Genomic DNA, 231306 nt, shown 5'->3' on the forward strand with positions numbered 1-231306 from the left:
GCACCTAGTTTATATATTTGACCTTCTCACAGTGCACCCACAACTGCATGTTCTGGTAAAAAAAAACCTGCTCCGGGGGGCTGAAAAATCCCAACCAGCAGGAAAGGCAGGAAGCTGGACCTCCCTCCCTGATCAGGGTGTCAATTCACGTGTCAACTGGATATCCTGCCAAGCAGTGCTTGACTGATCGGGTTCTGCCCCAGCTGATGCCACCAAGCAAAGCTGACCCATAAGGTGACAGGGCACAATTTCCTCCTGTGGGAATGCTGGTCTGGTGAGTCGCAGAGCTATTTATAAACCCTTTGACAAGCAAAACAAACTACGTCCATGTTTAAGAGACATCCATGTGATTGCCCAAGCGCATTCACAGGCAGGACACACAAACAGAGAGAGCACTGTAAACAGAAGCCTGGCTGAGATGTCCGGCTTGAACCCGGCTGACCGTTCAGAGCTGATGGAAAATACCCCCATGACAAGAGGGTCAGTCCCAGCCTCCCCTGTAGTATGGAGTGCTGAGGAGGCTTCTGGGCTCTGTGGAATACTTTTCATGAACACCTAGTCCCTAACTGGGGGTGGGGTGGGGCCCACAACTGCTCAGACCAGGAGGGAAGCAGGGGCTCTGCAACTTCCATACGTCACCTGGGCAGAGGGCTGGTATCTCATGCTTTGCATGCAGAAGGCCCCAGGCAGGAGCAAAGTGCTCTCTCTGCCAGATACCCTGGAGAGCTGCTGCCAGTCAGAGCAGGCGACACTGAACTAGATGGGTCAATGAATCAACACCACATAACTCAGCTTGCCATGCTCCTGCTCAGTGGGCACAGGGAGCCATATGGGATGGGGGTGATGCCCACCAGAGACCCTTTCATGGCAACTCTGAGCCAGTTTTTTCAATGCTCGGATGCCAGCGCTGGGCAGATTCCAAGGACTGGAACAAGCCCAGAAAGGCAGTGGCTGGTGCAGCTCATGAGCTGAGCAGGCTGAGACTGACGCAAAGCATATGACTGCTCCTTCGAGGACTGGAACAACCACTTCACAAAGGATGGAGTGGTAGGTTGCAGGGAGGCCATAGATCCCCTGCCATGCAGCAAAATCCTGGAAAGCACCCTAAGAGAGGGCCCTGCAGAGAAGAGGAGGAGGAGTACTGTGGTCACTGAAACCCCCCGAGAGGAAAGGGACTCCCCGCTTAAGCGGCTGGCTGGCAGCAGCCAACTTCTGCAAACTGGCCCTTGTACTGATGTGAAACTTCTCGAGAGAGGAAGGAGGGAATGTGCTTTTGACAGCATTCTCTGCTCACGGCAACAGCTGGAGGAAACTCTGCTGATGGTAACGCGGGAGATGGAAAGTTGTTCTTCTCCATTTCGTTCCTTCGATGGCCATTTGGGTCCTGCTCTACAGCCAGTGCCTAGGGGATCTGTCAGTGCTCAGAGCTGGTCACACAGCAGCCCTCCTCGCTTTCGCTGCCTGGATGCCAACGTTTGCCCCTTCCCTGGCCTGGCCACATGCCACGCCAGACCGGCCGCAGGCTGCACGAGACAAGGAATGACAACAGCTCCCTCTTCCAACTCCCAGCCTTGGCCTCCCTCCTCCTGTGCTCAGCAGCCAACACAGCCAACAGCTGCTCTGCTCCTACAAGGGGCCACTCTCAGCACCTTTCTCCTACTCCTGCATCCCAGATCTTCCATGCACCTGCTGGTGGCTGCCCTGACACAGCACCCAATGCACAGGCCACAGTCTGGCACCAGTGGGAAACTCTTGTTTTATAAAGCAGCCCAGAAGTTGTTAAACGTAGAAGACCATGTTCCTGCCACTGAAGCTCAGTACCCTTTGACTGAACCTCATTAATGGATTTACCTGATATGCAGCTGTTCCCCATTCACCTCAAAGAAAGAAATCAAGCCTTTAATACCACTCTTCATTGGAAATTCCAAGGGCTGAGATGAGCCGCAGCAGCCCCCTCCCCAGGGGACTGTGTTTCTTGCTGAAATGACAGTTTCTAGGGGTTGCATTCCACGTTAGTCCTCCTCAGGGTAGACCCACCGAAATTAGTGGGTGTGACTAACTTGGGGCCACTGATTTTAATGGGTTGACCCCGAGTAGGACTTACCTGGATACCACCTGAGGGTGCTTTAGGAAAGCCCACAAAAGGTTAGCACATATGCAATGGCAAAGATCACAACTCTTGCCAAAGAATTTTGCAATACTCCTTCACGATTTCAAGTCCCCTGCATTCACTGCATTATGCCACCCACTTTCACACAAGAGGGATGAAGGAGTTGCAGCAATGCTCTTCTCCCAGGGTGGAGCTAGGGAATGTTTGGGCATCTTATAAAATTAAACCTAGGCCCATCATCTGATTAACTAGTTTATCAAATGTATATTCCACCCTTCCCTCACAAATGAGCCCCAGGTGATGTGATCTTACAGTAAGAACTCATGGAGACCCAATTTTATGAGGAAAAAACTACTGGACAGCAATTTATGAAAGTTTTGGGGTCTCTACCTGCTTCCCTCAGAATTTGGCAAAGGAGTTTTCAGGGTTTTTGCATTTTCTCTGCTTTGCAGCCACAGGGAAAAAGCAGGTGGGCATGGCCAAAACAAGCACATGGGCCAAATGGGGAGGTCTGGCAGGCCGCAGGCTGGAGATTCCCCAACCCAGCACTAGAGTTTATGTAATATTTGGTGTTGAGTGGGAAAAGCCAGCCATGAAATACTGGCAATTTGTGCAACTGCTGTGGGACAAGTGGAAATGGATTTGCCTGGAGGAGACAGGAGGGTTTGTGTTGAGCAAGGGGCTGATGGAGGGTGGAGGAGTTGAGCGAGTGAGAGGGGAAGAGAAGATGAAAGCAAGTCTGAAGACATCTCCTTCCTGGTATCTAAGGTGCGCTGCTGAGTGCTTTAAACAGTTTTAAGTTGTGATTACTTTATGCTGCGTGTTACGCTATCTAACTGGAGCTATCAAAGAGGACCGTGTAGAAATAGTGACTAACCTACCAACAATGGCTAAGATGTTCATTATGTACTTTCAGAAGAAACCCCACTGTCTGACTCCTGCCTGCATTGGACCGGTTTTTTAACAGAATCTGAGACATCCCGATGACACCAAAATGAACATATTGTTCTTGGATGTGGAAAGGACTAAAGTTGAGCAAAGAAGCAGTGCATAATACCTGCAACATCCTGGAATGACAGATTTCAGGGCAATACTGTATTACCCTTATTGCACACACGCACGCACACAGTTATCTGAACATTCAAAATATTTTCATTATACAGGTGTATCTCTGCTTTGCATATTGCTATTTGACAACACATATATACCGTATTTTCCAGCGTGTAAGACAACCCCCAACTTTTCCAGTTAAAATATAGAGTTTGAGATATACTCGACCGCAGATTCTCCACCCGGCGTATAAGATGACTCCCGAAGATTGAGAAGATTTTCCTGGATTAAAAAGTACAGTGGTGCCCCGCTAGACGAATGCCTCGCTAGACGAAAAACTCGCTAGACGAAAGGCATTCGCTAGCGGAAGGCTGCCTCGCAAGACGAAAAAGTCAATGGGCTTGCCTCGCAAGACGAAAACAATTTTTTTTTCGCGAAAACTGCTATTCTGCCTTGGTGCTTCGCAAGACGAAAAATTCGCTATACGAAGACACTCGCAGAATGAATTATTTTCGTCTTACGAGGCACCACTGTAGTCTTATACGCCAGAATATACAGTATATGTATACCACAAAGGGTGATTTACTTTTTGTTACTGTTTTGTAAACCACTGTAAGAGTCTCCAGTTTAGGATAGGGCTGGGCGATATCTGGTTTTCAACATTGTGATATGTCACCAGCTAAACATTGCAATATGCTGATATATCAGTGTCTGAAATAAGGATGGTGCGATGTAGAGGCATTGGTTGGCTTCAATGTTTTTCCTGCATCATGATTTTTGCATAGCACACACACACATCATGATTCTGACATATTGCCAAGTCAAAAATTATGAAACAGGTATCACAATATTGGCTTCAATCCGGTTTTGGATGATATATCACCAGCCTTAGTAAGGATTAAGGCTATGGCTAAGCATTATAGGGTATAAAGAATCCCAAAGGCCAGATCTAGTAAAAGGATGAACCTTTTTAAAAAATAAAATGGATTTCAGCAGTGAATACAAAAGACACAGTCTGGTACCAAAGAGGACAGTCTTGCTTCTGGTTCCCTATAGCCAAGCAAAGTCATGGCAAAGGATAGCCAAATCTAGATGGTATAAAACCCTAGTTCTGCAAACTGAATATATTATCCAAAGGCACTTTCCCTTCATATTATGTGGCTGCAGATATTGCACGGAATAGTCTGTGCATTTGGATAAGTGGGTTATTATGGGGTTGGGGTGATGAAAGTCAGGGGCAGGGAAAAGGTTAGAGAAGGCAAAGGAGAAGAAAGAATGACTGGTAATTTGGATGATGCAGTGCCGGGAAATACAATTAATGGAATTACGAGAACTAGACACTCCTGGCTCTCCTCCTTGCCAATCAATAGGCTGTTTCTTCAAGCAGCAAAGGACCAGCAGAGAGCAAAGTGCCTCCCATCGAAGGCATCTGCTTGTTTAAGAGGTTGGGAGAGATAAGCTCCACAAAACACTGAGGTTTTCCTGCTGGGGAAAGGCCCGTCGTGGTGGGGAGCCATCAGGGTACCTTGCAGGTGTTGCTGGACTCAAATACCCATCATCCACAGCTGCATGCCAAACAGTCAGAATAGCAGCTGCTGAGAAGGAATCTGGTTGGCCACAGTGAGGACAATTGGCCTTACATTCTTGGTCACCTGGCTCAGGATGACCCACACTGACTGCCTAGGGTTTTGAGCAAGGGATGTTCCCAGCTGGAGATGCCATGGACTTTCTGCACAGAAAGCAGGTGCTCCACCGCTGAGCTGCAGCCCTTCCCTTCGGCCTCGGTTTGTCGTCAGTAAAATGGGAACAGAGGCCTCTCTAAAAACATCCATTGCCAAAGAAAGCAGCCCCTTTGGCCCACTGAAAATTCAACACGCGCTGCAGCTTGCTTCTTGCAGAGACTGCATACCCAGGCTTATTACACTCCAGCTAGGATAAGGAAGCAAGAGAGCACAGCAGCTGGGCTGTGGGGGCAAAGGCAGACCATGCGGGAGAAGAGATGTACAATCGCAACCAGGGATGCTGGTTAAGTGATGTCATATGGTGCTAAAACAGAGGTGACAGCTTTGCTGAAATGGTCAGAAAGCACATCTTGAGCAGTTATCATTGCCATGGGATGGGCCCTGATAGGGTGCTCCTGGGTGGGTGGGTAGTGTTCAGAAGAAGCCACACCAGCAGGAGAATGCCGTATTATATTCCCCTGACTTTCTTCCCCCGTGCCCACAACACTCCCCCAGCATAGAAGGCTTATCAAGAGAGAGCAGGGAAAGGACTGAGAAATCTGCCATGAATTTAAAAAGGCTGATTTAATAGTATTATAAGTAATACTATGCTGCTGTGGCTAATCACATCAACAACATGTGACAATGATGAAACAACGTTACTAACAACACTATTGTTGCGGCGCGTCAACAATGGGCTGCGTCCTCCTCTGAGAAGACCCACTAAAACCAATGGGACAAAAATACACCATGCCTATCAACTTCAGTGGGTCCAGCTCTGAGTATAAGTTGTACCGGATAGCACATCTCAATTTTATTTATATTGCATTAAATCCATAACCTGCCCTTCCTCCCTGAAAGGAGCCCATGAAGCAGTTCTTAAGTGACTCAGATTCCTGTGACCTACCCTGCTCTTGGTTTAACTGCTTTTAATTTTGAAAGTGTAGCGACGGCTGTAACTTTGGAGCCTGCCTGTCAAAGGGGAGGGGGAATAATAATAATAATAATAATAATAAATTGAATTTATATACCACCCTATACACAGAGGTATCAGGGCAGTTCAAAGAAAAGGTAATACAGTAAATTCAAGAACGACGTTGAAGGTAGCAAAAGGACAAGAAAACTAACAGATCTTAATAACAAATCATAATGATTGTGAGTTAACAGCAACAACAGCGAACAAGAATAACGAGTGACGTGTAATAGTAATAACAACGAATAAGAATTGGGAGTAGGGGGGGGGGTGAAAGGAAGAGAAATATGCTGGGATGGGGATGGCCGGCTGTGTGTGTCTGTTGACGGCGGTAGGGGGGCGGTTAAGTGGGGCTGGGAAGGGCACCCTTGTGGCGGGATGGGGGGCGTCTGTGGGTCTCCCCCCCCACAACAACAACAACACCCCCCAATAAAAAAATCCCCCTCCCCACCCCGCTGACCTTCTTGACGGAGAGGGAGATGTTCTCCAGGATGCGGTCCTTGACCTGCCCGGGGGGCTCCATGGCCGGCGCCGACGAGCTCCTCTGGCGGAGACCCCGGCCGCCCCGACGGCGAGGACGTCCCCCCCCACGGCGCAGCGGACCCCTCGCTCCCTCCGTCCTGAGGGTCCCCCGGGGGCCACGGAGAGGAAGGTGCCCCCCTCCCAACCCTCAAGGCCCGCCCCCCCACCGGGGGCACTTCGGGGGCGGGGAAGAGGAGGACGAGGACGAAGAGGGCCCTCGGGAAGGATCCTGCGCGGAGCCGAGGAGCGGGACCGGCCGGGGAGGAGAAGGAGGGGGGGCGGGCCGCCGCGGGGTGGAGCCGCCTCGTGACAAGCGGGGAGGCTACCGGGGAGAGCGCCGCCCGGGACCGGCCCCTCTCGCCAGTCGGGCCTCCTGCGGGTGCGGCCTGTGAGAAAAGGGAAGCAAGGAGAAGAGGCTCGGCCCGGCAAGGCGGGAGGAGAAGAGGCAGCCACCGAGACCGCCACCGCCTCTGCCTCTGCCTCCTGGCTGCTGCTGCAGTCCGTCCCCGGCCAGGCCGCTCTCGGCCCGCGCAAAGGACACCGGGAAATGTAGTTCGCCGGGTGTGAGGGGGAGCAGGGAAAGCGTATACAGTACAGTATAGTGTGCCTAGGAGGAGAGGGAGAAGAGAGAGGGCCTTCCCACTCTACAATTCTACCAGACCGTGGTGGAATCTATATACACATACACACACACATTAAAAAAACACGCTGTGAAAATGCTTTTAAAAAAAAAAGACGTTTTGAAAAATATGTTGAATCTGCCATAAGCTGACCACCGCCATCTAGTGACACATTTGTATAATGCACTTGGAATGCTGTATTTGCAGCTGTATAGCTGAATCCATATGATTATACAGTATTATACACACACACACACACACACACACACACATATATATATATATTCTCTTTGTTGTCTATATATATATATATATATATCTTTGTTGTCCTTCCTCCCACAGGTGAAGGACTTTGGGTTCTATTGCTTTAATTGTATCAATGTTTAATTGGTTGTTTTTTTAGTGATTGTTCCCTTCCCCTCCTATTCCCCCCCCCTTATTTTTTGTTTGCCTCCTCATTTTTCTCACAAAACCCTGCGAAGTAGGCTAAGCCAAGAGGCCTGCTAGTTCTCCTCACAACAAACCTATCAGGTAGGCCAGGCTTTGTGTGAGGCATCCGTCTCCTTTTTAGTCCTGCTAATACCCAGGGAGGAAGGCAACAACAAGGTCCACCAGCAACGCCGCTTTGAACCCAGATCTCCTCCGCCCTGCAGCCTTGTGTTATTAAGATAGTTTTTTAAGTTCTTGAGATATATATTTTTGCAAGCTGCACGGGGTAGGAGTTGACCAGAGAAAGGTAGGTTCTAAATACCAAAATAAAATTAAAAAACCAATACCCTCATGCCAGCACCCCGATCTTTGGTAAAAACTTTCCTCAACCCTCAGCTCAGTGATGCAGACACTTCTTTTCCCCTTCCGCTAACAAAATTATGTGTGTGTATATATGCATGTGCAAATACGTGACTTCCTGCCTGAGACACACATGGCATTTTCCAAATGTCAAGGGAAGGGAAGGTCCCAGCCCCCAGCAAGTTTACAATCTAAAGATATCTGAAGAAGTGTGCATGCACACGAAAGCTCATACCAAGAACAAACTTAGTTGGTCTCTAAGGTGCTACTGGAAGGATTTTTTAAATTTAATTTTTAATTTTGTTTTAATCTAAAGATTGGTATGTGCTAATTCACCCCCTTCTGACACTGGATGGGAGTCTGTTTACACATTTTATTGACAAACACCCTTCCAAGAACTATTTCCTCCTCCCTCCCAATTCGTTTTCCTTTTGTGCTATGTATTTTGGGGTTGCAAGGCTGTCCTTTTTTAAAAGTGATGTGGGAGAAATGCGCTTGCAAATTTAATTTAAAATCTGCAAGCACACCTCTTACCAGCCTTACAAGAATTCCAGCATTCACCCTGGGCAAAAAATTACTTGCATTAGGCCAACCAAAACGTTTTACAAAACAGCGTGTGCGACGTGGCAGTTGGCCTAATGAAGGTATTGCCCCGATGTGGATTTTCTTACGTGTTAAGGTAGCTCCACGTGTCCTTGCCATAATGCCAATTTCTATTCCATTCCAGAGGCAAAATGCAAGCTGGAGTTTGGCCCTTCTGTCAGCTTATCAAGGCTTCACCGGTTAAATCCGTGCATATTTATTAAAGACAGAAATGAATCATACCACAAGACGGCGACTAGAGTCGGCCACCCTGCTTGGCGTGGAAGAGGAAAGCAAGCCCAAACAGGTAACTCAGCGGCCTATTTCTTAGGGTGAGCTTGCTAGCTCGGTGGAGTTAGCACCTCTGATTCGTCGTCACACACCCACAGATGCTAAGCTGAACCCGTCTAACCACTTTATAGGGTGCAGTGGGAAAGGTGTGCAGGAGTGCTTGAGGGGATGCAAGCAAGGATACGAAAGTGCTCCAGCATCAGCAGTGCGCTGCTGGATCAAAGGCCCGTGTGGACCAATATCCTAGACATGGGTGCAGCAGCACTCGCCCAGGTGTGTCTAGGCTCCCTTGCGCCCTTGGCAAGGAACTGTATTGGTGCTCTCCCATCACTTGCACCCTTAGTATGGACTGCAGGGCTGTTGCAACAGGGGCGAACCTGGCCAACACCCACCCGGCTTATGCTCCACCAGCAACCGATATAAATCCTGCCTCTGATGGTGGAGGTAAGATAGCCACATCCTCCTCTATGGTTTTGTCTAAGACCCTTTTAAAGGTAAAGGGACCCCTGACCGTCAGGCCCAGTCACGGACGACTCTGGGGTTGCGGTGCTCATCTCGCTCTATAGGCCGAGGGAGCCAGCGTACAGCTTCCGGGTCATGTGGCCAGCATGACTAAGCCACTTCTGGCGAACCAGAGCAACGCACAGAAACGCCATTTACCTTCCCGCCAGAGCGGTACCTATTCAAACCGCGGGGATTCGAACCGCCAACCTTCTGATCGGCAAGCCCTAGGCTCTGTGGTTTAGACCACAGTGCCCAATTCAGCATTTACTAAATCCTGCAGCAGTGTGTTCCACAGCTTAACTATGCGCTTTGTGAAGAAGTCCTTCCTCTTGTTTGTCCCAATTTTTCTCCAACATTCAACTTCATTGGATGACGCCCCCCCCCCCAGCTCTCCCAGCTATGTTCTAGGTGTTGTTTAGTGAGAAAGGGAGGAAAAAATCCCGACAACCATTATGATAAAACTTTGTTTTTATTTTTAAAAATGTTTTTACATGTTTTTATTCTGATTGTTTATCCCCAAGTATTAAAAAAAACCCAAAGAAACCAAAAGTGGGCTGCCAGTGGCAGTAACAGAAAACATAGCTTGGATCAGAAAAACAGCAACAAAACCCCAAGTGCTCCCACAATGCTGAAGCCGTCGGTGGCAAGAACAACCCAGCCTAAACAAGTAAGTTCATAGCCCAGAAGGGTGCATTGAAGCAACACAGCTTGAGGATTCCTGAGAGGCCCAGACCACTGGAAAAGCTTGAGCTCAAGGACAGACATCAGACAGTTTGAAAAGACTCCGCTTGGATTTACAACCGCAGAGGAAGAAGTGGATCAACAAGGGAAATTTGCTTGGCTAAAACTGCTTTGCAAAGACTCATGTACTTGGGGCAGGCTTATTTAGGACACACAAGGAGCCCATCAGTCGCCACAAGGTCATTTTTCAGCTCTGCTCCCAGGCAGGATTTCAAAACCATGGGTTGTACTCAGCTAATTTCTACTCAAGAATAAAGGTAAAGGTACCCCTGACCATTAGGTCCAGTTGCGGATGACTCTGAGGTTGCGGCGCTCATCTCGCTCTATAGGCTGAGGGAGCCGGCGTTTGTCCGCAGACAGCTTCCGGGTCATGTGGCCAGCATGACTAAGCCGCTTCTGGTGAACCAGAGCAATGCACGGTATCTATTTATCTACTTGCACTTTGACATGCTTTCGAACTGCTAGGTGGGCAGGAGCTGGGACCAAACAGGAGCTCACTCCGTCACGGGGATTCGAACCGCCGACCTCCTGATCCGCAAGCCTTAGGCTGAGTGGTTTAGACCACAGTGCCACCCGCATCCCTTCACTCAAGAATACACACACTGAAATTACTGGGCCCAAGTTAGGTGCGTTCTTTCATTTCAATGGGCCTACTTTGAGTAGGGCTAACAGATCCAGCACCGTTCCTCTGTTCAGAGTCTATCACACAGGGCTAAACATTAGGAAGAACTTTCTCACAGTAGTAGCTGTTCCAATAGCGGCACGGACTCCCTTGGCAGGTGACAGACACTCCTTCATTGGAGGTTTTTAAACAGAGGTTGGATGTACGTCTGTCAGGGAAGCTTCAGCTTTCCAGCTCTACAATTCCATGATTTTGTATCCAGACAGGCATTGTACATTTTCTCCATCTTGGCCCATACTCCAGAGCAGAGCTTTCCAAACTTTTCATGTTGGGGACACACTTTTTAGACACGCATCATTTCACGCCACAGTAATTCAGTTTTACTAGCAAACCGGAGGTTAAACGTGCCCCTTTCCAGCCCCGGGAGGAGCATTTGCACAACACACCTACAACTAACGTGTCTCGACACAAAATTCAAAAAGCTGTGCTCCAAAAGTATCCCTGTGGCATGCAAAGTTTCAGATTAGGTCATCCATCCTCTTGTAAAAAAGGCCCCACCTTGGCAAGCTGTCCACCATCTTCTGCAAATTATGATCATGAATGGTGGTGGCGGCACTGGCAAACTCTCAGATCATTATTTAAATAAAGATGTTTGCCAGTTCCAAGATGCCAACACTCTTTTGTAGGGAAGCTATTCAAATTAATCCAAAACTTTTCTTACAAATTTGCAGGCGCCGCTGCCTGTTAATGGGGGGCAACTGTATTTCTAAAGAGAGGTACCCTACATAGACTAAAGCAGCCTACTCTACCTTGGTGCCCTCCAGATATTTTGAACTGCAACATTCATCTGCCCCAGAATTCAGAATTCTTACATATGGCTGAAGCATGAAAAACAGGCAAATCCATTTGCGGGTTAAGCTTCCCTAATTTCTCAGAGTTAAAGCCAACCCAGCCCTGAGGAGCTTAAGTTCCCCAAAATAAGGTTTTTTTTTTAAAGAAGTAAAATATAATCAGCTCAGGATTCCCACCAGCTCTGCCCCAACACTGACACGAGCCAAAGGGCAGAGTTTGGAGCCCCAAATAGCCACCTGGGAGACCTTGGGTTTTGTGCCAGGACAGAGATGGGCAAAACCGCTCAGGCCTGAGAGTCACCATCAGAAATGTGCTCAGTGACAGAACACCTGCTTTACAAGCCCAGCTTTAATTCCTGAAGGCACCCCCAGTGAGGACCGGGGAATTTCCCGGGTCTGAAATCCTGGACAGCTGCTGCCAGTCAGTGTAGGGCCAGGCCTCCAAATGCCTACCCCAGGACCATCTCTTGTATTAAAGCAGGCAGCCCTTTATGGCAATGGGCAAGTAATCAAAGCTGGTAGAAGACATCCTTTAAGCCAGGCTTTGGGGCTGAAGCGAGTTGTATTCCAAAACATTTCACAGCAGGTTCTTGCAGGAGGAAAAAAATGGTAGCTGCAACTGAAGCCCGTAAGAGCAGCCCTGAAGCTAATCACCCCAAAGGGAGCCCAACATAGTCCGGCACCTGTTCTCTCAGTGGCCAGCCAGACACCCCTACAGGAAGTGAAGACAACCTCACTCTCCCCACTGTTCATCCCCCCCCCCCCAGCAACTGGTATTCAAAAGCATTGGTGCCTCCTGACAGCGCAGGCACAACATAGCCTTCAAGGCTAGCATCCTCCTTGAATTTGCCATGCCCCCTTTTAAAGCAGCCCAAGTTGGTGGCCATCACTGCACCTTGCAGCGGTGAATTCCACAGTTCCACCATGCGCTGTGTGAATAAATACCTGCTTTTGTCTGCCCTCTCACCATTCAACGGAGGACCCTGTGGGGTACTACTGTTCTGAGATAGAACTACGAACACCACACATTCTGGGTTGCCCTTTTTTGCAGCTTCACAGTATCCCATCGGAGCCGAGGAAAACAGAACTGTGTCCGGCATTCAAAGTGCGGCCTCCCCATAGAATCACAACTTTGGTGGTTTTATTTTCAATCTCTTTCCAAATGATGATAATCCCTAGCAAGGAATTCTCCCCCCCCCCCCAACTGCCACCCTGGACTAGGTTTTCACTCTAAAAGCCTTCTTTGTAAGGATTTCCCTCTTTACAGGAGAAAGAGATGGAGAGGTGGCAAAGATGTATGAGAAAAGAACCCCCCCCTGTGCCATTACAAAGACAGAACAGAAATATTATGCAGACTTGCAGCCCAATTCTTGCTTTCAGGTCCCAGATGACACCTACAATTGGAGCTTTAATTAGGTTTAAGCCCTAATGAAGAGATCTCAGGTTGTGTCAAGAACCACAGGACAAAGCAACACAGCTGCTTTGAAAAATATAAAAGCCAGTTGTCATTCCTATCAGTTCTAGTGACACTCAAAACACACAGGTTCCTGGTGAGGCAGAGAGCAGAACAGAAGGAAAGCAAGACAGCTCTTGTATTAACTAGCAAAGCTAGATGGATTTGTGGTGGGGCCATGTTTTGCTTTGGGTCTGCTCTCTGCCATAAAGGGGACCTGTAATGTCTGAATGATAGAAGGAACAGAATAATGGGGTGGGTAGGTTGGGGTATTGTTGAAAAGAGGGTGTATGTTCTTGTTCTTCTCTCTCCTAGTGCCGTCCCAATATTGCTTTGCACCCAGGACAGTCCAGCCTGATTAAGTCTGACACATCTCACCCATCTTTTCAGCGGTGGACTAGGACATTCTCATGATCCTCCAAGAACGTTTTCTTCCCTGTCTCCACCATTTATTCTCTTAGCTGTGGGGGTCCAATGAGAGCTTGGTTCACCTAGTGCAAAAAAGCACTCCAAGCGCTCATTGCTTTTTAAACCCCAATGTAGCCGTGCACCATTTTGGTCCACTGGGAACTAGATAATCGCCATTACAATGTAAACAGAGTACTGGCAGTGCAGCAAGATAGTTACACAATGAAACACTCAAGCTGCAGAGTAGCCAGAACGACAGAGAATTCACTAGTTTAAACCTGAGTTTCATATGCAACAAAGAGAGTTTCAGGATTTTGCAGGGCCTGAAGTGACTCACTGAACACACATAAAGCTGAGCACCCTGGCTCAGGGGACCAAGGTCTCAGTGTATGGCATTCCCATGGCAAACACGATACCTGCTGTACCTAAAAGCCATTTCAAGAGGGGATGGCTGCTGGAGAAAAAGGTTTCTGGGTTCCTCACCTTGGAATAGGAGAGGTTTATACATACATACATACATACCCATTGGGGCCCAAATGTCACCATATCCCACCGTGCTAACTTCGGGACGCCTTCAGAACTGGTTGACAACCCAACAGCACCACATTCTAGCCCTCCCCCTTGAAGCCAAACACACACCAGGAGAGCCACCCCCCCCCAAAAAAAAAGATAGGGGGAAGGGAATGTGTTTCAAAATGGACAACTCTGCTGCCAAGATTTGGGTTCAGCCTCTGGGCCTTAGTGGTTATTCCTGTTCAGTGTCCCCCCCCCCAGGGGAGCGCATACCCCTAAACATTTTGTGAATCTTTGCACTTTTGTCCATTTACTCTATTTATTTGCACTATAAAATGGTGATTTTCTTGAGTCAAAATGAGAGTACCCCTTAACATTTTTTTTAGGGGGGGGGGAAGCACTGTTCCTGCTTCTAAGTTGCCAGCCTGACTGCTCATCAGCAAGGCAAGATACGGCAGCAGGAATCTAACCCAACAATCAAGCTTGCAGGGGGCCCCCCCCATACCATTCTACTGGCTGCAACAGGTTTAGGGGCTCTCCTTAACCAGCCTAAGAGCATGCAAATGTAGTATTCTCTCAGGGACTTTTCTGATCACCACACCCGCTCCATGCAGAGCGTGGACGGTGGCATTCTTGGGGAAGTAGATACCCTTCTGCCAGGGTCTTGGCAAACTCATGAGCTCACCTCCTCAGCTTCTGGAGCTGGCCCTGGCTTGCCCACCCCTCCTTGCAAAGCTGCATATGCTGCGCACCCCCCATGGTGACATTCTGCTGTTTTCTAAGCAGCCCAAGGTTCTGCAGCCCCTGTGAGCATCAACCCCATAGAGGCGAAGGATAGCCCAGAAAGCAGAGATCCTCCTGCCATGCCTGTTTTCTGAGGGATTTGCTGAAGAAGAGGGACTATGTTCTACAGCTTTCTCGCCTCTCAAGTTTGGCCTCTTCTTTTAAAAACAGGTTATTTAAATAAAGACTCTTTATTCCATTATACATTGCCTTAATCATCATCACCATCATCATCACCATCGTCATCGTCATCATAAAAAGCTACTGTGCTGATACATTACCAATGCTTTGCTCCTTTTAAAATGCCTAAATTCAACAAGGGAAAACAAGACAGAAGATACTTTGGCTGAAAATAAATGATATTATCTCTTTTCTCCTTTTTCTTTTAAGAAAAAAAGTGTGGCTCAATCATTGAAGCAGAATATTCTATGTAGTCAAGATACAGACTCTTTTTTTTTGGGTGGGGGGAGTATAGGCCGGCAAGCCAGGCCGTCTTCCTGCCATGGTTACGTAGGAACGACTATATTCTTGGCTAGCAAAATGAGGAGGGCAAGGTCTGCATTTCCACCGGCATGCTCCAAAGCCTCACCGGCTTCCTGGGGTGTAAAGCCGGCCCCCACAATCTGATCAATGTCTGCAGCAGGGAAAACAGAGGGCCAGGGGGGCACACGATCTGGGAAGCTCAGAGGCAGCAAGGGGCCAGTTGGCTCATCGAGTGGCCCCAAAGCACCTGCATTTAAGGTGTCTGGTGGTCCAGTTTCTTCTGGGAAAGAACTCTGAGAGCTCAGAGATGCATCTTGACCCATGCTGAGAAGCTGGCCCTGCTCCAAAGTTTCACCACCCAGAACTAAATGAGGAGGCTGGCTTTCAGAGCATTCACAGTGCGGAAGCTGAGCAGAAGCTGCCGATGGGCTCAGGGAGAGGGAAGTGCTCAATGTAGAAGATCCTTGGATGACCAGAGCCTCCCGTTCGGATGTCACAGCCAACCTGTGGGCCTCCTGGAGGTCCATGGACACTTGTATCCCTGCACTTTCAGGGATGGGGAGTTCCACATCCTGGCTCTCAAGGCGTGCACATCCATGTTCCTCTTTAAAGATCCCCCCACCTGCTGTTTGCTCTTCAGGGGCAGACGCGGACGGGCTGGTGTCTTCATGCCAAGGAACGCTTAACTCCCCTTTGCAACTGACAGCAAGAAGTTGGTGAAGCTCCTTTAAGGCAGAGGAGAGGGAGACGTGTGGGTCTTCCGCCTGATCGGTCAGTTGGCCACTGGAAGGGGCGGCGGGTGTATCCGATTCAAAAAATGCACTTCCTGGCTGCATCAAATCAGTGGCCGAAGTGCAGGCAACTCGCTTGGCCCATTCCACCTCCATCATGGCACATTCTGAGCTCACAGCAGCCAGTCCAAGGGAGCTCTGTGGATCTGAAGGGTCCTGGGTGGCTCCCACTGCGGGGGTCTCTGAGCTCCTTCCCTCCCCTGCAGAAAACCCCACCTCCCCTTCCATGGGGACGTTGTCAGGGCTCTGCTCTCCATCAGCAGGGGGTGGGGAAACAGCCATGTCGCAGATACGCTCCTGGTAATCTGGCTCCTTCTGCTCACCCAGAGGCTGCTCATTTCCAAGGGTTTCGCGTGCCTGGAGGTCTAATTGAAGTTTTTGTGTTTGTTTCCCTTCCTGCTGCTCTGAAGGGAAGGGTCCACCCAGATCCTTTGGCGACCCACAAATGCCCAGCAAGTGGCTTTCTCCTCCTCCTCCAACAGCAGGTGCCAGACCAAGGGGATCGTCTTCAGCAATGGGCTTCTGCAGGCTGCCGTGAGCAACTGGCTCTCGGGAGGCATCCTGTGAATGAGTACGGGATCCCGTTCCAGTTTTTTCAGCTGGGGAAGCATCGGAATTGGCAGAAGCAGTATGATTTGGTGGAGGCGGAAGCGGCTCTTTGCCTTCCAAATTGGTTGGGCTTTCAAGAAGAGAGTCCACGGACTTGGCCACCTTGGGGCTAAGAGTCTCACCCTGGCTGCCCTCGGGGGAGAAAACAGAAGGCGCAGAGACTGAACGGTCAAGCAATTGGCTTGCCAGGTCGCCGGCCTTCGGACCCATCTCTGGAAAACGGACTGGACGTTTCGTCCCATCAGAAGTTGGTAGCGATGGCATTTCTAGTGAGGTAGTTTCTTTGTCACTATTCTCTGTACAAAGGGGAGAGGAGAAAGGGAGGGGGGAGAGAGAGAAATGGAATGAGATTCCCCCTTTGATACATTCCATCAAGCAGCCACCTCACCTCACCTGTTATTATTATTATTATTATGCAGCATAAAACAGCTAGCACCCAAACAGGCACCAGATATCTTCGTCCTCCGCCCCCTTCTTGCCCTTTTGGCAGGAAGCTGCCCACACTGCTTTGGCAGAGATACAGTATATAAAATAAGGCTGAGAATCAAGAGTGGCCACAAAGCTACAGGTTTCACTATTCCCCCCCCCCCAATGCTTCAACAAGATGCAATTAGTGAAACCAACATGCTTGCTAACGTTTTAAGAGTAGGCTATAAATATCCAAAACTGGGTATTTTCCCTCTTCCCAGGGTGAAAAAGGAGAGAGGATTCAGTGGTAAAGAAGCCTGGCCATGTTTTAAAATATATTTCATTTCAAGCAGCTTGAAATAGTCTTGAAAGACAGGTGTATTAGAAGCAGCCCTCCCGCCAGGCTGATTTGCTCAGCACTAGGCAACCTGTTAGCAAGATTCGGTCTGAGCTCGGGGGTCATCTCAGCTCCTGAAGGTGCAGATCTGGATATGAGCCTCTTGCTCTCTGGTTAGTCAGTCTTGTGAGATAATCCCACAGGAAAAAGGCGTTAAAGGTTTTGCTAGCTAAAATAAAAATAAATGGCACTGCATTTTTGACTTGAGTTATTTGGCAAACAGTCTTAAACAAGCAGCCGGTTCTGAGGTCCGCTTTGCATCTACTCACCTGATAAAACTCCCCGGAGACAAAACGAAACAAAATTCCTGCACTTCCCCCCCACTTATCTGTTCTGGGGTGAACATCAGAAAAAGAGGCCAAGTCTGGCCAGTGGTGAGTTTATCCCTCAGAGAGTGGTGTTGAGTATTCAGCTCCAGGCACCAACAAAAACTACTGCGCTCGAGCACATCCACACAAATATGCCCCCTCTGCAGTTCTCTTCTCTTCTCTCTGCAGCAGATGCTGGCAAGATCCAAGAGCCTGCTCCACGCCGACCAGGGAAGATGCCAGAGTAGGAAGGAGCTCCTTTAAAGTCCCCACCCCTGCAACCCCCTTCAAGGAGATGGAAGAGCTCAGTGGAATACCTGGTCTGTGGCCCACTCCAGCGGCAGCAAACCCCACACAACATGCATCAAGGCTTCTGGCGTTCTGTTTGGATTAGGAGACAAACACACCAAACTCGGGTTAGCACACACGCACATGCACCACGGCTCGGGAGGTGGCTTGCAGCCCTCGTGTGGGTCCTCATGTCACCGTCTGCTTTCCTGTCCCCCTCCCTTTCCTGCATGCAACTTAGCAGCTCCTCACAGCTGGGACTTCTTCCAGGAACGATGCTCAGCTATCCTAGCCTCACAGTGCACACTGAATTGCTTTTTTAGAACGGGTCAAGAACCGTCCGCTTGCTCTCCTGTCGAGGTCTGGTGTGGATGGGCGCTGGTGGGGCTCCTGTCTTCTATTCTCAACTAGCATGGATTTTTGGCACTGCATGCTACTGGCCTGCCTCTTCTGGGCCACTTTCTGAGCCTGAGCTCTGGGTTCCTGCCTCCCTGCCATCCAGATCTCGATGCTCTGCGAGGAAGGGACTCTCCGGCTGCCTGAAGATCTCCTCTGTGCTACCTCTTCAGAATCTCTTCCTGGCTCTAGTTGACTCAATCGGCTCAAGCAAGCAGGCAGGGCTTGCTAACCCTGCGCAGGCACTGCCACAGCTGGTCATCTGCCGCAAACCAACGAAACCAAGGAGGGCTCAAGAACTAGACAGGGAGGAGCCCTCCAGCATTGCCTCTGTGGGGTGGGGGGACATTTTAAAAGTAATTCAGGATGGAGAGACTTGCAGGGGGTGGGGAGGTGGTGCAGGACAGCAACAACATTGGATAGGGAACATGGAGGAACAGTTTTCAAATATGTAACTCAAGAATGGAATGCAAGCTTTCCTTTGTTAAAGATTTTCAAGGCAGAAAAGTGACAGTGGGCATCACAAGGAGTGACTCCACGTCTTCCCGGGGTTATCAAGTGCTGTTTTTGTTTTTTATTTCATAATTTCTATACAGCTTGATTGTAAAACAAAAACCTCAAAGCGGTTTACAAAAAATAAAACAATAACAGTATCACACTAAGAAAAATTAACAAAAATTAAGAGTTTGAGAGAGCGAAGATAACAAACTTAACAGATCCATTTCTTACAAATGCAGAAATGGTATCTGTAGTAACGCCAGTTCAGTAGATCAAAGTTGTCAAGTGGGCATACATGGGGTAAGGTAATTTTGTTGTTGGCACCTGTCTGTCTCGAGAGACAGTGCAGTGCGCCTCTGGGAATGAAGTCAGGTCGCGGTGTTAGCAGCACCAAAGAGACCTTCCTGGGATGCAAGCCTAGACAGAGTGCCTGGGGGTCCTGGGCTGCCCAGATCACAAGACCCTGCTGCTCTTGGCCTCGCTGGTGGTGGCCCAAAGGAAAGCAGAGCAATACGTTTGGCACCAGCTTGGCTTGCAGGTGTTGCTGGAAGGAGGCTGTCAACTGCCTTAGGGACTCCACTCCAGATTTTTGTTTACTTCTCCCAAAAATATCCAGTGGAGGTTTTGGATCCAAGGTTTCCTTCTCCTAGTTGGGCTACCTTCCCAGGTAGACAAGCCCCACCTGCCCCATCTCAGTAGGTTCCCATATAAATATGGGTTTTATTATTATTGTTGTTGTTGTTGTTGTTACTACTACTTTGCACCCCCTCGGCTGGGCGCTCTGTGCAGCGCAACTGCTCACACTGCCCTAAATTCCCTCCAGATGTTATTGGGATGCCTAGTCCCTGCTTGCAGGGCCAGTGGTTGAGGATAATCTGCACCAGCCTGCCTGCTGCTGAGGCCTTCTTTCTCTGCCCCTTTGCCACGAGCCCTTGTGCCCCACAGAAGCCTGAGCCCAGGCATGTTCCAGGGTCTATGTGGCATGTGAGCAAAAGCCTATCAGGTGATCTCGTAGGTAAACAAACATCAGCTTCTGGAAAGAGCATCTAAGCTGCATTTCACTGCTGGGGGCGAGAAGGTGGTCAAAGGCCTTTCCACGTCACCCCACATGGCAACCACACAGGCCTGAATGTGTTGTGGAGTAGTGGTGAATGTTACAACCCACCACTACTCAAAGCCCCTAGCTCCTAAACGAAGGACCGTCCTCTTTTGCCTGAAACAACAAAAATCCTGGTGCATTTCAGGTAAAGAATTATAATGCTACAAAATCACAGCAGCCACTAGTAAGGAGCAGAGGGGTCTGCCCACTCAAATGCCCAGACAGGAAGCACTAGGGGGATGGGGAGAAATAGCCTGGCAGAGAGAAAGGAGAGAAGGTGGAGAAGGCAAAGCTGCTGCTTCATCGAGACAGGCATGAAGGCTACCTGCCCCAACTCCCCTGCCCTCCTAAGCACTCTCCTGCAGTTGGGCCAGGGGCCTCCGGACAAAAATTGAGACTGAGCTAGACATGTTGGAACGGGAGGCTTTTAATGTCAGGAGTGGAGTACAAAGCAATTTCCCTGGCACGGTGTTTTACCCAAGCTGTGCAAGGTCTGGGTGAGGGGAGTGCCAGGCATTAGAAGATGACGCACTGGGAGGTCCTGTGGCGGGCAGAGGCTCCCGAAGACAGGCGACTCTCCCTCCGCCGTCTCCTCTCCTCCCGTCTTCTGACTCGGGTGTCTTGAGCAACTGCAACTGCAACTAACGCATCCAGAGATGGTGGTGGGGAGGTGGGTGAAAGCATCAGTCGAGGTCCTCGCATTTTATCGGGCCAAGATATTTGGCCCTAGCTTCAATATACTTAGCTTTGCAAGAAGGGCTGGGCTACAACGACCCCTTTGGTCCTTTCCAACTCTCCAGTTCTATCCTATGATTCTACGTGTGCTGTTCTGCTGCAATGGAGGACACCTAGCCTGTCTTGTGAGGAGGGGACAATCCTGCTTTGGGGCCAAGGTGGAAGCAGGGCCCGCAGAGAGTAGGAAGGGGCCTCTGGCGCCTTCTGAGTCTTATTGGTTGAGCAGTCAACGCAGCTCAGCAGCTAGGAAGGCAGCCTTGGGCCTGGGTTCAACGTTCACTGGGTAGCCTTGGGAAAGCCACTGTCTTGCAGCCGAGGCTACCTCACAGGGTTGCTTTAAGGCTAAACCACCACCGCGCTCCTTAGCAGGTGGGATACAAAGGTAATTGCGATTCCTTTTTTTAATTTCTAAGCAAATGGGGTTCTGCAACTTTCAATTGATTAACTGGTTAGGTTATTAAGGGCTTAAGGGATTAACAAATCAAAAAGTCACAGGCACCATCTCTAGGAGGCGTAAGGAAGAAACCTCTACTCTTGGCATGCTCTTAAAACCAGCTTGGTGCTCTCCAAGTGCTTCAGACTACAACTCCTCTCGGTCTCAGCCTTTGCAGTTGCTTGCACAAAAATGGCCAGCCGGGTTGGCAAAGGGGAAACGAGGGAGCCTTCTGTCGACAGAAAGCCGCCTTATGCGGAGCCAGAACCTTGGGCCCATCTAGCTCAGCACTGACCTACACTGGCTGGCAGCAGCTCTCCAGGACGGCAAGCAGGAAGAGACTCTCCCAGCCCTACACCTAAAGATTCCAGGGACTGGACCTGGGGCCCTTTGGCATGCCAAGCAGGTGTCTTGCCACTCCACCACGGGCGTATCCTTGCAGTACCTGCTTCGTCGACGGATTTCTGTATGGCTTCTGCCAGCTCCTGGTCTGCGATCTCCTCAGGCCGCACGTCCTCTCGCCCCGCCCCGTAGGCCAATCTCGCACACTCGGGGAGCTCCCCCTCTGGCAGGAAAGTCGTCTGGGACCCCGTAGTGCCAATCACCAGCACGTTCTTCTTGAGGTCTATGGAACACTGGGGGGTGGGTGGGAAGGAGCAGAGATCCTGGTTAGGGGACACCAGGGGAGCTTCATTGCCCTTCAACTGCAGACAATGCCCTAATGCCAGACAGCTTCAAAACCACCCAGGGAAAAACAGATGCCCCCAACCCCGCCCTATGAATGAATATGACAGGTAAAGCATTCAAATGCCCTGAATCCATTCAGTTACCTTCCCTCAGTATAATACAGAGTCTGTGGTTTTTAACCATCTTGTTTAACCATTACGTCTATGCCACAAGTAGTTCCAGTTGCAACCTTCCTCGCAGTCACATACCTGTGGCTTAGTTACTTTGGTTTAATAAATTTCCATTGAATTTTCAAAAAAATATCAACATAACGAATTTGTCTTTTCTCTACTTCCTGCCCTATTTTCCGTGGTGTTTTAATTTCTCCCCCCTCTGCTGCCCACTGCATTCTATTTCTTATGCCAACACATCAATACTACATTCTCCAATTCCTTCTGTGGCTCATAATTCAAATCCTACTCGCGAGGTCATCAAACTATAATATTTCCTTAAGTAGTCCGAAAGGGCTTCCATTCTTCCGCAAAGCAATCATTGTTGGATTCTCTTATTCTGGCTGTTAACTTTGCCAATTCTGCATAGCCCATCGCTCTACTTATCCGTTCTTCTTTGGCGGGAACATCTTCATTCCAAGCGACCCACAATTGTATATGGACTATGTATACTGCTATCAAATCCTGATAGCTGTTAATTTGCAGGATTTCTGCATAACCCTTAAAAAAAAAAACTATTGAACATATTTCTTTTCTTTTTTTTTTTAAAGGGTAGAAGCTGCTGGGCGATGACCACACACAGAGACACACACACATTTCAGAGGATGCTGCCCCCCCCCACTTTGCCAGCCTCACCTGGTGCCTCTTCAGCATGTCCAGTCCCAGGAGCATATCCATGGGCTGCTCCTCCAGGATGGAGAATGAACAAGGCAGGAAATCTCCTTCAATCTGGACCTGAGCTAAAGCAGATTGGGGGTGGGGAGGAGAGAAGAGAGACTGGCATATTAACCAAACCAATCCAATTAAAATGACTTCGTTGTTCTAGCTGTTGGCCATGACAAGTCATGTTAACATAAGCAGCTGCCCGAAGCAGGATGAGGCTAGAATTCCCACCCAAGTCCAGCACCCTGTTCTCCCAGGGGCCACCCACAAGCAGGATTCGAGCACAAAGGCAACTCATCCCCAATTGTGATTCCCAGCCACTGGCACTCAGAGGCATTTCATGAACATTCAGAGCAATATTTCGTAAATATCTCCGCAGACATATCTGAGATCATGGTCTTTCCAACAAGTGGCTCCTGCCCGGGTTTGTTAAATGTTGTGAGGATCCTATGCCCTTTTAAAATGTGATTTTTGGGGGGATGGGGGGGTTTATTGGGTTGTTGTTTTTATTTTGATTATGCGTCTTGCAGTTTTATATTTTGATTTCATTCTGTGAACCGCCCTGAGACCTCTGGGTATAGGGTAGTATATAAATTCAATAAATAATAATAATAAAATAAATTTCCCTGCTTCTGACAGCAGAGAGAAAACAGAGCCTTTACCCTCCTCTGTGAATCTGGCTAATGCTCTCTGCAAGTTGGTGGTTCTCACTGCCTCCTGTGGGATAAGTGTTGCACTCTGCGCTGCCTGCAGCAGCCTCGACTCTGGCTCTGGAAGCAGGGAGCTCCCCACCCTCCCTGCCCCGCCAGCCAGCTGCAAGGAATCTGCCGCCCTTACCCAGGTGGACCCTGCCAATGATCTTCTGGGTCCCCACGCCTTTGGCGATGCCTGCCCACCTCCGGTCCACCAGCCGCATGATGTTGCACCTCTCTGCGCACGCTTGGCTCATGATGGTCATCTGTGCCCCTGCCAGAAATACAGCAGCCGGTGTTAAAAGGCACACCCAACCTCTTCCCAGGGAGCAAAAGGGGCAGCTGCCCCATATTCTCCCCATTATGGTGGTTGACACTTGGGAAAACATTTGCCTCTGGGGGGCAAGGCTCTCCCTCCTCCTCTCACAAGCACAGCAGAAATTTAGCATTAAGTCTACACGACCAAGGCAAGGGGTTGTAACCAACAGAGGTTTACTCAAGAGTAGAGCCAGCACTGGAAGCAGCCCAATGTCTTGTTGGGAGACAAGAGCAAGTTTGGCATGTGGGACTAGGATCTGGGAGGCCAAGGTTCAAATCCTCGCTGAGCCATGCAGCTCTGTGGGTGACCTTGGGCCAGTCACTGCCTCTTAGCCTAACTCACCTGAGTCCACAAAGGCTTTCACAGGGTGGCCGTTGACTTTGCAGTTGATGTAGAGCATCACCACCTGGCCAAAGCTCTCCGGGGCCTCCTCCATGGCGATCGTCATGTTCTCCTCGATGTTCTGCTGCCTGCATTCAACATCAAAACATGGGTGAAGGTCCAGTATTAAACGCCAGCACCACGGATTGGCCCTCCCTGACAGGGCTGCCTACCACATGCTCCATGCTAGAGGCAGAGCAACCCCCCTGGCCCAGAGGGTGAAGCTGGCAACAGGGCTGACCCACAGCAACGCAGCAGGCCTGGCCTCGTGCAGAGCCCACGAGATACTTCACAGGTTAGCTCTCTCCGTGTGTGCACGTGTAGAGATGCCGCCTGAGATTCTTTCCCACCTGCTTTGTACCGAGTCAGACCCTTGGGTCCATCTAGCTCACTACTATCTGCACTGACAGGCAGCAGCTCTCCAGGGTTGCAGGCAGGGAGTCTCTTCCCAGACCTATCTGGAAATGCCATTAGGAGCTGAACCTGGGACCTTCGGTTTGCAAGGCAGACACTCTGCCACTGAGCTACAGCTTTTCTTCATAAACCCGACAGATGTGGGTTTGAGGATACCTGTTGTCCCCCCACCCCTTAGGGAGGCGCAGGAGCTCAGGGAAGGCTCAGCCAGGAGGCGACAAATCTGCACTACAGGTTTGAAACTGACAAGCCGCTTGCACCCCCAGGGGTGGCCCCCAGACCTTTGCCTACCTAATGTCCTCTTCGATCTTGGCCTGAGCCTCAAGATCAAAAGGGTCGGCGGAGAACAGGCGGATCCTCTCCTGCTCCCGGCGGGCTCGATCTTGCTGCTGCTCTACAAGCACCCGGGTAAACTTCTCTAGAGTAAGGAAAGACATTTACAATAGTGACTGGCAGCCACAGCTAGCGTTTCGGTGGCACGCCTCGACAGCTCACGAAGCGCTCCATGTGCACCACCCAGCTCCAGTTCCTTTCCAAACACTCCTCACTTCCCTCCTCTCCCCAAATCCTCGTCAGTCTGGGATAGTGCAAAAGCCAGGAAGTCAAACCAATGCACACACCCATCTGAGCGCAGCCATGAGGCTAAAGCGCCCATTCTTCTGCCCATCCTGCAGCCTTCCAGCAAGTCACCCCAAAGAATTCAGGGGGTTTCTTCTCCTCCGGCACAAACGCCCCATTCCGGGGAAGATACTCACCCAGGTCCCCGCTGAGCAGAGCTTCTGCTAGGGGTGGATTGCGCTCCTTCAGCAGGGAAAGCTCGTGGGGATTGGCCAGCAACATGTCTCTCAACAGCGCTGGGTTGTCCAAGCCCTGCGGTGGGGAGGGGAACTCGGGAGGAGACAGGCCAGGCTGTGAGGTGGGCTGCTGCGCTGGGGGTGCCAGTGAGGGCAGCTGGGGAGGCTGGCCTGAAGTCCCAGGAACAGTGATGCTGCTGAAGTCTATCCTGGGCAAACCTAGGCAGAGGGGAATTAACAGAACAGTTAATACTAGCCCTGGTGATTTTTACCCTATTGTGGGGGGAACCCCAAGGCCCAATCCCCTCTGATACACACGCACACACATGCACACACACACACAGCCATGCCAAGTATCCAGCCTCCACAATGTAGTTCAGCAGGTTGACAAAATAATAGAATCACAGAATCATAAAGCTGGAAGGGGCCCCCCAATGGTCATCTAGTCCAACCCCCGGAAATGCAGGAACCACAGTGAAATAATCCTGGACAGGATGGCGATCTAGCCTGTGCCTAAAATCCTGCTATGTAGGAGAGTCCATGCCCTTCTGAGAGTGTCTGGTCCACTGTCAAACAGCTCTCCCTGCCAGAATGTTTTTCCTGCTGTTTAGTCAGACTCTCCTTTCTCGTAACTTGAACCCATCGGTTCAGGTCCTACCCTCTGGAGCAGCAGAAAACAAGCTTGCTCCATCTTCCATGTGACAGCCCTTTAGATATATGAAGATCCAGTCAAGAGACACAGCAACGGTAGCTCCGGGATCACAGCAGCCTCTGCTGCGAGGAATCTCCTGCTTTCCTCCTGGGCAAGCGATGGCTGGCTCCAGGGAAGAGGAGGCTCACAAGTGTCCTTACGGTCTCAGCATGTGCAGAGCATGACAAGGAAGTGGAATTTGCTGCCAAGGAGTGTGGTGGAGTCTCCTTCTTTGGAGGTCTTTAAGCGGAGGCTTGACAGCCATCTGTCAGGAATGCTGTGATGGTGTTTCCTGCTTGGCAGGGGGTTGGACTGGATGGCCCTTGTGGTCTCTTCCAACTCTATGATTCTATAATGCTCAAGAGTGGAGCAGTAGGAACAGTGTTGAGCAGAAGGCAATTTCCCAAAGCAGGACAAGAGGAAGAGGCTGGCTCAGCCCACGGTTTCATAGAGTTATAGAATGCAGGAATCCCACCCACAGCTGCCCCTGGGTGGGCTCGAACCACCAACCTTCTGGTTAACAGTAAGACACACTGGCTCAGAAACCTTTTAATGCAACAGTTATTTAAGACAGCAAAGTTAAGCGCTCAGAGAATCAACAGACTCCTAGGCTCAATGTGACCCGAGTCCTGTGGACAGCCCAGATCACAGAGAAGTCTGCCAGGGACAGGGTGGGGTGAAGAGGGAGCCTTCCTCACCAGGAAACGGGGCCGGGGGCCGCACCCCCGCATTCTCCACTTGCTGCAGGATCACCACGTCGCCGTCTTTCAAGCCGTAAGAAGCCAGAGACCGGTGGTTGTCAGTCAGGGGCTGCTCTGCGTAGACAATCTGGGAGAAAAGGGAAAGCTGGTTAATAAACAACTCACCACATCTGACTAGGAGAAAAGTACTGCCAAGAAAGCTCAGACATGAGAGAATAAATGTCCGCACTCCACTGCAGGCCGGACACACACAGGATGGAAGATCCCCAGAGGTATCTGTGAGGACCAGGCCTTAAGCAGGACAGACTCAGCTTGCCTCACTTTTGCTAGCCAACAGGGTGCCAGAAGAATGAGGACTGGGGGCTTGTGCTGTGCCTTGGACTGATTCAGGACATGTAACGCAATGTTTTCCCCTGTGGAATACCCTCCAATCAGATGTCAAGGAGATAAAGAACTACACAACTTTTAGAAGACACCCGAAGGCAGTCCTGTATTGGGAAGTTTTTAATGTTTGACGTTTTATTATGTTTTTATATGTGTTGGAAGCTGCAACCCAGCTGGATGGGCGGGGTATAAATATTTTAAAAAATTAAATTATTATTATAAGAAACTTGGCATTTGTGGGGGGAATGCCTTCCACATTTCCCTGCGCAATCACACCCAAAACCACAGAGAATGCAGCAGCTAGACTTGTGACTGGGAGTGGCCGCCGGGACCACATAACACCCGTCCTGAGAGATCTACATTGGCTAGCAGTACGTTTCCGAGCACAATTCAAAGTATTGGTGCTGACCTTTAAAGCCCTAAGCGGCCTCGGTCCTGTATACCTGAAGGAGCGTCTCCACCCCCATCATTCAGCCTGGACACTGAGATCCAGCGCCGAGGGCCTTCTGGCGGTTCCCTCACTGTGAGAAGCAAAGCTACAGGGAACCAGGCAGAGGGCCTTCTCGGTAGTGGCGCCCGCCCTGTGGAACGCCCTCCCATCAGAGGCCAAAGAGATAAGCAACTACCTGACATTTAGAAAATACCTGAAGGCAGCCCTGTTTAGGGAAGTTTTTAATCTGTGACATTTTAATGTATTTTAATATTTGTTGGAAGCCGCCCAGAGTGGCTGGGGAAGCCCGGCCAGATGGGCGGGGTACAAACAAATTATTATTATTATTATTATTATTATTATTATTATTATTATTATTATTATTATTATGCTATCCTCATCTTGCTTTGCTTCATGAAACCTGCACTGGAAGTTAGTGGCCTGAGAGATAACACTCAAACACGGGACTTACTGGCTATCAGGTGAGTGCCTTATGACAGCCTTGCATCAAAACACTTTCAAGGCATACAAGAGGTGGCAAGAAAATGCCATGTCAGCGAAAGAGCAGGCTTGATGGAGGAGGGAGAGAGCGCTTTGCTGAATTCCCCACACAAAGCCTCCAGCAGGTAAGTAAGTATCCCTTTCGCTTTCCAACTTACAGTCTTGACATCCCATGGCACAGTCCTAGCCAAAGTCAGCCCAGGAGCAAAGGAGCCACACAAAAGCAGCCAAGTCGGTGGCTCTTCTCTGAACTGATCCAGGATATGAAACACACACTTGCTCTTTGGCCTCCAGGAAGTCGCTTCTCCTCCCAGTCTCAAGACACCATTAGGAGTTGGCAAAAGTCATGCACAGACACAGACACAGACACACACCTCTACTATGGGATGCGTCACTCACGGAGCAAGATGGGAATTCAAAAGCAGTTCCTCCAGAGCCGCCCACGAGGCTGAGCAATCTTGCCCAACTGGCACAAAGGATTGTGGGTGAGCCAGTTCCAGCAGAGGCAGGAGCCACCTCCGTCAAGGGAGAGGCGCCAGGAAACCCAGCAAAGGCAGATACAGGGGGTTCCAGTGCCAGGAGACACCTGGCCAGTTCTCTGGGAGGTGGGCATGGATTGGGCTGGATCCCTCAAAGTTTCACTGGGGGAATGTCTCTCCCCCCCCCCCCCGCAACCCTATTCCCCTCCAGCTTCCTTCCATCACCAGTCCATAATGTGCAATATGAGAAGGAGGCAGGGAGAAAGATTGAGGAGGCAGAACAGAAGGGGCATGAAAGGAGGCCCAGTGAGTCCAAGGGGGGATCCTTACTCCAAGACAAGGATCTGGGGGCCCGTCTTTGGGAGCTCCACGGTGTTTACTGCTCCGTGATGTTTACTGCCTGCATGAAGGGAGCAGTTTAGCTATGGAGACGGGAGAGAATTCACAGCTTCCCACAATCCTAAAATAGACGGTCATGATACTCTGGCGCAAGAGTCCGGGGAAGGACCTCACGTTGCCAACCCAAGATGAGCTGGACACTCACTCCTCTGTGCCAGGCGGTTGCCTCATCCTACAAAGTCTTGTTGATTGCAACAGACTTCCAAGCTGTGAGGTCCCCCTTTTGAGCCCTGAGAGGACTCCCTACCTTCCAATGGGACAAGGTTGATTCCAACTAAGCTCTACTCCAGACAAGACCCACTGGCATTGGTTGGTCTTCATTCTTTTCAGGTGTGTAGGGCCTGAGGCACCCCTGAGAAACATGAACCACACCACGGAGACTCCTCTGGGTGGTTGCAGGGGCCAGGTCAGCATAGCTACCTTCCAAGCTGAATTATTATTTATTTAAATTTATTACTCGCCCTTCATCCTAAGATCCTAGGGCAAGTTGCAACTATTTAAAACACAACATTAAAAGCTGTTTTAAACGACTTACAATCACAAGAACAGGGTCAAAGCCCAGGGTAAAGAGGTGCCAGGGTGAACACAGACAATCCTAAAAACCTAGCTTCTCTACCCTAGTGACAAAGCCTCTGCTTGGCATGGAGAAGGTCCCAGGTTCACTTTCCACCAGGATCTCCAGGTAGGACTGTAAAAGACCCAGGCATGAGAGCAGCTGCTAAGTATGTGTCAGCCAAACTGGGGCAAACCAGTTGACTTGGCCCAAAGCAGCTTAAGCTGCTTTCATTTTTACAGACCCACAGCCGGAGGAAGTGGGCCCCTTGCATACAAGTTCCCACCCCAACCCCCCCCCCCCATGCAGGATGCTCCTAGGAGAGTTTGGCAGGCGCTTTCCTCTCCCACTCTGCTTTTAACAAGCTCCACACTGTGGCACACAGAGACTTAGCACTTTATCAGTCTCTTGTGAAAAGCCAGGCAGAGTTTTATCACATATCATGAGGAGCCACCAACAGAGCCAGCTGCAATACAAACTGCACCTCAGATAAAATACAAAACCGTGTATATCTCTGGATAGAAACGTGTTTAAATACTGAACTAAACTGACAATATAATAACTGACAAAGTGCAATATACATAGTTTTAGTAAAGTTGATGGTTTGTACTGTTGTTATCTAAGATAAAAGTCCAGACCTTGACGAAACTACTGGTGAAACGGGAAGATTTGAAGCTGGCCACCCGTCGGGAGGACATACCCACACGTCTGAATGACTTTGTATAACCTTCTCCAACATTGAGAAGATAGACCCATATGTTATAGATTTTGCATAACCATCCTTTACATTATATATTGCACTTTGAATTACCACTTTGATGTTTGATAGTATATATAGGCTTTGCCTCTGAAGAAATATCTATGTATGCTTTTTGTATGATGTTATTGTCAGTTTAGTTCAATATTTAAACACGTTTCTATCCAGAGATATACATGGTTTTGTATTTTATCTGAGGTACAGATGCTGTGACTGTCTGTTGTTGTTTCTACTGCAATACAAACTGCAGCACAGCACCCAACAGACACCCCACCAAGGCTGCCTCCTACACAATCAGAGCACCAGTTGTTGCTGGGCTACCACCCCATCACTGGCCACACTGGGAATTGGGAGTCTGACAATACCTGGAGAGCCACCAATGCCACTTGCTTTTACTGCCCCTAGTTACTTCCAATGCTATTTTTCCTTCTTTTAATGCAGCTGGCCTTCAGCTCCCTGGTCATGAAGGATCATTGACGGGAGTCCAGCAATGTCCAGAGCAGTGGTGGCCAAACTTGGCCCTCCAGCTGTTTTTGGACTACAACTCCCATCCTCCCTAGCTAATAGGACCAGTGTCCAGGGAATGATGGGAATTGTAGTCCCAAAACAGCTGGAGGGCCACGTTTGTCCACCACTGGTCTAGAGGGTTCCAGGTTAGGTAAGGCTGCTTTGATCCACCTGGAAGACACCCATCCAATGTTAGCTAGGCATACTCGAGAATAGACCACACTGAAGCCAATGGGCTTATGAAGCAACCCCAACCCATTATATGCAAATGGGTCTACTCTTGAGTACAGGTGGCTAACACTGGACAGATACTGTCCATTTGGTTGTATAGCCAATGTGGGTCCTACTCAGCGGAGGCCCGCTAACAATAATCGGACTGAGTTAGTCTTTATTCATTTAAAAAAAGTCTGAGAAGGGCTAGTGTTGTATTTGGACTGTGCTTGGCACTGGAATTTGTTGATTTCTTTGACAACACTAACCCTACACAGAGTGAAAACAAAATAAAAAATAAAAAAAATCCTTCCAGTAGCACCTTAGAGACCACATGAAAGCTCATACCCAGAACAAACTTAGTTGGTCTCTAAGGTGTTACTGGAATGATTTTTTTATTTATTATTTTTTACTATGGCAGACCAACATGGCTACCTACCTGTAACCTACACAAAGTGGACACACTTTTAATTAATGGACATGGCTAACTTTGCTCCTTTCCCTTCAATGGGTCTACTCTTGGAAGAACTTACATGGATATGACCCACAGGGTTGGGCACCCTGAAGCTTTTCAGAGGGGGATAACTATCCCCACCACTGCTTTACTTATCATACTGTATTATCTTTATCACATTCACATACCACTTTTCTGCCAAAGGTGCCGAAAGCAAATTACAGTTTTAAATGCAAATGGCGCAACATGTAAAGAGGCGATTTGCATGTGACTTACACACAGGATAATTATTAAAAAATAAATAAAATAAACATGACAAAAAACCTTAAGAAAGCAGATATATAGGGGAGGGGGGAAGGAGAGGGAGAAATACACACACTGCTTGCTCAAGACCCCATCCACCCAGCTGGGGAAAGCCGGACCCATGCATCCAAACGTGAGCCCTACTCAAGAGGAGACCCTTCCATAGGCCTGCAGAGCTGGAAGGGGCCCAGGGACGACTAGGGTCATCTAGTCGCACCCCCGCCCCGTCCTTGCAATGCAGGAACCACAGCTAAACCTGAAGCTGATTAAAAGCAAGGGAGGCTGGATTAAGCCGCCCCCGTTTTAAAAGAGGGTCTACTCGGAGTAAGAGGGGGAGGCGCGCGAGAGCACACACACAGAGAGACACACGTGCCCCTTTGGCCTCGCCTTATTTCCCCCTCCCTCCGTTTTATTCATGTCCCAGCCCCGGGCACGCGCATCCCCTTCCCCCTCCCGGGCGCGCGCTGACCTGGCTCTCGGCGGCGGGGATGCCGGACTCGAGCTCGCAGAGGGCGCGGAAGTTCTGGAGCTCGAAGTCGGCGTCCACCTGGAGCGAGAAGGTGAGCTCGGAGCGGTCGCGCCGCAGGCAGAAGACCGTCAGGAGCATCGCTCCGCCGAGGGGTGCGGGGTGGGAAGGGAAACACGAGAAGGACGGCAGAGCGGATCCGGAGCCCGCCTGGCTGAGCCCCAGCTCGCCCGCCTGCCTCGCCTCAGAGACGCCGCAAAGCGACGCCGCGTTTACGGCAGCGACTCTTTAACGCCCCGCCCCGCCCCTCCGTCGCAAAAGGACGGGAAGGTGGGCGGGGACAGCGCTGCGCCAGCGCGGCGTCACCCCGCCCCCAGGGCGGAGCCCTTAGGGGTAGGGGCGGGAGTAGGCGGTCACGACGTCCGGCTCCGACGCCGGGTGCAGGGCAGGACCAGAGGGGCGAAGGTGGTGTCGTTTGTAGAGTTGCAGCGTCGTCAATGCTGTTTGTCGTTTTATTTTTCCAGATCGCGATTACAATTTTAATGGAGGCTGAGTGGCAGGAAGGTAAAGGACCATAGCTGTCAAGTTTCGGATTTGAAAATAAGGGATCAGCACCCTCACCCGTCCCGGGGACAGTCTACGGTTCTCGGGGACAGTCCACGCCGCGGTAATCCCCCCAGGCTACAAATATATTTACACCAGGAAAGACCTCCCAGGAAAGAGAAATCAGGGCAGAGAAAAGAAAGCACTTATTCACGCAGCATACGGTTAACCTCTGGAACTCCCTGCCACAGGGAGCAGCGATGGCCACCAACTTGGATGGCTTTAGAAAAGGATTAGGCAAATTCATGCAGGAGGAGAGGACCACTGATGGCTTCTGGCCAGGTTGGCTCTGCTCTGCCTCCAGTTAGGGGCAGCAATGCTTAATCTGATCACCTGTTGCCGAGAAACATTCGTCTGTTTTATCTTCTTTATATATCTGTCTGTCTGTCTGTTTGTTATTAGGTATTTATATTCCACCTTTTTCTCCAAGGAGCTCCCTGGTCCTAATCCTCATTTAATCCCCACAACAGTCCTGTGAGGTAGGCAGGCAGGCAGGGCTGAGAAATGCAGAGACCCAAGGAGTCCCTGGACTCCAACTCTCCTTTCCGGAAATAAGGGAAATTCAAGGGATATCAATCATAAGGGATAGCAGCGGGAAATGGCTTGGAATAAGGGAGTTTCCCGCCAAAAAAGGGAGACTTGACAGCTATGTAAAGGACCCCTGGACGGTTAAGTCCAGTCAAAGGCGACTATGGGGCTGCGGCGCTCATCTTGCTTACAGGCTGAGGGAGCCGGCAGACAGCTTTCTGGGTCATGTGGCCAGCAGGACTAAACCACTTTTGGCGCAACGGGACCCTGTGACGAAAGCCAGAGCGCACGCAAACGCCGATTACCTTCCCACTGCTGCGATACCTATTTATCTACTTGCGCTGATGTGCTTTCGAACTCCTAGGTTTGCAGAAGCTGGGACAGAGCAACGGGAGCTCACCCCATCACGCAGATTTGAACCGCTGACCTTGCGATCAGCAAGCCCAAGAGGATCTATGGTTTAGACCACAGCGCCACTCGCTCCCTCTCCCAGTACTATCCAGGTGTAACTCAAGGCTTCTTCCCACTGCTGCTGCCGCCACCCTCCTCCCTGGATCCTTCAGTCTCTGCTGCAAACTGGGCTGCAGAGATCCGGTGCTGGTCAGTTTGTCCCAAGCTGGCTGGCTGTTGGCGAGGGTGGCCTTTTCTTACTGTTGGGAAGCACAGTTGCTCCAAATTTAGACTGCATTTGTTCAAAACTCTGATTTACATTTAAATCAAAATATTACATAAAACACCCAGACTGAAAACAAAAGTAAATTGCAGAGTCATGCATTTTCAGGATTCAGAAGCTACTTGTTTCTTCCCCCCCCCCTCAAAAAAAATGTGTGCATCTCATCACTGAGAGCCAGTGTGGTGTAGTGGTTAAGAGCGATAGACTCGTAATCTGGTGAACTGGGTTCGCGTCTCCGCTCCTCCACATGCAGCTGCTGGGTGACCTTGGGCTACGGTAGTCACACTTCTTTGAAGTCTCTCAGCCTCACTCACCTCACAGAGTGTTTGTTGTGGGGGAGGATGGGAAAGGAGAATGTTAGCCGCTTTGAGACTCCTTCGGGTAGTGAAAAGCGGGATATCAAATCCAAATTCTTCTTCTTCATCACTGAGCAAGTTTCTTTAGGTTATTCAGGTTCTCCATGGCAAGGACATTCCAGAAGATGCTCATATGTGTCTTCACATTCTCTGTACACATCCCTCCCATTGCCTGTTGCAGCTAGTTGTTGTTCTTATATTTATATCCCACCTTCCCCCCAAGTTGGGATTCAAGGCAGCTCCCAAATTAATTTCAAGGAAACAACAATCACTGGAAGGTGAGGCTGCTTTATTTCAGAAAACAAAATTCAAGTACAGCAATCTTTTGTTGGGAGACCAGAAACAAGTCACAGTGGCAGTAAGCATGTTTGAGAGACATCCACAAAAGAACTGACACATGGCTTCTGTAAGAGTTCATTCAGGGACTGCTCACTCTTCCTTCTCTTCCTCCAAGAGGCATCTGCTTCCTTCCCCTTGGCCCACCCCCAAAGTCCTAATCCCCACCCACCAGGCCCTGGTCCCTCGACCCTGAGGACTTCCAGTCTCCAAATGTTGTGTGCACTCAGCGCCTGCACTGCTTGGGGCCACCGCCTTGGAAGAGGTGGGCTCCCTACTCCTCTCGCTGGGAGACCCTCAGTCCGATTTCTCCTTCTCCTTCATGTGGAGGAACACAATGCTGAACAGGAAGAGGCCCACCATCATGGAGAAGGCACTGGCATAGTAGGGGTACGCCGAGGGGATGAATCGCTCGTACTGCGTGTGCTGGAGGGGGCGAACCGATACCTGGCAAAGGCAGGACGATAGCAGAGCAAGGTGTGAGAAGGCTTCTCGGGAGCCACCAACACTCACGGGTGGGGAGCAGTTCTGTCTCCCACCTTACGGGCAACAAGCAGGCTTCTTGCAAAGCACACACCCAGCAGAGGAAAACCACTATCGAGTCAAAGATTTAATCACTATAATTAATAAATATATCCAGCTCCTCTATTAAAAGCGCACAGAGCAGACTGCAGCATAATCATTAAAGGCCTGTGGTGTTAGGAGGACTGGAGAGCGATTCCGTCCCTCTCACAGGGCAATTGCGGTGAAAAGCCAAAACTGCCCTGAATCATTCTCAGCTCACTGAGTTCCTCCAATGAGAGCCCTGTCCGGGAGCCCCTCATCTCTCATTCCCAAAGGGAAAGGGGTCAGGACAGCTCTTTGGTGGCCCAGGCACTGTGGGCCAGGGATGGGGAATCTGCAGCCATTGGCCATGCCAGCTGGGGTTGCCTATTTAACATAAGAACCACCACCTGCTGGATCAGGTCAGTGGCCCATCTAGTCCAGCATTCTCGTCTTACAAGTGGCCGACCAGATGCCGGTGGGAAACCAGCAAGCACAATTTGAGCACAAGAACAACTCTCCCCTTCTGTGGTTTCCAGCAACTATCTTCTAATAGGCTTGTCTTTTTATTGTTAGATAGCTTGAGAGATCAGGGGCCCCAAGATTTACAGGAGGCACCATCCATGGTATCTTTCCACCAGGCTCTTGGGCCAGAAGCTCCTTCCTTTGCCCAGGCAAAGGCTCTTCTTACCTGGGTGGAGGAGTACAGGTGGGTGTAGCCCAGCCGGTTGTAATCCACTTTGAACTGGAAGACTCCATAGACGTCGGGCAGCTTGAACTGGACACTGTACTTGCCTCCTAGGAGCGAAACACATTTCAGGGGGTCTCAGGCCAACTTGTGGTCAACATGCAAAGAATGTGAAGGAGTCCCCCTCCTTCACCTGTGCATTTCAACAACCTATCCTAACTCCTGTCATTCTGATCTGGAAGCGTAATCGTTTCTGTGGCTCCGGTTCCAGTAGAATTTGTGCCCATTATATAGTTGGGAACTGGAGGTTGCCTCCCAAGGCCTGCTCAGAGGACACCTGCTGAAATTCATGGACCTAAGTGGGTCACACCTCGAGTAGGAATAGCATTGGCTGCTACCCTCAGCCCCAGCACAAATTCTCTGCAAATATCCCTCTCGTTGGCTGTTGCAGCTAGTTGCTGTTATTTTTATTTTATTTCTTTATATCCCACCTTTCTCCCAAGTTGGGATTCAAGGCAGCTTACAACATTATAAAATGCAAAATAAGAAAAGCAAACGAGTTATAAGACAGTAATCCAAATATATCAAAGCACATTTAGAACCAGCAATTAAAATCCAGTTCGCCCTGACAGCAGCCCATCGATCAACACCACCTGCACTTTAGCTTTCAAAGGCCTGTCCGAACAATAAGGTGTCAGCATGCTGACAGAAGAATAGGAGGGAGCCAGTCTAACCTCTCGGGGGGGGGGGGGGGGTCCACAATCAGGGAACCAGCCACTGAAATGGCTCTCCCTCTTTTTCTCTCTCTCTCGTGTCACCACCAGCTGTGCCTCACATGTTTTTGGGACTGAGTTAAGATGCTGAACCTGAGGATCTTAGCAGCTGGGTAGGTTCAGACAGTACAGGTGGCAGGTCTCTCAATTTCTCATCCCCATCCAACATCACTATGACAATTTCATTTTGTTAACGTGGAGGTGTTAGGATACCGAAAACCTGGGTCATAACAGACTGCAAACCTGCATACAAGCTACTCACCTCTGGCCAGAAATGAATCTTTTCTAAAAAGGAACAGAGGTGGTTTCACCTCTCCCCCACTCCTAGGTCACAGTGGAGGGGGCACGAAGGAATACAGGCAAATGGGGACAGCAGAAATTCTGAAATTTTCAAGGGGCTGATAACGCACAACGGAGAAAGTATAGGGGAGAAAACAGAACCAGCTTACCGTTCCTCCTGAGGAAAGTTCTCACAAACGGGTCGATGCGGACAAATTCAAGCTGGATATCATCGCCATCAAAGGGGACCCACTTCCCATCAGAGAGCTTCTCAATTACGATACTGTATTCCTGGGGCGGGGGGGGGGGGGAAGCGAGTGTCATTGGCCGGCTAAAAAGGCATGTGCAGACTGTGAAGGGAACTCTTAAGCTCTGGCTGCAAAGGATGGTTTAAAAATCTCACCACCAGGTCTGTGACGGTGTAGGCACTAGGGGGCACTATCTCCCCCACCCGGTGGTGGGACACCTCTCCCACACGAAGGACGCCTTCCTCCTTGAACACCCAGCGCGACAAAGCCATGGCCAGCTCGTAGTTCCCCGTCTGCGAGTACCTGAGTGACATGAGAAGAGGAAGCCAAGGAATCAGAGTTAACATTTGCTCAAGGGACGTTGCATATGCACAGAAATTCAACTCCAGTACAGGAAGATTAATCAGCGTTATTCGCATGGCAGATCAAGCACGGTCTGCATCGACCTTCGCCAACCTAGAGACTTCCAGGCGTTTCGGACTACAAACCTGGCTGGAGGTGGTGGGTGTCAGCTTGCATTTCTTAATACAGAAAATATTGATCTGATGTGTAGAGATCTTTCCTATTCTAATTAATTCAAGAGGGTTCTGGAAGCTTCTCTGTGTGAAAGAAGCAAGCAGAAGGTTACTGATGTTTGGGTTATTCCTTCAGGGAAGCCGAGTACAGCTGGTTTAAACTGGTTCTGTTATCTCTTTCTGTCAAGGTCATGCTGCCTATAAAAGTAGGGCAAGAAGGAGCCCAAGTTTCACTCTCTCTCTTTCCGCTCTGGTGTGGTGTTCCGTATATAGTGTTAAGATTCAGTCTTATTATAAGCTATTGTAAGGCTTAAGTTAAGTCTGCTGCAACTGGATTTCTTACGGACAGTGCCAATCCTGAATGTATTGGATTTGTGATCAATATGCTCACTTGCCTTCAGTAGCAGTAAAGCTCTGCTGGATGAAATGGCTCTGGTCTATTTTTTGGGAATCCCACAACGTGTTTAAGTTTTTACTCTGCTAACTATACATTGGAACCTACTCGGGATCAATACTGAGCAGAATTTCAATGACAAAAAAACTGCAGATCTAAACACCTGGGGGTCTCCAGGTTGGAGAAGGCTGATCTGCATCAGGTATGTAGTGGAGAATCTTCCCTGCATGAGCTACAGACTATGCTCTGTGTCCCGGGAATAGGCCCATCTGCCTGCGGCACGGGAGAGACATTTTCAGTGGTGGCATGCAGATTACATCACAATCCTCACACACACACGCTCCAACAGCACCTGATGGCTTTTAGCCACCTCACAAAATACCTCTCTTATTCCAGCAGCTGTTTAATCTTCTGGTTGCGGGTGCTTTTATGCTTTCATGCAGTACGGACTTTATCCTCTACTCTGGATTAACTGGCAGAAAACTGTTAGCTATTTCCAGTAGCGTTCCAATGGTTACTTGAGGGATCGTTCTCATGTACCGATGTAAACCGCCCTCAATGTCTCTTTTGAGGATGTAAATTTCCTAACCTGGGAGACCAGGGTTCAAATCCCCACTTGACCACGAAGCTCACCGGGTGACCTTGGACCAGACATTGCCTCTCAGCCTAACCTACCTCCCAGGGATGTTGTGAGGATTAAATGAGAAGGGGGAGAACTATGTATACCACTTTAAGCAACTTGGAGAGGAAGTGAAGTAAAGTAATAAATAAGACTGAATCGTCTCTGTCAAAGGAGCCTCCAAGGGGCTGTGTCCCTGCTCATGCACACAGAAGGTGGGCATCATTTGGAACACAAGAATGGAGTGGAAACCTGACTGTACCTCTGGGAGCCAGGGGTAGCTTTCTGCACAGCAGAGTTGAAGAAGGCGTCACTGAAGAAATCCAGGGAACCACTGAAGACAACACGGGCGTTATTCCGGGCCTGGAGTCCAGCAATCAGGAGCGTGTTCTTCCCAACAGCATGAGGGTACTAAGGGAGCAAAATGACTGGTCAGTGCGGGTGAACCATTTTTCTGAGAGGATGCCAATTGCCATCAGTGGCAGACTTGGGGCTCTCAAATTTCAGAGGCGCCCTGTGCTCCGTCCTGCAGCATTGTTTTGGCGCCCCCTGCAGTCCCGAACCAAAAGGAAAGCAATTGGAGCCTGGCACCAAGATACTTTTTGTCAGCAGGTTTTAAGAAAAGGCAAGCCCCCCCCCCTTTCACGTCATACCTGTGTGATGGGTTTGTCAGGAAAGAAGGAGTAAGAGGTTGAGGAGCCAGTCAGGATATCTAGAACCAGAGGGTTGTCGGGATCAGCCACCATCCTGCAGGGGGGAAAAACTGGCTGTGAAAGAGATGTCCAACAGCAGGGGAGAAGTTTCCTCCCAAGACTCAGTTCAAGATGCCCATGCGCCCCTCCAGGTGGGAGCCCCCAAATATTAATAATGTATTTCTGGAAAGCACTTGGCGCAAGACCCAATGCTGTCTTGAAAGGAGGCTCTTCTCTTTATGCTTAGGATTAAAAATGCAGTAAAGATGAAGAAAAACCATGGGGGGTATCCACTGCTAGTCCTACTTAGAGTAACCCCATTGAAATTTATGGACAACAGGACTAACCTGGGCCAATTCATTTGAGTGGGTCTACTGAGAATGACTTGGCTGGAGAAAGCCCCATGAGCTGGGACTGTAGCAAAGTAGTTACCAAATTTTCTTGTTGTCTAGGTGAAGAAATAGTTTCTTCACTCAGTAAACTGGCCAAGAGCACCAGCTATAGCTGTGGCCAAACACAACCCCCGTGTTGCGGGAGACTCACCCAACTCCCCGAAAGAGGATGGGATTCAGAGGCTTCTTCCCCACAATAGTCGGAGCCTTCAGGAGGTGCTCAGAATCTGCCACAATGAGGGTGTGCTGCAAAGAGACTGCAGTTAAAACCTTTTGGGGACTGCCAACTCTACAGGCAAGTTCAGCCAAATGACAAATGCCTTAGAAGAAGCCATAATCCTCTGCCCACCAGCCCCAACTCCGCCTTTCTTCCCACTCCAACTTTCTCTGCAACACACGAAGGCTGTATTTGGATGGTTACAGCTCGGCACCATCAACCAAGATATGCACAAGCATTTGCATTACAGGGGCAGCCCCTTCACGCACGTCACAATTCAACCAAGTAGTCTCCATATAGCTGTAGCTCCCCATTTCATTGAATCGGACATCTACAGTTACTAGCCAGAATATTTAATTTAATAAATTTAATATAAATTTAATAAATATAATTTGAACCATATTTCTGATACTGGCTTGTTCTGACGCTTGCAGCCAAAGTTTCCAGGTTCCCGATAAAACAGGAAACAATGGTTAACTGCAGTTCTCCTCATTTCATTCATTTCACTGCAAACAGAAGAAAGAGAAGAGGCTGCAAAAGTTGAGATATGATTGTCAGAACGTAGCCAGTGGCTGCTGGCATTCTATTTCCATGTTGGGGCCGAAAGCAGATTCTTCTGATCAATTAACTGGTAAATTGGCATATGTTCTTTGTTTTTCAAATATACATGTAGATGTAGCAAGCACCATCTTGGAAGTAGCTTTCCCTCCTCTGTAGCAGTGAAGAGGCTGTGGCCTTTTCTAAGATGCTGGCTGCCACCTGCAGCCTTCATAAGAGCTTAATGGTTAACGCAAGCAACTGTATCAAAACAGCTACCGTATTTTTTGCTCCATAAGACGCACTTTTTTCCTCCTAAAAAGTAAGGGGAAATGTCTGTGCGTCTTATGGAGCGAATGCATGGTCCCTGGAGCCAAATTGCCGGGGGGGGGGGGGGAAGGCAGATCCTGCTTTTTCTGTTGTAGAAAGAGCTAAAGGCTAACGAGGGAAAGAGAGCCTTGAAAGGAACCCGCTCAACAGCTGATTGCAGGAGATCGGGGAGGGAGATAAGGGAGCTAGCTCCCTTCCTGCCCCGCCCAGGCCCCTTGCACAGCCCTTTGGGAGGGCTGAGGATCCTGGGAAATTGAGTTTTTCAGCCATTTGAGGCTCTCTGTTACTTTTCCTCTTGCTTTCTATTACTGGCTGGTGCTTACTGGTTTGCTTTCTTCTTGCTTCCTATTACCTACTGGTGCTTACTGGCTTGTACTCGTTTGCCTTCCTCTTGCTTCCTATTACTTGCTGGTGCATACTGGTTTGTACTGGTGCTTACTAGTCTGTACTGGTGCTTACTGGTTTGTACTGGTTTGCTTTCCTCTTGCTTTCTATTACCTGCTGGTGCTTACTGCTCTGTACTGGTGCTTACTGGTTTGTAAGCAATGCTTTTCCCCCTTTGCAAAAGCCGCACAAATCTGAACTGATCCTCAAAAAGCAGGCAGGGCTTTTCCCTTTGCAAAAAAAGCTGCAAAACTTTGAGCTGATTCTCAAAAAAACACACATGGGTTTTAGAGGAGGAAAACCAGAAAAATATTTTTTCCCCTGGTTTCCTCCTGTAAAAACGAGGTGCGCCCTATGGTCCGGAGCGTCCTATGGAGCGGAAAAATACGGTGCATATTTACTGCCTAGAGGAAAGCCGGTCTACCCAACACTTTGCATCCTGCTGCTTACCTGACCCAGATCAGAGACATCGTAGTTGTGATGGTCAATGACAGCTGTCTTCTCCTCATCAAATTCTATGCCACATTCACTTCCCAGCTCTCGAAGGGGATCGCCTAAGAATTGTCAACATTGTACTTGTTTGGAAAAGGGGCAGCTGTTTATAATTAAAGCCACAAATAGCCTGGCATCTACTTAGATTTCTGTCTCAAAGATGACACACACAAATCACTCTCTATGTACGAAGAAATGTTCTATGCATAGAAAAAGAGGGCGGAAGTGCTCAGTGCTCTATTTTATGATGGCGCAAATGTTTACTTAACTCTGTTCAAGATAGCAGCTTCCAAGCAGATGCAAAGGAAGGGGGGGGGAAACATGCCACCTTCAAAGATGACAGCAGACAGAAACAGACCCTTTTGCTTTCCTTTGAGATAATGGCTATATAGACAGAAAAGGTGCTAATGGAAGAGCCATTAAGAAGCTGAGGCACCCTGGTTTTGTTGTTTCTTAAATCTACACTTGTTCAACACTCAGGTAGAAGAAGAAAGTCAGCTCCTGCCAACCTGGTGCCCTCCCATTGCAACTCCCATCAGCTCCAGTCAGCACAGCTGCTAATACCAGTCCAAAACACCTAGAGGGTACTGGGTTGGCGAAGTTTGGCTTAGGAGGTCAGTTCTCCAGCTAAACAGAGAAAGGTTCAACACATTTACAGTTAGCATTCAGAAAGAGTACTTTGTCCTGTATTTCCTGTTTAATTTACAGTGGTACCCAGAATTCCAGGACTGCTATAGCCAAAGGAATTCTAGGCACGGGCAGCTCAACCAAGCTACAAAACAAAATGGCTGACCGAGAAGTTCCCCCTTCATGGTGGGTGTGGGGAGAAGCTCTCTATCAAGTCAAAGGTTCTCCGTTGGATAAAGTTCATTTTACTGACCAATATCTGAACTGGCTGCCACAAGGATGCTTCCCCCTCCATCGATGAAAGCAGCAATGGTCTCCACATTAATGTTGCCTCCAAAATCTGAAACGAAGGGCCAATGATGCTTAAACATGTCAAAGCAAAAGCTAGATTTGCAAGGAGCAGTTTGCAGGAGGGATAATATCTGCAGTGCATACAGAGGTAGGTGAAGCAGCTGGACTTCAGGGTTGCACACCTCAAATGACAGATTTCCAGCAGCCAACCCCCACCCCAAAACTCATTTTTAAAAACGTAAATCTTTTTCTAGCAAAAAGCAACACGCAGTTGTATTTATCCACGTATTCAACCAATAACAACTCATCCTCACCTGCTTACAATATGCAAAGTGCCATGCCTATTGTAAGGTGACAGAAAGAAATGCCTTTCAACCCCAACCAAAAATCCCTCAAATGAAGACCACTTCCTACTCAACAGGTGAAATATAAGCTGTTCAAGGAACAGGTGCAGAAAGCAAAACAGAATAATGGCACACAAGTATTATTTATACAATAAGCACTGAACAGTTCAAGGAAGTAAAGCTCGAACAAACTTGGTGGTCTTCACTTCTGAATAGACGCAGCATAGGGTTGCACTGCAAACCTCTATACATTGCTTCATTTCTGTCTTACCTTCTACAGATGGAGAGAAGATAATCAGGTTGTCATACAGGAACTCTCCATATTTAATGAGAGACAAGCCAGGGTCATCTGCAGTCCTGAAGGTGAGATCAAAGCCCCTATCTAGATTTAGAAGTGCGAGAGAAAATAAGGCACTTGTAATATTCCCAAGCACAGAGGAAAAATCCAGGAACCAGTAAAGTTCTAGGTCCACTAGACATTGCTAAAAGACTGACGGGCAAATCAGGGAGTTCCAAATTCCCATTTTGCCTCTGCTGGCCTGAAACAACCCCCACAGTGCCTCTTCTATTCCCCTTGTTTCCAATACCTGCCCTACAGAAGCCCAATACCTGCCCTACATAATTATTTACGCAGATTGTTCATTTATCCTAAAAGCATTTATTAACCATCAAATATAAAATCTCTTGAGCTGCCTAAAATGAGCTTGAGGGTTATGTTATGAAATAACAAAGTTATTACCTGGAAAAGCCTGGGAATTAGAACAAATCGTGTCCCACCACTGCCTTCCACTCCTAACCCTCTAAAGCAGGCACAGGCAAACTCCAGCCCTCCAGATGTTTGGGACTACAATTCCCATCATCCCTAGCAAGCAGGACAAGTGGTCAGGGATGATGGGAATTGTAGTCCCAAACATCTGGAGGGCTGGAGTTTGCCAATGCCTGCTCTAAAGCTGAGGTGGAGAGTCAGATGTAGCTCACCAGGCTTCCCCCAAGGCCACATCCCACACTAGCTCTGCACCCTCCTTCGAATGTTTTCTATTCATTTCTTTTTTGCATTTATAAACTCACCAAGGAGCTCAGATTGGGATATGCAGCTTGGGATACGCGGCTCTACCCCTCCTCCTCAACTGCCCTGCAAGGTAGGTTTGGCTAAGAGTTTCATGGCTGAGTGGCGGTGGGGATTTAAGTGCTGGTCCCGGTCTAACACTCTAACCACTATTCCACACTGGAACGTGTGCTGGTAATCTGATAACAGTTCGTGTGAGAATCTGTGCATATACAATACCGCCTAGCGGTGTGATGATTCTGAGTGCTGGACAGGCACCTTCGGAGGGGGGAGGCTCCGAATCCCCAGCTCAGCAATGAAACTAACTTGGGGGGCGGGGCAGTCTGACCTACCTCACAGGGTTGTTGTGGGGGATGGAATGAGGAACAAGAGAACCATGTGCTCGATAAATGTAATAAATATATAAATGTAAGTCACAGTCCAAAGCTAGGAATTCCACGTGTTGACACCCCCCCCCCCACCGCTGGCATGTCCCTTCTGGGAGGTTGCCTTCAAGGGAATGCTGGCCTGGCGCTGGAAAAGGCTCCCACCCCACAACCCCGTCTGCTCTAAAGAGCTCCCCGCTCCTGGGCCAGACCTGCCAGGCTGCGCATGAAGAGCGAGTGCGTGTCCTTCAGGTTCATGTTCTCCAGCAGCACCAGCGTGCGGGTCCCGCCTCCCCCGGCCGCCGCCTCCCGCGCCAGGCATAGGAGCACCAGCGCCGCGGCTAGAGAAGCTGCCATCGACCTCCGCCGGCGCAGCCCGGGAGCTCCACGCACTGCCGCCGCCATCTTGCCTTCTCCCACTCTCCGAGCGACACGGAAGCGAACTCGGCCGCAGCCACCCAATCAGCGGACGTCGCCCTCTCAGGAAAGGCGGGCACCCAAGCGTCTCCCAGCCAACCAACAGCAGGCGACGGGGCAACGTGATGCGCGCGAGAGCCAGTGCCCGCCCTGCTTTCCGCCGTGAGCCAATCGGAGACAGACAACTCTCGACACGGCCGAACCTTCCTGCCATTGCTCCCCGCGGCCGGATCTGCCAGTCCGAGCTTCGGCCCTTAGCGGAAGCCAATCGCTGCTTCCCTTTTGCTGCTGGTATCCAATCAAGCATGAGCGCAGCCATGGCTAATACAGCGCGGAGCTGAGCGATTGTTGCTAGGCAACGGAGGCATCTAGGCCTTAACGGCCTCCATTGATTTCGAAAACAAACATTTTAAAGGTCTTCTCCCAGTCACGTTTTATTGCCATTTCCCAACACACACACGCAAACGACAGCTAAAATTTAATCATTTTGGATTGCAAATATATTTTTCATAACATTTATATATAAACATATTTAAAATATAGGTTATGTATTCATATATTGGCATGCTCACAAATATTCCCCCCCAAAATTATTTCTTTCAAAATATTCTGGCAGCAGCAGGTACATAAACCCCCATAAGGAAAACAAGGGATTGTAACCAACTAAATTCCACTGAGAGTAGACCCATTAAAATTATGTACATTAACTTTGAGTAGGACCAGCATTGGACACAACCCAAGGAACATAAACCAGCAGGATTAAGTGGGAAAGAGGGTGTTTACTTAACTGACCTGCAAGAGCTAAAAACCACTTGCAGAATTTTGTTTAGATCAAACCTGGTGTTGTCTCTGACCTCTCAAATGCTCAGTTAATTTGTTTGTTTTTAAGATAAGTGGCAAGAATCTGGTAAACCAATGCTGTAACTGAATGAGCATTTATTGTCTGAGCTGCAGCCCAAGATAGGAAAAGAGGTGGTGAGGGAAAACCTACCTACTTTAAATGAATTCACAGCTGAGATTCCGGCATTGCATTGGGTTGGACTAGATGAGCCTTGGGGTCCCTTCCAACTCTGTGACGCAGGATTGAGACAGAAAGTGCAACTCTAGGGTTCTTCTTGTCAACAGTAACTCCAAGTCCAATGGGGCTTTTGGGCTTGGAAAGTAGGCTTGCCACATGTCAGGAAAATTCCTGACATGTCCTGGTTTTCACGTGTAAAAATGTTGCCGGGGGAATTCTGCCAAACAGGCAAAATGTCAGAGAGAAGCTGGGTGTGTGGCAATGTGATGGGAAAAGCTCAAAAAGCTTGAAATCACTATTGGTTCCCCCCAGAAAGCTAAGCAATTTGGGTTTGTTCCCAAATTGGTGGTGGTTTCCTTAAAAAAGCTCAACAACTCTGCAGGCGTCAGGAATTTTACTTTTTAAAAAATATGGCAACCCTATTGGAAAGCATGTGCAGGATTTCAGCTGCTGATGAAAAATCTATATCTGAATGACCAGGGGCATCAGCGCCATGGGACCCTTTGGCTAGAAAAGTTAAGAATAGTTCGCCGTTCTACTAGGGGGCCAGGGGTGTGTGTGAAGGATTGGATCAATGCCATGCAGCCTAATCCCTACCATATCAGTATGAGAAAGCTAGCCAAAGTGCAAAAGTGCCACATAGCTTGAACACCACAAAAAGAGTTAGCACAGTTAGCATGTGGATGGCAGGAAAGCTAAACCCAGATTCCTCATCCCAGTTCCTGTGGGACAGCCAGAGATTTACTAGTGCCATGTAGCCAAGATGCCTGCCGGCGGCTTCTGTCTTCTTTCCAGGGATCCTCTGCTGTGCAGTCTTGCTCCTCGTAACAGTGGTTGATCCGGCCTGCAGCCAGAGAGCAGAACAGGCCTCCTTGGATTCCAGAGTAGTGATCCAACAGAGCTTCCATACTGGGGAACTCCACATTCAAATGCTATGAGAACAGGAGAAAAGAGAAGAAATGATAAGAGATCAAAAACTGGCTGTTGCTCGCAAACTACCCCTCATTGGCTGAGCTTCTGTGATGTCACATAATGTTTCCACACAATCTAATTTGCGAAGAAGAACCATCCCTTGTGGAATTTCAAAACAAATCAATGCAGGAGCTATTATTGAGAGGTAAGGGAAATATTTATTTAAAGGAATGAAATGTACCAGATTGGGCTTAGAGAGGGAGGCTTTAGGGACAGGAAGAGCTGTGTAATGTTGCTATTGCTATTGCCATACTTTGTTTCTGGACTGCTTTTGGCCAAAAAGACCCCCAAAAAGAGTTCAGAAATGTTTGTAAGTGCTAGTATAATTTTTATTGTTTTCAATATTTCAGTTAATGTTTTAACATTTTAATCTTTTAACCAATTGATTCAAATCCAATTAGTTGCCATTCCTTCTGGCTCCTGGAAACTTGCTTATCTCGTGCACCAAAGCGATGAGACAATGGTCCAATATACAGTATTGGCGATATTGTATGACAGGAGTTTTAAAAAACCTGTTTGAATGTGCTTGCAACAACTGAATCAGACAGAGCTAGCGTGTCATTTTCCTCAAGTTCTCACCTCCACAGAATACTTTCCAAGCTGGCTCCTGTAAATCTGGTAAGGGATTATTCCACATCTTGTCCTCACTGTAAGACACCACTGATTGGTGGCCCCTGGCTCAGCCCAGAGGAGGAAGGCTCCAATTACATCATTCCTGAGCAGCGCCATCCCGGCATCCCTGAAAACCAGAAGGGCGTGCGGAAGAAGAGACCTCTGAGCAGGATGAAAACAGCCCGATGAACCAGGTTTCTCTCTCTGGAGCAGAAGCCCTCTCCCCTCTCCAGCCCTTCCACGTCTGGGAATAAAGTCTACCATCCAATGCGCCCTTCCCTTGGAGTAAGCAGCACCGGAAACAGTGGGACTTACTTCAGAGTAAGCACGATTAAGTTTGCACCACAAGTGTAGGAAATGTTTGGCTACCTTCCTTCTGTCATTCAACAACAAACAGTGGCTACTAGCCATGATGGCAGTATGCCTTTTGATGGGAATTACAAGTGGGGACAGCACTGCTGTTGTACTCAGGTCCTGCTTACAGGCTTCCCATTGGGGCTGGGCCCTATGAGAACAGAATGCTGGACCAGACAGGCCATTGGTCTCTTCTAGCTGCAGGGCTTCTCTCACGTTCTTACCCATTTGGCACCAGCAACCATGAATTTATATGGGAAATCTTAGTTTCCTTCTTGTGATCAACCACCTGCGCTGTGCAGTTTACTTCCATTCCCCAATCTGCAAGCATCCTTGTAGGCCTCCTGTCAGAGGGCACACAAGGGGAGACCTCTCCTCACCTGTCGATGCCCGCAAAGGACCACACGTTCTCCATCAGACTGCTGTCGTTATCCAGCAAGCAAGCCAGGCTCCCTCTGCTGCCTTTGCTGTCGCAGCTGGTGAGAACTGAAGCCAAGAAGGAAACACAGGGGGAGGTTATACAAAAGAGACCATCTCAGCAGGATAGATGCTTGAACAAAATCTCAAAAGAACGATGAAGTAGGACTTCCGGGGAGAGGAATTGGCGGTTCAACTGTCTCTCTATTAGCATGCCACAGACAGAATATAATTATATGGTGATTGATAACTGACAGATGGTCTGACTATTAATCACTCTGGAATATAAGGGTGATATGGGAGCAACCTCAAATGCTTTGGATGAAGCCATTTTATGCTGTCTTCACCTGGCGGCTTGGGCGGGAGTGAGAATGAGCTGGCAAGCTAGGGAGTTGACACTATGCCCAAATGCCATGTAAGCACCTTTCATAGGTAGAAAACTCACAGACCCACTTTCTTAAACACTTCAGGGACAAGGTAACATAGAGATACCCCTCTATCTGCTGGTGAAAATTTACAATCTACAAATTTGTAAGTACTGCATTCTGTCATTAAGAAGAACAGAAAGGAAAAGTGGACATTAAAGTTTCTAAGAAAGAGTGAAAAGCCTGATTTATGGTTGACAATAAATATTAAACAGATGAAGGAATCATTAACACTTTTTCTCTTGCTTGCCGCTAAAGAGCTGAAATAACCGAAACTGGCAATTACTCCATTATTCCAGCCATGGAAATAAGTTATTGTGAAACAGGATATGCTTGCTGTGATCTTAAGGTGGAAATATTAAGGTAGACTGAGTGGCTAATAATATTCAAAACATCAAAAGTACCCAATATGGCAAATGTACCTTTAGATCTCCCAGGGGCTGTTGGTATTGTTCAACAGTTGATGGCTGAACAATTAAAAATGATCAGATGTTTGATGAAAGGGGGAAAGAAAATGAATCTGAGAAATATGAAATATGAAATGGAAATGAAGAATACTTAACTGCTTCATACTGAATAGATGAAAAGCTGGCAGGACTGGATGATGAAATAGCTAAATTGAATAAAGCAGGTGCTGAAATGGAAATGCCTTGCATAAAAGGATTTGGGAGAGGAGAAAATCACAAACAGAGAGATGGGAAATTAAATGGATATGGCATCGATGGAGTTGAGAGGATATAAAGCTTTGGGAAAACTTCAATCCTGGTCTTTCTTCAGTTATAGAAAGAAAAAGTATTTTGCCTACAATTTGGAGCAAATTCAGAGAATGATGCTACTAAATTTACACTACTCTCTGGAAAAAAAACTGGAAAAAATGAAAATGGAAGGTCCTAAAGGAGGAGATCGAGGTACTATCAAAAATACACCAGGAAATGGAAACACAACAGGAAATGGGTGAGACTCTGGATGAGAGAGAGGGGAATGTCAGACTCCCAGGGTGAAAGGCTGGGATGAGAAAATATCTCAGGTGAGAGCTGGGATGAGTTACTATCTTCTGTGATTGGTAAGGGCTTATAATTACTTTTAAGAGGACTGCACATTATACTTATTCAATTGGTGTTTTTTTGTAGCAGCTATTTTACTGTATTACTAAATTTTTTAATAAGGATCTCATTACAAGAAAAAGAAATAAATGAGGAATGAGAATGCAAAAGGAGATGCAGGAGGCAAGCTATCCTCTGAAAAGCAGGGATAAAAACACCCCAAAGACACGCTTGGAAATAAACAGAAGCTCTTTGCATAGCTGGAATGCAACATGGGTGAAACAGCAGCACAGGATTTTCTCTTCTGTCTCCCTGAACAGCAGAATCTTCTGCATTCCCCAAATACTCACACATCTCTCGGGCGCTCTGCTGCAACTGAGCCTCGAAGGTGCAGCCCCGATAGGCTCCGGAGCGGAGGGTTTTGCTGCGGATCGCCTTCTTCCGCACCAGGATTGGGGAGCAGTATGGATTCCCCGGGCGAGAGGTGCCCAGGCTGCTCCTTTCCTCCAAATCCAGCCTCTCTCTCTAGGGATACGAGATAGAGACGGATGGACACAGAGCAGGAGAAGCAGAATCTGGAGCTGGCGATAAAGTTTAGCAGGAAGCTGGATGGCTCAAAGCTCCACCCCAGCGCAGCAGGTCACCTTGAGGAAAACCAGGTGGTGCCTTTCCTGCCGGCACTCTGGATCAGACCCAAAGCCTTCTTTTGGAAGGCAGTTTCCTCCTGATCCAGGTCCGGACATAGAAAACTGCCTCACACCAAATCAGACCATTGGTCAATCCAGCTCAGCATTGCCTACACTGACTGGCAGCAGTGGCTCTCCATGGTTTCAGGCAGGTAGTATTTTTTCTAGTCCTACCCGGAGATGCGCAGCTGGGCTCACTTCCTCAGCTTACTCAAAGAAGAACCCCAGAGGGAACCCGCTTACCACGCTGATGGAAGGGCCAAAGTCAGCAGGGCACGGAAGCCTCCGGAAGGACACCAACGCATTGACATTTTGGGATACGTCCTCCGGATCAAGGGACTCCCAGGCCACCCGGTTATCCAGAGAGGCTCCCAGCAGCCTCACAGGCTCCTGCTGCGTGGAACCACTGGGGGGCCATTCTTGGTCCTCAGGATGCGTCAGGAGATAGTAGAGCTGGAAGGAGCGGCAGAGCAAGAAGTGCAAAATCTGGACCTGAAGGGCAGAAAACGCAGGAAGCACATTAGCCACCACCAGCCCCCCCCCTCTTGTTCCCCTTCCAAGGGCCAGTCCGTAAGCTCAGGCAATGGCTGAAAGCAGCTTCACTCCTGAGTGGCACATTTCTGTCAGGAGAGGAGCAGGCACTAAACATCTCCCCTCATGGGGCAGCAGGATTAGTGCTCCCCAAGTTTTCACGGCGACCAACGGTGCTCGCTGTTTCTGGGGGCAAGAGGCAGGGCCTTCTTGGTGGTGACTTCACCGGTTATAGAATGTTCATCCTCTAGTGGATAAGGCAAATTCATGGAGGATACGTCCATCAATGACTATATTTCTCCTCCACTGTCAGAGATGCTATACCTCTGAACGCCTGCCCCAACAGCGGGCCTACCTCACTGGGCTGGCTGCCCACAAACAAGTGGCAGAAGAGGGTGCTGCGAGGGCTGCGCGGGTTGCGGGCCACAAAGGCGAACTGGCACTCAGTGGGTATCCAGGTGCTATACAGGATGCGCTTGAGGGCATGCGCCATAAGCAGAGCCTGCAGGAAAAGAGGAGGAGGAAGGGGCAATGAGGTCAAGCAGGTGGCAACCCACGTCCTCACCAAACAACCACTGGGCTGCCTCATCTAAGCAGAGAAGGCCTCCCCGGCCTCAGGGCTCATTTGTCCTCAGGATATCTTCACCACAACCCAGCAAGGTGGGCCAGCCGGAAAATGAAACGGGACCCCCACCCAGCCTGGCAGAAGCCCCAGTTAACTCCTCATAAGGCAAGATGGCTCCTAGTTCCGGCATGCTGTCCATGGCCCCGCTCCTACCTCCCCCTCTGCGTTGTACATCTTCAGACCCTGCAGGCAAAACTTGAGGACAACGGATCGCCGCCTGGGGCAGTCCTGTGTTCCGGGAGAGCAGGATGAGAGATGGAGAAACGGAGAAACGGAGAAACAGAGTCAGAGATGGCACACCAAGGAGACTCGCTTGGCTCTTCTACACACACGAAGCAGAGACAATTCCCTTTTGCTCCCCGCACCTCCAGAATTTTTGGGGCTTTGTAGCATGCACATCCCATGGGCTCAGAGCCGGAGCTGGTTTCACAGTGTCAGAGTAATGATCCCCCCAAATAGGGGGAAGAAGCATTGGGGCTAGTGCCTCTAAGTACATGCAGAGGGCTAATGTGGCCACAACCAGCTCCGAGTGCTTACCTTCAGGCGTTGAAGCTGCTGCTGGACGGCCAGAGCCTTCTGCTGGAGCTCTGCATCCTCGACGGTAAAGGAGCCCACATACTGTTGCCAAGGGAAGGAGGAGAGTGAGATAGGAGAATACCCTGGGGGGCCCTTCTAAGGACCCACATGGAACACCAAGGAGGACCTGGCAAGAAGAGGCCTCTGGGGAGCAATGAAGGGAGATGCACCTCAAACCTCCACTGCCTCCCTTGCAAAAAAAAAAGGGGGGGTTCCTGACAGACTCCTTAGACTAGCTGCTGAGCTAGGGTGGCCCTCTCTTTTCTCTGGGATTCTCCCTTCCTCTGCTTTGATCCTTTGCAAGGTTTCCAGGGGAATGGGCTGAGCAGCAAAGCAGGCTTCCACCTAGGCTGAATGGAAGGAGGAGCCATGGGCTGCCTCAATGGGCACAGATGTCCCTGCAAAGCCAGGCAAGGCAACAGAGGCAATAATGGCCCAACCCTGCTCACTTTCCAGATCCCTGGCCATGGGATCAAGGCAGGCAGGATGTAGATCAGCCCCTCTACCCCACAATCTCTCCCCACCCTGCCCTGCCCTGCCAAGTCCTCCCTTTCATAGACACCTAGACAGCTGCCACCCATGTAGCTCAGTACTGTCTACACTGACTGGCAGCAGTGGCTCTTCTGCATTCCAGACTGAGGTTTTAGCTGGCTTGGAATTGAGCCTGAGACCTTCTGCATGCAGAGCAGATGCTCTACCCACTGCCCTCCCTGCTCCCCCCCCCCCATAGAAAGCTGCCTTATACTGAGTCAGTGTTGCCTACACTGACTGTCAGCAGAGGTTCGCCATGGTTTCAGGCAGGGATCCCTCCCAGCCCCACATGGAGATGCTGCCAGTGGAGACTGAACTTGGGACGTTCTCATGCCAAGCAGGTGCTCCACCCCTGAGCTATTACGATCCTTCCTCCCCCCCTGCCACAAGAGTGAAAGCCCAGCCCAGCCTCACCTCCGCCAGTTTGGCGATGACCCGCCCGCCCCTCTGCTGGTGGTGGTGCGGGGAAGCCAGGGGCTCTGGCCCTCCCCAGTACTCGGAGCGCTGCTTCTTCATGGCGCCGGCGGCTGGGACCGCTCCGGGGGTTGCTGCGGGGATGGAGACATGGAGATAGAGGGAGGAGACGGCCTCTCCCCGAAGAGGCACCGCGGATGCCCAAGCGGCATGGGAGGAAGGGGCACCTCCGCCCCCGCACTGGCCCCAAGAGAAAAGGATGGGGAGGGGGCGCTGGGTGCCAGGAAAGAGATATGGGGGGCGGGCGAGGAGGAGATGCCCCAGGAGCAGTTCCCGGGGTCCCCATCCCACCCCATAGGAATTCCCAAAAGGAGAAGAGCTTCTCTTCCCACGACGGGGGGCGCTCTGCACGTGCCCAGAAGCCTCCTTCTCCCGTCCTGCCACAGGAGAAGGAGAAGGATGGAGAAAAGCCGCCTGCCTGCCTGCCTGCCTGCCTTCCTCCCTCCGCGCAGCACTCACCTGGCAGAGGCGGCGTGGGAAGCCGCCGCCGCGCATCTCCTCCGCGCCCAGGCTCTCCGCTCTCCGCAGCTGCAGCAGCATCTTCCCGGCCCCTGCTCAGCCTCTCCGGCCCGGCTCACCTGGAAGCGCCGCCTCCGCAGCAGACCCCGAATCCCGGCCGACCAATGAGCGGCCAGGAATGCGAGGCCCCGCCCCCGGCTGCGGAGATGTAGCAGCAGGTGGGGGGCGGCGGCGCAGAGCGACATGCAGCGCTTAGGCTTGGCGAGAGCCCCCCACCCGCCCTTGCTGGGCATAGGCCCACAGCCCCCTCGCCTGGCCCGCTTTCCTTTAGAACAGCTCCCAATCCAGGGAAGTTCTGAGGTCTTGTTACCTTCAAAAGAGACAGGGTGCTGCACAGAACAGCCTTCTCCGGGCAGTGAGGGGGCGCCCCCAGAATCATTTGCAACAGAAGCAGGAGTGTCAACTTGAATAAAATACTGGGGTGGGTGGGTGTCCAGGTAAACCCCGCCCTGCTGCATAATCGATCACATGATGTGGTGCATGCACACCATTTGACTGGCAAGTCCCATCAACTTTGGGGGTGCCCAAGCCCCTCAAATATTTTATTGTGGGGTGGGGTGGGGGGCAAAGAGATCTCGGCCTCTAGGAGTTGGTTCCTATGGACACAAGCATTTCCTCAGAAGGAAAGGGGGTACACTTTTTGGGGTTGTGGACCCTTTTGAGAATCTGATGAAAACTATGTGGACTGCCCCTTCCCCCCACAATAATTTGCATATTTTTATGGCATTGGGAAAATATTTTTTGGGGGGGATGGGGCAATTCATAGACCCTTTAGGGATCTGTGGATGAAAGGGGAACCCTTGGTCTGTATGGAAAGCCGCCCATTCAAACAGCCCAGGGTGGCAGGGCAGAGTAGAATTTAGCACTTAGGTGGCACTTTAGCCAAAGGACATCTCAATGGTTCCTGCCCCCTGCCCCAACATGTGCAGAAAAAGGGCTCATTCCTTGCATGCCTCCATCCTAGGCTGCACCTGTGGAACATCTGTATTTCTCAGAGTTCCTGAAGCCCCTTTCCCTGCAGAGCACACAAAGTATGTCACAAGAACATAGGAAGATCTCTGCTAGATATGGCTAATGGCCCATCTAGTCCAACCTTCTGTTCTCTCAGTGGCTACCCAGATGCCCCAATGGGAATCCCCAAAGCAGGATTTTGGGAACACGTATTCCCAAATACAGGCTTCCAGGAGCTTGTATTCAGAAGCATTGCTGCTTCCAACTGTGGAGGTGGAACATATAGCCCCATCCTCCCGGAATTATTTCTCTAATCTTTGGAAGCAATCCTAGTTGGTGGTCATCAATGCGTCTTGTGGGAGCGAGTTCCAGAGTTTAACTATATACTGTGTGAAGTAGAACATAAAGAACAAAAAACTAGGATGGACAAAATAATCAAACCCCCCCCCCCCCAGAAGTGACCTTGAGGCAGAATTTATTTTTGCAGACAAAAAGAGGACAATTTTGTCAAGAGGAGACTGGAAACAAGCCACTTTCCCGGGAAGAATTAAAGCACCAGATTTGGGCTGAGAACATTGCCAAGGCAGAAGGGACAGACGGTTCTTGAACACACACAAAAAGGGAGGGAGGCAGAACAGGAGCAGGAAGTGGTTGGAAGTAAAGGAAGGAGCTGGGATAACGTGTGGAGGAACTCTTATGAAGGTCGCCAGGGTGACAAGACGATGCCTGGCTGTTGCAGGCTGCCCTGCAAAGATTTGGGGGGGGGGGGAGAATCTAGGAAGGTACCTCTACCCTTAAAGGCAAGGATGCCTCTAAATACCAGTTGCTGAGAATCACCGGTGGGGAAGAGCCCTGCTGTTGAGCTCAGGTCTTACTTGCAGGATTCCCTTTAGGGCACCTGTGAGAACTAGATAGATTGGACTGGATCAAGGTTTCCCAAACTTTGGGTCTCCAGCTGTTTCTGGACTACAACTCCCATCATCCCTAGCTAGCAGGAACAGCGGTCAGGGATGATGGGAGTTGGTAGTCCAAAAACAGTTGGAAACCCAAGACCTCAGACTTAGGTTTGAAGCTGCAAAGCAAGGACTCTGGAGAAACCAAGACGCACCTGGGAAGATCTTCGCCAGCATATTCCGGATCTTATATAGCAAGGATGTGGGACCTCTGGCCCTCCAGGTGTTGAGGGAATAGAATTTCCATCAGCGCCAGGCAGAATGACCAACCATGATGATGGGAGTTGTAGTCCAACTTGGGGAGCCCTGCCCCCGTTCCGGCAGCCTTTCCTTCTAGTGAGCCCTGGCAGTACTGTTGCTGGACTCCTTCATGTTGATGGTACTTTTACGACCTGACTTTGTCTGTGGGATGTACTTAATCTGAAGTAGTGCCCGGAGAAGCCAGAGGTTCAGAACAACAAGGGAAAGACAAAAGATCTTGGATCCTCGCCTGGAAAGGGTAACATTTGTCCTTGAGAGATGAGTGGGGTGGGATGAAGACAGGGCACACAGTGCCTGTGATATCCAGCAAAGTGGCCATCTCCAATGGACAGGTCAGGCTTGGTTTTGTCCCAAGATCTTTTGCCAATTTTCTCAAGCCAACATTGCTTGTCACCCAAAGGCCAGCCAGCTTTGTACTGGGCTGTGGATGCCAAGGAGAGAAGGAAGTGCTCTAGGATGGGATCTAAATGGAGGATGGGGAGGTAACATTTTCCAACTGAAGACTTGGGGGCAAGGCATTTGGATCATAGAACTGCCCTGTTGCTTTGGGCTGCTGTTCTGGGGGGGGGGGAAGCGGCATTCAGCTTTTGGCAGACCATGGATGGCTGCATGAGTGGTTTTGGTAAACCTCTTGTATCTGGACTCAAGCACTGCAACTAAAACAGATGTTGTGCCATTTGAAGTCTTTTCTCCCTGCCCTGTAGTAGCACACCCGTCTCCACAACAGGGTGTGTGTCTCCACCGTGTGCTCCTGCAAATTTGTGCACCATCCCAAAGTGTTAATGCCAAGCGAGAGCCCAGATGGCTGACACTGCCTGCATTTTCACCCTTCTGACCACGGATCACAGGATCCCTGCTGCCCAGGGTGCCGTCTGGGTCAGTTTTACGTGTTGCAGTCTGGGTACACAAAATGCATTGTATTTATAAAAGGAACCTTCCAAACCTCTGTGAATTAAGGAGTGAGAAGCAGGAGAATGAGGGTGGAATGTAGCAGACAAAAGTGAGAGCCTGACGTTTTCTTGAAATGAAGGTGGTCATCTGCAACCTCAACACTTCCAGCAGCTGCCTGCCTAATCCACCAACACGGCCATCTGTCCCGCCCCAGCCATCTCCCCCAAAAAAGAACTGGGCCACAAATGTGGGCATCTGAGAAGAGACCCAGCACCTGCTTTGCATGCAGACGGTCCCAGGTGTGCCTGCAACCTTGGAGAGTCAGCAAAAACAACGCTAAGCTAGATGGACCTATGGGTCTGACTCAGCATAAGGCAATTTCTTACGTTCCTGGGATTTTGTGGAAATGAAGAATTTAATTAAATCCAACTGGGCATCATCAACAACTTCGGGAAACAGTGGCCAAAAGATTCCCAAGCATTCTGTTTGAGGTGGTGCTTCAGGGCACTTCTGAGCCGCAAGCAGGACCCTCTTGGCCCATGAATGAGCTGGGGCTATGCTGGGATGGCTCTGGGGAGCAGGCTTCTCTCTCCCGCATCCCAACCACCCAGGCCCCAGCACCACACTTTGTGGGTGTCTGCAAAAGACCACATCCCAGACAGGTGTCAAGAGTCTACTTTTTATTTTAACAAACAGCATGTTCCTTTGCTTAATGGCTGTACTCATTTGCTCCACTGAGATTGTTCTCAGTCATTTTCTTTTCTCTCTTTTTTTCCTTTAAAAAAAGGGGAGGGGGAACAAATGACGAAACCTGATGTTCGTTGTTGTTTTTTTCTCTTTCTTTACAGAACAAGTTTCAAAAGCTGGATTCAAGAAGACCTTTATGTAAGCTTGGTTTTTATGCGACACTGAAACACTGGGGGTGGGGAACATCTAAACTAAAAAAAAAAACACACAACAAAACACAACAAGGTAATGAAGAAGGCGTCTGTGGGGAAGCCCCCCCCCCCCCGCCTGGCATCCAACTCTTCTTCTGAGAAGACTTGCTCACCCCAGGGGGTTCACTGGCCTGCAAGAACCAAGCAAGGCACCCAAAAGGTGGGAGGAGGAGGAGGGAGGAGGAAGTGCCTTGTTCAGAAAGTCTTCCCGGGGATCCTTTCCACTTTCTAAAAATATAAAAATCTTCTTCTGCAACCTGTTTCAAAAGCCCAAAATTCAAAGGCAAGGTGACCCTGTACAGATTAACTTTCTCCTTTTTTATTTTTAAAAAGAACAGTTCTATGTTACTGATTAAAGGTTCTGGAGGGGAAGGGGTCAGGTAGATGGGAGAGGGGGAGGGGAGGGGGGAAAGAGGGTGGGTGGCAAGAAGGCACAGAGGGCAGGACCTAGACCTAAGGGGAGACGCTTGGATTATTAAGTGCCACTTTGATTGGCTGGTTTTCACCGCTGCTGAAGGAAGTGGGGGGAGAAGAGAGAGATGTTTGAAAGCATCAGGAGTAAGAGACAAAGGTGGCCTTGCACTTCTCAAGCAAGCGTGTGGGATCCCCACCCCTTTGTGCCCTGCCACTCCGGAGGGAGAGGGGGTTACTTTTTGGCTCTCAGGGACTTGCGCATGGTGGTCTTGCTCTTCTTGGCCGAGGGCTTCAGGTCCTTCCTTGCGCTGGCGGCTGAGGAGGGCTTCTTGGGGGCAGAGAGAGTCTTGAGGGCCGGGCGGGGCGGGGCAGCGGGCTTGGCTTTCTTGGCCTTGGGGGCCTTGACCTTGGGAGGGGGGGCTTTGGCCTTCCCACGGCGGGCAACGGGGGCTTTGCGGGGCTTGGGCTTGGCCTCCCGCCGCTTTGCCAGTGGGGGGGCCCTGTTCCGGGCCTTCGGCGGGGGCCGCTTCTGCATCCTGCCAAGGGAAAAAAAAGCTCTCAGGGCGGGCCCTGCAAGCCCAGAGGCAACCCCAGCCCCTGCCTCTTCACAGCAGGCCAGGTGGCCCAGGAGGGCTGCTGCGACTGTTAAAACTACCTGGACCCAAAAGTGCCCCCCAACAGATACCTTTTCCTTGGAGGGGGCTCTTCCTCTTCTGACTCCTCCTCTGACTCCTCCTCCTCCTCCTCTTCCTCTGACTCTTCCTCTTCATCCTCCTCTGACTCTTCCGCTTTCTGTTTCTCCGGAAACAGGACACCGGGGCTGCAGGGGGGAAAGAAGGAACATTCCCCAAGAGGAAATAATCAACCCCCTAGTCTCACCAGGTGGCAAAGTGGAGCTCAATGGGAACAAAAGGGACAGGATCCTCCTCTCCCCCATACCTTTAGCCACCCAAGGCTTTAGAACAGGGTGGGGGAACTTTGGCCCACTAAGGGGGGGTCCAGTTTTGCCCACAAAGTCACTTCCACCAAACCAGGCCCACCTGTCAATCATCTGATGTCAGCTGGTAGCCAGGGAGAAGTGGGAATCAATCCTGCTAAAGGCTGCTTCACCAGGGGGCCGCCACCTATCAGTCACCTGACACCAGATGATTGGCAGTTGTGGGCCTGCGGGGTGGGAGATGAAACGATCTGGACCCGCCAATCAAAAAGGTTCCCACTGCTGCCGTTAAAGAGAGTCAGCTGGAGGACAGGTGTTCGTGAGAATAAGGTTGACTCGAGTATTTAAAGCGCTTCCTTAACTCCTCCCCCTAACCATGCCCTGTCCCGCCTTGCACCTTGGTATCTCAGGTGCTTCCTCCTAAGGCAGAGGCTGCCCACCAACCCCGTTACCTGGGATAGTAGGGGAAACACAGCTGGAAGGTGCCACTGAAGCCCTTCCCGGAAATCTGCTCCATCCAGCCGTACTTCTCACACTTCTGCAGGGTCCTCTTCAGTAGGTGGACTGTGGGGTGGAAGGGGGATGGCATCAGGAGGGGCACCAGTCTCTTGAGCTTAGCACCCCCCAACAAATCCCTTCCCTGCCATGGAATGGCCTCTTTTGCAAGCCCCATTCTGACAAAGAGGCCAAATTTGAGCTGCCTCTGTGCTGTTCCCAAAGGCAACAAAAATCAGATTCCAAACTGCCTCCCTCTAAGCCCTTTCAAAACATAGGTCAAAATTGGGGCCCAAAGCCTTTGTCTGTCTGTCTCTCTGCTCCCCTATATTCGCAATGAGTATTCTGAGCCAAGTGGAGGGGCTTTTGCTTCAACCACTGCCCCCGCCCCAAGATGCCTGAGGCAGGGAGGAAAAAGCACTCTGGCTTTGTGTTGAAGGAGGAAATAATCCAGGCACAGGCTGTGAGATATGAGCACCAGCCCACGGACTTCTCCTTGTGGCGGACAGAACAGGCTGCCTTGAAAGGGCAGCTACAAGGGAGCCCATGTGGAGAACTGGGGGGTGGTGGCTTCCATTAAGCCCTGTGCCCTTGCCAAGGCTCAGTGTCTTTTCAAGAGCAGGCGCTCTTCTGGAACACAAACACACGGCCTGCACACGCTTTCTCCCAGCAGGGCTCCTGCAAACATCACCACTGGGCTATTTTAAAACCCAAGATCTGAGAGGGGAAACCTGGGCTGTAAGGGCAATCAATGGAAGAATGGAGGGAGGGAGGGTCACGCAGGCATTTCATTTGCCAAGGCTCTGCTACTGCAATGTAACCCCTGTTCTGGTTGCTCTTTTGAGCCCTCACCATAAACCCACTTAAACTCCAAGGCTCTTCTCTGCAGATGTAAATGACCTTTGGCAGAAACCAGGGGACCCAGTAATCCAAGCACCACCCACATTTCCTACACCTGACAACAGGTGGCGATGGCTGGTTGCCACTCTCGTCTTTTCCTATTTCTATAGGTCTGGGCGCCCCATAGAGGTAAGAGGAAATACACTGGAGGGGGTTGGACTAGATGACCCTCAGGGTGCCATCCAACTCTACGTGTCTGCGATCTACGCATTAGCCCCAAATTTAGGGGCCTGTAGCCTGCGCCCACACCAATGAAATGTGTCGGTCTCCTTCCCACCCCTGCCGCACCCCATGGCTGGGCTCTGCTGGTATTCACTTTGGCCAGTGTAGGGCCCTCCCAGATAACGGGGGGGATTCTTTAGCTGCGATTCTTGCATTGCAGGGGGTGGACCAGATCAACCTGGGGGGGGGTCCTTTCCAACTCTACAATGTTACAATTCTATGACTCTGCCTGCCTGCGTCTGTGCCTCTATACCTTGGAAGCTGGAGTTTGACCCTGGGTGATTCTCCAGAACATATCTCTTCAGAGCAGTGGTGGAGCAGGTCTTGGGCTCATTCATGGCCGCGATGGCGGAGAGGATGGCATCTTCCATCAGGCTCCCACCCAGAAGGGGCTTCTCCCCAGATTTCTTCAGCTGAAACAGACCCAGACGCAGCCCCCTAAGCTTCTTGGTCTTGGCAGGCCAATGGAGGGGGGGAGCCAGGGGGAGTCAAGTTAAGGGGAGCTGGGCTGCTCTCCCCCCCCCCCAACACACCTGGAAAGTTCCAGAAGCTCCTTTCCCTGTGATCTGCTCCAACTGGCCCTTCTCCACTGCTCTCTGCAGAGCATTCTTCAGCAACTGGGGTCTGTGGGAGGGAAGAAAAGGAGCTTTAAGGCCATGATTGGCAGAGAGAGCGGCAAAGAGCACACAGTCCCTATCTCCCAACAGCAGGGAGATCCTGCTGAAAAGAGGGAGGATGATTGAAACAGCCTCCCGGAAGGAAGAGTGCTGCTTCTTTCCTGGGCCTGAGGCTGACACAAAGCCCTCCTGGGTGGCCCTTCCTTGAAGTAGAGGAGATTCTGCTCCCTCACGGGATGCTGAATGGCTTGTTCTGTCCACAGGCTGTGAACTGGAGCACAAAACCCTCGCACAGACTACCAGCTAAGTAGCCACACCCCTCCTTTTTCTTCTTCTTTTAAAAATCCCAGTATACTTCAAAACATTTGGAATAAACCTAGAAGAGTTTAAGGGTTCCTTTTTTGCGGGGAGGAGGATCACAGGAGCAGTGGGACAAAACTAATTTTGAGCAGTAGTGGAAGCTGCCTTCTACCAGGCCTGGCCGTTTGCCCACTGAGCTCACAATTGAGCTTTCTTTACAGCTCAGTGGTGGAGCACCTGCCTTTCGTGCAGGGAACCCCAGGTTCAGTCGCCACTGAGCTGTAAAGAAAGTCATTTCCTCTGCTCTGGCTACAATGGCGGGACACTCTGAACATACTCAGGAACACCCCATAGGTACGGTACATGTCTCGGGTGAGAACATCAGTTCGTACCCAAAGTTAGTCCTACTTGAGTAGATGCAACTGATGGACAAGGCTCAGTTCCTCTCATTGAAATGGGTCCACTTCTGTGAAGATGGTACCACCCATGTTCCCAACAGGGAATAATCCTTTGCTGCCAATGCCAAGTCGGAAGTTGTTGAAGAGTCGTGCCCTTACACCTGCTGTCAGAGCCTAAAGCAAGAAGTCCCGGCTGGTTGGCCAGCCAGTGTCACCTTCCTGCCCTCCCCCTTCCAGCCCTACCTGATGTCCACCTTCAGCTTCGGGTAATACTGGGATACATATTTCTTGATCAAGCTGTAGGATGCCTCCTTCGGCTCGCAGAGGCGTGTAAAGGCCAGCGGGAGGATGTCTTCCAGCTTCACTTGCTGCTCTGGGCCGGATGCTGAAGAGGAGCCCCGCTGCGGAGGAGAGAGGAAGCAAAGCAAGTATTCATTTCTTCCTATACATTCCTAGCCCCGTTTTCTACATGTTCTGTTTACAAAGCAATTGTCTGTGCTAATCATCACGTCCACATAGAATCACAGAATAGAATCATATGTTTAAAGCACATCCCACTCCTCAGCAAAGAATCCCAGGAACTGTAGTTTACCCCCACAAAGCTACATTTCCCACAACCCTTAAACTACAGTTCCCATAATTCATCGGCGGAAAGTCATGTGCTTTAAATGTATGCGGGAAATGTGGCTTTTATCTCAAAGATCATGTACGTTTACTGTAATCCTTTGCCATCAACAGACATGGAAAAGGGTCGGCCACTAGTTCTTCAAGTGCTTCCACCACTGTGGAACGTGTGCCTTCTTCAGAGCTCTTGAAGAACCCTCCTTGTTAGTTCCTTCACAGAATGGAGGATTTCAACTGTGCACACAAATTAAGAGCTTTACTACCTCAACCCCTAAACCTCCCACAGGCCCCTCAGCATTACCTTCCGGTCCCTGGATTTGGGGGCCGTTTTCCCTGAGTTCGGGGCCACCACAAAACTCCCAGAGGCTCCTTTTCCTTTCACCTGGCATGGAGAAAGAGGGGTCCAGTTCAGGCACCAGGCAAACATTCCCCAGGAGGAAAGGCTGGGAAAGCTTCCCCATTCCATGCTGGCAGGTGCTTTCCTCAGGCCTACTGTAAATTGGCTTTAGTGGTACATTTTACGCCTTTGTTCCCTGCTCCTGAATTCCCCTTGGGACTGAGTGTTGGACAAAACAAATCCATTTCCTTCTCTTAGTTTCTAAGTTGCTACTTTAAACCACATCAGGGCACTGTTTCTCTAGTAATCTATCCAACATTTTTTGTAGTCTCTTTGTCTAAGTTAACTGTGCCCCTTAAAGCTCAGCCATTTTGTTTCTCTCTCCCAACTTGTTCTGACAAGGTGTCTGCAATTTCTCTCTCTTTAGCTCTGCTCATCCTGTAAATAAATAGTTTTTGCCAAGACAAAGCTGCTCCTGCATGAATAAAGCCTTTGAACTCTGGAAAATGTAAGTGATTGTTTCAGTCCTAACACACCCAATCTGCAAGCTCTCCTAATGCTTGGCAGCCTAGAGAGAAATAAGCAAGCAAAAGAACCCTTGACCCACACCCAACTCACCTGCCGAATGACTCCTCGCTCTAGCTCCCTCTTGAGGACCTGCTTGAGGAGATAGCCCCTCCTCTCCAGCTCCAGTGAAGGGTACTTATGGATGATGTACTTCCGGATGGCCACAACTGATGCCCCGCCTTTCTGATAGCATGCCTGGAAGGAGAGGAGGCACCTGTGACTAGGCTTACCCTATGCCAGTTGCTAGGAAAAAATCACAAGCAGGGAGAGCCCTGCTTGTGGGCTTCCCACTGAGGTATCTGCTGTGTATAGTGAGAACAGAAGGATGGCCTGATCTGGCTGTATCTTTCTTCCACAGTTTCAAGACGGGGTGCTTCATAACCCTACCTGGAGCGACTAGGGGGACAACCATCTAGCTCAGGGTTACCAGGTAGACTAGCAGGGGCTTTTCACTTGCAGGATTCTCCCAGGACAATTAGCAAAGCCCAGGCTGCTCATGGCTTGAGGCATCCTCCCTTCCTGACTCAAATCAGGGTGCTCTCATAGTCATACGCTGCCTTCCTAAAGTGTGTGCATTCCCCCCAGCGCCATGTGAAATGTGATGATGGCAGATTTCTGACAGCATCTCAAACAAAGCCCTCTATAAAGACATTTTAAGCCTGGAGGACTTCCTATAGGAAACTGGGAGGTCCAACTGGCAGGTGTCCAGGGGTTCTCCTGGCCCAAAGGCTGATCACTGACCACAGCAGAGCTGTGCCCCTTAAGCTGGGAGGGCAGGGGTGTTTGTGCTGGTGCTGACTGAGAGAGCTATTATTATCAATGATTTATTAATCGCCTTCTAAACAATCCTTTTTAAGGCGACCTATGTGATAAAAACACAGAAACAGCAAATATGTTTAAACCGGCGGTGCAACTGGCACTCTATTCCTGGGGAGTGAAAAGTGACAAAATATCACATACCTGGGAGTGGGGAAGAGGCACAAAGAGAAAGGAAGAGCAGCAACCCACAAGAAGCCCACCCTTTGTGCTCACCTTGATTGCCTCAATCAAAATGGCATCCATCTTGGGGCGAGAGGAAGCAGCCATATGCGTCTGCTTCTGTGCTCTGGCTAGCTGGCTGGCAGAGAGGGTGGCCCAGGCAGGGATGGTCTTCTTGACTTTCTTCTTCTCCTCTTTGACTTGATCCTTCTCCCTTTACACACACAAAGGGGGAGACTCAAAACTCATGCAGGAATCCCAGAAGCCCAAAGACATTTTCTGCAGCTCAGGGGAGCTCTGATCTCACAGAAAAGCAGAGAGCTGGAATCAGAAGAACCGGGCAAATGAATGTTGGGAAGGGGCCTCGTACAAAGCCACTTCCACTTAGCTCAGCACTCCCTTCCCCAAATTATCAGGGAAGGATGGCAGCTCAGAGGTTGAGCACCTGTTTGGCATGCAGAAGGCCCCAGGTTCAATCCCTGGCTGCATCTCCAGGTAGGGATGGCAGAGACATTGGCATAGCCTTTGCCCCCGGTTATGACTGCCCCCCACTCCTTACTCCTTTTTGGCTTCCTCGGCAGGCTTCGCCTCTCCTTCCTTTTCTTCCACTTCGGGCTCCTTGGGTGGCTCTGCCTCATTGGGTGCAGCTGGTGGAGTTTCATTCTCTTGCTCCTCTACAGTCGAAGCAGATTCCTCTGAGCTGACATCAGGATCTGAGAGGGAAGAGGAAGAAGAGGGCCATGTGCAAGTTACATGCGAAGGACAAAACACACCCACACCCACTGCGGTTGGGCAAACAGGCCCTGCCTGAGGAATGCTACAATGGGACAGATCGACCTTGGCCCCTTCTGCTATGTCTCCTGACTGAAGTGACTGCTCACAAGCAGGCAGGATGGCAAAAGCAATCAGCTGGTAGCCAGAGGCAGACGTGGGGGCTATTGGGCTGGTGGGCCATTGGGAACCATAAGTAGCGACGGAGTTGCCTTTTTGGTACCTTTCAGCCTCCTTTACTTATAAGCTGATGCGTTGGAGGGCAGCCACTGGCTCAATTGGCAACTGGGGCTCAGTTTCCATTCCCAAAACTCTGTAGAGTGAGTGTGGTGGTGAGGGCAGGCTATAGTTCAGGGGCTGAGCCCATGTTTTGCCTGTACAAGGTGGTCTTCTTGGTGGTACGGCCACGGGGCAATACCCAGTTGGCAGTGAGCCCGGTTGGCAGGGCCTTGTGGGGAAGGTTATCACCCCTTGTGGAACGCTCTTCCTGGTGACGTATGCCCGTTTGTGCCATTACTGATTTCCAGGAGGAAATCTAAAAACATCCCTTGGCCTTGGATGGCTGAAAGATAATGTTTCAGGCAACTCTGCACTCACTGGCTGGGGGAACACTTTTCAAAACTGGTTTTTTAGAACACTTCTCAAAGAAAAAGAAAAAGGAAAGGAAAAAAGAACAACTTTTAATTTAATAAAATTCGTACACCTCTTGATTGTAAAAACAAGGAACCCAAACCAGTTTACAAAAAATATTGTTCCTATTTTTCTTATTAGGAAGGGTGGGATGCAAACTGAAATAATAAATGCTATTAAAAATAACAGAATGCATCTCAAACACCAAACTTTCCAAACTCCTACCTGAATCTCTCTGTGTGTCTCATACACACACATACAATTTCAGTAGATCCCCAAGGGTCCACTTATAAAGCAGTGATGGTTCTCTGGCTGAAAGGACAAGGCTGCATGCGAATCAACCCTACCACCACCACTTGACCACAGACCAAGGAGGACAACAGGTGGATGTGGGTGTTTTTACCTGGCTTGGCCTCCTCCCCTTCAGCAGGTTTGCTTTTGGGAGGAGTTTCCCGAGCAGAAGAATTCACGGCCCGGCGGATGGGCATGGTGGCGTCTTCAGCCGTCTGGAAGGGAAACAGTGGCGAGAGCGTCACAAGGAGAGCCCAGGAGGTGCAGAGTGGGCTGGGGCAGGGGGAAGGCTCCAGAGGGAACTAGGGACACCCGGAAGAAAGCCACCATCACCCCACCATGGATTCCACCTAAGACGGAGGCAACTGCGCTCAGGCTCTTTAGGAGGCAGCTGGCTCCAACTTCCTGTTTCCATCAGAACTTTTGAGCACCACAGGATGTATATACATTTTTATAGCTTCTGTTCAGAACGAGAAGAGCAAAGGGACCCAGCGAGGGAGGTCTCAGGGATCACTGCTTTGGGGTGGGGAGGGGATGGCAGGGGAAAGGGAAGGGAGATGTTGGAGGCAGCCCCAACCAAGATTCCTAGAAGCAGCAGGGGAAGGAAGAGTAGAGCAGCCCTCGCAGGGGCCAGTCCAAGGGCGAGCGTGGGGAAGGGTCAACCCCTACCTCACTCAACTTGTCCAGGGGGGCTCCCGTTAAGAGTGGAAGCGCCTTACGGTGTGCGGGATCAGCTTCGGGCAGATCAGTCGCCATTTTAAATTAATGTATAGCCCCAACGTGAGGGTAACACTTTGGAGCCCCAGGTTTTAACCTCAAGGGGAGAGGACTTCCTAACACAGACAACCTGAAGTGCAGAAAAGATTTGGTGTGAAGGTTAACAACGTAACAAAAACAAAGGCAACTTCATCTACATCCCTATCGCGCTGAGCAGTCAAAGCAAAAGAAAACAACAAAATAAGCAGTTGCAGAGGAGGCGGCGGCCAGGAAACCTACTTTGCTGGTGGTCCAATGGAGAAGCAGGAAGCTCCCGTCAGAAACCCCTGCAGGTGGGAAATGGGTTTTCCTTGCACAGATTGTGGGGTGAGGGAATGTCCTCCCCTTCTGAGGCCCCCTGCCCAGCACCCAACAGACCAAGGATGGAAGTGGAGGCCCCCGGGTAGGCAACCCAAGCAGAATGCAACCAGCTAGCATGTTGTGGGTGGAAACGTCTCCCTCCAGCCCCAAGATCTTATTCTACATGTGGGACATTTAAAGGTAACCCCACAGCATTCATCACCAGAGGCCTGAAGAGCCAAGCTGACCAGCTTCCACCCTTCTTTACCGAAAAGCAGCTCATTGCCCTCACCTTCACCGGCTTATTTTTAAATGTCACAAACCTCCAGGCAGCAGAGGGCTACCTTTAAAAACAACCCCACCAGCCACCCCACTCTAACATACAAGGAGTTGCAGCAACAGACCCACACAGCTCCATGGCGGGGATGGCAGGGGGGAAACAATTTTGGAGTTTCAGCCCCCAATCCTGTTTCTTAAAGCAGATGAAATGTGACACTCAGGGGAAAACAACTTCTCAGCTCCACTGCACTGTAATAAAGCTGAAAGTGGGTGGGTGGAATGCTCATTTTTCAGAACGACAACTTTTTTTGGGGGTGAGAGGAAATAATTAAACTGCCTGGAGCACAAATCAGTCTCATCCCCTCCCCCCCAACCTATTTGAGGTGTGGGAAGGATGTGGGTCGGACGAGGGCAAGACCTGCATCGCTGCAACTTTATTAATAAAAAACCCATCAGGTTAAAATGCAGGAAATGAAAAACAGCATGGGGAGGTTCTAGGCCCACCGCAGGGCAAATTCCCTACATTCCTTCTGGCCTCAGGCCCCACCAACAAGAAAGGTTTTAGTCCTCTCTGGGGGGGGGGGGAGCCTTGATGGAGCGACTGGGAATACAGGAGCAGGAGGGGGGGGAAGGCAAATGCAGGAAGACCATCCTAGATTTATCTCCCAAAGGACACAATGCCCTGCAATCTTTCTGAATGTTTAGTTCTGCCAGAAGAGACTGGAGAGACAGACTGAGAGATCTGGGTGAATGTGAGACACCTCTGCCTCTTTGAGCTCAGGCATGGTAGGGCACAGGGCCCCTTGGCTGGCGTAGTCCTGTGTGTGGATTTGCATAACATACCTTCTTCCCCTCCTCCAAAAGACCCAGAAAAAAACCTTAATTTTTATTTTAAAAAACAACCCAGATAGCCTCAGGCAGCCAACATGTGTGCATTATTCCTGGTATGAAGTGAAGTAACCCCTCCATCCAGCCTAGCAACTGCCACCCCCTCCTTCTTTGCCTACAAAACACTCTTCTTCAGGGTGAGATTCCGAAGTATGCACCCCATAAATTTCAAACCTTTGCTTAATCACACGCAAGTCCCCCCTCACCCATTCTACTTTTCTAAAGAATACCGAAAGTGAGCATGATGTTCAGGAGCAAGTTTCATACATTTCTGTGGGACCAAAGAAACTCCTTAGGCTTTGATTTTGCTGGTGCACCGGACCGGACCCCCTAAGCACAGCATGAAAGGATTTTCTTCTACTTACAGCAAGTCTACTCAGAGCAAAGTCCCCCTGAATTCAAATAGCATGTACATTCACGTAAATACATAATGACTGCAATGCTGCATACCTTTTTAATCTGTCAAGCTGTAGCAGATGCAAACAACAGTGTGGTATGGTGGTTAGAATGTTGGTTTAGGATCAGGGAGGTCCAGGTGCAAATCTCCCCTAAGCCACACAACTCCCTGGGCGAAACAAGGGACAGTTGCCCTTAACCTCACAGGTAGCAAGACCCTCAGGCCATGGAAAGTATCTGTTTGTCCCCGTATGTGCTAGACAGGTCTCACAGAGCTCTGGGTGCGACTGAGCACCTTCCCTGTGTGGAAGATCACAATGCAGTTGTGTTTCAAGACACATGCATTTTTCTATGCAAAAGCGAGAATCATACAGAAGACTCCAAAGGCCCAGATTTAGCTAGAAGCTTTTACATCACAAGTCATGTAGGTTATTTATGACGCCAACATTTCTAACTAAAACTAGGTGGCAAAACTGCAATTGTTCCGGGAGACTTTCAGCACCTACCCAATACTCTGATCGTGTATCCCAGTCCTCCAGATGTATTGGTCTACAAATCCCATCATCCCCAGCATCATACAGCTGTGCTGGCGGGGGCCCGATGGAAGCTGCAGTTCAAAAAACCTGTAGGGCACCAGGTTGGGGAAAGCTGATGGAATAATTTATTTTGCACTTATAAACCACCTACTGTACAAACATCCAAGGCAATTTGCTACTGCAGCTCTTATAGCTGTGCCCCCCAGTTGTAGATTAGGGGGTGGAATAAGGTTGAGAGACTTGCCTAAGGCCGCCTAACATGCTCATAGCAGAGGTAGGATTTGGACTGGGGCATCCCAGTTGGTAGTTCAGCCACTGAGATGCTACACTGCCACTTCTCAAAAGAGGTTAAAAGCATTTCCAGGAACAATGTCAGTGCCTAAATCAACACGATTCTATACATTCCTGACGAAACACACCTACAGGAACACACCTTCCTGTGGCCCAAGCTAACTTCAGTTGGAAATTCTGTGCTGGATTAAAATAGTCCACATGGACAGCATTCCTCCTCTTCCTCCTTGTGACAGGCCTCCTGGTATCTCTGACACTGCTTGCAGGCTGGGGGAAGGATGCCTCTGTGTGCGTCTTTCCTGCTGAATCCAAAATGAAGCAGCTGGTCAAGATGAAAGAATTTTGCACTGGAACCTTAAGGAATCATCGCTTGTGGATTCTGCTATAGGCAAGACAGAGATCAGAGACCACAATGGAATCGTCACAATAATTATATATTGAGCCATGCCTCTGGGTTCATTTAGCTCAGTGTTGTCTACACAGACTGGCAGCAATGGTTCTCCAGGGTTTCAGGCATCATCACTAAAGATGCTGTCAGGGACTGAACGTGGATATTCTGCTTGCAAAGCAGATGCTCTTCCACAGTGCTACGATACTTCCCCAATTAAGATCCAAGTACAGCAGTCTAGATTTTAGCTTTTCTACCAGAAACTTGGGGGGTAGAAGCAGCTCTTGCCTGCTTCAGCCATTATCCCCCAAAGCAGGAGGTGGTAGGCTGGAGGAGGAAGGAGCTACAGAACCACACCTAGAATGTTATTCTGGAGTTGCTACCTCCACCTGATAAAAGTTTTCAAGATTCTTCTGTGTCTTGCCCACCATCTTTGTAGTTTCCGCTTCGCCACTCTTGGATCTACTGTTCCCTTATGCAACTCCATCATTCCTCCATTGTTGCCCTCTTATGCCCAAAGCAACTTACCAAACACCTGCAACATCACCTCTGCTTTATTGCATCCTGCAAAGCCTCCTTCAACACCCACCTCCTGGCATGACCCTTAGCTCTGACCTCTCCCTGAAAGTAAACCAGGGCAATGGGCTGTGTGGAGGCCCTCCAGATGTTGTTGGACTCCAACACCCATCAGCAGTGATCAGGTATCCTGGGCCCACCAACCTCTGAAGCCCCTGACTTGCTCCAGATCCACATTTATGGACCAAACAGAACACAGCTGCCCTTTCTCTATTTACTGCTGCCTCCCCTTTTCCTTGTGTCTGTCCTGTTCAGCATTATGCCTTCCTTAGATGTCCGTCAGCCCCAGCAGCATACAAATATGCTGGCTGGGGCTGATGGAAGTTGTAGTCAAAAAGCTTTGGAGAACACCAGGTCCCCCCTGGATTTAATAACAGATTTCATTCATACAGAAGTTGCCAATGTGGTGCCCTCCAGATCTCACTGGGGTCCCCAATTCCCATCAGATAGCATGGCCAATGGTCAGGGTCAATGCTGGGAGCTGTAGTCCAGGGCACCACTTTGGCTGCCAGTGGAGGCTAGTCCATTAGAGGAAAAGGAGCACTGCCAGTCCCCACCTTCCTCCTTACTTACATCCAGCTCCGTGGAAAGGCTGTGCCTATCAGTTTTCCCTCCTCATCGTCGTCTCAATGTTGCCCTCGTGGAACTCAACAGGGAGATGAATGGGTACAAAACTAGAATTTAGTTACCTCTGTCATTGGCTCTGGCGCCACCTACTGCTGGGCCTCCCCCTCCTTTCCTCCCAGCAGCCTGAAAAGGCACTGCTGTCAGCTCCCTTGGAATGACAAGCATTTCAAGCTAGGGGGACCCAGCTCTTTTTTTTTGTAAATTGCGAGGTAATAACTGGCTCACCCTGCTCAAAAGCTCCTGCTAAGGATGCTGGGGATTATTGTAGCTCCGTGCGGGCAAGCAAACTTTGGGCGTGGGGAACGTGCTTCAGCTGCCACCTAAGACAGGTAAGCAAGGAGGAGAGAGGCTGGAGGAGTCCGTCTTCTGCGCCAGCCGGCCAGCCTGTCAGTTAGCCAGCCATGGAAACGGACCTTTGCGGGTCGGTGTGTGTCGCTTTCTGTCCCTCGTTTCTCTCTGCGCAGCAGCAGCAGTGGCGGCGAAGAGGAGGATGCGCAGGGGCTGCTCCGTAGGTCCAGTCCGGGGGCCGCTGCCAAGGTGTGCGGTGAGCCCCGAGCTCCTCCCCTCCAGGCCAGAGGGGCTGGCGCGGCCACCTCCATCCAGGCCCCAAGGAATGAGCCTTCCAAGGAACAGGGGCCGCCCCGCCCCCCTGCCCGGCGCGCGGCACCGAGACCAGCGCAGGCCTCCCGATGCCAAAAGCGTCACACGCCAAAAAAAAAAGCGTTATGCAAATAGGAGCGCGGGCCCAACGCGTGACCTTTGACCCCGCCCCCTCTCCCCACCCTCCCGCCACTCACCGGCTTCAGGGCCTCCTCCTCTCCCCGCACACCTCTCTCTCTCTCTTGGCGCGCGAGGCACAAAGCGGCGGCGGCGGCCCCTTCAGCGACGGTAGCAAGAAGCGGCGGCGGCAGCGACGACAGCGGAACCGGAGGGGACGCTGGGGGTTCGGCGGTGGGCAGGAAGAGGCGGGGCTTACCGGGCCGGAGCAACCAATAGCCGGCGGCGAGCGCCTTTCGAACGCGCGGCGGCGGCCAACCGGCGCCTCCGAGACGCGCGTGCGCCGCGCCGCCACTCCCGTTTGTGTTTTCTTTCCCCCTCCCTTCCCTTTTCGAATAAACAAAAACGCACCTCGGCTTTGAACAAGGAGGAAGGGCGCATGCGCGCTTTTGCGGCTGGGAGGAGGGGGAAGGGGCCGAAGCGAGCTTCTTTTGGCGGGAAAAAGTGTGATTGCCCCGCCCCACTCAGGCGACTGCGCTGTCTCGCGGCCAGCCACGCCCCCACTCCTGAGAAAGCCTCGTTCGCACGGGAATTTTGTACATGCTCAGGAGACGGTGACTCTAACTTCCCTCCAGCGCTCGCTGTTCCAAGGGGAACGAATCCCCGGCAACCAGGGATTCCTTCGTGAGGGGCAGCAATCTTGATATGCTCAGAATCTCACCCAGGGCTGGTGGCTTACAAGAAGCGGGTGGGAAGGAGTATATAGAAAGAATATACTGTATATTTTTTAATCCTCAAGAACATTGAGCTGGTTTATGTATAGGACTCGGGCCAGAGAAGGCACGAGGCCCAAAGGCAAATGGAATTTGCTGGCTCTCTGCACATGCCCAGGAGCCCATCGAAAGCAGGCGCAGAGAGGATTTCTGAACCCCGTAACTGCGCTCTTACTTATATGGACATGGCTTCTGTAAAGATGTGAGAGCTAATAAGGGGGACAGGCTGATCTTTGCTTTACACTTAAAAAGAGCTAAGACCTGTTGTCCCGAAGCAGGGAGAAAGAAAGAAAGAAAAATGGTTCTGTGGCTGAAGACAAGCTCCTTATAGAAGTTCCAAAGAAACACCTGCCACATGAAATGGGGAAAAAAAATCCAAGGATTTTATAGAGCAGGCTTAAGGGTAGTTCCCAGTGCTTGTGGTTCCTTAGCTGTAAGTAAAAAGCAAGCCCATTCATTACCAACTCATATTCACCCCCCTGTAACAACAGCCCTGCAAAGTAGGCCACTGTCTTCACTGTCCTAGCCAAACAGGATAATTTGGTCTCTGCTCCTCCCTCTGCCCAGGAATAGCATGCAGGATAACCTGCAGGACTCCGGGTCTTGGGTCCTGTGACCCGTTATGCAAAGGAATGCCCCTCCCCACAAATATATGTGTGAGCATATGCAGTTTTTAATGAAAAATGAGACTGTTAGAAGGCCTCTTGTTCCTGCAAACGGGTTAAGTCAAAGCCAGGCTCCTATGGTGGAGTAAGCAAACCATGCATGAAAGGCTATATTTTGACATCCTCAAATGACAGCAGGCACTAAATATATAAAATTGCAACCTTTTCTTTTTTGAATTAATTCAAAGTCCTGCCAAGTCTCTGCATCCTATTTCCTTTCTGCTGGACCAACCAAATGTAGAGAGCCCATGAACAAGGCGAGGCCACCCAGGGAAATGAGGTACCCTCTCCAAACGCCTACCAGCACCTTGCAAGCTATTCTCCAACATTTAATATATAATTCGTTTTAACATTTCTAACCTCCTGCACATAAAGATGCAAGATGGGGTTTCATCAATCTGAAAAAGAGCCACTACCACACATATATTATTTGACAGAATTAAGGAGTAAAGCCACCCCATGGGCAGCAGAATCCCATCTTAATCTTCTGATTTAGCCATGGCCATTAAAAGCAAACCCTCCCATATGCAAAGGAGGCAATTTTTAGTGATGTTTTCTCCTTAAGCTGCTGTAACTGTTTCCCAGGTTTTATTGTAGATTTCTATGATTGTTAACAGAGAGGAAGGGCAAAATAAACGTTTTGATAAATTAGTTGTGCTGGATTGGGCCAAAGGGGGCCCATCTAGTCCACTATCCTGTTCTGTTAGGGGCCAACCAGAGGCCCCAAAAGGGAAGCCCACATGCAAGACCTGGGTGCAAAAGCAGCACTCTCCTCACCTGTGCTCCCTCGTGACTTGGATTCAAAGCCATACAATGGCCACTGACTTAATTAAAATAATCCTCTGCTAAAGCCATCCAAGTTGGTGGCCATCACTATATCTTGTGGCAGTAAGTTCCATAGTTTAATTATTTCTTTTAGTCTGTCGTGAATCTTCCAACAGTCAGTTCCACTGGATGGCTCTTTTTTGGTTCTACTATTAGGAGGGAGGAAAAACTTCTCTCCACCCCATGCATACTATTATACCCCTCTATAATTTTCCCCTTACAATTTTTCTACACTTAAAAAAGCCTGAAACGTTGCAGCTTTCCCTCACACAGGAATTGCTCCAGCCCCTGGATCTTCCTGCACCTTCTCCAACACTAAAATGGCCTTGGGTTCTTCCTAGTCCTACTCAAGAGTTGACCATTGAAGTTTATGGGCGTGGCCAAGTTAGGGTCATTCATTTCAGTGGGTTTGCTCTGAGCAGGACTTAAGCTGGATCCAACCTCTTTTATAAACAAACAAATCGGCATTAACAAGGCTTCCCCCCACCCAACACCACTACTATCCAGCTTCTGCTCAAGATGGCACATGCCATTTTCACCATTCAAGTGGGTGATCTTGGGCCAGTTGTTCACTCTCAGCCTAACCTACCTCACAGGGCTACTGTGAGGATAAAATAGAGAGAACTATGTACAACACGTGGAGGAAAGGTGAGATAAAAATGAAACCAACCAATCACTGTCTGGCCAAAGGCAGCAAATGATAAGCCCAGAAATTTGGAAAAAGCTTAGTGCAGTTTGGATCAGAACCCTTGTAAAGGGGGGGGCTGTATCCAATGCTATTCCCCCTCTTGAACAGGCCCATTTATTTCAGTTGGTCTGCTCTAATCTACTTGGAAACCATCTATGACTTTTGTTAGCCAAACAGGAATTGCCAATTTCCCCTCTACTTCCAGAGTGCTTCAATTTTACTGAAACTGCAAGAGCTGTGGGGAATCTTCCTCAACCCACCCTGCTTTCATGCAGAAATGCCACCTGCCTGCTTCATCAGAAAGGTTGGAGGAACTGGAAGATGATTTTAAAGTGCAGGATTGGGGGACTGCACCACCCCCACCACCCCTGACCTGTGAGCCTGCTGGGAGCTTGGGAGTCCAGCAACATCACCTGTAAGGCTATTGGTTCCCCATCCCTGTTCAAACTCAAGGAGGATCAATTTTGCCTGTTCCCAGCAAGAATCGTAAAGGAAGCAGCTTTTACCTTCATGATAACAGAAAGCTGGAGTTAGTGAAGAATGTTAGGCAGGGTGAGATTTTTTGGGTGTGTGTCCACACGCATAAAGCCCATTGTTTATGATGGCTCTGTTGACATCAGTACTTTTCATAGAACCATTTTTAAAAAGGACTCGAACCTTCCTGACCCAAAGCTGCTCTCTCTTTCTCTTTCAATACACACAGAAGTCATTGTTGCTAAGCTAAACCAAAACCCAGAAATGCAGGCTTTAAGGTCAGTTGGTATTAATAACTTTGGGGCTGTAATTTTGCATGTTCTGCTCAATACTCCCATTTCTATCAATACTCCCATTTCTTCAGACCTGCTTCCTTCAGCTGTAAAATGCTAAAAACCAAACAGTGGAGCCTCAGGAGGCTGTGCCATTTTAACTGAAGCAAACTCTGCCACTTCTAAAACACCCAAGCTGTTCAATAGCTCTAAGTGTTTGAATGTGGCTGTGGCTTAATTAAAATCCATTTGCAGCCGCCGCCACTACCACCATCACAAGCAGCTTCTACATTTTTAGCTTCTTGCAATAAGGTGGCTGCCAGCCCCCCAGGAGTTGAAAGGAGAAAACAATATAAAATGCTCACACGCAAACAATGGACTCGGGTTGCCTAACGGAAGTGCTGTAGATTAGAAGACAAATCCCTGTAGGTGCCAACATAGTGAAATTAGCAAATGTCTGTGACACTCTTTGCAAGGCAGCTGCCTGGGCCAGCTGGAAGCCTGTGCACCAGTACTCCTGCTTTAAATGCCCTGACTTCACCCCCCAGGGCTCTGCAAGTCTTGGCCTGGAAAATCTAACTTCTTTGGGCTTACTGCTTATGAGGAAGCAGAGCTCCCTCCTCAAAATACACACAATAGTTCCAACTAAAAACATAATTCATTTCTGTCCGTAGGTCTTGTGCTTCTGTGGAATGGGTTAAGAATTAGGACACAGTGCTTCAGATGTATGGTCAGAGACTGTTGGCAAAATGGGATGTTTGCCCATGATATCCAAACAGTGTTAATTATTTTCCAGATCCACAGATAGGAAATGAATGCCACACAGCATGCAGAAATAAAAAAGCAAGGGTAACATATTCAGAGTAATGTTGGGCTTGAGTGCACCATCTCTTCCAAAAAAAGAAAGAAGGAATGAATATGTATCTTGGTTCTCCTTGCATACAAAGGAAAAGTTCACTCATTGCAACTAATCAGATGACACAATTCTGTAGTCTCAAAATGTAGTGCAAAATGACATCTACCCTTCCAACGTGGCACAAACACGTGTAGATAGTAGTCTGATACTCCAGTTACCATTACCTCTGTGGCAGAAAAGTAAAAAACAACACACATACAAAAACAACAACAAAAAACCCGCCCGCCAATCATGACTACTAACACTTTTAAGATTATATCATGGTTGCAAAGTTCTAAGCCTAGGAGTCCCTGGCTAATTTACTTTTAGTCAGACTTTGAACTTAAAACCTTTTGTTGCTGTTGCAAGCTTTCAACTGGTTGTTATTGCAATTGCTGATAGAGCTTCATAAAGGGACATTTCAACCCAAGTAATCTGAGTGAGGATGATAGCGAACGGAGAGAAAGAACCTTATTCCAGGCATTTTTGTTACTGGAGTCACCTCTGGACTAGGATTCCCTTTTATCTCCACTGACTTTGCCATAAGAACACTGGCCAATGCCAGGCAGGGACAAGGTTGTCAACCTTACTGGAATAAAAAAAACATGCTAGCGGGACTGGCACCTGCTTGCTCAGAGAAAACCAGGTCTTCATTTATAACAATGCCGTGAAGAGTAACAGGGCCCTGCAAAGCTCCCAGTGAAGAAGTCAAAAACTTTCAACTCCTTTTCTGTTACTACTAGTTTCAGCAGCAAACAATTTGAATCACACCCATTTTCCATGCAGAAGATGTAACAATGCTTCTTTGTGCCGCTGCTGCAATAGAATTTCCATCCTATGGAAAGGTGAGTGGCCTTGACCCGGTCACTCCTTGGCTGAAGAAGGCAGGGTCAGGAGCAGAGCTCAGCGTTCCTGCACAGGGTTTTTTATATAAAAAAATAGGAGGGGAAAATACATAGTGAGAAGATCCTCTGTAGCCAACTCAAGGAAGGCTCTTGAAATGCACCCCCTCAACCTTGAAGTATGATCAGAGTAAAGCCTGCTCCTGCAGAAGCCGCCCCAGCAACACTTAAGCAGTTTTCAGTTTCCGGTTGTCACACGTAAAACACAGCAACCCCATAACAAATGAAGTAAAACAAGGGTCATTTTGCATTTTCTTTTGGAATGACGAGGCGAGGCCATCCTAGACTTCCACAAATTGCAAAAAGCAGCCTGAGCGGTGGCTCATTTAAGAGCAGATGAGCCATCACAGGGAGAGCCAGCAGCTGGCTATCTCAGGTGGCCAACAGAGATCAAACTTATTCAGATGGAGAAGGTGCCTCACAATCTCCAAATGGAAAAGCTTCGTGGAGGTGTCTTGGGATGTGCGGACACAGCACCCCCCCCCCCAAAAAAAAACCACAACTGGATAAAATTGGCCAAGCAGAAATTCTGACACCGCAAACCATTAACCACATTATGTACATTCCTTTCACCTCAAAGGGAGGGAAAGCAACACACTCCCCAAAGGTAGGCGGGAGGTGTAAGAGATTTAATAAGCAGTGAAATGGAGGATAACGCTCACAAGGAAGCTGCAGCTGTACTGACCCTTTTTGCACACTGTAAATCACCCACAGCAGGGTGCAAAGGTTGGTGAACATACTTTGGCATGCCGTTCCCTGCTCATGCACAGAAAATCCATCTGTAACAAAACCTTTCCCAAAGAGTGACCCACCTCCTCTTTATTCACTCCTTTAACTTCCCCCCTCCCGGCTTGCCCAAGAGATTTGGGCAAACAAGCCACAGGGGCAGTTCAGGTCAGGAATGTTAATGCCCCCCCTCCGAGGGAGGCAGCATGCCATGGCTTGAGGGGGCCAGGCACGTTCAAAGCTGCCATCAAAAGAAGCCACTTTCTTGTGCTTTTAAACTTGCAAGGTTTGTCTTTATTTTGTTCTTTATATTTTGAAAGTGAAAAGAAATAGTATCGAGTCAATTTCTTTCTTTTTTCTTTTTAAATATTTGTTCTATGTATTTACAAGCCTTAAAGTTGCTCTAAAGGTTCTGAAAGTATCACTAGTACTTTTTGCTGCTTCTTTTTCTTCTTCCTCCAGGATAGCACTGTTTTGCTCTGAGCAAGTTATTTTTCCAAGCAGTCTGGTCCACAGCCGTTTTCTCAAACGCGGTTTTCCTTCAGCTCCAAGGTTATGCTTTGTTGCTTTTGATTTTTTTTAAATTGTGGAAGCAAGCTGAGAGGCAGGCGGAAAAAAACTGATGATTTTTTTTTCTTTTTTAAAAAAAGTTCATCTCCCTCATCCTAGTTCATTCCCAAACCCCTTTAGAATTTAATACACAGATACCGTGCTTTGAAACAAAACTGAGGTGGCTCTGAAAAGGGAGGGAAATTTATTTATCTGCTTTTTTTTGTCTATTATACAATTTGCTACAGAAACTGCAAATTTAAACATTACACTGACATTTGCAGTTCTTAAAATAATAAATTAAAGTTCTCACTTTTTGTCTAAAGAGATTTGTTTCTTTTTAAAGTTGGAGTCCTTGTTTAAAAAGGAAAAATAAAAGATTAAAACAGAAAATATTTTTCTATAAATAGATGTATTTTGGTTTAGTGCTCCTGCCCTCAGGTTTGAAGTGGACTTGAATTTTCAAGTACTTTTTGTCCTCCATGATCGCCTTTGCGTTTATATATATATTTTTGTCTCCTCTCCCACTCGTGCACATGTGGGGGAAGGGGGGGCTCTGCGCGAGAATTGGCCTTGCTGCACTGTGATTGGCGAAGACGTGAAACTTTTTTTAAAAAAATACTTAAATTGTTTTTTTATGTTTTTTTTTTGAGTTTTTTTTTTGTAATTCAGTTTCAATTATCCTCTGACTCCTCTTCGGCTTCTCGTAGCCACGTGAAGAATGCCGTGACCGATTTTAATGCTACGCCTTTCCCGTTCTGTTCCGCTGGGTCTTTGCTGCTTTCCCACTTGTAGAAGGCATCCTCTGATATCACCTCCTCATCATACAGGCAATCAAAAAACATCCGTAACAAATCTGCAGGGGAAGGAAAGGAAGAGGTGAACGCTCCCCCCTGGACAGCAGCCAAAGCAGAAAGGCAGGCACGGCTGGCTAGCAAGCTCAGTTCAAAATGTGAACTGCAGTGTGTTGAGCCTTTAACCCAACCCTCCACTTATATTTTATCTATTTACTCAGTCTGACCCCTTTTAGTCCTTCCTCAATCAGGGGAGTCAATGAAACACAAATATCATTGCTCTTCAGAGCTCAGAGGTCTCTCGGAAGCCTCTTCCAGGTGAGAGGCCTTTCTAGGGCTCCACAGTGGGTAGATTTTTGTTCAGATGGCAAGGCCTAACCTTAAGCAACATCCTGCATCATGGCAGGTTTAGAATCCAGGCTCTCAACACTGCAAAAAACTTTCAGACAGATAAATAATATGTGATATAAAAAAATAATATGATATAAAACTGAGAGGATATTGCTATATACTTGACATTTCCTCCATTTCTCTGGATGACAAGGGTAAGAGGACTTAAAGAGAAACTGGACACAGAGGGCTGCCTTTTTTGGTTGCTGACTGGGAGCCACATTCAAACTCAGGAGGATTTTCTGTGGCCCTTATTCATCATGAACAAAAGCAAAATGATGCACCCCAAGAAAATCTAGTATAAATTGGCTTTGGCGTACCAGCAAACGGTCCTACAGCCAGTGACAGCACATCATATTCTGTAATCTTTTAAAGGTAAAGGTAAAGGGACCCCTGACCGTTAGGTCCAGTCACAGATGACTCTGGGGTTGTGGCGCTCATCTCACTTTAGTGGCCGAGGGAGCTGGCGTACAGCTTCTGGGTCATGTGGCCAGCATGACTAAGCTGCTTCTGGCGAACCAGAGCAGCGCATGGAAACACTGTTAACCTTCTTGTGCTTTCGAACTGCTAGGTTGGCAGGAGCTGGGACTGAGCAATGGGAGTTCACCCCATCGCGGGGATTTGAACCGCCGACCTTCTGATTGGCAAGCCCTAGGCTCTGTGGTTTAGACCACAGCGCCACCCATGTCCCACCTGTCCTATTTTACACAAGCCCAATTCAAGGGAACCAAGGAACCAAGCCCCAAAGACCACCCTGACCCTGAGTACACTTACTCGGAGGTTGATCAAGTTTTACTATTGATGCTTGTAGTGCGTAAAGTGCTTGTAGTTCTTTCTCTGTGTCTGCGTCTAGGTACTTAAGTAGGATCGGCACTCTCTGTTTGATAACAGCAGTGTCCACTCGCAAGCTAGAACTGTCCACTAGAAAAGAGAAGAGATTCAATGTCAGCATTTGGTTAAAAGCTGGCCAGAAAGGAGGAAGGCAGGCAACTCTTATCTATCCTCTCAATTCAAGGAAAAGGGATAGCAGCAGCAGAAATTGAACATTCTTCAACATCTGGACTGCTTATGCAATTGGAAAGGTTTATTTCACCAGCTCATCTTCCAAAACTTAGAAGCTTTGAAAGGAAGAAGCTGTGTCACTTCATCCTACCTCCTGCAATTTTAGGTACAAAAATTATACAAGATGGAATACATCAACTACCTGTATCTGGGATCTAAAAATATTGAGGCTTGACTCTCACTGGGTGGTACCCCTTCACACTACAGGAGTGGGGTTCACATTGTGGAAAGCTCTTCCATATTTCCCCCCTATCACTGCACACAGAAAGCCAGCATGTCAGGAAGGATAGAAACCTGACATGCTTGTTCTCTATATGCAGGGACTCATTAGCTGGTGTGTTAATGTTCTCCTCTCCCTTCATAGCTTTACTGAACTTCTGAAGTGGCCACAACCATGGACGTTAGCCAACTAAATCCCCATTCAGCTACACTACAAAAGCACAAAAAGGTTTAATGCACAGAAATTGGAAGGCAAAAAAAGCAATACTCTCACTGCCACCCATGCCCCAAATCCATGGGGGTCACTGCTGGCTAGAATTCAAAGATCTCCTCACACACACCCTCAAAATGAAGAACTGCCATTGGAACAGTTATCACTTGATGTTTTCTAATGGAACAACTCAGGATATAAAACAACTGGTGGAAATGGTAATATGGTAGGTGATTTCTCTTCCTCCAACCATAGTATGCTTCCAAATGATATGGATTGGATCAACAGAGAAAAAGGATCTGGAGAATCCCAGAAATCCCCGGGATGAAAGACACATTAACATGACCTGTTCTGGTCGCTCATTATCTGTCTCATCAGTGGGACATTTCATGCAGAGCGCATGCTTTAAAAAGAGACTGTAGTAAAGAATTCAAATTCCATGCAAAGCAGAGGAAAGATATGGATGGCTTCATGTCTAAAACCTCTGATGAACATTACTCACCTATAATAGCGGCTTTACAAACTGCTGTCATTAAAGCTCTAAGGAATGTAGGTGAACTCATCTGGCTCTCATCTAGATTAGCCTGAAATCAAGAGCATTTGCAGAAGTCAAAAAAGCCCTGCATCACAGCACCTCTTCCGAAGAACTCGCTGACGAACGAATCTTATAAGCCAGGCACCCCCAAACTCAGCCCTCTGGATGTTTTGGGACTACAACTCCCATCATCCCTAGCTAACAGGACCAGTGGTCAGGGATGATGGGAGTTGTAGTCTCAAAACATCTGGAGGGCCGAGTTTCGGGGTGCCTGTTATAAACTCACTCATTAAACTGCTTCCTACCAGATCAGCTCTCCCCAAAGTGCTCCTGGGAGTAGGAGAATGGCTTATATTCTCTCCCCCACCTCTGCCTTCCACGATGTTATTTATTCAGCAGGAAAAACTGCTGCTGGAGAGTCACATAAAAAAGGCATTCTAGGATGGAACTCAGTGCTACAGATCAAAACCCTTTGGCATCTGTAAAAGCAACAATTTCTCTCTAGCCCTACAATGCAGCCCTCTAGGCCAGCAAAATTGTGTTCTGGTGACAAGAAGCAATCCCCAGGGGCGAAACCAGACTCTGCTGATAGTGAGGGTCAGGAAAGCAGTGTGGAAACAGGTGAGGGGTGTGGTGAAATGCTCCCAACACCGTGATTCTGTAAGAACCAAGAGCCCACTCCTGACAGCTGCTCTTTCCAAGAGCCCAGGCTGCAGGAACTGTAACAGACGGGTTTGAGATGGACATGGGCTTTGTACCTCTACCCAATCAAAGATCTGCTCGTCATTCGCCTTGTCCTCGATAATGAGTTTCTCCAGCTGTTTGTTCAACTCTTCAGCAGAGAGCTCCTTCTTTGAAAGTGCTTCTGAGGAACTGGAACTGTCAGTCTCTGTGAAGTCCAACTTCTGCAGTGTTACAAGAGAAGAGAGAATGGTTTTAGTTTGGTGTGACATGCAGGGTCCCCCGCCCACCCCATTGAACACCCTGAAGTGGAGTTTAACCATCTAGAAGGGTTAAAGACCTTTTGCAGTGGAGGCTGGTCCCACCTCAAGAGTCAGATGGGACAACATAGCATCTAGTCAAACCTCCTCCCCCTATCAGAAGTGAACAGAGTAACTAAAAGGTCAGAGTGACCCTGCTCTGGCTCCCAACTCACCTGCTCCATGAGAAAGGTGTGGACATCCTCCTCTTCAGGTAAGAAGTCTTTCCAACTGAGGCCAGCCTCCCTCCATAAGGCTGCCACTTTCTTATGGCTCTAGAACACAAAAGGAGTTTGAAAAATCAGAGAGAGAAGAGCAGGGAGACCCAAAACAGCCATGGTGTTCAAAGCAACCTCCAACCCCACCATGATAGTTATTTTTTAGGGGTGAGGGGGAACCTGGGTGAGTGCAAAGTATCACATTCAACATCCCAACTTTAGGATGTTCTTTTCCAACAGGAGGGTTCAATCCAATGCTGCTGTGGGGTCAACAGGATTCAGCAATCAGTGGGGCCAAGAAAGTGCCACCCTTTCTAGGGTAGGGGCCTGCTCAGGATGAGACAGCAACTGGGAACATCTCTGAATTTGAAGCATCTTCAGAATGAGGCTGTCCTTTGGGATTCCTGCTCCTGATCAACTAAAGGCAGCTTCAAAGCCTTTTCAGGCAAAATGTGAATGCAACTCACTGACTTAGGAGTCTTGGGCAGGCTTCTTGACATTTTTCATTACACTACGGATTCCCTTTGCACGCACACATTGAGATCTGCAAGTGGCCTGGAACACTTACCATTTGTTTGCATAGAAGGTGCAATATTTCGGAAAGCAAGATGCCGGCTCTCCCCACAGGGAGCAAGGGTTTGCTAAATTCTCTGCAATATGAGAGAGCAAGAGAGCAGTGTAAGCTTTGCCACCTGACAGGCAACTAGCACATGGTGAAAGGCCACCATGAAGGGGGATGAGGGCTCTGGCCTTCACTATGTTCTATTTGAATCTTCGACCACATAAGCAACTCTGTTCTGGAGCTGGAGGCACAGCAGACAAGGTTTGACAGGCAGGATATTTGGGGAGTTGCCACCCTCTACTGGTTCAGCCCTTAAGGCAGGGGTGGCAAGCCTCTGGGCCTGCTGGGAAACCCTATTTAGCCTGCCAGACTGTTTCTGGTAAACTGCACCCACCTGCCATCATATGAGACATCAGGTGTGGGACTAGGGCTAATGTGGCTTAAAATGAGCTCTTAAGCTTTGCTGGAGGTAAGGCATGTCCCCACTGTCCAACAGCTGAAGCACACCTTGCTCTAGACTCATGATGGGTTTACGTTTTAGCTGGGATCTCTGCAAATCCCTTCGTGATCTGAGTGTGCCTTCAAAAAGAACCACTGCCTGACATCATTTAACTGGTGGGCCCTGTACATGTGTCAAATTAGGCCCATGAGGGGTCCGGCAAATTTAAATCTGGCTTAACCGGGATGTGGAAATTCACTGCTCCAAGGCAATAACAATACAGTTTGTAGCAAGCAACAGGTCAAGCATAAGTCACTGTGGCTCGCTTGACCTTATCTATGCAAGGAGTTCCAAGGGCAGCCGGTGCAAGCATCACCCCACGGCCATCGGAGAAAGAGTGCAGCTTACGTCAGAAGTTCTCTCATAGAGATTCCTCCTTCTTTCAACATAGGTGTCACCAACTCAGCCAGGTATAACCATATGTGGGGTATATCGATGGCCATGTCGTCTGCCGTCTCCAAGGTGTCCGCAAACCTAAGGAGGGAAGCAGAATTGCTCAAGGCACATTCCATCTGGGAGGCAGCTGGTCACTCTCTGCATCCAGCCCAAATGTAACTGTTTGTAGTGAGCACCCATGAAAGAAAGAAAAAATACCCAGAGATCTTGCTTCCTTCCCTGGCAGACTACCAACCCCTTGAAAAAGTCCTGCTTGCTGAGCTTCTCCGACTGCACCAGCTGATACAGCAACTGGCCCATGTGGTCTCTGGTGATCTGACTCCGCTCCAGGGTTGACTCCACGCCCACCTGCACAAACACAGGCAGCACTCCCGGTATGCTCAGCTCCTCCACGCACTGCATCGCTTCCTGTCCAGACAATACAAAGGGAGGTTTCTCTGTAGTCCATGGGCTAAGAGACTTTCCTTGTGCAAAAGCTCCTCGGCGGACCTTAGGAGAGGTCCTTCTTGCTCTCTGCACTGATACTGTAAGATCAGTGGCCACGAAGCCAGACCTCGGAAAGGGTGGCTTTTAAACGCTTAAGCCCTCCACCCCAAGAGAAAACTCCAATGCACGTCACGATGGGACACAGCTCTCCTTACCTTATAATCGTTTATGTGCAAGAACTCGTCAATGATCGATTTGCACTTTCTCTCTATTTCCTCTTCTGACAATGCAGGTTTTTCTTGGGCTGGGGATGTGGAAATTTCAGGCTTGGCTGTTAAGACAGTTGAATGGGTAAGGGGAGAGGGAGAGAAAGAGGCAGGAAATGTAGAAGGATTACTTCATTGCAATGGAGTATATATCATCACCTTAGCCAGAGAGGCATTTTTCCCATGCACAATGCCATTGTCATTACAGACAAGTCCTTGGGCTGTGCCCTGCCATTCTTCATAAGTCCTACACGCAGCTACACACTCTAGGATTTGTGGGGTAATTCATCCCAGAGAGAGATCTGCACAGAATACCTCGCTTTAGATCACCATCATTTTGACCCAGAAGGGGAAACAAATGAACGTGGATGAAATGATGCTATGAGCTCAAGAAGGAATGGACATAAATTAGCACCGACCGAATCAGTCACAAAATTCTGCTCATCCAGCAGGAAGGACAGCCCAGAGTTCAGAAGCCCCAACTTGAAGGAGGAAGAGGAGGAAAAGCTCACCTGTTTCCTTGGCCTTGCTCCTCTCTGCCTCTGTGCTGTTCCAGTCACTCTCCAGCCCCCCCGTCAGCTGCTTCACAGTCTCCAGCATCTCCCTCCGCTGTTCTTCCTGAGCCTGGTTGTCCAAGAGCTGCTCCTTGCTGCTGCTGACCCGCAAGAAGGTGTTGGGGCGTGAGGCTGGAGAGGGGAGCAGCTTGTCATTCTTCTCCCTGCCTGTGCTCCCCCGACTGTGGGAACAGAGACATTTCTCAGGAAAATTCCTTATTCATAGCTTGAAAAAAAAATAACCCCCCAACTCGGCCATGTGCCAATTAGCTCTCAAGTGGCTTTCAAGTGATAAGTAAACACAGACATCAAGCAGAAGAGTTTTATTGGAGAGGCAATTAAATCTCTGCTTTTTTCACACATTTCATTACACGGACAGCCCCCAAGAGCATGAGCTGCCGAGTACATACACACACATATTGAGGGTTTGTAAAGTCAGTTTAATCACATAGAACACCTCATTCAAGGCAATTAATAATAATAATAATAATAATAATAATAATAATAATAATAATAATAATAATAAATGTAATGGAAGAGAAGCAGCTATGCGTGACCCGAGACCTACCTAGTTAAGGCCCTGCGAGAGTCCAACTCTGCGGATGTGGCTGAGGCAGACACAGATGATGCGGGAGGCTGCAGTGCAGAGAATCGGTTCAAACTAGTGGCACTTGGTCGTAAGGAATCTGCAAGAGGATGTTGGGGAGAGTAACAGCTGCCTCAGGGGCTCCAGGAAACCCATCAGCCAGAGGCCCAGAAGCTCTTACGCCTAGCACAAGTTTAACTGTGTCAAGTGGATGCCTTGATCTCTCTCAACCTTCAGGACAGAGGGTTTTTGCACTGAGGGAGAGATGGGTAACCTACAGATACAATAAACCCTTTAAAACCTTAACTGGCTTGGGTGTCTCCTAAGGACCAAATCCTTCCCTAGAAACCAAGCTTTATGAGGAACAGTTGAGGAAGTTGGGTATGTTTAGCCTGGAAGAGACTGAGAGGAGATAGCCACCTTTAAATATCTGAAGGGCAGTCAAATGGAAGTTGGATTCAGCTTGTTTTCTGCTGGATCCGAAGGACAGGACCCAAACCAATGGATTCCAAATGACAAGAAAGAAGATTCTGACTAAACACCAGGAAAAACCTTTGACAGAGCTGTTCGACAGTGGAACAGACTCCCTTGGGCGGTTCTGGACTCTCCTTCATTGGAGGTTTTTAAACAGAGGTTGGATGGTCATCTGTCATGGATGCTCATTTCTTGTTCCAGGCATTGATACTGAGTGAAACTCAGCAATCATCCAATCAGGGCAGTCTCTTTGTAGTAGAGGTGTCAGCACTGTGGTGTGGACTCCCCAAAGATATTTGCCAAGCTCCCACACTGAGCTCTTTCCGGAGCCAATCAAAAACCGGCTCTTTCAGGAGACTCTCTAGCTAACTTAATCATGCTATTCTTAGCTCTTTATCAGTTTCCGACTGTAGTGCTACAGTGTATTGTCTATAGACTGCTGCAGCACTACAGTCGGAAATGGATAAAGAGCTTGTTTGATCCACCAATTAAGTTACTTTGGTGAAATATTTGAATGTTTAAGAAAAAGAAGAAGTAGAACATGAGAGTTATATCAGGCTAAGTCCCCCCCAAAGTAAATCCACTGAATTTAATTAACCTAAGAGTTGTAACCATTTAATTTTAGTGGGTGTACCAAGAGGAGGGCTAGCACTGAATATGGAGTTTGCACGGCCCATTCATAATAGGAAGTAAGCCAAGACTGGAAATTCCATAAAAGGAGAAATGACAAGGAGATGTCTTTGACGAGGAACAGCAACAGCCAGCACTTTTTAGGGTGCACAGAGCAAAATGAAGGGGGGGCACACTCACCAATCTCACTGGCCTTGGCTCCCCCACTGCTGCCCTTCCCCCAGCTGCCCAACTGGGCTTTAGGCACAAGCTGGATCTTCTCATCTATTGTGGGCTGAAAGACACACACATAGGAGCACAAATCAGGGAGAGCCTGCTGGGGATTGGAACCGCCTCACCCAATCCTGTTTCACAGACGGAAACAAATCCTCCCACTCTCCGGCTCACTGCCACCCTCTCTCCCACTTCCCAGTTCAAAATGCCTAGATGCACAGATGGACAAACAGCTTCCTTGGAGGGCAGGGCAGCAAGAAAAACCAAGAATCCCCAACCAGGCACACTCCAGGCATTCTGAACTACAGTTCCCACTGGCACCAGCTACTGTAGGTGCGTGAAGCTGGAGCCTGTGGGAGCTGCAGTCCAAAACGTCTGGGAGAGCACCACTTTCAGGAAGGGTGATGTTGAGGATTGGGAATGTGGAAGATGACCAACCAAAGGAGAGTTGGTCTCTCAGGATTCCTCTCAGAAAGAGATTCTTCCTCCATACAAACCTTGGTGATTTTAAGGAACTTGGTGGGGTCCAGCACACGGGTATTTTTCGCCCCCTGCACCGTGTTCCAGCCACCCTCCTCTACCCTCTGAACACCTGCAAACAAAACAAACAAACAAGTTACTTTTTATAATCCCTGATATGGTAGCTAAAGTGGTCTGGGATGAGTTGTATGTGTAAAGTGAAGCTTGAGAGCCTATAGGAATAAGACTGCTATGTTTCCTCTGTCACATCTAGTTGAAGAGTGCATTTCAATTTGAATTTCTGCCTAAGCAACTGTGTGGCAGGTTTTAAAAAAATTATTTGTGCAGTTTCACCATTTGCCTATTCTGTGCAATGGTCCATGCACACACTAGTAGAACAAATGGCTGGAGGTTGCTTCCCACTGGAGTTGGTGGTGCTTAACAATATATATTGGGGCATATAGGCAGAAAGAGATATTCAACCTGGACAGGGCACTCTATAATCTAGACACCAGAGGCAATTCTCACGACATGGACCCTTGTTCCTCTCTCCTCCTGGTCAAGCATCACATGGGAACTCTGGGAACTTACCAGGCCTCCTCTTCTCTTTGGTCATTAGTTGCTGGACTTTCCGCTGCTCCTCCTGTTCTTCAATTTTTGCTTCTTTATGGATCTGCTCTATCGTCTTGGGACCTTGGTCTGCCCTCCGTGAGACCCAGTTACACTGTGGAAGACAGGAAAGCAAAGGTGGATGAGGCCTCCTTTCTCCCCTGCACACTGTGGGGTAGTTGTGGTTGATGCAGACAGAGGAAGCGGGATATTCTACTGAGGGGAAAACTACTCGCAAGCTCCTTCCACAAGCGTGACACAAGTCGACTGTAAAACCACAGCTACCACATGACAGCAGCCCATGATGCAGGGGACAGCAGCTCCTCTGGCAGCCCTTTCAAAAACCAAGAACTATCCTCTCAAGGTAAGACTAAGAGCCAGGTGAGGGCAGTACCCCTTTTCTCTTGTGGACAATTACTCATCTGCTTCCCTTCACGTACCTGCCTGAGGTCTATGACATCTTGAAGCATGAATCGTATTCTGGAAGAGGTTTTCCTTTCTTTGACTATCTTCTCCATTTGATTGAAATACTGGTCCATTCGAGGCTAGAGGAAACACAGATGCTCTCACCACATTTCATAGGAACATGAAAAACTGCCTTACAGTGGGGGATGGGGAAGGGGATCCTTTCCAGCCTCTCCTGGGAAACCTTTCTGGGGCTGAAGCAAGGAGGGTGAATCTTACCTTTGGACAGGGGCTAATCCCAGCCAGGCAAAAGCAAAGATGTTTCTACATAGAAATACATAGAAGTCACCCACCCGCCTCTGCACTTTCCAAGTGGCCTCACATTCCATCCACTCCAGGCGGGTATGAAGCAGGGCCAATAAGGGGTATGGATCTAGCTTTTCTGAACACTAAGTTCTTTTCAGAACTGAAGAAGATGGCTTTGGGTGTTCACTCTTCCCTGATGGCACAAGGGGCAAAGCAACCCCACTGCCCCAACTTCTAGGGGAAAGCACGAGCGCCACAGAAAAGGCTACAGCCACCAAGGGTCTCAGTGTGGGTGCCAGGTTCTTCTAACCTTGGCTTTCTCAAAGTCCAAGTCTTTGCCAATGGTAGTCAAGAGGCGGCAGAGGCACTCAAGGGACTCCTCGTCGTGGTTCTTCAGCAGCTTCACCACACAGTCATGCATGATGGCCTCTGTCAGCATCTTCAGCTTGAAGAGCTCCCCAATGAACTTTATGTTGCCAATGGAGCGCCGCCGGGCCTTGTCCTTGGCTTCTTCCAGTTCGTCGTGGAGCCGCGTCCTCTCCTCTGGCTGAGGGGCAGAGAAGGAAGGGGTGGTGAGAAAGGGCTGCCTGCCACACCACAAGCCCATGGCCTCACTTCCCAGGCCAGCAACACCACAGGACTCCCATGTCTTGGGCTCCCTGCTCCTGGGAGCGCAGAGAGGGTGCTCCGCAGAGACTCACCGTTGTGGCAGCTTCCAGCTCCTTCTGCTTCTTCTCAAAGACATCGTCATCAGCTTTGTCCTTTTCAAATTCCTTCTGGCAACGATTCAGGAGTAGCTTCCGGAAGTTGACAAAGCTCCCGGGCTTATCCGCCATGGGCACCTTCAGCTGTGTGCAGCACGTGTCGAAAGGGCCAAGGAGGAGGAAGGTGAGCACAACACAGGCAAAACAGGGCACTCTCATCACTTGCTGCATGCCTAATCAGCATTTTATCATTCTATTTATAAAAATATTTACGGGCCATTATTCATAAAAACAACTTAGAGCAAAGAGGCTGGCTCACTGCACTCATATTGAAAACAACACAGCAATACACACACACACACACACACACACACACTGGTACCACCAGTTACGAACGTAATTCGTTCCAGAGGTCTATTCTTAACCTGAAACTGTTCTTAACTAGAGGTGTGCTTTCGCTAATGGGGCCTCTTGCTGCCATTGTGCCGCCGGCACACGATTTCCGTTCTCATCCTGGGGCAAAGTTCTCAACTCGAGGTAACTCTTCCAGGTTAGTGGAGTTTGTAACCTGAAGCATTTGTAACCTGAGGTGTTTGTAACTCGAGGTACCACTGTATAAACTTTTAATATCAAAGGTGAACTATTATGGAAAGATGCTATTATTAACTGCCTGCATAAGCCTGGTTCAGATAAGCATCTTCAGGACAACCTCCCCATAAAACCCCTTTTCATTCTGGTGTAAAAAAGGCAGCAGATGATAGACCAGTGCAAACACTTTGTCAATTCAGCCCAGTATTGTCTACCCTGAATGGCAGAGTATCTCCTGAGACTCAGGCCAATCAGGTCCTTTTCAAATCATCCTTTTAACAGCAGATGGCAGGGATGAAATCTGGGATATCCTGCATGTTAAGCAGGAGCTCTGCCATGCCCCCGCTCCCACTGGGTATTTACCTCTTCCAACTTTCCACACCACACTTACCGTGACGAGACACCTGCACATGTTTGCATAGGCCACAGAGAAGCTGGGTTCATCAATGGCTTTCTCGAACACAAGGTCAATGACGCCTTTCAACCTCTCTTCCGTGTCCACAGTTAGATCAGTCACTTGCTTCATCAGTTGATTGAACATTTGCGGTGTCAACTTATTCAAGATGCTTCGGACCTTGCGGAATAGCTCCTGAAGGGAAAACGCAGGTGTTGAGGTGCAAAACTCAAATGAGGCAAAAGGCCTAGGAGAGCAACAGCCCAAGACAGCTGCTTTCAGTATCCAGGTATGGATGCTTTATTGCGTTGTATGTCCAAACCATCGCAGGTCAGCTTGAACAGCTCCACCCATGTTCATAGCAATTCCAGGAGGAAAGGGGAGGACAGGCAGACAGGGAAGTTCAGACACAGCCAGGTTGAAACAAACAGACTCCAGAGCAGCAAAAGCTTTGTACAGTGGCAGCTCAGAACGCAAAGATATTCTACACAGGAAGTCTGTCCTCTGTGGGATCCCGCTTCTTTCCCCTCCCAAGGAAAGGCAGAAGCAGTCAAGTAGGTAACATAGAGAAAATACACCTGCTAGAGAGGTAGTAGGTTGTCTGGTATCCTCACTTGTCCTAACCCAGGGAGGTCCAACTTTTCATATCAAGTGGGCCGCAATTGTACTTAAACAAGGAACCCGCGTGTTGTGGGGAGGGGAGGAGCGATGCCAAAATTGGTGCTGCCTTCCCATAGCTGGGTAAGTGAGTCCCTCCCACCCCCTTCCAAAGCAGAAAAGCACTAACTAGGCTTTGGGAAGAAGGTGGCAGAACTCTAGGACCCTGTCAGAGCTCCCCCCGCAAAGCCCAGCACATCACTTACTCAGCTTGGGAAGGCAGCACAAGGGCTGGGGAGGTGGGGGTGTCAAATGTTGCCATATGCGGCCTTTGGGCTGCATGTTGGACCACCCTGTTCTTAGCCATGCAAATCACGCTACAGCTATGGGTGGGTGTTAAAGTGAAGGGCCAGCCCAGCCAGGAGGCTCATGTTCTTGCCGCACCTGGGTTTTGATGCTCTCAGAGTCTTCCGCTTGCGTCTCACGCTTCAGGCTCGGCTTCCAGGCATTCTCAGCTTTCTTCAGGTGTACATCCTCTTTGACACAAACCGTGATGATCTTCCTGGGCTCCCGTCTCTGGCCTGGCTGAGATCTCCGCTGTCCAACGTTTAACAGCTAAGGGAAAAACCAGTTCCTTGAATGCTAAGTCCCTTTTAACACAAAGAGGCTCAAACAACACATACGTCCAGCATCAAAGCAACCCTGAACCAAGGCGGAATGCTGCCGGCAAGCAGTCCCTGCCACACAAAAAGCAGCCCCTCCTTTGCTACCTGAGCCTGAGCCTTCCTGACCATGTTTCACTGTGGCTGTGATAAACCCAAAGTTTTCAGGATACTGCACCTTCTGAGGTACAAGAGAACCAAACGTTTAAGAAGGGCAAGGTAGGAGGAGGAAGAAAGAGAAAGAGTGGGGGTTGTGTGTGTGTGTGTGTGTGTGTGTGTGTGTGTTTTTAAACAAACTTGCTGTCTGGCAAGTGAGCACAACAGCCCCAATCCTGCAACATGAGGTCTATATCCAAGCAAATCATCAGGACTTTGCCTGAGGGGCCCACCAGAGTACACAGGCCAGCGCGATCCAGACGCAGCTCCAACCAGCTCACGGTGCTGCTGAGGAGACAGTGCCAACAACAACCCTGACTGGTGGGACAGAGCAGCAAACCACCAGCTCACTCTTCCTGAGGTTTCACCATTCACACGTGTTCTGCACCAATTAAGGCTTGAACGCAGGCACCAGCACCACATCAACTCCTTCGAGAATCCAGCCCTTGACTTCCAAAATGCAGCAAGGAAATTCTCTATGTGCTTAAATTCTACACCAGCAGCTTGAGCTGTAGCACCTGCTACTGTAGGTCCCTTTCTACAAACCTTGGGGGAAGCAGTGATCATTATGGGATACCCTAACAGGCAGCAGGAGTCTCTGCTCAACATAGAGCAGAGCAAAATCATTTCCCAGTCTGGGCAGGAACAAGCTGCAAAGAAGCTGTACTAAGATCACAAACTTGTGAAGTTCACAATGCCGGCCACATCAGGTCTGATGCAGACACAAGATCTTCGCTTCTGTCCCCCTGCCCCCAACATACCTCTCACTCCCAAACACCACCCAAGAATATTCAATATTTTGCAGTTTTGCAGTCAGACATAAGGACTGCCATTTCATGGCAGCCCTTAGCCAGCATTCACCTACCAGCACCACAATCAACAACAATTCAATTCTCTATCTCCGGCACCTTCTGTAACATAATGTCCCTTGCATTCTTTTCTAGTGTTAGAAAACTGAGCCACTGAGTTAGATTAAGGCATCTGGGGTGGCTTTTACAGCACAGCAGCTGGCTATTTTTCTTAAGCTATTTGTACCTATTTCTACTTCACCTCACCCAAGTCCTTTTTGAAAATAAGAAGATGCATTTTTAAAATTAACTGTGCCACCAGGTACCAAAGTTAGTGAAAAGCTGTTACGTTCCAAAATGCAGAAGGGGGGGAAAGCTGCCATTCAGCATGGCTGAGACGGAGCATCCATGAGCTGCTAAATTCTCCAAGCCAAAATAAAAACGAAGACAGGCCAAGCAGGACTTACCTGGTCTCCCCCTCTACACAGGACTGCGAAGAGCAGCCCTAGGGCAGATCCAGCTCAGGCCAAAGTCCCAGTATGCCCTCTGCTGGTGCTGTCCCACCCACCACTGAAGAGACGGCAGCCTAGAGAAGAGTACAAGGCAAGGCTGGTGCCATTTCCATTACAGGCTTGTGCTCTGTGGGGTTGTTTGCTAGCTCCTCTGAAGACAGGAGGGCAGAGGAGAAGGCTTTGCAAAAAGACGCTCACAGTGAGGGAGGAAACTGGGGGTGGGGGCAGGATGGCTTACCCCTATGGTCAGGTTCCTCAGCTGTGGGTGAGATGAGACCAACAAAGGGCATGCTGGGGGCCCACACCGAGCAAGGGGCTGGAGTCCAGGTGGGGGCTGCACTTTGCAGGCCTGTAAAAAGAAAGAAAGGAGCGGGGAAAGAGGAAGGTATTATCCACAGGCTTACACAGAAAGACCTAACATGCCCAAGTAGGCGTCTGTTACAGCAGATGGGCATCACAACTTCAGAAGGTAGGTCTTTAACTTAAATTTAAGCCCCCCCCCCCGCCTTTTTGTGATTTCCCATTAAAAAATCATTAGCTGGATGGCTACTCCGCAAGCCAAGAAGCAGATGCCACTTGCAAAGAACTTCTTTCACCTGACTCCCCATGATTATTTTAAGAAGATTTCTCCTCTTCTTTTTCTCCCCTCCCCCTCCAGCCCCATATAGTCCCTGCTTGGCCTTCCCCTCCCCATATCCAGGCCCCCGCTATCCAGAAACCAAAGGAGCTCAAGAAGCAGAACCTCAGCAGAATACTAAGCTGGTGGCCATGTTCCTGCCCACCTGTGTCAACAGAACCAATTGACTCCTTCAGATGGGAAAACACTATTTTCCAGTCAACTAGAGTCAAGGAAGCACAGGAGGAGCCTTACAGGTGATAGAAACATGCGAGAACCAAGTAAGGGATGGGAAGGAAGACAGAATGAGGAAAGGCACAGACCAGCAGAGAGAGGAGGAAAAGGGAAGAGGAGGAAGGAAGGAAGGAAGGAAGGAAGGAAGGAAGGAAGGAAAGAAAGAAAGAAAGAAAGAAAGAAAGAAAGAAAGAAAGAAAGAAAATGGCAGACTGAGAAAACGTGACTGCAAAAGAGCCCCCAAACTGGGAGCTGCTCCAGATTCTGGAGGGAAAAGGCAAAATGTCATTTCTAACTCTGGATGTAACTCTGACACTTACAGGTGTGGCCCGCCCTCCAGGGATTTGTCTTCCGAAATCAGCAAATGCTGGTGTGAAATCTGGACCCCGTGCCAATATCCGAGGATCCAAAGTTCGAAGAGGCAGTTTTGGCTGATTGATCTGTATTGGTAGAAAAATGTAAAGTTACGGGTAGCCATGCAGCAACCATCTGCACAGACAGCAGCATTTGGCTGATACTCCCAAGTAGCCTCAAGCGCTACAGTTGAAAACAAAACGCACAGCCAATGACTCATCCTGCCCATCAAGATCCATTCCCCTTCTAACTTGACCTTTGAGGGGGATGCCTGCTAAAGCTGAGCGAACTGAGGCATGGCAGTTCAAGGCCATCTAACTACCTCACCACCAGAAACCAAAGCTGCTTCATGTCTGTTGACAGCGAGGCAGTTCAGGGGAAGGGAATTGGGGGTTTTCTGCTTCCTGAGGCTAGAAGTATGTTTTGGGGAAGCTGCATACATATCATCAAGTTTTAAACCCAGTCCAGTCTCCTCTTGTGCCTTATTAAATTGGAACAGGTCTTCAAAATGTTGCAAAATCCAAGTTCTCAGTTTAAAACACTAGGCATGCCTTTCTCTCGACCTTCAGCCGCCACCACAAACTCACTTCCTCTGCCTACACACTAGCCCCATACCTTGTCGAGGACCACATCGCTGATGGGCGGCAGCCCCTCCGGCTTCTGGATGCAGGCAGGCATGAACTGGAAGTCTAAGAGGAACTCCCGGTCGTACTGCTTCTTCCCTTCGGAGTCCAGAGGCTTCCACTGCTCTGTAATGACACCACCTGCCTCAGGATGGGGCAATTCATTGTGCCATGTTTTCCCACCAAGGCCTCCTTGTTCCAATCTGAATTGTGGCCATGGGGGTCTTTCTCCTTTGCCTCACCCTGTCCCCATTTTGTGGGGAAGTCACGAAATGGTCAAGGGAATGAGTGCGTGGCTCCGTGAAAAAAGAACGTTGCACTCTGATTAGGGAGGTTTGGCTTTGCATCCATCTGGTCACAGGGAGCCTTGCTCGAGCCCTTTCTTGACTGAGGGACAACCCCCCCCCCAACATCTCTTTGCATAGAAGGAAAAAAAGAAGGGTTTGATGCTGAAGGGGAAGAACAGGACAGGACAGCACCAGGAAATCCGTCCACAGGTTTTGTAGCTTTGTTCTAAAGAACCCTTGGGAAGCACGGTACAAGCAGTGGCAGTGCATGCAGCAGAGAGACGGCTGTGCACTCTGCTCTGTGCAGATGCACCTGGAGGCTCAGGGAGCACAGGTTGCCCCAAGAGCTACAGGTGGTCACAGAGGGGCAATGCAGCAGAGATTTGTGGAGGACGGTAGTCTAGGTCCAGCAGATATTCTATAAAGAATTTATACACTTCAGTCTTTCAAAGGGTCATTACCACCAATGAAGTGCTCTTTAAAGGGAGGCAAACATCTGGAGCCACAAGTTCGACATCCTGGAAATGAGAGCTCTGGCACCACATGAAAAATTAAAAGGCCTGGAAGGGAGTTGGGAGGCGTAAGTGCAGTGACGGCTGCCAGCCAGGGCCCTGGAGGTGCCAGCGTGGGCTCTACCACGCGCCCTGCTGAATCCACATGGATTCAGTCAGAATCTCAGGGAACCAAGCAGCAAAGGCAGGTTTCCAGGCAGGAAAAGCATTGACATGGAGTGATGCCCTCCTCTCCAGAAGTCTACTTCTGGAGAGGCCACCTCACACGGGGCTCACTCCACCTGCAGCTATCTACTTCTCTCAAAACACTGGCAAGTCATAACCAACTGTCCATTTACAGCTCCTGTGTACAAGAAATAAGGCATGCCTGCAAACTGCATGAAGCAGCCCTTAAACTCCAGGGGTGGCCTGGAGATTTGACTCAAAGAATCACCCTCTGAGAGCAGAAGCTGCATCTTACACACCAAGCCCTCTACTAGGAAGGCGCTCTCCCTCTCTCTCTCTCTGAGTCAGCTTGCTCAACATTTTCCTAGTTACATAGGAACATAGGAAGCTGCCTTACTCTGTTGATCTAGCTCAGTATCATCTACACTGACTGGCAGTAGTTCTCATTGCTCTAGAGTTGCTGCCAAGGGCTGAAGCTGGGGCCTTCTGCATGCAAAGCAGGTAACTCTGCCACTGAGCTAGGGCCCCTTTCCCATTGCTTTCTCTCACCCCTTTGCTAGGAGAAATGCTGTTTCCCCCAAAGAGGCAGAGGAGTAACAGCCCATGCCATGGAAAGGCAACACTGCTGAGGATGCCCCAACTTCTGGGGTAAGACGAGCAGAGGGTGACTGGGACTTACCTGGCTTATACTGGCAGGCGGGGGTTTCACTGGGACTCTCTGTGCAGCCTGAATTCCCCTCACCTCCTTCCCCCTCGGAGACGCTGTCAGCACCGTTGCGAATGGGCTCCCCTTCCTGCTCACCATTCTCTTCCGCAGCTTTTGCTACCTTAAGGTCAGAGTGGGAGTCCCTCCTAGGGCAAGTCTTCTGGCTCACTGCCTCTTGTTCAGATTCAAGTATCCTGTCACCTCCAGGTTCCACTTCTGCTTTAGGCTGAAACAGCAAGCAAGCCCCAAATCAGTGCCCTACTCTCTGCCAAGCACTCAATACACAAAGCTCCGCTGCCTCTAATCTAAGGACTGGAAGTCACATGTGGCCCTCCAGACTCCTCTCACTGGTCCTTGGGACTTTTCCAAGGACATGCCCCTTTCCTTAGCTCTGCTGCTGCACACCTCGTTGGAGCCGTGATAATACTTCTCACTTGCCTAGATAGAGCAGTGTGTAGAATCCTGCATGACTGTACAAAGGATGGGAGTTGCATCTACTGCCCTGCCTACTTTTTTATGCCCCTGCCCCTGCCCTCAAATGGCCCCTGGAAGGTTGCCCATGAGGGAGAAAGGCTCTCAGTCTGAAAAAGGGCAACAGTGGCCAAATAGAGATAGTGGATTTAAAAAAACAACCAGGCATTCTCCAGTTTCTATCATTTTGGAATAGTTTCCAAAGTACTGACACTGCTCTGTTGCTGTAAAGCGTCCAGAATGGCCCAAATGATTTTTTAAAAAGGATTTTGTTTTTCAATTGACACCCCCCCCCCAAATCAACACTTCCCCATAAGAACCAATTAAAAGCTCTGCTAGTAAACAATACTGCAGCCTCTGCCAACCTGGTGCCCTCTGGATTTCCTGGACTGCCAGTCCCAGCTGGCTGATGGGAGTCTGGAGAGGAGGTTGGTGAAGGCTGTAGCATTCTTAACATTTTCCTCAACTTATCCCTCCCCACAAGGGCAGTCACTAGGCAAACTTCTGGGGCTCCCTGGCTCAGTAGGTTCACCTCTAGGGCCAGAGAATCCCTTGAAACATGGCAGCACGATGGCTCCTGAGCACCCCACCTCTCTGCCCTCCTGCCCCGCTTACCTCGGGTTCGGCCTCCACCCCCTCCTCGGCGGCCTGGCTCCGCTCTTTTGGTTTGTTCCACATCTTTGGTGCAGTTGCAGCTGTTTGGGCTACAGGATAAAGTTGGACAGGTTATTTGCCAAATCTGGAGCCTGCTTGGAACAGAACAGCCTTGAGCACGGGCTCCCCTTTTCAAGTAAGCTTAAAACTATGGGGAGGAGAGCAACTTGCCTCAGCCTCACAGAAATGACCTGAAGACAAGGGGAAAGGGGTCACGTTGACAGCTGCCATTAGGAAAACAATTCAAGAGATTTAGAGCTGCAAATGAACCAAGAGGTGACATTTCTGCCCGTCTGACTTCCTGACAATTTATGGAAGCGTGGGCCTGGCCCTGTTGCCTCTTCCTTGGTCCAAGGCAAGACACAGCAATAGACAGCTGTGGAGTGCAGTGGGGACACAAAGCTGCCTATGTAAGTCCTCTTGTGTGACTCTGTACTAGGGGCTGAGACTTTGTAAATGAAACACTGAGAGCAACAGATTTTTGCAGTGTAATTTTAAATGCCCCTTGAAAAGATGATTCAATGTGCTTCCAACCTGGAAGAGCAGATTCCCCCATCCCAATTATTTCTTTCTCTCATGCACACCCACACTAAGTCAAAACACAGCCACAGTGCAGTTCTACACTTCCAACACCAGAGGGCAAACACTAACAGGGCCTATATAGAGAGGCGGCTTTGGAGAACCACGAGTGCAGATTCTTCTTTGCTTAATATTGTTTCTGTTGGCAACAAGAGCAGAAATAGGCCTGAGCACCTTAAAATGTGCCAAAGGGTTAGCTGCTTGTTAACAGCATCAGCTTGGAAGTGATGGTGGACCCAGAGAGCTGTGACAAAGCCCAAGGGGACAAAGAGCCTGGCCAGCTTTGACCCAAGGAAAAGAACTTAACCCTCAGGCCTGTTGTTCTTCCCCAGCGATTGCTATTTAGTGAGGATGGGGATTCTCAGAAGCCAGGTCTACCAACTGAAATGCATGGGGGTTCCTGGTCTACTCGCAGGAAACCACAGAGATTTTCAGTGGCCTGTTCTACCCACTGGTATTCAGAAGCAACCAGCCTCTGAGCTGCAAGGAAGCACATAGCCACTGTGTCCTATTGGTGGCCTTACCCTTCCAGGAATGAAAAAATACTATCTACAAAGAGCTCACCACCTACTACCTCTGGAGGTTGGTGCAAATTGTGTTCCCCGCACCTTGCCCTGCTGCAGCCACAATGGGCTCAAACTCACTTTCCCCAGTTCGGAAAATGATCAGGACTTTCTACAGAAACTAGTTACTGGTGCACACACAAATGACCTGAATAACTGTGCAACAGGCAACTTTTCACCTACTCCTCAAAACAAGTCACAAAGCAAGAGTTACCCCCCCAACTGTGCATTAAATTATAATAGGCTTAATTACCCTAAACCTCCTTCCTTCCTTCTAATTGCAATATTTAAGCTTGACAGAAACAAAGGATAGCGGAGAGGAGCCTCCTTGTTCGGCTTCTTTGTACGCCAGTAAATAAAGGCAAGGAGGACTGATAAAGCAACACAGGATGCTTCCCAGCTGCACTTGAAAGACCAACCCAAGATATTCTGGACTTTAGCAATTCAGAGCCAGCCTAAGTAGAAGTCATTAGAACCATAGAACAGCCATTCATATGCCTGGAGTCATGGTTATTAAAACATTCCCAGATGCTTCTCTTTTTAACAATTGATGGCCATAAAGCCCAGTCAAGGTTCCTCTTAAGTGTTTTCTATCTCCCCCCTCCCCCCACAGTTCCCTTCAAGTTAACTGCAGAGTTCAGTAATGAACCCAGTGCTTCCTCCCACCCAGGGAGATGCCCAGAAGACAAACGCCACTGCTTAGAAATGCTAGTGGTGAACTGCCTTAAGCACATACCTGGGATTCTCCCACCAGGACAGGAACTGCAAATTCTGTGGCCACTCCACAAAGCAGCCCACGGCCTCCCTTTCCACTAGCACTGCCCACCAATGACCAAGGACGAAAGGATCGCAGGGAGGTCCGAGGGATGAAACTTAAGGCTTGACTGGAGCACAGCCCTGTTGCCATGTCATAATGCAATGGCAGAAGACTATGACATACTGCTCTGTCAGGCAAGGCTCAGGAGGAACCCTGGGAGGGGTGTGTGTAAGTCCAGGCTATGCCCACATGAGGCACCCCATGGCACTCATGAGAGGAGCTACCATCTACTTCCGTCTGTGGTGGCAGCAGCCCCCATGTTTGCAGAGGAGGAAGGAATGGCATCAGCTTTCAGACAATGGCAGTTGGGTGCGAAGAGCCATTTCAGAGACTGAGACCCCTAAGTCATGTCCTGGTGCTGTCAGCATCTCTGCTGGCGAGGAGGCTCCACTGCCAAACCAAGTCCTTTGCAGCACTACAGCAGCTGGCTTCCCTACTTTCCACTTCAGCGCATGCCCACGCAGGGAGCTGCAACACAGATGGGAGGGGAAGCTTTGCGATCTTCCCCAGATCAAAAGCGTGATTAAGAGACATGTTTGTGAAGGGCCCAAGCCTGAAAGGACAACAATCCAAGCACACCTTCTATGGGACCCAAGCACCCTGGAGAGGCAGCTTCCAACTCACACAAAATATTCGTGAGAAGCAGGAAGAAGCAGGTGCTACACTGACACAAGAAAAAAAGGGGGCTTTTTCCTAGTTCCCATCTAAACTCCACACCCCATATGTTGCTGCTGCTGGCTGACTCACAAGCCTACAACATCCCAGAATTGGCTTCTATATTGGGGTGGGTGGAGAGGGGGGAAGGAAGGAAGGAAGGAAGGAAGGAAGGAAGGAAGGAAGGAAGGAAGGAAAAGAGAAAATATTTCGGCAAAGCTGTGCAACTAGAGAAAATTAAAACTACCTCAAACTGGGGAATGATTTCTTTGATAAGAAATGCAGTTCAAATACCATACATATTTCTCAGAGATACAGTGAAACTTTTAACATTAAGGAGGTGTTGGCAAGTAATCTCCCAAATCATTTGTGAGCAACTCTGGGGACTGCTTGAGTTTCTTTTTATGTAAAAGGAAAGGAAAGGGAACAGTGCAAAGGTAAAAAGCTTAATCCTAAAAATGTAGGATAAAAATAACTTAATAAAAAATAATATGGGAAGTGATTCTGAGCCAGAAAAGAAGGTGGGTTTGTGAATTCTTTTTTTACGAGACAGCGAGGCAGAGAGAGAAGCAAAATGCCAAGCATTTGAACCATCCCAAGTCTGCCACCCACCCACCAATGCAGCTCTCCCTAAATGGTTGTTCTGCCTGCTTTCTGCTAGATAAAGCAGGAAGCATAAATACAAACCACAGGCTGTTTCTTGCTTTTGCTCATCATACCACAGAAGCCCTGTTCATTGTGGGGAAGGAAACAGGCCTACCCCGTCCCCATCAGTCCCTGTCTCCCCCTCAGGATTTGAAAAAATCTAAGGAGCTGGGCAAATTTCCCACCCATCCGGCCTCCTCTGGGCCTACTTAGCTGCCCTCTGAAACACACACCTCTGGATCCTTTTCCAAGTTGCAACAGAACAGGAGAAAGCACACACTCACACATGGAGTTGAGGCAACTGATCCTATTTCCCCTGTGCAACCAACCTCTCCCCCCCCCCCGCAAAGCTGTCCAGGCTCTGAATAAACTGTACCAGAGACTTTTAAGGAGTTGGGAGAGACCATTGTGATCCCCTGTGAGTACACTCACCTGCTCCGGGGCCCTTCTTTGAATTCAACCCCTGAGAGTCTGCATTCTCCTCCGGTTGTCCGTCTACCTCCACCTCTTCTTTCTCCAGATTTTCCTGGGTGTCTTCGCCAATGGTAGTTCTTGTGGCCTCCTCTCCTTCTAAATCCCCCTGAAGAGCAGGGAGGGCACCAGGTAGTGGGAGAGGCGAAGCACATGGTGGCGGAGGAAGAGGGCTTGTCGCTCTAACAGTAGCAGCGGCAGATACGGGAGGAGGGCTGGGAGGAGGAGATGGAGGCAGAGACGGAACAGCAGGAAGAGCGACGGGAGCTGGAGGTGGCACACATTCTGCCTCGTCCAGAGGTGCCTCTGGGCTCTCCAGATCCACAGCCAAGGGGCCAGCTGCCTCCGGTTGATCTGGTTCCATGATGCCATCAGTCACTGTGACCCTTTCACTAACTCCGTTCAGTTCAGTAATTAGATTAGTACTAGCAGTCACTTGGAGGTCGTTGGGGACTATTCTAGGGGGCTCCCTGCCTATATCTGAGCTGGCGTCATCTGTTGGGGGGCAGACGGGCACTTCCATGCAGGGCGCAGTGCTGGGAAGAGGTGCGGCTTCCTGTTTCGAGGAAGCAAGTTCACATCCATCCTCTGAGTCTGCTGCAAACGTTGATTTAGGAGGCAGAGGAGTGGCGGTGGCAGCAATGACCGCCGCAGGGGAGGGCAAAGCCGTGAGAGGAAGCTCTGGTGAGGTCTCGGAGGAGGAGGTGGTCGGGGTCTCTGCTGTCAGGCCCATTTGATCTTTCCTCTCTCCACTAGGCTCTGGTCTGAGGGCAGGGGAAGGAGATTTTAATACTGGATCTGCTTTAGGCTTCTCTTCTGGGGGGAAAAAATGGAAGAGTTAGAAAGGGCCATTTAACTCGTCAAATCAGAATGAATTTGCATCAATTATCCACGCACTCCCACTTTCCAAGAGGAACTGCGGAAACCCCCATGCACCTCCCTGCCCCAGAGTCCTCAATTCTCAGCCCAGAGGTTAGTGAAGGAAGAAATGGGGATTAAGCAAGCAATGTGCTGCTCTTTTCTGTCAAGTGTGCTTGCCACCCATTCTGCGACAGAAAAGGAGTCTGAGCCCCCAAACCCTATCTGTTCTCTTTGGTGGATCCTAATAGGGCAGTTTGGCGTCAAGTGCCACTTGCCTTGGTGCAAAGAACCACCTCCTCACAGAGGAGGGGACTTTTTGGAGCTACAAAGCGCTACCATGCGCAAGCAGTGTAGCTGTGAAAAAAGTGAACTACGGGCCCTTTTGTGGATTTCTTTGCCAAGGTTGCTTCGAAGACGCTGATTAACAACATGGATATGCATTTACAGGATAAATCAAAAGACAATGTCTTAAGTCCTGAGAACTATATTGGAGCTCCCTCTACCCCACAGCATTTGTTTTTTACCCTAGAGTCTTGTTATGTGCCTGAGGGGTGGAGATGCAAGATGTACAATGGGAATCTTGGGATGCAAGCCCAATTCAGCAGCCAATGCAACGAGTGGAGCGCATGCATCACCCCCCCCCCCAGCTAGGCTGAGCCTGGTGCCTCCTGTCACTACTGTCAAGGGACCAACTGAACTTCCCCCTTTGGACTCTTGGTGCCTTTCTAGACTCACAGTCAAGAGGGCTAGTCGCTATTTACAAAAAAGGTTTTGCCACTAATATCTGAAACCCAACTGTCTTGCACAAGTCAGTAAATAAGGGACTGAACACTGGAAGGCCACCTCTGCTATAGGACCACCAAAGACAATGGCAGCCACTGAGGGGATTGGTTCAAGGGCACTGAAGCATCACTAGGAGCCAGTTTGGTGTAGTGGTTAAGAGCGGCAGATTCGTAATCTGGGGAACCGGGTTCGTGTCTCCACTCCTCCACATGCAGCTGCTGGGTGACCTTGGGCTAGTCACACTTCTCTGAAGTCTCTCAGCCCCACTCACCTCACAGAGTGTTTGTTGTGGGGGAGGAAGGGAAAGGAGAATGTTAGCCGCTTTGAGACTCCTTCGGGTAGTGAAAAGCGGGATATCAAATCCAAACTCTTCTACTAGGAAAGAAGAGGACTAGTCTTGTGGGAGTCGCAAGGCTAAGAAATCTTCTGGCCGCCATTTACTCAAAGCTTTTGCAGCCAGCCTCTGACTTTTGGATCAGCTATCATGATCTAACTGAATGCAACATTTTCTTTTTTTCTTTTTTGCCTTTGGCCAGACATAAAGCAGAATGTGGCTCACTCCCAGTAACTACAGTCTCTCACATGAGGTCTGGACATCAAGATCTTCCAGAGGGGCTCTTATTTCTGACCTGTGAACACCCAAAGGGCATTTGGTAGGCTCCTAAGTGGAGAGCCCCTTCAGCAGTGTCTGCTCCCAATGTCTGGAGCTGCCATATCAAGGGGAGTCTATATAATCCCTTCTGCCAGCAAGAAAATGCAGGTAGATCGCACCTTAGGCTGATTTCACTTTCTTGATCATACCTTACATGGATCACTGAATTTTTTAAAAAATAAAAAGGGGCAGAAGAGCAAGAAAAAACCCTGGAAGCATTGTCCAAGATCTCATGGGTGCTCTTGCAAGACCTTTACACAGCTTAGTGAGAACGATGGGCTGTATGGGGTGTCTTACATGGAGGGGCAGGGGCAAGGCCTGCTCAGCACTGCTTTTGGACAGGTAGGGATGGTCATGCGGGACCATTCCAGAGGCTGTTCTAGTTTTACATGTTTTTGCCTTTGCACGTGACAGCCAGGATCATAATCCCGACGTAATGTGAGACGCACCTGTGCATTTTTATCCAGACAGGTGTTTGACTCCAGTACCTATAGATTGTTTAAATTTATTCTAGTGCCAGTGGTATTTAATTAATTCTATAGAAGTGATTTTACCTGCCTTGTTTATTGCCATTATTATTATTATTAACAACCAATGTTAACTGCCTGGGGCACCAGATGGGATATGTATTTAAGAAATGAAGACTAAAAATTGCCCAGTCACCATTACCTGCTCCACCCCCTGCCCAGAGTCTTACACCAAGGTGACCCTGCATATCCCAGAAGGAGGAGTTACAACCCAAAGCCCCATTGTACAGCTGGGGGAACTCAAGAAATGTGCAAGGTGTTCAAAGACCAGGTTTAATTTCTAATCTTGACATCTACAAGCACAGATTGCTTCATGGATACATCAAGTCTCAACATGGCTCTTAGATATATTCTAAGTTATATTGCAAAAACAGAAGTAAAGACGTGTATTTTAACAGCATTTACTGTTGCAACATTTTTATAACAACCAGAAAGAGAACAAGCAACAGCCCACCCATGCATAATTATAAACAGCAAAACAAATATTAAATTAACACCATCATTATTAAATTAAGAGCAACAACTATGAATGCCTGTCAGCCAGGCAGCCCTACAAACACCCCCCCTCCACACACACATAAACCAGACTTCTTCCTACTTGGCCAAGAAAGTCATAGCAGCTGCACTGACTCAGAACCCTGCCAACAATGCCCCTAAAATGCGAGTATCATTCCCCCTGTGTCTTCTCCATCAGCCACCCCACAGAATACCCACAACCTCAGCTACATCTGCCTCTCCACTCAATGGAGAGCCCTAAGGAGTGCAGCTGGGTCCCTCTAAGCACTCGGCAGAGCAGCAACTGGACAGCCACTCCTACCTGGAAGTTGCTGCCCTCCTTCCAGGCTCAGAGTGGCTGTGCTGGGTCACAACAGAACTGGCCAGAACTGTGACCAGGACCGCTTGCTGCTGCAGCCACCTACGTCAACCACCCCTGTGGAGGTGTTGGCAGCAAAGAAGCACTTGGTTCTATTGAGCATTCAGTGGGGAGCGAGTGTGAAAGGAGCTGCCCAACAGGCCAGCGGTCAAGCTGTGGGGGTAACTGATGGCTCTAGGGTGCAAAAGAAGGGGCTTCCTTGTCACAAAGAATTCACAGCTCATTTAAACACTAGCTTGAGACTGCCTTTGCCAACCAGGTGCCTTCCAGATGTGCTCCCATCGGTGAGAGGTCATTCTTGACACCTTTCCCCCTAGTCTGTCTTGGCCAAAATTCAGAAAACTTGTTAACTTCAGGTGTTTTTGGGGTGGGGGCATGGCTAGAAAGAGTGCCCAACAGGCTGCTTGTGAAAGCACTACAGCAGGTAACCTCGGCCCTCCAGATATTTTTCAGACTACAACTCCCATCATCCCTAGCTAACAGGACCAGTGGTCAGGGATGATGGGAGTTGCAGTCCCAAAATATCTGGAGGACTGAGTTTGCCTATGCCTGCACTATAGAAACCAGCAAGGCAGGTCAATGTTATCATCACCACCAACTTGCAGATGGGAAGCTGAAAGGTGGTGCTTTCCACAAGGCCAGAACTGATTCAGTGTTCAGGCTCACAGATTCACCAGCTCTCGAGGCTCCTCACAGAGAGAGGGAGAGCACCTCTCAAAACCGGGACAAAGAGATCCATCCACCCACCTTGCTTCAGGTCACTTGTCACAGCGATAGGGGTGCTGGCGGCGAGGTGAGTGCTCTCCATGGCCCCGAACGCCACAGGGCTGTGCTCGGGGACCTGGCTGGGCAGCTGCTGGGATTTGAAGTACAGAAAAGGGTGATAATGAGCGTGCGAACATAAAAACTAGCAACATGGAACACAAGCGAGCAAGAGGGGCATAAAAACCCAGTTGGGTTGGAAAGGAAAAAAATCAAGAAAAGGAAGAAATAAGATATACGGTCATAAATAAATAAAAAGCGCATGGGGAGGGTGGGAGAAAAGCAGCGGGAAGAGAAAGACAAATTACTCTTCACAGCAGCAAGAAAAGAGAAGGCACAACCAGTTATCTGGACACCCCCTCACGTCATGGAATTTGGGGGGAAAGCATGCTTCTCCCCAACCCAATGATTTAAAGGTTGCCACAATTCAACTGAAAGCCTTTCAAAGCACTTTGTGTAAAAAACGAAGTGTTGAATAACAATAAACCGAGAGGAGCTACAACTGGGGCACGTTCCACAACCGAAGTCCTGGAGACCCTCCCAGCTGAGGCAGCCAAGGTCCTCAGAAGCTGCCCTCAGAAGCTGGCCCCTCTCTGGCAAGAAGCATTTCAAGGATGACTGGCTTTGCCTTGCAGCTGATGAGCAGGAGAGAGGGTGAGGGCAAGAAGCGCCACCAGGATACAGACACTGCGAAGGAGGCTGCAGCGGAGAATGAGTGCCAGACTCCTACCAGCATGTCTGTCCCAACGCAGTTACCTGGGGCGGGGTGGGCGTGGACGAGGGCCTGACCGTGGGAGGTGTGGGGTTGCGGCTTCCTCCACCAGACATGATCTCTTCCGTTATGTCTTTGCCCCCTTGGTTGGGATCTCGGATGCGGATCTGGAAAGGATGGAATGAAGCACCCGCTCAAATCACCTCCCAAAAAAAGGTGGCTTGGCTTAACTGGGGCCCAGCCTCATGCTGTGAGGGGAGCACGGCACTCGCGACTCACGGTTCAGAGGGCCACACCAAGGGCCACAGCAGCATATGGTTGAAGGAAACCCCACCCCAAGAGGCACCCCCTTTATAATGTTACACCCCCACCCCCCCCCAAAAGCACCCCCATTATAATGCCCACTGAGGTGTTGCCAAGGGGCATTTTTGTTCCAAAAAGCTTTCTTAGCTGGATGAGGTCTCCACAATGGGTGTTTCTTTTTAGGGGTTTCCCATTCATTTGCTGCTATTTTAAACTGTTTTGATTATATTGCATATATCACCTTAAAACACATATGAGGAAGGTGAGTAAATAACAACAAAGGCTTTAAACAGAACACCTGTGAGAGAGACTCCTCCCATGGTGAGGGGAGTGTCAACCTCCCCAGTTTCCAGGTTCTCCCTTCAACCCACAGGGCTCAGCATTCAGCTGCAGAGCTCTCTTACCGTTTTCTTCTCCCGCTTGGCTGGTGGGATTGGCTGCTGCTGCTGCTGCGTAGGCACTATGATGGGCGTGGATTGGTACACCGGGGGAGTTGGGTAGAAAGGTGCCCCTGCAGTGGGTAAAGGGGGGCAAGGAGAATCTTAGGCTCACTCCTTTGGCTGGCTGCCTGTGTCAAAGTGCTTAGAGCCACGTCCCTTCGCCCAGGACTCCTGATTTTCCTCTCAAAGTGCGACTCCTGATTTTCCTCTCTCAAGGTCAGGAAGCTGAGGGGCCACTTGCTCCCTCTGCTTGGGAGTGCCCCCCCCCCGAGGCTTGCATATGTGTGTGTATATCACAGCAGTTTACTACAATGAAAAGCCATACAGTAAAACCATAAAAAAAATTAAAAACAAGCATTATTAGACCACTGTGCAAGGATGTACTCCTAACTGCCTGCACAGGCCTAGTGGAACAGAAGAGTCTTTAGTAGGCATTTAAAAGTTGGCACAGAAGGCGCCCACTGAATCTCCAGTGGCAAAGAGTTCCATAGGACTGGGCCAATGACGCTACAGGCTGTTCCTTTCCTGGAACAAAGCCACCTCCCCAACCTTTGCATGCACACACACAATTGCCACCAGAGCCAATGAAGCAAACTGCATCCTCTACTCCTAAGAAAGTAAAGACCTCAGAGTCTCCCATTTGCCAAAGGTGAACATGCCCCAATTTCACAAGAAAGCCGATAACCCACAAGGTTGGGTGCTGTGCAGACTCCAGCTTCCAGAGATTTTCAGCCCCCAATCCACTCCCATACCCCTTTTTTTAAAAAACACAATTTTACACCTTCTGACGGGAAGGCTGGCCCTGACCTCAGGCGCCAAAGGAAGATCTCCAAGCAAGATCTCCAGTAGTTAAGTGCTTTGGTTGTCCTTGCTTACCTCTCTTCCTGCCCCCTCTGCCCCAGGATGACCAGAGTGCACCAGTAAGGCAATGCAGCCAAAGTGACAGAATTCATTCATCAAAATCTATTCAAGTCACAATTTAGACCTGCAACTTACATGTGATTTATTTGCACAACTGCAGCTTTGTGCAGATGGCAGGAAAATAAATGAACTGGAGGGGGGCAGGTGGCCAGAAGGGGTCATACAAGATCTCATGCAACCTTCCCAGATCTTGATAAGCAAGGTGAAGGCTCTGGGAATGCTGCACAACACTGGAAGACTGTGTGAGACTCCAGCAAGATCTCAAAGAAGCGCCCCCCCCCCGCCCCATCTTCCAGAGGTCTCGCATGACCTTCCCAGAGCCCAGTAAGACAGGGACAGTTACACGGGGGTGATTCCGGGGGTTTTCCTGGCTTTGCAGAATTTTGCATTTGCATGTGAACCCCTGGAACATAACCTGCAGGCCTACTGTATATTCATTTTAACACAGAGAAGCCAAAATGTGAATGCTACAGTGTTGAAGGTGTGGAATACGAACACAGGAAGCCTGGTTTGCATAAAGGTCGGTCTACAGGGTGAAAGGACCACGTCAAATGGCCCTTGCTCTGCTACCCATCCCCCTTCAAAGGAAACCTCTTCTTACCATAGGCGTTGGGGAACTCTCCGGGTCCCGGTCCTGGGTAAAATGGTCCAGGCCCTGGCGGCTGAACAGGATATTGTTGTGGGGGGCCCACATATTGTGGGCCGCTATGACGATACTGAAACAGAAATGGCACAAGAGGCTCAGAAAATGGCGCAAGGCGCTTTATGAGCAAGAAAAGCTATCCTGCTACCCTATTAATGGTGCCCTCAATGCAGTTTCCCACTCTGCCCTGCAAATGCTAACTCTTGGCCTCATGGCAAGTGCTGGACATTTTGTGGCCTACATCCTGACCAGCTAAGTCCACAATCAATACAGCTCCAGACTACTTACTGGCCTCTCTTCCCACACCAGGCACAGCAAAGAGGGAAAAGATGCAGCAGTGGAGGGCAATACAAAGGGCGCAGCCACCTACCTCACAGGGTTGTTGTGAAGACTTAAAAAGGGGGAGACTGAACATCATGGGTTGTATCCAACAGTAGGTCTGCTCAGAGGAGATCCATTGAATAAACAGACTTGGTTAACCTAGGTGTGTTCATTTTGATGGGTCTACTCTGAGTAAAACTTAGCTGGATACAGCCCCATGCAATGCTGCTCTGAACAGCTTTGTGGAATGCTGGGAGCTAGAAAAGCAATAAATAAATAAAACAAATATATTGCAGATTCCAAAATTCCTGGGGGAGGGTCTTAGCGAAGTGGCAGAGCCCATGCTTGGCATGCAGAAGGCCCCCAGGTTTGATCCCTGGCAGCATCTCCACATAGGGCTGGGAAAAGACCCCTTCTCCTGAAACCTCAGAGGGCCATTGCTGCCAGTCAGTGTAGACAATACTGAGCTAGGTGGACCAATGGCCTGGGTAAGGCAGGTGCCTGCATACCAAGTGCCAGAGATTCCTCCCAGACCTGCCCCGATTCCCCTTTTCCACCCAAGGACTGAAAACTCAGGGGAAGAGAAGGAGGGAAACGGAAGCACACCAGTGCCATGGATTTAATTTGCACCCAGCTGAGTCACAGGAGGGTCGACATTGAACACAACCCGCAGGCAGCTGCAGATACATCATCATCACCAGCCATATTAAAGAAAAGGACCACTTACATGCCTCCCTCCCTGACTTGTTCTACCTGCCATTAGTGGCAAAGCTTTACAGTCAACTCGCAACTTGCACAGCGGTTCCATTCTGGGGGTGTCACATAAAACTGAAATTGCTTATAGTCAAAACAACCCTGGAAACACCCTGGCATGAGCAGCACTACCTTGTTGAAGTGCCAGTGCACTGTGTGGGTCTTGCCTTCCCCATGCAAGGCGGAGAGCTTTTAAGCTCTCTCACTTGCTTACTAGGGACTGGGAAGTTCTCACACAGGCTTAATGAGTTCTTCATTAGGTTTAATTTGTGCCCTGTTAGCTGGCTGGGTGCCAAGCCTGTGAAGCTGCGATTATGCAGGTTAAATGTGTGCAAGATGCAAGTCAACTGTATCATTTTAAGGGTGCTGTGACCTTACCTGTGGTATACAGTACTGGGGGCCCTGAGGCATTGGATACGGCATAGGAAGGTGGTTCACCATCATGATGTGCTGATTGGTCTGATAGACAGCAGTTGGCGTCTGTGCACCAGGACGGATGGAAGGGCTGCTATTCTGGATTGTTGCTCTGGGAGGCTGGATTTGAGGCCTCTGGAAAAACTGGAGGAGGGAAGCAAGGAGCCCCGTATTTTAGCCGGCCATCTCCTGGAAGAGCAGTGCGCCGCAGTCGCGGTGCTTTCACCATGCACCTGATCAACAACTAGCTGGCCCCTCAAGGGTCTTCTGCCTCGGAAGCCCACATGCCCCACGTGCAACGCAGGTGGGGCGTCCAACCAGGATATTCTTTGCATCTAACGAGTCCTGCCCTGGAAGTGAGGGGGCAGGGCAGGAATGGTGATGGGTGTCATTTGGAGATGGGCTGTATAAGGCCACTTCTCTAAAGGGGTTGCCAAGAGGAACCTGACACCTGCACTGGCGTTCAGTCCTGGGCCAACCACACACTTACCTTCCTTGACCTGCCTGAAACTGGGGAAGCTTCTTCATCACTCCGGGCATGATCTAAGCAGACGGCAACCCCTTCCTGGATCTAAACTTACTTCTCCGACCACACAAATGTCAACCAGAGGACTAGGGACGTGTGACAATGACATCTCCCAACGCTCAACATTCAATGTGCGAAATGATGCACCAGGCACTAAGGCACCTGGCCGCTAATGGCGCATGTGATCGAGAGGCAGTGAGGCCATGCAGAACCAGTAGTGAAAGTTACCTGGATGGGTCTGAATCCTCCCTTCAACAACGAAGCAAGAAAGCAGCAGGAAATAGAAAGAAAGCCAATGGAACAGCTGACAGGTCAACAACAGGAGGGGTGGGTGGGGGTCCAGCATGCAACCTAAGGCCCTCCTTCTGCCTAGCCCCTCCAGTAGGCATTGAGGACTCCTCCCTGGCCCGAGTCACCATCATGCAACAGTCTAGGGCTTTCTAAAATTTGTATCTTGTTTCACTGACACTAGCTTTCCTCAAAACACAACAAGGGACTAAAGCTTCAGTGGAAAGAAAATGGCTAGGAAAAGTTGCCCTAACTAGAACTACCCTTTCCTGGGGGGTCCCTTCTCCTCTCCAACAGAAACAGCCCAATGCTGAAATCCTCTTGATGGTTTCAAAAAAAGATGAGAGAAACCAGCCCCAAGTTTAGTGGTCAAGCAGGAAGGAAAGGGAAGGCTCCCTGCCTCACAGCCACAGGTTGTCTGCAGAGGACAGAAGGAGCCACCTGTCTGAAGAGATCCACCTCCAGGGTGGATAGGGAGGAGGAGAGATGCAGAAGACAAGCCCTGGGATGCAGCTACAGGCAGGGAGGGACAGCTACGCTGGCTATCAAGAGCAGCCTTGCTGGCTGGCGGCTCCAGGTTTAGATGGCCATGAGGCCTCCTCTTTCAATCTTCTGCACAGAAACCAGGACACACAGCAGGCCACAGACAAATTTTGTCCTGCTCTAAGCAGTGCAGGGGGTTTGAGCTAAGGGTCAAGTCAAACCACAGCCACCAGGGACATACCGGCTGGCCTCGGACAAGCCCTGCCTCAGTTCTCCTTCCTTGGAAAACAGCCTTGCTTACAGAGAAATCTCAAGGCTGCACAATACATCAGCTGAAAAGCTCTCCAGGCATGTAAAACTGGCACAGATGGGATTGCAAGGAATTCAGAGATTGTCTGGGCCACCCCTCAAAAGAACCACTTTCGACCTGCTGGGACAGCCTGTGGGGCAGAGAGAAGGAAAAATGGTGCTTTGGCGCTTTGCATTTTGTTTCCTGTTTGGAGAGCAGACCAGGTCCAGCAGCTGCTCAGGAACTCAACTGGCAGAAACTCTCTTTGATGATCAAGCAAACACAACGAAGTGCCTGACCAGCTTCAAGAGCTGGAAAGAAATCCCAAAATGCTGCTCTGAAAACAGCACCAGAAAAGGGTCTGGAAGGGGAACACGCAAGATTCCTGCAGCTGCTACTCCTTTCCCAGATCCCCACTCCTGCAACTTGCAATGCTAACAGACTGGTGAAGAAATTCAGGGTTCCAGACAAAATGATGGAGGCCATGGCAGCAGCAGCAGAGAGTCAGAGATGAATTGGTGTTCTTTTCCCTGTTTTATAATCATTCTGTTGAACAGTTCAAAATACCGGCCCCCGTTCCAAATCCCATTGGAGGAGCACTTTGTGCCAAATCAGGAACACAAAGAGTCAAGGCCAACCCTATGCAGCAGGCCCACTGGCTTGTCCCTGGCCCTCGCGGGTGGTGCAGTTAAGACGCAGGCCTTGTGATGGTGGTCATCAGTGGGATGCCCAGATACACCCAACATCCCAAGCCCAACAGCTTCAGCCCCCTGACAGAGCAGCCTCTGAATGAGAGGATGAGCATAACTGCTTGCATTAGGGAAGAGGCAGGGGGCCTCACACCCAGGGCCTGAACACAGCTCTCCAGGATTCTGGATCAGGTGCCCTCAGGACTCTCCCAGGCAGCACCAATCACTAGCCCTTGCTTTGAACCCCAAATGTTTTAGCTTTTCTGGAATGTGCCCTTGACCACTAGTCACACTTCTTGTTTGCCTGAATGGAGGACGGAGTGAGTGTGTGAACAAATAGCTCGTTCTCTTCCAGCATCAGAGGAGGGGTGGATCTGGCTCAAGGCACCTAGCTGCAGTTTGAGGACAACATCTTGGCTGGGTGGTGGGAAGGTTACCCCTCTGCTACTGCTTTACTCTCTAAAATGGTATCTTGGGACCCTCAGGTACTATCTAAGGAAGGGGGGTGGGAGAGAGAAAGAGAGGAAAAAAGAAAATAAATAAAAGCGGAAATGGGAGCTTGAAGAGCTGAAAAGAAACCCTGCCCTTAGGAAGGTGACAGAGCCAATCGGGGAGGGCAGGGATTGTTCCACCTGTGTGCCACACCAGAAGTGTGTAGAAGGGACTACACCTGCTGGAGAAACAAGACTGGCACGAGAATCCTTGCTCAGCAGTCCCGAAACTAAGAGGCCTGAAAGAATTCACAGCATCTGCCCAGCGGGAACTAAAACAGAAATTTTCTTAAATAGAAAATGTGATTCCCTAATGAGGCAGGAGTCAAAGGCTGCCAAGGAGAAACCCCTCCTACTCTAAGGCAACCCTCAGTTCCTGGTAAGCAGAATGTTTTCACGCCCTCCCTCCTTTCCTTGACAAGGTATGCTGCTCCTCCCCACAGGGGAGTTCACAGTTGCTTCCAACAGCTTTGTGTTGCACATCTTTGTGCAAACACTTTGTGCTAATTGAATGAGCTGAGAAGCAAGAAGGGCCCCAGGAATAGCGCTCCTCCTGGAGGAAGACATGCCCACAGCCCCCTCAGTCTTCAAATAGCAGTTGGCAAGTTCAATGAGCCTCACCAAGCGTCACAGCAGCTTGGCCGGAGGAGCTGCCAGTTAACGGCGTGAGCACATGAGTCACACTGACCTGAACATCTTATGACACAGTAACTGCAGGAAACGATGCCTGTGAGAGTGCTCCGCATTACACTATCAGAGTTCCTGTCATTTTCAATGGCAGCAGGAGGGATGGGAAGGAACCTCAAGTTGCACCTGACAACCAAGAAGCTCTCCACAATTCTCCATCAATCCATCCATCCGGCTGCCTCCTTATCACCCATTTGCTTTGAGCCATTTGGTACCATGTGAAGTTAAGCTGAACTCTGGTTCCAAGCTAACCCTTGATTATTTTGAGTTGGGTTTCTAATCAATGGGATGCCATAAAGGTTTATGGCAAGTTACAACACTTCTCAAAGCCGTCTCTAAAGCTAACCTAACTGTAACCGCATCAAGCACTGAAGATGGTAAAAGGATATTTGAAAAGCTTCTACAGCACCAGCCAGGAAGCCCAGTACTCCACTGCCCCCCACTGATATGGACTCTTTTAACAGCCACAGAAAATATGGGATCTGGCATCTCCAACATGTAGAACTGAAGAAGCCACAACACTGTCTCATTTTAACCAGAAACAGCCACACCCCTCCTCACAGCAAGTAGCAGCCACAAGAGTAACTCAGGCTGAGATGAGCACATCATAATTAACTTATTCCCTGATGATTTAAGGCTACATGGGGAGGACCCCCCCCCACTCCTATGATGTGACTTGTGTGATGGGCTACACAGACCTACACTTTCACCACCCCAGTATGCTTGGGCTCAGATGAAACAACAGTCCAACCCCCTTCTCATGAGTTGTTTCTGACCAAAGACGGGTTGTAGAAGTGTGGCGGACTCATAGGTCCATCCAGAGCAGTCAACTTCAGATGCTGAACAACTCCCCTAGATGCTGCCTTGAAGGTGGCATGGAAGGTGGGCTGGGTCAGCCCCACAAGACCAGAGAAAAACCCCCGAACCCAGAATCTGATTTCACTATTCAAGATTTTTCTCGTGTTTCCAACTTAGCATGGCTCTATAAAGAAAATCAAGCAGTCTCCTGACTGCAGTGGACATTCATAGTATTTTTATTTCAGGTGGAATGTCACCATCCTCAGAATGCAAAGTACAGTGGCACCTCGGGTTAAGTACACTTCAGGTTAAGAAATCCGCTTAAGAACAGAAATCGTGCTCTGGCGGCGCAGCAGCAGCAGGAGGTCCCATTAGCTAAAGTGGTGCTTCAGGTAAAGAACGGACCTCCGGAACGAATTAACTACTAAACTCAAGGTACCACTGTACTTGGGAGTTCTGTAATGTGGCAATTACTCCGGGCAAGTCTTTTGGATTCTGACCCCATTTCCCCTGGTGCCCAAGAGAACTAGATAACCAAACTAAGCACACAAACGCACACACACCCCTGACCAAGCAAACATCAAAGATCCCAAGACCAACAGCCATCAGAAAGCTTTGTGGCAGCAGCAGAAGCCAGGAAGCACAGTTAGTGGGGTTGTTAATTGATGCAACAGAATTAGTAACCGTTAGAAGCTGAAGCTTGACTGTGCCATGGGGTTAGGGGGCTCTTTAGAAAGGGGGGGGGGTTTATAAGAAAGCAAGGTGCAGGACATGGCCTGAGGAATTAGTGGAGGGCCAGCCGATTAACACCCCCTGCACATTTTCCTCCCAACCAGTTGGCAGCAAAGGGGGGGGGGGTAAGTGAAGAGGGGCAAGGAGGGTACTGTACCTGATGATGATGGGCAGGTCGAGGCCCCGCTGCAAACTGAGGAGAAGCAGGAGAAACAAAAACACAAAAAGGAAAGGCACAGAGAGTCAGAAACACCACAACAAAAGGCAAAAACTGTCACACTGTATGCAAAAGAAGCCCACAAGGGGAAATCAAACATAAAACCCAACACACATACACACACACACTCTCACAGTCAAAGCTGTGCTGCAGGACAGTGACAGACAGGTACCAAAAACCCAGAAGGTAAAACTCTGCTGCCAGGTGAGTGCACTGCTCAAAAAATGGGTGGGTGGGGTGCCTGCCAAAGTTAGGCAGCCAAAAGGCACCCTAACACTAACACAGTTGAAGGAGGGCAGGACAGGGGGAGAAGGGTTTGCTGAAAAACCAACCACTAAGTTTTTTTTTTTTTTTTTTAAGCAAGGCAGGCCAGCCCTTGCTGATGCGCATCAAAGCTGAGTGCATGATGGAGAGCCCTGTCTGTGGCACATCCACAACTTGAAAGACAAGTCAGCCTCACTTAGGGATGCTGATATCTTAGCATATATGGAGCTTTCTAAGTGCAGCTGTAGAAACCTCTAAAAACTTCACTGGGCACTCCTTCCTTTTTTAAGGGAAAGCAAGCAAAATCCTGTGGCATATTCAGTGCAGCTGAGCATGTGGGGATGGGTAGACCTGCAATGCTGCAGCATCAACTCAAGATCTCTCCCCTATCCTCTCCCACAACACACATGAGAAAAGCCACACTCACTATCCCCCCCCCTGAACATTAACAGAAAATCTGCTATGAACAATAAAGCAAAAGAAGAGACTGCAAATGAGTTCGCAACAACCACCAACAAGCAGAGAGAGTGTCATCAGAAATCAAGGAAATTACCAGAGCCTTCAGATCAACTGCCACTACCTTGCGGAAACATCTGGAGAGTTCAAGCTCTTTCTCAGCAGAAACCAGCTTTCCTAAGCACCAAAGTTTACTGTGATACACTTAAATAACCTACTTTCCACACCAAAAATAATATTCAGAAACAGAAACGGCAGACAGTCTCTCTCCCACTAGCATACAAACCTACAGAACAGGCTGCAGTGTCTATTTCAGGCGGAAAGAGATCACTTGTTTTCCATCAAAATGCCTAACAGAGAAATGTCATTTTTCTCTCAAAAACTCAATGTTCTTCTTGAAACTTCCCAAAGACTTTGACACAGCTGAACGGACAGTTTCTGGCCCGTTTGCTCAACTCTGCCATTCTACTGATCCTCCAGCTGCTGAGAAACACACAAATTGAGAGCAAGAATTGGCTGCTAGTTCTTATATTAAATTTGGCACAGAAATATGGTTCAAATTTGCTCTGCCTCTAGTGTGAAAAGTGGGGGCACAAGCAAAGTGGGATGGTAAATATCTGACCTGAGAAGCATAAAGCATTAAGCATGTCTACTTCTGGTTAAATAGGTTGAGGGATAGAAAAGTCTATATTCCCAGAAAATCAGCAAAGGCACACCAGTAACAGACCAAAAAAACCACCTTTATGGGGCAAATGGTGTTCATCTGTCCAAAAGCAAAAGTACCTGTCTTATCACTGTTCCACAGGAAGTATCACTTCTAAACAGCTCAGAAATCAGAGCCAGATAGTTGCAACTTAATAAAATTATGTGAAAACCAACGGCCCAGTAAACATGTTATATGAAAAATAAATGAAACTTCAACGTTAGTGGGAGGAAAAAAGAAAGACCCTAGTCTATTTTGCACTTGTCACCATTGGCTATTGGCTGCATTAATTCCTGCGGACAGTATTCTTTCTCTCTGCCTCTCTCTTATTAGGTAACTGTAAGCAACAGAACAAACTGTAGTCACTGCTGGCTCAGATTAAAAATAGGTTTCCTTTTCCCTTTTTGCCTGGAGTCACAATTTTTGCCTGCCAGATGCTGGTCTTGCTTCCAATTCCTTCTGTGCATATTTGGCAGGGGGCCCCCTCTCCTGCCATGGGTTAAAGCTGCGTTGTGGGCACACTGGCTGTGGCCATTTGAAAACAAAACCTCCCGCTATAGTTCTTCTCTTCCCCACTTCATCATTTTCACTATGCTGGCCAAATTGCTTTAAAAAGAAACAAAAAACCTATTGCGATTTAGAAATTCACTGGGAAGTTTTTAAAGTCTTCCCAACTGGAATCAGCATGCACAGTGTGAGGCACTGGCCCTGCTGTAACAGAAAACTTGCCTGGGAATGACACCAAGCTACCTGGATGGCAAAGGTAGCCGTGTCCAGGCAGAGGCTGTGCAATTGCCAATGGCCCCTGAATGCAGAAATAGATTGGAGTAAGCCGAAGGGCAGCTATGGGAAGAAGCAGAGCTAGGGTCCCTTCATTTGCCAGCAGAAAAACAACTCCAGGGCCCACCAGCTCCCTCAGCTGGGGCTCTGGTGCCATGGTGGGTGGGTGGGTGGCTCTCTCTCTCTCTCTCTCCCTCGCTCACCCTCCCCCAAGCCTCCCTTCAGGGCCACAAAGGGGGGATGGGGAGAATAAACCAATGGAAACCAAGCCCAGAACGAAATGCAAGAGCTGCTCAGCCTGGCCTATTTTGCATTTGTTTTGGACTTGCGAGGGGAGGAGGAGAGGTGAGTGGGGAAAATGAAATGTTATATGAGCAATTTTTAGTCATGGGGTGGTAATGATCACAAAACGTGACGATGGCAGAAGACTGCACGCAGGGTAATATTTTAGAGGGGGGATTGTTCATGACCACAGAAAAATGGCTGACGTTATAGATAGCTTCTTCTGTCTTAAGGTTTCTGCCAAAATTGGGCAAAGTTCCTGTTTTGAGGAGTTCTTGCCAATTTCCCTCGAGTGACCAATCCAATCGAATGCAAATCCCACACAAGGGCTAGAAAAGTAAATCTCAGGTACCTGATCACTCAGACCACCTGAAAAATTTGTAACAGGGTTATTGGGTTGTGGCTGTTGTGGGTTTTTTGTTTTGTTTTTTTAGGAGGGGGCACCCTGCCTCAATTTCTTCCTGCCACCACCTTGGATAGCCTTGGCCCTGCCAAACTGCCGCTGAATGCGGCAGCCCGCAAGACACATCGGCTTAAAGCAGAGATCGGATCAGTGCTTTTCTGTAGATCAGTCAACAATGTGGTCAAAAAATGAAACCAAAAAAAGCAACAAAACTGAAAGGGGTGCCGCGGGGGCACGACTGCCTGCAAGAAGGGAGTACAGTTTGTTATATTGCTTACAATGCAGTATTTTATCCAGCCTCTTCCCGCCAAGGACCTGTAAACCGGACTCTGTTCCAAAACCTTCCTCCGCTTCCAGTTGTCTGGGCAATGTACTGGCACTGCTCTGCTGGGCTGTCAAGAAAACTGGTTTAGAGACACGGCTCTCGAGTCAGATTCTCCCCTCTCGTTTTAGCCATGAATGTTTCAGCTCTTGCTTTTTGCGCATCCTAACAGGGAGGAACATGCCCTACTACAGTGAGGGTGGCTGGGGGTGGGAGGGTGTCCCTTCTGCTGCTCAATACCAGTTTGTCATAGAGCAGGATTGTGGCCAACTACTGGGGCTGAGTGAGGAGGGAATGAGCTGGAGGGTCCTTTTCTAGACAAAAAAACAAGAGCGTGCAGCTGGAACCAGCAGGGCTGTGAGCACAGGAGCCAAGAAGTGCATTGGCCGCAGAAAACAAGTTTCTCCTTCCCCGCTCGCCGCAAGCCCTTTAAAGAAGGGGGTACTAAAAGGTAAAGACACAAAGAGGGGGGGTGTCCATGCATCTCCCACACAACAGCTACCACCAGAAGACACACCCTTGAAAGGTACAGGTTGTATCACTCAAACTTATGATGCAAGGTGGTGTGGATCAACACAAGAGATTGAAGCTGGGCTCAGGCAGAGCAGACTCAAAGCAAGACCTGCAGCAGGAGCTGAGGAGAGAAGGGCCTGTGGAGGTAGCTTGGGCCAGGGGCCCCTCTGGCAGCAGGGCACCAGTACCGTAGACAATGACAGAAGTGCCCAGGAGTAGGCATTTACAGGCTTCTGGAGAGCAGGCAGGCAACTCAAAAAAGGATCTGACTCTTCCATCTCTGAGAGCCCCAAAGGGCTTCGACACTATGTCACTTGTGCCACCTGGAAGCAGAGGGGAAGTCCTTCGGGTGCCTTTTTCTCAGGGAAGCTACTCGCAAAAGGGTTAGGAAGTGCAATGCAACGGCTCTGCTGGACGGATGGACAGATGCAGCACAACACGCAGGCAAAATAAGGGCTCCCTTACCGGTGAGCGCGTCTGAGGCTGGGTGCTCATTGTCTGAGGGGCCTGTGGGTACACCAGCGTAGTCGGTGCGGCATTCTGTCCAGAGGGGTAAGGGGCCTGCCATGGGAGAGAGAAGGAAGATGGTTAAAGACATGACAAGCAACGGCAACCGGGATGGAAACTGCCTTCCCGCTGCTGCCTCAACTCTCAACTCAACTCACACTTTGTACCTTCAGACATAAGTCATTGATGCAAAAGCCCGGATGCAAGGAACTAACCTTGACTTCAGGTTTTCAACAGTTCTGTAAGTTGGGGGTGTCTACTATCTCACTTAAAAGCAATGGATATCTTGAAGGCACTTAACTGCAACATTTGCCATGTTGGGTCAAGAGCAAGAATCAGTCCAGCCCAATGTTTTATCTCCTGAATGATGCGGGGGGAGGGGGGGCTGAACCACGGCAGAGATAGCTGTCCTCTGTGGCTGCCTGGCCCCAGCAGTGCCTGTAGGCCAGACCATTTGCTTCTGAGCCTCAGAACACCTGGTACTCCCACCCTGCTGGCTTGCTCACCTCACTGGCACAGAATCCCACACACCTCTTCCTCCTCCCTGCTGGATGGCTCAGTAGCACACTCAGTGCCAGAAATGTTTTGCTAAATCATGCCAAGAAGCAGCAGAATATTCAGCCCGTTACAATTTTCATCAGGAGAATATTTGGCTTGAGACAAACATTTCCAGATTTATGTCACAGTGATGCACCTGAGGCTTAGTGCCTCTTTATAAGACAGGACAATGGAAGCTTGCACATCTGACACCCACACAGTTTTAGAAGACTTTAAAAAAGAAGCTCTACTGTTGCCCTTTGACTCTATGTGGCCAGGAGTTAAATGCACCTTCCTTCCTGCTCCCATTAACAGTCCAAGCTCCTTGTAAGACTACAGCAAACAGCCCCATTCCCAGGCCCCATGGTTGCTCCAGGGCCCTGCAGAGAAGGAGATAAGGCCCTTTGCAAAAAGCAGCAACACAGATAAAACAGGCAAACCTCTTGCAGCCAGTTAAGTCTAAGCAATGACACCTCAACTGTCATTTCACAAGAAAAGCAGTGCCTTCTCCTAACAGGCCCCTGCATTAAGGCCAGCTTGTTGGTAGGAGGGGAAGCCTGCCCAGCAACAGAGCTCATAACACAGACTGGAGGACCCATTCACATAAGCGAGCAAACTCCCCATCACCCCATTTCAACAGAGGCAGCCCCACTCAACAGAACACCACACCATGAACCCCGGAGCAGTCCTACAGCTTAAAGCAAATTGCAGTGCCATAGCAGCATACCCTTCCTCCATAGCCTGTATTGACACACAGGCTATGAAAGGAAAGTTCTTCCACCAAGCAGACTGGCAGAGGAGGCTCAGAGTTATCTATCCTGGTTGTGGAGGATGAAACCTTCCTTCCACTGCAGCTAACACAGGACTCAAACGGACTGATGGTGGTAGAGAAATGGAGCAGTCTATCCCTCCTCCGTTAGTCCATTCACATGCCTGAACAGAATTCCCGGACACTTATGGCTACCAGGCTAGTGCTTAACTGCAAGGCTGGTACAAAGGCCAAGCCAACTGACAATTGTATGCAGGTTGCCTGTGCATGCCAGGCTCCATCCATAATTGGTCTCTGGGTATTCACACAACTGCCAGGTTTAGAGCAAATCCTGTTTCCCTTCCACCAGGGCTCACCAACCCATATGCCCCCTAAAATATGCCATGGACACCTCTATGAGCCATTGCTCAATTCTGCCCATCCTTCAAGGCTTTCACTGAAACATGTGACGTTTGCCTTTCTTCCATCCCAGCTGAATGGGATAATTATCTTGCCTACTGATCTCTGCTTGGCACAGAAAGATGAATGCACATGAGAATTTTAATCGGCTTATTTGTCTGAAAAGTGGTGGATCATTAAAGTTTATTCTGTTCAGCATTTTACGATTTGCCTGCCAGATGCAATGAGAGAACCAAGGAGTGGATCATTCTAAAATTCAGGGAGATAAAATACTGCTGTGCATATGTGTGTGCATATGCGAGGTGTGTGTTTTTGTGCACAGAGGTTCTTTTTTTAAAAACGAGTCTCTTTTCATCAGGTACATGTGACTACAAACACTCAAAGCAGGGCATAAGGCAGTCATTTGGCTCATACTGAATGCAGAATTCCAAGGTGGACTAGGCTAGGTTTCAAAGTCAGATGCTCAAAACTGTGAGATCTTTTACCTCAAGAGTACACAGCTGAACAAAGGGATCAGTGGCAGAAATGTGGTAAAACACAATTAATAACGCCCTCTTAGGCCCCTAGTGGAGTCAGGACCCATTGTGAGGTTGCAACCTAGCCTAAAACAAGTTGCAACAGCAACAGTACTACCACCATACAAATATATGGCAAAAAAAGAAGTGAGTACCCTAATGCCATTCTGGCCTAAGGATAGGTGCTGCATCTGAAAAGGTTGAATGAAAACTCCTCCTAAAAGGGATGTGTGACAATAAATCATACTGTCCTCCCCTTATTACAGCCAGTAGATTAAAGTCAAGTGCAGCTTTCTGAGACCAGGTGGATTTTGGTCCCACCTTAGCACTGGAGAAGTCCAATACTCTGGAAGTCATCTACGGTAGTTAACCTGCTGCTCAAATAGCACCCTATTAAAAACAGTTACTGCAGGGTATGCACAGATACCCAGAAGCAGTTTGCTAATTAAAACATGCCAGAAAAAACCACCACTACTGTAGTAATTCGCCTTTGACAGAGGCAAAATCCAAAGCAGGCACCTAACCACCTCCCAGGCTGGTGGAAGGGAGGGGCAACAATTCTCTAAGGGCAGCCAGGGCAGCAAAATAGCATTTTTCACGAGCTGTTCAGTGCATTGTTCTGGGGATGCCCAGATGTTTGAAGCCTGCAACTGCCTAGTTTGTCAGGTGGAGTGAAATGGCAAATGAGACAAAGATGCAGCAAGGTCACTTAGGAAGCAAATTTTGGCTCCAATCAGGCAACATTCTGCCCATGAAGCACCCTAACTTTTGCCAGCCTCGCTGCACCAAGCCCACTGCAATGACTCAACAAGCCAATCTCTTCTCCAATTCACTGTCTTTGTCTTGGAGTACATCAGCAAGCGGCAATTAGCAGCCACATTTCTGAGTCCAATTTCAGAGCCCAATTAGCTGGCCCACAAGGGCCAGATGGAAGTTCCAATGTAATCCTGGGGAGCTAACCAGGGTCTGGCCTGGGGTGGGAAGGGAGTGCTTCTTGCCATGCACCAAGAGCATTCCCTGCCACAACAACTTGTATCCAGGTTAACTCCAATTCTAGCCTGTCCAACTTCAACAGCTGAGGGTTGGGACATGTAATTTTTTTCTTTTTTAAAAAAAGCACTGATTATTTCTAAACTTTACAAATGCTGTAGCACCTTGAGACACAGCAATGAGTGATGACTGCAATTTGCAGAGCACTTCCGTAGATGACATTCACACCATACATTCAGAGCAGGATTCTTTGGGGGAGGCCATATGCTTCAAATGCATGGTGCAGATGAGCCTGTGAACATGTGGACTTAAGGAGGAGAAAGTTATTTCTTCAAATAAAAACAATTACTAGACAAAATGTCTAACTCTCCTCAACCTTTTCACGGGAGGCAATATTAACTTACAGCTTAAACCTTTAATAAGTTCTCTTCTCCTAGCAGTCAGGCTCATTAACAGCATCATACTGGAATAACTTAGAAGAGGATTTTCCGACAAACTAGTACAACAAAGTGTGGCAAACTGTATTTGTGGAAAAATTAAATAAAACTGTCACAAGGCCTGAAGCATAAAGACTCATTTGGAATCCAATGGCACAGCTTTAATTATGTATATGGCTAAAAATGAACATAGAGGACTTTCCTCATGTTACAAAACTTTGGTTAACTTAAAGGGTTTATCACCTTCTTTACAAACAGTAGTCTGGGATAAGAAGCTTACATTATTTAGTTGTTATTTTGTATGTACAGTGGTGCCCCGCTAGATGAATGACTCGCTAGACGAAAAACTCGCTAGACGAAAGGCATTTGCTAGTGGAAGGCTGCCTCGCAAGACGAATTTTCCTATGGGCTTGCCTCGCAAGACAAAAAAATTGCCGATTTTTTTCATTTTTTTCGTCCAACTGTTCTTCCCCCATTGGTGCTTCGCAAGACGAAATTTTCGCTATACGACAGCACTCACAGAACAAATTAATTTCGTCTTGCGAGGCACCACTGTACTGCTTAAACACCAGCATCCAGATATATGTATGTAGATGTTATGTTTGAATGAATTTAATGAAGAAAGGAAAGAAGCAGCAGCTGACTCTTCCAGAGTCAGCCAGCTGGTTCATTTAACCCAGGGCTGTCTCCTCTTACTGGTGAGGACTCTGCAGGGTCTGAGGCAGAGAAGGGTGACCCCCAGCCCTGCAAACAGACTGGCGAATATGGGGCCTGATGCAGGCAATGGGTGTTCTTTGCCACCAAGCAATGGCACTTCCTCCTTCCTACATTACCTCGGAGTAAGAGATATGATAAAGGAATCCTTGTGTGTTTCAAGTTGTCAAAGAATCCTCTCACCATAGACCTTCCCCCTCATTCAACCCCCACCCTCTGTTCCTGCCAGCTGAAATAAGCAAACAACAACAAGGGGAGGATTATTTTTATCTGCATTTCGAAAGGAGTTAGACCTGCTGCGCAACAAGATCCCCCCCCCCTCCGCCCTTGCACTAAATGTGCCAGGAATAAACAGGCGAAAGGCAGGCTCACGTCAGGGGGAGGCTGAGAAAATGCTGAGTCACGCACAGCTCTTGCGCTTCCTGCTCTGAGCAGCAGAGTGGAAATTTCTGCCTCAGTGCTGTGAATTCTTTCAGCACCCTGAGAACTTTCAGTGCCCACAGGAAGTCACTTGCCAGGTTAAATGCTGGGTGCATCTGAGGGACCACCAAGGAAAGACATGATAAAACCAGCAACACCTCACACCCTTACACAATCCCAGCTCTGAAATGTCCTATGGATGAGGGCAGACTTGCAGTCCCTGTGGGGGGGCAGGACACCCCAGGCTTATTAAATCTGGCTTGTTCAGGCCAGGGATCACTCTCACAGCATCTTATGAGCAGGCTGCACCCAGGAAAGGTATGGTTCCACTCTCACTACCTTAATGCATTTGGCAATTTAATCCTGCTTCTAGCTACAAGCAACAGGGCCCCTGGGTATTTCATGCTTTCCTTCGAAAGCCAGCCGTTGACCTAATGACACTTAAAATAACTGCCTTAGATTTCAGAAGGTCTTTATGAAATTGTTGCCAAAACAGATCAGTGGAAAAGCATCCATAGTCCATAAGATGGCTCAATGGCTTCAAAGCTCCTGAAAGCCACACATTCTCCATCTGGCTACACAAAGTTCCATGGAGAGCCCTCTTGCTGCAATGGCTATTTATACAAAATATAAATATTCCCTAAGGGGACGCAGGTGGCGCTGTGAGTTAAAGTACAGAGCCTAGGGTTTGCCAATCAGGTGATTGGCGGTTTGAATCCCCATGACGGGGTGAGCTCCGATTGTTCAGTCCCAGCTCCTGCCAACCTAGCAGTTCGAAAGCATGCAGTGCAAGTAGATAAATAGGTACCACTCCAGTGGGAAGGTAGATGGCGTTTCCGTGCGCTGCTCTGGTTCGCCAGAAGCGGCTTAGTCATGCTGGCCACATGACCCGGAAGCTTTCTGTGGACAAACGCCGGCTCCCTCGGCCAATAAAGCGAGATGAGTGCTGCAACCCCAGAGTCACTAGACCTAATGGTGGTCAGGGGTCCCTTTACCTTTATAAATATTCTCTAGGACTAAAAATATACCTATCAAGTCTGCATGCAGAATGTAAGCCAGCACTAACAAATGCTTCATTTTACATGCTCAAAAGAGGGATTCTTTTTTCTTTTCTTTTTTTTAGGGAAGGAAGTGGACCACATATCAAAATATCAGTCCAGCTGCAAGAGTTTTGCTTTTTAAAAGAAGCAAAAAGAAGAAAGCTGCATCCTGTGATTGTAGAGCTAAACTTCTCCGAGATTATTCCTCAGCCTAGCAAAGGACACTGCTGGTGATCCAGGGCAAAAAGGAAGCAGACCAGCATGTCCTTACATGAAATGGCCCCAGAGACCTTGGCTGACACTGCTGCATGTTCCCATCTGTAGAGCTTCCTTCTGAACACAACATGCTTTTGAGTCATATTATGAATTAAAGCAAACCCTCGTCTCCTCCCACTCCATTGATGAATTGCTGCAGCAGGCACAAAACAAAATGCTTTTGGGCACTGGGGACAAAAGGAAAACAGTCAACATGACTTTTCCTCAAAAGCCCACACTGAAAATGACATCCCACATGCTGTTTTCTATGACAGCACACCGGTGACAGCGTATTACATCATGCCCTATTTACACGTGATACGCGATCCAAGACACGCTACTTTATTAAAGCCGAGTCTACCATCAGGAAGTGCTGTGGAAGGCTGAGCAAAGAGTTGGAAGAGATCCTGAGGATCATCTAGTCCAACATCCTGCAATGCAAGAATATGCAGCTGTACCTTACAGGGATTGCACCTGCAATCTTGGCGTTATCAGCACCATGCTGTAACCACACTGTTAGAGCCAAGAGGGAACCAAGCTGTAGAGAGCTCTGGAAATGCCTTGCAGGAAAACGTGACTCACTCAAGGCACCACATAGGAGAACCCTACTTACCAAAGCCTATGGCACAATTCCTAATGCCGTTTCCACTACTACTAGACTTTACCCAGCCAAATGGGACAGGAAGGGGACAATCCTAGAGTAAGCCACATAGGAAAAGGCAGCCAAGGTCACAAAACTCCAGAGTTGTGAGTCTGGGGGTGGAATTTATGAAATTCAGAATCTCTTCATTTCAAAAGGCAAATTGCTGGTTCTGGGCTACCTGAACATTAAACAAAGTTTAACTACATTCTTGGGAGTTAAATAATGAACCTCCTATTCATGAAAGATTAGAAAACTGCAAAAACCCTTTCAAGTAGGACAAAAAAAATATTTTTCCAGAAAAGCATCATGTAGATGGGGGATGTTTTATCTCTGCCACTCAGAGCATCATCAGTTGGGCCAAGAAAGCTCTAAATCAAGGAGTAAAACACTCAGATACTCAAGAGGGACACCCTTGCAAGAACTCAACAGGGCTGCACAACTATGTTAACCACAGAACAGCTTTGTTACAAAAGTTAAATGTCTTCTATGACCTATTCTCTGTTAACCCACTTCCCTCCCTGCCCTCCCTGTCCATACCTTACAGCACCACTTCTCTATTCTCCCTTTGTGAGCCTCTCTTTTCCCCTTTATGTACCACGCCATGTGCCCCTGGATCCAGGAAGACAAAAGGAGCAACACAGAAGTCATGATGCAAGCTGCATTTTCCTGTCCCCACCCCTTTGGACCGCTTTCAGTGGACGTTGGATAGCCCTCCACGGCTCCCACAGACCAACACATCATAAAGGTTTGGGACCTAAACTTTCCTTTTTTAATTAAACACCTTCCTAAAGGAAACATTTTGAACCTGAGCAATGAGTGAGCACCAAACCAAGTACTGTATAAGCGACTTTCAATGCAAGACCAGCCCTCCCTCGGCACTGCCAAACTGAGGTTAGTGCGGAAGGCTTCACTTTCTGACCTCCTCACATGCAAAATCCCTTATAAGCAATCCTGAATAAAGGGTGTGGAGGGAAAATGGAATCCCTGCTGTTTGAGGGACAGCCCAAGTAGTCAAAAGGGTGGCACCCAATGCTCATCCTACTCAGAGTAGACCCACTGAAGTTAATGGGTATGACTAATGATAATTAATTTCAATGGGTGTACTCTGTGTAAAACAAATGTTGGACACAACCCAGAGTGTATGGGGGAGGCAGATGTGGGCTGACAGGTACAGCGACTGCCAATGGCTGGGAATACAGGTGGGCCTTTAAAATGCTAAGCCACCATCCCCAGACTGGACATGAAGCTAAGACTCTCACCTTGCACATCTACGCCTACTCCAAATTTGAAACTTTGCCATAGAATTTAACACTTTCCAAGACTGAGCAACAGCTTTGAAGCAAAAAGTCCAGAGGGCATGGTAAGATGCCTCAAGGGCAAAATACTGAACGGAGCTCCTCCATACATCTCAAGTTCTCAACGTGTTTTTAAGGCTCTCCATGAACATTCCTTCTGCCCTGAGCCTTCCATGCTTTTGTAGGAGGGGCCTCCCCTGTAAGCCACAATGGCCCCACCCTAAATGATATCTCCACCCATTAGAAAAACAAGAGCCAGGCTTTTCAAGCGGGGCATCACTTAACCTTTTTTTTCCTCTTGTCACTCACCATCCCACATCCCAGAATCCTTTGCACCAGTTCCCTTGGATCTTCAAAAAGACTGCTGGCTCTTGGGTGGGGTGGAAAGCTTCTGTCCCTCCTCCCTCCTGGCTGCTGGAGCGAGAGTGAAAGAGAGTGACAGAGTAAGAGAGAAAGAAAGAGAGTGACAGAGAAAGAGACAGAGAGAGGGGGAGAGAGGGAGAGGGACTGGGGAGGATGAGAATGATGGCAGGTGGGTGGGGGGTGGACAGGGGTTGGCACATCTCCACGTCAATGCTCCGTTCTCTCTCTCCCTTCTACCAGGCTGATGGGAGCAGCCACATCCCCTCCAACTTGTCAAAATACTTTCTACACACTTGGATGGGGACGACCTCCCTTTCTACCTGCCTTTTTACAAATGGGCTAAATGAACAAAAACATCCCAGGAACATTTCTACCCATTCTTCCCCTCCTCTAGGACTAGGGAATTGTTGTCAGCAGAGCTTGGTACTCCAGATAAAAGGGTACCCACTAGTAGTGACCTGTCCTGTCATTATGCTCTCAGTGGCTTCAAGTGCAGGACTCTGCTAATCTCAAAACAGCAATGTGAAAGGTCTGTAGACCAGTTGCCATCAATTCTCAACGCCCCCTGCAGGAGACCAGCTCCTTTGTTTGACACCCCCCTCTCCAAGTCTCCTGTGAAGCTGCAGGGATCTGAATGGGGAAACCAAATGGATCTATGCAGGCAACCCTTTTTACAGAACAAGCTACTATGTGCTTCAGTAAGACAGCCTCTCCGGGGTGGGGAAAACGAAAAAGTGGAGAAATACGATCAGTTATCAGAGACAGGTGACCAAAACATTTTCCTATGATCAGCACGCTATACTCAAGACAACATCCCAGGGCTGAATGTACAAGACTTTATATAATCTTATGCCATGTATCAAAAATGTGAATTACTTTTGGTAAATTTAGGCCTGCGCCCTGGAAAGAAGCAAGAGTGAATATCCTGTTAACAACTGAGAATACGGGCAAAATATTGGTTAACAATTGCCTTAAGGCCCGAGTGGGTGAGCAGTGGATTCCCCCCCCCCCCTTTTTAAGTAGAGGAAGCGGTGGCATTCAAAATTATCTGGACCCATCAGAGAAAGATCTGTAACAAATGAACAAGTGCCTCTTGTTGGCAGACAAAGAATTGCAAGACCTTCTGCGGCGAGGAGGACACCCCTTGCCTTTGTTTAGAATCAAACTAAGAAGACTAGCAGACTCTTGTGTGCAGGGCTGACCTGCAAGACTTGGCCGTGACTTAAGTTCAGGCCAGAAATCTGGAGATGGCGTTACACAATCAGAGGTGCAACTTCTGGAGCAACTTTCTGTGGAAGAACCCACTGTATTCAGGACTCAACTGATAAATTCGTAAGGAATATTTGCAGTTTCTTTTTTTTCTGATGCCTCAGCAGAAGGCCTGGAGGTGGGAAAAGGTCATGGCTTTCATCTCTCTTCTGGAATATTGGGGATTGACACAGGAGTTGGAGGTTGTGGAGATGCAGCTGGGCATGGTAGTTATTTCTGGTGCCCACAACAGTTACTACAGTAGCCACTCCACAACTTTCAGAGCACACTCTTTGTCTTCTTTGGCTAGGCTCTTAACACACAAGACTACACAAAATCCTTTTCTATCAATAAACCTGGCAGCGAGTTTTGAGCTGAACTGATGGGGTGTCATGCCTACTGTCACATGATGCACATGTCAAGTCCACTGGAAAAGGTGCAACAACTTGAGTGACTCATGCACTATCTGGCTGGAGGAAACAGATGCAGAGGGCTCTCTCATGCCTGTATAAAAAAAGCTCAACCTCGCCTCACCCCCAATTCCTCCTTTACTAAGGAACCAAAATGGGGCCCTGCATCACGCTTGAGGGTCTGGAAGTTATCATGGGAATCAAAGCAGCTGATTATGTTCCAAACAGGATTTCAAGCACCAGCTCATCTGTACGAGAACCAAGACTTCGAGTCTCATGCAGGAATCTACAGAAACAAAGAAGGGGCCAATGCCCCCTCCACTTGTATGCTTCTGAAAGCTCCCACACTCTCTGCCTTGGGGCATCATTGCCAAGGAGGCCTTGGTGCTCAGCAGCTTACTGCCTCAAGCTGCCACAGGCCACATTGCCTAGGCATGATGCCCACCCTTAGACAGTGCATCTGCCCTACCTTTGCTAACTACAAATACATTCCTCCTCTCCTTTGCCACGTCATCCCTCGTCTCTTGGAAACGTTTTGAGGAATTAAGTGATTAAAAACAAATCATGGTTTTCAATTATCTAAATTCCTTGTCTATGTGTATTATTTTTACTGTGTCCATTTTCTATTTCAGCACATGCAATGAGTTCTGGTCAGAAAAGAAAAATGTACCTGCCTAAAGGCATGTTATTAAAATCACCGCTACTTAGCAAAAAAAAAAGCGCTTAGTCTGACACGTCCCTGCCAATTTCCGATTGAGGGGGTGGGGGTGGGGAGCGCCCTAAAGGGAACCCCTCTCCTCTTCCCCTATCCTTGGCCAGCAAGAGGAAGAGCAGCTCAAGTGAGAGTAGCATGCAGACCAGAGTTAGCACTGCGCAAAGCCAAGATCTCCCCCACACCCCATAAACTTATAGAAAGGCAACTCAAGACCTGAGAAGCAGGCACCAAACCTTACCTGGGTGAGGCTTGGGGAGGAGGCATGTCCTGGTGGCGTTGCAGCAAGGGATGGGTGCCCCTTGCCTATTTCATGTGCAGAGTAAGGGGAGGGGGCAGGAGGGCCTGGCTGTCTCGCAACCTGCGCGACCTGTGAGGAGATAAACTGTTAGTAAAACCAGAGATTAGTAAAGCTCCCTCCATGGGGGTTCATTTACATGCTGAGGCTACAGACCTGGGGAGGAAAAGGAAGCAATCCATCCTTCGGTTCACAATTAGCTACCACTGGACACACTCACCGTCTCTCTGGCCACCCGTAAAAAAGGACAGGGAGAGCAAGAGGCTGCAGGAGCAGAGCTTCTTCACACGCCTCATCTTGCATCTCAAACTTGAACACAGATGAAGGGTACATCTCCAATGGCAAAAGGACAAGCCTCTCACCTGGTCAACATTGCCTAGCCTTTGAGAAATCTTTAGAGCTTCAGTCACGAGAAGGTGCTTATCTTTCCTTGTAAAACTTCCCATTATTTCCCAATGCATCCCCGTCCTTGGCACATGCTCGGATCACATAAAGCATCCAATGGAAACAGGTGGCTGGGAATTATTTTGGAATTCTTAAATTCCTAGTTGGTCCTGAGAAACACTCAAAGAGGATTCCCCCCCCAAAAAAGATAAATCCTATAGTTTGTAGCCAAAGCTAGTCCTACTCAGAGTAAAGCTAATAAAGTTAATGGACACAAATGATTTAGGTATACACTGAGTGAAACTTAGTTGGATGCAACCCCATAAAATTGTACTGAAGGAGCACTAAACACAACCCCCATTGCAAGTCAAACAGCAGCACTCTGAAGCTGAAAAGTGGGCACAGAAGTCACTCAATGCCTGGCAGAGAAGAAAGACTGAAAGCAGGCCTGAAGGTGGTCTCCTTAGAAGGAAGTCCTAGGACACCTGATGATGCAGGTGAAGAAGCTCATCTTCCAAGAGGGGACAGAGCTGGAAACAGCAGCTCTCCCCATTTGATCTTTCAGTCGCAGACTGGAGGAGCAACTTGGGAAAGGTGCTCCTGGAGAGATCCAGAGCCCAGGCTGTGCAGGGCCTGATTGGTCCAAACAATTGGAACAATTCAATATGAAGACATCAAGTTCTAATATTTTAAATCCCCAAGGAAAGAGATACTAATTTTAAATCACTCAGTTCAACTAACTTTCCCAAATTTTACTTTATTGTTATTATTTACTAGTCTCTGAGTAACTTACAGTATATTTAAAAACACAGGGTTGTCTCCAACAAAGTCCTACCCAGAGTAGACCCACTGAAACTAATGGCCCTAAGTTAGCTGTGCCTATCAATTTCAATAGGTTTACTTTGAGTAGGACTAATATGAGATACAACCCATAAGCATTAAGCAAAACATACTGTACTACCAGCACATTTGCACAGAAACACATGCAATTCATTAAAAAATAATCATAATATATGAACCCACCCTTCCACAGCAGAAACAGAAAGCTTTGGCAGCACGCTAACGGATTTTGCAAATCATGCCATTCCAATCAGTGGCTGTGAACTATCCTTTACCAACCAGATATTTAGGACTACAAATTCCATGTTCCACAGAGAGCTCCAGCATGATACAGTGCTGGATGGGGCACATGAGAGCTTCAGTCCAAAATTTCTAGAGGGCACAATGATGGTGACGGTCACTATAAACCAATTAATGCATGTTGGTTTGCAACTAAATGAAACTTTTAGACTACCTACCTAGCAGCATACATAAAGGAAAACCTTTTGTATCTGCTCAGAGGCAATAAAGTGGGGGGGGGGAGCAATTGCAATAACACTGTGATTTCTGTGTGGTTCTATGTACACAAGCAAAGATACTAAGGGAGAACACTGAAAGGCCACAAACCAGTGGAATGAGATGCCCTGGATTGTGGGCCAAAGTCCCAGAACTGCACACAAGCAAGGCAGGTAATTACGGAACAAAAACTGTTTTTCTCCACAATATTTGGCTGCTAGAGAGTCATAAACACACATGAATTTACTGTAATGACACATTACTTATTGAATCATGCTTATAATGCTTGGCCTGAGAAATCAAAACACCCCGCCATGGAGTTTCCTTTTGCACAGAAAAATGGGCTTTAATTTAGTGTATATGAGAGAGGGTCATGGGCTCCAGTTTTAGATAGATAGATAATAGATAGATAATCTTTATTGTCATTGTCCCCTTGCAGGAACAACAAAATTACTCGGTTGCTCTATCCACTCAGATAAGGCACTCCACATAAATTTAAAATAACTACAAAACACTAATTAAAACAGTACAGTACGATACAATATAACAAGTAAAATGCCTGAGTCCTAAAATTTCCAGGTGGGAAACAGTTGTGAATATTAACCTAAAGCTGAAGCTGAAAGAAAATGTACATGGCGATAGATGTCACCTGATTCAGGATTGCCCTTAACCCATGGGTAGGCAACCTAAGGCCCAGGGGCTGGATGCAGCCCAATCGCCTTCTCAATCTGGTCAGCGGACAATCAGCTTGTTTTTACATGAGTAGAATGTGTCCTTTTATTTAAAATGCATCTCTGGGTTATTTGTGGGGCCTGCCTGGTGTTTTTACATGAGTAGAATGTGTGTTTTTATTTAAAATGCATCTCTGGGTTATTTGTGGGGCATAGGAATTTGTTCATCCCCCCCCCAAAAAAAATATAGTCTGGCCCACCACATGGTCTGAGGGACGGTGGACTAGCCCACGGCTACAAAAGGTTGCTGAGTATTGTCAGAGGAAGTGTAACATAATCATAATGCTTTATTTTATATTTCTGTAGACTGCTCAGAGGTTTTCTTACAATCAGGTAGTATATAAATTCTCTTAAATAAATATCTCTAATGCAAACAAGAATACATAAGCCTATTCCCCATATCCAGATCAATGTGTCATCTTGTCTGGATTCAGTTGCTGCTTTGAACACTGAAAACCTGTTCAAAACACTGCTGTAAATTTATGTTATATTTTTCATAGCAGAATGCAAGTGCAGTAAACAAGTTGTTCTCTTATTCAGTTAAATTATTCAGTTAAATTAAGTGGCTAATTAAGGAACTTGTGCCTGTGTTTCTGTAATACAGAACCTTACCTTGAGCCCCCTGCCCCCCACTGGAAATGTACTTGAAATTACTTCCACAATAAATACAAGATCGGATACATCAAAGTACCAGGAAGAAGGCATTATCCTGACTGCCACCCTTCATTACTTAACCGATCTCTCGCTTGGATCTCTCTCTTTCAGCATTTTCTCTTGGGGAAAAACTCCACCCACCTGTACCAACACCAGCTTCTACCCAAAAGGAGAAGCAGAATTGATACAAATCCAACAAGGACAGAAAAACACTGCTGAGGCTTTTGCAAATGCCACTTTTATGAGTTAACGCTGCACCATTTGCCAGTAAAAACAGGCTTTTCTCCACTGGGAGAAGGCTGCAAATCTGTAAATGGGATCTTAACTTTGCAGCTTTGCAGGGACAAAGCAAGACTGGGCTGCTTTTCCTGCCAGCCGGCCCTTTGTGATCTGACAAAATGGCTGTCTGTGTGGGAAGTCGATGCAGACTGGGCCGGAGGAATAGTGCGGCGTGTCTGTCACTCTTGATTCCATCACAAAAGTGTGAGAGAGTCTTCACCTTAGGGATGCTTCTGCATTGTACCCTGAAAACCTATTTCAACAGCCCTTTAAACACCCAAACCACCTAAGATTAGAAAAAACAACAGCTGAGAGGGGAAAGCAATAAGCCCCACAAGAGAGAGGCCCTCCAGTCTCAAGAACCCAGCAGGAAGCAGGAATTACCAATAGTTCTATTTCCCCAATGCTTAGGTTCCACAGGAGCAACGGCTGGAAATGGTCCCAGGAGCTTCTGTCTGTGTCTGTTTCTATGCTGACAATACCTAGGAGAGCAAGAAAAAGGACACAAATCCCAAGACCCCCGTGGAGCTCAAACTAAGGAGCTAAAGGAGGCCCCAAAAAGATACCCAGCCTTTGGGCTGCATCACCCAATCTCCTGAGGTAGTGCTGGGTGTTCCCTTCAGAGTCATAGAACTGCACAGAACTGACTGGCTACCAATTCATAAAAACCGAAAGTGCTTTTTGTTGGGAAAGGAACGCTGCTGCTCCACAAGCAGAAGCACTGGCAAAGGTGCACTTTGGGGAGAAATCATAATGGGGAGAGATTCCCTTCCTTTTGCTTATTTCAGCTGTGTCAAGGTAGCTGATCAGAAACAAGGAGACCCAAGACAGGAGGCAGAAACTCTTCAAGAGACACTTCAAACAATGTCAATTAACACATCTGCTTCAGAGGCTGCATTGCCGGATTCCTTTTGAAGAGAGGTAAAGAAACGCTAAATGTTAGCACCTAACTTATGTGCCTCTTTGATCAGAAATTATGCACATTTTGCAGGTATGAAGAAAAACCTAGAATCCAGCCAGCATACAAACTGGCCCTTGCTTTTAGAGCACAGCACTGCAGTTCAGTAGCAGCAGCAGGAAAGGTCCCCTCTGTTCTGCTTTATGAAGTGGCAAGAGCTGCTAGGATCACAAGAGACCCAAGTTTTCGAGAGGATGCTGGAGATTATTGCTGTGCCTTTGTTTAAATCACACCCATCTCTTAACAAGGGGCTGGAAATCCTTTGGCTCAGATCTTCAGAGCTCTACAAGTCAGCCGCCTTTACCAGTTACCTTCTACAGCAGGTGTGGGGAAATTCTCTGCATCTGCTCAGGGAATAGGTAGGCTGGGCTGGGAGCTGGCAATGGGCGGGCCTACATTCAAAGTGGGCAGGACTAAAACAGCATTGTTCAACACAGTTGCTATTCTCATCACATTTTTATTTATGGTATACATTATTTATATAATTGACTTTTCTTTTTTGTTGTAATTGTATTTTGACTGACCTGTACTTTTACTTTAAAAAAAATGGAGGCAAAACTGAAATCTAAATACAACAAACACTGTAGTATTCTGGTGAGGGGGAACCCACCATTCTATGAATATATCTGTCTTTATGATTTGCAAAAGCTATCTACACTTCTCAGGCCAATAATTATAAATGATACAATGTCAATGGTTGCCTTGATCACTGGCCTCAGCCCTGTATACCTGAAGGAGTATCTTCACTCCCATTGTTCAGCCCAGACAGAGGTCCAGCTCCAAGGATCTTCTGGCAGTTCCCTCACTGAGAGAAGTGGAGCTACAGGGAAGCAGGCAGAGAGCCTTCTTGGTAGTGGCACCCTCCCATCAGATGTCAAGGAGATGAGTAACTATATAACCTTTAGAAGACACCTGAAGGCAGCCATGTATAGGGAAGCCTTTTAAAGTGTAATGTTTTATTATGTTTTTATATATGATGGAAGCCACCCAGAGTGGGTGGGGCAGCCCAGTCACATGGGTGGAGTACAAATAATTACAATAATAATTACAATAAATAATTACTACTACTACTACTATGGGCTTGTCATGGGACCCACAGATTGACAAGCTGTCAAAGACACCAGAATCCAAGTGATATATTTTGCCAGGATTGTTCAAGGTGCCTGTATGGGTGATTGTGTACTGTATTCGTAAACTGCACCCTCCAATTACCAGAGCTCTGGCATGTGTTCAGCTCTCAAATTATGAATATTTATCATTCTACCAACCAAAAGTTTGGCCAAACTGCAGGAGGCAGTGAAAGATAGGCGTGCCTGGTGCGCTCTGGTCCATGGGGTCACGAAGAGTCGGACACGACTGAACGACTGAACAACAACAACCAACCAAAAAGGAGGGAATTTACTTTCCATCTCACAGTGGAAAAAACAATGGCCCCCAGTAACTAACACCCCACACTCTGGGTATTTGTAACACATGCATATTTTCTCAGAACTAAGTTCCACTCTTGTCAATGGATTTACTTCCAAAAAGGTAAAACAAATGATTTGCACCCCTTAAGAGTTGTAATCAACTAAGTCCTACTCTGAGTAAACCCACTGAACCTAAGTTAGGGTCTCCTCTGGGTAGGACTACTGTTGGATAAAACTCTTAGCTTTCAAGTTAATGCTCTTACTTAGTATCCTTGTACATACGCAGTCCTTGAGAAATATGCCTACCAAAGACTTCTACTTAATCTATTTCTACTTAATCTATTTCTGTATTTTTTCTAAAATGCAATTTTGCCAATGCACAAGGATGCAACACAGGTCACATTCACACCATCCATTTAAAGCACATGGCCTCTCCAAAGAAACATGGGAACTGTAGTTTACCCCCAGAGCTACAATTCCCAGCACCCTTAAACTATAATTCCCAGGATTCCTCAGGAGAAGCCATGTGCTTTAAATGCATGGTGTGAATGTGACCTCTGTAATGAAAAAATAAACAGTGTTGGTGGCCATCTGGGCTAGTTCATTAGCAGTGGGTCTCACTGCCTTGATGCTCATATTGTGCCTTTAAAAAATGCAGCATTTTCCTCACAGCTCAGCAACAGCCACACAGCCAAATAGACCGGCTTCCTGACCCACATCTTTGGCATAAACCTGGAGTGGCTGGATCAGCTAATCCTTCCTAATCTCTTTTCTGGAGGAGTCACTTCACTGTGGGTTACCTGTTCAGAAGCCAGGCACAGAAGACACCTCTTGGGCATCCACCCATTATGGGCACAGAAAGGCAAGCGCGCACACACACAGAACCCACAAGACACCATTTGAGGAGCAGCCTTTAACTGACCTCCAGTACTAGAACGATTTGGCACCACAGTCAATATGTGGCAGCCTCTTTCATTCTTGCCTTCCGTAAGAACTCATTCCTATTTTAGTGTAACTCCAGCAACTATGTTAAAGAGCATCCAAAATACTATAAGAACTTTTGCAGCTTATATCGAGGAGTTGTGATTGCACTGCAAACATGTTATCTGAATCAGGTCTCACCTGCCAAAAATACTGGGCAGAAGAGGCCTGAATGAGGGCATCTTCCTAAACCAGCAGTTTCTGTTGAGAAAGTTCAACTCTGAATTATCCATTTGCTTATTTTGAATTAAACAAGTGGTTTTTAAAACAGAGCTGCTTTTCTAAATGAAGATTACACACTTGAGTCCCACGATTGTTCTGTGGCTGGAGGCAGCTAAACTTTCCACACAGCCCCACAAAGCTCTAAGAGCTCATACCCAGTTGATTAGCTGCAGGAGGAATAGCAGTGTTACTTAAGCAAACCACAACTACACAGGAACCAAAGAACTTGGCAAAGCTGCTGGGGAATACTTACAGTGCTGTACACAGCTGAGACGGTTGGAGTGAAGATTCGATCCTCCAGGGGCTGCTGCACAGGTCCCCGGGGGATTCTGTAAAGCAGCAAATCAAGGAAAACACAAAAGGCTAGAGGAAAGTGTGTTTGGCAGGAAAGAAACATGTGAAATCCTTTGCCCATACTAGCATAAAAACAAAAGTTTTTACCAACAGCAGAAACCACAATGAAAAGGGGCTCACATTCAACACTGCAGCTGAAATAATTTCTATGGCTGAAAACTAGCTTCCCAGAAGATGTGACCAGATACAGTAAAACAAAATCAATAGACCCGAGTACTGTACATGAGAGATCTAAGCTGAGAGTTGGAACAGACGACCCTATTTTTATTTTCAATATAAAATGGCCACCCTCTTTCAGTCACCCAGGAAAACAGCTCATCAGCAGCAGATCTGTCTGACGGAGGCCAGGCCTGAGTCTCCAACAATGCAGGAAGAAAGAGAGAGAGAGTGCATTTATGTCACTGGTATTTCACTCTATTAATCCTTTTCCCTACTTAAAAGCAGTTCTGGGAACTAGAATTCACTTCTTAACAGGCTGACAATTTTGTTCCTTAAAGGAAAACTGCCTTTGATCGGCTCCCCTAAACTTGCAATTAAAAAGGCCATAATAATCCAGAATATCCACACTGTAAATAAAGGTGTAGCAAAAAAGGTTTTTTTCTAATGCCACAGAAAGATAACAATAAAAGGTTTGGTAAAATAAAATATATGTGATTCAACAATTAGAATCCTCTGCAACAGGATTAAGCTCTCTCATAAACTACTAGTTTCCTTCTTAAAGCAGTGTGGTCACTTGCTAAGAGGTTCAGAGGATGAATTTCCGCCAGCTTATAAAGAACTTCCTATCAACACAAGGAGGCTCCCACACTCATTATGGAGAGAAGAATGGTCAGGCAAGAGAGGAAGGAAAAAGCGTGTTGTCCCTAAAATTGCCTCAACTTAATCTGAGCTCCAATTAAAAACCAAAAAACAAGCAGTGTTTCTCTCTAGAACAGTATGCTTCCATCAAAGTGTGGTTCAAGTGCTGGAGATCCAGGGCAGTAAACACCAAATTGCAGATTATCATTCTTTCGAAAAGCACCAAAAGATATATTCCTACCCAAATGCAAGCAGCTAAACCACTCTCCCATAAGGTGCCTGTCCTGTCCTGTTGCTTCTGTGTCTATTCTCCCTTAAATTTTATCAAACCACAAAACTAGAACCTATCCAAGGCATTTGAAAATCCCTGACAACAGCAGCAGTTGACCTCACACAACTGGAACTGGGACCTTTGCACTCAGCTGAGAGACCATGCTGGTTTCTACATGCCATCCCCAGGAAAAAGAATATGACAAGAAGGAACTCTGTGGCTTGGAGCTTACAGAGGTGGTGGTAGCTGTACGAACAGACTGCTACAGTGAAGAGAAACCACACTTACAACCCTTCTAGAAATAGTTAACAAGTGCGGAGTAGAGTTTACCAGATTGTAAAGAACACATCCTGAAGGGTGAAAGCATGGGAGACAATTGCTCACCCTGGTTGCCCATGAACATTCCTGCCACAGCAAACAAACAAACCTTCATGTTGGAAAACCACAGGACTTGCTGACTTATGTGGCAATGGACTGAGCTCTGCAAACCTTGTGGGGCTCCCCTCCCACCTCCTGGCATGAGATAATGTCAGGCCCTCATCATTCCAAAACTATGAACACGCAACATTTCCACAAAAGCTCCACTGCAATTCGAACCTCACCTGGAAAGGGGCCAGAACTTCCCTTCTGCCACCGCCCCTCCTGCATGCTGGCTTGGACTAATAAAATACACCCCTGAGATCTTGACGGCAAGCCAAAATCTGCTCTGGCTTGTTTACACAGCTGCATGCCCCTTCCAGCGCCACAGGGCAACCGACAAGAGTGGGGCAGAAGCGTCACCTAGCCATGGCTACTTTGCAGGAGCCCAGCCAACGGAACCCTTCCAAACTCTGCTTGGACATGGGCCTCTACCAGTTTGTGGACAGGAGTCACAAGAAGCTTTAGGCAGCAACGTCTGTTACCAAGGTGGAGCACTGAGATGCCACCCACACGGAAGGAGGGCAATGTGGCCATTTTTCAGCACAAAACACCTCCCAGCTCTGTTGGGATAGCAACAGCAGTGCCACCCCTTTGTCTCTCCAATTTAGATATCTGAAGTTGCCAAAGAATGTGGAGCCTTAACCCTACACAGTCCAAAATTTAAAGACAAAGCAGGATATAATAATCAAAGAGAAGCAGAGTGAGCACAACCATACGGCAGCCTTTCTGAACCAGTTGCCTTTCAGCCATTTTAATAAGACCATGCCCATCAGCCCCAGACAGCAAAGATTGAAGCCAACTCACCTCATACACATTGCACTGGCGACCTTCAGGCTGTGAGTTTGGAAGAAATCTGAGAACAGAATCCCAGGCTCACCTCATGAGGTTCTCAAATACAATCCCACACAATGGTGAGTTGGATTAGAAAGTTCCATGCCGGTCCCTGGTAAGGGAGTCCCTTTCTGACCGAGCGACCAGTTGACCGGCTGCCTTCTGATCATCAAGAAACAGTAACTGGAGCCGACAAACAAGGCACATGCCTTAAAAATAAGGAGCCTACCATGTGACGTATCACATCACAAAAAGCAGGGCAGTGACAGAGCAGAGCACATGTCCTCTGTATTTTGAAATCCAAGTTACATGATCCTCGCTTAATGTACACTATTTATTAGGAAGTCAAGAAATGGGCTGAACAAAACAGCCTCTTTCCCCTGCGGCCAAGCACTGCTCCTGTTTCGTATTCCCCTTGCATGAACTTGCATTACACCCACATACAAAGCAGCCTCGGCACTGACCAGCTTCCTTCTTTCTCTGCTCCTTGGAGCAATTTCCAGGCTACAAACACTGGCAAGGTTAATAATCAAAGTCGTTCCAACTATGAAGACAAATAACCCACAGTTAAACTTTTTTATTTAAGGCAGGGAGCACCTTCACTGAGAAATACAGAATACATTTAGCAAACTGTCAAAGAAAGTGGAGCTCAGATACCTGTTACAATGCAGCAGCAGCTGGAGCTGTTTTTCTAGAGGTTCAGGACCCAGCAGGCCGACAACCAAAGGGAGGTGGGGGGGGGGAGGCGGTAGGCTAGCTACATAGACTCCTGTTGTCAGGTGACCATCCCTGATCTGACCAGGCAGCACAGACTCAAGCGCCTACAATCACCTACTTGGCTGCAGGTCTTTACAAACATTTCAGCAGCGCCATGAGATGTAGCGGCGGGACCAGAAAAAGGGGGTGGCAAAGCACTGTCTGGGGGTGTGGGAAGCATGTGGAAAGTGTCTTTCTAGCAACAAGGAGGGGGCAAGCTACCCGTCTTCTTCCTCACTGGTGCCACATATGACAGGATGAACCCACAGAAAAGTGGTTCTCAAAGAGCTATTACAATGTGTGAAGGGCACCTCAGGATACTGCAAAAGCAATATGCCCTTTTTAAGGGATTTTAATACATTATCACAAAAGCAGCTTCTAAAACTGGGGTTCATAGTCCAGCAATTGCTGGAGCATACCAGACAGACATACAAGGCAGGCTTAAGCAGTATGCGGACCGAGAACTCCCAGAAGTGCAAGCTGGATTTTGAAGGGGCAGAGGAACCAGAGACCAAATTGCAAACATACGCTGGATTATGGAGAAAGCTAGAGAGTTCCAGAAAAACATCTACTTCTGCTTCATTGACTACGCAAAAGCATTTGACTGTGTCGACCACAGCAAACTATGGCAAGTTCTTAAAGAAATGGGAGTGCCTGATCACCTCATCTGTATCCTGAGAAATCTCTACGTGGGACAAAAAGCTACAATTAGAACTGGATATGGAATAACTGATTGGTTCAAAATTGGGAAAGGAGTACGACAAGGCTGTATATTGTCTCCCTGCTTATTTAACTTATATGCAGAATCATCATGTAAAAGGCTGGACTGGATGAATCTTAAGCCGAAATTAAGATTGCTGGAAGAAATATCAACAACCTCAGATAAGCTGATGACACAACCTTGATGGTAGAAAGTGAGGAGGAATTAAAGAACCTTTTAATGAGGGTGAAAGAGGACAGTGCAAAAATATGGTCTGAAACTCAACATCAAAAAAACTAAGATCATGGCCACTGGTCCCATCACCTCCTGGCAAATAGAAGGGGAAGAAATGGAGGCAGTGAGAGATTTTACTTTCTTGGGTTCCATGATCACTGCAGATGGTGACAGCAGTAACGAAATTAAAAGCCGCCTGCTTCTTTTTTTCTTGAAAATATTTTTTATTATATTTTCCAATTAACCAAATTAACCAAAAGCTGCCTGCTTCTTGGGAGAAAAGCAATGACAAACCTAGACAGCATCTTAAAAAGCAGAGACATCACCTTGCCGACAAAGCTCTGTATAGTTAAAGCCATGGTTTTCCCAGTAGTAATGTACGGAGGAAGTGAGAGCTGGACCATAAAGAAGGCTGATCGCCGAAGAATTGATGCTTTTGAATTATGGTGCTGGAGGAGACTCTTGAGAGTCCCATGGGCTGCAAGAAGATCAAACCTATCCATTCTGAAGGGAATCAGCCCTGAGTGCTCATTGGAAGAACAGATCCTGAAGCTGAGGCTCCAATACTTTGGCCACCTCATGAAAAGAGAAGACTCCCTGGAAAAGACCCTGATATTGGGAAAGATGGAGGGCACAAGGAGAAGGGGACGACACAGGACGAGATGGTTGGACAGTGTTCTTGAAGCTACCAATAAGAGTCTGACCAAACTGCAGGAGGCAGTGGAAGACAGGAGTGCCTTGCGTGCTCTGGTCCATGGGGTCACGAAGAGTCAGACATGACTGAACGACTGAAGAACAACAACCAGACAGAGGGTTGGGTAAACATTTTAGTCAGTGCAGGAAGGAGGACTTCCAGCTTCCCACTAGCAACCGTTCACCTCACACTAGAAAATATTGGGGCTTACCTACATTAAATATCAGAATTTAAAAAACCTGAGAATATAAACAAATATGTTAAAACACCAGAGAAGGAACGGATGATGCAAACCCTCTTAAATTAAAATAGTTTTAACCAGGCACCAGAAACTCAGCAGGGACAGTGGCTGCCTTGACTTCTATTGGGAGGGATTTACACCAAGCTCAGCCCACAATACTGAAGAGATGGCTTCTTGCTGTCATGAGTCATGCTTCTGGTCCATGAGGGACCACTAACAGCATTCTTCCAGATGATCTCAGTGAACCAACCTGGGGTGTGTAGGGCAAGGCAGTCCTTAAGGTATTGTGGGCCTAAGTTGTCCAGGGCTTTATATACTAGAACCAGAACCTCGAACCTGGCCCAGCTACACTTTCAAACAGCACCTCCCCTACACTGATCCGATGTTACCGGTACTTCAGATGACACCTGGGAGAAACCTATTTTGTCAAAGTTTTAGAGAGTTCCTGCTTAAAACAGGCACACACCTGCTTAACAAGGCTTGCCATGCCCGGAATACCACGCTAAATTCACTTCCTGGATTGTGCACAAGAGATTTCATTTCTATACCAGGGAATTCAAAAAGAGATGGCACTTTGCAGAAAGTGGACTCTTTCACATAGCAATCATTTCTAGTCATTAAATACCTGCCAGCCATAAAAGATTAAACTACATTCTAGTACTGTTTATTAATTAGATGCAAAGAAAATTAATTATTCAACTGATGGATGGTATCATCATTCATTCCCCTGCATTCTTCCACAGGAATGTAACAGCCTGGTAGATCAGGCCAGCGAATGATCAAGCATCCTGTCCCCTACCAGATACTGCAATGGGAAGCCTGCAAGCAAGACCAGAACACAACAGCAACACTCTCCCCACTTGAGATTCCCAGCAAATGGTAATCAGAGAAATGCTGCCTCCAAGAGTAGAGGTAAAGCATACCCATTAGGGCTAGTTGCTGACTCACCAGCAATCTGTTACTTGAGGACAAAGAGGAGAGGGACAGTAGCAAAAAATGGCAAGCTGCACACATGAGAACTCAACACACACACACACACACAAAATTTAAAAATTGTGTTGCTATTTAGCAATCCAAACTAGTATAATCAGAGTGCCATGCCACCTTGGCTACACCACCCTAGTACTGCAAAAGCCTACAAGGAGCAGACCTATCAGAATGACTCAGAAGATCCTAGCACTGCTTGTGGAGATATTTGCCATTCAAGTCTGGCAGACTGGAGGCTTGTGATACGAAGGCTCAAAGGAGTGTCACTCCTCAGCTACCATAAAGCCCTGGGATGGGTTGGGTTTTAAACCCACAAAAATTAAAATGACAGCTTTTCAAGCCCACACGAAAATAGTAGAAGGGCAAGAACTCAGGCCACAGAAGTAAAATAATAACAGGTACTGGATAGTGGTTCTAATGATAAAAATGTTTCAAATAGTCTCTTCTGTAGATGTTTATACGTCAGATGAAGTATATACACCAGAACAGGGCCCTGTTTCGAAAATTCTTCTTCAGCAGATTAAGTCTTAGAGTCAAGAACTCTAACTTCTTTAGCTTTTCAAGCCCATCATCCATTGCGAAAGGGCAGGTGCACATTGTCCAGTGGAAGTCACTTAAACCAGCAAGCACCTTGCCTCCATGGTTTACTACTGATCAGGGCAGAGACCTGGTTATAGCGAGAGCAGCCAAATACTGTATCTGTTCAGGAGCACCGTTTCCTCTCCAGAAGGATGCAGAAATATGAATAGAATATACCCCTGACTCTTGCTACAACTGTGCAACATTCATTAACAATCAGAGGAGGGAGCAGGGAAGGGAAACTTGGGAGCATTAACAAAAGCTTAGGGCCTGAAAGAACTCTTTGTCTCCCTGGTCAATGCCAGTCTTTTGAATGGCAGAGCACAGAGCAGAAAGAGAATGAGGGAGGAAGGGAGGGGAGGCAGGGAGGGAGACCTACTGGGCCAGCTCTTCAGGGGACATCTCCTCAGCTGCCAGGCAGAAAAGGACTCTTGCATGAGCATCACACGGCCTCCCAAGCAGCCAGAAACGCAGGCATTGTCCACTCACAAGCACAGCTTGATAGAACCAACACATTTTGCTCTTGTTCCGCTAAGGAGCTCGCATTCCAGGAACGGAACACCCTATCCTGCATCGAGCCACAAAGTGAAAGGTAAGGAAAGCAAGTGACAGGAAATGTACAATCCTGACCTTTTCTTCATAACCTGGGAACATTTTCTTAATCTCCTTCTGGAGAGATTTGTTAAAATACATAATGCAAGACCCCAAGAGTTAAGCGCAATTTAGAAGCAAATTGTGGTGTTAACAGAGACTGAGTCTGACCAGAATACTTTAAACAACAAAACATTGAGATCGCAGAGTGTCACCACATAAACCCAGTCCTTCTAGCTCAAAGAAATAGCTTCAAAATAATGTCAAAAGGCAACGTGGAAGTCTAGTTTCTTCTGATTAGCATTCACGCCCAAGGGTACCATTTAAAAAACCAGGTTCCTGCAATTATTTGACTGCATTCCAGAGGCTCTGTTCACAGCCAAGAGAGGCTTAACCCCAGGCCATCGTAACAGCTTAAGGTTATGAATTCACCCCACAATTTCTCTTCATGACCTCACCACTAACACCTTCAGTTAAGAATGATAATGAAACCTAAAATAATAAGTCCTGGGTCTTAAAATAAAGGAGCATGCTAGGCAAAGCCAGTTATGAATGTGACTGCAGTTTATTTCAAGGCACAGCCTTGTGTCTTCAACAGCAGTTGTAAACATCTATTGGCCACATCTAGACTTCATGCCAAGCTATAGTTTAGTGACCTCCAGGTTCACATGTTCCACTGCTGCTCCTTGTCCAACATGGTTTTCCCTTCCACTTTTGCTTATGAACTGATGTTGCTCTACACAGAAAAGCAAACTCGACTTCATGTTAACTATGATTTGTTTCAAGCATGCCTCCTCTTGGCCACACAGGGGTGGGAAGAGGAATGGGGAGCATGTAAGCCTGATGCTCACTCTGGCTCATTCACATGCTCTTGCAACCAGTGTTAGAAACTGAGATATGAAAGGTGGAGCTAAATGGAACCTTAAACCTAGGTTATGGGTGCAACAACGGAATGTTTTTTTTTATAAAAAAAAAACAATACAAAGCTGAAAATGAATGAACTGAAGCTAAAATATTATGTTCATTTTTCACATGGTGTAGTCCTTCCCCTGCCCACCCCGCTAATATTCTTAAGAGGGTCTTTCTCCAGTCTTCAGAGAATAGCTGGAAGTGGGGGGGGGGGGCAGAAAAAAGGTCCTCCTTTCCTTCCACCCTGCAGTTTTAATCTGCAATCTTAGGCGCAGTATTGCGCCCAGAGTTCAGAAACTGCTCACGCTAATGAAATTCCTTGTCGCAAAATGTGCCTAGAACAATGTGAGTTTTGAACACTGCTTCCAACTTGTAGCTGTCCAGGTGTTCTTGAACTTCAGCTTCCATCATCCCTTATTATTGGCATGCTGACCAGAGTCGCAGTACAATACCTGGAGGGTGGTGGACTTAGTATGACTCTCAAACATGACCACTGTGCCAGGTTCTAAAGGTAACTTTTTGAAGTTCTTCAGTATTTTTAGCATTATTTATTAGAGTTGTTACCCTCTAATGAGGTTTCATGACAAGTCCCAACCTATTAAAAAATACAACATTAAAAGAAGTTTAGAACAAATTAGTCACAGGAATATGTTCTTGAAAATCTCTCTCTCTCTGGTGTCAAAGGCCAGAGTAAAGAGGTGTATCTTCACACATGACAAAAACTACATAATGAAGGAACCAGGCATACCTTGATGGGGAGGGAATTCCATAGCTTAGAGGATGCCACAGAGAATGTGTTCTCTTGGGTTGCTACACCCAAAATGGATGTGGATGGGGGAACTACAAAGAAAGTCCCCTCTGCTGATCTTAACACTTGGGAGGGTGAATGCAGAGAATGCATCAGAGCCAAAACTAAGGCATGAAGTAGTAACTGTGAGATCTGTTGGTTGTGGTTGTTAGACATGCTCTTGGTTGATCAATGCCTCACACCAAAGGCTTGCATCAAGCTGGACTGTATGTTATTTGGGTAAACACAGCCTTCCAATCAATGCTTTCCAACGAACTCATTTTCTCATTTTGCAAACCATACTCAAGTTTTGTATCTTGCTGCTTCTGTACTCCTCAGAGCAGAAAATGGAATTCCAAAAAACTCTCATTTTCTACCAATAAAATAAAATAAAAAGTAAAGCTGAGCACAAGGGAAGGATGTTCTTTTTAGATGCAAATCCAGTCTCCTAGCCATCGTACTGCCGATACTACCCTAACCCTAAGATTCAGATTACAGTTTAAATCCCACTTTGCCCATTAGAAATTCACCGGCCACTAGGCACATTTTACAACTCTTGTGGGTCCAATTGCAACCACGTGGAGATCTCTGGACACCAGGTTGGCAACTGACATCTCCATCTGGCTTACCTCTCCAGCATCTTAAGCAGGTAAGCAGAAGAGCTTATTTACTGCATTTATATCCCATCCTTTTCTCCAGTAAGCACATGGTTCACTCCCACCACACCCCCATTAATCCCTACAATGACCCTATGAGGTAGGTTAAGAGGCTGTGACTGGCCCAAGGTCATCCAGTGAGCTTCATGACTGAGTGGGGATTTGAACCCTGATCTCCCATGCCCTAGTTCGACACTCTAACTCAGGGGGCCCCAAACTAAGGCCCAGGGGCCAGATGCGGCCCAATCGCCTTCTAAATCCGGCTTGCAGACGCTCCGGGAATCAGCGTGTTTTTACATGAGTAGAATGTGTCCTTTTATTTAAAATGCATCTCTGGGTTATTTGTGGGGCCTGCCTGGTGTTTTTACATGAGTAGAATGTGTGCTTTTATTTAAAATACATCTCTGGGTTATTTGTGGGGCATAGGAATTCGTTCATTATTTTTTTTCAAAATATAGTCCAGCCCCCCACAAGGTCTGAGGGACAGTGGACTGCCCCCTGCTGAAAAAGTCTGCTGACCCCTGCTCTAACTGCTACACCACACTGGCCTCCTAGAGTACTTCTGCTATTGGGCAGGTAGGTAAACAAATATGGGGAAAGCAAAATGTCACTAAGAGAAGGATCTGAACAATTTTCCTTGAAGCTTGAATTTTATTCCGGATTGTTTTATATGCTGTTTTAATGTGTTGTAAACTGCTTTGAGGTTTTTTTCTTTAAAATATAAAGCGGTATAGAAATGAAATGAGTAACAACAACAAATATAAAAATAAGCACCACTAGGGGGAAAATGGCGCCTAGACATTCCGTTGTGGCAACCGCAACCTAGAGTTAAGGCGCCATTTGCCAATTAGCTTATATATCTGAGTTTCTAACACTGGTACAGGAAATTATTGTACATTATAGTAATTGTCCAACTGTAGAAACTGCTTTTAGTTTGCATCGGTCTCTTTTGTATTTCATCTTGTTTTATCTTACTTTACACTGCTTTGGTAGCATATGGCTGTGAATTTTTTTTTTATAAATCTAAATAGCAGCAGTAGTAATGAGAAAAAATGTCAGAAGAGGGTAAGATTGTGCTCAAAATGCACCTCAGATATTTAGTGCTACAGCGACAGAGGCCTTCTCCAACCCTGCTTTTCTTTCCAAATAAGTCATTAATACAGATCCATGGGAAGAAAATGTAAGCTCACGTGGATCATGCCCAGAAGTAAGCTCACATGGATCATGCAGCCACTGTTTACAGGATCAGTTTATCAAAGCTGCAGTCTGAGCCTAAGCTTTGGGCTAACAGAGCAGTTGCTTATTTGGGAATGCAAAACCTGGGCTCTCCCAAACATACAAAAACCACCTCAAATTTAAGAATTTTATTCTCATTTCAGGACTAAGAAAGAATCCTTCCTCTCTAGCCATGAGGTCTTCCCAATAAGTGAGCGGGGAGAGAAAGGTACAACTCTTATTCCCAGAGGCACATATCTACAATATGGCTGAAATTCCAGTAGTGCTCCAGCCTGCTGGCAAATGCAGAAGCGCCGCAAAAAAGAAAATTTACATCAAAAATCCTCAACCACTAAATCAGGGGAACAAGCAAATGGTCTCTGGTACTCTGTAACAATGTATCTTCTATTTCTGCCCAAACCAGATGGCAACAGAATTACAGATGCTTTCCAGATCAGAGTCTATCCCCACAATCAGACCAAAGCCAATACAAGGCATGAGAGCAAGTCCATCAAAAATCCCCAAAGCAACTAGAATGCCTGTGATGGTGCTGAAGGCAACCATGCTGCAACTGACATGTTGAGCATGGGGATGGGATGTTGAGGGGATGTGAGCAAGTGGCGATAACTTCCATCTCACAGTGTTCTTGCCATTTTTCTTCAGGTGAAGTTTTCTTCAGAGTTGCTCTGCTGCTCACTTTCAGCATAAGAACATTAAGGATAGCCATGCAGCTGGGTTAAGCCATAAGGGGCCCTCCTGGTGCGGCCCCCTGTTCTCAGAGTGGCCAACCAGATTCCCCAAAGGGAAGCCCACAAGCAGGACCTGAGCACAACAGCAGCACCCTCCCCTCTTGTGATTCCCAGCAACTGGGATTCAGGGGCCTACTGCTTCTGACAGTGGAAGGAGAAACTAGACATTGTGGCTAGCAGCCATTGCTAGCATCTAGCAGAGAGAAAAGCATGGGGAAACCACATTCAGCACCATCAATTAAGAATATGAAAAACAGGAATCCCCAAGCTACAGCTGAAGGTGTGTGAACAGATGACGAAAAAAGTACAGGTGGACTGCCACTCTCCTAGTAAATAATTCTTGGGGGCCACAATAGGTGATAGGGAAATAGGAAGTGACTTTGACAGGTGGACCCATAACTAGTGTCCCCTTACAGCTGAGGAATCAGTGAGATACTGCTACATTCTTTCTCCAATTCTCATTCGCTCTTGCACAGACATTAAGCTATAACGGAAGACTGAAAGATCAAACTCCTGCAGATCCATTGTCCATGCGCATCTGTACTTTTTTATTAGAGGGAACCTCTCAACTAGATGTTTCCTGACCAACCAAGCTAGATCTATCCCTTGAAGAATTAGACTAACACACCATTTTGCTTTGAAATGAAGGCATTCACATCAGACAAGACTATGTTTGTTTGTGTAGCAGTGAGGAAGAACTTCACAACACAACCACAGGAGGACAAACAACAACAACCATGTGTGGTTTCATCTATTTAAAGTCTCTTATAAGTCTGACAAACTAATGTATCTGCGAAGGCAGGGCGTTTTTTTCAAAGGAACTCACAGGAACTCAGTTCCAGCACCTCTCAGGTGGGAGCCATTGCCATTATAAAAGAACAAGGGAGGTGTTCATGCTGAATTCCAGCACCTCTTTTTCTAGAAAAATAGCACTGCATGAAGGAGCTCAGGGCCAAGAGGAAGGCAGGCGACAAAATGTGCAAGAAGAAAAGAACTTCCAGAGGGGTTGCTTCATAAGCTTTGCAGGGCAGAAGTTCCTTTCATTAACGCTACCAAGGCAGTTATAGCAAGACGTAGAGCGGCACACCCACCCACTAGTAGGAAAGCAGAAAGCACATGCTACATGCTTAGAACCTAAACCATCCTTTGTGTTTGAATCTTGACTATCACAAACCATAGCTTGGAGCTATGCCTCAAAGGAGACCCTGTACCTGTTAACTAACTGTTGCTGCCTAAGGTCCATCAGGTATCATTTTGCATGCACTCAGCAGGCTCTAAACACAAATATTTAAATTGAATCCAAAAGCTCAAAGGGGGTAACCTTTGAATTGCCTGGAAGGAACAGGAGGAGACAACATTAGGAGCAGATTCTTTCTCCTGATACACAAGTTCAATACACATCAAAAGGCCCTTAAAGGTCACATCTCATGTAAGTTTTCAAAGCTCAACTGTCCTGCAGGACATTTATTTTCCCAATATCTAACCACCCCAATGCAGGGGTAGGCAACTGTTTTGGCACTGGGGATTAGAGATGGGGCTTGTGCCAGGGGCCACTAGCTTCTTTCTTTTTCCAGGTCCTTCATTTTTATATATGGATTATCTGCTTCAAAATCAGAGAAGCATTCCAAATGTCATTGGATTCTAACTCCAAGCAGCTTCAGCAGCAAGCATTTTAACCATCAGGGATGATGAGAGCTGTAGTCCAGCAACATTTAGAGGGCACAACATTGGTCCTGAGCTGTTTAAGGCTTTATAGGTGAATTGAATTGGGCCCAGAAATTAATTGGCAGCCAGTGTAGTCGGATCAGTATTTGTGTTACATGCTCAAACTGTCTTGCCCTGGTAAGGAACCTGGCCACTGAATTCTGCACAAGCTGACTTTTTTGAACTGTCTTCAGTGATAGCCCCATGTATAACTTGTTGCAGTAATCTAACTTAGAGATTAACAATGCACTGACAGCAACAGAGCAAAGATTCTCACATTTGTATTTTCGTTCATGAGTCAAATCACATCAACTCAAATCAGCCTCTTTCAACATTAAGGCAGAAACCTCAGAAGCTCTGAAGTGATACATAACCTTATTGCCAAATGACACCTTAACTCTAGGTTGCAGTTGCCACAACGGAATGTCTAAGCGCCATTCCAACCCACCTCCCCCCCCCCCCGGTGGTGCTCATTATTATATTTTTTATAGTAATTATTATTCATTGCATTTCTATACCACTTTATATTTTAAAGAAAAAAATCTCAATGCACTTTACAACACATTAAAACATCAAATTAAAAAATCCAAAATAAAACAAGTTATTCAAGGGAAATAGTTCAGATCCCTCTCTAAGTGACATTTTGCTTCCCCCATATTTATTTACCTACTTAATTTATACACCTGCCCCATAGCAGAAGTACCCAGTGAGGTGTAGTAGTTAGGATACGAGTGTCAGACTAGGACCTGGGAGATCAGGGTTCAAATCCCCATTCAGTCATGAAGCTTACAGCCTCTTAACCTACCTCACTGGGTCGTTGCAGGAATTAACTGAGGAAGTGCGGGGGGGGGGGTAAATCATGTACTCCTTAGGGGGAAAGATGGAATAAAATTGCTGTAAATAAGCTCTTCTGCTTACCTGCTTAGGAAAACTGGAGGGGCCAGTCGGACTGAGATTGTCAGTCACCAACTGGGCACCCAGAGATCTTGCACAAGGTCGCAACTGGACCCACACTAAGTCGCAAAATGCACCTGGCACCCAGCGGATTTCTAGCACTTGTCTCTAGGGTTTCAGGCAGGGAATCTTTTTCAATTCTACCTGGAGATGCCACTGGGGATTGAACCTGGGGCCTTCTGCATGCAAAGCAGATACTCTACCACTGAGCTGAGGCCCTTCCCCAAACTGAGCTACTTTATATATACATGTATATGTAATATTTTAGCAGCTCCATCTTACAATTTATATCCTGTTCTTAAAGGTTCAACTATACTTTGCCACGTAAGGCACTCCTGCACTTCCAAGGGGTTTCTTTACACAAACCTACCACCTCTTTAAACAACCAGAAAAGCACCCAGTCTCCTTTTCTTGACACATGCATGGATGGAGTGCACAGCAGAGCTAGGGGTTAAAAATTACTACAAGTGAAAGCATTTTCCAGCAAAGCATAGGCTAGCTTCCCCAGTCACACTAAGCTGACATTCACAGAGGTTGCAAAATGCACTTTTAATACTTTACTTATTACAAGAAAATAGTGGTTTTAGAAAGTTTAGTGTGTTCATGCTTCATCCCTAGAGTCAGGAAAGCAGAAGCTAACTAACTATTGGGCATAAAGGTGTTGCATTCCAGCCACAAAGTGCGCTCAGAAAATCCAGTAGAAATTGGACAAAAATAAACCCACCATACACTTCAATTGCTTGAGGCAGGCCAAAACTCCCACTGTAATCCTTGGCAAGGCACTCAAAACTAAGAAACTTGCCCTGATTTAACTCAAAGCAGCAACACTTAAGGCAAGTGCTACTCTATGTGGTATTTTAAAGAAGTTTTCACATACTGTATTACAATTTGTCCAGTAATACCAGAGAACTGGTTAAAACTATATATGTACCACACAAGAATCTGAAGAACTCCGTGAATTAAAATTAAATTGATAATCAGCACCATCCTCAGTAAAAGTCCAGTTAAGCAAGCCAACATATTTTACAGGTTTTAATAAGGTCTGACGTGCCTACCTCAACCAGCAATAGATAAGCCAGAAAGGGAAGTACTGTAAGTTCTAGGTAAATATCTCACAGCTGTTACAGTCTGCCCCTACAATAAAGAGAAAATCTGCTTTTGTTATGAACCATCAGCTGACCTTGCTGACAAAGCAAAACCAGCACTTCTGGACACCATCCACAGGCATTAATCCAGAGGATGAGGTTTTCTCCAATTCATCAAATATTTTGATATTCCCAGAGATCTAATTTCACTGGTCTACAAATAAACTTCCCCTTTAACATATGCATACAAATCCTTCTATGCAGAGGCTAATATGCTGTTTCTATTGCACATCCATTTCTCATTTATATACCTTCCTTTCTAATATACACACTTTTCAACTGATTCCTTCATAAGACTCCAGTCCTAGCAGCAAATATTAAACATATTTTATGTTAAGAATGCTCTTTCCTAAGGGTCGCCATTTCAATGGACACATTTTATATAAACTTTTCAACTCCACCAACCCACCAAAATTAGCTTCACTTTCATAATCAAAGAACAAAATTGAAAAATCTGCTCAGTTTACATCAAACAAATTCTTATTTAAAAACAAGCAAGCAGACTTTTAACCCAATCCCATGCATGCCTACACTCAGAAGTACGTTCCACTAAATTCCATAGGACTGTGGTCTTAATCTCAGCATAAGCACACTTGGGGAACAACATTTACAGTTGCACTTTTTTGGCAAGTGCAAAGAATAACAAACTCTCTGCAAATAAAATAGGAGACCCTAAGTACGTGTGTCTTCTTCAGAGTTAAAAAGGAGTATCACAGCACAAACACAGAAGTACCAGGCCCAACTCCTGGCAGGTGGGATTCCCTTTCCACCCACCATCCATCACCTCCCCTTCCTGTTGTAAAACACACACAGGTCTCCCTCAAAAACAAAGCAAGGATACTTTCCCCTCCAAGCCAACCCTCTTGGATCCTCTTCTGGAGGAAGAGCCATGCCCAAAACTTGCCTCCTCTCGGCACAGAGCCCTTCCTTTTCTTACAAAGTGAAAGAGAAAGCGTAGTACAGCAGCCCAAGTCCTGTATGACATCGACATTTGTTTTTCCTGTTTTATGTTTGGACACAAAATGCTGGCCCTTTCACTGAGAGGCTCAGCCAAGCAAGAGTGTGTGGGAGAGGACCCTCCTGTCTAACAGAGAAATAAGAGGGTGGGCATGTGTAATATCATCCCCCACCACCCATATTTCATATGCTGAGGGGCCTCCGGTACATAAGAGGTTTGTCCTCTTGCCTACACAAGTTTGGGTCCTGCTCCTTCCCCCAGTTCACCTCCGAGGTACACACATACATTCATCCTGAAACTGTCTGATGGACAGCTCCATCCTCCCCACCTACCCCTGACACACACACAAACCACTCCGTGCTGCCTTCATCCTTAAGGGAAGAGATCTGACCTCCCCACACCTTATTCCAATCTCCTTCCCCCTACATTCTCTCTAGGGCCCCCTTTTCTTTCGTCTGCACACTCATCCATCTTTAGAAGCAACTCCTTGACATCCCCTTAGAGATGCTCCTGTTCCTTTTTTCCTTCCATCTACACGAAATAAGTTCAAGCTCTCCATATATGAAGCATACACACAAATCCAGGCTACACACGTTCCTCGCTTCCAAGTCCCTAAATCCACACATTCCCCCACAGACGGCCAAATCCTCCTGGCTATAAACGGGTTCCTCAAAAGATGACACACCTACCCCTTTTTGTCCCCTCATAAATCCACACATTCCCAGAGAGAGGACACCATATATTAAGACGATCCTCCGGACTAATGGACCCGTTTTTACATGACTGACATACAGATACCCCCCAAGTCCACACGTTCCTCCTGGCTACACGCGTGCCCCTCATGGGGGGGGGGAGAGGACGGATGGGTGGATGGATGGAGAAGCGATGCATGCCCCTCCTTGGGTGCCAAAGGATACTGCTGGGGCGGCTGTGTCTGGAGAGCCCTGATGCTGGCGGGGTGAGGAGGCGCCGTCGCCGCTCCTACAGCCGGTGCAGCAGCAGCGGCAGCAGCAGCAGGGGACGGCGGCGGTGGCGGCGGCCCGGTTGCTGCCGCTGCTGCTGGAGGCGGCGGCGGTGCAGGAGCAGCAGCGGGGGGCGGCGGCCCTCCGGGCCCTACCCCTCCACCAGAGGGGGTCCCCGTGGTCGTGGCCGCTCCCGCCGCCGCCACCGCCGCCGCCGCGCCGGGCTTGAGGGCCGCCTTCTGCGGTAAGCTCATGGCCAAGCGGAGCCACCACCAGGCCGGCGGCGGCGGGGCGGCCGCCCGCCGCTGCCTGAGGGGGCGGGGAGCGGCGGGGCGGCGGCGGCGGCGGGGGGCAGCCCGGCGGGCCAGCACCCCCGGCCGGTCTCCGTGACAACGCGGCCGGCCTGCTCCCTCCGCCGCCGCCTCCCTCAAGTGCTGCCGCGCCGCTGCCGCCGCCGCCTCCCGCCGCCGCTGCTCTTCTTCGCCCGGCCGGCTCCTGCGGCTGCTTGCCTGCCTGCTCGGCTGGCGAAGGGTCGGGCGGGGGCCGCTCAGGCCGCGCCGCCGCTCATAGGGCCGCCGCCCTCAGCGGGTCTCGGTGCCCCTGGCCCCGGCGGAGCGGCTCCCGGGCGTCGGGCGGGTGTCGGGCGGGCGATGCCGGCGGATTCTCCTCACGAACGGAGCGGAGCATCCAACATGGCGCTGGCGGCCGCCTCCAGCAGTCCGGCAGGACGACGACGGGCGACGAAGGAGGGCGCTCGGCTGCTCGGCAAGCTCCGGAAGCGCTCGGCTCCTCCGGCTGCCACAGCAACGTCGCGGGTCGCGGGTCGCGCTGGAGTGGGGGGGGGGGGGAGGCGCCCGCGCGCTGTAGGCTTCCGAGCTCGGGTATCTTCGGGAAAGCCGACTCCGGCCGCTCTGTTCGTACCGAGCTCGCCCGCTCGTGCCGAGCCACTTCGGCTGCTCGGGAGGGTTCGGAAAGCCGGCGCTCCTCGCCATCCTCTCTACTTCGGAGGCGTCTCGCCCCCGGTGGTACCCTAAAGGCAACACTTTAGGACAGGTCCAGACTCCCGCCCATGCAGCAGAGCTGCATGCATTTTATTTTATTCATTTCATTTCATTTCATTTCATTTCATTTCATTTCATTTTACTGTTGCTGCTGCTGCTGCTGCTATTATTATTACAGACCCTCCAAGTATCCCTAATTTCCACGGGCAGTAGTTGATTTACAGAAGCCATTTTGATTTAATCCTGGGATGTCCCGCTTTGCCTTAGGTCAGGCACCCCTATTTTCATCAGATAAATGAGTTATACGACCCATGAGCCAAGGACATAAGTAACTACAGTATACACACTCTAGAAGACGTGTGAAAGAAGCCCTGTACAGGTATATGTAGAATCGCAGAACTGTAGAGCTGGAAGGGACTACAAGGGTCATCTGGTCCAAACCCCTGCAATGGAGGAATCTTTCACCCAATGTGGCACTTGAACCCACAGCCCTGAAATCAACAGTCAGGTTTTTTATGTTTAATGTTTTATTCTGTTTTGTTGGAAGCTCCCTGGAGTGGCTGGGGAAACGCAGTCAGATAGGTGGGGTATAAGTAATAAAATGATAATGGATATTTTTATCAGATAAAGTTATATGGAGGTTATGTTATTACTGCCAGTTTCTTATCCAGCCTTCACCTTAAGGGCCCAAAGCAGATGACAGCAATTAAAACAACACTACACAGCATTAAAAACCATTTCAAACAATTTAAAAACTACAAAAATAAGGTGGATCAGATTAAGACAGAGCAGTGATTCATCTAGCTCACTAAGGTTGATGCTGACTGGCAGTAGCTCCAGAGGGTTTCAGGATGGAGCTGGTTGCTCAGCCCTACCTAGAGATGCTCCCTGGGATTGAAAGTGTGGCCTTTTACATGCAGGAGCAAATGCTTGACTAGGGAGCTTCTCAAATGATGATTGCATGTGCTACCTCCAGGATCGGATGCAGGCACACTGCTAGACAAAATGCTCCCTCTTAGGGCCTGATACACGTCACCCTCTAAGAGGGAGCCCCCACCATGCCACTAAGACCATTAAGTCAAGAATTTAAAATTACCTTAAGCACCTCTCTGTCCATTGAATTTGGTAATCTGCTGCACAGGAAAGGGGTTCATGTAGATTTTGTGCTCCCATATCGGACTCTACGGCCACAGCAGGCACTGCAACCTTCCAGCAGCTTGACTTCACCCCCAAAGGCAGATTGTATCCTGAGACAGAAAGATGCCAACCAGATAACGTCTGAAAGGGAGCCATTATATGTCAGAACTTCTGCTGGAGCTAGGGCTAAAGCCCCAGGAGCAGTTCAGAAAAACCCATCTGATCCTCTTCTAAATATGTGATACTGTAATGGAGAAATATATAACCTGTGAGCATGGCAGAGTGTATTTCCTTAATGTCCCAATAACCACAGCAACCCTCTCCTGGGATGAGGGAGAAGGGAGAATTAAGTGACTGGAGTTGGGAACTAGCCCCAAAGACAAGACCAGGGTCAAATCCTTGATCTGTTTTTGACAGTATGACTCATTTAGTCCTGGAAACTGGAACAGGAAATAATGCCTCTTCACAGATGGAGCGTGATTCTCTCTGGCACTGGACACACCACATGCATCAAGTAATTGCGATAGTTGGTGAAGGCGTGTGGAGCCTTCACTGAGCAGGTCTCATCCAGATGTTTTGGACTACAACTTCCATCAGCCCCAGCCAGCACATGATGGGAGTTATAGTCCAAAACATCTGCACCCTGAAGGTTGCAGTAGGACAAGAAACCAGAGGACAAAACAGGAGGGGGGGGGGGCTAGACCTTCTGTAAAAACTTGACCCTCCCCCATTCCCAAGTAACTGCTGACTGGGCGATCAGGGACAGCCTTAAGTTCGCAATACACCTCAGGGTTTAATTAATACCTTCTCTATAACTCTCTTTCCACAACAACTCAATTCCACCCTGAATTAACTTGGTCCAGTTGTCATTTTCTCCTCCCCAACTGCAGCCTGCCCAAACCTGGTGCACTGCAGATGTTATGGGCTGTAATCCCCCCCCCCCCAGCATGAGGGTATCATCCAAGACCTCTGGAGGACACTTATGTTGAGAAAGATTTCCCCCTCTATTGATGGTAAACATCCATTACTAAACATCCCACATTCCTTCCCTGCTGTATCTTCAACCTCCCTCTTCCTTCTCTCCACATCTGATTTCAGGGCAGAGGCCTCCCATGTCATTCCCCTGCACACCCTCAATGTCAAATAAAACAGGCCGTTGAATTATTTTCTTAGCTGGATGGTCTAAATTCTGAAGAACAGCAAATTTGGAAAACCAAACCAGCTTTGGGCATCCATCAGAGTCATGCCTGCTTGAAGTCTTCGGCATCACTGCAGCATGGATTTATATTTATTTCATTTAATACAAGTTATATAGTTTGGTGGCTGTTGGGTTTTTTTTGTTTTTGTTTAAAACCCACAACATGGTTTACACAGAAGATAAACGATGAAACCATCAGTAAATAAAGCTGAAGACCAACTGTTTCGAACCTTCAAAGCAGAATGAAAATCTACAATAAACTAAAACCAGATTAAAATGCATGTAAACATTCCATGTCTGCCTAGGCATGCTTAAACAAAGTGTTAAAAAATAGTGCCCTGACAAAAGGGAGGGAATTCCAAAGAGTGGGTGCTGCCACACTAAAATTTTGATTTCTTACAAATGTGGAACGAGTGTCATGTGCCAGTTCTGCAGATTGAAGTCATCAAATGGGCATGCATGGGGAAAGGCAATTTGCAGCCGTTCAGACCCAAGAAGACCAGAAACACCACTGAGATCTCCGTTTGTTGCCCTCCAGGTTAAGGAGACCGATGGAAGTTACCTCCTCTGCCTGGGCTGCACAAATCCCGACTTCCTGGCACATCACCATTTGGGGTGGTTAAAGAGATAGGCGCTCCCCTCTCTTTTAAAGTTTCTGTGAGCAATGCCAAGGTTTCCTGCATCAAGGCAACTGACAGATAGGAGAAGCTTGCATTTGGATGAATTCCTTGCCTGCCCTGACCTCTAGTGTTTGCTGCTTGATATACAAGACAAAGCTGAAACCAGAACATCCTGGCATCTCTTAGGGCTGCTCTGGGCAGGCGTGTGTTTTTACGTGTGTATTATTGCATTGGTGCAATAATGGTGCATTTGTTGGCATCCATCTGTCTCAAGGGACAATGGAGTGCACCTCTGGGGGTGAAGCCAAACTCTTGCATGAGCAGCACCAAAGTGACCTCCTTGGGGCGGAAGCCAGGGCAGCGTGTATCGACAAAGCCCAGTTGCCCTCAAGATTTTTTTTTTTTGGGGGGGGCTCTTTGTGCGACATTGCAAGGGGTTGGACTAGATGACCATTGTGGTCCCTCCCAACTCCACGATTTCATGTTATCCCAACACTGTACAGGCCGGGGCAGCCCTGAAACCATCATGATCACAAAGCATTATGTACGGAGCAGGCTATGGTTGTACAATAAGGGACTCATCCTCTGCATTCAAACATATGAGTCAATGTAGTCAAGATCTGAGGCCCCACTCCAAATCCACTCCAGATTGTATACACTTCCAGAGTTAATGCTAAATACATTGCTTCTGGTAAATGAGCCACCATAGCTGCTAGAGGGCCGTGAAAATGTGTGTCCCTTGCTTTTTAGACTCTGCTACCCACATACTATCTGAAACCAAATATGTGATTATTATTTTTCAGCTCTCCGACCCCACTATTAAGAAAGGCTGGGCTGACTAGTCCAACCTTTAGGCAAAGCCACCTGACATTCGAGTCACTTTGGGACACAAGGCCTGTAGGCCACAACCAGCCCTGGCTGGCAGTAGTGTTGTTACCATGACAGCACTGCCCAGTAGGCCTTCGCTGGGTTCTACAGAGGCCTCTACTCTTTCTTGCCCGAGCTTCCTCCATGCTTGACGAAAGAGACTCCATCTTGGAAGTGCTTCAATTGTGACATTTGTGTGCAAGCCACACCTCAAACTGTATTTCCTGTAGATATGCTAAATAACATGCCCCCAGCCCCAAGATGAGTGTGAAATTGGCTGTTGGTGTTTTAACCAGGGTGCCAACTGAGCAGATGATGCCAGCTGGGTTCACACTAGTGGCTTTTCCATTTTGATATTTCTAAGTCCCCTTTCTTTCCCGTTGGATAATGGACAGGTTCCTTCTTCCTTTACTTTCACTATTCTTATTATCATTACTACTACTACTACTACTTCTTTCAGGTTTATACATTTCACTCATTTTATCCATTTCACTAATTTACAATCATTCTGACATTTCAAAACTTGACTTACTTCCCCCTCTTTCTGCGGTTCCTTAAATTTATTTTTAATATCTTCTGCCTATCAAAATTAACTTAATTTGCTCATTTATTCACCTTCTTTAAATATATACACTTATGAAACTGCAGGTTCCTTTTACTTTCAGGCACCTGGTGAGTTGAAATGGCATCAAGATAAGGTGCATTTGTTTTGTGCCCTGCAGTTTCTTGCAACTGTTCGCATTAAGAGTGCACTTCTAGCAAGACTTATTTACATACCTGCTTCATCTCTTCCTCTTTCAGGCACCTGCTGGTTACCTTCCTCTTTCAACAAACCTTTTAAATGGAGATCCTCTTCCCAGTCTGCTTAAGCATTGGATAAACTCTTGTTTTATAAGTGGAATAGGTTTTCTAATGTTTGCACTGTTTTACATACAGGATTTCCCTTTTTATATACAATATATGGAACTGCTTTTAATTGCTTTTACACTTTTCTTGCTTTCTTCATTGTCTGTGTATTTTACAGTCGTGACCTGTCCTGGGGCCTTGCTGTGAAGGATGGATAAGAAATTGAATAAAACACACAAGTATAAAAAGACCCCCTAAGGTGGCATATGAGATAATGAAACAAGATAAACAAGCAGTCTGGGAAAGATTACGAATGATGCACATTAGTACCTGCTACTGTTTGTGGATCTGAACCAGCCTTTGTAGGCCAAGGGTTGTACCCAATACTAGTCCATGGAATGTAATGGATATAACTAGCTGAGGTTCATTAATTTCAGTGGGTCTGTCCTGACTCTAATCGAGTTGGAAACAGCCCAAGACAATTCTGGAAGGAGTGTACCGGTATTTGTTTAGTTAAGCAGATCTGGGTTCAAATCACTGTTCAGTTGTGACATACCAGCTTCTCCCTGGACTGAGAGCAAGGATGAAGAAACCAGAATGGTGAAAAATTCACCTCCTAGAATTCTATTGTTTCCCAGGTAAGCAGAGACCATTATAAATGGCTAATAGGCAAGAATTTATTATACTGCAGGTTTTAGAGCTTGCTTTTTTATTGTGGTAAATTGCTCAAAACTGTTAAATAAGTGTAGATATTTTAATAAACAAATAACAAATAGTGTGAGGGGAAAATAGGAACCTTAGTGGGGGATAGGGTATAGGGGATAGTCAAAAGCAAACTCCCAAAATTAATAAAACCCAATAAAAGCTTTTATTTCAAAATTACAATAATCTCCAAAGATGCAGGGAAGGTGACAACAAAGAACAAATCAGCCAGACCTTATATTCTCCCCCATCCCGTCCATACATAAATACCACAATATTCCTCCCAGACCTTCCCCTAGTCTGAAATAAGTTTGGCCTTGTCTGGTGTGAAGAAAACCATTTCCTAATATTTCCCTTTTTCAGTGGCTACAAGCCTTCCCAGATGCTGAGCAAGCCCCCTTAGGCTATCACAAGCCCTACATTTTTGGTGGTGGTGGTCTTCCTTCTTCCCATTTGGAGGGGAGAAGTTCTACTAAGTCTCCCCACCCCCAGCCCTCTTAAAACATCTGCTGCACCATCTTGAAGCGATCAGCTCGCATTCTTCTTGGGTCCAATTACTAAAAGCATATTACACAAATGGAACCATTTTCACTCTGCACAGGAGGGATCCAAGAGGAAAACCAGAAGAGGAGGAGAGCAGCCCAAAATGGGAAGGATGGCTGCTGCAGCAGCAGCAGCAGCACTGGGTTGAAGAGCAGGTCTGTGCTCTAACCACACAAAGCGGGGTCTGTTAAGGGGTACAAAACAAAAATCTGGGGTGGTTTTCCTTCTTCACTCTCCCCTGGACAGGTGCTGGAAAGGCATCCTCTCCTCACCTTCAGCGGTGGGAGAAGGCGGCTGAACAAAATGGTATCAAGGGATTAGTGCTTGTCCCAAGCAGCAAAAAAGAGGCCACTTTTGGTCAACAGGAAAGATCTCCAGGGAGAGAGGAAAAAAAGGGGGGGAGACAAACAGACAGACAGGAGCTTGGGGGAAATCAGTAAGAGTGCCCAAGGCACCCTTCCCACAAGCCCAAGATGGCAAGATATCAGAGGTGGCATGATCAGCACAATACCTGCTGGATCTTTGTTTACTGTGTGCTTGCAGGGCTCATTGTTTGGTGCAGGGCAGGATTTGGCCCAGGAAGTGCACGATGTTGTTGGTGGGAGGGTTGCTCCAACATTGTTAAGGCACTGGAAGCATTCTCAGCCATGTTGAGAGTAAGGCATTCCCCCCCCCCCCCGCAAAGATAAAGCTCACACTCGTTTTCTCAACCCCGGCCCATGTGTTGCAGCAGGGCAGAGTTCAAGCAGCCATGTTCCCCACCTGCACATTTGCAAGGCCACTCACCACAAGACAGACTGAGGACAGGAAGTAGGGGCGCTGCTGCTGTGCCCAGCGCCCCAGAAACCCAGTGGCTATCCCTTTGGGCCCCAAGGTCCTCCTGGAGTCATGGTACCAAATGATGGACAGCCACTTCCACAGGAGATGAAGAGTGGGGACTCCACAACCATATAAGGTTTGGGAGGCTGCGAACCAACTGATCCGTTTCGCCCATCCTCAGGGCAGGAGGCTCACCAGACAAAGTAAAGACAGACAGACACACAAGCCAAAAATATACACAAGATGGACTTCTTCAAGAGTAGAAGATGAAGAGAAATCACTAATCATACACAAGCATAGTCTTGTTGACTCTTTGGAATGAAGGCATCTCAACTTGTAGTGGAGTTGGGGAGGCCTGGGTCGCACTTGCAATGCCAGAGCTCTCCCCTCCTCCATTTAATTCAAGGCATAAGAAAGCTTGCCTAGGATAGAAGGTACAGCACATCTTCTCTCCCTGCCTGAAGTTCAGCATATGAGTTGGGATTGCAATGGCTCCTGGCCCCACAGTGCTGCAGGGAGGCTGGAAGGAGAGACGGGCAGCTCACAAGTCCAAGGAAGCTCTGTTTCTTCAAGGAAGTTTGTTTGCAAGCGCGGGAGCATCACTGCCTAAGTTCCACCAGTCAAGGGGTCTCCGAAACCGACCGCTGTATTTCAGTACAATAAAAAATGGCTTCGTCATGAGGCAGACAGTCTTCCTTGCAGTCCTGACACCTGTCCACAGCTGAAAGCTTCAGGTTTTGTGCCTTTGTCGAGCTGCTGAGCACCCGAGAGTTCACAGTGGTGGAGGGCACTGGTAAAACAAAAGCAGTTAGATGCCTGCAAGAGTTTGGCTGTGGTGGTGTAGAGTTGACACCACATAAACAGCTAGGATTTGGGCCCCACTTTCAAATTCAATAACCCTTAATTAAGTTATTAAGGCCACAAGGGGGGGGGAGGGAGGGAGAACACATCAGCTGCAGGTCCGTGGGCCTATCAAGCCTTAAAAAATTTTTCCCACTTGGGGTTATGTGTACAAATGTCCGGATGATTCAGCTCCAGACTCAATACAGGCATATTCTTTGGCTGAGCAAAAACAGTACTTCAGCGAGACTTTCAGGGGCTACTTCTTCAGCGGCACTGAAATTGCCCACGTCAGCTGGGGTCTTGACACACAAGGTACATCATTCGAGGTGCATCTTCGAGTTTGTGATGGGGGCATTTCTCTGAAAGGCAGCTCATAATCCAACGATGGCTGGTAGGCTGTGACATGCTTGTCCTGCTGGGAAATCTCCCAGATTTAGCTTGGAGATTGAAGCCCAAAACCCCAAAGGCAGCATTTTAAGAAAATGTGGACTGCTCTGCACCTGGGGCTAGGGCAGAGGTCCAGGATTTCAATTGGAAAAGTCAACTGTGTTGCCAGGAAGGAAAGGGTTTTGGAGAAGTCAGGCCCCAGAATGTTTCCCAAGCAAAAGGAGAGCCTGCGCGGAAATGAGCCGCACCTGTTCCCCCTAAGAAGACACTGGGGGTGAGGAGAGATAAGCCATGGGGGAGGTTTGTATCCTGCCTCTCAGCTTTAAGCAGAATGCCCTTAACCTAGAATTGCACACACACGCAATAAATATATCAGTCCATTCAACTCAATACAGTTTCCCTGAACTTTCCAGTGTTCCGCAAAATTTAAAAAAAAAAAATCATTGTAATCATATCTTACAAGCTTTACCATGTGTATGTGAGCGCACAAAACTTATACATATGTATGGACGTGAATGTCTGTCTACAGAGAGGATTGGCGCTTGTTAAGATGTGACCAAAATGGGTTCTCTTTTAAAATTTGGGTGGTTCCCCCTTTTGGGGGGAAAAATGACGTAAGAACTTCCAAGCCTATGGTGGCGAAAGGCCAGTCCCCCCCCCTGCATATGGGGGGGGGAGAGACAGCATAACCCTATCCCCACCCCAAAGTCAGTGCATTTGAAACACAGACATGTGTGCAGACTTCTGCACTTTTAGCAAAGTGAGAGGCAAAGGGGGACACCGATGCAATTGGTAGAGGACATCTTCACAGTGGGTCAAATAGGGTGGTGCTTTGGGGTGAGGGCTGAGGACCCCTCCCAGCCATTGCAGAGCGCTGAGCTAGTCCCAAGGTCATGGGGTGCCTCTTAGGTGTGGAGGAAGGCTGAGGGCACCCACTCCTGCTGTGTTTCCCCGGGGCTGCCCTCCAGTTTATCCCATTCCTTTTTTTCTCTCCTCGCCTTTGGGGAACTTCACCAGACCTCGCACTTCCGCTGCGGGTTCATGGGAGAGCCCCGCGGGCACTGGAAGTGCTCTGAGAACTCCGGGGAATTGGAGATGGTCCCGATGACTCGGAAGCGGAGGGCTGTGAGAGTCGGGACCAGGTCCTTCGTGGGAGCTCTCCGGGGTGCGGACGTAGCACCAGACCTGGAAGGAGAAAGGATAGTATTGCAAGAGGTGGCACATCTAGCTAAGTCTTATGCCCCACCAACTAAATTGCAGAGATCACCCACAGAAAGTGTCGTTGGTTGTTCCCCAAGTTGGTGAGGCTCGCTTGACAATGATGAGAACTGAGCCTTTAAGTTTTGTTGCACAGCCCAGTGAACGCTCAGCCACTGGAATTTTAGCAGGCGCCTTCGGTGCCAATTTTGCCTGCTGAAAAACCTTTCTATTCTGCCAGGCTTTTTGCAGGGCAATAGGAAGACTCCTTCCACAATGGTTATTTATGCCTGTGTTTTTTTAAACTTTAAAAATACGTGTTGGTTACAATCGTACCTCGTGTTGCGTTCGCTGTTGGTTGCGAACGGTATGGGTTACGAACGCGCCCAAACCTGGAAGTAATGGAACGGTTACTTCCGGGTTTGGTGGGCCGCGCATGCGCAGACGCGTGGTGACATCACGCGCATGAGCAGATGCACCAAATTGCGACCCGTGCGTGTGCAGAAGCGGTGCTGAGGGTTGCGGACTGCTCAGGATGTGAACGGGGCTCCGGAACGGATCCCATTCGCATCTAGAGGTACCACAGTATATGTTTTTATTATTGTCAACCATACAGCAGTAGACCTCCTGAAATTAATGGGACTGAGTTTGCCATGCCCATTCATTTAAGTGGTTCTACTCTCGGGTAACATCAGCTACAACCCAAGGCATTGTAAGGAGAGAGAACAGCATCCTGGAAATCCTCAAGAATCCCATTACTGCCATGGAGGGATGAGCTATTAAAAGGAGGGCAAATTTATGGGGAAGTGTTTATTTGTAAATCACTGGGATGTAAAGTATCAAAATAATATTCAACAGGATGTATTATTTCATGTAAATCATGAGTTACTTTTCTACTCCTGTAAATCTTGAGTTTTAATCCAATGCTAAGGGTTGTATCCAACTATTAATTCAAAGCAGACCCACTGCAAACAATGACCCTGGGTTATATCCAACGCTAGTCCTACTCAGAGAAGACCCACTGAAGCCAAAGGATATTACTAACGGTGGGGGGGTATTATTCAGGGTAGACCCACTGAAATTAACAGGCCTAAATTGGTCATGATCCCCAACTTCAATGGGCCTATTCTGAGTAGGAAAAGCATTGGATACAACCAAGGTCTTGAAGCATTTTTCTTCTAATGACCAAGAATGATCTTGAGGTCTTGGAGGGCACAGAAGATTGCCTCCAATTAAGTCCAGGCTTGGGTTACAACAGTATAAAATACAACATGAAAAAACTGTTCAACATCCACAAAAATAGGATGGGTCCTAAAAATACACATGTACTTTTTCTTGGAAATCAATAAAAAAATTAAAAAATAAATATATATCTCTATATCCATACATCTCAGGTGTCAAATGACCTGCATATAGTTAAGTCACAGCCTTCTGCGTCTGCAGCATCAAACCCAGAGACAAAACATAAGCCCAGGCCTGCCCATCACCCACCCACCTCCAAAATGGGACACTCAAGACCTACCTGGGCAAACCCCACAAAGAAGAGCTGGTAGTTGGTGAGGCCCAGCGTGGGCAAAGTCTCCTCTTCTCCATTTTTCCTCAACCAGTTCTGATAAGCCTGGAAGATGAAGAGGGAAAAAAGCGAATCAAAACAGGATGCCGTAGAGCTGGACAAGGCTCATGTAAGCACTGCCAAAACGATCAAGGGGTTTCAGCAAGTTCCCTGGGAGGATAACACCTGCTTTATTTGGGGGGGGGGGGTAGAAAAAAGGGAGAGCAACAGGGGGCACGATACAATTACTCATAGTGTGGAGAAAGTGGATCTCGTAACGCTAGAACTCAGGGCCATCCAAGGAAACAGAACACCTGAAGGTTCAGGAAGAAATGACTTTTCCGCAAGCTTGAAACTACGGAACTCAGTGCTGCAGGAGGCAGGGATGGCCACTGGCTTGGAGGGTTAGATGATTAGACAAATGCATGGAATAGAGGGCTATCAGAGGCTACTAGGCCAGGATGACTATGTTCTGCCTCCATGGTCTGAGGCAGCAATGATTCTGGAAACTGCAGGAGGGGAGAGCTGCTCATGTGATCAGGTCCTGCTTGTTGGCTTCCCAGAATGGGTATCTGGCTGGCCACTGTGAGAACAAGATGCAGGACCGGATGGGCCCCACTTTGGCCCGATCCAGCAGGACTCATCATACATCCTTCTGACTCTCACAGCTAGATTACAGGAATAGTCACAGCAATTAATGCCTAGTCCACATTTAGCTCTTATACATATTTCCCCTATATACCCGTGGTTCCCAATGTGGGGCATATGCCCCACAGGGGGGCAATTTTGATTTTTAAGGGGGGCAATTTGAGAATGAGTTATTAATAGTGAATGGCCTTTAGGCTTCCTCCACATGAATAGGAGTTCACTTTTTGAATAATAGAATTATATGTCACGGGGAGTGTGTGTGTGTGTGTGTGTGTGTGTGTGTGTGTGGCACGCATCAGGATTTTAGGTGGGGCATGGCCAAAAAAAGGTTGGGAATCACTGGATTTACAGTATAAAGAGCTGATAAACTTGCTTGCGCAAGCAGCAAAAATTATTATAGCTAGACCCTGGAAGAAGTAAACGTTACAAATTAGTATAAAGAGGTATGGCAGATTGCAGTGTTAGAAAAACTGACGACTAAACTGAGAATTGCACAAGGACAATTTCACTGCAACCTGGGTTGGCTTTGCAGATTTTATGGAAATAGCCGAACATGGCAATCTTCTGGCAGCCACTCCTCCTAATATGTGCCTCACAACTTTCCTAACCTCTCCCACCCTTCTTTGATGACCTAGGCTCCCCTGTGGGAAAAATAACACCACTAACACCGCTAGGTGGCGCTACAGTTATTCTGAATTAAGGTTTGAATTAAGGTTACTTATTTTAAGATTTTGCACTGCATTTATGTTTTTTTTTTCATTCTTTACATGCACCATGATTTATATATTATTTGTAGTTTATTTTGCCATTTTTTAAAATGATGCTGTATTTTAGCCAACATAACACCAAATCAGTTATTGTGCATGTTACTGCTATGGAAATTCCAGTTTCGGCGTTTTACAGCTTGTATTTTGCAAATATGAGGTTGTTCTGTAGTTAAAAAATTAATAACAATTATTATTATTATTATTTTAAGAAAAGGAAGAGGCACAAAGATGTGGTGTTCATTTTAGAGACTATTTGTGAGAAATTGGGCTAAGTGCTCTAAGCAAGTGGCCTTAGCCCTTTCCCTCTTGGGCTTGGGACTCACATATCAATTTTGGGTTTTTTTTTGGGGGGGGGACGGAAAGCAACAGCTTTACCTGGCAACCTCACCCCCTCTCCTCTTTCGCCAGGCAGCCTCTGCACCTGCAGCAAAGGAGACCCCACAGCTCCCACAAAGTCTGACTGAAAGGCCCGAGGGAGCCTCACCCGGTAGGCGGCTTTGAGCCCCCCGTTGTCGGCGATGTTCTCCCCCAGGGTGTGCTTGCCATTGATGGCCTCCCCATGGACTGTGTAGTTGCCGTACTGTTCCACCATGCACTCGGTCTGTTGCTTAAAGGCCTCCACCGACGAATTCTTCCACCAGGGGCGGAGGTTGCCGTCCTTGTCGTACTCCCGGCCTGCAAGGACCAAGGAAGTTAGCGAAAAGAATTACAGAATCACAGAATCATGGAGTTGGAAGGGACCGCCCCCTCCCAAGGGCCATCTAGTCAAACACCCTGCAATGTGGAGATCACAGCTAAACGCCCAGAATGGTATTGCCAACCCACCCCTACTCTGCAATGCGGAATTGTCAGATCGTCAGTGGTTGCTCATGAGTAATCAGCCAGAAGCCGAACTTCTAACAACAAAGTTCTTTATTGTGCAAATATTTACAGTGGAGCTCAAATAAAAACGTCCATCTCATCCCTCAGCAGAGTCCGGGAATGACCGTTTCCAGTTCTTGGTCCAGCACAGGAGGCGCGGGATTCTGAACCCCCGCCTCCCCCTTCCACGTCCTTCCTCCCTGTGAGATCGGAGCGCAGGAAAAGGTACCTGTTCCCCGCTTCCTGCTTGGTGCTGAGGCTCTGTGATCCTGACACAGCCCCTGCCCCGACTCCCTGCTTCCATCTCCCTCTCCCCACTGGAGGAGTGTTCTCCTCCTCCAGAGGAGGAGGACGACGAACTGTGGAGAGGGGGAGGTGGTTCCCTGTACCGCAACGGACCTGGGAATGCTACCTGCTGGGGTGAGGGGGGTTTCCTGACAGGAATGAACGAAATAATTTGAGAACATTTAAACATCCTTTTATGTACTAATTGTGGGGGGGGGGGTTGTACTTGGACGTTACGACAATCAAATGTTTGTATGCTTATATACAACTGTAAAGTTTTACTTATAGATCCTTATTGTTATTTTTTTTAAAGCAACGCCCTGGAAAAGTGCTGCTCTGGCCCACGAGTTTACATTGCAAGAAAAATCTAACCGTTTGCAAGAAGTTTGCTAAGGGTTTAAAAATGAAACAGCCCGAAGTGGCAAACATCGCAGCAAAAAAAGTGTGTGTGTGTGTGAGTGAGAGAGAGAGAGAGAGAGAGAGAGAGAGAGAGAGAGAGGGTGGGGTGGGGGGAGGAAGATGAATTCTAGAAGATAAAGAGATGGAGGAAACGTGGTCCTGACCTTGGTCATCAAAAGCATGAGTCAGTTCATGGCCCACGACCACACCAATCCCACCGAAATTGAGTGCCCTATAGGGAGAAAGAAAATGTAAGTCAGAAATTCATCCTGTTCTCACAGGGGCCAACCAGATGCCTGTGGGAAACCTGCAAGCAGGATTTGAGCCCAAGAGCAACTGTCCCTTCCTGTGGTTTCCGGCAACTGGCATGGCTGCCTCCGACCATTGGAGGCCCAGCCCAACCATTGGCGGCTGGTAGCCTTCTCCTCCTCCACGATTTTGTCTAATCCTCTCTTTCGAAGCCATCCGGGTTGGTGGCCCTCACTGCCTCCTGTGGAAGGGAGTTCCACAGTTTAACTCTGCGCTGCGTGAAGGAGGAGGTCTTCCTTTTACCCGTACCAAACATTCAGCTTCACTGGATTCTCAACCAGCTCTAGTGGTTTTGAGGGGGAACTTTTCTCTCTCTCCCTCCCTCCCTCCCTCCACTTATTTTTTTTAATTTTTTATATAATTTTATTAACTATCACATACATTAATAAATTATTAAATTACATTTGCACATAAGTCACACATACACATATAACACACACAGTTACACTCATACAATTACAATTATAATACAGTATACCAATACATATACATATATCAAAATACTTCTATATCTTCCAAACTCATTTTAGACAAAATATATTTTTATTACATAGATTATTTTTAAAAAAATATAAACTTATTCTTTCTAGCCTTCCGCTTACCACGGTATGACTAAATTGTTAAATAATTTCAATCTTTGACTTCCCTGTCCACCTCTTCATTAAAGTATGTATGAAAATTGTTCACCATAAATAAAATTATGACACCGACCTCGTTTACTTTATTTCTTATACTTCATGATGGTTTAATCTCGTGCGTCTTTTTATTCCTATGTCGTTTTCCAAAATAACAGGGGTTATTCCAAATCTAGTACTGTGTTAATGCTACATCTTTTTTTTAGGTACTGCAAAAAACTGCTCCATTCTTCAATGAACTTTTCTCTCGGGTTATCTTTTATCTTTTCTGAGAGATATGCAAGCTCTATATATTCTAAAATTTTGTATAAACCATTCCCTTTTGCTTGGTATTATTGCACTTTTCCACTTAGATCCTATTAAGATTTTTGCCGCTGTTGAGGCATATAAGAAAAAGTTCCCTCCACTTTTTTCACACCATGAATAACTTTATAAACTTCTATCATGTCACCCTTCCTCTAAGCTAAGAAGTCCCAAACACTGCAACTTTTCTTCATAGGTGAGTCCCTCCATCCCGCTGAGCATTTTGGGTTGCCCTTTTCTCAACAATGCTGATTCTCAGCAGGGCCAGATTTAGGTTTGATGAGGCCCTAAGCTACTGAAAGTAATGGGGCCCTTTATATGTCCAGCTGCTCTTTGTCAACAACAAATTGTCGCTGTTTTTTTGTGTTGAATATATGCTATATGGTCATTTATGGACCTAATCTAAAGCCATTTACACATAACAAAATATGTATTTTATCAAAGTAATTGTTGAACTTATCTTATATTTTGGAAATGTACATCCAGTTCCCCCCCCTTTAAATTTTTTGGGCCCCCCCCAAGAGAGTGGGGCCCTAAGCTATAGCTTGTTTAGCTTATAGGCAAATCTGGCACTGATTCTCAGCCACCTTCTCTAGCAGTTGGCAGCACTTTCTCTCCCTGGACCACACGCACGCATACCCAGCTGACCGTGAGGCATGGTTTGTACAATGAAAGCTTCAAAATTGACTGCAGCTGCCCATTGCTCGAGCTCATGGGCTGAGATGCTCTGATGTGACAGCACATTCAGCAACATTCTACCTCTTGAGATGGGGAGGCAGAGCTGTGGAATTTGACTGGACCAATGGAGGCGGCTGCGTGGGAACTGGTTTGGCAGGACAGCCCTCCGGAAAGGGGCTGAGGAGCAAGGACCAGGCTCACGTGGCCTACAGGTGGGCCTACCGAAAATATGTTTGCGAAGGCTTTCCCTTGACGTGTGACTCCAGTCATTTATGGAAGATCGATTTCATACGTGAGGGGAAATGTTCTGGTGTTTTTGGATAGTTTTATTGCTTTTGGAGTTCGTAGCATCGGTTTTATAATTTTTATCTTGCACTAATTTTGCTCTGACGGCTTTACGCTGGGAAGCAGGGCGTATGAATCTGAATAACAATAATGGGATCTGGTAGGCTGATTCGCACAGAGGCCGGGCAGGAAGACACCTTAGAATCATGAAACTGTGCAGTTGGAAGGGAACCCCAAGGGTCATCTAGTCCAACCCCCTGCGATGCAGGAATTGCAACTATAGCAGCCCTGACAAATGGCCATCCAACCTCTGCTTAAAAACCTCCCGTGAAGGAGAGTCTTTCGCCTTCCGAGGGAGGCCATTCTCCTGCTGAACTGCTCTTAAAATCAGAAAGTTCTTCCTAACGTTTAGTCGGAATTTCCCTCCTTAGTCGTATGAATCCATTGGTTTGGGCCCTTCCCTCTGGAGCAGCAGAAAACAAGCTTGCTCCATCTTCCATGTGACAGCCCTTTAGCAGTTTGAATATGTCTATCCTATCGCCTCTCCTTTTTCTCTTCTCCAGGCTGAACATACTCAATTCCCTCAACCGTTCCATCATCAGGCTTGGTTTCCAGACCCCTTTTTCATCTTGGTTACAGCTTGTCAATATCCTCCTTACAACTGTGGTGCCCAGTTTAAGCTTTACAGATGCAAGAGGCCTCTAAAGGTATTTTGGTCTCCATCCATCATTTCCGAAACCATAGTGCTTTACCTCCAGCCCTACAGCCACACTTTAAAAAAAACACCCAATCCCTGCTGGTAGTTCCTCCTGAACCTTACGGCAGTGAAGCTGAATTGGGAAGGGTGTTAATACTCTTCCCCTCCCTTGCCAAACACTGAATATCTGATTGGGGTGGGGTGACAGAGAGAAAGAAAGAGAGTGAAACATTCGTACTTTGGGGAGCTTCGGGTGTAGAACGGAGGCTGCAGGATCCCAGCAGGAAAGACAATTTCATTCTTGGTCGGGGAGTAATAAGCATTCACTGTTGGGGGAGTCATGCTCCATCTGCAGAAGAAGAAGTAGGGAGAGACAGGGGGAGAGCATGGTCAATGGCAAAACCACCCGAGGTATCCTAAAAGCTCAATGCTCCATCAGCCCAATTTGGGTTTTTGGCATTTCCCATTCCTCAAAGTCTTCATGGGTAACCCTCAAACGTGTCTGGAAATTGCACCCTTGGCCCTGGGGGCCTTTTACTGCTCACCATAGCTGTCAAGTCTCCCTTTTTTGCAGGAAACTCCCTTATTCCAAGCTGTTTCCTGCTGCTATCCCTTATTGTTGATATCCCTTAAATTTCCCTTATTTCCAGGAAGAAGAGTTGGAGTCCGGGGACTCCTTGGGTCCCTGCCTTTCTCAGCCCTGCCTGCCTGCCTGCCTACCTCACAGGACTGTTGTGGGGATTAAATGAGGACTAGGACCAGGGAGCTCCTTGGAGAAAAAGGTGGAATATAAATACCTAATAACAGACAGACAGACATATAAAGAAGAAGATAAAATAGACAAATGTTGCTTGGCAACATGTGCTCAGATTAAGCATTGCTGCCCCTAACTGGAGGCAGAGCAGAGCCAACCTGGCCAGAAGCCATCAGTGGTCCTCTCCTCCTGCATGAATTTGCCTAATCCTTTTCTAAAGCCATCCAAGTTGGTGGCCATCGCTGCTCCCTGTGGCAGGGAGTTCCAGAGGTTAACAGTGTGCTGCATGAATAAGTGCTTTCTTTTCTCTCCCCTGATTTCTCTTTCCTGGGAGCTCTTTCCTGGTGTAAATTAATTTGTAGCCTGGGGGTATTACCGCGGCGTGGACTGTCCCTGAGAACTGTAGACTGTCCCCGGGACAGGTGAGGGTGCTGATCCCTTATTTTCAAATCCGAAACTTGACAGCTATGCTGCTCACTGCACATCTGTTAGTCAGGGCAGGGGGCAGTGAGTACTCTGCACATGCCTACAAAGCTTGCACTTCGGCACTGAGCTGAGCTCTCTCCCTTGAATGCCAGCCTCCAGCTGGAATTATGCAAGACTGCACAAGCAAATGCAAAAAATGCAGTGGGAGCAGGAAATAGGCAGGAATGATTGAGGACATAAAAGTTTGTCCTTTTCTTGGAATGCAGGACGGACGACTTGGATGACCAGCAACATGGCCCTCTCGGTTTATTTATTCAATATATAGCGACTGGATTGCAGAACCTGTAAGAACCGGGGGGGCATTATCTTCAGCCTTGAGTTCCAACTTGGAAGAAAGATGCCCTCTCTCTGTCTCTTTCTCACACGAACACACACTAACAGCAACCTCCTCCTCAAAGTTTGAGAAGTGACATTACAGGGAACCAGGCAGAGGGCCTTCTGGGTAGTTGCGCCCGCCCTGTGGAATGCCCTCCCATCAGATGTCAAGGAAATTGTGAGGTTTGGAGCTTTCAGGGTTCAAGAAGCTCAACAGTATGCCCCTCCCACAGGGAAGATGTCACAACATCCGGGGTATCTGCTGTATGCGAATGCCTATGTGATTTATGTGATGCACTGTTTACTCCCTGGTCCGTCTTACTTTCACTTTTGACTGAACCAGAGCGGCAGACATGTCTTCCGTATCTCCGGGAGAGTGATTTATAGGCTTGTAATTAAAGCTTGCTTACTTTGAAACAACCCAGACGTTGTGGGAGTTTAATTGCTGGCACGAAAGGCACGCATACCGTTGCGCAAGAAGAAGCAAGAAGTTTGAAGTTTGAAAAACTCTGCAAAAGCACTGGAGAAGCAGGAAAACGCAGAGGAAGCGTAGCTGGACACCACTCCAAGTGCTAAACTGATTTTGAGGCTTTTCCAGTTAAAACCAAAAGCCCAACAGAAATAAACAACTATCTGACTTTTAGAAGACATCTGAAGGCAGCCCTGTGTAGGGACATTTTTAATGCTTGATGTCTCACTGTGTTTTAATTCGTTGGAAACCGCCCAGAGTGGCTGGGGCAACCCAGTCAGATGGGCAGCATATAAATTTATTGCTATTGTCCAACAAAGTTGGTTGCCATCACTGCCTCCTGCTGCAGTGAGTTCCATAGTTTAACTATGCACGGCATAAAGAAGTGCTTTCTTTCACCCGTCCTGAACCTTCTGACCTTCAGCTTCAGCCACAGCTTGGTGTGCCTGAAAAGATGCACGGTCAGAGTGGGCCAGCTCCCCCCCCCCTCTGGGGTTTGAGCCCCCCCTGGCATCCCGAGGCCGACTTACTGGTCGCGGTTTGGAGGCTTCCGGAGCTGCTCAGCGGCTACTCGGGCGGAGAAGTTGAGGAACTGCATGACGTTCTCGTAGTACAGATCCGGGACGGCATCATACTGCCAGGAAGCAAGAGCCCATCAGAATAGGGTAGCAAGGAGAGGCCGGGGCAGCCAGCCGCAGTCACCGCCAACCCCCCATTCCAAATCCCGCTGCTTGGCCTTAGTGGGCTTGCCCCCCCCAACTCACATCCTTGAACACTTTGTCCAGCTCTTTGGGGTCCATGATGAACTTAGGGTAACCGATCATGTCGTAGATGGCGTCGGCCTTCTCCTTGGCGGACCGCCTCGTCTCCTCATCCATCCATGGGAGGGTCGCCAAACTCTCTTCGAAGGCCATCTTGATCTCCTTAATCATTTCCTCAGCCTGGTGGAGACAAAGCACGAGGTTACGAGGCGGGAACGCTTCTTTTAACAGGAATGGAGTGGGGTGGGGGGAGGTCCTGGCAAACGGTCGGTGTGTGTAAGCCTTCAGGGAATCTGATCCACCTCCCTCATGGCTGGCAGCCAGAAATGGGAAAACAAGAAGTTCTTACTAAGGTAATTTCATTCAATATTCACAGAGAGAGATGCACGATGCTGCCTCTTGGGTAATGGCGTTGCTCCGAGTAAAGTCCCACCCCCTCCGTCTCTCCTACGTCATTCCTATGGATTAGTGTAAATTCAACTGTATAATGTATAATAAAGAAATATGACTGCGGGGTGGATGTGTGTATGAAATTAAACGTTGTTCTACCCCTGCCCCCCAGAATATGCAGAAATTATGGGGAAATTAAAAGAAGAGGAAGAAGGGAAGTTGATGAAGGTACTATTGCAATAGTAGATATTTAATGGTGGAAATGTATATTGGAAAACTCTAATAGAATAAGATTAGCGGAACGGGCCCTGTAACAGTCACCGTCTTACCACTGCCTTGCTGTCCTCCGCGAAGGAGGCCTTTACGAACATGGCACCCAGCGCGAAGCCCAGGTTGATGTCTGTGTCGCTGATGCAGTACTTCCATCGGGGCAGGCAGGTCTGTGGGGCGGAAGTAGACCCTTGGCGTCAGCGGCACTGGTGGAGGAAGGGGGTGCGGCCCACCCCAGGTGACATCCCGGGGGGGGTTTGACATCGCCGCCCTGCCCCCCTGGGACGCTCACCACGGGCGGCTAGCCCCACCCTCGGGTGCCAGAGCAGCTAGCTCCGCCTCTCACCAGCAGAGGAACTTGGGGCAACTCGGGGCCAGAGATGAACACCACCACCAAACCCCTTCTCTCTCCCCACCCAGGAGGACAGCGGGCGATGGTCCCTGGAGAGCAACTCCTGGTGAGAAGCACCCAGGATGGACATGGGTGGGCCGCCAGGTCTCCGAGTGTTTGAACTGCAGACGGCTTGCGCAGCTCTTTTTGTCTTAGGATGAGATTTCTGCTTTTCTTTTGCTTGATTTACTTATTTAAAATGCATATATTTATTTATTTATAACAGAACGTAACAAAATATAACAATGGGTGCCTCCCAAGTTTCCTACTCGCCTTCTTTGAGCCGTACATGACCTCCATAAACTTCTCCTCTGCGTCCTGGAAGCGCTGGTCCAGAAAGCCAGCTCCTTTCCTCACCAGGTGCCAGATCATGTAGTTGTGCAAGATACTGGAATGGAAAAAGGGGTGGGGGGTGGGCTTGATGAGGCCTTCTCCAGCCTCTCCTGGAACTGGCTGCAAAAAGTGCCCTCCCCCCAATATCAGTTGCACACTGCAGGCATAGCAAGGTAGCCCCCTACTAGCCCTACCTGGATGTGCCTTTGGGGATTTCACCCAGGACCTCCTGCATACAAAGCAGATGCCCCACCTTTTAAGGAGCTATGGTGCTTAAAAAGCTCCTAGTCCTCATTGTTCTGAACAAAGGGTTAGTTTAAAGCAGGCATGGCCAAACTCGGCCCTCTAGATGTTTTGGGACTACATCTAGCTCTGTATTGCCTACACTGACTGGCAGCAATGGCTTGGCAGGGTTTCAGACAGGGAGCCTTTCCCTGGCCCCACCTGGAAGATGCTGCCGGCGGGGATTTAATCTAGAACCTTCTGCGTGCAAAGCAGGTGCTCTGCTGCAGACGTTGTGTTCCTTCTGCTGAAGATGAACCAATATACTAGTCCTCATGCTTCTGAATGAAGAGCTGATAGAACCAGGAAGAAGAAGAAGAAGAAGAAGAGTTTGGATTTGATATCCCGCTTTTCACTACCCGAAGGAGTCTCAAAGCGGCTAACATTCTCCTTTCCCTTCCTCCCCCACAACAAACACTCTGTGAGGTGAGTGAGGTGAGGTGAGTGGGGCTGAGAGACTTCAGAGAAGTGTGACTAGCCCAAGGTCACCCAGCAGCTGCATGTGGAGGAGTGGAGACACGAACCCGGTTCACCAGATTACGAGTCTACCGCTCTTAACCACTACACCACACTGGCTACCTTACAGAGGATCAGAGCACTAGATTGAACCCGGAGTCTTCTGTATGCAAAGCAGGTGAGCTCCCTAAGCTTCCATTCCTTGTAGTACTGAACAAAGGGCTGATTCAATCAATCAGTAAGGAAGGAAGGAAGGAAGGAAGGAAGGAAGGGCTGATTTAAAAGCAGAGGAAACTGCCTTCCAACGAGTCCATCTAGACCCATATAGCCTACACTGGCTGGCAGTGGCTTCTCTGGGGTTTCAGGCAGGTCTTTTTCCCAGCTGTACCCGGAGATGCTGCCCGCGGGGACTGAACCTGGGACCTTCCGCACGCAAAGCAGGTGCTCTGACCACTGAGCTAAGGCGGGGAGGGGGCCGCAGAGAAGGAAACTTCCATTGGTTCTGCTCGCCCCTGGTCCCAGCCGCACTCACCGCCTGTCTGTGCTGAGGATGAGATAGGAGACTTGCTCGAGGTACTCTTTGGCATAGACCACCACCGGCTCTGTCTCGTTGATCTCCACCGGGGAGAAGACGGCGTTGAGCAGGGGCATCCAGTCCACGGCCGGAGAAAGGTTCTTTTGTTGTTGTTGCGGGAGCAGAAGAGGAAGAGGGCAGGGATGGGGAATGTGCAAGAAGCAAACACAATGACAAGTTAGAGGTCTCTCTCTGGCTGGGGTGGCTGGCGGAATGGGACCTTCAATTGAGCAGGTGGTAGAGAAAAGAACCCCTCCCTCCAAAACAAGCAAGCAAGCAAGCCTAGGGAAGCTGGAAGAATCCCAGTAAGGATTGGGCTGTCTCCAGCTAAGTCCTAAACAGAGTAGACCCACTGTTTTTATTATTTACATTTACGATACTGCCTTTTTACCTGACAAGAGACTCAAGGCGGCTCACAGATAAAATAGAAACAGCTAAAAACACCGGGGGTGGGGGACAACTGCACACACACACACACACACACACACACCACGGCATTAGCTCTTTCCCTAAATCATAGTAGTAATAATAATAATTATTATTATTCAATATTTATATGTTGCCCATCTGACTGGGTCACTCCAGCCACTCTGGGTGGCTTCCAACAAATTAAACAGATTAAGCAGAGTAAGGCATCAAACGTTAATAACTTCCCAAAAGCCTGTTGGAACAAGAATGAATGAATGAAATAATAATAATAATAATAATAATAATAATAAAATAATAATAATAATAATAATAAATATACTGCTCCTCGTCAAAAGAACTTGGGGAGGTTCACAAGATAAAAACACAGACAAATAGTTAAAACAAAAACAACAAAACAATAGTGAGCCTCCCACCCCCCCCCTTTTGAAACACATTTAAAAGGATGTAGAATATTAATCGGCCAAAGGCCTGGTTGAAGGCATTCGCTTCACCTGCCGGCGGAAGGACAACAAGGAGGGAGCTGGTCTAATTTTTCTTTAGGAAAAAAAGGAGTTCCAAAGTTGTCTGGGGAGAAGCCACCACCAAGAAGGTCCTGTTGTGCATCCCTGCCAAGTGCGCTTGTGAGGGTGGTGGGGCTGAGAGAGGGCCTCCCCTGAAGATCTCAGAGTGCAGGCAGGTTTGCATGAGGGAATATGGACCTCCAGATAGCCTAAGGCTTGACAGGTCAAAACCTACTCATTAACACGTATACATTCTTTTTCCACCAGGCCTTTGGCTTTCAATTATCTGTGGCAGTTTTGCACGGGCAGGAAGCTTCAACCTAGTTTTTTTTTTTTCCAACGAATCTCCTACCTTGAGCTCCCTGGCAGGCATCTTGTGGTAGATGAGCTCCTCATCCCGCCGCTTCTCCTGGGGGATGGTGATGTTGGCTAGGGTGGTCTCAAAGTCCAGGATCTCCTCCATCTGCCGCCTTGTCTCAGCTTCGTCCTGCCCCCCAACCAGCATGCCAAGCTGGACCATGTAGGTCAGGTACCCTGCAAGCACCTGGGTAGGTAGGCGAGGTGGGGGAGAATTATGCATTTGCAGGGGGTGGGCTAGATGGCCCCTGGGGGTCCCCCTTCCAAATCTACAATTCTATGATTCTAAGGCAGAGAAAGGAGGCCGCACGGGATTAAGGAGAGCGGGAACCACAACATCAAATACCAGCAACACCTTGCAGCCCTTGCAATGTCTGCCTTCGGGGACTCCCCACTGCAAATGTCCAGTCTCAGACACAGGCTAACTGTGGGTGTTTGGGGCCTGGGAGTCACACTTTAAATGTAATACCTAAAAACAGCCGCTCCCAGTCTTTTTCGAGGTTCTATAAACTCATCCCCGGTGCCCTCTACCCTATAAAAAGCAATATTCAGAGTAGTGGTTTGCATGACCCGATAAAGGGAGATAATAACACGATAAAATTCAAAACAGTAACGATTCGTTATCACATCCAGAATGCAGCAGCTGGACAGGTGACTGTGAGTGGCCTCTGAGACCACATAACACCGATCCTGAAAGACCTACATTGGCTCCCGGTACATTTCCAAGCACAATTCCAAGTGTTGGTGCTGACCTTTAAATCCCTAAACAGCCTCGGCCCAGTATACCTGAAGGAGCGTGTCCACCCCCATCATCCAGCCCGGACACTGAGGTCCAGCTCTGAGGGCCTTCTGGCGGTACCCGCATTGCGAGAAGTGAGGTTACAGGGAACCAGGCAGAGGGCCTTTTTGGTAGTGGCGCCCACCCTGTGGAACGCCCTCCCATCAGATGTCAAGGAAATAAGCAACTATATGACTTTTAGAAGACAGCTGAAGGCAACCCTGTTTAGGGAAGCTTTTAATGTTTGATGTTTTATCATGTTTTTAATTCTATTGGGAGCTGCCCAGAGTCGCTGGGGAAACCCAGCCAGATGGGCGGGGTATAAATAATAATTTATTATTATTATGTTTGTTCAAAATCTGATTGGAGCTATATGGTTTAATTAACTAATTCAACAGAAGGGATGAACTGGATCCAGTACAGCCGATAGTCGTTTACACCTCTCACAACCCCTTGCCTCTTGGTACCCGCCCCAGGGAATCCTGCTGCCACCTGGGGAAGCGCCACTGCCCACTTTGGGAAGCCCGACCTAAGAGACTGCCTCATCCCTTACGCACCCCAGTCTGAAGCTAGGACTGTGAGCACCCTGCCCGACACTCACCTTCTCGTTCTGCGTTTTGTTGAGATAGTAGTCCCTGGAAGGCAACATCAGCCCTGCCTGGTCCACCTGGAGGGGAGACACAAACTGGAGTGAAGACACAGTGTGGCTGTGGAACCACAGTTCTGTCTAGAACAGAGGAAACTTCGAGTCAGACCGCTGGGCTCCATCTAGCTCAGGGCTGCTGGCAAAGTTCCTGCAGACCTACCTGGAGATCTGGGACCATCTGCATGCCAAGCAGGAACTCTACCCACCAAGCTCCAGCCCTTCCCCACCTCCAATTCTGGACCACAAAGACAGGGCCTTGCTGGGTCAGAGCAAAGGCCCACCGAGCTCAGCATCCTGTATCCCGCAGCAACCAATCAGGTGCTGCCGATGGGAAGGATGCTGACCCCAGAGCTGCTAAGACAGGCGTGGGGAACCCGGAGGTCTACCAGGTTTCCCAAGCCAGCCCTCAGGAAATCGGTCTAGGCCCACAACCTGTCTCCACCATGCCCCCAGGTGCTTCCACCTGGCCACAATGACTTCCTGGGCACGGATGACGCCTGGATGGAGGACAGCATCGTGCAGAGACTCCTAGCTTTTAACACAGCTGGAATGGAGCCTGCTGTGCCCACCATGGGGACACGGCCTTCAGAGATGACAAAGGTTTCCCCTCCCTGGGCTAGGGCATGCCGACACCCACCTCGACCTGAGCAGGGAGAACTGATAGCTCCCGCTCCAAAAAAATGCTTCTCACCCCTTGCCTGGCCTTCCTCCTCCCGCACCCACCTGGATGATGTTGACGCTGGAATTTTTGGAGTCGGCACTGACGTAGATGGAGAAGAAGGGCCAGATGTGGTGCTGTGCAGCCAGCTGCAGCAGAGTCTGGTTGAAGTTGTCTTCCTGCCAGGGACCGCTGATGTTCCAGCCACCAAGCTGGAGGAGAGATTGTAATATTGCTTTTATATATACATATATAAATAAAGGTACACACAGTAGTACCTTGGTTTGCATACGTCTTGGTTTGCATATGTCTTGGATTACAAACATGTCAAATCCGGAAGTGCGTGTCCTGGTTTGCAACTTTTTAAAATTATTATTACGAACCCATTTTTTATGGATTATGAACAATTTTTTATGGGAGGCCCCATTGGCGAAAGTGTGCCTTGGGTTACAACCAGTTTTGGTTTACAAATGGACCTCTGGAACGGATTATGGTTGTAAACCAAGGTACCTTCTCTCTCTCTCTCTCTCTCTCTCTCTCTGTGTGTGTGTGTGTATAAAATTAAATTTTGTTTTACAATTTAGAACACTTATTTAAACATCCTTAAAATATCAATGACTTCCCTTCTTCTCTTTCCATGGTTCATTTTGCATATCATAAATCCCTGCATATTTTACATAAACCAAACCATTCAGTATTCCGTTATTACGACCATCAAAACTTATTTACTCTGTTGAATTTATCTTAATGCTGCCAACGTTTTCAAGTGTACACAATTCCCCCCCCCATATATTCAATAAACATTTTCCAATCTTCTCTAAACATATGTTCTCCTTGTTCTCTTATTCTATATGTTAAGTCTGCAAGCTGTGCATATTCCATCAGCTTAAGTTGCCATTCTTCTTTGGTTTGGACCTTGCAAAGATTTAAATCCTGGTGGGGGGTCACATCTGTGTCCCTCCAGATGTTGCTGGATGCCCCTGACCATTGGCTATGATGGCTGCTGTACATTGCGGGAGGGGGTCCTCCAACATCTGGAGTGCCATAAATGATCCCCAGCACTGATCTAAGACCTTGCTGAACTCCACACAGAGAGGATGTTTCATGTTTCATGTTTAGTTGTGACCTCGCTCGTTTTCCATTTTTGGGCTTACGAAACATGGGCTGCAGCAGCGGCATACATAAATAACCTTTTTTGACACCTGGGAATTTCTGTCTGAATTATCCCCAACAAAAAAGACTCTGGTATTTTTGGAAAAGTACTTTTTCCCCAGTTCATTATGGATTGCAATATTGCATGCATGCATGCATGCATGCATTCATAGAGCAATGCACCTGAACTATAAGAACAACTGGTAAAATCCTTTGAGATCAAAAAGCTGGTGATTGGGTGTTTTTTTTTTTTACAAATACTTGGTTTCGACTAATCAATTTGATGTGCACAATCTGAGAAATGATTGGAATAAAAATTTAGGAGTTTCTACCTTACCTAAACAGTGGGACAATGTTTTAACTTCAGTAATGTAATAATGATGATGATGATGATGATTTCGGACAGGACTCTCCAATCAGCGCACAAAAAAACACTTCAGAGCAAAGCTCATCATTCTCAAAAAGCTTGAGCTGGGAGACCTTCGGCCACAGTTTGGAGCCAGTTTGGTGTAGTGGTTAAGAGCGGCAGACTCGTAATCTGGGGAACCGGGTTCGTGTCTGCACTCCTCCACATGCAGCTGCTGGGTGACCTTGGGCTAGTCACACTTCTCTGAAGTCTCTCAGCCCCACTCACCTCACAGAGTGTTTGTTGTGGGGGAGGAAGGGAAAGGAGAATGTTAGCCGCTTTGAGACTCCTTCGGGTAGTAAAAAGCGGGATATCAAATCCAAACTCTTCTTCTTCTTCTTCACAGACTCAAACCAGGAACAACGACCAACCTCTTCCCCAGTGGCTTTCTTGCCATTTTTAAGAAAGTTAATATAAAATGTAGTAGGCTATTAACATTTACCTATGTATTAGGATAATAATATCAAAATTATAAAGAATGTATGGGTATTTTTTCGTATACATTCACATTTCTCTACACATTTTGGTGCCTTCTTTTTTTCTTTGCATCACTTTATTTCTTTATAATGGAAAACTTTTAGATCACACACACACACACACACACACAGGAAGAAAGCCCAATGCTGCCTTCTCCTTTTTCGCCCAGCCTCTTTGCCCTCCCTGGGCTCCCTCACCTTCTTGATGCGGTCCACCAGGGGCGTGGCCTGCAGCTCCTCAATCTTGGTCTCGTTCATGCAGGACTGGTAGTAACGCTGGACTTTCCGTTCTGCCTCGCTGGACACCTGAGCCGTGGTGTTCTCTGGAGAGAGAGAGAGAGAGAGAGAGATGGCCGCTCCAGTCAGCCAACCCCCTTTTGCTGCCAGGCACGAGGCAAAGAATAGCAGAACTGCAGAGTCGAAAGGGACCCCAAGGGCCATCTAGTTCAACCCCCTCCTGAAATGTAGGACTCACAGCCTGGGGGCCGGGGTGAACTGAGGTTTCCCTGCCCTCCAACTTCCACCTCCAGAAAACTGCAACACCCGTTTTCTGCTCATCTGGTGTGCATGCACGGAAAGGTGAAGAGGAGAGGTTTTTCTAGGGAGCCACCGGCCTTGAGAATCAGAGGTGATGGGCTTGTGGAACTCACTGCCACTAGATGGGACAAGAAGAGCGGCTAGCATTGGCAGCTCACCTCCCCCCCCCCCCACATTACACCATTTCACAGAGATATGGAAAATCAACACCTATGGAGACGCAATGGTGTTACGGAGCCTCCAGTCCCAGAGGCAGTATACCTCTGAATGTTAGATGTCGAAGGGAGCTGGGGGCAGGGGGCAGCGGGAGGCTGCTGCTGTTCACATAATGCTGGTCTCGGTGACCCCTTTGGTCTGCGCAGCAATACCTGCACTGCAGGGGGTTGGTCGAGATGACACTTTGGGTCGCTTCCCAACTCTCCATCTCAATGAAGACTGAAGGAGCTTTTTTTTTTTTTTTTTGAGAAGAAGCATGTGCATGAGAGAGGAAGACAGCGACCACATGCCACGCGTATGTTCTTCCAGTGATCCACCTAACCTTTGCACATGCAGTTTCCAACACACCGGCAAGACTTGCTGCCTGCCTTCAAGAATTGGGGGGTCTCAGTGGAGCACAGGCAAGAGGGAAACAAATGGCACTCAGTCCCTCCCTCGCCCTTCCAAACCAGCCAGCCAGCTTCCTCCTTTCCGTCCTCTCTCCCTCCCAGAAGCCCCGAGAGGTCAAAACACCCCCAGAAAGCGGAAAGAAAATGGAAACTGCAAGGCCTCCTGCCAGCGCAAGGATTTCCAATTGTGCAACAGGACGTCCTGCACCCCCTCATGTGCCCCACAGTCTCCCCAGGTCTGCCCCAGAGGGTTGGAGGAAGCTCTAGGATGAATATATTACTTACTTACTTACTCACTCAATTTATAACCTCGCCCTTCCTCCCAAAGGGAATGCAGGGTGCCAAACGCACAGGAGATAAAGACAGCAAAAGTGTCCTGGGAACCTATTTTAATGGCTCCAGATAGGGGAGATGCAGGCAATTTCATCAACTCTGTTAAGAGTTAGTTAATTAAACTAAACATGCTAGTTGGATATTGAAAAATGTGCAATTAATTACTGCCTTGAATTTTATTGTGTTATTTTCTTCCTAAGCAGGACGTGCAGGCTGCCGTTCTGACTCTGGGTAGGGGGCACTGGGGATGGGTTTATGGAACCAAGGGGGCGGTGGCTCCCAAAAACTTGGGAACCACTAATCTAGGATTAAAAGGGTTGCTAATTTATGGTGTGGGGAAGGAGGAAATTGGGTGGGTGGGGAGCCTCATTGCACAAGCAGAATTCCTTGCACTGACAATCTGCTGGAAAAGACCCTGTTTCACGCTTCTGCCAGACTCAGGTGGCAGCCCTTGCAGATTTCCCCCGTTCTCCTTTGCAGATTCCATGGGAAGAGATGGGTCTCCCGTCCCAGCAGGGTCTCCCTTCAGCCAGCTCACCCAGAAGGTGCTTGAGGATGGCCTGGTTGTGCTCCCAGAGTTTGTTGAAGGTCCCCCAGCGGGAATGGCCGTCGGGGATGGGGTTGGCCTTGATCCAGCCCCCGCAGGCATAGCTGAAGAAGTCCTCACAGGGGTTCACCGTCCGGTCCAAAGAGCTCAGGATGGAGCTGGTCACGGAGATGCAGGACTCCGTCAGGCAGAGCTCTGGAGGGAAGAGGCAGCAAGGGTTGGTCAGGGTCACAGGATTACTTACAGGGGAATCCCCGCTTACATGGGTCTTCCGTTCCTAAGACACTGCTCATGAATCTGTTATGGACCATTCCACCCCCGCAAATGGCGTTTGTGTGCGCGGTCATGCACAACTCAAATGCATGTGAATTAGGAGCTATTTCCATTCATTTAGGCAACCCTGGGGAGGCAAATAAAAATGAAACACAGGGTAGACCCACTGAAATTAATGAAGCCAGCCTCCTCCTCTTAACAGTGGCCCAACCAGATGCCCATTATGGGAAATCCACAATCAGGATTTGAGCACAAGAGTAAACTTCCCCCTCCTGTGGTTTCCAGGAAATGGGATTCAGGAGCACTGCTGACCCCAACTGTCGTGTCTAGCAGCCACTGACAGCCCTCTCCTCCTGCATGAATTCACCCAATCCTCTATTTTAAAGCTGGTATCCATCACCGCCTCCTGTGGCAGGGAGTTCCGCAATTTAACTATGTGCTGCATGAAGAAGGACTTCCCTTTGTCTGTCCTGAATCTTCCAGCATTCGGGTTCACTGGGTGGCCACAAGTTCTAGAGTGGTGAGAGACACAGAGAAAAGGCTTTTCTCTTGCCACTTTCTCCAGTCATGGCCTTAAATTTCAGTAGGTCTACCCTGAGGAGTGGACCTTGGCTGGATACCATCTGTTAAACCAAAGTCCATTACACTGGCCTGAGAGTTGCCAAGGGGCTGCTGGGAAGTGTAGTCCAAAACCAGCAAGGGGCAGTGCAGTCTTGGTGCAAGCCAGGAGGGGGGACTCACTGGTTCGGAACTGGAGCAGCAGCACACAGACGCAGGCCAGGAGGCCGGCCAAGAGGGCCGCTGTCAGCACCAGAAGGCGTTTCTCAACATGCGTCCTCTCGGCCCAGCAGCTTTTGCTGGTCCCCGACCCACGGAAGTTCACCTGGGGAGGAAGAAGGCAGGAAGTCAAGCCTCAGGGTGTGGGGTGTGTATGGGTGTGTAGCCTTTGGATCCCCCCCCCCCCTGCAAGCCATATGAACAAATCCAACACCCGGCTGAGATTTGTGGCTGGGTTGGGAATTCGAACCCAGGTCCCCTGGGTCAGGACACCAACTATGAAAAATTGGGGGGGGGGGAAGAGAGGAAAAGGGAGTTTTATGGAAGTTACGTGTAGCCCCACAAAACCACATTCTCTAACTCAGGGGGGTTTCCAGTCGGTGGTCCGTGGGTTGTCAGCGGTTTGTAATTTTCAAGCGGCCTGAGGCGTGTCTGTGTGACTGCAGTTGAAGATGGGAGACAACGTAATGCTAAATATTTATATTGATTCCTCGTTGTATTTTCAACTGCGCCTCATATACTGCATTTATTTTATCACCACCTCAATTTTCCAGTATTCAAATTGTGGTTCAATTACTTATAATATATTGGGGGCGGGGAGGGGAGGGGTGTGTGTGTGTGAGATGCGATTGATAATAGAATAAAAAAACCGTACAGCATCTAGCATGTAAGAACCTAAGAACCACCTGCTGGATTAGGCGAAAAGGGGCCTATCTAGCCCAGCATCCTCACAGTCTCCAACCAGGTGCCCATTAGGCGAAACCCCCAAGTAGAACCCAGGCACAAGAGCCCTCTCCCCTCCTGTGGTTTCAGAAACATTGCTCCCTCCGACCATGGAGCCAGCATAGCCACTAGTAGCCCTGTCCTCCGTGAATCCCTCTTTTAACCGTCCAAGTTGGTGCCCATCACTGCCTCCTTGGAGAGGATCTGGATTGTCACAGAATCCTAAGAATTGGGCGGGATCCCCAAGGGTCATCAAGCCCAGCCCCCTTGCAAGGAAGGCGTCGCAAGTAAAGGAATCCTAATAGGGGGTGCTTTGACCGCTGCTTTAAAACCCCCAATGAAGGAGAGATTGGGGAAGAAGGAGGGGTCACCGGTTATAACTTCCTCGACCTGCCCCCCCCCCCCAAGGAGGACAAAACAAATAGGAAGGCCCTCAGCCATCCAGGCAGGGAGGGACAATGAGAGGAAGCAGACACCAAGGGTTGGGCGGCTGCAGACCCAGAAGCACAAAGCAAGGAGGGGAGAGTCTGGGGTTGCTGGCTGCTGTCTCAGAGCTGGGGCTGAGCTGCCAAGCCAGGCAACCCAGCAAAGCAGATGTTGCCCGCCCCCAACCCCACCTCTAGCCAATGGTAGGAGGTTCCTTGTAGGAGTTGCTGTCCGGAGTCATCGGATTGGTCAGCAACGCCTTCCTGGAGGAGTCATGTGTCAAGTCAGCCCAAGAGGGCACCCCCCCCAAAAGAATGGTAAGCGGGTTGCACCACTTGAGTGTGAGGAGGGATTGTGTGAGTTTCATCTTCTCCCCCCCCCCCCGGATCATCTAGTCGTCCCCCCAAGGTTCATCTAGTCCAACCCCCTGCAATGCACAGCCCCAAAATCACTGCCATCAGACCTCTGCTTAAAATCTTCCCAGGGAGGAGAGTCCAGTTATGTCAGTTGGCCTGCAAGAGTCAGGAACGATCCCCTTCACCTCTTTGGGGCAGCACATACCTACAAAAGGATGGTGAAAGGAAGGGCAGAGGGGGGATCTAGGGACAAGGCTTCTGGATCTAAAAGAGCTGTCTAATTGGGGGGGTCAATGGTCCTGCTCCCCAACGAGGAATGTCCCCGAGGAGCATGTTCATGTGCTGTGAAGACAATGTGGCTTGGCTCACTCACTCGAGTCACCTAAAGCCCGCTGTCCTGCAGCAGGCAGAGTTTCTGCAGCACAGCATGCTGTGGCCTGGGTCCACACAGGACAGCGGCGGAGTGGGGCAGGCAGTGCTGATCCCAGCTTTTGGGACTGCAGCAAAGGAACCCCAAGATCACCACCAAGATCAAATCTCCAAGAATTGTTGGCAGGATGAAGGCAGGCAGACCAAGCAGTATGAACCACAGCCACCACGGAGCTTTTCAGCTCGGAGAAAAGGAGAGCAAGAGATGTCCTAAAAAGATGTGTATATAATTATGCCTGGCATGGGGAAATTGGGTGGGTGGGTGGGGGGAGTTTTTCTCGCTCTCTCGTAACACCGGAACTCGTTGACATCCAATGACGCTGGGAGGTTTAGGGCAGATAAAAGAAGTGACCTCTCAATGCAGCGCACAGTTAAACTGCGGAACTCCCTCCCACAAGAGGCAGACCAACTTGTATGGCTTTAAAAGAGGATTGGACAAATGCATGGATAAGAGGGCTCTCGATGACTACTAGCCATGGCAGGCATGCTCTGCACCTGCTATCAGAGGAAGTGATGCTTCTCAATCCTAGTTGCTGGAGACTCCAGGAGGGGAGAGCTGCTCAGACCCCTGCTTGTGGGCTTCCTCACTGGGGCATCTGGTTGGCCCCTGGGAGAAGAGGATGCTGGGCTAGGTGTGCCCCCCCTTTGGGGCTGATCCAGCCGGGGGCTCTTCTCAGGGACACCCAGGAGCCCCTGACGGCAAGGAGCTCACCCCCATAAAATCCCACGTCAACAGAGCAGTAAGTCTGGAGAACATCTGGTCTGCCTCAGCTGCAGTCGGCTGGAACTGGTCCAAGGAGACACGCCAGCCCCATGGCAGGTTCGTGCAGAGAGGGGTTGCACCTAGCCAACAGGCACTGGGAGCGGAGCTTCCTCAGCTCAGCGAGGCCGGTGCAAGATCACTCCTCCTTTGACAGCGAAGGTGCCCACCTGTCAGGCAGGGTGTGTTCTGCAGGCAGCCCTTTCCCCAGCTGTAAGAGAGGGAAGAGTCGAGGGCTGTGGCATCCGGCAGCTATCCCCGTGCATTGCTGTTCTCCTTTGCTGCAGAACTCACAATAGAGACGAATATGGCAAGAGAACGTTTTGCTGTTGTTTTCCCCCCCTGGATTCTGAAAGACCTTTAATGAGAACAGTGACAGGAGCCAGGCAGTTTCGCCTTCGAAGCGTCCAGGAAGACAAGCCAAATGAAAGAAAGGCCTCAGTACCTCCCAAACAACTCGGCGTGACGGGAAGGGGAGGGCCAAGCTTCCTCAATGGATCAGCCTCGTTCCTAAATCTCCCGTTTCTATCAGGAATGAGAACATGCTTAAAAGCGCCGCAAAAAAACAACAACAACTGGTTGCTACTTAAGATGGGCCCCTGCCACTGGCTGGGGCTGCTGTGACATCACAGAAGCTCTGGCAGCATTCTAGCTGCCAAGAATGATGCTCGGCGGATAGAGGAGAGTTATTTCACCCTCTTTCATAACGCTAGAATTCACAGACGTCCGATTAAGTTGAATGTTGGAAGATTAAGGACCGATAAAAGAAAGCCCCCCAGCACGGTTAAACTGTGGGACTCCCTCGCATAGAGGAGGCAGAAATGGCCACCAACCTAGATGCCTTTAAACGAGGGTTGGACAAATTGATGGAGGTTGAGGCTACTGATAGCTGCTGGCCTCGGCGGCTATGCTCTGCCGGCACTGCCAGAGGCACCTGAATCCCAGTTGTTGGTGACTCAGGTCTTGCTTGTGGGTTTCCCATTGGGGCACAGCGAGAATAGAAGGCTGCATGGCAGGGGTTGGACTAGAGGACCCTTGGGGTTCCCTTCCAACTCTACAATGCTGTGACTAGCAGACTCTTCTTATGTTCAGGTGGCTCCTCGTGCCTCTGTGTCAGCAGAGCTGTGAGGATTTCTGCTTGCCGATACACGGATCTTGGCTGGCTCTTCCAGAAGCCCAACCTGCCTTTATCCTTTTGGTTTTGGGGCTCATGCCTGGATCCTTCACTTTTAATCTATGCTTCTTCTCATCACTTTTGAGTTTCTCCTTCCTTCTGTATTCAGTGCTCTATTTTTCCAGGTCATTTAAAAAAAAATTGTTTAATGACTGTTGTGATTTTAAGTGCCCCTGGATTGCGTCATGTGCAAGATACCAAGACAAGGGGTATACAGTAAATATAGTAATAAAAAAGAGGGTTTTGAAACAATTCCCAGAGGCAGAAGTAGCACAGAGGTCAGCCTTAGTCATGCAAACACACCTGAGCAGGTTTCTGGCCCTACCACTCCTCACCTGGCTTCCAAAAGGAGCTGGCGGGGAGGGTTTAGGGTGGTTGCTGTTGTTCTTGCAGATTTGCTTGATGGAGAACAAAGAGGGGAGTTGAGTATTTGCTTCTTTCTTCCCCAAGGGATAAAGATTTGGTTTCAAAGAGGGGGCTGGGATAGGCCAAACAAACAATCTCTCAGCCCAGAACAAGTTTTTCAGGCGAAGGGGAGGGGAGAGGAAGAAAGTGAGGGCCCCCGGAGGGAGAGGGAAAACAAAAGGAATATACAGTGATGGTGGGCAGATCAGGACCATCCCTCTTTAGCAGAGTCCCTGCTTGGGGTGTAGAAGGCCCCAGATTCAATCCCCACTGGCAGCATCTCCTGGTGGTAGCACTGGGAAGAGCCGCCTGCTGCCGGTCAGTGCTGACCACACTGAGCTCCAGTGGGTCTGATTCAGTCTAAATCATATTCCTGCATTGCAAACTATCTCCATCTGATGCTTCTCCCTCCCCTCTCCAGGGGTCTTACTTAGTCGCTGGCGATGCCTTGCGCAAGATACTAAAAGATCAGTTTCGTTTGCCCTACGTTATTTCAGCCTATGAAATTGTCTTCTGTTCTTTTGCTTGCATGCATAAAATTCAATAAAAAGTACTTTCAACAACAGTGCATATCCCTACCCTATGATCCCCAACTCGCTTCTACTTCCTGCCTGGCAAAAATCCATGCAGGCTCACGGTCCAACAATTCAAGGTGTCCCAGGAATGCTTGCATAGGAAGGAACTGTGACTTGTGCCAGAGGCAGTGGCAGACTTATCCAAAGGACACACGGCAGCCTTCTCTGCCCTCAAGGAACTGGGGTGGGCAGTAAATCTTTGGGGAAAGGCCACCACCCACAGCTTGATGGCTGAGTAACTCTTTTGCATGCAGAAGGCCCCAGGATCCAGATCTGGGCAACATCTGGGCAACCCTGGCCTGGAACTCTGGAGAGCCGCTGCCAGCCAGTGCAAGCAACACTGAGCTAGATGCACCAGTGGCCTAACTCTGCATAAAAGCAGCTTCCCACATGGGGAAGGGCCAAAGCTCGGTGGGCAGAGCATCTGCTCTGCATGCAGAAGGTCTCAGGTTCAGTTTCCCGGTACGTGAGACTTCGATCTGAAATCCTGGAGAGCTGCTGTTGCCAGTCAGTGCAGACAGTATTGAGCTAGATGGGCCACTCAGTGTAAGGCAGCTTCCAATGTTCCGGGGATTTCAGAGTGGCTTAGACAGAACCCAAGAAACCCAGCACCAAACCTGAGATTAGAAACATAAAATCTGCCGCCTTAGGTTGAAATCTTGAGAATTAAGGATGTCCCAACGGCGGGGGGTGGGGTGGGGTGGCGGGGAGACACAGAGGGGCTGTGCGCTTGGGACTTGCTGCTCCAAAATCATATAGGTGCTCAGGAGCAGGAGCACAACCTTACATCATGAGCCGCCACCGGGGAGAAGTGAACCCCTTCCTTCTGGAAAGATAGAGCATGGTAGGCCAAGATGTGTGTGCTTGATTTCATCTCCCCACCCCGACCTCAGGTCCTCCTGGACCTTCCTTGCCCTATCCAAGGACCCTCACCTCATTTAAAAGGGAAAGGTGCGTTGTCTTAGTCCTCGTTCCCCGCCTCCCTCCTTCAGAAGCAGCTATGAATAATTATTCACAGATGCTACAACCAGACTCTGCATCTCCTCCAGGTCAGGAAGACATTCATCGCCAAGCACCTGCTTAATGGGATTGTTTTGGGGAATAGAGGGGGACTGGCTTAGTACACACCTCGACGTGGGAGCCGGTCCCCAAAAGGTGGTCACTGGCGTGGGGTTCAGTGGCCGATAGGCAAGTCATTAGCCACCAGCAGCTGTGAAAGAGGTTGAGGTTGGAGGCCCACCTGGCAGGGATTTTTTAGATGCGAATGCTGCATTGCAGGGGGTTGGACTGAATAACCCTTGGGGATCCCTTCCAACTCTATGATTCTGTTTGGAAGCACTGGTCCCTGTGTTATATACAGAGCCAGCTGGTGCTGCGAGGACCTTCTGTGTTTGTTTCCCAAACTTGGGTCTCCAGCTGTTTTTGGACTACAGTTCCCATCATTCCTGGCCACTGGTCCTGCTAGCGAGGAATGATGGGAGTTGTAGTTCAAAAACAGCTGGAGACCCAAGTTTGGGAAACAACTGCTCTAGAAGACTGGACAGTGTCACAATAATAAAGGTTGCAGAGCCACAGTATATCCTGCAAATAGAGTCCTGGATTTATCGCACTGGGCTCAGGGCAGGGGTGCTGGTGGACTCCAACTCCCACCAGTCACAGCAGTCAGCATGGCCAAAGGTCAGGAACGATGGAAGCACCACATTGGCTATCCTCGATTTGGGGTGCACCTATAAAGCTCCAATTAGGGTCCATAATTTGGGCTGCAGCTTCTCACAGAATCTCTCGTAAAAGACGGCAGAGACACCACAAAATCAACAGGTCACCTGTCACTTTCCTGAGCCACAAAGCTGATTGGAGGAAGCAGCTGCCTTTTGCCTACAGCCCAAGCAGTTAGTCCTCATGCAGTCAGCGCCAGATTGGAGTATGAACTGGACAGGATGGCTTAGAAGGGAAGAACCAAATGTGTGTATTTGAGGACAGAAAACCCACCAGGGTCCTGTTAGGTTCAGTCAGGAACCCCTTTCCTTTCCTCTTCTTGAAAGGAGACATTTGCACACCCAACCACCCAGGACTAAGTTCTTGCCTCTAAGAGCAGAGGCCCACCTGCCCCCCCCCCCCGAAAAGCCTTCAAGGTGGGCAGAGGGGTTCTCCCAGAGGGAGATCAGATGCACTGCAGCTGGCTTGGAAGGCAGCCCACTCCCCAATGCGGACCCTGCTCCCTTTTGAGGGGCAGCGGAGAGATCCCACTTGCCCTCAAGAGCAGGCACAGCATCAGGTTGAAAGGGAGAAAGCTCCTGGCCCCAGGCAGGCAGGCAACCAACAGGTGAAGCCACCGAGGAGTCTCCAGCATGCAAATGCACCTTGTGCCCCCCGTCCGCGTACAACCAAGCAGCTCTTACCTGGATCCCGTTGGGGTAGACCTCTCCCTCCATGGAGTCCACCAGCTCCTCCTCATCCAGGGTGGCTCTCTTGTAGGTCGACATCTGCAAGGCCAAATGCACAACAGAATCCCTGAGTGCCTCCATGCCACCGGCTGCCCGCGAGAGCGTGCCCACAGGGGACACTGAAGTGGTCAGCTCAACCCCGAGGTGGTGGGGAGGCTCTGTCCCGTGCGGCGTGCGGCCATGCTGAACGTAGAAAGGCCACCTGTCCAAGCCCTATCTGATTATCCTGCAGGATTGGACCCATATCAGGGCTGCTGCTGCTGCTGCCAAATCCCCTGCAGCCTCCTCCTCCTCCTCCTCTTCCTCCCATGGGAAGCCGGGTGGGGGGGGGCACCCAGGCAGCAGAGACGAGGCCTGCCAGCACTGCCGTGCACCAGGATGCGAGCCTCTCGCACCGCCTGGAAATCTAGCTTACTGAGCAATTATAACACAAGGAAGCGCAGAAGCCAGCCAGGCAGACCGCCCACTGCAAACCCCCCCCCCCATCCACCCAGAGGAGGGGGGGCGGCCCAGCAAGCTTATGCAACCCTCTCCTTAGCCTGAAGTAAACCCTCCTTTTCAAACCACCAAAGGTCTTTCCCACTGTCACTCTCCCCCCCCCCCGCGCGCGCCACCACGGATCCTTCGAACATTAAAGGGACGTTTCCAAACAGAAGGACTGGCACAGGCGGCGGAAAACAGGAAGCCGAGCCGCATTCCTCAGCAGGGACGTCCCGTCTTGCTCACGGCCAGCTGCGGTGGCGGCGGCCGGACTCTGCCCCGCTTGTCACCTGCCCGCCTCCCTCAGCAAAGGGGGGAGAAAGAGACTTTTTCCTGGGTTTCCTCCTGGCCTTCCCAGGGCTCATCAGGAGAACCTAAGAGTGGAAGGGTACCAGACGCCCGTTAAGGGGAAACCCCAAAGCAGCACTTGAGCACAAGAGTTAACTCTCCAGCACCTGGAATTCAGAATCATGGGCGGCAGAGCCACTTGTGGCTAGCAGCTACAGGTTTGTGGATCCTTCTCTGCAAATTTGCCCATCTTCTTTTAAAGCCATCCAATCCTGACGCGTCGGGCAACGTCCAATGTCATTCCTAGCGAAGAGCAGACCCTTACGGAGCCTTTGGCTGAGTGAGATTGTCTACACTGACCAGCAGCAGCTTTCGGGGGGGGGGTGTTTCAGGCAGGCGACCCCGTCCCAACCCTCTTCCACTAAAACTTGAAAGAGAGAAACTAATCCTCATAATTCTGAATAAAGGAATGATCTAAATATGGATGTAAGAAACTGATTTGCACAGAGGCAGAATTGCTCCGTAAAGTTCAGTACTGCCTACACTGGCTGGCAGCAGCTCTCTGGATTTCTCTCTACCTGGGATTCTTGAGCTGCGATTCCTCCATTGCAGGAGGTTGGACTAGATTACCCCTTTCAACTCTACAGTTCTGGTTTTTTTTTCTATCATTTCTGTGTTCCTTGGGAAAGTCGTCTGTCTTCTCCACACAACACAGAGTTAAACTGTGGGACTCCCTGCCACCGGAGGAAGTGACCGGCCACCTACTTGGATGGCTTTAGGCAAATTGCTATGCTCTGCCTCCACGGAGGCAGCAATGCTTCTGTATCCCAGTTGCTGGAAAGCACAGGGGAAGAAGGGGCTGTTCTTGTGTTCGAATCCTGCTTGGTTTCCCACAGGCCCTTGTGAGAACAGGGTGCTGGACTCTGAGGACCACTGGCCAAATATAAGGAGACACTTCTCATGTTCTTAAACCTCTGCACCCCCCTCGCCGCCTTTCTCGGGCCAGTCTCTCTCTCTCTCGGCTCCCATCCAAGAGGGCTTATCTGCCTCTTTCCTGTTTCCTGCTCCGATACTCTCGCTCGCGGCGCCTGGGGCTGGCATGGGCTGCCGCTCTCTGGGGGGCCTGCTGCTCCAGAGGTGCCAAGGAAACAGATCCCAGGGACCCTGCATTCCCCCGCCCAGTTCCCACAGATCTCCGTTTTCCTTCTGAGCTACAGAAGCCACAAACACATCTGCCTTGACGGAAAGGGGAAATGAGACGGGTTTATTGTGGGTTATCTGAAAGGCCATCTCCCCACGGTGCTGAGAGGTGCCCCCCCATCAGCCACCAGCTTAAAGGGAGTTTAAAGGGGGATTAGGGGCAGGCAGGGCGAGGGGCCATAGAACCATGAGTTGGAAGGGTCCCCCCAGGGTCATCTAGTCCAACCCCCTGCAATGCGGGAATCTCAACTAAAGCAGCCATGACAGGTGGCCATCCAGCCTCTGCTTAAAAACATCCAAGGAAGCAGAGCCCAGCACCTCTTTTGGCTAGGAGGCGTCCCCCACCAGTCTTGTCCCTATCTGACTATCCCGCCCCCCATCCCCTGCCCTGACGCCTCTCCAAGATGACAAAGGACTACTGGTCAAAGGAAAGTGGCAGCCAGCTTCTGCAGAGGCAGCGCCACATTAGGCACCCAGAAGCACAAGACTGACAGCCTCCTCTCTCCCACATGTGCGCGCTCATGCACACGTACATGAATCCAAGAAAATAAAAATAGCCTGCAGCTGGATCAGGACAAGGGCCGAACTAGTCCGGTGTCCTGTTCTCAGTTTTCGGACCAGAAGCCCCAATGGGAAACCCTCAAGCGGAATTTGAACCCAAGAACCAGCTCGCACCTCCTGCCGTTTCCTGCAAGAGCCATTGAGAAGCCCAGCCATTGTGGGTAGCAGCCGTGAATCCTCTCTCCGTGAATTTTTCTCATCCTCTTTTCCAAGCCACCCAGGTTGGCGGCCACCCCAGCCTCCTGCGGAAGCGAGTTCCGTGGTGCATGCGCAGGACTTCGCAGCGCACGCACAGGCTCCCACGCCTCCTCAGTCCCCACCCAACTGGGGGTGTTGTCTTTGGCAACCTTCCCTCCTGCTGATGAACTTTAGGGGACTCTGCTGGATTTCTCGCGTGGCGCCGGAGGCATAAGATATCCCAAACAAAGCCACTCTCCAACTGGGAGGCCTGGAAGCCTGCCGGCTGCTGACTCAGGCCTCTGGCGGCAGCAGAGTTCAGGACGTGGGTCTCATCTCTGGGCTGGGGCAGGGGAGGCTACCTGGACCAAGGGCTCTCTGGGGGTGTGTGGGTATGAAAGCAGGGTCCGTGTAGATGGGACTGCGCCAGGGCTCCCCTGCACGGTAAAGCACCAGGGATGCTGGTGGGGAAGGCAAACCTTGAAGGACCCAGGGCTGGAACACCTGCTTGGCATGCAGAAGGATCCAGGTTCAATCCCCAATGACTACTGTAGTAGTTAAGGGTGTGGATCCATCCAGCTCAGTACTGTCTACAGTGACAGGCAGAGGCTCTCCGTGACCTTCAGGCAGGGAGTCTTCTCCAAGCCCTACCTGGTAATGCAGTTGTGGGGGGTTGAACTGGGGACCTTCTGTATGCAAAACAGGGGGCACCGCCCCTGAGCTATGGCCCTTCCCTTAAAAAGGAAGATTCTAGTCCTCATGGCTTGCAGTAAAGTTCTGAGTTGAACAGAAAGCTTCCTAAGCCTGACCCAGATCTCAGTATGAATGAAGCTTAATGTTGGAGGATTAAACTTTGGAACTCACTCCCACAGGAGGCAGTAAAGACCACCAGTTTGGATGTCTTTCAAAGAGGATTAGACAAATTATTCGGGGCGGGGGGGGGGGGAGAAGAGGGTGACCAATGGCTACTGGAGTCAATGGCTCTGTTCTGCCTCCGCAGCCAGAGGCAGCAATGCTTCTGAATACCAGCTCCTGGAAAATGCAGGAGGGGAGAGTTGCTCTTGTGTTCGAATCCTGCTTGCAGGCTTCCCTTTGGGGCACCTGGTTGCCCCCTGGGAGGACAGGATGCTGGGCCAGATGGGCCACAGGAAGGATCCAGCAGCCTCTTCCTAGGTAGCATTCTCTCTGCGCTAACTGGCAGTGGTTCTCCAGGGTTTCAGCTATGGTCCTTCGCCAAAGTACCTTCAGGGTTTGTTTCCCTCTTCCTGTCGGCCAACAAGACCATGAGCCACATCTCTAGGAATGTTTACACCACCACACTGCCTGCCCAGAGAAGGCCCAGCTTCCACACCAGCCTTGCAGGGCAGGATCCGCACTTCTGGGTCAACGTCAAAACACTGGATGCCTCTGAGGCTGGTCAAAAGACCGAGGCAGAACAGAGCCATCCAGATCTCCACCCATCCCAGAGTTGATGGGAGTGCACCCTGCCCCCCAGCTGCCTGCCAACATGCATTAAACCCCCCATGGAAAGAGAGAACATAGGATCATAGAATTGGAAGGAACCCTGAGGGTGATCCAGTCCAACCCCTTGCAATGCAGGAATCTCAACTAGAGTATCCATGACTGATGGCCATCCAACCTCGTGCTTAAAAACCTCCCAAGAGCCCACAACTTCCCGAGGGAGACCGTTTCACTGCCCCAACAGCTCTGTCGGAAAGTTCATCTTTTGGAATCTCCTTTCTTGTAACTTGAAGCTTCAGCTCTACTCTCCAGAGCAGGAGAAAACAAGCTTGCTCCATCTTCTACGTGACAGCCCTTAAGACATTTGAAGATGGCTATCATATCTCCTCTCAGTCTCCTCTTTACCAGGCTAAACAGACCCAGATCCTTCAGCCGTTCCTCATAAGGCTCAGTTTCCAGACCCTTGATCATCTTGACTGCCCTCCTCTGCACATGTTCAACATCCTTCTTAAATTGGTCAACATCCTTCTTAAATTGTGGCAACCGGAACAGGACACATTATTCCAGAAGTGCGGTCTGACCAAGGCAGAACGGAGAAGTGCTCTGACATATGCCTTCATTTTGTCCCGGCTCTTCATTCATGACAGCCTCCAGGACTTCTGCAAAGGAGGAGCGTGAACGGGTAGGGGAGATGTACAGGAGCATGCATAAGCCCACCTCGCTCCTTTCTGGGGCTGGAAATGTCATGCGTGCCAGCAATCTCGCGTGTCTTGAAGGCACGCAAAATGGGAGTTGCGTGTCTTCATCAAGCATTACTCAGCCAAAACGCCACAAAGAGAGGAGAACGTGCTTAGGATGGCTGCAGAACTGGGGCACATTTCATGATTACTATTTCCCAGTTAATAAGCAAACGAAACCTTCCTTTCTTGCAGTGGCTCCCCACGATTCTGCTGGACGCCATACCTGTGTGATCACTGGACTGCACGGCCCGATTTCCTGACACGGAGGCTCACACTGGCTCAAAGCCATGCTCACTGGCCCAGAAGGCTCTGGCCCCGGGCATCATTCGGGTGACTCGGAGATGGGGGCATCCTCTTGTTCTTGGCTTTACGGAAGTTCATAAAACGAATGCACGGCATGAAGAGAGCAGGTAGAGGAAGTTTTTTCTCCTGCCCTCGTAACATTAGAACTTGTGGACATTCAACGAAGCTGAATGTGGGAAGATTCAGCACCGCTAAAAGCCCTTTGTCACGCAGCGCATAGTTAAAACTGTGGAACTTATTAAAGTGTGCTTATGAAAACGCGCTGACTTGCCAACGCACCATATGAGAATCCTGGGCACTGTAGCTTGTTAAGGGTGCTGGAAATTGCAGCTCTGCAAGGGGCAAACTACAGTTGCCTCTTCCAGGGGAGGGGGAGAAAACGTGTTTGAAATGTATGAAGCACAGAGGCATCCTTCCAACCTGGCACCCTCCGCTTCCTTTCTGCAAAGCAACCCCCCCCCCCCTTCTTAAAGTCCAGGTAGGGAGAGCTTTTCTATTGATCTTTTTCAAAACCTTTCCGCCACTCTGAAGCCAGTTCCTTAGAATCATAGAGTTGGAAGAGACCACAAGGGCCATCCAGTCCAACCCCCTGCCAAGCAGGAAACACCATCAAAGCATTCCTGACAGATGGCTGTCAAGCCTCCACTTAAAGACCTCCAAAGAAGGAGACTCCACCACACTCCTTGGTAGCAAATTCCACTGCCGAACAGCTCTCACTGTCAGGAAGTTCTTCCTAATGTTTAGGTGGAATCTTCTTTCTTGTAGTTTTAATCCATTGCCCCATGTCCGCTTCTCTGGAGCAGCAGAAAACAACCTTTCACCCTCCTCTATATGACATCCTTTTATATATTTGAACATGGCTATCATATCACCCCTTAACCTTCACAGTCAAGAACAGGGGTCAGCAAACTTTTTCAGCAGGGGCCCGGTCCACTGTCCCTCAGACCTTGTTGGGGGGACGGGATGGGACTATATTTTGAAAAAAAAATGAACAAATTCCTATGCCCTACAAATAACCCAGAGATGCATTTTAAATAAAAGGACACATTCTACTCATGTAAAAGCACGCTGATTCCCGGACCGTCCACGGGCCGCATTTAGAAGGCGATTGGGCCGCATCTGGCCCCCGGGCCTTAGTTTGGGGAGCCCTGTTCAAGAACCAGGCCCGTCTTAGAGGGATCGGCCGCCCTGGCGCAGCGATCCCTCGGCGCCCCCAGCCTGCCGCCTCTCCGCCCGCCTCCCTCCCGCGCTGGCCGCCCCTCGGGAGGGGGGGGTGGGCGAGCGGGGATGAGAGGCGTGGTGTTGGAGCAGGCGCCGCGCTCCGGCGGGTGGAGGATGAGGGGCGGGCGGGCGCTCGCGCACCGGCGGGAGGGCTGCAAGCCGGCCGCCCTTGCCTCCCAGAGCCCCAGCTGGAGTGCTGGAAGGTCGCGCAAAGCCCCGCGCCGCTTCAGCGCTCCAGCTGGGGCTCCGGGAGGCGAGGGCGGGCGGCTTACAGCCCGCCCGCCCGTCGGCACGCGAGTGCCCGCCTGCCCGTGGGGGCGGGGGCGGGTTGGGGAGGGGGAGCCCGGTATGCCGGTGGGCTCGCGGGGGCGCCCCTGGGGTGCCCTGCGCCCTGGCGTGCCGCGCCACCGGCCTCTATGGATGAGACGGCTCTGTCAAGAACATAAGAAGGACCCGCTTGGATCAGGCCAAATGGGGCCCATCTAATCCAGCTTCCTGTTCTCGCAATAGCTAACCAGATGCCCTGGATGGGGGAAGCCCACAAGCAGCAGTCTCCCGTCCTACCCAGAGAGTTTTAAAAAAAGATGCTACATGCTTCTCCATGGGGTGAAACCCACAGAGACTCCAGCTTCGTTTTGTCATTTGATCCTTCCTGCGGGGGAAATGTTTCGCTCCAGATTGCAGCACAATTTTTATTTTATTTTATTTAAAGGAGGAAATCACCGCTCCCTGTCTCAAGTTATTTCCCCCTTTCCTACTTCTCTGCCACTCCCAGAGCAATTGAAAACATCTTCCGTGTGTGTGTGTGTGTGTGTGTGTGTGTGTACAGCTAAGTTGTATTCGGAGCAGACACACTGAAATTAATGGACACACACACACACACACACGGAGCATGACAACAAGGCGAGCACATTTCAAATATTGGATCTGAAAATGCCAATTACAGAACGAGTCAACACAGCCTCCCGTCCAGGGAATCTGAAAGTGTCACGCGGAAGAACAGGCGTAAGTGGAAGCAGATGTCAAGCTTCCAAACCTCAACACAAGCCAGAAGCACACACATTCTCCAGCATCTGGACCTGGAAACATTGTGTTGTTGGGTTTTTTTTTTTTTTTGCAAAATAAAAATTAGTAGGTGCCAGTAGCAACATCTGAGGATTCTGGGACTCCACCACAACCGGATAGCTCAGATGGTTAGAGTGTGGAGCTGATAATGCCAAGGTGGGAGGTTCGATCCCCATATGGGGCAGCCTGCATATTCTTACAATGCAAGGGACTGGGCGATCCTCAGGGGCCCATCCGAATCTACAACCTGCAATCGTGGCTTCGCTCTCAGGTGGGTAGCCACAATTTCCTTCTTGGCCCAAAGGAGGGATAAAGGGGCTTGCAGATGGACACCCTGAGGAACAGAAGATGAACCCTGAAGGCGGATCAGGCCCGGCATCCTGTACTCACAGCAGCTGTCCAGGGATTGGGGGGGGGCATTAATTGCCTCACAACAGTGAGAGGAAGGAGAAGGTAGAGGGAGAAACTGAAGAACAAACATCAGGAAGAACTTTTGAGGGTAAGAGCTGTTTGGCAGTGGCGTCTCCTTCATTGAATGACCATATATCTTGGACTAAATGACCCTTGGCATCCCAAACTCTATAGCTCTTATACAGATGCGGGTGGTGCTGTGGTCTAAACCACTGAGCCTCTTGGGCTTCCCGATCGGAAGGTCTGCGGTTTGAATCCACACAACAGGGTGAGCTCCTGTCACTCTGTCCCAGCTTCTGCTAACCTAGCAGTTTGAAAACACACCAGTGCAAGTAGATAAATAGGTACCGCTGTGGCGGGAAGGTAAACGGCGTTTCTGTGCACTCTGGTTTCTGTCACAGTGTTCAGTTGCGCCACAAGTGGTTTAGTCCTGCTGGCCACATGACCCAGAAAGCTGTCTGTGGACAAACGCCGGCTCCCTCAGCCTGAAAGTGAGACGAGCACCACAACCCCATAGTCGCCTTTGACTGGACTTATCTGTCCAGGGGTCCTTAAACCTTTACCTTACCTTGCGGCTCTTATTCATTCACACACACACACACGCACACGCACACGCACACACACACACACACACACACACACAGGATCAGGCCAGGGTGGCCCCACATGCAGCAACAGCATCAGCCCCTTGCAGTTATACTGCTCCTGAACGATGAGGTTCTATTTAACTCATGTGGTGGCCTTTAAAAACTAAGTGTTGCAAGTCAGCTAAATTGTATTCGGAGCAGACGCACTGAAATTAATGGGCCTGACCGAGTTAGTTGTGGCCATTCATTTCAACAGGTCTACTCTGAGTTAGGGCCGGCTCTGGATGCAACCTCGCTGAAAGAAAGAAAAACCAGAGACAAAACAACAACTCCCCTCCCCAAGTCCCCAGGCCCAATCCCTAGCAGGACTCGCCTCTCCAACCACCTCTCCTCAATCCAGGGGCCCAGATGCTCTTTCCAGAAAAAAACCCCCAAACCATCCACTTTGGGTGCAAGTGAAACCCTGGCGCAAGGGAAGGGCATTTTGCGCCAGCTCCTTGCACACCAGGTGGTGATCGCTTCTTGCCTGGAAGAGCCTTGGGTTGCATCCTGACATTCAGAGGGGTAAGAGGAGCTGTGTGTGTGTGTGTGTGTGTGTGTGTGTGTGTTTGCATGCATCTTTAAAGCCCATCCGCCTGAGTTACATGAGCCAAAAGCAGGAAATTCTGTCTTGGGGAAGCCTTACAGGGAGCAGACATCGGTTGCGAAGGGCGAACTACTGTTCTGGAACCCAACGGCACAGCCCCCACAAGACACACACACACACAGAGTACAGTACTCCAAACATGATCTACGCCAGGGGTAGGCAACCTACGGTCCATGGGCCACAAGCGGCCCACAGGGGTCGTTTAACTGGCCCATGAGCTGCCACTGAACCGAGCCACCTGCACGGCGCGGGGACTCACTGCCGCGGCGCCGGAAATCTCGTGCATGCGCAATCCGGCCAACGGAGGGATCTCTGATGGAGTGAACCAGCCCAGGCGAGGTCAACCTTGCCAACCCCTGGCCTACACCATAGATCTGTGTAATGGCATTATAATACTGGCACTTTTATTTTCAATTTGTTTCCTAATGGCCCCTAGCATGGAATTTGTTCCTTCACGGCTGCCGCACACCCCATGAGCTTATACAGGAAATCAACGGCTTTTTGCACCGCATCAAGGGACAAATGTCTTTCACATCAAGCTCTCTCCCTATGGCCTCGGGTCAGGCAGAAAGGGAGAGTTTTTTTGCACAGCAGTGGAACAAATGCAGTCACATGCGTGGAAGCTGGCGGAGGAGAGAAACCAGCCCCAGATGTCTGAAACCGTGCAGTTGACACAGCTGACAAAAGAGGAACCTTCACCTCCACTTTCCCAGAAAAGGAAGATAGAAGGCTAAGTTGAAGAATCCACACTGCTTCTTTGGAAAGGAGGGTTTCGCAGAGGGCTCTGGCGCTTGCGGTTTTCTCCACAAAGTCCCAGAATTAGGGGAAGCCTTTTCCCGCACCTAACGGGGGAACCCCCCACCCCTGCAAATCCACCACTCAAGGGACAGACATCAGAAAGAACTTCTGGAAGGTGGTATGCTCTCCTCTATTGGAGGTTTTCAAACAGAGGTTGGATGGCCGTCTGCCATGGATTCTTCAGCTGCGATTCCTGCATTGCAGGAGGGTGGACTAGATGAGCCTCGGGGGTCCCTTCAAATTCTACGATCCAAGGGATAAACCCAGCTTCGTCTCTTGCGCGCCCGCAGCCAAATGGATACAGCAGGCCGTGCCCTTTCAACGTTTTTTGTTTTGTTATGAGCCAGTTCCAGTATCTCCAAAAGACCCCTGGAGACTAGTAGTACTTTTCATTTGTTTTTTTCAAAGCCCCTGTTTTGGTGAAGGTGTAAAGTTCTGTGTGCAATTCAAACAATTTTTGGCGACACGGTCCTGACAGTGGAAAGTGGGGGGCAAGCTCAGTCTTGCTGCATTCCATCCTTCCCTAACTTGGTGCCTTCTGGGTGCTTCAAACTGCAACTTCCATCAGCCCCAGGCAGCACAACAGGAGCGGCTACAGCCCCAAACATCAGTAGGGCATTGGACTGCAGGAGGCTCTGTTGTATTCAAGCAGCTTCCCTGTGGCTTTTGCCGATTTCCCCTACATCCCCCATTTAGCACAAGAGTCAGCGTGGTTAGAGTGTTGGACTAGAACAGGGGTCAGCAACCTTTAAGACCAAAAGAGCCACTTGGACCCGTTTCCGAAGGGGGGAAAAAAATCTGGGAGCCGCAAAACCATTGCGACATTTAAAACAAATATAACACTGCATTTTATTTTTAAAAATCCGATTTAAATTTAAAAAAATCTGATTTAAATAAAAAAAATCCGATTTAAATTTTAAAAAAATCATTCATTTTTATCCACCCTGGGGACCACTACCAGGTCACAGCCTGATCCAAGGTGGGTTGCAACAGCATACAAATATTTGATTTGTTGTTGGTTTTTTAAAAAAATGAGTCCTCAACTGCACACTTGTGTTAAATGTTTGTCCCATGTCTTATTGAAGACTGCTGGCTTTTACAATAATCTTAGTGTCTTTTACCCTTAATATTCCAGACCAGAGGCTATGTTCACCTCTTCCAACCTCCTCTCTTGCTAAATAAAGCACAGAATTGCACCAGAGAAGCCTGTGATGTTTGTGCTGACTTGCATACAGGTGGCTGTAGTAGTTCGTAGTGTTCAAACCTTTTTAGGGGAGTTCCCTGCCCCCTTAATGACAATGGCGATAGATTTTGCACATGAACACAGATCCAAGTTAGGACTCCTCTCTTCCACGCCAACAGGTACTTTGTCAAGGCTCCCCTAACACACACTCAGGACAGAGGAAAAACTGCAAAACGTCCCGGCCTTGCTCCGGGGCGGAGAGAGATGCGCGCCCACGAGAGCGCGGTCTGAGGCTGCGAGCGGAACCAGGAGCGAAGGAGGCAGCGGCAGGAAAACAGGCGCCGCTTCCTCGACCATTTTTAAAAAGAGGGCTTTCCCCCTCGCCCGCCACCCGCCGCCCCTGGCCCAGCCCGCAGCTGCCTACCTCGTCGTCGCCTCGACGCAGCAGCCAGCAGCCTTCCGAGAGGAACCGCGGCCAGCCCTCCCCCGCGGTCCCACAACCCAGCCGAGGAGTCCTGGCCTCCAGTGCCCATGCAGGGACGCGTCTGAAGGCCCCCTTCCTGCCCCCATCCCGTCCCGCCTCCCAGCTGCCTCTGGATGCCGCGGGGTCCCACATACCTGCCGACCCCGGAGCTCCCCTGTCCGCCCCAAGGCCACCTCCCACGCTAGGAAGACTCCCGGAGCTGGGCAGGGTTGGTCCCGCCAGGCAGGCTCGGGGGGCGGCCTCTCCCATGGGCGCCTGCTTCGGAGGCGGAGGCGGGGTCTTCAAAGTTCCCCCTCCCGCTCGCCCAGCTCCATCTCTTCCCGAAGGAGCGTGCGCGCCTCAGGCGCGCTCCCCGCCAGAGCCCTCGGCTGAGCTGCGCCACCTCTACTGCGTCCCCACCGCCTCCAAGCCCCGCTGCCCCACTGTTCAAGGCCAGGTGATCCTGGGTACATCCCTGAGCAGCGCCCTCAGCCTCTGGAGGGCGGGCCGCCGGCCAGCTGGAGGGCGGTCGCTGCCAGCTGGAGAAGTGGGCGGGCGTATCCGTCCCGGAGCTGCGGCAGCCGTGTAAAAGAGCCGCATGCGGCTCCGGAGCCGCAGGTTGCTGACCCCCGGACTAGAACCTAGGGGGCAAGGGTTCGAATCCCCACTTAGCCACATGATGACCTGGGGGGCTAGTCCCTGCCTCTCAGCCTAACCTACCTCCCAAGGTTGCTGTGAGGATTAAACGAGGAGTGGGGAGAACTTTGTTTTGTCGGAATCTCCTGTCTGGTCATTTGAATCCAACGTCCTCTTGCGCCCTCCTTGTGGAGAAACCATGAGGATTCCCCAAATCTAGTTCCAAAGTATTGCTGGGGAAGGGTAAAGTCTGGGGGGGGGAGAGGTTGAGGGGGGGCGCAGTGCAAATGTGATTGGAGGTGAAATCAAGGAGAGAGAAGAGGGTCACCAGTGTTAGAAATTAGCCAGGCGCCAGGCACATTTTGCAACTAGCGCAGGTCCAATTGCGACCATGTGGAGATTTTTGGATGCCAGGTTGGCTGACCCCTCCAGCTTTCCTAAGCAGGTAAGAGCTTATTCACTGCATATATATCCCACCTTTTTCTCCAATGAGTACATGGTTCTCCCCCCACCTCCTCAGTTAAACCCTACAACGACCCTGTGAGGTAGGTTAAGAGGCTGTGACTGGCCCAAGGTCACCCAGTGAGCTTCATGGCCGAGTGGGGGATTCGAACCCTGATCTCCCAGGTCCTAGTATAACACTCTTACCACTACACTACACCACACAAGCTTCCTAGAGTACATCTGCTATGGGGCAGGTAGGTAAATAAATACCGTACAAGGAAAGCAAAATGTCCACTTAGAGTAGGATCCGAAATATTTTCCTTGAAGCTTTAATTTGTTTTATTCTGGATTGTTTGATTTGATATTTTAAAGTGCTTTGAGGGTTGCTTTTTAAATATAAAGCAGTATAGAAATAAAATGAAATGAATAACAGTAAATGTCACTGCAGAGGGGAAAATGGTGTTCAGACATTCCGTTGCAGTGACCTTAACCAAGGTTTAAGGTGCCATTTGGTGATTAGTTTATATATCCGAGTTTCTAACAGGTAGGTAGCCGTGTTGGTCTGCCATAGTCAAAACAAAATAAAAAATAAAAAAAATCCTTCCAGTAGCACCTTTGTTGTTGTTCAATCGTTCAGTCGTGTCTGACTCTTCGTGACACCATGGACCAGAGCACGCCAGGCACCCCTATCCTCCACTGCCTCCCGCAGTTTGGCCAAACTCATGCTAGTCGCTTCAAGAACACTGTCCAACCATCTCATCCTCTGTCGTCCCCTTCTCCTTGTGCCCTCCATCTTTCCCAACATCAGGGTCTTTTCCAGGGAGTCTTCTCTTCTCATGAGGTGGCCAAAGTATTGGAGCCTCAACTTCAGGATCTGTCCTTCCAGTGAGCACTCAGGCCTGATTTCTTTAAGGATGGATAAATTTGATCTTTTTGCAGTCCATGGGACTCTCAAGAGTCTCCTCCAGCACCATAATTCAAAAGCATAAATTCTTCGGCGATCAGTCTTCTTTATGGTCCAGCTCTCACTTCCGTACATTACTACTGGGAAAGCCATAGCTTTAACTATACGGACCTTTGTCGGCAAGGTGATGTCTCTGCTTTTTAAGACGCTGTCTAGGTTTGTCATCGCTTTCCTCCCAAGAAGCAGGCGTCTTTTAATTTCGTGACTGCTGTCACCATCTGCAGTGATCACGGAGAGCCCAAGAAAGTAAAATCTCTCACTGCCTCCATTTCTTCCCCTTCTATTTGCCAGGAGGTGATGGGACCAGTGGCCACGATCTTAGCTTTCGTGTGGTATGAGCTTTCTGAAGAAGTGTGCTTGCACACGAAAGCTCATACCAAGAACAAACTTACTTGGTCTCTAAGGTGCTACTGGAAGGAGTTTTTCTTTTGTTTTGAGTTTCTAACACTCGATATTAATGGCATTTCACCACCACTTCTTCCCTTATTATATTTGGAGGTCTCCGAAGTGTTCCTACAAGCCCCCCCCCCCCCAACAGCGCACTGTGTTAACAGCACAAACACAGTGAATTCAGCTTTGCCTCCCCAGGCTGGCAGAAGCTCCCCAGGGTTCCCACCGGGGAGCGAACCTGTAATTTTATCCGTGCAAAACATCTGAGCTCCAGGTCAACTCCCATACAGAAGAGCCTCACAATGCAAAAACACCGCAGTTGCAATGAATGGGGGACAACTATCAAGAGCGTGGCACCAAGGTGACAAAGTCCACCTTGCTTGTTTTGGAACAAAGAAGAAATAAAAAAATGACCTACGTATCACTGTTTCTGAGGCTCAACACAAGCCAACCAACAGGAAGCAACAGACCGGCTATTAATATACAGGTTATGGGTAGGAAAAGTGAGGTGGAGGCTGCCTGGACAGGAGTTAAGTAGGCGTTAAAATGTTCTTTTATCCAGAAGCGATTAACAGGCAGGCTGGGCCTGGTTATGCTCACTGGAGGGCTCAAGCACTCAACCTGGGAGGAGGTTGCCACAGGCAGGGCCAAGCCCCAGAGCCTCTGGGGCAGCCCTCCTCCTGCTACAAATAAGCCCCAATGCAAACATGATGGCTCAATCCAAACAATCCAAGGAGCATTGGGGAGGGGGGCACCCTGCCTTTTTTAGAAATTCGGCAGAGGGAGAACAAGTTCATACAAGCGTATCTGTCTCTAGCTAGCAACTTCCTTTGCGTAAGGGAGGAAAAAACAGTTTTAAACACACTTTCTCCTATTTTTTTTAAATAAAAAAGCACAAATGCATTCCAGGTCTTTTCTCTGCTGCGGGGGGGGGGGGGGGAGGAAAACAGGAAACCCTGCTCACCTCGTTCGCTAGCCCGGCCCGTGAGAAAGACCAGCAGATCTTGGGGGGGACGACTCTCTCCTTCTCGCACGCGCACCCCAAAATCACAGGCGTCAAGAGAGCCTGGGATGATAGTTCAGAGTCCCGGCAGCGACCGCAGGGCTGCCTCTGCCTCGTCCAGAGCTCACAGCCAGAGGGAAACCGTGTGAAAGGGAGATAAAGGCAGGCTTTGCCATTCCCAGGCCAGTGAATCACTTCCCCTGCCGGGATTTCGCAGTCTTTGCTGGAACCGGAGACACTGCCCACCCACAGCACTAGCCTTATTAATCTCTTCCTCTCTGAGCTGGCTGGCTCCACACTTGTGGCTCTGGTGAAGGCGGGGGGGGGGGGGGGAGAGAAAAAACATCCTTTACAACCTGCGGAAGGGGGGGGGGGGAGGAAAGTTGGCTAACAGCATTCCCACAGATAACTCCATACACTCTCAGGCTCCATGCCACAGAAGGCATGCATGGCGAGGGCAGATGGGGGCTACCCGCTCGGGGAAGCGCTGTAAGCTGAGCAGCTGCTTGGCGTGCAGAAGCCCCCCACCCACCCCACCCCCGCTTCAATCCCCAATGGCTGCATCTCCAGGCAGGGCCGGGAAAAGATTCCCTGCCTGAAATCCTGGAGAGTCTTCGCTGCTGGTTAGTGTAGGCGTTGAGCCGATTCTGTGCAAGGCAGCTTCCAGGAACATCCGTGGAAACTTGTACGGGACAGGAGTTGGGAGCGCAGGAGCTTAGGAAAGCTGCCAGCCAGCCTCTATGCCTAGCCTACCTCGCAGGGTTGCTGGGGAGACGTTATATATGGTTGTAGCTTTATTTGTGTGGCACCTGATACTCCAAAATCTGAAACTGACTTACTGTGCACAGTAATGCTTTTTTTTAAAAACAAACCCAGGAGGGGTCACATGCTTTGACTCCCCCTGCCCCCCCCCACACACACATCAAGCAGTGTATAATTTTTCATGAATGAGTGAAATTATAAAGCAGCAAGGGGGTAAAAACCATCCACTGCCATTGAGCGAGCGGGAGACAGATACAAACAATTTTAAAATGCTTGGTTGTCTTAGCCTGGCACTTAAAAGACGTGATGCTCGGGGCAGAAGGAGGGGTGGGGGGAAGTCACAGACACTGGAGCAAAGGTGGGGTATAAATGTAGCAATAATCCTCAAACAACAACAAAAAAGCTGCCCCACTGGTCTTTCTAGCCACTAGCGCTCTCTCTCAAAATATTAGAATTTACAAATTGGCATAATGGGAACATGGTGGAATGGAGAGAACTGGTGGGATGTGGTTATCTCTGGATACAGGGATGGGGAAGGATGTTGATCAGGCCAGTGGGTCAGGCCAGTGGCCCATTTGATCCAGAATCCTGCTCTCACAGTGGCCAACCAGACACCTGCGGGAAACCTGCAACTGGAGCACAACAGCTCTCTCCCCTCCTGTGGCTTCCAGGAGCTGGAATTCAGAAGCATCACGCCCTCCAACTGTGGAGGGCCTGTGTTAGAAACTCAGATAAACAAGCTAGACACCAAAACTGCTCCCATAATCCAAGGTTGCAGGGGCCAAAACAGGAGGTGTAGTTGCCATTTTGGGACAAGATGGCTCTAAAAGTCTTATTTTTCAAGCGATGGACTGACTGTGATTGATTCTCAGTTAAAACACCTTGCTAGGTCAGACGGCAATCTTGAGCTAGGTGAAGAGCTTTCAGAACTCAAAGAAGAAAAACCACTCGATCCAAGGACAGTCGCACATACAGGGGAAACTCGAAAAATTAGAATATTGTGGAAAGGTTCATTTCTTTCAGCAATTCAACTTAAAAGGTGAAACTAATATATGAGATAAACTCGTGACATGCAAAGCGAGATACGTCAAGCCTTTATTTGTTATAATTGTGATGATTATGGCGTACAGCTGATGAGAACCCCAAATTAACAATTTCAGCTTTGGGGTTTTCATCAGCTGCACGCCATAATCATCACAATTATAACAAGCAAAGGCTTGACATATCTCGCTTTGCATGTCATGAGTCGATCTCATATATTAAACTCCAGTAGCTAATGAAAACAATTGCTTACATAAATGGACTTTCCCACAATATTCTAATGAATTGTGCATGCACACGAAAGCTCATACCAAGAACAAACTTAGTTGGTCTCTAAGGTGCTACTGGAAGGATATTTTTATTTTTTATTGACTAATTTTTCAAGTTTCACCTGTATATACTGACCTATTCCAACCTCTTTTTCTTAATGGTGACACGGACCATTCAAAGCGTAAGAATATTATTCACAACTGTGAGCAGGGCAGTGGGGTGGGGTAGGGGAAATGAAGGCAGGCTACAACCAGTGCTCCCCCCCCCAAGGGGTACTCACAGTTATGCAGCACCGGCAGTCCGGCACCTATTTTTCTGGGGTTGGGGGGGGGAGTGCTGGCTGCAACAATTACGGTAACTATAACGTTGTTCACTGCTCCTGCTCAGGCTGCACAGAAAAGGCATTTTGGTTCCTGAAATTCATTCTGACAGATTTCTACAGGATGTGGTGTTAAGTGTCTGAAGGCAGTCCAGATCCAAAGATCCACAGGCACGCACCTCCACATGGAGATGTCAGGCATCATCCTTGCAACCAGGGATCTTCACTTGGTTGCAAGTGGCTGATAGCCAGGTGCAAAATGCGCCTGGCAAATTTCAAACACAGGACTGGAGGCAGAGCATAGCCACTGTGGCTAGTAGGCCTCAATTGTCCTCTCTTCAATGAATATCCTTGTCCCCCATGACAGCGTAGCAGCCAATGGCCCATCTAGTCCAGACTCTTGTTCTCAAAGTGGCCAACCAGTTGCTCATGGTGGGAAACCTGCAATTGGATTCAGAAGTATTACTGCCTCCATCCAGCTGCTGTTTCTAGTGGCCGTTGATATTTCTCATCCTCTTGGCTTGGAGAGGGAGAGGAGGTGCAGATAATGCCATTTGCAAAAAGCTGTCCCCATCACCAAAACTTCCCCCTAAGCACACCCAACAAGGCCCTAGCTCAGTGGTGCCCTGCATGCAGAAAGTCCCAGCTTCAATCCCCCAGCAGCATCTCGAGGTAAGGCTGAGAAGGGCCCTCCCTCAATCTGAAACTCTGGAGAGCTGCTGCCTGTCAGTGTAGAACACACTGAGCTAGAGGGACCAAGGCTCTGGTGGCAGCTGAGAAGGGAGCTTTCTGTGTCCCAACACAACTTGTCTCTTTGTTGTTGTTCCCATGAAAACAACTGAAAAATAGCCTGCCTGAGAGTTTGGTATCTAAAGCAGCTGCCTCGAGCAAAACCTCCGCCTCTCCTGAGCCTTACCTGATGGACCAAGGGAAAGAGAGAGAGAGCATGCAAGGCGTCCTCCCTCCTCTCTCCCCCCCCCCCTTGGATCGGTGCCCCAGAAGCTTGGCTCTGAGCGCGAGCCGCCTTGGCTCAGGCAAAGAGCTTTTGCCACCTGCCAGGCTCATTACACAGACTTATGGACTTACGGCTGTGCATGGAGATGCCCGGCCAAAACATCTCCCCCCGCCCCTGCTGCCAAACACACACACACACACACTTAATCAGGTTGCAGCCAGCCAGAAGGAAGTCAGCCTCTGGAACAGCCAAGGCAAGCCAGGGCTGGTTGGGCGGTGAGGAGGGACTCAGGCGAATGGAACAAAGAGATCCTGGTGATCCCCAGATTCCTAGAAGATAAAGTGTCCCTCTGAGCTTTGGCGTGGGGAAGAGGAGTCTAAGGAAGTTTAAGCGGCAGTTCCTCCACTGGCAACCTGCAAAGTCAGGTTGGGGGCTTCACTGACCCACATTGAAAACACCCCCCCCCTGCCTCAAGCACATCTTCTAAAGGGAAAATGGGATGTAAGGGAGCAGAAATTTCCACCCTGTTCTGTGCTCATTCCAACCCACGGCGTCTCCTTTCTGCTACGGTTCGGCAAAATGTAAACTGTTGTTCGCAACGAATGTGATGAACTACTTAACCAAATTCAGTGCATCTCAGCGGAAAGTGACACAGAAAACGACGAAACAGTTTACGTAAAGTTCGTGGGCTAGGAAACAACAGCAAATGCTGCTCCAGAACTTCCAGCGAAAGTGTCAATCGCGCCAATCTCCACTCCTGTTTCCGTTCCTGGCAGAATTCTCCAACATTGCTAGAAGCCAGGAGTGGGACATTGTCAGGAGGGCAAGGAAGAGGAAATAGTCCTCCCCCAAGGCACTGAACAGGGCTTGTGGATTTCGTACAAGAGACAAGGAACCTCAAAAACCTCAGACGTGGGAAAAGCCAGCGTCAGACAAAAGGGCAATGTGGTTCCTGTGCAAACCCAAAAACTGTGCACTTTTGCAACACACGCAAACTTCTCTCCCCCCCCCCCCCCGTCCTGCCCATGTAAACTTAGACCCAAACAATGCAAGAGATCCCATCTCAGCTCATTCTTGCTGTTTTCTATTCTACTAATGTTTGTTTATCCTCCTTTTCTGCACGCTGCTCTGGGTACCTATTGTTGAAGAACAGGATATGAAAACTGAAAAAAAAACAACCCACTTTCCCAAGCGCCACCTAACGTTTGTTCAGCATCTGCAAGGAGCTCCTCTTTCAGGACAGCAAGCTTTGGAACTCCCAGCCTCTTGACATCAAGTAATACTCGTTTAAAGTGTCCACTTTAAAACGCTGGGCTGTATCAATTAATTTCAACGAGTCTAGGACTGATTCTGGGTATAAGGCTTCAGGGCGTATTCAATGCTAGTCCTAAACAGATCAGGCCTTCGTTGGATTCAGCTCTTTGCTTCAGCAAGCCAACCCAAGCAAATCAACTCTTACTGATATTATCTGTATTTTTGATAAACATTTTACCCTGCTTCGTGCAAAGTGCTTACTATTGTTATTGCTGTGCAGTCTACAAATTTTGTTAAACAAATGATTCCAGGGAAACTCAGAAGCTTCAATTTCTAAGCTTGACCTGCTAGATGGCCAGGTGAAAGCCTGCAAGTCCGAGTCTTGCTGAACACTCTGGGCTCATGGCAGGGCCTGGTTCCCCCAAACCGTACAGCTTCTGGGGTGGCCTCCCCTGTCATTGGAGGTTTTTTTAACAGAGTTTGGGAGGCCACCTGTCATGAAATCATTTCAGCTGTGATTCTTGCATTTTAGGGAGTTGGATCATTAGATGATCTTTGGTGGTCCCTTCCAACTCTACAATTCAGAATCTATGATTCTTGGAAACTCATTGCCAACACCCTGTTTCCTGGGGAAAGGCACTCCCTCCTGCTGACACATTCTGGACAGGAAGCAGGGTTTTTTTGTGGGGTGGGGGAGGCAGGGACTGAGGAGAGAGGGAAGAGGCATGCACACTACAGGTACATTAAAACTCCCAACCCCAGAAATCCTGGGAACTGTAGCATACCCCCCTCATGGAGGTACAATTCCCAGCACCCTCAAACTACAGTTCCCAGTATTCCTTAGGGGGAAATAACGTGCCGAGTCCCTTCTGAATGCTCCCATAGCTGCACCAGCTTACAGAGCATGCTTTAAGCTTGCCCTGAAGAGAGGGAGGTGTTACACACCCAGAGTGCGCCAAAGGATTTCCCTAAGCTGGCAAGGAGATGCGGCTTGGCTCCAGGGCTTTTGTTTTTGCATCCCTGAATCCTTACTGCACCTTCTGCTTTTGCCAAACACGAAAGAATTGGGTGGGGAAGGAAATGCCTAAGCATCGCCTCTCTCTCCTCCATCCCCCCCCCCAAAAAAACCAAGGCTTTGGAGATGGTTCTTTATCCCGGTTTTGCAAATTGTTTTTGAACTGCTTGTCCCAAATTATGGAAGGAGGCTGGGGTGGGTGGACACCCGCAACTTGACCAATGAGCAGGGAAGGATTCCAGAGTACTTTCTCAAGGGCCGGTTAGGCCTGCCCCCCCCCCCAATTTGGAAGACGCTGACCACCCACTCCCCAAAGCCAGCTGGACTCAGCTCATGCTTGCCCTCATCAGCTCAGGGCAGCCTTCAAAAAGTGCAGGGCTACCAGAGGCCCCCACATTCCCTTTCTCTGCGGAAGGTTCCCCCGCCAAAATCCATGGCTCCCTTAAAAGCAACTCATGCTCCCCACCCCCACCCCAAAGGAACGATCCAACTGACTGCAAAGAAGAGGAATGCATGAAAAGAATGGCTTTTGCAGGAGTTATGTTTTGCTAGCAGTCGCTTGCATTTTGAAAAAACAACAACACATGAAATGCAGGGCTAGGGTATCCAAGGAGACCCTCTTTCTCCAGGAAAGGATTCCCCACCCCAAAAAAGGACAGGCTTGGCCTTCCAGGTTCCTGCTCATCCTTATTTCACGGAGCCTCTTTTTAAGCCTGGCTGAAGTCCAAGAGGCTGGAGGGCCGCGCTGCTCAGTTCCCCTACGCCTGAAAAGATGTTTCAAGCGTCACATCCAGATAACTCCTGCACATGTAGGAAGGGCGCCACGCCGACTCTCCCGCCCCCTCCCGCCCCTGACACCCCACAAAGCAAGGGGACAGAGAGAGACAGCAGTGTGGTGCAGTGGTTAAAGCACTGGACTAAGACCTGGGAGAGACCGGGGTTCAAGCCCCCCGCTCAGCTGGGTGCGATATTGGACCAGCCACTGCCTCACTGAAAGGAGAATGTTAGCCGCTTTGAGACTCCTTCGGGTAGTGAAAAGCGGGATATCAAATCCAAACTCTTCTTCTTCTTCTCAGCCCAACCTACCTCACAGGGTTGTTGTGGGGCTTGAACAAGGACGGGGGAACCATGTATGTCACCTGGAGCTCCTTGAGGGTGGGGTGGGTAAAAACAGTGTTAGAGACTCAGATAAATAATCTAATAGCCAGGTGGCACGTTAAACCTGGGCTGCAGTTGCCACAACAGAATGTCTAGGAGCCGTCCCCCCATTGATTGTTGTTGTTGTTATAATTATTATTATTATTTCTATACCACTTTATATTTTAGAGAACAAATCTCAAAGCAGTTTACAAAACATTAAAACATCAAATAAAACTATCCAGCATAAAACTAATTCAAGCGCCAATGGAAATATTTCAGATCCACCTCTAAGTGACATTTTGCTTTCCATTCAATTTCTGACTAATTTCGAACACTGGGGGAAATGTGGGGGTACATGGAATAATTAAAAATAAAATAAAACGAATGGGCACGGCTACGTTAAGGCTACTGACTTAGATGGGACCGCTTTATTTATTACATTGGCACCACAGGTTTCTCCTCCAGGGAGCTTAAGGCGGTGTGTGTGGTTCTTCCCCTGGTCAATTAATGCCCACAACAACCTTGCAGGGTAGGTTAGGCCGAGAGAGCGCAGTGAGTGGCCCCAGTGTTATGCAGCGAGCTTCGTGGCTGAGTGGAGGGTGGATGGATTTGAGCCCTGGTCTCTCCCAGGCCGACACTCTAAACCAGGCACCCCCAACCTGCGGCCCTCCAGACGTTTTGGCCTACAACTCCCATGATCCCTAGCTAACAGGACGAGCGGTCGGGGATGATGGGAACTGTAGTCCAAAACATCTGGAGGGCCGAAGGTTGGGGGTGCCTGCTCTAAACACTAGGCCACAATGGTGTCGTTCTGATGTTGGATTTAGCACCTGCTCTTGGGCTGGGGGGAAAGCCCGCAGGGGAAGCCCTCACCCTCTGGGGACGGTGGCTCATGACGCTCGGGAGACGGGTGCCGCCTTTTCAAAGAGCTAGGGAAGCCCTGGCACACAGGGCACTCACTGATGCCTCTTGGCCCAGGCACAGGAGCACCAGAGCCCAGCTCTGCAAACAGTAGCCCATTATCGCCCATGCAAATGCGCCCATCTCCTGTCAATAGCTCCTTATCAGGGAGAGTTAGAGAAATGTCATCCACCCACTTGCTTGCTGTTTGTTCTCAACCTGGCTTGGCTCCCTTCTCCATCATAGAAGCAAAGATCCGTAGAGTTGGAAGGGACCCCAGGGCTCATCTAGTCCAACCCCCTGCAATGCAGGAAGCTCGAACCCACAACCCATGCTCTACTCCAGTGTTTTTCAACCTTTTTTGGGCAAAGGCACACTTGTTTCATGAAAAAAATCACGGGGCACACCACCATTAGAAAATGTTAAAAAAATTAACTCTGTGCCCATAATGACTATATATAAAGTAATTTTTCCCACGGCACACCAGGCAACATCTCGCGGCACACTAGTGTGCCACGGAACAGTGGTTGAAAAACACTGCTCTACTCACCTTTAAAAAAAATTTATTAAAACGTTTTCATAATACAGTAAGATAAAAAGAAACTGAACAAAAAACACACAGAGAAAGAGGAAAAACAGCAAAAGGAAACCATCCTTTTCCCCATCCTTTCTGATGGAAGCCTCTGCAAACCTCCCAGAGCCACTGGGGCTGAGTCACCATCACAACTGGGGCCAGATCCCTTCTCCTCCTCCTCCGAAAATAAAACTGCTGAAATTATAATGCCACTATAAAAATCTGTGCTGCAACCACATTTGGAGTTCTGGTAGGCTCGCCTCAAAAAGCATACTGCAGAGTTGGAAAAGGTTCAGAAAAGGAGATTGAGAGGAGATATGATTGTTGTTGTTTAGTCGTTTAGTCGTGTCCGACCCCATGGACCAGAGCACGCCAGGCACGCCTATCTTTCACTGCCTCCCGCAGTTTGGCCAAACTCATGCTAGTCGCTTCAAGAACACCGTCCAACCATCTCGTCCTGTGTCGTCCCCTTCTCCTTGTGCCCTCCATCTTTATGTTTAAGGTGCCATTTGGTGATTAGCTTATATATCCGAGTTTCCAACAGGTAGGTAGCCGTGTTGGTCTGCCATAGTCAAAACAAAATAAAAAATAAAAAAATTCCTTCCAGTAGCACCTTTGTTGTTGTTCAGTCGTTCAGTCCGACTCTTCGTGACCCCATGGACCAGAGCACGGCAGGCACGCCTATCTTTCACTGCCTCCCACAGTTTGGCCAAACTCATGCCAGTCACTTCGAGAACACTGTCCAACCATCTCATCCTCTGTCGTCCCCTTCTCCTTGTGCCCTCCATCTTTCCCAACACCAGGGTCTTTTCCAGGGAGTCTTCTCTTCTCATGAGGTGGCCAAAGTTTTGGAGCCTCAGCTTCAGGATCTGTCCTTCCAGCGAGCACTCAGGGCTGATTTCTTTAAGAATGGATAGGTTTGATCTTCTTGCAGTCCACGGGACTCTCAAGAGTCTCCTCCAGCACCATAATTCAAAAGCATCAATTCTTCGGCGATCAGCCTTCTTTATGGTCCAGCTCTCAATTCCGTACATTATTACTGGGAAAGCCATAGCTTTAACTATACGGACCTTTGTCAGCAAGGTGATGTCTCTGCTTTTTAAGATGCTGTCTAGGTTTGTCATTGCTTTCCTCCCAAGAAGCAGGCGTCTTTTAATTTTGTGACTGCAGTCACCATCTGCAGTGATTATGGAGCCCAAGAAAGTAAAATCTCTCACTGCCTCCATTTCTTCCTCTTCTATTTGCCAGGAGGTAATGGGACCAGTGGCCATGATCTTAGTTTTTTTGATGTTGATCTTCAGACAATATTTTGCACTCTCCTCTTTCACCCTCATTAAAAGGTTCTTTAATTCCTCCTCACTTTCTGCCATCAAGGTTGTGTCATCAGCATAGCTGACGTTGTTGATATTTCTTCCGGCAATCTTAATTCTGGCTTGGGATTCATCCAGTCCAGCCTTTCACATGATGATATGATATGATAGCCATCTTCAAATACCTTAAGAGCTGTCACATGGAAGATGGAGCAAACCTTCTTTTCTCCTGTTCCAGAGGTGAGGACCCAAACTAATGGATTCAAGTTACAAGAAAGGAGATTGCAACTCAACATCAGGAAGAACTTTCTGACAGTCAGAGCACCATCAGAAGGTGGAGGACTCTGCTTCACTGGAGGATTTTAAGCAGGGACTGGATGGCTATCTTCCTGGATGCTTTAGTTGTGATTCTGCATTGCAGGGGGTTGGACTAGATGACCCACGGGGCCCCTTCCAACTCTAGGATTCTAAGCCTGTCTACTGTCATTTCAACTTTTCAGATGCTTTAGATCAGGCACGTCCAACAGGTAGATCTTTATCTACTAGTAGATCACTGGACATCTGTAGTAGATCACTGGTAGATCACGGTTGCTCTTCCCTCCCCCTCCCCTGGAAAAGCTCAACAACTTTGCCCTGAACCCCCCAAAACCATGGTTTTCCTCCTCCCTAAAACTAGCTCAACAACTTTGACCTGAATCCCCCTCCCCCAAAAAACAGGGGTAGATCACCAGCAGTTTTTAATTCTGTGGGTAGCCCGCAGTCTCCTTGGAGTTGGCCACCCCTGCTTTAGATTATTGTGGTTAGTTTTTATGGGCAACTGTTCTATTTTTATTTTTATTTTTTTTTGCAGAACAGCTTTGAGGACATTTTAAAGCCGTCAAGCAGTGCACAAATTTTAAGACGTAAAGATACAAAAGAACTGCAGCGAGTCTGCTCTGAGCAGGACAAACCCCTTTATCTCAGGGAGCCCCTGGAAAGACAAGCCATGGAAAATGACGTTTCCAAGAGATACAGTGAAGCCCTGGAAGGCCCTTTTTTTTGCAGTCCGGGAGGAAAGCTCTGCACAGGCTGAGCTACGAAATTTGCAGGCAACTACTGAGCAGCAGCCCCAGATGTCAGGCTCTGAGTCTGCCCCCCCCCCCACTGCACGCAAACCCCACCACTGTTTGGTTGCTCCTTGGCACAATACAAGCCCACGTCAACGAACTGCGTCAGAGCTCAAGGGTTGGGGGGTTGCTGCTCTTTCCCTCCTGCTTCTCCACCCACCCTTTCCTCGCAAAACTAACTCGTCCAACTTCCAATCCGGGGGCCGCGATAGGCAGGCGACTCTTTCTTGGAAAAGCAGGCAGCAAAAGTGGACACGGAAGGCCTCCTCAGGGGCTGAACAACAAAAAGGCCTCTGCCCTGCAACTGCAAAACAGCCTCCCTTGCGAGGAGCAAAGGTCACCAGGCAGGCAGGCAGGCAGGCAAGCAAGCAAGCAAGCAGTGCCCCCCCCCCCCCCGTGCAGAAAGGGGGCAGCCTGAGCAACAGCCGCCATTCCTCGGGGTCTCTCCTTGCAAGGAGAGTCAGCAGCCAGCCGAGCCCACAAACCCGAGAAATGTTCCTGGGACACAAATGCACACACCGCAGGACTCCACTCTGACGCATGGGTGGGAAGGCAGATTACTGTAGCTTTACAGCTGCCTCGTTTTTTATAAACAGCTGCTCTGACTTTTTTTTTCATTCGTTTCTCTTTTAAAATAAATTCGTTTCAAAATGTCATGGTTACAGAGAGGCTGCTCCTGCTGTTTCAGGAGATATATACAAGAAGAGAATCTCAAGAGGATTTTTATTATTATTATTACTCCGGTATTTTAAACTCTTCCTTCCTTGCAATCCCTTTGCAAACTCTCCTCTAGCCTGTCTCAAAATAGCTTACTGACTTGCCTCCAAAGGAGGAAAGTTAGAATATAAAGCTGGGTCCCTTCAAGGCTCTCTCCTTCCTCTGTTCTTGCCTCTTGGAGGGGCTCCCACGGGGAAGATCAATGAGAATCACATGCCCTTTTATAGAAAGGTATCCCTGGAGGTTCTTCATCATATTCATATCCCAACTTTTCTCCAAGCTCAAAGCAGTATATTTGTAGCCACAGCAAACCTGAAAGGCCATAGTCCAATACTAACACTCCAGCACAGCATTCCTGAACCTGGTGCCCTCCAGATGTTTCAAACTACAGTTCCCATCAACCCAAGCCATCTTGAGCGATGGCTGTGCTCTCTGGGAACTGTAGTTCAAATTACCTGGAGGGCAACGAGCTGAGGAAGGCTACTCTAGAACCTCAACAACTGCAAAACCTCTACATTTGCCAGAAAGCTATAACAACGCGGCACTTTAAAAAGAAGGGGGGGAAATGCCATTGTTTCTCAGCGAGAATTAACCTAATTGGTTTCTGTCATCAGGCTAAGCCTCAAAACGCTTTATGATTGCAAGTGTCCTTTGTTGCCGTCCTAAGCAGAAAGCGGAACGCTTTAAAAATCCTTGATCCGTCAAAACACCTGAGTCTACTCTCTGCAACGCTATTAAAAACCTTTCACGCAGACTCACAAGTGCTATTTATCTCCCAGTCTTACAAATGCAACATTCTTGCACAGAGATGGGCACAGGGCATGCGGCTGGTCCCAAGGCCAGACTCCAAGACTGCGGCAAGCGGGCCGGACTGGAGCTGTCCTTCCGGCATCCTGGCTGTTTCTGTCTCAACATATGTTAGGACATGGTCTTGAGGGTGTAAGAGCAGCCCTGCTGGATCAGGCCAAAGGCACGTCAGTTTCATCCAGAGGTCAATATGAACAGTTACCTGTAAATATCCCTGCATTGCAGAGGGTTGGTCTGGATGATGCTCAGAGTCCCTTCCAACTTGTATGATTCTATGGTGCCCATGACCATCACAGCACCCGTAACCCCGAAGTTCCTGATGACTAGGGCTGGGCAATATCTGGTTTTCAACATTGTGATGTATCACCAGCTAAACATCGCAATATATCACGATGGCTGAAATAAGGATGGAGATCTGTAGAGGCATTGACTGGCTTCACGCTTTCCCTCACATTCTGATTTTTGCATAGCACACACATCACGTTTCGTGATATATCACCAGGTCAAAAATTATGAAACTGGTATCCTGATCTGGACTTCAAACCGGTACGGAATGATACATCGCCCAGCCTTACTGACCACCCCAAACTATCACACCCCCTTTTTTGTCTGCACTTTCGCTCATTTCAGGAGGGGGGGGCAGTATCTCAGCACTAGCAGCTTTTCCTTCTGCAAAAATGGGTATTTTGGGGAGTGCATGACATTTGGAAATCTTTTTCCAAATTTGCTCCCCGGGTTCCCTCAAAACAGTTTGGGGTGCCTCGATTTCCAATTCCGTGCACACATTACACAAGGACCAGCCGACTGTCCCATGGCGGAAGTGTCAGGTGGGAGCAGGGCCCTCTTATCCATAGGCGCTAGGGGTGTGGGGCACCCGGACGCCGGGCTCTCAGGGACACCAGGCCGTGAGTCCGAGGCCCGAGAGTTGAGTCCTGGGAACAGCCCGCCCATCGGGTCGGAGCACCACAGCGGGCTCTTCTGCTGCGGACGGCTCAGCCCTCCTGCACGTGTGGGACTGGGCAACCTGGGGGGGGGGCGCCGGGTGGATCTTTGCACCCCGGCGCCGCATATGCTTAAGACAGCCCTGGCTGGGAGACACGGCAAGAGGGGAGTCGGGGCACCGGGTACAGAACCTTATAAAGTCGAAGAGCATATATTTAAAGAAGATGAATAAATAAGCAAATTAAGTTAACATGGGTATGCAGATGATATTAAAAATAAACTTAAGGAAGGACAGAAAGAGGGGGAAGGAAGTTCTGAAATGTCAAAATGATTGTAAAATTAGCGAAATGTACAAACCTGAAAAGCATAATTTATTAGAGTCGGGAGGGACCCAAAGGTCATCCAGTCCAACCCCCTGCCATGCAGGAATCGCCCAGTCCTACCTACAACCAACCTGAGGGCCGCAAAGACCTGGATGCCATCCCTCTAGAATAGATCGAAAGCAGCACCGGGAAACCGGCAAGCGGGATGCGGAATTGGGAGAAACCTTCCCCCCTTGCCCCAGCCGCTTCCCGCGCCTCAGGCATTGAGGTAGACTGCTCCTTCACCTGGAGGCTCTCTTTCCGCGCCGCCTTTGCTAGGCCGCCTCTCTTCTCCCCCCGACCCGGAGCCTCCTTCTCCGCCTGGGCGCGCTGAGGACCAGCCGTGTGCCCGGCGCTCTCTCGGGCTGCCTGCCCGAGCTCGGGAGCCCGGCCCCAACCGAGGAGGCCTCGCAGCGGCCTGGCCAAGCGCCCTCTCCCCACCCCGTGCCCGGACTCACCATGGCGGCTGCGCGACGCTCGCCTCCCGTCCCTTCGTCGGCCTGTCCAGGCAGCAGATGCGCGCGAGGCGGCGAGGCGCGCGAACTGAACGCCGCAGCTGCCTCAGCCCGGCCGGAGGAGCGGAGCGGCGTGCCGACGGTCCAATGGCGGCCGGACGGGAGGGCGCACCTGGCCCCGCGCAGCCAATCCGCGTTCGGGGTTGGGGGCGGCGTGGGCGGGATTTCCTCGCCCGGGAATTAACCCTTTCCTCGTGCCCAGGTGCGCCTCTGCAGGGAGGGAGGATGCCGCTGGCCCTCCGACTCCCCATCATTGCCGTTTTAGTACACAGTATACCAGCTCCTGGATATCTGATTGAATCGTAAAGTTGGAAGGGACCCCCGCAATGCAAGAATATGCAGCTGTCCCTTGCGGGGATCGAACCTGCAACCTTGGCGTTGCTGGCACGACGCTCTAAGCGACAGAGCTAAAGTATTTTAAGCTACTTCAATACCCTTTTGAAATGCCCTCGGGAGGAGGGGATTATTGCATAGCTGTCAACTTTCCCCTTTTCTTGCGAGGAATCCTATTCGGAATAAGGGAATTTCCCTTAAAAGGGGGGGGGGGGAGATAACAACTATGGATTATTGGGTTCTTCTTGTTTTTGTTTTTATTATGTATGTTGTGTTTTTATATTGTGGTTTTATGTTGTGAAGCATCCTGAGACCTGTGGGTATGGAGTGGTATACAATTATTAGTATTATTGTTATTATCATTCATACTTGAGCTAAAAGGTTTTAAAGTATTGTAATTATTTCTTGATTTTTTTTTTTTTGTAAACCGCTTTCAGGTTTGCTGCTGTTGTTTTAGGACAGTTAAGCTGTATATAAATTTCATGAGATAAATAAATCAATCATCCATGACCCCTGGCTGGGCTGACAGGAGTTGGAGGGATAGGAACTACAACTCCCATCATTATCCCTGCTGGCCACGGCTCCCCCATCTCTGAACTTGACCCTCACTTGCTTGTACCACTTGGGCTACCTCCATTGCAGCCCTTGCCTTCTTTCAACACATGGAGGGGAAACATCTGGCCCACCAGATGTTAGGACTGCAACTCCCCTCCTTATCCCTCACCCATTGGCCATGCTGGCTGAGCCGGACAGGTGTCGGAGTCCAAAAATGCATCTGGAGGAACGCAGATGTTCCTCATCCCTGTTTTAATACCAGAGTGTGGAACATCTGTGGCTTTGCAGATGCCCCTGGATCTCCCATCATTATCCCTGCCTATTAGTCATGCTGGCCGCTGTGGATCATGGAAGCAGGACTCCAAAAACTTCTGCATAGCCACAAATGTTCTCCATCACAGCCATGCCCCCCTTTTTAAATAATAATAATAGCTTTTTGAGCACACAGAATCAAGCTGTATCTTCCTTACAGGGTTGTGTTGCTATGAAGATAAAAAAGAAGGGAGATATTTCACACTTCTTTCATCTTGAACCCCTTAGAATGACAATATCTTCCATTAATTTGCCAAAGCTTGGGAGGATGATGATGATGATGATGATGATGATGATGATTATTGAAACGAAAGAAAGTAAAGTCTGAAGAAAGGATTGCAGTGAATGTTTTCTGTTTGAATATTTTCTCTTCAGCTGCAATACACTTGTTAACTTTGGAGAATTCATTTGATCGCTTTATCAAGAAGGCGCTGGGTGGAGTTGTACAAATTCCACGTGGTGGGGAGGCATTTGAAGTTGGGATGGAGAGATGTTTCTCTCCTCTCAGAATCCTAGCTCGGTTCATCCAGATAAGCTGTCCTGAGAAGACACAGGGCAGGACAGAAGGTAGGGCTTCTCCACAAATCACAGTTAACCCTCTAGGGATGTAATGGTCACAGGCCACTGATTGAGAAGGCTTTAAAGGAGGCCTGGAAAAATTACTGGCAGCGGTGCACTGGCAGCAGTTCCTGCATCTGGTTGGCCAACCTTGCAGTTCTATGATTCTGTGAACAGGATGCTGGACCAGTTGGGTCACCTGGCTCAGTAGTGACTACACTGACTGGCAGCCATGGTTCTTCAGGGCACGGGTCTCTCCTAGCCCTACCTGGGCGTGAAGTTATTTCCTTAAATATTTATTTTGTCTACCTCTTCCTTCTAATAGTAATAGGTTCGGAGAGGTTCGGAGGGAGGCATACGAGAACGGGGCCTTCTCTGCAGTGGCTCCCCGTCTGTGGAATGCTTTCCCCAGGAAAGCTCGCCTGGCGCCTTCATTATACACCTTTAGGCATCAGGCAAAAACATTCCTTTTTAACCAGGCCTTTGGTTGACCTGATCAACATCCTATACCCTTTTAAAATGTGGATCTTTTTTGGGGGGGTGTATTATTTGGTTATTGTTTTTATTTTGAATTTATATGTTGTGATCTTTTTTGTGAACCGCCCTGCGACCTCCGGGTATAGGGCAGTATAATAATAATAATAATAATAATAATAATAATAATAATAATAATATATTGCAGGGGGTTGGGCTAGATGACCCTTGGGTCCCTTCCAACTCTCTATGATTCTACGATTCTATTCTTGTTGCAAAAAACCTTGTAATTTTAACTATAATTAAAGAACTGGAATAAAGTGAAGGGGGAAACAAAGAGGGGGAGATTCTAGCAACACAATGGCTCTTTCCCCTTTTGCTTCCTCCTGGCACCCCCCCCCCCCGCCGCTTACTTGGTGGTTTCTGGTTTCTCTAGTAATCAAATCAGTCTAAGCCCGTTCTGTTTGCAGAATGGAAACTGTTCTCTTTCCGTTACAGATAGCTACAGGCATTGTGGTACCAAACCTCTTTGGATGCAGAGCAGCCCTGCCAGGACCTTTGCCCCCACTTACCCTGATAGTCTCTCTCTCTCTCTCTCTCTCTCTCCCCCCCCCTCCAATTTATGACATGATTTTATTTCTTATACAGATACTGAGACACGCCGTTGCTCCCTGCCACCAGTATCTGCAAATGTCTGGCTCATTTAACTTTCATTCTCAATCACGACGGAACTCACAGGTGGAAAATACTTTTATTTTTTACAAATCTTCATTATTTGCCAAGGGAGCCTTTGTATGAGTGAATACTTTTAATATCCCTTTGGAGCAACAAATCTTGGTACTTTTGTCCTTCCGAGCTGTGACATTTTGTGCTTAAATTTTTTGATGCTCTGTTTTCTTGTTTGCTATTTTGGCACCTTTTGTTGGTGTTAATAAACCAGTTTTTTAAATGAACCGCACCCCCCCCCCCGGAAATGAAACCTGCTGTTCAATCCACCGTAAGCAACAACCTCTGTGCAAATCTGACACCGAAGCAAAAGAGTGGGCCAGGAAACCTACAAGGGCACACACCACCCCCTTTCTTTTGGTGGGGCAAGTCTGCCCAGGAGATGTTCTTGGGGGACTGTACCACTGCTTTCCCCCCCCCCACCGCAATTTGTAAGCATCTCCAGCTCATCCTAAAAATAACGCTTGGGTTTTAAAACTGGTTGACACAAGACGTGCAAACAGTTTAATGACTTGGTTGGCTTGCGAATGTCAATATTAATACTGACTGTGGAGTCAAGGTGGGTTTGTGATGCTTCGGTGGAAGCCGGGAGTTTCCTCGTGGCCTGTGCCCAGCGTGGAGCCTGTCTGAGATTCTGGGAAGAGGTTGGGCTGCTGGGGGAACTAGAGAGAGGAGGAGAGACGGCAGGCAGCCTGCCCAAAGATGATGCCCCCCAGATGTTTTAAACTCCTAAGAGGAGGAGGCAGTGATACTTCTGAATTCCAGTTGCTGGAAATCTTGTGCTCAGGTCCTGTTTTCAGGTTTCTGGTTGGCCGCTGCGAGAACAGGATGCTGGACCAGATGGGCCTCCTTTGGCCTGATCCTGCAACACTCTTCTTATGGGCTGGTGGGAGATGTAGACCAAAACATCTGGAGGGCATGACGTCAGAGAAGTCTGCTCTGGGGAGGAAAATTGAGGCAATCAAGACCCTGTTGCGCTTATCAACTCAAGGAGTGCCAGAATCTGCAAGGATTTGCAGGGAAGCAGCGAAGCATTGAGCAGATCCGACCTAGCCCTTCCTCCACCCAGTTTCCTTCTCTCTTTCCCTTTCCATCTCTCCTCCTGCTATAATCAAAACCAGACCACCACCATTACGAGTGACATTATTACCCCTCTCCGGTTTAAAGGAAGGACCAATCTGAGCAACAATTGAGGAACAGCAGGGAAGCCACAGTATTTTTGTCACAGAAAATTTAGTTTTGACACAAGTTCCAGATGAGTTGGTGGACGTCCAAGCAGAACAGTCTTGCATCTGCAGAAGTCTTGGGTTCACAAATATTTAGCCTCCCTCCCTCCCACCCACCCAACTGTCCTGCCCTCACAGGAGCATTGTCAAACCTCCTTCTGCAAGGTTAACAACAGGGCGACTTTAAAAGCTGCCCGGACAGCTGAAGATCCAGATTTAGAGCAGAGAGAGAGAGAGAGAGAGAGAGAGAGAGAGAGAGAGAGAGAGAGGAGTTTATTTGTGCCAAGGTTCAATTCCACACCACTTTGTTTTTTTTTTAAAGTGTCAGAACACAATCTTGGAACTTGTGAAAAAAGAAGAAAAGGGCCTCTAGTCATGTGCAGAGTGCACCTCAGCTGATTAGCCACAGCTCAGCCCAGTGTGGTGTTGTGCACAAGAATGTTGGAGAGCAGGGTTCGAATTCCTATTCAGCCAGAGAGTTCAGTGGGTGGCCTTGGGCCAGTTACTGTCTTTCAGCCTAGCCTACCTCCCAGGGTTGTTCTGTGGATAAAAGGGCAACTGTTATATAGAAGTATCTGGGGCATTTTCAAGGGTCGTTTGCAGCAGCTGCATCCAACTCCAGCTGATTTCTCTCCAAATTCCTCTCGGCAACCCCTATGGAATGCTTCCCCCCAACCCAAAATCTGCACCCAAATAGGTAGAAGGGCTGCCTCTGGTGGTCCTTTGCACCGTACTGGCTGAGGCTGATGGGAATTGTAATCCAAAACCTTTGGAGGACAGTTCTGGAGCTGGAAAATGTTGCTCATTGGAGATTTCTAGGTGCAGGGCTGATCACGAGATGGGCTTTGGGCTTTTCAAGCAGAATCGGCTTGCCCTGTCTTTTAAAGGGTGGTTACGGAAGCAGCCCAGGGAGTTTTCAAATGACACCCCTGTATATTTTCACACTCAGTAGACATGGTTGTGCGTTTCCAGCCTTGCATGCAGCTTGGCTCACTGGCGCGAGTGATCCAGAGCTGTTTAGCAAGTACCACCCTGGTACTGCTCTGGGAAGGGGCCAGCCCAATATATTTTGCTGCCTGGGGGAAATGAAGAAAGGGTGGCACCGTTCAACGCTCCTGGGACCCAGGAGAGGCCATGGGACAGTAGAGGGACGTGGCTGGAGGGCTCAGGATGAACAACTGGGGGGTTGCGGTTGCTGTCCCCTCCACCACACCCCTGGATCTGCTGCCTGGGGTAGTTGCCTCACTCTGGCTACTGGCAGGGCTGTTGCTTCTCTGGGGCCTGGGTAGCAGCAGACTGGAGGCCAACCTTTTTGTGTCAGGAGCCTAGGGGTGTCATTTTGGATGGGGTGGATTTCAGATGGCCCTTCCAGATTCCTCAAGACCTCACTGTCATTTGCCCAGTCACCACTGAGGATGCTGAACTGGATAGGCAATTGGCCTGATCCAGAAAGGCTCTTATATTATCATGGCACCTCAGCCACCTCCTCCCTATTTTATTTTATTTTAAATATTTCTTTTGCAGCCCCAACGCTGCCCTCTGAGAGAAGAGACCGACAGCGCTAGGAAATGGGGGGACGTTTATTTGCCAACACTGCAGCCTGCTGGCCAATGCTTGGAACTGCAAGAGAGAGAACTTGGCAGAAGCTGTGTGTTTCTGTTGTGTTGTGTTTTGTGTGTGTGTTGGCCCTTGACATCTGCAGTTTTTAGAATTCCTCACATAAAAAAATATATTTTTTAACTGCTGCCCGGTGAACTGTTGGAAATCTTTTAAAGTCAAACAACGGATGAATCGGCTAATGTCTCAGCAGCCCTGCTAATTATTATATATATTTTTCTCTCACCATGAGAAACTGCTGCTGTTTTCTTCGGAACTAAAATTCCTTGTGCCTTCTTGCCAGCAGGGAGCAAGCTGTGAAGGTTCTCTGTTAATTAGTTACTCGGTTGCCAGGTTTTTTTTTTTTTTTTTAAAAACGTTTATCTGCTTAAGGTTTATCTACCTTAATGTTTGATCCCAACTTTTTGATTCATTAGTTATGCTGCTCGGTTATGCCTTGAACTAAAAAACAATATATATATATATATATATATATATATATATATATATATATATGGAAAAGGCTGGCATATAATTGTTTCAGATAAAGATGACATGGAATTATCTGTCTGGCCCTCTTTGTAGATATAAAATGCATTCCGCTGGACTGGTTACAATCTGTTTTATGCCAAGAATGCATCTCTCAAGTTCTTGATGCCCACAGGTGTACACACACAGAGCGCTTTCTCAGGTCACCTGTGACTGGGGGCACACCCACCAATCCTGTAGAGCTGCCCCCCTCCCCCCCATTTAACTAGTCTGTGAATGAAATAGGGAAAATCAGAAGTGGTACAGTAATTGAGACACCACTCTGTATACCATATTTTTTAAAAAAGTATTGTTATATTTAACTTATCGAAGGTGAGGAACTAAAACTGAATCAAATAGTCATTGCTTTTTTGGTATTCATGCTAAACAAATGTACATTTGGAATATGGTTCAGTATTTGTCAGTTTAATGAAGCCCCTTAAGTTATTGCTGTTGGTTTTTCTTATTGAGAATCTTGTCTTTTTATCTGTTATTTGTAAACCACTTTGAGGTTTGTTTGTTTGTCACAGTCGAGGAGTGCACATAAATGTTTATGAGATGAATAAATAATAAATGTATATCCTCTGTATATCAACACATCCGTTCTCAGTCCCTCTCTTTTGAAATAATGTGAGAGACACACACACAATTTTATATGTACGCTGCATTGCCACAGTTCAAACCATGCTCAAGGCAGCTTGCAACATGAAAAAAATACACAACTACAATATAACAAAGATAATCACAAACAATAAATTGTTGTTGTTCAGTCGTTCAGTCGTGTCCGACTCTTTGTGACCCCATGGACCAGAGCACGCCAGGCACTCCTGTCTTCCACTGCCTCCCGCAGTTTGGTCAAACTCATGCTAGTCGCTTCGAGAACACTGTCCAACCATCTCATCCTCTGTCGTCCCCTTCTCCTTGTGCCCTCCATCTTTCCCAACATCAGGGTCTTTTCCAGGGAGTCTTCCCTTCTCATGAGGTGGCCAAAGTACTGGAGCCTCAACTTCAGGATCTGTCCTTCTAGTGAGCACTCAGGGCTGATTTCTTTGAGAATGGATAGGTTTGATCTTCTTGCAGTCCATGGGACTCTCAAGAGTCTCCTCCAGCACCATAATTCAAAAGCATCAATTCTTCGGCGATCAGCCTTCTTGATGGTCCAGCTCTCACTTCCGTACATTACTACTGGGAAAACCATCGCTTTAACTATACGGGCCTTTGTTGGCAAGGTGATGTCTTTGCTTTTAAAGATGCTGTCTAGGTTT

General features: G+C 48.7%; 7 protein-coding genes across 35 annotated transcripts in view; all 7 read right to left on the minus strand.

Moving 5' to 3' along the window:
• PLEKHM2 (pleckstrin homology and RUN domain containing M2) overlaps positions 1–6588 on the minus strand; it is a 30630-nt gene extending 24042 nt beyond the window's left edge. For both annotated transcript variants that reach the window (XM_033159347.1, XM_033159346.1), the window contains exon 1: positions 6315–6588. In XM_033159347.1, coding sequence (XP_033015238.1) covers positions 6315–6377 — 63 coding nt within the window. In that variant the 5' untranslated portion in view covers positions 6378–6588. The remainder of the gene's footprint in view (positions 1–6314) is intronic.
• An 8404-nt stretch (positions 6589–14992) lies between these two features.
• On the minus strand, positions 14993–32226 carry DDI2 (DNA damage inducible 1 homolog 2). 3 transcript variants are annotated; one of them, XM_033159351.1, is made up of 10 exons: positions 31976–32214; positions 26527–26656; positions 25099–25356; positions 24635–24761; positions 23891–24018; positions 23375–23503; positions 22511–22614; positions 21424–21613; positions 17847–17910; positions 16577–16712 (listed from the first exon to the last, which is right to left on the minus strand). In XM_033159351.1, exons 1-9 carry the CDS (start codon positions 32111–32113, stop codon positions 17894–17896), a joined length of 1221 nt encoding a protein of 406 aa, XP_033015242.1. In that variant the 5' UTR covers positions 32114–32214; the 3' UTR covers positions 16577–16712; positions 17847–17893. The 3 variants fall into 3 exon arrangements, with proteins under 3 accessions (XP_033015240.1, XP_033015241.1, XP_033015242.1); XM_033159349.1 differs by lacking the exon at positions 17847–17910 and having other exon boundaries at positions 14993–16712; positions 31976–32223; XM_033159350.1 differs by lacking the exons at positions 17847–17910; positions 23375–23503 and having other exon boundaries at positions 14993–16712; positions 31976–32226.
• A 2174-nt stretch (positions 32227–34400) lies between these two features.
• DDOST (dolichyl-diphosphooligosaccharide--protein glycosyltransferase non-catalytic subunit) lies at positions 34401–44702 on the minus strand. Its single transcript, XM_033159352.1, has 11 exons — positions 44477–44702; positions 43105–43215; positions 42452–42538; positions 41530–41633; positions 39763–39857; positions 39181–39274; positions 38790–38938; positions 37155–37302; positions 36922–37042; positions 35703–35809; positions 34401–34915 (listed from the first exon to the last, which is right to left on the minus strand). Exons 1-11 carry the CDS (start codon positions 44667–44669, stop codon positions 34766–34768), a joined length of 1359 nt encoding a protein of 452 aa, XP_033015243.1. The 5' UTR covers positions 44670–44702; the 3' UTR covers positions 34401–34765.
• Positions 44703–45771: 1069 nt separating this feature from the next.
• Positions 45772–53485, minus strand: SH2D5 (SH2 domain containing 5). Its single transcript, XM_033159353.1, has 10 exons — positions 53405–53485; positions 52886–53019; positions 51902–51982; positions 51518–51592; positions 51095–51241; positions 50452–50700; positions 49873–50047; positions 48018–48123; positions 47251–47410; positions 45772–46631 (listed from the first exon to the last, which is right to left on the minus strand). The coding sequence occupies exons 2-10, from the start codon at positions 52985–52987 to the stop codon at positions 46410–46412; spliced, it is 1317 nt and encodes a 438-aa protein (XP_033015244.1). The 5' UTR covers positions 52988–53019; positions 53405–53485; the 3' UTR covers positions 45772–46409.
• A 3899-nt stretch (positions 53486–57384) lies between these two features.
• Positions 57385–71833, minus strand: HP1BP3 (heterochromatin protein 1 binding protein 3). 4 transcript variants are annotated; one of them, XM_033159354.1, is made up of 13 exons: positions 71774–71833; positions 66609–66786; positions 66052–66154; positions 64807–64960; positions 64302–64461; positions 63321–63464; positions 62667–62747; positions 61985–62142; positions 60960–61050; positions 60680–60839; positions 59262–59373; positions 58558–58692; positions 57385–58408 (listed from the first exon to the last, which is right to left on the minus strand). In XM_033159354.1, exons 2-13 carry the CDS (start codon positions 66693–66695, stop codon positions 58105–58107), a joined length of 1689 nt encoding a protein of 562 aa, XP_033015245.1. In that variant the 5' UTR covers positions 66696–66786; positions 71774–71833; the 3' UTR covers positions 57385–58104. The 4 variants fall into 4 exon arrangements, with proteins under 4 accessions (XP_033015245.1, XP_033015246.1, XP_033015247.1 ...); XM_033159355.1 differs by lacking the exon at positions 71774–71833 and adding an exon at positions 69528–69752; XM_033159358.1 differs by lacking the exon at positions 57385–58408 and adding an exon at positions 58423–58495 and having other exon boundaries at positions 58532–58692.
• Positions 71834–78971: 7138 nt separating this feature from the next.
• Positions 78972–156069, minus strand: EIF4G3 (eukaryotic translation initiation factor 4 gamma 3). 23 transcript variants are annotated; one of them, XM_033159362.1, is made up of 38 exons: positions 155853–156060; positions 138656–138731; positions 131393–131536; positions 128728–128832; positions 120363–120458; positions 119341–119454; positions 116115–116150; positions 111729–111749; positions 110939–111118; positions 109445–109559; positions 107887–107993; positions 107224–107346; positions 106453–106558; positions 101970–102824; positions 98241–98329; positions 97128–97380; positions 95477–95610; positions 94828–94947; positions 93896–94006; positions 91984–92154; positions 90940–91137; positions 89958–90104; positions 89567–89803; positions 88986–89090; positions 88528–88660; positions 87975–88069; positions 87445–87538; positions 86143–86260; positions 85533–85756; positions 84970–85085; positions 84564–84736; positions 84281–84406; positions 83440–83521; positions 82830–82928; positions 82432–82578; positions 81641–81722; positions 80421–80567; positions 78972–79318 (listed from the first exon to the last, which is right to left on the minus strand). In XM_033159362.1, the coding sequence occupies exons 4-38, from the start codon at positions 128728–128730 to the stop codon at positions 79137–79139; spliced, it is 5139 nt and encodes a 1712-aa protein (XP_033015253.1). In that variant the 5' UTR covers positions 128731–128832; positions 131393–131536; positions 138656–138731; positions 155853–156060; the 3' UTR covers positions 78972–79136. The 23 variants fall into 23 exon arrangements, 22 of the variants coding, with proteins under 22 accessions (XP_033015253.1, XP_033015254.1, XP_033015252.1 ...); XM_033159363.1 differs by having other exon boundaries at positions 106453–106561; positions 131393–131521; positions 155853–156059; XM_033159361.1 differs by having other exon boundaries at positions 106453–106561; positions 128728–128829; positions 155853–156059.
• Positions 156070–164624: 8555 nt separating this feature from the next.
• On the minus strand, positions 164625–194855 carry ECE1 (endothelin converting enzyme 1). The gene is given in 18 exon segments (XM_033159383.1): positions 164625–165979; positions 165981–166045; positions 167580–167675; positions 169509–169699; positions 170734–170801; positions 173715–173825; positions 176031–176134; positions 176265–176441; positions 176981–177091; positions 177586–177700; positions 178916–179058; positions 180239–180430; positions 181623–181688; positions 182391–182537; positions 184558–184682; positions 186373–186576; positions 187396–187537; positions 194679–194855. Coding segments are annotated over 18 exon segments (2292 nt in total). The 5' UTR covers positions 194805–194855; the 3' UTR covers positions 164625–165870.
• Between the last annotated feature and the right edge of the window lie 36451 nt (positions 194856–231306).

The sequence above is a fragment of the Lacerta agilis genome, chromosome 8 (genome assembly GCF_009819535.1).
Source record: "Lacerta agilis isolate rLacAgi1 chromosome 8, rLacAgi1.pri, whole genome shotgun sequence".
Lineage (NCBI taxonomy): Eukaryota > Metazoa > Chordata > Lepidosauria > Squamata > Lacertidae > Lacerta > Lacerta agilis.

Coding starts and splice junctions, on each gene's coding strand:
- DDI2 (XM_033159349.1), bottom strand. CDS start 32,113: ATGCTCCTGACGGTCTTCTGCCTGCGGCGCGACCGCTCCGAGCTCACC. Junction 25,357..26,526: donor GCCCCCGGCCCCGTTTCCTG/GTGAGGAAGGCT, acceptor CCCTCTGCCTAG/GTTTGCCCAGGATAGACTTC. Junction 16,713..21,423: donor GAAATCCGTCGACGAAGCAG/GTACTGCAAGGA, acceptor CCCTTTGTACAG/AGAATAGTGACAAAGAAACT.
- DDOST (XM_033159352.1), bottom strand. CDS start 44,669: ATGGCGGCGGCAGTGCGTGGAGCTCCCGGGCTGCGCCGGCGGAGGTCG. Junction 41,634..42,451: donor GGCAGCCAGTTCAGATATTG/GTCAGTAAAATG, acceptor GACAATTCTTAG/GCGATCCCCTTCGAGAGCTG. Junction 34,916..35,702: donor ACCTGTACTCCTCCACCCAG/GTAAGAAGAGCC, acceptor TGCCTTTGCCAG/GTATCGGTTCGCCCCCTCCA.
- SH2D5 (XM_033159353.1), bottom strand. CDS start 52,987: ATGAAGAAGCAGCGCTCCGAGTACTGGGGAGGGCCAGAGCCCCTGGCT. Junction 51,593..51,901: donor AGCAGCTTCAACGCCTGAAG/GTAAGCACTCGG, acceptor CCCGGAACACAG/GACTGCCCCAGGCGGCGATC. Junction 47,411..48,017: donor TCCTTTGCGGGCATCGACAG/GTGAGGAGAGGT, acceptor TCTGGTTTTCAG/GGATGCCGGGATGGCGCTGC.
- HP1BP3 (XM_033159354.1), bottom strand. CDS start 66,695: ATGGCGACTGATCTGCCCGAAGCTGATCCCGCACACCGTAAGGCGCTT. Junction 64,462..64,806: donor GCCGAGGAAGCCAAAAAGGA/GTAAGGAGTGGG, acceptor GTGTGTGTAAAG/GGAGAAGGATCAAGTCAAAG. Junction 58,409..58,557: donor GAGCCCCCTCCAAGGAAAAG/GTATCTGTTGGG, acceptor TTCCCTTGGCAG/GATGCAGAAGCGGCCCCCGC.
- EIF4G3 (XM_033159376.1), bottom strand. Junction 109,560..110,938: donor CCCAGTACTGTATACCACAG/GTAAGGTCACAG, acceptor TTTCTGTTTCAG/TATCGTCATAGCGGCCCACA. Junction 85,757..86,142: donor TCTCGCAGGGCCTTAACTAG/GTAGGTCTCGGG, acceptor CTGTTCCCACAG/TCGGGGGAGCACAGGCAGGG.